At 40.1% G+C, this 218,353-nt stretch overlaps 18 protein-coding genes and 1 long non-coding RNA gene across 33 annotated transcripts in view; 10 read left to right on the forward strand and 9 right to left on the reverse strand.

Annotated features, from left to right (window-relative positions):
- LOC111612227 (MAP/microtubule affinity-regulating kinase 3-like) overlaps positions 1-8,471 on the reverse strand; it is a gene marked incomplete at its 5' end in the record, with an annotated part of 23,611 nt that extends 15,140 nt beyond the window's left edge. The window contains one exon of the mRNA XM_023352733.1: positions 8,407-8,471. Coding sequence (XP_023208501.1) covers positions 8,407-8,471 — 65 coding nt within the window. The remainder of the gene's footprint in view (positions 1-8,406) is intronic.
- On the reverse strand, positions 5,302-9,003 carry LOC111612153 (MAP/microtubule affinity-regulating kinase 3-like). The gene is made up of 2 exons (XM_023352361.1): positions 8,926-9,003; positions 5,302-5,680 (listed from the first exon to the last, which is right to left on the reverse strand). The coding sequence occupies exon 2, from the start codon at positions 5,605-5,607 to the stop codon at positions 5,335-5,337; it is 273 nt and encodes a 90-aa protein (XP_023208129.1). The 5' UTR covers positions 5,608-5,680; positions 8,926-9,003; the 3' UTR covers positions 5,302-5,334.
- Positions 9,004-10,846: 1,843 nt separating this feature from the next.
- mavs (mitochondrial antiviral signaling protein) lies at positions 10,847-17,533 on the forward strand. Its single transcript, XM_005806866.2, has 5 exons — positions 10,847-10,964; positions 13,417-13,539; positions 14,589-14,769; positions 15,397-16,025; positions 16,308-17,533. The coding sequence occupies exons 2-5, from the start codon at positions 13,417-13,419 to the stop codon at positions 17,004-17,006; spliced, it is 1,632 nt and encodes a 543-aa protein (XP_005806923.1). The 5' UTR covers positions 10,847-10,964; the 3' UTR covers positions 17,007-17,533.
- A 3,225-nt stretch (positions 17,534-20,758) lies between these two features.
- Positions 20,759-27,974, forward strand: LOC102236855 (pantothenate kinase 3). 2 transcript variants are annotated; one of them, XM_005806844.3, is made up of 7 exons: positions 20,759-21,151; positions 21,616-21,968; positions 22,592-22,845; positions 24,692-24,868; positions 25,037-25,160; positions 26,255-26,380; positions 26,511-27,974. In XM_005806844.3, exons 1-7 carry the CDS (start codon positions 20,941-20,943, stop codon positions 26,559-26,561), a joined length of 1,296 nt encoding a protein of 431 aa, XP_005806901.1. In that variant the 5' UTR covers positions 20,759-20,940; the 3' UTR covers positions 26,562-27,974. The 2 variants fall into 2 exon arrangements, with proteins under 2 accessions (XP_005806901.1, XP_023208117.1); XM_023352349.1 differs by having other exon boundaries at positions 24,692-24,835.
- Positions 27,975-29,778: 1,804 nt separating this feature from the next.
- loxl3 (lysyl oxidase like 3) lies at positions 29,779-58,126 on the forward strand. 2 transcript variants are annotated; one of them, XM_023352327.1, is made up of 16 exons: positions 29,779-30,067; positions 34,603-34,935; positions 35,575-35,738; positions 37,776-37,993; positions 41,574-41,633; positions 43,799-43,855; positions 45,081-45,288; positions 46,211-46,391; positions 48,313-48,467; positions 49,588-49,758; positions 53,010-53,169; positions 54,563-54,806; positions 55,312-55,427; positions 56,028-56,164; positions 56,882-56,993; positions 57,084-58,126. In XM_023352327.1, the coding sequence occupies exons 2-16, from the start codon at positions 34,611-34,613 to the stop codon at positions 57,155-57,157; spliced, it is 2,382 nt and encodes a 793-aa protein (XP_023208095.1). In that variant the 5' UTR covers positions 29,779-30,067; positions 34,603-34,610; the 3' UTR covers positions 57,158-58,126. The 2 variants fall into 2 exon arrangements, with proteins under 2 accessions (XP_023208095.1, XP_023208096.1); XM_023352328.1 differs by lacking the exons at positions 41,574-41,633; positions 43,799-43,855 and having other exon boundaries at positions 29,781-30,067; positions 57,084-57,789.
- Positions 58,127-58,869: 743 nt separating this feature from the next.
- mrps26 (mitochondrial ribosomal protein S26) lies at positions 58,870-60,874 on the reverse strand. Its single transcript, XM_005806845.3, has 4 exons — positions 60,526-60,874; positions 59,670-59,816; positions 59,462-59,585; positions 58,870-59,326 (listed from the first exon to the last, which is right to left on the reverse strand). The coding sequence occupies exons 1-4, from the start codon at positions 60,744-60,746 to the stop codon at positions 59,195-59,197; spliced, it is 624 nt and encodes a 207-aa protein (XP_005806902.1). The 5' UTR covers positions 60,747-60,874; the 3' UTR covers positions 58,870-59,194.
- A 1,138-nt stretch (positions 60,875-62,012) lies between these two features.
- On the reverse strand, positions 62,013-64,531 carry LOC102237372 (neurofilament light polypeptide-like). The gene is made up of 3 exons (XM_005806846.2): positions 63,374-64,531; positions 63,158-63,282; positions 62,013-63,068 (listed from the first exon to the last, which is right to left on the reverse strand). Exons 1-3 carry the CDS (start codon positions 64,379-64,381, stop codon positions 63,008-63,010), a joined length of 1,194 nt encoding a protein of 397 aa, XP_005806903.1. The 5' UTR covers positions 64,382-64,531; the 3' UTR covers positions 62,013-63,007.
- A 4,521-nt stretch (positions 64,532-69,052) lies between these two features.
- Positions 69,053-70,893, reverse strand: LOC102237629 (nanos homolog 1-like). Its single transcript, XM_005806847.2, has one exon. The coding sequence runs from the start codon at positions 70,594-70,596 to the stop codon at positions 69,937-69,939; it is 660 nt and encodes a 219-aa protein (XP_005806904.1). The 5' UTR covers positions 70,597-70,893; the 3' UTR covers positions 69,053-69,936.
- Positions 70,894-71,363: 470 nt separating this feature from the next.
- LOC111612157 lies at positions 71,364-73,917 on the forward strand. Its single transcript, XR_002754444.1, has 3 exons — positions 71,364-73,206; positions 73,652-73,740; positions 73,839-73,917. It is a non-coding gene; the product is annotated as an uncharacterized LOC111612157 (long non-coding RNA).
- Positions 73,918-104,931: 31,014 nt separating this feature from the next.
- LOC102238144 lies at positions 104,932-120,881 on the reverse strand. Of its 2 annotated transcripts, none has more exons than XM_023352330.1 (18): positions 120,678-120,881; positions 120,355-120,407; positions 118,840-118,909; positions 114,255-114,400; positions 113,962-114,045; positions 113,816-113,872; positions 111,781-111,969; positions 111,489-111,683; positions 111,317-111,371; positions 111,122-111,212; positions 110,878-111,019; positions 110,219-110,323; positions 109,300-109,408; positions 108,995-109,205; positions 108,786-108,860; positions 108,009-108,111; positions 105,724-105,809; positions 104,932-105,623 (listed from the first exon to the last, which is right to left on the reverse strand). In XM_023352330.1, exons 1-18 carry the CDS (start codon positions 120,703-120,705, stop codon positions 105,479-105,481), a joined length of 1,944 nt encoding a protein of 647 aa, XP_023208098.1. In that variant the 5' UTR covers positions 120,706-120,881; the 3' UTR covers positions 104,932-105,478. The 2 variants fall into 2 exon arrangements, with proteins under 2 accessions (XP_023208098.1, XP_023208097.1); XM_023352329.1 differs by having other exon boundaries at positions 114,255-114,403.
- A 629-nt stretch (positions 120,882-121,510) lies between these two features.
- Positions 121,511-135,173, forward strand: alms1 (ALMS1, centrosome and basal body associated protein). The gene is made up of 18 exons (XM_023352306.1): positions 121,511-121,593; positions 122,264-122,438; positions 122,678-122,798; positions 123,847-125,473; positions 125,600-125,759; positions 126,625-127,629; positions 127,972-128,087; positions 128,686-129,547; positions 129,678-129,797; positions 130,530-130,685; positions 131,103-131,884; positions 132,051-132,168; positions 132,898-133,113; positions 133,526-133,725; positions 133,853-134,018; positions 134,101-134,158; positions 134,875-134,974; positions 135,103-135,173. Exons 1-18 carry the CDS (start codon positions 121,579-121,581, stop codon positions 135,145-135,147), a joined length of 6,042 nt encoding a protein of 2,013 aa, XP_023208074.1. The 5' UTR covers positions 121,511-121,578; the 3' UTR covers positions 135,148-135,173.
- A 250-nt stretch (positions 135,174-135,423) lies between these two features.
- Positions 135,424-185,368, reverse strand: dctn1 (dynactin subunit 1). 9 transcript variants are annotated; one of them, XM_023352318.1, is made up of 31 exons: positions 185,274-185,368; positions 175,882-176,133; positions 174,143-174,218; positions 172,491-172,522; positions 170,753-170,797; positions 166,985-167,002; positions 164,917-164,937; positions 163,607-163,783; positions 150,088-150,285; positions 149,278-149,482; positions 148,399-148,477; positions 148,122-148,281; positions 147,935-148,039; positions 146,963-147,154; positions 146,738-146,854; positions 146,501-146,653; positions 145,514-145,674; positions 145,173-145,341; positions 144,972-145,040; positions 144,586-144,798; positions 144,143-144,304; positions 142,820-142,951; positions 142,548-142,676; positions 141,952-142,094; positions 141,697-141,863; positions 141,497-141,508; positions 140,037-140,164; positions 139,772-139,955; positions 138,285-138,358; positions 138,104-138,193; positions 135,424-137,618 (listed from the first exon to the last, which is right to left on the reverse strand). In XM_023352318.1, the coding sequence occupies exons 2-31, from the start codon at positions 176,107-176,109 to the stop codon at positions 137,481-137,483; spliced, it is 3,777 nt and encodes a 1,258-aa protein (XP_023208086.1). In that variant the 5' UTR covers positions 176,110-176,133; positions 185,274-185,368; the 3' UTR covers positions 135,424-137,480. The 9 variants fall into 9 exon arrangements, with proteins under 9 accessions (XP_023208086.1, XP_005806906.3, XP_023208082.1 ...); XM_005806849.3 differs by lacking the exon at positions 185,274-185,368 and adding an exon at positions 180,646-181,061 and having other exon boundaries at positions 170,777-170,797; XM_023352314.1 differs by lacking the exon at positions 185,274-185,368 and adding an exon at positions 180,646-181,061.
- LOC111612151 (zinc finger protein 501-like) lies at positions 154,008-157,438 on the forward strand. Its single transcript, XM_023352350.1, has 2 exons — positions 154,008-154,100; positions 156,269-157,438. Exons 1-2 carry the CDS (start codon positions 154,035-154,037, stop codon positions 157,364-157,366), a joined length of 1,164 nt encoding a protein of 387 aa, XP_023208118.1. The 5' UTR covers positions 154,008-154,034; the 3' UTR covers positions 157,367-157,438.
- Positions 185,369-186,970: 1,602 nt separating the features above from the next.
- Positions 186,971-189,820, reverse strand: LOC102222280 (probable N-acetyltransferase camello). 2 transcript variants are annotated; one of them, XM_005806870.2, is made up of 2 exons: positions 189,687-189,820; positions 186,971-187,986 (listed from the first exon to the last, which is right to left on the reverse strand). In XM_005806870.2, exon 2 carries the CDS (start codon positions 187,980-187,982, stop codon positions 187,308-187,310), a length of 675 nt encoding a protein of 224 aa, XP_005806927.1. In that variant the 5' UTR covers positions 187,983-187,986; positions 189,687-189,820; the 3' UTR covers positions 186,971-187,307. The 2 variants fall into 2 exon arrangements, with proteins under 2 accessions (XP_005806927.1, XP_023208124.1); XM_023352356.1 differs by having other exon boundaries at positions 186,971-187,989.
- Positions 189,821-191,215: 1,395 nt separating this feature from the next.
- On the reverse strand, positions 191,216-193,622 carry LOC102216856 (probable N-acetyltransferase camello). 3 transcript variants are annotated; one of them, XM_005806851.2, is made up of 2 exons: positions 193,503-193,622; positions 191,216-191,905 (listed from the first exon to the last, which is right to left on the reverse strand). In XM_005806851.2, exon 2 carries the CDS (start codon positions 191,890-191,892, stop codon positions 191,227-191,229), a length of 666 nt encoding a protein of 221 aa, XP_005806908.1. In that variant the 5' UTR covers positions 191,893-191,905; positions 193,503-193,622; the 3' UTR covers positions 191,216-191,226. The 3 variants fall into 3 exon arrangements, with proteins under 3 accessions (XP_005806908.1, XP_023208126.1, XP_023208125.1); XM_023352358.1 differs by lacking the exon at positions 193,503-193,622 and adding an exon at positions 193,432-193,467; XM_023352357.1 differs by lacking the exon at positions 193,503-193,622 and adding an exon at positions 193,214-193,406.
- Positions 193,623-195,351: 1,729 nt separating this feature from the next.
- LOC111612228 (MAP/microtubule affinity-regulating kinase 3-like) lies at positions 195,352-200,944 on the forward strand. Its single transcript, XM_023352734.1, has 3 exons — positions 195,352-195,456; positions 196,354-196,496; positions 200,565-200,944. Exons 1-3 carry the CDS (start codon positions 195,352-195,354, stop codon positions 200,908-200,910), a joined length of 594 nt encoding a protein of 197 aa, XP_023208502.1. The 3' UTR covers positions 200,911-200,944.
- A 184-nt stretch (positions 200,945-201,128) lies between these two features.
- Positions 201,129-205,989, forward strand: LOC111612229 (MAP/microtubule affinity-regulating kinase 3-like). The gene is made up of 3 exons (XM_023352735.1): positions 201,129-201,165; positions 201,304-201,520; positions 205,611-205,989. The coding sequence occupies exons 1-3, from the start codon at positions 201,129-201,131 to the stop codon at positions 205,954-205,956; spliced, it is 600 nt and encodes a 199-aa protein (XP_023208503.1). The 3' UTR covers positions 205,957-205,989.
- Positions 205,990-206,173: 184 nt separating this feature from the next.
- On the forward strand, positions 206,174-211,051 carry LOC111612230 (MAP/microtubule affinity-regulating kinase 3-like). The gene is made up of 3 exons (XM_023352736.1): positions 206,174-206,210; positions 206,349-206,565; positions 210,673-211,051. The coding sequence occupies exons 1-3, from the start codon at positions 206,174-206,176 to the stop codon at positions 211,016-211,018; spliced, it is 600 nt and encodes a 199-aa protein (XP_023208504.1). The 3' UTR covers positions 211,019-211,051.
- A 184-nt stretch (positions 211,052-211,235) lies between these two features.
- On the forward strand, positions 211,236-216,052 carry LOC111612231 (MAP/microtubule affinity-regulating kinase 3-like). Its single transcript, XM_023352737.1, has 3 exons — positions 211,236-211,272; positions 211,411-211,627; positions 215,674-216,052. The coding sequence occupies exons 1-3, from the start codon at positions 211,236-211,238 to the stop codon at positions 216,017-216,019; spliced, it is 600 nt and encodes a 199-aa protein (XP_023208505.1). The 3' UTR covers positions 216,020-216,052.
- Positions 216,053-218,353: the final 2,301 nt, after the last annotated feature.

A 218,353-nucleotide genomic window follows, 5' to 3' on the forward strand; every position in this document is an offset into this window, starting at 1 on the left:
GCTTTGATGGTGGGTCGTCCTGCTTCCCATCATCCACCTTCTTTGGAATTCTAATGGCGCGGCAAAAAGTCACTAAATTTCTCCAACCTGCCAGAGGTTGTGGCGAGGCACTGATAGGAATGGAGTCCTCTCGACGCAAAATGGGCTCTTCCGGTTTGTCAAGTCCAAATGTGAATTTAAAGCTGGAAGGAAGCACTGTACCAAAACTAAGCTTTAATGGTGGGTCGTCCTCCTTTGCGGAATCCACCTTCTGTGTAATGCTCATGGCATGGCCAGAAGTCAAAGAAGCCCCGTCCTCTTCCAAACCTACCTGATGGTGTTGCGAGGTACCAATAGGTCTGGAGTTCTCTGGACGCAAAATGGGCTCTTCCTGTTTGTCAAGTCCAGACGTGAATTCAAGTGAAGTACAAGGAGACGTGTCTTCTTCAGGCTTCTCAGCTACCCCAATGTCTTGTATGAATTTGAAATTTGGAGGAAGAATCTCAAGAATCTCAGAGTGCCAGTGCAGTGATGCAGCACTGCCACGGTCCATAGCGGAGCTCAGCTGATCAAACTTCGAATTGAGATGTTTCAATGACTGTTCAAGCACTCCTATGCCCCACAGGAATTTAATGTTTGGTGCAAGGACCTGGACAATTCGAAGTCTGGAATTAAAGTAATCCTGGTCTTCATTATTAACCTCGTCTTTATTGGAGCTGGTAGTACAGTCGTTACCTACCTCGTCTTCACTGGAGCTGGTAGTAGAGCTACCGCTGGAGCTGGTAGTAGAGCTACCGCTGGAGCTGGTAGTAGAGCTACCGCTGGAGGTGGTAATACAGGCATTACCTACCTCGTCTTCACTGGAGCTGGTAGTAGAGCTACCGCTGGAGCTGGTAGTAGAGCTACCGCTGGAGGTGGTAATACAGGCATTACCTACCTCGTCTTCACTGGAGCTGGTAGTAGAGCTACCGCTGGAGCTGGTAGTAGAGCTACCGCTGGAGCTGATAGTAGAGCTACCACTGGGGCTGGTAGCACAGTCCACAGACTGCGGAGGTGAACTACACCTCAACCCCTCTCCGTAGTCTTCAGAAACCATGTCGGTTTCATTTGACCACACCTTACCGTGTTCCTTACCATTGTCTGGAAGTCCCTCCAACTTTGGGGATCCATCTGCTGGAAGCGCCATGGTCTGAGCTGTAAAGGAAGAAACAAAGCAAAAAAAGCTATAATTCAGGATCTAGACCTTCACAAAAGTCCAAAGCAATGTTTTGAGGGAACTAAAATACCAACAATACAATAACCCAGGTTTGTGAATGTGTTTTTTTTCTTGAATATATTTAATTAACAATATTATTGCTATGCCATTGTATTTGATTATACAATAAAGACGGGAATTAAGAGATAAAACAAATATAGCTTATCTTTAGTCACAAAAAAACAGCAAAAAATACAATTTTACATAAAAACCAGAACACACTCTAAAACTCAATGATCAAACATGTATGGAGCATCGCCACTCAGACAAACGAACTTGCAGCTTCATCTTGGTACCAATCAATCATTAAAGACAACAAATCAAATTTAGACTTATTGGCAATTCATCCCTAACCATAAACTATTAAACATTTGGAAACATAAATTAAAGAGCTATACACTGTGTTTAGAATGTCTTAATAGCTACTGAAACACCTGTAATCTTAGACTGTGCCATAAGTGTGAATGAAATAAGACTGCAACAAGTTACTCAGTTTACCTTTATATAACAACCCATCCTCACAAATCTTTGATGCTCAGGTACATTTGATCACTCTTAACAATAGCCAGGGATAAGATATGTGATCCATTCATAATTATTACACTTAAATCACTGCTTACACAACTTTAATAGTTTAAAAGTATCAAAGTTTAGAAATATATGTTTCCAATTGCATTTGTAAATTACCAAAATGTTAATTGTAGTTAATCAAACTAAATTCCTCTGAGCTCCACAATTTTTCACAATCACAAAGACAGCAAGTCTGACACCCCATCAGTATTACCTTCATACTCCCACATATAGCCAACAGCAGAAATGTAAACCTGTAAAATTAATTAAGTTTAAAGACTGGGGATCTAAATAAACAGGCCGACATAAGTGGCCTTTCCTCCGTTTCCAGGGGCTCCCTCCTACAAAAATAAAACTGTTTATTTGGTTAAGAAATCCATATCCAGTGTTAAAATGGCCATTATATTTTGTCTGGAGATAAGCCAGACAAAATCATTAAAATAATAATCTGCATCCCTTATGTGTGCATCATGCCTCAAAGATGGAGCAAAACACTGTTTTTCTGGTCTTGAGTAATTACAATAAACTAAATAATTGAGTTACTTTGTGAAATCAACAGGTACACATTGATTGTTCTTTAAAGATTTTTCTAAGAATAAAGTTGTGTGTTATTTATTCAATGTATCCATGGAGACTACAAACATTTTTTCAAACCAAAACAACTCCAGTCAGCATTACTGACATTTTCCAGAATTTCAAATAACTAGCATATAAATCACAAAACAAATTCAATTAACTCACAAATACGTTGCACCCCAAAAATGCAATTATATTTTCCTAGACAGAGAGTTTTAATTTCCAAAAACAGAACACCAAAGTCATCAAAGCTGATTTTTTTTTTTTTTTTACAAAGAAATCCTTATTTTCTTTGTTAAAATCAGCTTTAATTGATGATAACTACTGTATGTCTATACACGATTCATTGCCTACGAATGTTCTATCATTAACAAACACACACACACACACATAATGCTTATTACTGGGGCAACAGTGGTAGGAGTTTGCTCTGCAATGGTCCGCCTCTGTCGTTGTGTCCTTGAGCAAGACACTTCTCCCACCTTTAGCTGGAGTTTATTGCTGGCACGATATAACATCTGTGGCTACAATCCATTAGCTTAATATCATCAGTGTGTGAACGTGTGCATGAATGGAAATTTTATGTAAAGCGTCTTCGAGTGTCCTAATAAACCGCTAGTCTGATGTGATTACCATGGAAACCAAGTATGTTTGTCAGGGCATTTTTCAAAAAATAACGGTCAAAACCTAATGTTAAATATTTAACGTATTTCACTTAGCGTATCCATGGAAACTGAGTGTTTATCATGGCATTTTTCAAAAAATAACGGTCAAAACCCATGCTAATTTTCCAGAAATTTGACGTTAATTTAACTAATTTGACTATAATTAAGTAAAATACATATATTTCATAAATCACTACACCACAGTTTAACATTCCTGACATTTCCAGCGAAATTCAGTTAAGAAAAAGCCTCATTAGTTAAGAACGATCTATGCTAGCAAAGAATGCTACTAGTCTTTTTTTTCTACAGCAGTCAGTATTTCTTTAAAACACACACACACAAAATAAACTAAACAAGTCACTAATATCTTAGTAATATCTTGCTTTCGTTTATTAAAAAATAAAAGAACGATTTTAACCTTCCAGCTGGTCACCCTGTTGGTGCTTCTCCTGGCCAGGAACCGTCTTTCGCAGGTTTCTTATCCACGGGCTTCTTCAGCAAGTGCGTATTTCAGCAAGCGCTTCTTTAACAAGTTTTGCACAGCAGACTTTTCAACAAGCTCAAACCGTCCGAGGCTGTAAAGGCTCCTTCAGGCGTCTCTCTCAAAAGTCCCGTCGCAAAGGGGAAAAAACTCAGAAGGTCAGCGTCATTTATAGGCTTGAGGACGCTAACGTCGTTTCCATGACTTTCATTGACGAACGCACGCACTGGTGCGTCAGAGAAATCGGACTACAAATAATGCAGGAAATGCAAGTATCGCGTTGTCATGTTTATCACTCCTTATGCTGCCACCTACTGGCCAACCGGTCTAAGTTCACAATGACATTTTTAAAACTTACACGACTGATGTGACATAATATTTCTGCTTTCATTATTAACTATGTCAGTTTCGGACCATCAAATGGGAAAAACTTCTCTCTGTCGTAAAGCATGGTTTGGAAGAAAAATTCAAAATTCAATTCAAAAATACTTTATTGATCCAAAACAGGGGTCACCAACACGGTTCCCATGGGAACCCGGTTGCTAACGTAGTCAGCCGAGAACGCAGGTGACGTCAAAATGCTAAGAGTTATATTAATAGTAGCGCCATTCTATAGCGGGCTGCACAGTGGCTCAGTCCGTAAGGTTGTTGCCTTGCAGTCGGAAGGTTGTGGGTTCGCTTCCCACAACTACTGTAGGAGTTTGCATGTTCTCCCTGTGCATGCGTGGGTTTCCTCCGGGTACTCCGGTTTCCTCCCACATTCCAAAAACATGACAACAAGGTAAGAGTTCATTGGTCACTCCAAATTCTCCCTAGGTGTGAGTGTGTTCCCCTTAGATAGAAATGGATGAATGGAAAATAAATTTTTTTTAATGATTTATGTTAATCGCCATATAGAGACCTAATAAATTCAGATGCTTTGACTCGCCAGTAAGCGCTTTGCTCTCCTCCCACAGAGCCTCCTTCCCAGTTTTTTGACAGGTGACTGTTGAGGAGTTTGTCCATGGACAAACAGCAAACAGGAGCTTTGTTGGGGGGTTTTCTATGGCAAAATTAATAACAACGAATCAAAAGTTATTCAGTTCTTTTTGCTTGATTTGAAAAATATGCACAATTTGATGAATCGTTTTTTTTCCACTATGAAAACAACTTTTTTTTTAGCTAAGTCTAGGCTAACAGTCATTAAGGGTGTGAGAAGCTTCTTACCACAAGAAGGATCGATCAGCGATTAGTGCGTCGTTAAGTCGTCATTCAAGAGCGCATTAGTACGCGGCTGGTGTGCAGCGCCAGCAAACAGCGAGGTGTGAACCGGAAGGAAAACATGATGTCTACCAGGTCAGGGAGGGCCCTTAATATACAGACAGCGCCACAACCAATTAAATTCAGGCACTTGTGTGACGCGTTCAGATCCCACAGGGCATACTGCCACACAAGTATCACGTTGTCATGTTTATCACTCCTTATGCTGCCACCTATTGTCCAACCAGTCTAAGTTCACAATGACATTTTTGAAACTGTCACTGCTGATGTGACATTATATTTCTGCTTTCAGTTTCCGACCTTCAAATGGGGAAAACTTCTCTCTGTCATAAAGCATGGTTTGGAAGAAAGATTCAAAATTCAATTCAAAAATACTTTATTGATCCAAAACAGGGGTCACCAACACGGTGCCCGCCGGAACCCGGTTGCCCCAGGGGACAAAAAGGAGACATTTGGAAACTGCTACTTGGATGATTGTACAGCTTCAATACCTCTGAATATAGATTTGATTTAGATTTTTTTTTTACTTATCTTTTAAGTCCTTTTGTTCATAGATTTAAGTCGTTGGCTATTTTGGAAGCAATGTTCTTGAAAGCGATGGACGACCCGGATATCCTTTGGAAGCGGACGCCGTTCAGGGAGAGACGGGGGAGCCTGCAGACCTCCATCTCCCACTGGACCAGGTTCTCGGCCCGCCCGTCGCCATGGACGCAGAGGAGCAGGAAACTCTCTTGCTGTTCGTAGTCGCAGTTGTTGGCGTCGAGCACCTTGCGGATCTCCCTCATGATGTCGCAGGGCTCCATGGAGCTGGTGGTTCTCATATTCCAAGTGAATCTGAGGGAGCGGGGCTTACCGTCTTTAATTTCCCCTTTCTGATCCCCAGGTACATGGCGACTGTGGGGAGAAAGACACGGAGGAGAGCTTGGCTTAGAATAAATTAAAATCCTGCTGGGATTGTTTGCAACAAATCTTTCACAGAAGTGACTTTTTGTTTCTTTTAGGGGCGGCAGTGAATGAAACTATAAAGTCTAATAAAGCTGAAGTTTTTCTTACTGTGACCTGAGCCGCTCTGAGCTCAGTTTATCTTTATGTCACATTTAGGTGGCAGCACAAAGCTGTGGAGCCTTTAACTAGACAAAATGTAGTCAACAGTCATTACAGCTTTTTTGATTTTTTGCTTGTGAAACCAACTTTTATTTTATTCCAGTTTAGCGGTAAAGTTAAATCTTATTTTAATAATAATAAAAAACAGTTGTAAATAATCTATTAGCATATTTACTCTCTCATTACTTTTACTACATTTTGTCTGTGACTTCCAAACTGAGAAAGGGGAAGTAAAAGAAAGTAAAAACTGACTGAAGCCATCTCTGAAAAACCCAGAATATCACTGCAACATTAAGATTTGATTCACTGTACATAAATAAATTTTTAAAAAGTTCTTCAACTGTCGATAAGATGTTTGAAACATAAACTAGTGATGGGTCCGGTAACACCGATGCGTCGGCGCATGTGTCAAGCTCATAGACCAAAATCAGCGTCGGTGCGCGTATCGTTTTCAGCAAGTCACGTGACCGATACAGGAACTGTTTCCAAATGACACTGGTGCGCCAAACTGTTTATATATGGAAGCCAATCTGTCAACGGGATGCATTTGCCAAAATAATTCTTGACCTTTTACGGTACAGCGTCAACTATGGAGCCTCAAGGCAAACGAAAGGTTTGGTAGTATGGGGCCATTTTAATCTTACGTCAGAGAATAAGGTATTGGTTCTCACTTCGTAGTTGTTTCATCCGGTTCTTTTCAGTTTCTACTCCATCTATCTGAATCCAAATTCAGCTGAAACCGACTCTTAGTTTACTTTCATATTATGTTCTGCAGGTTAAGTTTTGCATGTTTCTCCTTTGAAATTATACATTTCATAATTTTATTCTTAAATTACCCTCCATAAATAAAAATCTTTAGGCAGAAAAAAGGGAAATAAAGACAATCCCGCTATAAATAAATACACAAAAGACATTTCCAGCAAAACACATCCATAAAGATCTGCGTACAAAATATAAAAGACAAAATGTAAGTTATGTGAACAATATACAGTGTCACTAAAATCTGCTTTATTTAAGTAAATTCACCTCCTCAATGCTGAGGCATAGGGCATCAGAATGAAGTCACAGATACACCTGGATAAACTCAGGTATACAGCCAGTCTACAAATTACTCAGCTGCTTTTTATCAATTATTTCATATAAATGTATTGTTTACTTCATTTTTTCTACAGCAGGAGAAGTTGTGTCAAAAAAACGGAACAGATTAAATTTCAAAATTTTAGAAAAACCTTTTTTTTTTTAAATGAAAATTTGTGGAAAAAAACACCAACAAAAAACCCCCAGTCCACAAGCATCCTCATTCCAAACACGATCGCTTTCATTTTCATCACTTGGTACATGTTCACATTACTTATTGACTGTATCGAAGAATATCAAATATATTTTGATTTTAACTGAAGATATGACATTATACAATATACAATATACGATGAAATTAAATGACTTAAATCTTATTGTATAGACTAGGTCATCAAATCAGTCTGTGAACTGCGTTGCCTGTAGGGATTTTTAATGTCCAGCAGGTGTCAGTATTCAGTGACACAGTATTGACGCGGTATCAATACAGTTTTGCTTTGGGTCAAAACGACACATGACGCCTCATTTACCCATCACTAACATAAACATCTTCATACCTGACAATTGGAGATTAAAAACTTATTTCTGATAGGAAATGACAACAGCATCTCAAAAGATAATGTAAGAATTTCAAAGTAACTAAACTACTTATAACATTCCTCAATAATCAATAAAAAAATATTGACTGACTTTAAAGCAGTCAAACTTTTTTAAATCTATTTTTATTTCTGATCAGCTCTTTCCATGTTTCCTCATGTAGCAGAAGCTCCACGTCTTCTTACTAATTTATAAGATCAAGGGATTCCTTCAAAACATGTATTTTACATAACAGTATAAAATCTTTTTGTAACTTCAGTATTTTAATGTATATTAGTTTTATTTGAAATAAATCTATTTTGTGTCATTTTGATTTGAAACCCCAGTAATTATTGGCTTAACATTTAAATCTATTTATTTAGTAAATAACACAAAGAAATTCTGGTCGTTTCTTCTTCTCTGGCTTTACAAACCAGAGAAGAAACAAACAAAAACAAACAACATTTCTACTTTTCATATCCATTTTTCTTTTAAATTACCAAAATTTGACATTTTAAAATAGTTTTTACTAAAAGCCTCCACCGCTTTCTGGGTTTTTCATAGATCATGTAAAGGAATATTTTTGGAGAATCTCAACAGAAACCGGAGACATTTCAGCAGAATTAAAGCAGACTTTGAATCTTCAGCTAGCATGCAGCGTTAGCAGAGCGGCACGTCACACAGCCATGCAACCGCAGCAACAAAGCTGCAACAACACACTGCTGCAACTCCTACACACTCAGGGCAAAGCAGCGCGGGCCTGACGCTACATGGGAAGCGGTGTGTGTGTGTGTGTGTGTGTGTGTGTGTGTGTGTGTGTGTGTGTGTGTGTGTGTGTGTGGGGGCAGCAGGTATAAGCTCACCTTGAGCCCTCAAGTCTCCCGTTTCTCTCAAACTCGGTTGAGACTCTGAGGCGCCGTGAGAAAATTCACACGGGGAGTCAGAGGAGAAGAAAACAACAAAACAGATTGTGGATTGTGCACAACACAAATCATTTCTCATCAATTTCAGTGAATGGAAGAGAAAAGAAAAGAGAAATCAAGTGTGTGACGGAATACGTTAGCGACGGTGTGAGCCACCACCAACACGTCACTGAGCAGTGAGCTCAGTGACGTGAGCAGTCAGCGTTTGCTGCCTCAAGTTAACGTTAGCTTCCAAGTCTCAGTTTCTTACAATGTAATGTTATTTCATTGCATTTCACAAATTACTTCAGGAGCATAACGAGGTGCAAAGCGTTTGCTAGCATGAGCTATTTTCACAAAACCCTTCAAAGGTGAACGTTGAACGTGTTTGGAGATTTGAGGACATTCAAACGACACCGGTTTCCTTGACCGGTGGTTCCGTTTGGCAAGCAAAATAGCCGCTACAAACTCAACCCCTACCTTCTCCGAAGCTTGACTTTTTTGGTTCAAACTAGCTTCAACCAGTCTGCATTTATACGTCAAATAAATGCTGCTTTTAATCCCGCTGGAAGTGACAGCTACGGCGTTCATGGGCAACGCACTTGGTGTTGTTTTCAACGGAAGTGACATGAAAAGGCCCGGATGATGATCACCCGGTGACGTCAAAATGCTAAGAGTTATATTAATAGTAGCGCCATTCTATAGCGGGCTGCACAGTGGCTCAGTCCGTAAGGTTGTTGCCTTACAGTCGAAAGGTTGTGGGTTCGCTTCCCATAACTACTGTAGGAGTTTGCATGTTCTCCCTGTGCATGCGTGGGTTTCCTCCGGGTACTCCGGTTTCCTCCCACATTCCAAAAACATGACAACAAGGTAAGAGTTCATTGGTCACTCCAAATTCTCCCTAGGTGTGAGTGTGTTCCCCTTAGATAGAAATGGATGAATGGAAAATAAAATTTTTTTTAATGATTTATGTTAATCGCCATATAGAGACCTAATAAATTCAGATGCTTTGACTCGCCAGTAAGCGCTTTGCTCTCCTCCCACAGAGCCTCCTTCCCAGTTTTTTGACAGGTGACTGTTGAGGAGTTTGTCCATGGACAAACAGCAAACAGGAGCTTTGTTGGGGGGTTTTCTACGGCAAAATTAATAACAACGAATCAAAAGTTATTCAGTTCTTTTTGCTTGATTTGAAAAATATGCACAATTTGATGAATCGTTTTTTTCCCCATTGTGAAACCAACTTTTTTTTTTTAAGCTAAGGCTAGGCTAACAGACATTAAGGGTGTGAGAAGCTTCTTACCACAAGAAGGATCGATCAGCGATTAGTGCGTCGTTAAGCGCATCATTCAAGAGCGCATTAGTACGCGGCTGGCGTGCAGCGCCAGCAAACAGCGGGGTGTGAACCGGAAGGAAAACATGATGTCTACCAGGTGAGGGAGGGCCCTTTATATACAGACAGCGCCACAACCAATTAAATTCAGGCACTTGTGTGACGCGTTCAGAGCCCACAGGGCATACTGCCACACAAGTATCACGTTGTCATGTTTATCACTCCTTATGCTGCCACCTACTGGCCAACCAGTCTAAGTTCACAATGACATTTTTGAAACTTTCACTGCTGGTGTGACATTATATTTCTGCTTTCAGTTTCGGACCTTCAAATGGGGAAAACTTCTCTCTGTCGTAAAGCATGGTTTGGAAGAAAAATTCAAAATTCAATTCAAAAATACTTTATTGATCGAAAAGTAAAATTAAATGTTGTAGCTCATCAATCCAGATTCTTCAAAGAGTTATTGTAAATGGCTGATTGCTGTTGGCAGGAAAGATCTTTTGTAGCGGTCTGTGTTACACCAAATTTGAAGAAGCCTCTGACTGATGTTACTATATTCTTTCAAGACAGTCTCATGAAGAGGATGGTCAGAGTTACCCATAATTTTCTTAAAGTTGTGAAGACTCCTCCATCATTTCTGTCTTCTCTCTCCTGATTGGCCAGTGTTGTTGTCTTGTCTCAGTGATGCTGGAGAATCATGACATAAAAAGACACACATTCATTAATCTCTGGCTAAATAAAAGATGATTGAAAGAGACTTTCTGATCAAGTTATCATAATATTCTCACCTTTTCCACAATCTGTTACAACCAGTAGATCAGCAGGTGGAGCAGATCTTCTGCTTTAATTGTTGGTCAACTCCAGTCATGTGACGAGTTGACGCAGAAATTGAATAAAGAGAAAAGAAAACAGAGTTAAAAGGGGAATATAAACCATACAGGCGCACAGCGCTGTAAGGTCACAGTTAACGGGCGGATAAATCAAGCCCCGCCTTCACGTCGACTGCTCAACGTTTCCATTGGAGCGTGTTTTTAATTGACGTTCCTCTCGTCCAATAGGAGGGCGCGAACCGACTCCTGGGGACACAGCCGCGCAGATGTGTGAGCAGGTCGCAGCGCAGGAAGAATCAGTGACAGCAGGAACAACGTCTGCAAGCTGGTGACAAATTAGAGTGTGTTGAACAAGCAAGGTGAGCTTTATTTTATGTTTTCTGTTCACCGTTTCACCTGTAAACTCTGCGCTGGAGGAATGCTTAATGTCGTCATTATTGTACTTCCTGGTTGGAGTTAGGTTGTGTCGTATTTATTAATCTGCTCGAGCACAACTTATGAGCTAGTTTCTTTAGCTAGTCCTCCTGGTTATTTATAGCGTCACATTTCTGTATTTTGTTGGGGTTTATTCGACTTTTGTGTCTGTTTTGTATGTGTTTCCACCTCTTGTAAACCACTACCAACTTTTGTAGCTATTTCCTTTAACACCAAACCCAAGTTTTAGTAGACTAATAATAACGCTACTAATTTACATTTTGTTTTAACCAAAACGTGTCTATTTTGCTGGCCTTACTAAGTGACCTTAAAACTTGTCAAGCGAATGTCTGCTGCCCATTATCACCAAATAAGTCACCGAGTCAGCTGTTTAACGTCTTAACGAGCTTGATAAGTGATTTCCTGATTCGCTTCTCCTTCGAACTTCATGCGGTCAGAACCAGTTTATGTCGCTGTAGTTGTGCAGATCGCGCTGCTTGAAATCTGATCCACGCCAGTGAACAGCCAAGCGAGACTGCCAAGAAAATGGCATTAACCTGGCAGTTAGAGGTCGTTCACATAATTTGCCCTTGTCTCAAGGTGCACTTTTGTCCCTTCTGACAACACCTTCCCTGTCCTGTTAATCTGCAATCTCTCAGCGCTTTACACTTAAATGCCTCCTTGGAAATAATGCACACTCTGAAGAATTTTCTCTTTTTTTTTTCTTGCCTGGATTCTGAGTATTAGGACTGTCAGACAATGTAAGTGTGTCAGGTAAACCATGTCCTGTGTTGGCTAGTAACATTAGGTTGACTTTGTTCTTTCGTTCTTGCAACTGCATCCCAACAGTTGCTGCTATTAAAACAATCCAAACCTACAAGATCAAAAAAGGACTTGAGAGACAAAAAAATAGTTGTTTTTTTTTTTTTACCAACTCAACAATATACGATTTGTTGCTGGAAAGGGATGTGTAAATAATTCTAAACCCAAAACTTTGAAGTTTTGTTGTGTTTCTGCAGGTTTGCCAATAAAATAGAATACGATATTGACAATAAGAATAGGGATTTAAGATCAGGATCAGGGTTTCTTTGAAAATGCTTGCTGTATTTAGTCAAGTTTAGTAAATCCAATATTTATAACTGATCAAACTAATCAAAATTTACATTTTGAGTAAGTCACTGGATATATGTAGTTTTGCAAGAAAATGCAAAAAGCATGATTATTTAAAAACATATATTTTGCTTTTTAGTTATTTTTTTCCTATTTTGTGAAGATTTTTCTTTGTAGTAATTTTGTCCAGTTATTAGCTCACACTGAAAAAGAAAACAGGTGATCCAACTCTAAAAATTAATTTCTCACAAGCAATCAAATTAAGTTTATCCAAGTAAATATGTTAAATTTATTAAGGGTGTCATGTTAAATAAATTTAGTTTGACAAACTTAACTTGATCACATGTCACAAATTAACTGATTTTTTTTGAAAGTTGGAGCGCCATTCTGTCATATTTTCAGTGTACCAAAAATGTTTATATATAACATGTTACATTGAATAATCAAAAGGTAGATTGAAAATGTACAAAAATAAGCACAAATAATAGTAATAATAATAATAATGCACCCATCAGACCTTTCCTGATTTCTATTTTCTTGCATATCTCTTTGAAGATTTTTGATTTTGACTGATTCTCTCTTTTGTTTTTGCTTTTTGTTGTTTTTTTTAAATTTTGGGATAAGATCACATGCAGGAAAACATAAAATGTGTGGCAGTTTTTTAAAAAGTTGTTTGGTTTTTTTTTATCCAGGAAACGTTGCCCAAATAACTCAGAAACTTTCCACAGCTCTCCTGTTCAGCTCTGCCTCACACCGCTGCGTTTGAAAATGTCACCGTTTGACCAAACCTTTCAGTGGACTCCGTAAATAGCCTGTTTATGTAAAAACAAATAGTGGGGATTTAAAGTGTGCCCGACACAAAACCTGTGGCCAAATTCTCGTCTCTGACTCTGAAAATGCGTAGGTGTGTCTGGGAATGAGTGTTGACAGACAGACGTTTACTGAGTTCCCAGCTGAGGCCTCTGCTTGCTCTCAACCAACCTTGAAGAATGGAGGAGGTTTTTACTGAAAGCCTTGTGCGGTCAGGCCCAAAGAGGCGGCTCTACTTTTGCTCTTCATTGCTGTCGGGGAGAGAAAAGCCTTGTGATTTTCTCTTTCACTTTCAGTTTCGTTTGATGGAAAATCCCTTCACTGTCTTTTTTTTTTCCTTAGATCTTTTTCATGTTAACTGGAGACAAGTAAATTTAGCCACAGCTGCATTTTCTTGTTTTTGTTTTTTTAATTAATGTAAATAAATGCATGAAGTGTCTGTTTAACTCTTTCTTTCTCCTTTCTGTAACTTTCCAGATGTCCTTTGCCAGCGACAAACTTTATGATGGTTATTTGCGGCTGAATATGCCGGCCATTGTTACCCAGGTGAAAGTGAGACAAATAGTGCCGTACCTTCCCTGCCTGACGGCTCATGACAGGGTAAGTTTAATCATTCATTACGTTAAGTGGAGTTTTTTTTTTTCTTTTATCGATTATAAAAATAGTAAAGATGAGGTTTATTCCCTTTTTTATAGTAAGTTGCCAGTGTTTTGCTACACGAACACAGAACATTGTTAAAGTATTCGTTAGGGCTGCCACAATAACAACGTTTACTGGACGTTAAGTAGTTCCAGAAATTACTGTGACAAACTCTAATGTTGTTTTTGAGATTTTTTTTTCAAGCAATATGTTGATAATGGCATAATAATGCAAGTTTGTCCTCTGAAAGACCAACAAAGAACACTTTGCACTGGAACCGGAAGATATTTTAAATATCCAAAATTAAACATAGCAACAAAAATCGCTAAATAAAATTAAAATGGAAAGACACATATAAAACCATAAGTACACTGTATTAGGATGTATCTTTAAACAAAATTACCCTTCAAAACATATCAATCAGAATGGAAATTATTACATTCTTAGTATTTACACCTATTGAACTTGATTGCTCTTTGTGACGTTACAAACATCAACGTATTTCTCTGGGACAGACCAGAGCGAGTAGCTCACATTAGTAAAGTGAAAGGAAAGTTACATATAGTTTTTAAGATATGTGGCAGGCTTACATATTTATTTTTTTTAATATAGAGTGATTATTAAAGGTATTCACCCCACAAGTCGTTTTACACTTTTATTGCTTTCACAAATCAAGTATGATTATCCACATGTGGCATTTTTATTTAAAATATCACAAAAAACTCTAATAAAGTTGAGATAAATTTTGTAACATGATATATTTAGCTTTCACGGTTTTTTTTTTTTTGCAGAAAAGACATATTTTGTTGATCATGATGGATTTGTAAAAGCCATAAAAGTGTAAAACATCCAACATGGTGGTGGCAGCATCATGCTGTGATGTCTCTTAATCAGAGACAGGGAAGCTGTTCAGTTAATGAGAGCTTTTTGCAGAATACACTGAACTGTAGATGTGTTATAACTACTCCAGAAAACCTTTCTCTATGGTTTTTTTTTTTAACTGATTGTAGGAAGACATAGAGGCCAAACGGGAAACTTCTGGGAATTTCAATGCCATGGTGCTTCTCCTGGACTGTCTGAAGAGACGGGAGAACTGGCCGGAGCAGTTCATCAAGGCGCTAACGGCTTGTGAGCACAAAAGCCTCGCAGCTGCCATCAAAAAAGAATACGACTCCCTGCTACAGGTTAACAGTAAGTCACTTTATCATCTGAAGCTTAAAACTTTGCTTTATGTGATGTTTATGCTTTTGTATTATGACACGTATTGATATAAATGACAGCTTAAGCTTCTCTTTTATGTTACTGCCACCTGACTTTATTGCTTGTATTAACTATACAGTACTTGAAGCTGAAGCCTTAGTCACTCTTATTGGCTGAGAGCTAATGTCGGAGTGCCTAAAGTGCTTCTAACACTGTGTTTATTAATGTTTCCATGAATGCTGCTGGTAGGATGTGTTGTGGGTCATATGTAGATCTGAAGGAAAGAACATCTCTGCTAGGAGTGGGCATTTATCGTATCGTTTATCAATTATTGATAATAATTTCAATTTATTGTTGTCACAATAAATTCCAATTAATGACGTGAACTTACTTTCATAACTTCAGTTTGCTCAGTGGAAACACAGCTATTGATGGTGTGATAGAAATTGATCAAACTGTATTTTATCTTTTGAAAGGCTAAAGTTGTAAGCTTTCTGACTGTGAGTGATGTTAACAACCTGAGTAAAACAGTAAATGATAAATAAATGTGTATAATTTCTGATGCCTACCCTCCACAGCGCTCTGGTCTTAACCTAGCCACTGTTTGCTTCATCTTAGATCCCAGCTCAGGCTCGGCTGCAGCTACCGTGGTCAGGGCTCATGTCCACCCGGCTCCAGCTGCCAGCCAGCTGCCCGTCTCCGAGAGCATTGCGGATGTTCAGCCGGCTCCCCCTGAGCCAGCCTCTCAGGCTCCGGCTCCTGTCCACGCTCCTGCACAGCAGCAAGTGCCTCAGATGGCGGCCGATTCCCCACCTGAACCCATCTCTGAGCCGCCCGCTCAGGATGAGCTTCCACGCCTTCCGTCTACTCCGCCCCCATCTCCTGAGATCCAGCATGCAGCCGAGGGAAAACACGCTTCCCACCAGGAGCCGGAGGAAAACTCAGAGTCTGATATCCAGAATCCTTCTGGTGATACCGGCGCAGGGAGGAAAGAGGCTGTCGTCGTGGTGACCTCCCCTCAGGAGCAGCAGCAGCAATGTCCGGTCCCTCAAAGTGGAGCTGATCATCTCCAAGCAGCAGCCGCCACAAAGCCGAGTCTGTCTTTAACGTCGGTCAGCTCTGATGTGTCTGGTGGGTCATCTGTGCTAACTCTGACTCCAGAGAAACAGCCAGTCCAGGACACCACCCCACCAGCACACAAGGTTCCTCTGCAGCCCCAGATGAGCACTGAACATACAGCTGCTCAGGCCAGTAACAACATCTTCTATACTCCAAATCATCTAGAAGAAAAAACATTGTGCTACCTGCTGTTGATTTTGTGGTACCTTTGGTTTTCAAGTACCTTTATCAGGTCCACAATGCAGTGTTTCGATGTAGATATAAATGCCGTTCGCTCAAATTGATGCCAGAGAAATGATAAAACATACAGTAGCTTCTACAATATTTGTGCAAGCTATCAAACATCTCATATTACATATTAGGTGATGGTATTGGATGTTTTTTAACATTACGTCTCTCTTTCCCTACAGGCTGTTAAAAGTAGACCACAGACTGTAGCTTCTTCTTCTCCTGAGCCGTTTGCCAACAAGAGAGATGGCTTTCATCAAGACGCCGATGATAACTCGGTGTGCCTGAGCAAACCCACTCAGCTCGTCAGCATCCAGCCAGTTAATCACCCCAGTCCTCCAGTCCAGTCGCAGAGCTCCTCGCTGCAGCCTTACTCCGGCGACAGTGAGCGACTGGAACTAAGCGACCCTTCGTCAGACACCTGTCTTCCTTCCTGCACCGCTCAAGTCGAGAAGCCTGATTCAGCAGAACCACATCAGGAGAACGGGAATGTTCCAGACCACAGCGAACCAGAGGAGAACCACTACGAGTCTCCAAACCAGAGCTTCGACGTGGCGGAGAACGTGGTTCACGTGGCAGAGATGCCATCCATCCTCAATCTTGACGGCCAAGCTCCAGAGCCACAACTTCAAATCGTCAACGGAGAACCGGCCAAAGGAAGCTTTTCTGCATGCATCAACGCTGCAGATGACACTGCGTCGAGTTTTAACAGCCACCACAGCGAGAACTACACCCCCATCGAGTCAAAGCCTCTGCCCAGTTCAGAGAAAACCACTCCTCCCGACCCCAGCGACGGCCAATCCATGACAAGAAAGTACATTCTGATCGGTGCTGGAGTGGGGGCCTGCGCTCTGTTGATGGCGTTGAAGTTTAAGCGTTAAAGACAGGCAAGTTAAGGGGGTAAAGATAGTGACTGAGAATCATCATGGTGTCATATTGTAATCTTTGCACCCAGACGGCACAGGACAGACGCTCAACAATTACAGGTACCATGCCAAACCTTTGTTCGTGTCATTAATTCATATCTGTTGTTGGTGTTCAGCAATGAATGACTTTGACTTTGGCATAAAAAAAACCCAAATCAAAACTCTTGACATTAGCATTGGTTCACTTCAGTGAGGTGAGGTGGCATCTCAGGTGATTTCTTAACAAGCTGCAAATGTGGGTTTTTATAAAGGTACCTGATGGAAAATAATGTTGCCTCACAAAAGTATTCACACACTTTAACTTCAATGCATTTTATTGAGATTTTATGTGATAGGTCTATACTAGGAGTGAATTACTAAATTAGAAGTTAAAAAATTGATGGAAAGAAAATTGTGGCATTTGTTCTCCAGTGTTCTGTAGCAAACCACTGAGGTCTACACAAAACAGCTGGATTTGAAATTAAAGGTGAAATCATACCTGATAGTCTGGTAGAGTCTGTTCGATTGGGGACCAAACTTTTTGTTTTGCATTTGTTATATTTTCAGCTGGAGCGGTTCGCTTTTGTTCTGCGTTGTCCAATGATCCCAACTAATTGAAAAACCGGTTCCTTCCCTCACCTGTGGGGGCACTGCACCAAGAACCACTGAAGGAAACGACACAAAAACCTCTGAAGAAGACACTGAGGCCAACTTCCTCTTCACGACATCTAAACAAAAATAGAGTAGCATCAGATTTTAGTGGTTGCAGGATTTCTCTTTTGTCTTTGGCTGAAGACCATGAGCCATTTCTCCCGCTAGTGCTACATACTCATGTTTGTTTGTATTTACCCAGAATGCCATGGCTTATAGTCCGCTTCCTGCTTTTTGATCTTTCTCCGGTCCGCTTGCATCCACATATGCATTCGTTCCGCACCAGAGCTCACTTCAACCGAACTGAGACCTAGGTTTGTTGGCGGTCCAGAGTTAGCTTTTTTTTGGTCTGCACCAGAGTTCGATTACGCATTCACATCTCCCCAAACAAACCAGACTGTCAAGGCAAACACACTAGGGTTCAATTAAAGCGAACTTAACAGGGCTGGAGGGATGCATCCTAAACGAAGCATGATGCTCCACAGTATGGCGGTAGTTTGCACTAGTACCTTGAAGCAAAGAAGTCCTTGGGTTCAAATCCTGGCAGGTAGTCTTGAGGTTCTCCGTGTGCATCATGTCTGGGTTTGTTAGGTTTATTAGTTTGTTCAAAGTGCCTCTAAGAGTGAGCATGTCTGTGGTGAACCACGCCTCATCCTTAATGATCACTGGAGATGGGTACCTAGACCTAGCAGAGACCTCTATTGCACTGAATTTCATTCAAGGATAGCAGAATAACACATGCATACACACACTGTAAAATCTCTAAAAAATACATTGATGTTTTTTAACTTTATCAGATGAGGAAAACGTTCAAGGGATGAGAATACTTTTCACAAGCCACTGCATGTTCTTTGATTTATCTTGGAGGTGGAGGAAGTGGGAGGCAGGAGCTTTTCATATTTAACTCTTTACTTTCTGTCGGTATTTGGAAGCTGGCCTGCAAAAAGCCCGCTGTACTCCATATTTATTTGTACATATTTGACACATTTACTCTACGTAGGTGTGTACCTATTAAGAAAAACTAAAAAAATGTAAAAAGCCTAAATATTGTGCAAGAAATCGAATTTATTTGTTCTTCTTCTTGAGGAAAAAAAACAATCTTTCAAATTTTAGCTCAAGTTTTTTTAACAAAGTATTTTTATGACAAGTAGATTGTGGGCTTATGTAATAAGATGGATTTTAACTAGAACTTGCTGATTTTTACATGATTTTATCAGTTGAAATGTTTTAATGTGTAATAGAAAATGTAGTTAATGTTACTGCATTATATATTTAAAAAAGAAAAGTCTTTAAAGTGTGTAAATGAGCATCCTGGAGGGTCCTTAGCAGTTTGTTAATCAGTGATTTGCTAAATCATTCTTTCTGCCATCTAGTGGACATATTTGGTTTTACAGGTTGCTTTCGTTCGGGTAGAAATGTCTCCTGAATCACAATTTGAAAGTGAAAGATTTTTATTGTAAATAGTTTGTCGATAAACAAAGCACACTTTTCAAAGAGTTAATTCATTATGTTTTGCACGTGTAAATTGCATAGGTGGAGATAGAGTCAGATAGATGGAGAGTCTTCATTGTTTTTCTTTGGGTTTTGCTCTTAAGTTCTGTCTGAACTTGTATGCACTGTTTGTATCTATGCACTCCGACCGTCACATCAATAAAATACATTGATACAATTTGAATTACATGTATATTTTACATATTTTGTGTGTGAGGAAACATAACTCGGTGTCTGTCTTGCACTTGGGTCGGCTCCGGGGCCACATTTGGCTCTATAGGCCCTTAAGAGTGACTCCTAATAACTTTTAGCTGTAGCGTTGCAGAACTGAAAAATGCTTTGTTGCTTAAAGGGAACAAGAAAGGCTTTCATCTAAACTCTACAAAGAATTGTAATCAAAAAATGACAACAATGCCAAAGAAAATTTTCTTATTGTACAGATTTCTTTCTATTTTGTGCACATAATGAAGCTGAACCCAATGTGCTTTTTAAAAAAAAATAAAATAAAATTCTTTAATCTTTTTCAAAAGAAGTTAATCAAAAAGTCGAGACTTTATGTAAAACATTTTAATATTGACATTTTACAATGGTTCAGATGACCGTATTGTTGGAGTTCATTCATATTTGTCTCTGTGCTCCACCAGTTTCAGGACCCGACCAGAACCCCTGAGTGTAAATTACCTTGAGAAATAATGAGATTTGGTTATATATAAAAACAGGCTTTAATGCCGATAAATGATCAAATGTTACAAGCCATACATGTCATACTAAATGGAACAGATACAGAGTTACATTCACAGTCCAGCGCTGGGGCCACACTTAGCTCACCTTATGGCTGAAACCAAGTGAGGCAAAGATTGTGGCACGAGTTTAGCTTTTTATTCTTCTCTGCTATCAGTACCCTCCAAGGGTAGTCTAATCGGTTTCAGTCTGTTTATGCATGCCTGGCGTCAGTCATGTTTGTGTACGCTGTGGCGTGTGCTTGTCACCAGATTAAAAAGGAGGTTAAAAGACATAGAGGAAAAGATAGAATCTATAACAGTATATTGATGTGTTAAAAAGGTCTATTTAAAGTCCATATGCACGTTTAATTGAGAATTCTGTGGAAGACCCTGAAAATTGCTACTTCACAAATTCTCTCCATTTAATCTGACTAATTTTGAGCTACTTTTCAATTTAAAAAAAAAACAAACCAAACAAAAGCCAAAAAAGCCTCAAAGCTGACACAGACATCACATACCCCAAAATACTTGCAGGTGAAATTGCAGAAGGATGGTTCAACGAAATATTGAACTGATGTGGCTGACCACCAAAGCACGTGATACATTTAAAATCGTCATTAGCTAGGAGGGGATTCAACCGTGTTTTATTTGTCAGAATCACAGCTAGCTATAATTTGATTGTAAAGCACTTTTATCATTAGAAAAATAAATACAATAAGCAATTGTTGCGCTACATATAAATATTTAAATGTCCATTCTAATTGGATTATTTAATGTGGTAAAAATACAGAAAAAGAGACATGAGTTTTTAAACTGGTGAACTCGCGCTCTGATTGGTTCTCACGTCCTTCCGTCAACTCCTAGCCCCGCCCACATCTGTCTTGACAGCGAACATAAAAAGGACATGTAGCTCAGCCATTTACGACTCCAGATATCCAGCTAATTATCTCGGCTGCCAGGCTTTTGTTTGTATTTACCCCACAAATCATAGGCATTTATTCACTTATTCGCAACATAAGTCATATATGTAGCTAATTAGCCATTCAATGGCGTTTAATCAACGCGACGATGATATCGTCGACGGAGAAGACGAAACGCCCTCGAAGCTGCCGCGGTGCAACAAGGAGATGCCCGGTTACTTCAGCAACGAGCCCCAAAATGAGGCTGCCGCGTCCGCCGGGAGAGCCACATCCGAGCGGCGGACGACCAACTCGACCGCGTGGCATCGGAAAGACTCGTTTAAGAAGACAAGGCCGCGTAGGTGTTAACAATGCTAGCTTCGGATATATACTGAGAGGGGAAAGGGGGTCGCTGCATCTACACAAAACACAAGGCGGTACATACAAGAAACCTTGGGCACTGAAATTGTTTTAATAATGAAATATTATAATGTCGCGGTTTTTTTTTTTAACGACTGAAGGTTGATAGGCTGTTGTGAGTGTGAAACTTGGTGTCCGTTCGGCTTCGGCATTTGCCATGATATAAATGAGCCATAGAGGCAGTAAAAAAGCCAGAATTTTTTTTTTTTTTTGCACAAGATGGCGTTCGCGGTACACACTGTACTCCTTGTAGGAAAGAAGCTGCTTACCATTTTCTAGGCTAGTTGTGTCACATAAAATTAATCCCCACTCAAACAAAATGTCAGTCATAATTTTCTATAATTTCTACATTAACAAGAAAATAAAATAAAAATGTCTCTGCATATGCTCCACACATTTCAGCTTTTCCTTGGTTTGGGATGGACATTGGGGGCACCCTGGTGAAACTCGTGTATTTTGAGCCCAAAGACATCACTGCAGAAGAAGAGCAGGAGGAGGTGGAGAACCTGAGGAGCATCCGGCACTACCTGACCTCCAACACCGCCTACGGCACCACCGGCATCAGGGACGTGCACCTGGAGATGAAGGACCTGACGCTGTGCGGCAGGACGGGGAACCTGCACTTCATCCGCTTCCCCACTCATGACCTGCCCGTCTTCATGCAGATGGGCCGCAACAAGCACTTCTCCAGCCTCCATACCACGCTCTGTGCCACAGGAGGGGGCGCCTACAAATTCGAGTCTGATTTCCGTACGGTGGGTGTGCAGTCTTTTGTCCGCTTTATTTTTGCAGCTTGGAATATAAGAGCTGGAAAAGGGTCATCCAAAATACACCAACTGTTGGTTGAGTAGATTAACTATTTTGATTTCTTACACTACCGTTTTGTCTTTTTACAGTGACAAACACGAAACCTGCAAAAAAAAAAAAAAAGAATGATTTCACACATTTTTAAAAATGGGAATGGATGGGTCTCCAGTAGAAGTCAGTTTTGCAACAAATCTGAAGAGGCCTCTGACTGAAGAATGTTGTCGTAGCAGTTTAACGACTGTCGAGGCATGCTAACAGCTCAATATCCAGGCAACAGAGATGATATTTCATAGTCCTGGACGACACCATCAGTTGTTACCACTAATGCTAATCTACTTAATTTGCTTCTTCTGTTCCTCTTTATATCCCTGGAAGAAACATCACAGTGCACCTTTAAGCAAACTGGAGAGAATTCCTAACAAACTAATACTAGTGTAGCCAAAACTAGCTTGCAAAAGAAAATTATTAAGGGCATAATGAAGTGTATGTAAACTTCTCAGGTGCATCAAATTATGTTTATCCTGCTGTGTCTCTCTCTTTTTCTTAAAACAACACAAAAAACAAAACAAAGATGGCCGACCTGGAGCTCCACAAGCTGGACGAGCTGGATTGTTTGGTTCGGGGGGTGCTATACATCGACTCGGTGCTCACCAGCGGCCCCTCGGAGTGCTACTACTTTGAAAACCCCAGCGACCTGGACCACTGCGCTCAGAAGCCCTACACACTGGAGAACCACTATCCTCTGCTGCTGGTCAACATCGGCTCCGGAGTCAGCATCCTGGCCGTCTACTCCGAGAACAACTACAAGCGGGTCACCGGGACCAGGTGATGCTTAGCAGCGAAATCATTTGCGCTTCCTGCTGCTTTGTAACTTTAGATGTATTGTTATTATTATTATTATTATTATGACATCGGGGCCTCTGGGATTGTTTTAAAAATGCTGGGTTGGATACAAATATTGACAATTTAAAATGCCATTATGCAATTGAATGGAATAATCCTTTATTGATCCCACTGTGGGGAAATTTAGCTGTTACATCAGTAACAAGTAAATGTAATATTAGACTCAAGCATTACTTCACAAGCTTCACCTATGAAATCTCTCCGTTCTGCATGGTGGAAGCGGTTTGATCAGTTTGTGCAGCTTTGATAATACTTTTAGAAATGGCTAATAGGATTTGGAAGCTACAAGAAATGTTTTGACATAAATCTTCCCAGGGACATATATTTTTTTAGATTTTTAACAAAAAAAACAATATAATGAATTAATAAAGTACTGACAGATAAACTTGAACAGCAATTTGAAAATCTCTTTTTTATTACATTGCACAACAATACAAAGTTTTGGTTAAATTAATAAGATTATTTATGTTTAATTACCAGCAGTATAGTTACAAATATTTTACACTTTTTTTTTTATGTGACCCTAAAAGTGTTGAGATGCAGTGGCTTCTAAAGTATTAGTTTTTCCAACTTCTAAATGTTTAATGTGATTGACAAGCATAAAAATATGCATCAGTAAGTGAGAGGAAATGGATTCAGGATTCCCCCCCCCCCCCCTTCCAAACACAATCTGAAAAGTGTGGCGTGCAAGCTGTTTTCAGATGCCTTTGCTGATTTGTCTAAATGAAATCCACTGCAAACACAGCTCCCTTCTAACTGGTTGATGGGGGTCATCCTGACTGTAATTTAGCGCAATCTTTCGCTGTACATGCATATTGAGCCCACTGTGGAAACGTGGTGGTGGCAGCATTATGCTGCGGCTTCCCTTTTCCTTCTGTAAAGAATAACGTTGATCTTTCCTCAGAGTGGCATACAGTGTAATTTCTGATTGTAACATGCAAAAGTTCTTGGGGTTTGAATATTTTTTTACAATGCACTTATCTAGTACTACAGATGTAGGGAAATATCACAGAAAAACTGTAAAAAAAAAAACAATTCAAAATGACTCGTATTTAGTTTTTTTTATGTGTCTGCTCTACTCTACACACAGGTTTGTTGCTATAGCAAATGACTGACAGCAGCTCGACTTACGAACAGATAAGCTTACGTTCAAGTGCATCATGGTTAAACACCAAAAAACACAAACCTTTTCCACAAAAAGATGAGCACATTCAGTTGATTGCAGTATTATTTTTTCAGGCTTGAACTTTATTTTGCAATTACTAGTAAGTGATGATCTGTACACAGCAGTGGTTGATTACCTGATTTAAACACCTGCTCTACTGATGGTATGTCAGACTTGGTGTGTGGGTTGCCTTATTTTTATTTTTTTAACTGAACCGAATCACGCCGAATTTCACAGCTCATCTACATGTTAGTTGTCAAAGTCAAGCTAGCATAGCCAACCTACTTCCCTCTCTGTTTTCATTTTATAAAACGTGTACATTTACGATTTAGTGCATTATGTTGACAAGTTGTTAAAACCCATGGTAATAATCATTGACAAGCAGTTTTTTCTCAGCAGGGAGCTGAGGAGTGGGTACTTGCGTACGTGCATGATGTCACTTTGCAACATCTCTACATGCTATTGTTGAGGCTAACGCTAATATTGAGATTGTTTCTCATAGCTTTTGTTATCAGTTTGTAACATCTTACTGAATGAAGTTGACTATTGAGTCAAATCCCGGAGAATTTCAGTGATGTCTGATTCATCTGTTTGCGTCTACAGCCTCGGGGGCGGGACCTTCCTCGGCCTGTGCTGCCTTCTCACTGGCTGCTCGACTTTCGAGGAAGCCCTAGAAATGGCTTCTCAGGGGGAGAGCACCCATGTGGACAAGCTGGTCCGGGACATCTACGGAGGAGACTATGAGAGGTTTGGGCTGCCGGGCTGGACTGTGGCCTCAAGGTGCGGTTTACAGCTCCTACTGTTCTTACTGTTGGTCTTCAGCCTGTTTTGTGATGGCTTCCAGCTTCGTCAGAGCTTCAGCAGAGAACCTGAGCACTGTTAGGTTTACTGGCTGGACTTGAGCGGTCTCCACGCCGACTGACAGCTCCGTTTCTCTTCGTTTTCTAGTTTTGGCAGCATGATGTTCAAAGAAAAAAGGGAGTCTGTGTCTAAGGAGGACCTGGCTCGGGCAACGCTGGTCACGATCACTAATAACATCGGCTCCATTACCAGAATGTGCGCTCTCAATGAGGTTAGTAACAATCATGGGGTAATAATGGTTTAGTGTGTGGAAGATATTTGCACTAGAAACTAGACAAAAAATGCTTGGTGAGTTTTTGTGTTTTTTCCAGTGCAGCAGTGATGTTTGGCACTAAAGAGGCACCAATCAGAATTTGCGTCACCAATTTCTGACCAAGTGGTTTTCTGAAAGTTAGCCATTTTAGTCAATTTCAGCTCATTTGAGAGCAATATTATTAGAAAGTATCGACAAGGCAGCAATCAGTCCTTTATGTTGGAAGCTGAGGTGATGTCACACTGTGTGTGGTGGGACAGGGGCCACTGTGAAACAGTGGTTTAGCCTTTTGTAAGAAAGCGATCTTAAAGTTACCCTTCTGATTGAAGAGGGACAATGATCTGGTGAGGTAGAGACTCTAGCAACACTTGAAATGTTGAGAAATCAACTCTTGTTGACCAGTGTGTTCAGCTAGGGGCGGAGCCTTTATTAGCGTAATTTCAAAACAACTACAGAAAAGTTTTTTGTATTTTATGCTAAAGTAACAGATGTGCAGATATCTGTATATGAATTTAAGAAGCTTGATAAATTAGACAATCAGCCAATCAAAGATGAGCCAATAACATTTCGATTGTTTCAACTTAAATTTTATTACAAATGAAAAACAAATAGATTTTTTGATATATAAAAAAAAATCAGAATTCTAAATGAGTGTTTTTGTTTTATTTCTGTCTGTGAACCTGGGAGTGCATTCACCGATTGGAAAAACACAGAGAACCAGCTTCTTGTGCTCCCCAGCCAGGTTCTTGGTGCAACTCTGGTCTAAGTTGATGTGGTTTTATATAAAATCCCGTTGTGTTCAGACTGGTGTTTCTGTAAAACGGCTGGAGAAGACCTGTCAAGTCTTATTCCTTTTTTGCCTTCAGCCTCTTTACGGTGCTGCCTTGTGGCGTCTTGATCAAGCAGCATTGTACAGGGCTATGACGGCGTAGAGGAGCTCACATTGTGTGGCGGCCATCGTCATGGGCAACGTTATACACTTCTGTTACTGCTTTTTAAACAAAATCTGTTTGATTGCCGTTATTTCTGACCACCTCTTGTTTTTTGCTCAGAACATTGAGAGAGTGGTGTTTGTTGGGAACTTCCTAAGAGTGAACATCCTCTCTATGAAGCTGCTGGCCTACGCCATGGACTACTGGTCCAAAGGCCAGCTCAAGGCTCTCTTCCTTCGCCATGAGGCAAGGCACTAATTGGTTTATTTTAAACAGAAAAGAGTCGGGGCAAACACTTTTCATTCCCAGTAGCTCACCTGTTCAAAGCTTTCCAGTGTCTGGTCTGGACTAACGGTGTCTAACTCTCTTTTCCCAGGGTTACTTCGGTGCTGTCGGAGCCTTGCTGGGACTTCTGCATCCGTCCTGATCCCTCGACAAAGGAAGGGAACAAAAGGAAAAAAAAGTCAATCTGCTGCAGCAATCAGAAGCACTTTAGATTGTCAGGAATCAGTTTTTTCTTAAATGTAGCGTTGCCTGCTTCACCTACCGGTACATTCTTGCATGTGGACCGGCACACGTTTTATGTTCTCGTACGCCGGTAGGATGTTGGAGGTTTTCTGAACACTCCATGGCTTAAGTTGGATGCAGAAAAGCTGGCAAGTTTGGTATTTTCGCACCTTTTTGTCGTATTTGGCGATTTCAAGGAAATCCAGTAGTGTTGCCTGAAGTAATTTAATTAGAAGTACCTGTTGGTAGGTAGTTTTGTCTGAATGGCGCTCGCTACCCTCTGTGGGTAACCGGTTCTGGGCCAAAATACTGCAGGCTGTACACAAAGGTACCAAAATGAATGATAAATGTTACTTTTCCCCTTTTAGAATGACTTTTTGTTACATAAGCACATTTATGTAACAAGAATGTTCTTAATTGGTTTCCCAGAGAGACGATGAACAGAAAGACTTGATAGAAAGTTACTTGCACCATTTAAAGAGGTAATTCCAGCTGTATTCATCACAGGTAATTAGAGGAAATGGGTCATCACTTGAACTCCTGTCTACATGGTTAAGGTGAAACACTATTATTAACATCCACCTCCTGTCTTGCATAATAAGCTTTTTTGATGTAGTTCAACTAATTTGAGGGTTTTAATAAAAGGGCAACCAAGGTTTTATAAGGTGCTGCATACAAAATGTGTTTTATTCATAAATTAAGCCCTTTTATAACACTAATGCAATATTGTACACTTTTTTTTTTGTCTATGAATGATGGAGCCCACTTGCTGTACAAATGCACCTACTGTCATCTGCGTTACTGAAGTGCCTTCAGGCCAGTGCATGTCTGTGAGGAGAAATTGGTGCACATTGAGAAATGTGCACAGAAACTACAGGTCCAAAAAGCACATCGTCTCAATATGAGTTCAAAACATTGTTTTTTTTTGTTTGTTTTTTATGGTGAAACTCAGCGCTTCCCTCCAGTGGAGGTATACAATGTGTTCTCCATACCTGTTCCTGTTCTGTGTGGTTCAGTTATAAACACAAACTCTTCTGCTCTTCCTGTTGTAATGATAGATCATCCTTTTTTATGTCCATCTATGATTACAAGGACCAGAATTTGTCTCTTTCCTTTGTTTTGTCAGTGATTGTCTGGAAACTACAGAGTAATTAGATTTTAAGTGCCTGTCATAATTTTTTTGTAGAATGAAATCTGTTAGGCATGATGGTTATCATTCTCAATAATACAAGATCATCTTTGTTTCACGTTTGCTTGTATTTTGCATAGAAATGATTTTTTTCCTGATTTATTTTTTTTATGTTGAATCTATTAAAAATGTTTTTTCATACCATCTTTGAGTCGTATTGCTTCTTTCTCTGCATAAATTATTAGGACCAAGTCAAAAACTAAACTACATTGGTCCAACTTTGTTGGATGTTTGTTGCTACATTTAATCAGCTAATAAATTGATAGCCTGATAGCCACATTATTACACATTACAGCAAAAAAAAATGTGTCAACCTCATTAAATTTTAATCACATTTTCAGAAATGGCATTCCACTGGATTTTTTAAAAAATATATATAACAGTGCTTGTCACCAACTTAAAAAAATATATTCCTAGAGGTCCAATTGACGTAAAAGTCTCACCAGAACCCATCTAGTTCCGACATCACTGACGTTCGCGCGCGAGGTTTGTAATGCGCCAGTTCGACGCCATGAAACGAGCTGCTCTGTAAATATCAACCCTCCATCACAAAGAGAGAAGTTCCGAGCTGAACAAGTCGGTAATGTTAATTCAATATTTGAAAGCCTGGCCAACACGGGACGGCTTCGCTCAGTTCATCTGCTGCCATTGCTAACTACAGAGAGGCTAAAAATGCTAAAACAGCGCAGGAAATCAACTTCTGCTCGCTGATTGGCCAGATTAAAACAAAATCTACCGTAGGCAATCCAATTAAACGGTGATGTGAAGCGAGATTTTAATCGAGCGGAGTAGCCTGAAAAGTCTTAAGTCCTCATACGAACAAGAAAAAACATAAATACGTCAAGAAATTACGTGTAATAATAACACAAGGGAAGCAGGAATGAACACATAAAGGGAGGTTCAGAAACAAACGAAAAATCCTATAGCTGAAGTCTATCAGTACAGAAAGCCATCTTAAATCAAATAAAAGATGGTCAAGTACAAGCCTGTACTTGACCATCTTTTATTGGTCAAGCACCAGTATTGTCATTGGACAATAGCGTAACATTCACAAACACCAGACCTTCATGAAATATTGTTGTAAAAGACTAAAGTCATTTCTAAATTACTTAAAGTATAAACTGGGCACAGTGTGGCTTTAATTCGGAGGTGGGAAGAACATCATTATACAGCAGCTTGAGAAAGACCTGAAACCAGCAGTTACAGTTTGTTTCAAAGAAATAAAAGGAATGGGGCCTATATCCACCATTACTCAGCAGCAGTGTTCACCGTATACAAATACATTTGATTGATTGATTATCAATCACTTAGTGAAACGTATTTATATAGATTAATTACACACATTCTGATGTTTTCCAGCCTTTACTTCTGTTAATTGTGATTATTTTCCAGTTTGAAGTTCATAAAAACATGACATTTAAAATGTGAGTAGTACGTCAGACCAATAAAAAAGAAAATAAAAAAAGAAAAAAAATTCTTTATAATGCAGAAATTTGGGTATAATGAAAAGTACCAACTTAAGTACCTTTAATATGTGAAATTAGCCTCGCCAGATTCTAATTTATTGAACATGACTATAATGGCTGTTATAATTGACAACACAAAATGCATTTTTAAAGCTGAATACTGCAGCAGAAAGAGGCTTTTATATGTAGCGATACGGACAGAAATGAGTTGTGAGAGTTTCCACACATGTGGCAGCTGTCAGAAAGCGAAGAAGAAGAAAAAGAAAAAAAACATTTAGTGTGTGGCTGGAAACTTTTCCCAGCACACGTGTACTTCATCAGGCACGTACACATCTGCCCGAGCAACGAGTCAAATTCAGCTTTTTACCGTTTCGTAAGGAAGAGAGAGAGAGAGAGAGAGAGAGAGAGGGAGGCCGTTACAGAACCAGACGTGAAAAGAGTCAGTGTCTTTCCAGGGAATAAATCCAGCCCCTTGCAGCTGTGGAGTCCCATCCTCCTCTTCCTCCTTCCTCTCCTCTTCCTCCTCCTCCTCCTCGGTGAAAGCTGCTGCACAGCTGGCAAATTAACGACAAGAGTCGCCACACGGAGCAACTGGTGGGTCGCTGCCCCGCCGACTGGACTCGTGCGTGATGATGGACATGAGTTAGAAAGAAATCCAGAGTTATTTCTCACTGATCTGGCGGAGGGGGGCTCAGGATCAACACACGGAGCAGGCAGCACCCCTCGCTCCACTGGAACCGCTATAACCTCCTTAATACTTGGCACCACAAGGTAAGACAGACACGGTTTTATTGGACGTGATTTAGCCACCTGGATACGTTAAGAGAAGTCAATGGGGCTGTTTACTCATGATATCATTTGTCTGCATTGTAAAAACTGTATTTATTCTTCACCTTGCAAAGCAAAACTTTAAGCTTCTGGTCTTTTTATGTGCGTTCTCAGATAAATGCTAAATACTAGAGGTTAAAAATGCTAGGTTATAAATATGCTAGAGCTGGAACGATTAATCGGGTTAATTGAGTCGAATTGACTATTGAAATAATCGTCAACTAATTTAATAACCGATTAATTGTTAAGTGGAGTATCTACCGACTCACAAAAGAGAGATCAATAGCTCAAACAACAACAACATAACCGGAGTGGTAATTAAGACAAAACTACAAAAAATACATACATTTTGCATTTAAGATTAAAAACAAAGCTTGTAAATATGTTCTACGCCAAACTCCTCAAGTGGCTACTTTTAGCAACTCTCTTTAGCCCCTTTTGCGATCCAATTATTAACCGATTAATTGAAAAAATAATCAACAGATCAGCCATATAATGTATTGATATCATAAAGTCTACTTTACGTTAGAAGTATTGTTTCAGTTACAGGTGCATTCTTTGCTACAAATGATCAAGTCTACGCTAAAGAAATTGCTACGTTATTGCATTTTAGGCAATACAATTTTTATTTTCTTACTTATCAAAACAGTAGATTTTTTTTGCTGCATGTTTAAATGCATTTCTAATACTGCGTGAAATGGCTCATGTGGTTAAGTGAAACATTCTGCGGAATGTGGACATTTTAAAATCAGATTAATCGTCAGAATAATCAATTAATCATCAAAGTAAGCAATTGATTAATCATTACTGAATAATCATTAATTGCAGCCCTAAAATATGCAGTTCAGAACATTCATGATCAGCACCATGGTGCAAACGCATAAGAGTTTGCACTCTTTATGACTCTTTATGTCATAAAAGAGTTTAAAAAAAATAAATAAATAAAAAAATGTTTTAGTTTCCAGAAAGATGAGACACCACATGGACACCCTGTTATTTTAGAAGGTGAATTTCTACTTGCAGCCAGCGTCTGTTAATCTGTATGATGTCTTGCAAAAGTATTAACACCCCTCAAACCTTTTCTGTCCTTGTCCAACGTTCATATTTAATATGTAGTGTAGTGTTTGTTTGTACTACATAGTGTTTTATAACTCTGCTGTCGAAGGAAAGATTTTCAGAGTTTTTTGGGGTTTTTTAAACAACAACAAAAAAAATCTCAAGAGTGTGGCAGGCACCTTGGTTTAGCGCCAGCTTTCACTTCTATTCCAGCTGCAGGCCTTCGGGGGACATGTCACTAACAAATAACTTACAGCTCAACCATTTGGATGGAGAGCGCCCGGAAGGGAGCAGATTCCAAGTTTTGACCGAGTTTCTAAATTTGGATTTGGTTCTGGACTTTGGCTGGACCGTTCAAACAAATGGCTTTGCTTTGAGCTAAAACGTTTAGTTTTTTCTTCTTCCAGGATTGCTTTGCATTTAGCTCCTCCTACTTTTCCACTCAGTCTGACCAGCTTCCCTGTCCTTGCTGAAGGAACGCATCCCCACAGCATTATGCTGCCACTTCCTTGTTTTACAGTGGGGATGGTCCGTTTAAGGTTGTTTCTATTGCCCACATTGTTTTTCATCAAAAGATGGCAGCGGCTGCACTGGACTTGATTTAAGGCTATTAGAATAAAGGACTACAAATGCACACTTAAGATTGTTAATTCTAAAAGAAAAAAAAAATCACAATAAGTCACTACTTTTCATCAGTTAGTCTCTGAAAAGCCTTACAAAACTCACTGAAGTTTGTAGCTGCAACACTATCAAATGTGAAAAAAGTTCAAGGCGAGGAAGTTTTAAACCGCAAACCTTTTCGATACCGTTTAAAATTCTCCATCGAATGTCTCTGAGGCCCCCAGCTCGCTGTGAGGAGGGACGGAAATCATTACGGGACGAACTGTAAATATGCAGCGCTGCACGTGGAAGCACGGAGCTCTGTCTGCTGGACTCTGGCGACTCCAGTGATTCAGAACACGGCGCAGCCATGGACCTGCTTTGGTTTCGGTTAAGACAGAAAGGGGAACAGATGTGTGAGAGAGTTCCCACTGAACGCTTGTGTTCAGCCTCCATAGAGCTGGAAGGAAACAAACGAAGAGATTTTCTTAGTACAAAAGTAGATGTCAATAATATATCAGCTTTATAATTCTGGTGTGTTTTTGTGCTAACTGAGTCCAGACCAGTTTGCCAAGACATAAAAGAAATAATGTGCAAAAATACAGCAAGGGAAGCTTCTGAGAGCCAAATCTGCTGTCTGCGAAGTGAAGCAATTAACAAATTCTTTGTTCGTTTGGGCCTAGGATCTGGCTTAAACAGATTGGGATTTTTTTTGTTGCTTTGACGGTCGGTCAGGTTACAGAACATGTTTCCAGACATGCAGCTCTGACCCCACTGTGGTTCTGCCGTTAAAAGCTTGTCATAAAAAAACCCCCACTGTGTAGTCGAACTCAGAACGTGTACTCAGTCCCCACGCTGTGGTTCCTGTACAAACACGTCACACTACGGTATTTGTACCCCTGGAGAACGCTGCTGCCCCGAAATTAGTTTAGTTATCAATAGGAGGCCTGTGTGTGGTGCCCAGTAAACAACCAGCTGCAGATACAAACATGGATCAAAGCAGATTCAAGACTTTCAGGAACATTTTGTGGAAAAATATGTGGAGTATTTTATTTTTTTATGAAGTGTGATCTATTTCCTATTTTCCACACAACAATCCATTCCAAAACAACAATAAATTACATGAATGTCATCAAACAGTAATTATGATCAGGAACATGAACGAGTAAATGACAAAAACAATAAATAAACAGAAAAAATAAGCAAAAGTTACAAAAAACATAAATCAAATAATTAAAAATCCGAAGCTTCTTCAACTTTGCTGCAATACAGACAACGTCACGTCTACAAGAACTCTTTGAAGAATCTCAATTAATGAGTCGCAACATTTAATTTCCCCTTTGGGATCAATAAAGTAATTTTGAATTTGAAATATTTCAAGAATTTTGAACCACAATTTAAAAAAAAAGCAATTTTTTAAAATGAAAATAAAACAATTTTCAAAATTATTCATACCGTTCAAACTGTTTCCTGTCTTCTAATGTTACTATAACAATCTTGTCTGGTTTCTGTTAGGATTTTTATGTGATAAACCGACACAAAATAATCTGTAATTGTGAAGAATTCATGGTTTTCAATATTTTTTTTCTTTTCTTTTTTTCTTTCTACAATTAAAATCTGAGACACTGCGGTGTGTATTTCCATTCAGTCTGATCCCTCAAACTAAAGCACAGTTTGATCATCTACCTTCAGTAGTCACCTAATTATTTAATTTCCATTTGGGTGTAATCAAGTATTTTTGAAGTGAATTCATTTTATTATGTGTTTTCCAGCCACATTACGCCATTTTATAGCACAATAAAGTAACCGTGTTAGCTTCAGTTGTCAAAGAAATGCTAAATATATCAGATAAAACTTAAAATGAATTTAACTTAATAATTTAACGCCTTGAAATTGGGCCTCTGTCTCTTTAAAAACGCCTGCTCTTTCTGTAACTGCCTTCAGGAAGTCATCACAACATGGCTCCTCTATTAAAGTGAATAGAAACTGACCGTTGTCTGTCTTTTTTAAATTGCTACATTGGCGCTTTTTCTTATGAAAAACCCCTTGTTTTATGTTTTGAGTGAATAAAAACTGAATCTGCCATGAAGTATGAATAATTCTAAGTTCATCTGGACTCCAAAAGACGTAACTTCTGTGATTCCCACTGAACGTGACTCTATAGTTTTGATTCAGTTTGACAACAAACACCCCAGAAACCTCTGAGAACCAGATATCAATTTTCTTTGTGTTCATGTTGGTCAATCACAGAACATTCCAATAAAATAATTTAAAAAAAAAAGAAATACACTGGTATTTGTTGTTTGTAACGTGACAGAATGTGGTAAAGTTTAAAGGGGAGGACTATTTTTGCTGGGTATCTTAAGTATCGAAGGATAAAAAATGTCTTCTCTGAGAATTGTTATGAAATGAGGCAAACAGGCATTTATTTTTGTAGCGATTAGCCCCCCAATTTGTTGACGTATGGCCTGACCAGATGGTACGAATTAAAATGCCAAAGTAGCTCAACTCACATGAACTTCCTCACAAGTGCTGACCAGGTTCCCGCTTCATTCTGTAAACTTTTTAAAATGATTTCTTATTACTTGTTGCGTTTCTTTATGTAATTTATTAATGATTTTTTTTGTTCAAGCAGCAGTGCTGTGGCTTTTTGGAATTGACCTTAAACTCCTTGCAATTGTTGGAAAAACGTCCAGAGACTCTTAAGTGGTCAAGTTAGGAGTAGGAACAAACCATGTGAATTGTTAGTTACTTCTTACATTTTCCTGGAGTTAAACATCTTCATACCCTTGTTTTTCTCTCTCTCTCTCCTTTGTTTGCAGCTGAAAGGATGGAGAAGTCGAGGCACACGCGGCAGTTAGCGGTCAGCCTTCTGTTTGGATTGTGGTTTCCTTGTTGTTTAACCCAGACCACAGCGCCCAGCAGGGCCAGCGTGGTCCCTACTCCGTCCGGGGCCCCGCAGCAGCTGAAGGTCCGCCTGGCCGGATACCCCCGCAAACACAACGAGGGCCGGATAGAGCTCTTCTACAAGGGAGAGTGGGGAACCATCTGCGACGACGACTTCTCTATAGCCAACGCCAACGTCCTCTGCCGACAGCTGGGCTTCGTCTCAGCCACTGGATGGACTCACAGCGCCAAATATGGCAACGGACAAGGTCAGAGCCCCGTCACTCAGTATTAACATGGGGCTTCAGTGTTAGTAAATATAGACAGTGTTATGTGTTTCCAGGCACACAGGGCCATTTTATAGCACAATAAAGTAAGTCTGTTACCTTCAGTTGTTATAAAAAATGCTATATATGTCAAACATGACTAATTTAAGGCTTTGAAATCGAACCTCTGTCTTTTTAAGAAGCTTTGACTCTTTCTGAAACTCCGCCTTCAGGAAGTCGTCACAACACGGCTCCTCTATTAACCTTTTAACAATGTTTTTACCAGCATGTCACTGAGAGGTAGCTCCTACAATGAGCTCAGCAGGGCAACAGCTCCACCAGGTGTTTGCTAATTGCTGCTGGCTAGTCTGCAGGAGCTGTTACTAGCGTGTGCTATATAATGGCACTATGGAAAATACATGATTAAAAGACAAAAAAAACAAAAAAAACATGAATAAGTACCGACCAATGTGAAAAAAAAAATTGTTCTATGAAATAATTTCAATTTTAGGATTTTTTTGTTGTTGTTATAAAGTTCAGTAAAAATAGAATCCAAAATGTATTAACAACCCAGGTATGGATTTGTTTTTATCCTCCGGACTGAGAATTTCCTGGAGCCTAAGTAAGTGTCTTCCTTTACAGGAAAGATCTGGTTGGACAACGTGTTGTGTAGCGGAGGGGAGAAGAGCATCGAGTTGTGCAAGTCTCGAGGATGGGGAAACAGCGACTGCACTCACGATGAAGATGCTGGAGTGGTTTGCAAAGATGAGAGGATTCCTGGCTTTGTGGACTCAAACATTATTGACGTAAGTTGCTTAAAAAAAACTAAGACTCTTATTCCTCTGAGTAATTGAGATCTGTTATAAATTCATATAAAGGCTTTTTAAAAATATATATTTAAATATATTGCCATGGGTCATGAAAAAATGTGTTCAATACTTCTGTGGCTGTATGTCCTCTGGTTGCCACATGCCTTTACTGTACAGTTCTGAATTACAAATATATTGTTATAACATGCATCTGCATCTTACTTTACTTGTTTTAACTTATTACATAATTCAATTTTTCTCAAATGTTGAACACAACTTCTGTTATCTGTGTTTCTTTTAAAGGGTCAGAATTAAGTACAATCGACATTTTCTTTAGCTTCACATCATGTTATAATGTTGTTCCCTCATCAAAAACATACCTGGAGTGTCGCTTTGATTCTTTCATGCATGTTAATAGAGGAGCCATGTTGTGATGACTTCCTGAAGGCGGAGTTTCAGAAAAAGCAGCAGTTTTTAAAGAGACAGTGACCTAATTGTAAGTTGTTAAATTGGGAAGTAAAATTTCTTTTAAGTTATATTTGATTTAATTGTGAATTGGAAGGAAAGCGACTCATTGTTTTCAAAAAATACTTGCCTGTGAACATTTTAAAGGGTGGTGTATATTTGTATTGATCCCCCCCTTTATTCTGATTTATCTAAATAAAATCCACTGCAGCCAGTTGCCTTTGGTTTTATGCATGCTTTTTGTTTGGGTTTACCACATAAACATTCTAATTGTATGGGGGGAAAAAATAGAATCAAGTTTAATACATTTTGGACACTTGGCGATACCTTTGTGAGGCGCTCGCTTTCAAGGAGTTCAGCAGGTTTTAAGAAAACGCTAAAACTAACCTTGTTTGCTATAACCTGAGCATCCCAGTCCAGCAGGACCATGTGGTCCAGCTGGAACCAGTTTAATCTGGTCACACATCTATACCGGCTTCTAGAATCACATTTAATGCTTCCAAGGTGCTGCTTTGTTGTGCATTATTAGAAAAGAATGTTCATAACATTAAAGGACTGTCATTTTAATCTTCATAAACTCTGTCCTCTAGTGTGTTTCGGTCAAACATGGCGACCAGATTTTAATCTCTGACTGCTGCCAATTTTCTTTCCAAATAAAACCCCAGTGGAAGTGACTCATGGCTTTCACATGTACAGTGATCTGAACTGCAGTGACTGTTTTATTCAGTTTCTTTATTTGTCGTGGCAGAAAAAATCTGGAAGACGTTGCAATATGAACATATGGAACAACGAATTTCTCAAATGCTTTAAATGTATATTTTCTTTCCTGTGTTATCTGATCATTCAGACCAGGGACGCACCAAATTACTTTTTTCACTTCCAATACCGATATCTGAGATATAGTATCGGCCGATAGAGATCCAATACAGAACCACAGTTCTGCATTGACTTAAAATGTTTCTTTTTCTTAAACAAAGAGATAAATGCACTGAATTATACATTTAATAGCTCTCCATCAGTACAGCACACTTAAATATGCCAATAGATTCACAAGCTTGATGAAACATGGAAAAACAAAAAAACTTTAATTTGTTCAGTTGGTCATAATTAGGAATAGAACATCAAATGTAAAATAAATAATAAAGAAACTGAAACTGACAAATGACTACGTTGGTCCAACATGTCAAAATAAACTGCAACAAATCTTCTGTCAAATAGTTCAGGAAGTGCATTTAGAAATCATATTTGTGGTGTAAAATAAATAGTAAAGCATGTGGTCGCTCAGAGCACAAAACGTAGAATTACATTTAATAGATCTGCCCTTATGGATTGAGCACATTGTCACGATCACGATGTAGAATTTTTGTCAATATCGGGGCCGATACAGATATTAATATCAGATCGGTGAATCTCTAATTCAGACGTTCATTTTTGAATCTTTAATTTCTGCGTTTCTGGCGGATAAATTGCTTTTTTGCACAACTGTTTCTTATTCAATTTCCCGTTGCTGCTCAATAAAGTATTTTTGAATTAGAACTGAATATTTTTATTTGATCTTTTCCATTCCAGGCTCAAGTTGACGAGAAGAAGGTGGAGGAGGTGCGGCTCCGGCCCGTCGTCGGCACGGCCAGGAGGAAGCTGCCCATCACCGAGGGCGTGGTGGAGGTCAAACACAAGGACGGCTGGGCTCAGATCTGTGACGTGGGATGGACCATCAAGAACACCCGCGTGGTCTGCGGCATGCTGGGATTCCCGCATGAACGGAAGGTCAACAAGAACTTCTACAAGTAAGAAACGGGCCCAAGTAGAACCTTTGAAGCTCCAGTCTGTGGTGAGGTAGGAATGTTTACGCTGAAATTGTGTTTTGCTTTGTTCTTTTTTTTTACGAAGATGATATAGACAAAGTCACGGGAAAAAGAAAGTACATCCTCCTATATGTTAGTTTTCATGCATCATGACATACTGACAATAATCTGGCCTTGTTGGGTAATAAACTTTTGTAATCTAAAGTTATGTGAACCTACAGATTCCACAGTTTTTGAGGCGTCATGTTGGTGAAATAGAAATGCTGTGAGTGGAAAACCCAGATAAACTCCAGGCTTTCATCAGTGTGGAGGAACGTCGGCCTTCTCTTCTGGCCATGTTGCTTCGGTTCAGTGAACTTTGCAGACGTTTGTTGTGTGAACAGCTGTCTTCAGGTGTCACCAGAGCATTTGGTCTGGATGAGGTCTGGATTTGACTGGGACATTGCAACACTTTGGCTCTTTATCATAACAGATTATCTCACATTTCTACAGGTGAGGATGGTAGACCACTGGTTTTAGAATTCTAATTTTAATCTCAGAATTCACATTTCTGAGATTAAAGTCAGTACATTTTCCTCTGGAGTGTTTTTTTTAAGCATTATTATTATTATTATTATTTGTTTTTTTGTCACATCTATTTGAAATCTCGTAGTTTGTTCATATTCAACTTTTCAGTCTTAAATTCTGTTGCCACTCTCTTTTTTTAATCAGAAAATCTATGACAACTCTTCTAAAAAAAATAGACGAATGTTGAGTCTTTTTCTAAATCTTCTGTCATAAGGTTTAACATTTAGCGCTCTAATTTGGACATGTAGAACCTCTCTGCTCACTTTACTCACTTTGGAGAGAATTTTCTGGAACATTTACTCCTGGCAACATTAGTGGCTGTCATAAAACTTTTCCCTTCATGGAAAAACCTACCAGAATAATTGGCTTTAATTAGTTTGTAAATGCCTTGGAAGCACATGAAAGCTTGGTGGGCAGCAGGGATTTCTTCTGAGGATGTGGAAGGGTATTTTTTTTTTGGAAGTGGTCACTCTTTCTCATAATCAGTCGCTGCTGCTTCATAAACCTTACAGAAACATTAGAAACATGACATGATATAAATGTTTTTTCACACAGCATTTCTGTTTTGGCTTAATCCTTAATTAATAGCAAATAATCACAGGGCTGGATTCTTCTGAATGTTTTTGACAGTTGAGATTAGATTAAAAAATATATATAAAACCGTTGTACTGAAAGCTGTTTGCGGTCAATACTGACATCATATTTGATTATCATAATTACCCGTTGAATTTGTCAGCCATTTTTTGCTGACTTATCAAAACAGAATAGGCATAGAAAGAGCTGTAATGATGTTCTAACAGTCCTGACAACAGGGATTGTCGAGTTTGGGGAAGTTTGTGTGACACTATCATTCCTCTCAGAGTAAGACATTCAGAAACACAGTTTCTTTCCTTTGACTAAGCCACAAGCAGGATCTCCTTTGTTTGTCAGCGAGTGGAGATTGTGGAGGCGGATGTCTCTGCCAAAAGTCTCGAGTGACAACAGCTCTCATGGCAGAAGTTAGTTTTCCGGATCTTTCTGTCGTATATTTTCCATATGTTTATGTTTTTCTTTTTCAAAGATATTATGCTTTAATTCATCTCCTCGGCCTCTATTGTCACTGGAGAATAATCACTAACCTGCTTCCTGTTTTGCCACTTTTATTTTGGGATTGAAAAATGTATTATGTGAGCCTGAACATCTTTGAAGTATATGTGATGTATTTAGTTTTTATAAATTGCAGGCGCTCAGATGAAGTTTGTAATAGTGCAGTGTTTTACTATATCAAAATGGGGAATTTGATCTCTTTTTAAAAAATTTCTTCCACGTTAAAGGATTGGCTCAACATAGGAATTGATGGTACTTATAAATATTTGCTAAATTAATCAGAAAGTTGGCCAGGCTGCCTGCAGTTGGTGCCACATTGGGTATTCAGCATGTGGAGTTGATTGAATCATCAGGGCAGACAGAGCGCCTGCATGGTGTAAAGTGAGATGAAACATTTGTATTCTAACATTTGACTAAAACATTCATATTAATTTTATAATTGTACATTATATGTGGGCCCATCAGAACTGTGACAGTTTGCTGAATCTTTCTAAAAAATGTCAAAAAGATTAATAACAGCGTGGCTTTAACTTTCTTTATTCTCTGTGTTTTCAGTTTTAGTGATTGTCATGGTAACCATCCCCCAAAAATTGCGTTCAAAGTCCATACCAAGGTTATAATAGTTTTGGGTTGTCATTTTAGTGTGCGTTTGCTTGTTTTTATTAGTTGTTGTTTGTGAAATATTTTTTTGTTTAGTTTTTATTAGTTAATAGTAGTAGCTTTAGTTGGTTCATATTTTGGTAAATTTTTAGGTGCAGAATTAAAAAAAGGTCAAAGCACTGTATTGTGATTCTGTATTCATTGACTAGTGATGAATACTCAACAAAAGTTACTGTTTTCAAAAAATGGTGAACAACCAAAGGACTCTGGGTTTTTCTTCCAACCTTTTCAGTCGTCATTTTGCAGACCAGCTTATGTCAACAGCTGACGTGAACCACTTGTGTGTGTGTGTGGGGGGGGGGGAAACTTCACAACAATTCGCAACACTAATAAATAGATTCATAAACATGAAAACAAGGGATATTACAGCTACATTTTAAGTGTGTTTTAGTTAGTTTTATAAAAGCAAGATATAGTTCCAGAAAGCTTTTCCCCATTAATTAATGTTTTCATTTATTTCAGTTAATGAAAGTATTTTCTCAATTTCAGTTTTCATTTGTTTTAGTTAGTTTCTTTTTTCCATCCGGTCCTCCCTGAAGGAGGACACACATTCCTGGCTGCTCTCCAGTTCAGGCCTTCACAAAGAGCAGTAGGAGGGGTTTGCAGAGGGGAACTCGCGTTTTCTCCCAGCCATGTGTGAGGCTCTGGGGAGCAGCCCGGGGTCTGGAGGAGGTCAGGCGCTCAAAATGAGAACAGCCACCGAAAAAAAACCTGTAAGAGGAGCAGCTCTGTAATTCTGACTAAGAGTTGATATGGAACTAAATTTTGCCATAAACTTTGTTCAGAAAAAAAGAAAATTGAAGCTGAAAAAATACCCTTAAATCTGAAAAGTAGTTTTGAACATTTTTTTCAGTTTCAAATCTTTTTTTATTTTTCACATAATTTTTCAGTTCCGAATCGTTGTTTTTGATTATTATTGTTATTATTGTTATTATTGTTATTGTTATTATTTTCAGTTTCAAATCTTTTCTTACAAATCTTTCTTAATCAGGTTTTTCTTCAATTCCAAAACAAAAAATTTTTTCAGTTTCACTTTGTTTTTCTTTTAAACTAACTTATTGGCCCTCCATACGCGCTGTAACGCGATCTACCGGAGACCTGTGGAATGTCAGAAATGCTCCTCGCCGCTCAGCGTTGTAGGACACAGACGTTGTGTTTGAGAAGATCGAACCCTGACGGTGACAGCCAGTGTTTGAAAGTGTAGTTTCTCTCCCTTGTGTGATGGAATCCCACTGTCTCGCTGTTGCAGACGTCTGAAAAAGCGAGCTGCTGAGAAGGCCTCCGGTCCAAAGGTCTCAGCTGCTGGAAGGTACGCTGTAGCAGGAATGCCTGTCGCTGTTGCCAGTGGGTTTCCTGTTGGCTTAGAAAACAGTCATTTACTTCTAGATAATAGTCATCTGTTCCTCCTTTTTGCTTTCTGAATCTTCCCATTCAGGGAAACTTTTTTTTATTTCCTTTTTTTGTCACACAGATGGGGATCAGTCATCTTACAAAAACATATTATTTACATCTTCTGACCTCAACTATTCCTGCTTTAAAGGGGCAGTATTATGATTTTTTTTCAGTTTTATACCATCTAATAATGTTATTCCCTCATCCAAAACACAGCTGGAGTGTTGCTTCGATTCTTTCATGAATGTTTGAGGAATACTTTAATTTCCATGGCAACCACTCAGCTGTGCAAAACACCTTGATGGACCTGGCTCCGCCTTTGACGACGAAGCTCCTTCTCTTATCTTCAGTCTCAAGGCTACCGAGCTTCCTCCTCACAGAGCGCCTCTTCCCCACTCAGCTCCTTCAGACTAGCCAGAAGCAATTAGCAAACACCTGGTGGAACTGAGCATCTACTGAACTCACAATACGAGCTACTTCTCAGAGCAACGCAAGTAAAAACGTTGTTAAAGGGTCAGTAGAGGAGCCATGTTGTGATGACTTCCTGAAGGCGGAGTTTCACGAAGAGCAGGAGCTTCTTAAAGAGACAGAGGCCCAATTTCAAGCCATTAAATATCAAAGTCATATTTGATATAAATAGCATTTTTATAACAACTGAAGGTAACTTTATTGTGCTGTTAAATGTCACTATGTGGCTGGAAACGCATAATACTGCCCCTCTGAACACATTTTATGATGTTAAATGCATCCAAAATAGTTTATTTATTTATTTATTTCATCGCCCAATTTTTGCGAGATTTCGTCCATGACTGTGTCTGTCTGTGTTGTGCCTGAAACTATCATATTCTTTCACTCAATAGTGCTTTTTGTTAAATAGGAGCTGGAGATGCCTTTCATCTGTATGACTGGCTTTAATGAGGAGCTGCTGGGTTCTTCAGCTAAACGACCTGCAGATCTTTGGGTCGGGATAACAAGACCTCCATCTGGTAGAGTCTGCAAATAATTTCTAGTGTTTGGTTTTGATTAGCTGAGCCTCAGGAGACGAGACTAATATGGAGATCAATAAAAGCCATAATTCTTGCTCACTTTGATAATAGAGTTTTGTTTGTTGCTTTAAAGTTGGAAAAAAAAGACTTGTTCTTGCAAAATCTAAAAGTAACCTGAAAGTATAAAATCTGAAGCTGAAAAAAGGAATTGTGAAAATTTAAACTTTTAAGGATAAGCTGAAATAATTTGTCCTTTTTATTTTCTAATGAGAAAGTAGGAACAAGTTACCAGAGCACAAACAGAGAAAGACAAGAAAAAACATGAATTTCTGATAAAATGTCGATTTGTTGTTTTCTTTTTTTACTAAATATCTGAGTTGAAGTGATGAAGACAAACACCATCCTATGCTTTAAATAACATTTTCAGAAGTATTAAAAATGTAAATGAATTCAGTTTGTTTGATACATTTTAATCTTAATTTGCTTTTTCAAGATGAACAATTTTTATGTTCAGACAAAAGTGATTAATTAGTTTATAAAACTAAATGATTGTTTTACCAACTTGACTGTTTGATAATTGTATATTTTTTGTATTATTGTTTCATTGTGGGTTTTTTTTGGCATATTAACACAGAATCAGACATTTTTCTTTGACTTGGTTTTGCATTGTGCAGATTCTACCTGATTTAGCTCTTGACCAGATTAAAATCTAAAATCTAGGAATTATGAGCCTCTCACTGTTGCTCTGTACAAAGAGAGCTGAAGAACCCATCAATGCTCTGTCACAGAGTAGAAAGCAGATCTATACAAGTCAAACGCTGGAACTTTATGTTCACATTGACAAAGTATAGCTGCATTCAGAATATTTCACTTTTTCCTTACTGCATGTTTAGTACCAAAGCCGTAGTAATATATGGACTCACCAAACAAACAGTCAGTACTTCCACTGGACTGCCAACCAGAATAATATACACTGTAAGTAGAAAGATGTCCATATACTTTCCTTTGGTCATGTTTATGTTTTGGATTCTAGTTCTGCTTCCTGATTGGTTGTTGTTATGATTTCTGTGCAGACTCACTCGTTTTTACCTTGCAGGCAGCCATCCAAAGCTAAAGCTAGCTCTATGTCTAAACAGAGCAACCGCAGCAAAAGGTAATCTGAGGATACACAACTCATTTGGTAGATAGATGGTGTCTAAAACAAACATATATCACCTTGCAAAGTAACTATAAAACTGATCAATGGACTTGATGTGTTGGAGCGATGCATAATTGTGAAGTAGAAGAAAAAAGTCAGACTTCACATTTTCTATCTGACCACCTTTCATTCATCCATAGCTGTAATGAAATAGCCTGGATCAAAGCACATTAATGTAACATTATGCAGCTTCTACAAACTTCAAAAATGAAAAAAGTGACTATTAGCAAACAAAAAAACAAAAGCAATGATGTTGAACAGAACTGTAGATGTGATTATTTTGTCTAACATGCAGCGACTGATGCATATTTTACATCTGAATGTAAACCATGTTCATAAACTCAAGTTAGTTTTGTAGTGAACAGAGGAAACAGATAGAAACGGCACGTACTGCACAAACATAATGAAAGATGGGATTGTTATTAACACTTTGAACTGGTTGTTCATCGGTTGCCAAGCAACTGAGGTAAACACAGATAACAAAGATCTACAAAATAAAGAAGAAATTTTTTGCATAAAAATCCTAACAAAAGTTCATCAATAACTAAGAAGGATGAGCCTGAGAGACACTGATGTCTTCAGTGTTACATACTTCATATGGATATATGAAATTATCATTTTTATTAGATTATTATTATTATTGTCTTTTTTCAGTGAAACTATATTTTCAATATTATTTTTTTCCCCAATTCTGTGTCATTCTTATATTTAAAATTTACACTGCAGTTTTGTGGCTGCTTATTAAAGTAATAATAAGTATTATTTTGTTACTGTTAGCTATTAAAATTTTAGCCGCTGCCAACATGAGGCGATAACAATTCTCCCTTCTTACATACCAAATATTTTGATTTCTAATTTCCTAAAAAAGATTAGAACTGATACATATTAGTATAGATGTGTGTCATGTCAAAAAAAAGACAAATGTATGAAAATGTCATTTTGGAAAAACTTCTACTGTCCTCTTTATATATCTTGGTGTTTTGTATCTCACTTCAACTTGGTTTGTTTTTGCCGTTTTGTTCCTGTAATCATTTGTGGGAAAATATTTTATTGTATCACATATATGCCAACATATATATATATATATATATATATATATACATATATGCCAACATATATATATATATATATATATATATATATATATATATATATACATATCTCCGTCTGCCTCCCTCAGGTTGTACCTGGAGCGGCAGAAGAACCTGTACCTGCTCCGCTCTGTGGCGTGTTTGGGGTCAGAGGTCCACCTGGTGGCCTGCCCCCTTGAGTTCAACAAGCGAAACGCCACGGCGACCTGCGCCGGCGGCATGCCCGTCGTCGTGAGCTGCATGCCCGGCCCTCTGTTCATGCAAAACAGCTCTCTGAAAAAGAAAGTTAAAGTCTCGGTAAGGAGATCCTCAGGAACAGAAGGATGAAATTAAGGATTTTTTTTTTTTTTCTTCGCATTTTGTTTCGCTGCAACTTCAATATATTTTACTTGTTTTGTGTGTGGACTGTTCTCTGAACAGATGAGACCAAAAGGTTTTCGCTGTATGTCAAAAATGATGTTATATAAGCTAGAGATTTAATGAGGAGCAGCAAAAGCAAATGAGGTGGATTAGCAGAACTTTCCAACAACTGATGATGTCGTCCAGAACATGTTGCTGTGGATTATCGTCTCGGCTGCCCAGATGTTGAGTTGTTAGCATTTTATGACAGCAACGGTGTCTTCAGTCAGAGGCTTCTTTTGATTTGTGGTGAGACTGACTGCTGCTGGAGGCCCTTCCTGCCCACAGCATCAACACCCCAAGAACTTTCTGAGAATGAAATGAGTTGCATTTAATTCCCCTTTGAGATAAAGTAATTTTCAATAGAATTGAACTGAACGGAACTGAATCCAACTAAATTAAATGAAGCTGAGATGATTTGAACTGAACCAAACTAAACTGAGCTGAACTGAACATACAGTCAGGTCCTCTCCATCCTATCAGATGGATTCATTTTTCAGATTTATAAAGCTGGCAGAGAAAAAGTCGCCCAATAGTTCTAATTCAGGAAGGATATATTTTGGAGATTTTTATTTATTAAATGCATCATCTTCCTTCCATTTCACAGTTAAGCCTTTTGGTCAATCTCCTCAAATATCAATAAAATACACTGAAGTTTGCAGGCATTTCATGACAAAATGCAGAAATGTTCAGGAATATGAATGCTTTTGTAAGGTGTTGTACCTCAGCGGCAGTAATGTCGTCTAAACTAAGTGGTTAGGACGTGCCAGACTGCTCCATGTTCACACACACACGCAGAAACGCGTTTCCTTGTTGTCAGAGCAACGTGCGGCTGAAGGGCGGCGCCAGGCTGGGGGAAGGCCGGGTGGAAGTGCTCAAAGACAACGAGTGGGGGACGGTGTGCGACGACCGCTGGAGCCTGCTGTCCGCCAGTGTCGTGTGCCGGGAGCTGGGCTTCGGCAGCGCCAAGGAAGCTCTGACGGGAGCCCGCATGGGACAAGGTGAGCACTGATGAGCAGAACGACTGCAGCACAAACAACTGATCGGCACTGTACCTCTGAGCTCTGGTTGTTTGTGTAAATTGTAAATTCAATTTTGAGGGTTTTTTTTTTTGTTTGTTTTTTTTTTTAGGATCATGTGAATATTACACAACATATTTGGAGCTACGTCGTGAACTGTTGTGCTTTTCTTGGATTCATTTCACCGACGAGTTTCACAGGGATTTCTGAAGTGTTTAAAATAACATATGCAAATCAAATTTTTTCTCTCTAATTACAAACTCTGATTCAATAATCTTGATGTCGAGATTCAAAGTGCAAGTATCACAGCAGCTGCTACGATTTCAGAGGAAATGAGAATGGAACATAAAATCGTTTGGATTTTTCTGTCCCTCCGCAGAATTTTTTTTGGAGAATACTTTTTATGGATATTATGATTAAGATAAAACAATGGAAACGGCTTGATGGAGGAGCCGCGTTGCGATGACTTCCTGAAGGCAGAGTGACGGAAAGAGCAGAAGCTTCTTAAAGAGACAGAGGCCCAATTTCAAGGCGTTAAATTGCTAAGTCAAATTTCTTTTAAGTAGTGTAAGATATATGCAGGATTTTTTTCTTACAACTGAAGGTAACATTATTTGATTGTGTTATAATTAAGTACCTGAAAAACACACGGCACCGGCCCTTTAAGAATTAACTTACATAATTTCTCAGTGGAAACATTCGCAAAAAAAAAGTCTAGTGATGCTTCACAGGAAAACATCGAGGTCTACATGTGGAAACGTGCGTAATTATAATCTAGGACTTTCCTCAATAAGGTGTTTTGGGCAAACAGGCCAGAAACTCTACCATGGAAGAAAACAGGCCGTCTTTTCAGCAGCAGTTCTCGGAAACACCAGGAAGTAACTCTCTTCTCAGAGAAAGTTGGATCTGTTAGAGGAAGTGCTGTGGTCGGACTAACGTCTGACCAAACGCTGGCTGGACGTGTCTGAGACTTTCTAATGGAAGTCAGAAGCACGAGCTGCTGAAGGACGGCCATTCATGGACGCTAGTGATGCAAACATGCTAAAAGTCCAGAATTCCTTCTTGGCACGTCCAATGAATCCCTCCATTTATGGCGTGTTCGAGAAGTTGACGCGGACAATGCCCTGCGGAACAATTATAAGGCCTGAAACATTTTATTTTATTGCAATATGCAATAATATAATACATCATTTTCTAAATTTTCTTGAAAAGTCAGTGAGTCCAGGCTTTGCAGATCCACTTTAACTTGCAATAACAGCTGCAGGTATTTTGTTTCTGTTTTTTTTTATACCAAAAAGTTGTTTTTTGATTACCATTTTTGAAACGACATAAAAAGAATGAAGCTTTTTTTTAATCTTTATAAAATAGCTTAATCTAATACAGATTGTGTGAACATGAATTTTGACGTCTCACCATAGATCCACAGTTAAATTTTGGGCTTTACTTTGACTGTGCCATCCTCACATTATTCTGCTTTAATATAAGGCATTCTTTCTCAGCTGGTTTAGAGTCTGTTGCCTAACTTAAATCCTTCATGTCTCTAAAATAATTTTTCTCTATATTGTCTTTACTGAACGTGAATTAATCAAAAATATAAGGGTAATTATTAGGTGACATGTTGGTCATTAGTTGCACTGCATTTATGCTTAGAGATGTTTAAGCAAAAGTGTATTAGCAAAAATGCTAACCAACGCAAAACTTTTCAGACTTTTATTTTGAAGCTACGCATCCTGTCTTCCACGCTTCACAATTATTATACATTATGCTGGTCAAACGCCCAAAATAAAAACAGATGCATTGACGTCAGTCATTGTGATGTTTTGGATGTTTTTTCTCTAAAAACAAAGTATAATTTCCCATTGCTCCTTGAACTGGTCTGACCTCAGATTATATCTTTTCCCAGGAATGGGTCCGATCTACATGAACGAGGTGAAGTGTGTCGGGAACGAGAAGTCGATCTGGAGCTGCCCGTTTAAAAACATCACGGCGGAGGATTGCCAGCACATGGAGGACGCCGCTGTTCGCTGCAACATCCCGTACATGGGCCAGGAGAACTCGGTCAGACCGAACCGCCTCACCCACATGTTCATTTCAACTGTTTGGTTGCTTCATGTCACGTTGTTTGGTTTTAGATTAGCAAGTAAAAAATGACTTACTGAGTTTTTCACACCAGGTTGTATTAGTTTAAGATTTTTATAGAATAGCAGAATGGAACAAACTTCTGAAATATCTGTTGTTCCCATTCCTTTTAGTGCATTCATTTGTGTTTATTACCAAGTACATCTAAAAGAAAACTTTAATATTATGAAAAAGTTTAATAATTATCACCTTTCACAATGTGAAAAATAAATAGATTTATGACACGTAGAGAGAAATATTTACAGCCTTTTTATCTTGTTGACCACGGAGAACAGATAAAACCCAAAATTCAGTGTCTCAGAAAATTTGAATGTTACATTAGATCATTTAGAAATGTCTAATTTGCTGATTGGGATGTGTCACTATGACTCTGGTAATATATGAATTCAGCTTCTGGAGTCAAAAAATATTATTTTTCACAATATTCCATGTTTTTTAGATGTGCTTATACATAGATTTGCTACTCTAACACTAATCTGTTACAGAAATGTGAGATGCAAAGTTAACTGCAGGAGCTACTGAGCTAGTTAACTAGTTAGCTAACTACAAGAGATAGTTAACTAGCTAGATAACTGCAGAAACTACATAGCTAACTGCCGGAGCTAGTTAGCTAACTGCAGAAGCTAACTGTGGTTAGCTAACTTTCAAAAAAACTTGCATCTGTAACTTGCTAATATTTAAACTCTTTTCAAAATATGCTCCTCGAAAAACATATTTTAAGGTAATGTATTAGCAAAGCATTTTTTAACAGTACTTAATTTTCAATTTGCACAGCTTCATGTTTTGTTTTTTATTGACCTGATCTCCAGTAGATGCCACAAATGGTTTGCGTAAAATTTCCCCTTTCGTCAATGAAAGGAACAAAAATAAAATCTTCACTAGTAACTTTGAGCTTTTACACAAAACATACAGAAATATTTCTGACCAAACCCAGAGCTTCCTTTTGTTTCAGGAGGATTTGTGAGGAATCTGCTCCGTCTGTGTCTACGCTCTGCTATGTAGCATGTAGCATGTAGCCTAACCCCCTGGTCTCACACAGATCCGGATCACAGGCGGACGGAGCCGCTTTGAGGGCCGCGTGGAGGTGCTGAGCTCTGACGCTAACGGGACGGAGAGCTGGGGTCTGATCTGTGGTGAGACCTGGACCACCAGGGAGGCCATGGTAGCCTGCAGGCAGCTGGGTTTGGGCTACGCTAACCAGGGCCTGCAAGTAGGTTATTAACAAAGACAATTTGCTGCTGCAAAGCAAATGTTCGCTTTCTTTTGGTTTATATTGCATATGCAAATTTAATGTACTGTCAGATGGGCAGTTTGTTTGTTTTTTTAATGTTATGGTGCGTTCTTTCTGTAGAACCAGTGCAAAACTAACATATTCTCACTATGGCCATAAATGGATGATGCATTTGGACTTCTCTTCTTTTTCAGTGTAGAACAAATTATGCAACAAACAACTTGGATACATTTCAACAAGAAGAATTAGCTCCAGAATTAGATTACAGACTTCCTCTGATCCTCAAAATTAACTATAGTTTAACATTTTACGTGTTGAACGCTAATCCAAACTCTTAAAAACTTAAATGAGAAAACCAACAAACAAACAAATAAAAACAGTGTGGTTAGTCAACATTTTACTGAGGATTCAATATTTAATCTAATATAATTGGACCTGTACGTATAATTTTGACACTAGGCACAATCATTTGAAACACGTGAACTCTCTTCTTGTTATTTAAATGTATTTAGGTAGTTTCTACCAGAATCCTTCCACCAGGCAAAAAGAACTGTTCAAATCTATCTGTAAGGAGCTAAAAATGTATCTGACATCCACGGCCACGTTGAGGGTGTGTAAACGTTCTGCTTCTGTTTGAAGAAAAAGAAAACCGCATCATTTCGGCCTGACTCTAAGGTCTGACTGCAGCCTGTTTGGCAGCAGCGACCGGAGTGTGTTAACCGTCACGTAACAATGTGTCTGGGAATCTAATGTTGTTGGTCAGCCGCTACTGATGTCTGTGAATTTACTGCGTGGTCAAATATACGACACTGGGAGTCATTTAATTACATCAAGAGGCTTTGCTTAATTCGAATGATAAATAAATGTAGTTTTTTTTTTATTATTATTTTCATTATTAAAGCTGCAGTATGTAACTTTTCTAAGAAATATTTTTTTACATAGTTGTTGAAATTGTCACCATGTCGCGAAAATATGGCCTGACAAAAAAAATTGAGTTCCTCTAACTTTCCTAGTGCTAACTACAAACAAGCAATCAGAGAAAGGAGGTGGGCCTTAGCGCTGTAAATCACATAGCTCGCTGCTATGCTAATACTAAGGCTAGTTAGCATAGCCACCTATGACGGCAGATAAATGTTTTTTCTGTGATGGTAAATTGTTTCTCCGCCATTAGGATATTTAGCAGGGCATACATGAGTTGATTGACAGCGCTAAGGCCCTCCTCCTGGCTGTGATTGGTTGTTTTGGGGGCATTTCTTTAAACCGCAATGGTAGCTCAGAGAGGATGTGGAGGAGATTGATTGATTTATTTATTTATTTTTTCACAACCAACTGTCACAACATGGTCCCAGTTTTAGCAAATATGTTTATGGTTCTATACAGTATTATTATAATTATGCATATGCAATATATATCTTTCTGGACATGGAATATTTACATTGTTGCCACAGGCCTGTTCCATGTGGAAGAGCTAAAAATGGCCCCATGCAGAGCTTCTAATCAAAGTCAGAGCTGCTCACCACCGTGACCTCATGTGGAAACCACGGCGATCCCCTCGGCCTCGGCAGACTAACCAGCACATTTTCCATCGACTCCATATAAACACCGGGTAGTCTTTAGTTTAGACGGGTCGCAGACAGGACAGGAAGCTTGTCCCCCGTCTGACTCCCAGCAGGACGCTCCCACAGATCCGGATAGCGGGCGGCCGAAGCAGCTACGAAGGCCGGGTGGAGGTTCAGGTTGGGTCCAAGTGGGGCACAGTGTGCAGCACAGGCTGGACGACGAAGGAGGCCATGGTGGCCTGCAGGCAGCTAGGGCTCGGCTACGCCATGCACGCCGTCACCGTGAGTAGGAGCTGAAAATGTGTGGCACAGCTAGAAAACAAATGTTTGAAGCCGTTTCATCCCCCACTAGATGAGATAAGCAGGCGAGCTAAAACACTTAGCAACGATAGCTCATTATTTTTCCACATCTGATCATGCCAAATTGATTGAAAGGTAAAGATTTGCACCAACAAGTTGATGAGGATCGGAGTAAACAACTCAAATATTTGGAAGTCATCTTATATGAAGAATCATCACAGTAGAGGTTATGAGAGTCACAAAAACAGAAGCTAGTAAGCTAAAAATGAATGTTTTAGTTGTTTAATTGAGATGTAGAGTCAGTCACAGTAACAATAAAAAAAACATGATTCTGGGCATTGTGAAATAATTACTTGAATCTTCTGGTTCTTACGTTAAAATCATTTGACTTTTATTCCCAAAATGAATCCAAAGCACAGAAGTATATGATACATCACCTAAAAAACAATATCCTGACCACTTCCAAACTTTTACAATTCAAATGTCAATATAATAAAAAAACAATGTCTTATGACAAACCAACAGAATGAAGCAGGTCATTGTGCAGCCATGTCTTTGCGCCACTTTATTTTCAGTTCATGCAAAGAATAGCGAGTGACAGCGGGGGGGTGGAGAGGGGGGGCCATCTAATGTGCCAACAGCAGAGCTCATTTTTAGCTTAGCGCTTTAGCGTTTTTGCTAACTGTGAAGATGTTTAGCGCACTGAGCTTCCCCTAAATGAATTTTTCCAAATAAATTTTAAAGTGCTATTTAAGGTGCTATAATTCACCGGACTGCTTTGTAAACTTCCAGTTGGATAAAGTTTGACTTCTGTGTTGAAGTTTTGGCTAGCGGCTGTCTCCACGTAGCTAGCCGTTCATGCTCACGCTCCTATTTACCGTAGGGTGAAGTTCGGTTTTCCCTCCTCACTTTCTCATTTTGTTTTCCCCAATCACTTTATTTAGAACAAAATAGAACAGACAGAAGAATAGAAGATATAAACATAAATTCAACATAATAATAGACATAATGTCAACTGAAATCCCAGTGTAATACCTCAATGTATGTGGTTGTGTTGTACATAAATGTTTTTTGGGTTTTTTTTTTTAATGAAGCGATGTGCCTTTTGTATTTAAGTAAATATTGAATCAATATCTGGTTTATTGGGTATTTATTAGCATCTTTAGTATTATTTTTAAATTGTAGTTGTCTTGAACTTTTTGTCTCCAGTCAGCAGCCAAGTCCTGCACATCTGGTTTACAGAGCTGCCACATAAAACCTGAACTCTGAGGCGCCGCGTGTGAATCTGTCCTGATCATCATGCACTGTTTCTCTCTCTTTCTTTTGTTCGTTCGTTTCTGTGTTATCTTTTTTTTTTTAACCGCCGGTAAGGAAACCTGGTACTGGGACAGCAGCAACGTCACAGAGATGGTGATGAGCGGCGTGAAGTGCACAGGAAGTGAGATGGCTCTGAGCCAGTGCCAGCATCACAAAACCGTCAACTGCCAGAAGGCGGCCGCAAAGTTTTCAGCAGGAGTCATCTGCTCAGAGAGTGAGTTAAAGCCCCGGAAACAACCAGAAGGGGGCAGTAACTAGTTACATTCGCTGGAGTAACTTTTAATCACTTTCAGGAGTATTTTACTGACGCTGTACTTTTTACTTTTACTTGATTAACTTTATGATGAAGTATCGCTGCTCTTAGTTGAGAATTATTTCTGGATACACTCTGTTGGTAACTTCATTAAATGAAGAACAAACTTATTTTAGCCATTAATACACCATAAAAAAATGAGTTTTTGTCAAAGTTTCATAAGTTTCAATTTAAAGAAATGTTTCTTTTGCCTGATTTTGTTATTTTGTAATTATTCAATGAATTATTTTTATTTTGGTCCTTGAAATACCAAAACTTCCATATAACTTTAGATTTTGGTCCATCTGATGATGTAATTTTTAAATATTAACTGATTAATGTTTTGATCAGTTACTCAGTATTTTTCTAAATACCGCCTCACCCACATGTTCATTTCAACTGTTTGGTTGCTTCATGTCACGTTGTTTGGTTTTAGATTAGCAAGTAAAAAATGACTTACTGAGTTTTTCACACCAGGTTGTATTAGTTTAAGATTTTTATAGAATAGCAGAATGGAACAAACTTCTGAAATATCTGTTGTTCCCACATTGTGTTTATTACCAAGTACATCTAAAAGAAAACTTTAATATTATGAAAAAGTTTAATAATTATCACCTTTCACAATGTGAAAAATAAATAGATTTATGACACGTAGAGAGAAATATTTACAGCCTTTTTATCTTGTTGACCACGGAGAACAGATAAAACCCAAAATTCAGTGTCTCAGAAAATTTGAATGTTACATTAGATCATTTAGAAATGTCTAATTTGCTGATTGGGATGTGTCACTATGACTCTGGTAATATATGAATTCAGCTTCTGGAGTCAAAAAATATTATTTTTCACAATATTCCATGTATTTTAGATGTGCTTATACATAGATTTGCTACTCTAACACTAATCTGTTACAGAAATGTGAGATGCAAAGCTAACTGCAGGAGCTACTGAGCTAGTTAGCTAACTGCAGAAGCTAACTGTAGTTAGCTTACTTAAAAAAAAAAAAACTCGCGTACTAATATTTAACCTTTTCAAATTGTGCTACTATAAAAACATATTCTAAGGTAATGTATTAGCGGAGGTATTTTTTAACAGTGCTTAATTTCCAACATGGAGTATTTATACTTGCACAGCTTCATGCTGAAGAAGTTAACTTTTGGGTCTCTGGAAGCAACAGGAAGTGTCTTCCACAACAATTCACACACACATTGTTCCACATATTAATGCTTTAGTATAAAATGTTGATGCTTTAGAATGAAATGTTGAAATGAGACGGTCCCTCAGCCCAGTCTCTGTTCCCCCCCCCCTGCGCGTCCAGCCACCTCCGACCTCGTCCTGAACGCCTCCCTGGTGGAGCAGACGGTCTACATCGAGGACCGTCCTCTGCACATGCTCTACTGCGCCGCCGAGGAGGACTGCCTGTCCAAGTCTGCGGCCAAAGCCAACTGGCCGTATGGACACCGGCGGCTGCTCCGCTTCTCCTCCCAGATCCACAACGTCGGCCGGGCCGACTTCAAGCCCAAAGCCGGGCGCCACTCGTGGGTGTGGCACGCCTGTCACGGGTAACGTACAACATAAAGTCGGATATGGATTTAAACTCAAGACACAACGAGCAGGAAACGATGAAAGATATGTGTGACAGAGCAAACATATTGTTATTATTACTTTTTTGTGGTCGGTTAAAATATCCTTTGAAGGAAGGAAAGAAACAAAACAAACAGCCAGTTATAGTGGGATGAACTGGATCTACGCTTGTGTGTTAGAATGGCCTAATCAAAGTTTCCACAGGTGGGCTCAATAATGTGACAGATTTTTCTGTTTCTTTGTGAAGTGATTTGAAAACCTTTCATCTCTTGTCTACCTTGAGGTTTGTGGCTGTAACATGACATAAAAATGTAAAAAAGTGAATATTTTCGACAGCTTCAACTAGTTCATTAACTGCTGTAAGTTACAGAAAACAATAGAGCAACGTAGCAACAAAATACCACAACTTTCAACATTATGTTGACCTTGAAGTAGATGATTTTCTGGTTTGAGTCTAATTCATGTCGCTCTGACTTCACCCAGCCACTATCACAGCATGGACGTCTTCACCCACTATGACCTGCTGAACGCTAATGGCAGCAAAGTGGCAGAGGGCCACAAAGCCAGTTTCTGCTTGGAGGACACAGAGTGTCAAGAAGGTCAGTCTCATGCTTTGACTAGACGAGGTTACAATCTGGAAAAAAAAGAAAACATTTTATTTTATGTGATCGTCACCCAGAGAAGAACTTTGCTTATGACTGTAAATTATACAGATACTTATTTATTTGTACTCCATTCATGTGGACCATTATTCATGTCCTTCTCAGTAATAAGTGGATAATAATAGCAATCAAAACTTTTCATGTTGACCAGTTACTTCATTGTGTTCACTGCTGAGCTCTAAGTATTTATAGTTGGTTCAGGTCCGTCAATGGTAAATGGAGCTTTTCCTGTCCTTTTGACAACCCAAAGCACTTTAGAAATTGATTGGTACCAACATGTGACAAGAGGAAACTGAAATCAAACCCACAACCTTCTGATTAGAAGACAATAACTCTACCTACCCACTGAGCCGCTGTCTTCCATCCAAAGATTTTCAATCACCTCTTTGAAAAATATTATATTACCTCCAATCTGAAGAAACATGCTGATTAAACCTAAGTCTGCCAACGGTGTGGATAGTTTGGGTGAGCCGTGAGCGTTCAGTTGATGTCTTTAGGCTCCCACGGTAACTCCCACTCTTTATCCGTATCGATCAGGTATTTCCAAACGATACGAGTGCGCCAACTTTGGCGATCAGGGCATCACGGTCGGTTGCTGGGACTTGTACCGCCATGACATTGACTGCCAGTGGCTTGACATCACGGACGTCAAACCTGGAAACTACATTATGCAGGTGAGTGTGTGGGGTTTTATGTGGAGCACGCAGCCTGCCAGGTGCCGGCGTGACCATGTTGTATCACAGATCTTTCTTCCTTCAAATTCTCTGATGACTAAGCGACAGAGTTGCACAGTGGCCACAAACCATCAACTCATCAGCTGCTGTTACCAGGCAGCAGCTGATGAGTTGATGATCCTTCTGCTAGAAGGATATTTGAATTGGGGGAGAGTAGTGAACCGAGTATTGAGCCTTGAGGAACCTCATAGTTTGAGACCATCCAGATTCTGCGTGATATTGAATGTGGTGTCAGTACGGTGTGAAGGGCACTCAATGTGTCACTATGCACCTAGAAATCAACCAGTCGACATATTGGCTCCTTAATTTTGGGTGACTGACAATCAACCGATACTTTCATGTGAAACCGATCTTATCCAGTGATCTTGACTATCTCTGCAAATGTCTGAAAATCCAAAAATTGATATCAGTAAGGATCTTTTTTAAAGATTGGGTATTCTGCCAGAAAAATGCAATTGTTGCCGTCAAGTACTATAGACGGTACTTGAAGTCTAAGCCGTTATCTCATTCAACATGACATGGCTGTCATAGTTCAGGATCTTTCTACAAAGATCTCTCAATGACGTTGAGATGAATTTTAAAAGTTGCAACTTTTGATTGATTACTTCAGCGTAGCCAGTCTTCGTCGTCTATCTCTGCTTTTTCTCGCCCGTTCAGGTCGTGATCAATCCGAATTACGAAGTGGCCGAGAGCGACTTCACAAACAACGGCATGAAATGCAACTGTAAATACGACGGACACAGGATTTGGCTCCACAACTGTCACATCGGTAACCACTCAGGAACAGCCAAACTGCTCAAACGTTATGTAAAACTTGTTGAAACTCACTATAGCTGCCACCTTTTCTAATGTCTTCCAGGCGACGCATTCAGTGAGGAGGCAGAGAAAAGATTTGAGAAATACCCCGGACAGATAAACAACAGGATCTCCTAACTATAGACGCCGCCTCCACTGTGGGATGGATGAATAAAAATCCGCCTCTGTATTTCTATTTGTTTTCAGGTGCTTACATGAATCCCTATAATATTCCTTCATAGTTGTTTTTATACTTGAATATTCAAGTGGTTATGATTATGTCCTCTAGTTTAATGTGAGTCTGTACTTCCTTCTTTTTTTTATTTTTATTTTTTACAAATTCAGATTTTAGAGTTTTACAGTCGATGTTTGACACGATGTACAATCCTCTATTGAATGTTTTAGTTGCAAGGCCTGAATGAAGCTTTAATGTTTTGGTATTAAACGTATAACAAGATTTATTTGCCTTTAGTATGCAGAGTCCAAACATGGAACCCAATACGCTCATATTTAATTTGTTTTAAGCAACTGAAACATGACCCAAAGCCCCAGAGATCTGGTTGAGTTTGTGGTTTCAACAAGAAAAATGAAATGGTAGAACTACTTTTTCAAGGCACTGTAACCCCAGGAAGGGAACAAATTTACCAAGATGCAGTTTTATCAATGTACTAATGCCACCAAACTGTATGTACTGTACAACAATGACCTGTTGTTTTACTCCAGTGAGCATTTTGCTACAATTTGATCAGTAAATGTGATTTAAACGCAAACCTTTACAAAAACATCCAGGGTTTTCTGTCTCCCATCCTAATTTTGGTTATGCAAATTTGAGCTTCTTGTATGTTAGAACTGCTGCGATATTTTGTGAATGTATTTATTTCCAGTATGCGTTTATCAGCAAGTTTTCTCTCCAGTTCAAAGCCGTGTGTCGTTCCAGGCTGGTTTAGCTCAGCCTCGTAGTCACAGACGTTCCTCTGCATTAGCAGAAAAAACTAACGAAGATGTGTGTTTGTATTGCTGATATAACCACACTTGTTACATATAACAAGTGTGGTTATATATGTGTGCAACCACACTTGCATCAAATAAAGCTCAATTGAATGATAATTCTGCATTTTTTATATATATATATATATATATAATCAGTTTTCTGTTTTTACCCCATCTTCAGATCTCAGAATGTGGTTAAACATGAGTGATGTTCTGACTGTGTGAGTTCCTCTGGTGTTTATGGGTTCATCCCAATCCACTGATTATCCTAGTCTCCATTAACCACAGAGGGGCAATCCCATTAACCTCTCTTACCAATCACATTAACCGTGTGCACAGCTTCACACCAGCTTACTAATGGCAGTATGAAGCAGCAGTATTATTATCCACCTGAGAAGAAGTAATTCTAATCCAGTTTAGATTCGTCTAATGTATAAATACAAAATGAAAGTGTTTCTAGTCCCGTTCTCATCGACTACCTGGGATTAAAGCTGTTATTGATTTGCTCAGAGGCTGAGGCAGGTTTCTGGAAGTTTACCTCAGATCACCCTCATCCCATAAACATGCTAACCTCGCCTGATGGAAGATTAGCAGACGAGTTGTCGAACATGAGCTGGTCCGTGTTGGTTTGAGGTCGTAGCATCCAAACAGCAGAACTGCAGGAAGTGTTTGGGTTCCGTTGCCAAGCTAAACTTCAAGAAAACGTTTTTTAATACCAGAACTTAAGTTGTTTTTCATGATTATTCAGAAAGTGTTCAGTTTGTAAGCTCCTCTATGTCTGTTGTTTCTTTGTCTTGAAGATGTTCACTAATATTCTCCAAATTATAAAATAGGACCAAAGAAACTGACAAAACCAGAACAAAAAGAGAAAACGTTGCATTTTGTGCAGTTGTGTTTCCTAACACAGTTATTAGAATATGTCAGAATTATTTTACAAATATCTTTCTGACATATTCTGACAGAACATGGTTAACATTTAGAAATTAATAAAGTCTGATGCGTATGTTACACATCATGTTTTTATACTTTTATGTTGAAAAAGAAATTTTTTTTACAATAATATACACTTCCAGGTGCAGGCATGAAGTGGTTTTCAGAAAACATTAAATGGATGACAGAAGTCTGATCTGAGTCTTGATGGAGGAAAAAAAAAAAGAAACGCACACAGACGTGAACTCGGCCGTTTCACTGCATCGCCGTCCTTTTCACCACTTTCCCCTCTTTGTCGATGGCAAAGTTGTAATTCTTTGGATTGTCCAGCGCCTCCTCGATTCGCTGATCCAGGTTCTCCAAGGTGACGAAGTTCTTAGCCTCGTCCTGTTAGCATTCAAAACAAATAGCACTGAGATTAACTGGAGTTTAATATTTGCTTTGTTTTATTTTTTTTCTCCTGGCTTATTGTTTATTTTACTGACTATAACTGAGGCTCGTGTGTGTGAGAGATGTTTTTACCTGCAGCTTCAAAATCTCTTCCTCTTTTTGCCTGATGAACTCCTGCTGCTCCTGTTCCCGCCGAATGGCGGCTTCCATTTTCTTCCTCTCAGCTTCCTCCTCTTCCTGTTGGATCCTTAATACTCTAATGTGAGAGGATTGAACAGAGTTGTTAAACTGAAACAGACACCATCCTAATCTTGAATCGTTTCTTTTCGGTCTTCCCTACCTGGCTTTCAGTATCCGCAGGTTTTCCTGATTATTCCAGTCCATCAGGGCGCGATGCTCCTCCTCTTCCTGCCTCGCCCTCTGTTCAGCCTGGGAGCCCATTTCCTCCTCGTACTTTTTGCGCAGCACCCCCTCCCTGAACTCCATCCTGACAAATGAACACCATTTTAAGTGTCAAGCCAGCATCATGTACTTGTTTTAGTTAGTTTTTTTTTTTAATCTGACAGATATAAATAGTGACAATCTTGTAATTCCTTCATTTCTTATTCGGTTTAAAACTACTGACTCGGTCAAATAACATGCAGGACATTTTTTCTGTTGCTCGTGCAATAGTTATTAAAAAATCTGAATCCGTTGAAGCTGAAATCGTTTGGCCAGATCTCAAAATTGTATTGACAAAAAAAAAACCTCGTTGGTGCGCTCCTAATGAACGTGAAAGAGAAACTGATCCTTTTTTTTTTAAATACTATTGGCCTTTACTAATCAGTAAATTGACAGGAAATAGGAGAGAGAAGGGAAAGACATACAGCACAGGGGCAGAGACCGGGAATCGAACCCGGAACAACCGCACCGAGGGCAACAACTTCTGCGCGCCACACCAATTGAGCCACCGAAATGCACCTAATTAAACATTAGTTTAAAAATGTGTGTAAAAATATGTAAAAAGATTTTTTTCCCCAAATTTTAATAATGAGTGATGCGTGTTTTGAATGCAATATGCAAAATATAAGCACAAAATAACTGGTAAATCTGGTCGTCCCGCATTCATTTTCGGGTTAGTTTAACAGTATTTAACTTGAAATAATTCAACAGTGTTTCTGACCGAAATGTCACCCCTGACCTCCAGGTAAACGTACCGAAGCGCCCTCATGATGAGCTCGTACTCCGAGTATCTCTCCTTGAGCACCACCATCTCCACCGGGTCGACGGGTGAAGGCACTTTAATCCGTCCTTCTTTGGACTTGGCCACCGGGTCGGTCCGAGACTTTCGGCCCCGGACAGCCTCCACGAGCACGGCGCTCCTGGGCGCGAGGAGCCGGGCAGCCTGGACGCTCCGTCCCCCGATGACCTGGAACATGGCGGTAGCTGTAAAGACCTAGTTAGTAACTGTTCCTGATACTTTAAAGTATTGCAGTGTTTAACTAGCAACAAAATGTAACATTGAGAGGCAAGCGTTAGAGACGCAACATGGCAGCCATGTTTGTGTCCTATGACAAGCGGAAGTAATTAAAATACGGATGTTTGCTAGTTCTTTTACTGCCATCTGTCGGTGATGTTGATGTATAGCGCTTGGTATTATTTAAAGCTCTAGAGTCTAGTCTAGAGCTAGCTCTTTATGTTGAATATATTTATTTGTCGAATGTTTGCGGGCAAATATGAACTTTTATTTTTATTCACCATTTTAGTTTAATATATTTAAGCATACGTTTTTTATATTAAGGAAAAATAACAAAATACGAAACAGAAATTTTTTATCTTTACACCGACAGTATCATGTAAGTATTTTGTGTAAATATTTGAGAAAATGTCTCAGTAAAGTATTTTTGAGGAGGGGGTTTCATGTTGCAAAAACAAACACCAATGCATTGTATGGCATTCTATCTTACTGAGGGGTTACATTCAAAGAAAGAAGATGTATAACAGAGAGTACATTTTAGTCCAAATTTGCTTCTAAATATCCAGATGGGTTGCATATTCTTAATGGTAAAAAGTTGTTCTTGACTCATCATAACTTCTATGTTGTTAGGTGTTATTTTTGTTGTTACTCACAGGAAAAAAATCATGCTTTCTTCTTCTTTCAGGGAAACATCTCCTCCATTGTTACAATGTCTGTACCTTGTGACAGCTGAAGGACTGTGCTGATGTTTTCAATTCCCTAAGTGAAGTGAAGTACACCAAAAAGTTGCTTACTCGTGTAGTCATATTGCTGCATCTGCAGTCAACTGTGCATTCTGTTTCTTTCCTCGGGATTTAGAGTTATTGTTAGAAGTTATTTATGATACTGCAGGCCGTCTGTCAACTCAGTACAAATCGATAAGTGCTTTGGTGTCTCAGTCCTTCAGTTCAGACACTATAAGTGGGAAGAGATGCAAGCAGGATGCTTTACTATTGTAGTTTGCTAAATTTCTCTTGCTGTTGGTGCCGTACATTATCTAAAACATATGAATCAGAAATCTCATAATATGTTTCTCGTGCCAGATAATCCAGTCAGGTGACAAACAGAAGATGCACATATCTTATTTTATCTTTATGGTTTGGAATATGGCTAAACTTAAAATTTAACTTTAGGCTTGAATACCTTGTAAGGATTTCTTAGATATAAATTAAAAGACAAATACACAGATGCAGGTCAGTTATGTGTTTATTCAGCTTGTTGTTGGTTGTTACAAGGACAAGGACACCGATCGTTATGGTGCCGACTTTGTACGGTTTTCACAGGTGTAGATCCGAAATCAACCGACAAAGAACAAGGGGCTCCCTTAGCTAGAGCTGTCATGTTAAGATTTTTCTAGTTTTTAATGACTTTGTTGAGCAAATTTGGCACAAATCGTCTATGAGACAAACAATTCCTCAAGAGGAAACTCTCAAAATTTTAGAGCATTTACGTGCCTGGAAGTTGGGTAGTTTATTAAACATCCAAAGAGCCAATTATCCAGTCACAAAGAGCAGATTCACCCAATTTTTGTAGTACCATATCATAGAACAGAGTAGGTCGTGTGGTCATCAGTTTAAAATAAATGTTTAAAGTTGCCGCTTCTAAATTATTACCGGAAAACCGGATGCAGGGCATTGCTTCACTGATTGGTTGGGTTCCAGGTGGAAGAAAATATGCGGCAGATAAGATCCAAGCACTGAGAGATGACTGGATTTCTTTCCGCCTCCTTCACAAACAGCTGGTCAAATGTTTGGATACAGAGGGATCGAGAAAGTCCAGTGGCTAACTCTGCTGCTTGGACCTTAGCCTGCCTTAATGGAGAGGAACTCAGCCAAAGCAAAACTGCCACCTGCTATTTGTTACGTAACTAATGCAGTCCAGCCACTCTGTGTTGGACAGGTCGCCATCTTCATGATGTGTGGTGTCAGGACGTGTGTAGAAGAAGGGGGACTTCTTATGGACCTCTTGTTTAGCACAAGGGCGCTGCCGTCTTGAGAGAGATGAGTTTCTGCTTTTGGTATGTTTCTTGGAAGAGTTGATGAATGGTTGTTTCGGAGAGACTGAAGTTAGAGGAAAGGCGAGAGTGGGATAAAGAATGTTGGGGAAGAACATTTAAGGAAGAGAAAAGGGAGGTTGTGTTTCTGAAGATATCAGTGTTACGGTACGCAGACGACGTTTAGGTTTTAATTCAGAGCAGGAAGGGAAGGGTACGTCAGTCGAATCTCCTCCCCCTCCAAGAGTTTCCTGAAAGAGAGAAAAAGACAAACAGAGGACATCAGATAGAACATAGCGAGTGAGTTTGCTTACTTAGAGCAAACAAAACAATGTCTCACCGGTACGCTGCAATTTCAATGTCAAGGGCCATCTTGACGTTGAGAAGGTCTTGGTAATCTCTCAGGTAGCGCGCCATCTCTTGCTTCGCCTCAGTAATGTCCTGCTCCAGTTCACTTATCCTCACCTACAAATAGAAAAAACACAGCTCCTCATCATCGCAAATGATAGGAAAGTTATAATCATAATATAGCATTCTGATTCAGACTCATTCTTACCTGGTATTTCTCAACCTCCTTGGCCTGTGTGTCCTCCAAATCCTCCAGTTGCTTGTTTAGGGAGTTGATGACATTCCGCAGAGCTTCAATCTCAGACGAACGAGACTGAAGCAGCCTCCGGTACTCCATAGTCTCTTCCCGGATGGCGTGGACAGCTTCGTTGTTCTTGCTGGCCATCTCCGCCACGCTCACAAACTTGCTCTTGTACCAGTCCTCGGCGGCCTGCATGTTCTTGTTGGCGAGCCGCTCGTACTGAGCCCGGATGTCCCTTAGGGCGGTGGAGAGGTCAGGCCTAGACAACTCTACGTCAACGCTGATGTTTGCCACCTGCAGCTGGTCCTGGAGCTCTGCTTGCTCTTCTGCAAAGACTTTCTTCAGGAAGACTATCTCGTCACACAGCGAGACCACGGTGGCCTCCGTGTCACAGTTGTAGAGGACGGCCCGACTCGCCTCCTCTCTGGCCCTCTGCAGGCCCTCCTCAGCATCCAGACGGCGCCTTGCCTCGTCTTCGTAGCGTTCCTTCATCTGGTCATACACGTCCCGCAGGTAGTCCCTCTCTGCCTCCATCTGCATCTTCTCGTTGTTCTCCGAGTCGATCATGGCTCTCAAACTCCGAGCTTCCCCCTCATAGAATGCCTGCAGCCGGGACGGGTCGTTCTGCCTCCTCCTCAATGCGTCCAACTCGGCCAGCAGGGCTCGGTTCTGTAGCTCAAGATGCCTCACCTTCTCGATGTAAGTGGCGAAGCGGTCGTTCAGGTCCACAAGCTGCTCCCTCTCCTGGGACCGCATTTCCAGCAGCTCGGTGTTGATGGAACTCACCTGAACCAGATCCATCCTCTGTGAGCCGTCCGGCAGCAAAGAGGTTGTCGTCTTCAGGATCCTCTTTCCGGATGGAGGAGCACGGAGAGAGGAGTACAGAGAGGACGACATGGAAGACTTGGTGGTAGGTCGGGAGCCTTTGCAGCTGTCCCAAGGACGTCGGTGGGAGAAGAAAGACTCGTAGCTCATGATGATTTTTTGTTGTGTATTTTTTTTAGGGTTTTAAGAAAAAGATGTATGTTTTAGTTTCAGAAGATTTTTTTTTATGTCCCCCTTGTTCTGCACACCATCGGTGAGGATGAGTGTGCGTTTTGCACTGCACCAGTTCAGTGATGCTGCAGATCCGGAGCCTTTATAGAGTGAGCCTGCTCCCCCCTCCTCCTCCACAGAGAAACATCACTGGTGTCAGCATTTGCTAGACCAATAGCAAGCCTCTGCAGTGAAGAGAGAGGAGGTTTTCAGACTCTCTCTCTCTCTCTGCAAGGCAGCGAGAGCCAGCGTGCCAGAGCCGATGATCCTTAATTCTGCCATTAACAGGACTTTGAAAACAGTTAGCTCTCATTTACTGTAGTTTTTTTTTTTTTGTTATCATTTATTTTTTTCTCTGTTTCCTTCTGTCACTGCAGGCTTATGAGAAAATAAATCGAGCAACAGCAAATGTGAAAGCATCGACCACCTTTTAATGCAATGACATTTTCATTCTAATGTATAAAAACAGCTCAAGCTGAAGTCAAATTGGATGGAGAGCCTCTTTTCCAAGACTATCTTACAGTTTATCAATTGGATTTAGGTTTGTACATTGACTTGGTCATACTAGGTTCCTGGTCTAACACACCTTAATCAAATGGCTGGCATGCTAGATGGAACTATCCATCCATCCTTTTTCTAACGCCCTTGTCCCTAGTGGGGTTGGGAGGGGTTCTGGTGTCTATCTCCAGCTAACGTTCCGGGCGAGAGGCGGGGTTCACCCTGGACAGGTCACCAGTCTGTCGCAGGGGACCACAGAAACAGACAGGACAGCACACACACACTCACACCTAGGGAGAATTTAGAGAGACCAATTTACCTGACAGTCATGTTTTTGGACTGTGGGAGGACGCCGGAGAACCCGGAGAGAACCCACCATGCACAGGGAGAACATGCAAACTCTGTGCAGAAAGACCCCAGGAATCGAACCCAGGACCTTCTTGCTGCTAGGCAACAGTGCTACCAACTGCGCCACTGTGCTGCCCCAAGATGGAAGTAGCATGGTTAAATACCTATGATCTGCTGTATCTCTGACTGTATGTTTAGGGTTATTGTCTGGCTCAAATGTGAACTTCTGCCCCAATCTCAAGTCTTTTGCAGGATTTCTTTCTGTGTTGCCCTCTGTTAAGTTCTGTTCATCTTCCCATCAACTCTGCCCAGCAGCTATCTGAACCAAAATAACCTCACAAGATATTACTGCCACCACCACATTTCAAGGATTGTGCGGTCTGAAAGGTTTTCAACCAGGTCAGGTTTTCTAAGAGGTTTTCTTCCAGTTATTTCTTTAATTATCTCGATCAATCTTCCGTTCAACTTTGTTACTGTCAGAATTTAACACTGATACACTAATAAATTGGCCAGCCGATAAATGCTGATGAATTGACTCCAATTTCCAGATTTTTTGGCAGATTGGCCAATGCTTACACGTGAAACCGATCTTATCCACTGATATTTTCTACCGATCTTATCTACTTTCACAAATGTCTGTAAACCAGCCACTGTCATGCCATGAGAGAGGCCTGACAGACAGACCCACCCACCAGGTCATGTCATTAACAATAGTCACACGTGTTTTGCGTGTGAGTCGAAAGTTCAAGTCGATGTTGTTAGACAGATCCACATTTATTCAGCCTTTAAGAGGAATTTGTTTTGTTTTATTTCCCTGTTACAGGGTTCAACAAATATCTCAAACAGTAGGTACATGGAAGATGAAACAAGACAGCAAAGCAGGGAAGCTTTTGGAAAGTTACTTACATGTACCTGTTTTCTTACAATATATAGTTGACTTTGGACTTTTTAATACATATTCAGCCTCGTCTTTAAATGTGTTGTTAGAAGAGAGAACCCAATTCTTTTTTTAAAACCTCACATAACCTCTTTTCTGTTTATACGATCTCTAACTTTGTCGGCGTCTACGTTGCTGTGAATGCCCTTTCATGTTGCTTTTATGTCATCTGTTTCCCGGGAGTCCAGATATATCCGTTTGAGCTAATTAGGCTGCAAACTGATGAGTCACTGATGCTCTTCAGCTGTCCTGACTCCGCCGGCGCGTGGGAGGCACGACTGATGAAGAAAGTGCAAACTGTACCTGCTGATACACAGAACTCCCCCTCTTCCCTGCTGTTTATTCGTTTACCAGAGAGTCAAAGTGAACGCAGAAATCATTATTTGTTGACGGAGAAGCGGTGAACAGCTAGGATCCACTATAGGAGCTCACGGATTTATGGGTTGGCATGTCCAGACTGATGAACGGTGCCTGAACATGTCGTCAAAGCCGCTCTGTCTTTGTCGTGTTGCTCAGCAAAGCATTGACCTCTTGACGCCCAACGGGAAAATCATTTATCGGTGCAGGTCTTAATCAATACAGAGGAGTTTGTGCGCATCGCTAAGGTCACCAAAAATCATCTGAGTAAGAATTTGAAAATTTTATACATTAGAGAAAAGCCACAAAGTGTAATTTTCAGAACATTGTATTGTAAATTTTCTAAAGCCTGACAGGTATTAATGTTTTAATAACTAATGAGCCAGCAGGTGGCGCCGTTATACAGGACTTGATCTGCGGTGCTGAGGCAACAATACAATTCAAGACAATTCGGTCTTGTGGTTCAGGAAAAAGGGAATTGATGTGTAAAGTTGTTGTCAGAAATGTTGGATACGACCTCCTTTTGACTTCTTTTCATCCTGTTGAACTTAAAAAGAATGGAACAACTTATGAGTCGTGTATTTAAAGGGAAGCGTGGCGATGTAATGTAACAGAACCACAGTGAGATTTACAAAAATTTAAACACCCCTTGATTTTTTTTTTAGATTTCATTAAAACCACAAATGGTTCTGTATGATTTTGTGTGGTGTGTCACTGTGGAGAAAAACACATCAAGATCTAAAGAACTCATAATGCATTTCAGCCACTTTTAGTCGATAATTTGTAGACCCACCTACCCCACAGCATGATACTACCCCTACTTTACCGGCTGAACTGGACAGACTCCTTTAAAAATTGCCAGCCAGCACAGGCGGTTGATATAAAGTGACAATGTGTTTTTTGTGTTTTTGTTTGGGGTTTTTTTACAAATAAAATCTCCCTAGAATGAAAAAATGTCAGGTGGAACTGGTCCCCCCCCCCCCACACACACACACACACACACTTATTATCCAGGTTTCTGCACACATCTGAATTTTGAGCAAGAGCAGTCCCAAAAAAAAAAAAAAATTAGAAATGTACATGTCTGTACATGAAAATCTGCTCTGTGCCATTATTAGCAATTGCCAATTACAATTAACAAGAACTAAATATTCTGGCACTTTCCAGAAACAGTTCAGTGTAGAAATTGAGTGCAGGTGGATTGTGACAGAGCAGTAAAGACTTTCCAGTTGTTTATTAGCTGCTAAGCTAATCAGGAAAACTTTGTGTGCAAAGTAAAGTAAGTAAATAATATATGAAAGTTTGATATTATTTGTTGGATTATGCATACAAATACTAAGCTGATTTGTATTTAACTGTATTTAACGAAGAAGGTTACTGGTAGGTTATGTAAATTTGTCTGTATTTCTTTCATTTATGATACTGAGGTTAACTTTGATGCCTAGGATTTAGTCTACTGCTTTTTTTTTTTTGCACAATTTTTAAGTTGATAAAAGAAGTTTAATGAGTATCTTTGCACACATTATGTAACAAATAACCTAAGTGGTGAACTTTCTTTTATCTATGTACTCTACAAACAAAGGCAGCTTTGTGTGAACTAAACTGGGCAAAACCTAATAAAAGTACTAAAAGACAAATAAAGTCTCATCTTCAAAAGGATGCCTGCGGCTTTCCAGTAAAAGTAATGAGTCTTGAGTTTACAGGTACAACCCTGTTCCTCAATGAATAATACAGCAACCCCTTTATAAGAACTCGTGACCTATGACCCTTCTTGTTGCTGAGCTTAGACTAACTAAAGTCCTCTAGCCTGAAAAATCATCAACCAAAAAAGAAAAAAAAATGCTATCCAGACCCATGTTGTACAAAAGTCTGACTACATTGCATTTTTAGATTATTATTGAGCAGATACTCCGCAAGAAATAATTTAAACAATTTTATAAAAATAAAACGTCAAGCGGCTTTGAACTTGACAATCTTTTCCCACATGGTAAAAAGTTTGCACATCCCTGACCACCATTTATAAAATAAACACGAGTCGCCGTCGAGCCCAACTGCTGAAACAAACACGGATATGAGTTGAATCAAATTTGCACCCAAAAGCTTAAAAAGGCAGGAAAAAAAAATTCTAAATAAAAAAAAAAGATTTTGGTTACACTTACTTTATCATTTTTATATTTTAATGGCAAATGGTTGTGCTATGTGGGTTTTGATAAAGTCAATTGTTTTCCAATAAACAAATATACTCAAGTTAAAGGTTGGAATTTTCAAAGTTTTTGTGTGTGAGATCATATTATTGCATTAAGAGATGAATTTATTTGAAGGCTTTTCAAAAGTCTTAATCTGTCGCAATGTTGCTGTTGAAGGCTTTGAGCACTAGGGGGCAGACTTGTGTTTATAAAGTGAGCTCATTATAGATGCTCTCTTTATGTTTGACCTCTTTAAAAAGTGCTCGGTTGGTTACAGTCAAAGTGTCATGTAGTCAAACTTATCTGCAAATCACATGTTTATTCAGAGGTTTTTAACAGTGAATATATTCCCCAGTCACACATCAGGTAAAAATAAGTACATAAAACGTTTCTATTGACACTTAAAGACTTTGGAATGTCAAGCTTTTCATCTCTAAAATTATTTATACATTTACAAGAATCCACATTTTTATCACCCACATTAAAAAAAAAAAAAAAAAAAAAAAATTCTTTCATTTTTCTTGGACGTAAAGGGGAACTAGTTTGGGCACAAAAAATTGCATGTCATGTTAATTTCCCCCCCCCCCTCTTTTGTACAATTAGCTTAAATTTGTAATCACTGCAACCCACATAGAATATAAGACATCCAACAATATAAACAGTCCAGAAAAAGAATCACTTCGCGGTATAAGTTTCGATATAAAAGTGTATTCCTTTGGTAGAAAAAAAAGTGAGTTTATCTCAGGAAAATATGTGCTGAATGTAAGGACGTGTTTGCATCAGACTCCCTGCGTCCACAGACCGGTGGGCGACAGACGTTCACCTACAACAGAGAGAGCTGCATATTCACTTCCGTGTGAGCTGGACGCACAGGGCCGTCAGTTTCCACTTCGCATGGCAGCATGGAAGTGGTCATTCACAGGTCGGGCTGGACAGTACTTTGGTTCTTATCTTTAGAGTGCTGGGGAGGGGGGGTGACTAAGACGCACAATGCGTCCGGGTGTAAACTATGTGCTCATACAGTTACGATATATAGACCAAAGCATTTCAGAGCAAACATAGAAAAGATATTCTCTTCAAGTCGTTCTCTGTTAACTCCAGTGCAACTTCAGCTTCTTCTTCTTCTTTTTTTTTTTTTTTTTAGTTTTTTGTTTGTTTCCTGCTCTTGCTTAAAATATCTTCAGTCTTTTGCCGAACGCCCTGGCCCCCTTGGGGACCCTCTGGCCAGCCTGGTCCTTGGAAAGCGGGCAGTACTTGATGGTGTGCGCGTTGTCGCCGTTGGCGCTGCAGAGAGGGCAGGTGTACGCCCGGAGTATCGGGCACAGGACCCGCCCGTCCGCCGTTTTCAGGATGTGGGTGCCGTAGACCTCCTCCGGGGCGCCGTTATTCCGGCAGAAGACGCACACCTTCGGCTCCGGCTTCCCCCTCTGAGTCTGCTTGCGCCGTCGCTCGGCGGAGAACAGGTCGAAGGCGGCGAAGCTCCCACCGTGTGAGGGGGACTCGCCGCCCCCCAGCTGCTCGTACGGTCTGAGGAGAGAGATGCGCTCTTTCAGGTCGTAGATGGAGATCGGCGGGGAGCCCGCGGGCGCCCCGCAGCAGCAGCAGCTGTCCAGGGCTCCGTCCGCGTCTCTGGCCTGGCCGACCAGGCAGGAGCAAACCGGGGAGTCGTCCTCCAAACCCAGAGTCGCTTTCAGAGACTCGGTGATGGAGTTCGGGTTGCAGATCGGGCTGTTGATCTTGTTTTTGGCGACAAGAGTAGACAACCCGAGGTAGTCGTTCCAGAAATTAAACGTGTAGTCATAAGGTGAGCGCATGTCCAAGAAGTCCATCCTGTCGGAGCTGCGGGGTTTTAATAATGTCCACAGGAGAGAAGAAACAGTTGGGATGCTGCGTTTGTGAGCATGAGGAGCCTGCGATTCGCTTTTTCTTCTTCTCTGCTCTCTTGTTGAGTCTGGATTGCTGAGTTTTGAGCGTGTAGGCGCTGATAAACTCCCCTGAATAAAGCATGGGGGCGTGGCTTAGATCAAGCTGATTTACTCTGTGGCCCCCATAGGAGGATCCACAACACCACAACCATTCTGTAACAATCCTACTGTAAACTTCCCTCTCTGTGTTATCTCCCCTGTAAGCAGTGGAAATCTGCTTTTTTTTCTTTCTTTTTATTTTTCTGAATTTAATTTAAAGGGACAGTTCAAGAAAAACATTGAAGTATTTCTGCTTCAACACATTTATACTCAAGTGAAAGTAAAAAGTAGAAAGTACTCAATAGTTAAAAAGTATTTGATGTGGGATGCTGCATATTTTGGTATAGATCTGAAACTAGGTTAATACAATGCCAGTATTGCCAATACTGATACGGACACCAATACCGATACTTCTTATTATTTTTCATTTTGATATATCATCACACTATTGACCTCTAGGTGTTTTTTGCAGTTTTTACCCCTGAATTGCTTTAAGGATAGAATTTGGATGAAGTTCATGTCAACAAAATATTTTAACCAACATATTAACGTGATAATAGAAAAATGAAACAAACGTGCATTTTTTTTTCTTAAGTAAACAAAATGCAAAGAGTTATAATTTCAGAGAAAATCAAAACAAATTCTTTTTGGAGGTAGAGGTGAGAAGCTACAATAAGAAAAATAAACAGCATTTCAAGAGGAAATTTGAAACTAAAGTATCAATCTTATCACAGTTTATTGGTCCAATACTGATATCAATGGGGTATCAATATTACCAGTGTCTTGGATCGATCTGCCCAGCTTTAGTATTAAAAATTATACTGAAATACTGAGCAGCTGATCACAAAATCTGATTTAGCATATTAAAATGTCGTCAGATGGACAAAAATATACAATTATGAGCAATTTCTGTTTCTTGAGACAGTGAACAGGGTAAAGTACTTTTAATGACAATATGTGGCGTTTACTGTAAATTCACTTATCCTAAAAATAACACAGCAGGCTCAGCAGATAGAAAATATGAACACAGCTTGCGTGTACAAACAAGATGTCTCACTTTACCATAAACTGTGGGCGTATGTCTGTATCTGGTGTACTGTTTTTTTAATTGAAATACATTTATTTTCATTCAGGGAAGTTACTTGCATTGGCAGAGCATCCAGAAATTTTACTCAAGTAAAATACTTGCTGAGAATACTGCTTAAGTAAAGTAAGAGTACAACATGACAAAACTACTAAGAAAAGTATTTTTTGTGTCTGAAAAGTGACTCAAGTAAATGGAACTGTTTAAGTGTAAGTGGTTTCTACTCACCTCTGCTTTAAACAACTCTCAGCAGCATTATGCAAACGATGTTTCATTAACTTTTCAAAGGTCATCACTCTAAAATGCTATACCTATTTTTATTTAAATTAGGTTTGTATTCTTTACTCAAGTCTCACTAACTTGTTTATTCAACTCTAGTAATGTGAGTAATGTACATGTTTGGCCGGTGTCCGCCCTGACTTCGAAGCTGTTTATTTTATTTAGATTTTTTGCTTTTGTTTTTTACCTCTGAGTGGTGAACTTTCTATTATCCGTATGTTTATTTGATATGGAAAAGGCCCATGCACTTCCATCATATGTGCCCTCTGTCCACCGCACTTTTTCAGCCGTTACAACGGTTAATCCGTTGACAAAATGTAGTAAAGTGTTTTTCCGCCTTTAAGTGCAACATTAGCGTTAAGATGCTCGCACCAGTGGGTTCGGACCGGAGACGTGTTGCTGTGCAGAGGTGCCCACCGGTGTGTTAGAATCATGGCACAAAACCATGACAGACATATTAAAAGGCAAAAATCTTCTTTTTTTTTCTAAACAAACCGAGTAAGTAGAGTAATGCTGTTGGACGCAATGCTGGCTTGTTAACAACAATAAGTCACGTTAAGCTAGTTAATAGGCTGCCCATTGTGTTGTTTTTCTTCCGAGCTGGGTAGTAGAGGTTACATTTACTTGAATAACTTTTTGGGGGAGGGGCACTGCACTTTTCACTTCTACTGCTAGGAGTAGTAATATGATGAACTATTGATACTTATGATTGGGTAGACTGGTTTTGCATAAAGAAATAGACTAAAGTGATTGGAAACATTAGATTCTTAGACTTCTGCAACATCTGAGCAAATGTTTATGCAAATCTGAGCTTGCTCAGCATTTTCTACATGTCAGTGTTGACATCATTCATTTTTTTTGTATTAATAAACAAAATGGGTACTTTGTTTGAAAGTTATGCGCTTGTTTATGCATTTATATTGAATAAAATGCCTGTTTACTGTGCCACCCCAAAATCAACAAAACTCCTCCGCAGCCGGGCTTGATTGTTACTGTTTGTGCAGAGTCCACCAGAACCAGAGTGGAGGGTGGGATCTCTGTGCTGCATTCAAGTCTGAAAAGGAGTCGTTGACAACGCACTTCCCGAGATTCTTGTCCAGTTTGAAAGAAAGGTGAGCTTTCCATCTGATTTTGTTTAATAAGATGAAGGAAATTCTGCAAGTTTTTAATTTATATCTTGTTCAGTAGCTCGAGCACACATGCACATGACGGCTCCTCACATCCTCTCATTTGCAATAACCAGCCAGTTTGATGCTGTATTAAAGGGGGGATTTGTATTGATGATATTTGGCTGATTGAGACTGGAAAAAACACAGTTTGTTGTTGAAATAATGAATGACTGAGCAACAGTCTGTGGCATTAATATAATAATCAGCTGATAGCAGGTTGGAAAATTGCTGTTGCTCCTTGAACTGGACAACCATCAAAATTCTAATCAGTCTTAGTCAGACAACAAATAAGGGTGAACAATTATTTTATGCCACTTATTGTGAAAAAATGTGATTTAGTTTCTTCAGAATAAGCAGTCCTTACTTTTATTGTTTTTCCTACTTGTAGACCAGTGATGTTGTTGCCTTGACGACTGCTATCCTGCGATGTCTCTCTGTTTTCCTCGAGGACGAAGAAAGAGTTCTACAATGTCTCTGGTATGTATTGCTATTGCGTTTGTCGGAGGTTGTGCACAAGGAAATCAAAACTTCACCTCATTCTTTTTTTAATTTGCAACTTTTCTTATTATCCACAGGATTCAGATGCCATGGCAGACCTCATCCAGGTTCCTGTGGGGTTATTGAGTGTTATGTTATGCTAAGTATATAATTTTGTTGAGATAAAATGTTGAAATTTGTGAACTTACGAATCTTTTGTTGTGGTTACTTAATTTATTTAGGGCAACCGGTTCCCTAGATTCTGCTAAGTAAACTGTACTGTTCATGTAAGTTGGACTAACTTGATGTAGTTAAGAAGAGGATAATTTACTTGCTATTTCTAAGTTGAAACAACTTCACTAAACTAAGTTAAATTAACTTGACACAATTAAGTTCATACAACAAGGTCATATGTTAAGTAAACAAAACGTAAGAATAGTAGTTAAACTTACTTAAAATTTTCAAGGCAATCGGCTTCCAAGGTTTTTTTTTTAAGTAAAGTCAACTTGTCAAAGTTTAGAGTGATGAAAGTTCCATTAAACAGTTATTCACACAAAAAGCTGATGAATATTTACACAGGAAATTGAAGTCGGAGGCGGCGCAGCACCAATTATCCTCCTGTGTGAAACCTGTACTGAAGACGGAAGAGGCAACGGGAGAATTCGCTTGCATTACCTTAACTCTGGTTGTGTGTTTTGCAGTTTCTAAGAAGTATCCTCCAGAATTACGTTATATATCATAAACATTTTACTTTTGAATAAAATATTAGAAAATTAGTGTCAAAATAAGACTAACGGTGCCATCTTACACCTATGAGATTTGATTTGGATAATTCAAGAGAAATATTGAATTAAAAGAAGTGTCCACACAGCTTCACAGGGGAACATTTTGAAAAAATTTAGCACACAGAAATGTTAAATATATACACAATCTATTCAACGATTCCTCTTTCACTTATGAATGAGTCATTCCACGCAAAGCATCAGACTACTGTGCACAGCCAGCCCTCCTCTGGCCCCATTGTCTCATCTCTACAGCGGGCCGTTTAACTTCATTAATATGCATTAAAACGGAGCGGGCCACATCTGTGTTTGTCAGTCAGAGACGGCCCGGTTAGACAGGCTCACAAAACATGACAAAAAATGAAACAAAGGGAGTTTGATAATTGACCTGAAGGCTACGGGACAGGGACCTATATTAGAAAACGTGTTGAAGCCTTAACATTTTTAAAACGTAGCTTCAAAATGAAAGACGCTTTATTTGTGGTTGTTGGCACAAAAATTCCACAAAGTAGGAATATTTCACCGAAATTCATGCTGAAATGTTAGCAAAGACGAGCGTCCTCTAAAATTAGCATACCTGCAAACGAGTTTCCTAACATTCACGTTCGCAAGACCAGTCTAGAAGAGTCTTGAAGGAAATCTTGCTGTGTACGAATACATTTTCTTCAGAATATGCCACGTGGGCCATTTTCAAGGTCACTGCCGGCTCTGCGCTCGCAGAGGAAACCATGAGAGAGCATTTAAAAGATGAATGGCTGCCATATCACAATGGATAAATTGCACAGCGGGGGCGGCCGCAGCTCTGCTGCTTCAGGGAGGCCATCATGACTGGAAATACATTTAAAAAAGAAAAAAAAACGGTTCGGCGACAACAAAGGAGGTACGGATAACGAAAATGGAAAGTATTTAGCCGTTCGCCGAAGAGTTGAATGGAAACTGTCAACAAGCTGAAAACGGGACAGAAGCAGCTGAATGGTTTTCTGCCACTAGAGCAATGAACTAGCTGCACTGGCGCAAACAAACAAACAACAACAACAGTTTAAAAGGTGACTACCTCTGCTGGTAAAGAGAACAGAGTGCGTTTGCAGTTTTGGGGAACTTGATAGATTACCCCTAAAGGTTAATAAAAGGCAAATAAAGCGGAGTAGAGAAAATTAATTCCAGACGCAGAGAAAGAACACTGTTTTTATTTTTGAAGTAGCAACAACAGGAGCAGGTTTGTCCACAGTGTTTACAACCACAAACATATATATTCTGTTTGTTTACGATCAACAAACACCGAGTTATTGTGAAAAGGACGGGAATCTGTTAATAGAACCCATAAAAACACATCATCCTCATAAAATAGTGAAACATAGTGGTGGCAGCATCATCCTGTGGGGATTCCTTCAGGGAAGTTGGAAATATGAACAGAGTATTTTTTATCAGTATTCACGCATTGTTATTGTCAAACTAAAGCCTAGACTTAAAAACTGATGTTCACAAAAACACTGTCCCATCCGAGTGAGATAGATCTAGTTTTTGCAAGTTAAGTGAGCAAATAAAATCAACCTGCAGATACGCAAAACTAGTAGAAACACACCTAAAAGATTTGCTGGACTATCTGCATGGCACACATTTTTGATTTTTATTTATGAAATCTTTAAATAAGGGCTCTACTTCCTGTTGATCTTTCGGATGAAATTCCTTTAAAAACAGATTAAAATGATTGTAAACCCAAGAAATAAGCCTAGATTTCCGAGGTGTTCTAGGATGGCAGGCAAGATATCTGTGAGCAGCACTATTACATCTTAATTAATTAATTCAATTTTAGAGTAGTAGGACAAGAAAGAGAGGAAAAGTGGTCAGTTTGTCCTGCAGTATAACCATAGAGACGGCAGAGCCTGGCATGTCATGTGTTACATCTTAGTACTTATAATTTCGTATTTGCAACTGAATTAAATTTATTGTTAGATTTTGTGTTTTTTAAATACCAGCAAAGCTTTAACAAATTTGTAAATTAACTCATAACCCTAAGAAATTCATGTTAGGAGTTTTTGAGTGACTTAAGAAGACCAAGAGAAGGTACGACCAGCGGAGCCAAGATAAGAGCTAATCTCAACTGTAGCCAAACAGCAGAAACAATCCTTGCTTTGTTCACGTTAAAAAGTGGCCATTGTCTCTCTGTGTTTACTCGTCGGCACCATCTGGCCTCCGTACAGGCTGCTGCAGAGTGCCAAGCTCACATCTAGCACACTTCCTCCAGTAAATGCAGAGATGCTAGCATCCGAAGGGTTAAAAACACCAAAATCTCCATGTGTAAATTTGGCGATGGTACCCAGAGGCCTCCCAGGCGGCGGTGCTGTCTGGCCCGGCAAGCCGTGGGCAAGATGGGCCGGCTCAGCTTCCTCATTTATCACTGTCGAGTTGAATAGGAAATTAACCAATCCCTTAATTAAAAGACCTGTCCACATTCGTGTATGTGTTTGTGTGTGTGTGTGTGTTTGTGTGTGTGTGTGTGCGTGTGTGTGTGTGTGTGTGTGTGTGTGTATAGGAGCACGTGCCAGCTGCACTGCTTCATGGTGCAAGCGACAACGGCTTGGTACTCTGGTAAACACCGCATTGATTGCAACAACCACTGCATAATGCCGACTTCAAGTTCATCCCGGACCTTCAGACGTCTCCAGACGTATCGCCGGGGCGACGGAGCGGCTGGGGCTTTGATCCCTGACCTCCAGCTCCCTCTCTTGAGAATATAAGAGGGCATCCCCAACGGTTGTCCATCTGCACACACACACACCCCTACACACCTACACACACACACACTCTCGGAGTCAACCGAACGCCTGACGCGTGTCGTCATCACCGTTAGCTGCAGGGAATGCTAAACAAGCCGAGGTCAGCTCCAAATTAGGGGGTGTTTTTCTGGCCTGTCAAATGCTTTGTCATGACCACCGGTTCGCTGAATGCAGCCTGCTATTACTTACGCTGAAGCTCCACCCACTGACCCCCCACCACACAAAGCAGCCAGACATTCATGTATTCATCCACATATACTTAAAAACCTCTTGACATGGTTGAAGTGCAAGGACTGAATAGAATCCGAGTCCAGAGCCGAGGATTTGTCTTTTACACGTTTAAACTCAGTCAATAGAAGTTGAGGCAACGTGTCAGTAATCCTGTTTTCTTCCAGCTGGATGGTCTTTTTGAATGTGTTTTGCTACTATTTGTGCAAATACACTAACAAAGACCCGTGTGGCAAATCAGGATGTTTCCTTAACATTAAATGGCCTGTCTTTGTCTAGCGCTTTATCAAGTCCAGAGGACTCCAAAGCGCTTCACACTATGAGGGGGGCCGAGTGTCTTCCCCAAGGACACGACGACAGAGGCAGACGAAGCTGGGACTGAACTCATCGATTGCGGGACAAATTCTTACGACCATCGCCACCATCGCCCCGGAACCTCAGATCCAGTCACAATTAACCAATCGCTACTGGAGACAAAGAACAAATGAACAAAAAGAAACATGTTTGGGTTCTTTATAGTCTTCACTTGTGTGTTTTAGATTTGGTTTTAAGGTGCTTTTTAATGTATTGTTCTAAAAATTTTGCATAACTCAAATATGACATAAAAACAATTGACTTCACAATGACGTTGATGCCTTGAAATTGGGTCGTATCTCTTTAAGAAGCTCCTGCTCTTTCCGACACTCAACCTTCATCACAACAACGCTTCTCCATTATGCCATTTACAACCGCTCTTTCAAGTGTTGCACAGAGAAGTACTTCCTCGCCATTCCTCTGGGTGGCTGCTAGTTGCTGCTACCGCTAGTCTGGAGGAGCTGAGGGAGGGAGGAGAGCTCAGTGAGGCAGAAGAGGTGGAATGTTTTTGTTTTTGTTGGGGTTTTTTTGCAGAGTATTTTATTCACCGTGGACATGAGTTTGGGAGCATCTCCACTGTGGAAACGGTCTGATGCGTCAGGAGACGCTGAGCAGCAGCTCCTCCAAACCCTCAGTGTGAGCGCTCACCTTAAAGACAGTCAGACTAGCTTGTTTTCTCACTTTGAAGCAACAGGAGTGGAGATCAGAAGAATGACAACTATACCCAGTATTTTAACCAATTACTTTGCTGTAGCTTGTACTTCAACTTATGTAGTGTTTTTTTTTTTACTACAATACACTCATACACCAACACACACGTCAGCAGGCGGCTTGGGGTTAATATATTAAGAAATTATATTAAGATATTTATCTTTATCATATCTTTATGGTAAAGATTTCATAAAGATATAATATCTTATCTTAACACCATATAATATCTTACTTCACAGCGCTTCCACTGTGAAACTGGATTACAGTCACTTCAAATCGTACTATGTAGCATCCATGGATGTTCAATGAATGAAACCTCAGATATGTGTCATAAAAACACAAGCCACACACGATTCATTCGCTCAGAACGGTGTATTAAACTTTTTTGTTTGTTTGTTAAGAACACAAATAATTTCAGACCACAAAATATCACTGACAGAAGACAGGAGACGATGTTACTTGAGTAAAACTTTTTTTTTTCTTAATCAAACAACCTCAGCAAAACTCTGCCAAAAAGTTCCTGTTGAATGAAAAACAACTGCCCCCATCCCAGGGGGGTAAACCTCCACAGGTCAATGCGGCGTAAAGGCAGGGGGGGTAAAAAACTGACTGAGAGTCAAGACGTGCTTTTTGTTTCACTTTAATGGATTAAAGTTCAGGGTTTTTTCCCCCCAATTTGACTTAATTTTAAGTTAATACGTCTGTTGCACTTTTAATAAGTGGTATATTTGCATCTAATTGTTCATGTCTGGCAGGTAATATAAAAGCACTAGTTTAATTTGTTTTGTTTTTTCTCTTGATGACATTCAATTCAATCAAATGTATAGTTAATAATTTTATTAACTATGTTAACTTCTTTTGTTGTACTGGTGTGATTAAAGAACTTTTACACCAATTTTCACCCCAAAATTGATGCTTTTTTTTTTTTTTTTAGAACTTTAAGTGTACATCTAATGTCTCACCATCAACATGATAGCCTTTCCTATAGTTCTGGGGGACGGGGGGGTTGGGGGGTTCAAATCGTATCTTGTTTTTCTGTTTATATGATTTGTATTACCTCCTGTTTTCAACTTTGTGCTTCCCTTGTTGTGTATGATAAACACCCTAAGCTGCAAATAAAGAGTTGACTGACGGTTTTACTGAGTTTCCTTCAAATGTCACAATCCCCCCAAGTTTGTGGCTTGAATTTTAACTCGTAGGAAAAACGTCTTTTGCAAGAACTGGGCTGCAACCTGGGCTGCTGGCAGCTCCTGTAACTGAACTTGTCACCGTGAAGGGAGGGCAGAACGGAGGAGGGGAACTGGTGGGTCCAGGGATCAGAAACTTGTTTAACTCACCTAAATCTGCCCAGATTAGAGCTGGAAGTAGTCAAAGGGCTTAGAGTATATCTGTACAATGGAGCATGGAGGATTAGAGGTGGATTCGCTGAACTCCCGGGATGCCCTTCATCTCAGGGGGTCCTCAGCCGGAGCACCTTTGTTGGGTTAACTAACGGCGCTTCCCATGAACGCAGCGAACACACCAATCCCTTTTTAATGATGCAGGGAAAATTCCATCGGCCCTGATTACCGCCGCGCTTTCGAGAGCCGCCATTGTCCCCGCGCACCATGTCGAGCTTTTAAACTGTGCAGCCAGGCGAGTGGACAGGGAGTCGTTTGAAGTCCACTTGTGGAGTTTTAGCCCAGTGGAAATGACGCTGACTTAAACAATGCTGTTTTTTTTTTGCATACATTTTATGATTCTGGCATATTGCTGCAGCTCCAGCTTATTAATGTACACCATGTGCAGCTGTGTAGAGCTCAAATTAAGTTCAGTTTATAGAATGGTGACAAAAGCTGCGCTTACATTACAAATGTGTGCAAAACTTCCATTAAAAAAGAAAATTGAAATCACGTGAATAAGTTTGTTCATGTGGTAGGTTATTTTAAAAAAACATGTCGCGCCATGATGCTCCCTACTGCTTCCTGTCGTCTTCTTTTTCGTGGATTGCGCCAGTGGCAACGTCCAGCTGTTGATCATGTGACTCGTGTGACACGGAAAAAGTTTTTCTGATAGTTTTGAGAAATAAACTAATTTAAAAAAACAAAAACAAAAACACCTCACCCAGCGTCACAGCATTTTATCAACAAACAAGAGGTTTTTTTTTTTAGTTAGCTGCATTTCCGTTGACCATAAAATTGTGCAATTAGACATTTTGAACACATTCGCTCAATGGAAACACGACAAATATGTCGCCCAGCGTTTGATGTCCAGATATATTCCAGCCCTGGTGTCATAAATAATATTTCCAACATATCTTCGTATGCTTAGATCAAATCATAGTATTGCAAAAAAATAAAAGAAAGAAATTTGTAAAAAAAAAAAAAAAAAAAGTGGGTAAATGTTAACAGAAACTTTCTGTTAAGACTTTTTACAGGGGATTTTCCTATATTTCCTACTTCGTGTCAATGTTTGTGGATATACCAGGAGACATACTGTAAAAAATTTGGACAATTAAATTTTTAAGCGACAGAAATATTTGTGAACATTCAATGAGATATGCTGTAACATTTAGTAAATGTTAGTTTGGGTTTATTCGTGAACCTTGAATTAATATGAGCAACATTTAATTTCCCTTTGGGATCAATAATGTATTTTTGAAGTGAATTGAAGACTAAAAAAAATATATACATAAAAAAAGACAAACTTGCTGCCAATAACTGTAAAAGAAATAAAATGTTTATGTTTAATTGTGAACCAGGATTTTTAGTTTAGCCAAGTAAAAAAATATTTGATTTTCTTTTCTGTCCAAACCAAGTTTTATCTCAGCTTAACTTGCACCAAAATTGAACTTTAAACCTTTCTATGGTATGAAAATAGGGAAGCTAAAACCTGATTAAGTCATTCATTAAGTTACTGTAAATTCCGCCCATCTGTACTGCAGGCAAGTTCAAACCAGAGACAGTTTAGCTGCTATTAGTTGACCCACCGTCCCGTCTGCAGTGCACACAGAGCAGAGGACCCATGTGCAGATCGGGGCAGACCTGGCGGTGAAATGGTCGATACCCACGCAGGACCGCAGATGGGTCCCTGCACAGAGGAGCTGGTGGCTGGCGCCGCAACCTGGCCGCTGGCCAGATGGGCCACCCTGAGAGAGGTGCAGCCTGTCGAGCCAAAACAGCCTGATCCAGTTACTCCAGGCCGAGACTGGAGTCTGCTTCCGAGAAAACTCACAAGCTCAGATTTTTAGGGGCGTCGATGCAGTTGTGCCCATTTGTCACTGCACTGAAAAAAACACAACATCTCACCAAGTGTTTTTGGTCTAGTTTTTAGTCCAAACGTCTCAGTACACTTCAAATAAGACAAAACTAACTTACATGTTTTTTTTCAACAAGATATAGAAGCTTGTTTTACTTAAATAATTTGGTAAGACTGATTTTTAAGAGAGCACTAGTTCTACTGGTGGATTATTTCCCATGAGTGGAACTAGTGTTTTTTCATTCTTACTAAAGCTGCAGTGTGTAATTTTTATAAAAACTGTTTTTTGCATATTTGTTAAAACTGTTACTATGTTGTGACAGTACAACACATGTGTCAAACTCCAGTCCTCAAGGGCCGCTGTCCTGCAACTTTTAGATGTGCCTCTGCTGCACCACACTTGAATAGAATAATTAGGCCATTAGCAAGGCTCTGGAGAACTGATCTACACAAGGAGGAGGTAATTAAGCCATTTCCTTCCAGCATTTCGTACCTGTGGCACATCTAAAAACTGCAGGACAGCAACCCTCGAGGACTGGAGTTTGACACCCCTGCAGTACAATATGAGAGATATAATCTGTGGCCTCCAACTCCTACCATCTGAAGAAATGCACCACTTCTGAAAGAAAAACAACCAATCAGAGCCAGGAGGAGGGACTTAGTACTGTCAATCAACCTTGTGTACTCACTACTCAATGTGCTAAAGGAGGAGAAACAATTTACGGTTACAGGAAAACCATTTATCTGTTGTCAGTGGTAGCTATGCTAACTAGCCTTAGCATTCACAACAGACTCTGCTACCAGAGAGCATGTTAATTCTGTCTCATTTCAAGGATACTAAGAAATTTGCACTAGAAATTTCTAGTGTCAAATTTTTCGTCTTAAAAAAATTTCTTTTTTTTAGTCGTTAGACTTTTAATTGGCAAGCCTCTGTTGCTTGCCAATTAAAAGTCCTACCATTTTTAATTGGCAACAACGGTAAGACTTTCTTTTTTTGCAGTGTGGTTGGTCTTTTCTCAGCTTTTATTGTTGTTCAAACTGCAAATAAATTAGTATAATGTGAAGTTTTCTTGTTTAAAAAAAACAGTATAAGAGGAGTTTTGAATTTTCTGCTCTGAGTATTTTATTATGGAACACCTTGCAGAGGAGCCTTATTAAAGGATGGACGTGTGCATTGCTCACACAAAGCATGCTTTGCGTGAGGTCCCTGTAGATCGGTATCTGTCTGAGCACAAGCCAAAATGTTATATATGCTAAAAAAAAAAAAAAAAAAAAAAAAAACCAACAACATAGTTTTGAGATTCCTGAATTATTGATGAGTGAAGCTGAAAACGAAGCAGCGAGTTAGTGAGTGCAAACTCCATGCTCTCTACTAATCTGAACCCATGGTGGATAAATGTTTCAATGCACATTTTAGAAGACAGTCGGATGTCTGACAGCAGCGCTGCATTCCTGTTATTATGAAGAATTTGGGTGAAAAGAACTCGACGGCCCATATGGAGTCATATCTGCTTTCACATAATGGCTGAAGTCCATGTGTCGGTCATGGAGAGGTATTTTCTTCTTCTTTTGCTTCGTCTGTTGTATGTTTTTTAGCAAGGCTAGTACAGAAAGGTCAGCCAGAGCAACTCATTTTGATAGACTTGTATCTATTAATGTAAGGAGGAGATTAATGTTACATGAGGCCAAAAACAAATGACCTCCTACTGACATCAACAGCTGTTTTTCCATAACGAATGTGCGCAAAACTTTGCCAATGTCGACAAAACACAATTTCATCATTGTGGTGTTTGCATTAAGTAAGAAATTACACGTGAATAAGTTTGTTCACTAAAAATAAGTTGCGCCATTTCAGTTGTTTCAAAATTAACCTGTTTCTATCAAGCAAATGTATTTTTGTAATTCCAGTTTGTCCAATGGAAACACAGTTAATAGCTAGAAGACGGTGCTAGCTAGTAGCTACTACTAGCTAGTAGCTACTACTAGCTAGCACTAGCTGGGATAATAACCGTGTTTACATTCCCAATTGCAGTATTTCTATTAAATATGAAACACATTAAAAACTATGCGATTAAAGTTAGTTTGTTCACGCAATACGTCATTAAAAAACACGCTGCACCATCATCCTCCCACCACTTCCTGTCGTCTTCTTCATTTGTCGGTCATGTGCAAAAAAAGTTCCCATTGTAGTTTTGCAAAATAAATCTGTTCCAAAACCTCACCTCGTCGTAGCACCAAAACTTTTCAGCAAAAAAATAGATTGTTTTCAAAATTTTTGTGTGTCTATTAGACAAAAATTCATTTTCAAAATGGCAAATTGCACCAATGGAGACGCAGCTAGAACCGGCCGCAGTGATCCCGGGCGTCTCACCTCAGACTGACAGCTCCGAAGCAGGATGAATGAAAAGCATCTCCTGGGGTCAAGGTCTGATTTGGGCCAGGAGGCTCGCCTTATTGTCGGAGAGCATCTTTATTTAAAATTCAGAGTGAATAATTCAGGTTGTGACTGGCAGCGTGAGCGGCGGAGGGGCGCTGGGGGACTGTAACATTCACAGAAGCGGGCCAAGATGGATGGATAGGCTTTCTTATTGTGCACTCATTTCCACATTCGGGTGATTAAGTTTATTATTTGGCCCACGGTTGCATTAGCATGTGATTACCCAGGGTATCCTACAGTGTGAGAGAGAGATGGGAATATTTATGGTCTTAGAACAAAGGAGGATCTCGTCGGTCACCTGAGTCTCTAATATTTTTTTTTTTTTGGAGGATGCAGCAGAGAGACGTTTCAACCCGACTGCTCTGGCCTGGGACCGCGTTCGGCTCTGTGCTTCCTCTCTCAGTCTGCTAGCAAACAACTCTTCCCGACTCTTTTGTTTGCCAAGATCAAGGTTACCATGGCTACCAAGAGGGGCTCTATGAGCACCTCATCCCTCATCTAAATATTCCTAGTTATCTATGGTAATGAAATGCACACACCATTATCTGGCTTAATGAAACACACTCCATTGTCTCTGATTAGAAGATGAGGTGCTCTGTGTGTTGCTGCAGAGCTCCGTGGCTCCCAAACCACAACTAGCGGGAAAATATGGAAACAATGTCCGGTTGCATACTGCGACAGATCGCACTGGTTGTGCTGCCGGGGCTGTTTGATCGAACTAATTGGGCTGTCAGCTTTCCCTTCGCCTTGTGATAGACTTGCAGCTTCTGTGAATTTTTTTCTGTTTTTTTTTTTTTTGCTTTCAGACAAAAGTGGCTCATTAAAAGAGATGGATTATGACACAAAATCCTTTGCCGCTCTCCGGTTTGACAAGGCTACGGCAAGCGGGAGAGACCTTCATTATCCGACCGCGTCTGAACGCATCGTCATCGCCTCTACCACGGCCTCTAGAAATATTTCACTGGTCTGGATATGGATGGAGAAACAGTATGCAGAAAATATTTTTTACGTTAAAAGCTTAATCCAGCCATAAGGTTGTCACAATGACACATTTGTGCTGGACGATAAATTGGCCCAGAAGTTATCGCGATAAATGATAATATTGTCATTTTGAGATTGTTTTCAAGTAATGGTAACGGCAAATTAATCCAAGAACACATTGCCAAAGATCTTTAAACTTTACATTCTAAGACATTTTGACTACCCAAAATAAATAAACAAAAACAACAGAAACAACAAATGAAATGAATTATGAATCTGTAAACAAAATTGTCCTCCAAAAAAGGGGCCAGTTGAGACAAAATCACCAGACTGAAAACTTTCATCATCCAGTTTTTGGCAGAAAGAGAGAAAAGAGAAAAACAATAAGTCATGCAAATGGAAATTATTGAGCTCATTTTAATTTACCACGGGATTAATTGATGTATTGCTTTTCCATCCATCCATTTGCCCCTCCTATTCATTCATCCATCCATACGTTGATCAATCTGCTGAATCATTCATTCATTCATCCTCTAAAACCAGACTTTAAAAGGAATGAGAATTCTGGACATGGATGAATTGTGTGTGTAGGAAGCCTCTCTGTCATTTCGTGTCTACAGTGGAAAGATGCAGATCAACTCTTAGAAAATTTTTTTTTTCAATCTTCTGTATTTATTCTTTTATGCTCCGAAATAACACGACCAATGAGTGGTACCATAAAACGCTTCTACTGTAAAGCCGTGCATCCTCGTATTCCAGGGGCGGAAAAAAAACACAAAAGCTTTGACCAGATCCTGCTTCCAGTGCGTGTGTGTGTGTGTGTGTGTGTGTGTGTGTGTGTGTGTGTGTGTGTGTGTGTGTGTGTGTGTGTGTGTGTGTGTGTGTGTGTGTCGATGCGACGGTGTCTATTTCCTACTCATACTCGGGGTGATATCTGCAGATTGCACGGTTCAAGTCGCTCTGCATTTCATGAGCCGGTCCTGTCACTAACAGTTATCTCCCCGCCGACCTCTGAGGAGTTGTCTAGGTGAAATGATTCTCCGAAGCTCTGAATAATGCATGAAATTACGTAATGCAAATGGAGGCCTTATTTCCCCTGCCCTTTTTTTTTTTCCCCAGACGCCAGCGCCTGAGCCACTGTTTTAGACGAGGAACAGCGGGGAATCCCCTGGGGGCAAAAAAGGAACCACAGCCAAGAGCGAAAAGGTCAAGCGCTAAAAGCTGAGCCTGCTCCTCACCCGGTCATGAGTTAGAGTTATCAGTAAACGCCACAATCACACACCTTCCTCACTGGGCTGTCATTCCAAGCAGTGAAATATTCATTAAGAACCAGCTTGGCTGCTTTCCGCACTCGACTGTAAACAGAAGCCAAATCAACAGGGCCGGACGACTGACTTTCTGGGGCCGTGGGCAGGGTCTTCACGGCTTAGTGCTTTTCATTATAGTTTAGTTTCATTTTGTTGTGACTTTTTGTTTTTATCTAATTCAGTTAGTTTTCAGGATGCCTTTGCTAGTTTCTATTAGTTAAATATCGTTTTGTTGTTGGTTCTTGTAAGTTATAGCAGTAGTTTTAGTTCTTTCATACTTTGGTTAATTTTTAGGCGCAGAATTCAAAAAGGTTAAAATATTTGTATAGTGCTTATGCACACGTCGATTGGCTAATGAATACTCAACAGATGATACCATTTTCAAAAGATTTATTCAATTAGTGTTGAAAAACCAATCGTCTCTGGCGCTTTATCCCAACTTTTGCTGTCGCCATGTTGCGGAGGATGTGCCGTGATTTGCCGACAGCTGACGTAAACTGCTTGTTTGGCAGGAAAAAAATTTATTTCACATCCGTATGAAAGGTTAGTAAATATTCCTAAACACTAAAATGAAGGATATTATAGCTATAATTTCAGTATGTTTTAGTTTTATAAACCGACAATGTAATTCCTCATTAATTACCGTTTTTATTTATTTCAGCTAACAAAAATGCTTTCTCAATTTCAGTTTTTGTTATTTCATTAGTTTTAGTGAACTGTAGTAACCTTGAGTCCTGAGCAGCGATTGATTTGGGGGCCTTCTGATGGTTCAGTTCATTTCTGCCATATAAGGATCATTAATGTTCTCAAATGGTTTTTGATAAAAACCAATAAGCAAACTGTTAAAAAATGAAGAAATAGCTGTGTTTGCATTTCTTTAAGCTAAGTTATATTGAACGTCTTTTCATCAGTCGCTCCAGGATTACGCAATTTTTCTTTTACAATTAAATTTTTTTTTACAGATTTTGCTATATATTTAATCAGGTTAATCACTCTCAAGCATTGTGATTAATCACAATTAATCATTACGCTTAATGTTTTAAGAACATGTTTTATTGTCTCGAACTAAACATCTCACTTTTCCAGGTTTTCATATTCAGAATTCATTTGGTTTCAAACGTGATTCAGAAATGTTAACACAGAACTGGTTGAGCTTAGGTAAGGCTACCTACTGACTTTATTTAATCTCAACGTAAAAAGTGAAATTTACCACTGAGCACTCAGGTCTGACTCTCTTCGCTCATCTTTGGACGAGAGTTTGTTAAGTTTGTTACTCTGCATTGTTGACCGCAGAACGAGACCGTGTGATGCGCTGCTGTGATCTAGGCAATTCTCCTTGGGAGAGAGGCTTTTAGGTGGAAATAGGTAACCTGGTTAATCTGGATTATGTAATATTAATGCGCCAAACGTTTTAGGTTAATCGCATGCATTAGCACGTTAACAATGACAGTCCAGGTATATTTGTTAAATCTTTTTGATATCATGCAGATGAACTTTGAAATTTAATGTCATTAATCTGCACTATGTTTTATTAATTTGTTAAACGTTTTAGATTAATTGAATGTGTTAACACGTTAACATTGACAACTCTAATTTTATATATACGGATATATAAAACTCCCACGCACTCTCCAGGACCCTGCTGAGGGTGTAGAGCTGGTCCAGTGTTGCACGACCAGGACAAAACCACACTGCTCTTCCTGAATCATTATTCAGGAAGAGCATGAATGCCATTATTCCTGGCATTATATATATATATATATATATATATATATATATATATATATATATATATATATATATATATATATATATATATATATATATATATATATTATTTATTTATTTTTTTCTAAGCGAGGGCCTTGGCCCCCCCTCGGCCTCCTCTCGGTGCGCCACTGTTTACAAGATGGTCTCATTGTTAGAGTGGTGTATGAGTAGTACTTTAAAAAGCTATATGCTTCATGAAAAGTGAAGATTGTTTGAGGAACCCCTTCTGGCCTGGAGTCGCCAAAGCAACCGGCTTTGCCGCCTGTTTATAAGAAACAGCTGCAGAGAAAGTTTTTAACAAATTGAGAAACGCTGCTTCCGCTTGCTCTAAAATGAGGCTAAACTAAACCGCCGCCAAGCACCGTCTCCAACGAGCAGACGAGTCTTCCCACCACGTCCCTCCCTCTCTCTGTGAGAGTGCGTGTGTGTGTGTGTGTGTGTGTGTGTAGTGGGCTGACCTGAATGGCATTAATTGCCCCCTAAGATGACGGGCAGATGAAAGTGAGGTGCTGGTTTGCTGTGGGACATGGGGGCTGCTTACAAAGACGGGCTGGCAGGTCTCACTGACTTCAAAAGCAGATAAAGGACCTTTTTTTTTTTTAAACACAAAAGATTCCCTCCCCTCTCCTCTTTTCTTCAACCTGAATCTTCAGACTCTGGGTCCATTGGTGGAAAAACCTCCTAGCCTTTTGTCAGTTCTTAACGCTGGGGGGATTAAAGTGCTGTTGCGGAAATCATTGTTTGTGTTTTCCCTCCCGACCCTGCTGTCGTCCTTTAGTCCCGTGACGGAATTGACCAGCCTGTAACAATGGCAGAGGTTCATCTTTTCTCTTTTAAGAGAAATCAAAAGCAGGAAGGTGTGTAGTCTCCAGGTTTATCGGGGGGGGACAACGATACAACGTCTTTGGTGTAGGCAGAGTGCTGTTGACCTTTCGAGCACTTTAGAAAAATGAGGACAAGGAGGCCTTACTTTGAGGAAATCACTGAACTGCTGTTAGATGCAACAATGTGACCTCGTTTTCTCCTTTCACTGCAAAGGCCTTAAAGGGACAGTTGTGTTATGGGGGTGTTATGTCATATCAACTTTTTTTTTTTTTTTAGCTTTGTATCACGTTATAATGTTGTTCCCTCATCAAAATCACATTAGAACTCTGATTCTTTTATGCATGTTTTATGAAATAATGAATCTCCCATTCAGGATGCCTAAACGCTTCCTCATACAAAGCACCGCCTATTCACCCAAAGCTCCTCCTCCTTTCTCCCCCACTCAGCTCCTTCAGACTAGCCAGAAGCAATTAGCAAACACCTGGTAGAACTGAGCATCTGCTGAACTCATCATATGAACCCCTATGTGCAAAGCTCCTGGAAGCTTTGAACTTACAACGCATCGTAGAGGAGCACTGTTGTGATAACGCAGTGAAGGGGAGTGTCGGCAAGAGTGGGAGCTTCTTAAAGAGACATACGTCAATTTCAAAGAGTAAAATTGCAAAGTCAGGGTTAGGGTTAGGCTTTTCTCTTCAGGCATTATTTTTTATTTGTACAGCATTTTCATAACAACTGACGGTAACATAGTTACTTAATGATCCTATAAAATAGAACTGTGTGTCTGGAAAATATATAATACCCAACTGTTAGGAGTAGTAATTAGGCATGGACATCTATGATAACCCTGAGTTAAAACACCAAATTGTTTCATGGCGTTAAGGCAAAGAATTAAACCATATATGAATGCAAAAAACTATTAAAAAATTTGAAAAAATATAACTGAAAAGCAACAGTTAATCCTACTGCTGTTAAATTAGCAAAACATAATTATTACAGTTATGACACTAGAGTCAACTGTATTTGCACATGTTTCAATTTAGCGAAAATGATAAATTAGGTTTTTTGCTCGCGCTTATTGAGGAAAATGGTAAATAATGAGACTTAAAAAGAATAACAATATGAGCTTGACATATTTTCAAATCACCAACACTGGCCTCTCATGCAAGAAAAGAAGCAAAAATTGCTACAGGTAAAAAAAAAAAAAAAAAAAAAGATATAAAAGTCCGGGATTATTTACACAGGAAATGGATGTAGAAGGCAGTGCGTCACAAATCATCTTCCTGTGAGAAACATGAACTTAGAAAGGAACATATATTTCCCATCACATTTACTGGTGTAGAAATCAAAATGCATGCAATCAATAACAGAATACTTAAAAAATTTTATATCACTTGTATATCAGGCAGTTACTGATATACAAGTGATAAATGAAGATGCCAAAAGAGCCATCTACTACTGGGAAGACAATAACTGCTCAAAGCCTTTTAACGTAATCTCATTTCAAGGATATTCTTTCTTTTTTTTTTTTTAAAGAGAAAGTAAAAGCATTGGTCAAAAAATTATTATGGTGCTGCAGAGGCTCTTTCTTCATTTGGAAACAATAATAAAAGGAGGAAAAGCAAACAGGCGGAGCAGCTTTTAATTGTTTATTCCCCTCTCTGTCAGGTTTCCAGAGCTTCACTACAACCTGGATTCCTGTCATTCTGCAGCCGCACAGCCAGACCCTCCATCAAGCCATGAATAGGAGAAGTCACATTTCTGATAGCGTTTAATGAAAAATCCACCCAGGCTTTGGGAGGCAGCGAGAGAAGGGGGTGGGAAGGGTGGATACAGAGAGGCATGTGTGTGCGTGTGTGGGTGGGGGTGTGTTTGTGTGTGTGTTGAGAGAGGAGTGTTCAACAAAGAGAGCCTTTCACAGGATTGGGAAGCCCAGATTGCTCCCTTTGCTCTCCCGCCCCACGTTCTCTCATTTTGTCTTTTTTGATTCAACATCAAAAATGTGCCAAATGACTGGGCAGAAACCTCTGGGGGAGTTGGGGTTTTTTGGGGTTTTTTGTCCAGTTTCTGTGTGTGTGTGTGTGTGGGGGGGGGGGGGGGGGGGGGTATGCGTGTGTGTGTCTAAAGTGTTACACAAAGGGACAGGTGTGTTGCAGTTAAAGGGGAAGGGGGCGACAAAGGTAAGAGCAACCCATCTCAGGTTTCCTTCTACGATGCCTCCAAAGAGAAGCATTACATAATCATCAATCAAAATGACATTTTACCACCATAACAAATCAAGCTGCTGTTTTTATAAGCTTATCTGAAAAACAATATCAATTGAAACGGACAGAAATGAGTACATCTGAACCCTGGAAACATCGTTTGCTTTTATGACGTTACAAAACACACAATCTAAAAACTACCAGATATTTACATTCACCGAATAAAAAGTCACAAACACATTTGTTTTCTTACTGTCTGAAGTTAAGTTTGACCAAACGTCTCTTGTTTTAGCTTAGTTAGAATGACAGAAATTATTTCTATTTGCTAAATGCCAGTAAACATGGCGAGAACATTTTTTAGAGATTTTTTTTATTTAGTCATTTTCCTTGAATTAAAGTTTGCTTACGTTTGCTCATTATCAGAGATAACTGTCTATCCACTGTATACCATTTTACTTCAATTTCACAATTTGGTATTGGTATTAAAATCTGAATAAAATACACTAAAGCAAATGGTTATAATATGGCTAAATGCAGAAAAGTTCAAGGGGAACAAATACTTTTGAAAAGGCAGAGTGTCTTTTCAGGATCTTGCCCACTGACTTTTTTTTTTCCAAATAACTCTCTGTATTTATGTTGTTTTTTTTCATTAGCAGTAGTAATCTTCATTTTACCAGGTTAAAAATAGAAAGAAAGACAAAGAAACACTGAGGCCCATGTCTCAGGGTGAACCAGCCAAGAGGTCAACAGCACACACTTCAGAAACACAAATTATTTAAAATAAAACAATAAATTCACATGAAGCGCAATTTGTTATATTAAAAAAAAAGAGATATTTTTCTGCATAAAGTGTTTGTGTCCATGTACTCCAATTTGTTCCCAGAGTCCAAAAACACGTCTGGAAGGTTAATTTGTCTCTTTGTTGCCCGAATGTTTCCGTGTTTCAGTGTGTTCATGTTTTTTTCTTCTTTCTTTATATTTGTGACATTAAAGAACAACAGAAGTAGAATATCTGCTTCCTCCTGTAAATGCGACCCGAGAAAAGCTTTTAACCCCCATTAATCATGGGATGTCCGACCACTTCGCTCAAAATGTCACGTTTCCTCAGAGCGTCTCACTGGATTTGATTCTTCATCAACAAGCCTGGATTAAGTGTAAATGTGAAGGCGGCCAGTCAGATTTTCTGCTGCAGCCTCATAAGCACCGTGTTTACCTTCATTTAAATTTCAAACAGCCACAAACCGATTTCAGTCTGGGCTCGACAATAAAATGGTAATCAATACCCTGGGAACCCGTCGGCTGCTCTGTAGAGAAACGGTGAGCTGATCAGGAAATCCTCACAGATTTTTCTTCTGTTTTTTTTTTTTTTACGGATGGCTGACTGGGTGTTCTTTGGGGGAGAGTGCACAGTTGAGAGGGTTTAGCTGTAAAACTGAGGAAAAACACAAGCCTCTTCTAAAAACTGACAGCTCCTCCCGTGTCTAACGGGAGGAAAAAGAACATTTGGCTGCGATATGATAATGTCGTTCCTCAGTTAGAACCACAATGCAGAGGGATAAGCTGCCGTTTCACCAGTGTAACCGGGCTTCCTGTGATCAATAATTCGATTCGGTTTGGTTGATTTATGTCGAGCCGATTCACAGAGGCGTTCCGAATCTTATTCAGTTGTGTAAAATGTGCTGTTTGGTGCAGACTCAAATCAACTCAACTCATATCGCTACAATTTAATCAGAAAGTCAGATGTAGGTTTGTTACAGTGCAGTGAAATTCAGTTTATGATATGAATCCGTTTGGTCAAGGCTATGCATTAAAAGCATAACCTTTAAGCATAAGTTCAATCATCTGAGAAAACATATATTTTTATGCATTTTGTACTTTCATCCACAAAATGTTCTGTTTGATATTAAAAATTATTATTTAGAAAAAACTCCAAACGAAGTGGATATCTGAGAAAAACTTCATATTTGTGTTTGCGAGTAAACATTGGAGATTTTTGGGTCCAGCGCTTTATGGTCCACAACAAATAAGGCGTTAATATATTCACACACTTACTTCATCATGATTCCCCATCGACGTCGTCTCGTGTTTTAATAACTTCCTATTCTAATTTGCTTTTTAAACGTAGTTCAACTTACTTATCTGTCCACAGAGTTGAACCCTCCTGGTGCCACGTTTAGCAGGAAGTCATGGTCGTTTTGAAGCAATCAGATTGAGGGACAGGTTTTAGCTTTGCACTACACTGCCCCCTATGGGTTTGCCATGTTTAAAACAGCGCTCAATGTCTGTTTTGTATGGGTTCACATGGATGAAAAGTTTTCTGAAACTGATCCAGTGTGTAAAAATTTAAAATATTAATTTTTTTAAACAATATGTCGGAGACATTTATTTTTATAAAGAGCCGGCTACGTGTTATCTGGAGATTAAGGGAACAGGAAAGAGACAGGAAAAGTTCTGGTCCAGGGATAGTGTCTATAACAAAAGAAAAGCAAAGCGTACACAGAGCTAAGAGTAGCAATAGCTCCATAAAACTCTAGCTAAACGAACTCACACAGCTAAACAGTATTTTCTACAAGGAAAACAATTAATTTCAAAAATAATTCCTCAAAGGCTCCATTTGGGAAAGTGACACAACTAAACACAGAGCACTGGGTCACAAGTGATTCCTGTGGGTTAAAAAAAAAATCAAGCTAATGACACCAAAAGCTTCAGTAGTGGCTCCAAATAAGAAAGATACACTGAATCAGCAGTTCTGGAGTGCTTCCTACAGTATCTTAGAGAGTATTACTCGCAGACATGATGCCGAAAGTGCAGGACAACAAGAGGTTTGGCGTCAATACCATGAAAAAAACTAGCTCGGTAAAATACAGGCTAATAAAAGCTAGTAAAACCTGGTCAGAACCAGGTCAGTAAAAACTAGCTAGGTAAAAACTAATTAACCAAGTTTGCCAACTTGGCTATCGAGAAGCGATAGTTTCTTGGAGGCGTAGACTCTGTTGAAGTTTTAAATTTTACCCAATCGCTAACATGTGACGTATGTAATGCGCTAGTTCTATGCTACGAAGCTCGCCTGCAGTGTAAACAGTGAGAAGTGCCGAGCCAAACGAGGGGGATGTTAATGTTAGTTCAATTTGTGGAAGCGTGGGCAACACAGACTGAACGGCTTTGTTCATCGCCTCCACTGCCGGAGCTAAAACTACAGGCAGACTACAATTCTCTAAAACACCCAGAAAATCAACATCATCGCTCACAACTTCTCCTTCTGTTTGCTGATTGGCCCGGTTGAAATTCTACCGGAGAAAATCCAAGTAAACGGGAGAAAGCCCCGACTGTCTTTTAAGCGAGTTTTGAATCGAGCGGAATAGCACAGGAACTCAACGGCTAGGCTAGCAGAAAACCTTGGAAGTCTCTTCATACCATTGTCTTCAAATCACTAATGAGAGATTAGCTCAGTATAGCAACTCTATTGTTGGTTAACTAAAAGGGTTACATATATAACACCTTCTCATTCTTCTCATCAGAAATAAGTCGTTTACATGTTGACCCATTTTCCCCCAACCTGCAAAGCTAACTTGTCCTTACCTTATGCAATTCAGCTGTTGCTGCATTCAGACTTTACGTCGACCTTCTTCAACGCATCAATTGGCGAGACGGTCCATTAATCCCACCTTGAAGTATTTTGTGAAAGCGGCTACAGAAAGCTGTAGACCGGGAGTATTTTCTGTAGGGAATAAAAATAAAGAGAACATATCTCAACAAACAGAAAAGCAGACGACACGTTGTTACTGGTAGCAACTTTAAGGCTTCTTTGAGAAACAGAGATGCAACTTTAAAAATAGTGGAAAGAAAATAACCGGTCAACAGTGCCTGAGCGCAAATAATTGACTTTCTCTGCTGTCAAGCTTGCCATCAAATAATGAGTGAATTACAAACAGAAGAGGAGATTTACTGTTTCAATACTGAACAGGGCTCAAAATAGAGGCGATTCCAGAGGATTAGCTGTGGCCTATCAGATATTATTCTGTGTCAAACAAACCGATGCTGTGATTTGTACACATCACACCAGGACAGAGAGAGAGAGAGAAAACCCAAAGAGAGAACTCAAAGACAAACATTTAATTTAGAAACACAGTTTTATGTTTTTGTCAGGCTGTTTCTAACAAATCCTTCGCTACAACTCCACCGCGTTTGTACAATGTTGTCCTTTCAGTCTGGAGCTGATGATTGAGCTAATGTAGCTGAACAAATTCAGCCTCTATAGACTCTTTTCTTTTTAGGGGGACAAAGTAGAACCGGAGCTTTTCAGTAGTCGTCTAAAAAAAATTAATTTTTAGCATGAATCTAGATCAGTCAATTTGGAGGCTGAAGCTAACGGCTAGCCTGAGAGAAGCCAAGACCAAAGCTAACCTCAGCTTTTTAAAAATAGCTCACACTTATAAGAACGTCACAGTAGTTTAGGTGAATATTTTATAGTATTTTATTAAATTGTAACGGTCATGTTTTCATTTTACTGTTTTATATAGTGAGGCTGACTATTAGAAAATAGCAGTAGGGGTTTGTGCGTAAAGGTTTTTTCAGTGTTTCAAACAGGAAGATTATTGTTGGCGCACGGTCTCTTGTAAAAAATAAAAAATAAACGCTTCTCTCTGACTAATCCACTTTAAAGGGTCATAAAATAATGTTCGTACATGACAATTTTGAGACTCAACTTGTGGTAACATTGACAACTTTGTTCTTTGCTTGGCTAGTTCTCCCAGTGTAGCCGTTAGCTTCTGACTGCTAATCTGGATCTCAGCGAGGTGAATCTAGTTTAGGTAACATATTAATTGATTCTATCACTTGTCTTCCTATGCAATTCTGCTTGACTGACGTCTTTGGTATCTGCAAGAAAATGTTGAAAACTGGCCATTTTTATTTTGTTCAGAATTATAGGACAGTTTGTATTGATCTCTTCCGTAAAACTGTATGACAACATGATATAATCGATCAGAGCAGATCATTTATTTGCAGTTTTTGTGGGTTTGATGAAGACAATGTCATCGGTACCTGCTTGTCTCCGAGTGTAGAAACAGATGGCTTGTTGCTGCTAAAAAAAACAACACCTTTTCTATAATCTCTCCATTAATCACAATCATAAATGGCAGTTGAACGGCCGCTCCAGGAACCAGGCAGCAGTGACAGCTGGATCGGCTAAATGTGTGGAAGGAGTTGGTAAGAAGCAGCTGGGCTGTTTATTAGTTTGCTGAAGAGAAGCGGCTGGACAACTGGAGCCCGTAGTTTTGGTGGACGCACCTGCCAGAACTCTTGCGATTTGGTTATTGAAATAAAGCTTCTTCATTACGCAACTTGGAGGTGGATTTTCATAATAATAATTTTTAAAAGTTTTTAAAAAGGTGGGAAAACAGCATAAAGTGGGTCGAGTTGTCCCTGCGTGGAAGCCACCGAGGAGCCGGCGGTCCGTGTGCACGTCTGAATGATGATTAACTGTAATTACCTTAGCACTACCTGGTCTGCATGCCAGGAGGCAGCTCAAGATTAATGGGGCTCTGCTGAAAACGGAACAAAAGCTCACATTTCCGAGGTAATGAATCGCTCTGGTACTAAGGCGTCTTCACCGTGGAGCGCACCCAACCCCCCTGACCCCTGAGGGAGGTTCATTACAACGGGAGGAGTGGATGGATTCACTGCAGCACTCCTGAACAGGCAGAACAAGCAGGCAAGGCATGAGGAAGTCTTAAATCGTCCCAGACATCCTGGTTACCTCGCAGACCTCATAACCAGGAGGGAGATAAACAGGCTCCTCAGTGCTTTTTAAATAGGCTGTAAATACCGCACATCAAACCACCTTGTTTGTCTTGTCTTGTTCATTCAAGGGAAAAACTTGCTCAGTTCAAATCGTCTGAGCAATAAACATTGATTTGATTAGATTAAAATGTCGGACCTACAAATGTAATGATTTTTTTTTCCTTCCAGATTTTCTGCTTTACCTCATCTTTTCGGTATTGCGGTATCTTCTCCATCTTTAAATAGTGAATCAGCTGTGACAAAACTTTTTTTTTTTTTTTTTTTAAAGCCGAGTCCAATTTTGCTGGTCACAGTAAAGCTTGATTACAAGCAGATGTATTGAATCAGGAAGTCAATTAAAAAGAACCCGTTTGACAACATGAAGTAGGACCTTAAAAGGCCACACACTGTGTTCTAAAATTATAAGTGATTTACATTTATCAGTCTGGAAACGGTTACAGTTCCATTTCTAAGTCATTGACTAAAAATGGAGAAAACATTTAAGTATAATGAACTTTCCCATGAGAGACCAGCTTACCAGAACTACTTGGAGAACGTATCCGAATCCGACCATCAGTTTGTGGCCTTAACCTGATGTTTATTTGGGTTTTGCTTCAGGACAACGAACCAAAGCACACCATGACGTTCCTCTCTGAATGGCAAAAAAATTAGGGTTTTGGAGTGATCTAGTCAAAGCTTGGACTTAAATACAATTGAGATGTTAGCACATGCAGGTGATTCATGCTCAAACACCGAATTAAACTGAATATTTTAGCAAAGAAGAGATGCAAAAGAGTAGTAAATGAGTAATTGGTTTATTTGACACAAAGCAGTGTGAAAGTGAAGCTGAAAATGTAACAAATTTGGTGATTTTGGTCCCCAAACGAACTGAGACGTTTGAACTACGAGGTGTGAAAACATCCTTAAAGATCGGTGATTGGCCAGAAAACTGCAATCGGTGCACTCCTGAAAAAGTCGCTAGCAGACTTCTGTATGGAACAGCCAGTTATAAGGTTTACAGGCAATTGTTTTCACACAGCACCATATTGACTCAGCTTTATTTCACTTGATAAATGTAATATTTTGAAAATTATTCTTTTGTATTTCCTCTACTAACAGAAAAGAAAACTGCGAGGAGGCACATACTTTTTGTCTGCTCTGTGCAAGTAGCAACAATTATACTAAAAATGAAAAATAAAAAATGTTAAATTAAGCAGCAATTTAAAATTTGAATTGCTGCTTATCTCCATTAAAGGAAGCAGGCTTTCTATTACGCAGGATGTGAGCCGTTTGGTGAAGCCTGGAAGCTAAAGTTTTATTTCAAGTGTCTCCTGTTGTAAATCACCATTTTTGCTCGGCGTTGCGCGGGTTAAACCGAGGCTTTTCTGAGAAATGATGAACGACACAAAACGACAAAACAGGCTCTGGCCGCCGTGTGAAGGAGGTCAGTGTGGGAAGTGGCGCTAGCGCAGAATGAGAGCAGGTGATGAATGGAAGTGGGCATCAATTATTGGAAGTCAGGCCCCTTGAGGCAACAATGAGAGGATTTACAGGCTGTGACATTTTTCATGCCCTCCAGCATGCTACCTTCACGCACCGGGGTCGATAGCTGGGTGAAATACTGCCTTAAATGATTACACACAAGCTACACGTTTTCCCGCCGCGCTAAGATGTGTAAATACTTGGAGGAAACGCACGTCAAGGCATGCCCAGGTTCCCAACACAGAGCAGCGGCTATCTGTAAAAACACGACGACCTGCTTCGTTTACGAGCCGATATTTATGCTAGATAGCTTTTCCCCACATACAGGACATTTCTCAGTCGCTGACCAAGACCGAATATAAAGTGACACCAGTCAGGATTTGTCCCGATTTGTCTTTATGCCACATAGCAACAACCGAAGACTTTAAGCATAAACAGTTGAATAATTTATTCAGAGGAATAAAGAACGAAAGGGCATTATGGATGCTGTGCAATAAGTAGTGAGTGTATAAAATAAGGGCCGGAAGTAATGCAGCCCTTTTATTTCTGTTGATCCAGCATCAAAATGCCTAAAGTCTGTGTCCTGTACGGTTGGTCCAACCGTTCTAACAGAGAGGAAGATAAACGTTATTTTCGTGTTTCGAAGGTAGTTGGTCACAACAAGGGAGTTAATTTTAAAATACGTACCGAAAAAAAGAGGAGAAAAGTGGATCAACAATCTACAGCTTAAAACAGGCGGTGCGGAAACTAACAATGCCAGAGTTTGCAGCGCCCACAGGCAACGATCACATCGTTTAAATTGTTCTTTCAGATGTTGTATTGGACAGTTACTTAGAAAGACAAGCATTCAAATGTGAGGTAAGATATATATTTATGCCCTAGCTTGGTTGTCCTCAGAATGCTAACGTTGTTAGCAGCTAGCTCAGTGCCGAGTCCCAGACAAGAAAATATTATATTTTTTCAGTGGAATTTTCAGTTAAAAAAAAAAAAGCTCAATGAATTAAATGTAACCATACAGTCACAGTGCGTTGTGATAATTTCAATCAGTTTTTTTTACACCAAAGACTCAATAATAATAAACACGTTTTATTATTATAAACACAGCAAACTAATGATGGTAAAGGGCCGCACTGGGTTAACTCGGGGAATCTCATCTGTCTGTGTATCAATCAACTCCAAACCTCTTCTTTGTTCTGTCACAATTATCGATTTATTCCATTTTGATCATCATGCTCCAAACTTTGCAAGGACTGACCGCCCGGCTCACCGCTTCCTAATACACACAAAGCCAGCAGGCCAGTAACCTTCCCATTCATACTTGATGACAGCCACGCCCACATCGACACGCCCACCACCCAGGTGTCAAAGCCTCCTGCTCCTGTCATATCAATAATTACTTATTTCATTCACATGGCTCTTACAGAGCCTCAGTGAAAACTTGTTTATTATTATTAACTGTTTGGTGCAAAAAAACTGATTGAAAATCGATTTATTCACTGCATGTTTATGTCTGTTGAGGTTGAGATGGAACTGAACATGAAAACGGCTCTTTAAACCATTCAGACAACCAGCACAACAGAGACACAATCAAAACTGTCAGATGATTTATTAACCGCGATAATAACTCAGAAAAAGTCCAAATTAGGATGTATTTTAATTTCTTTCCTACTTACAGAAAGTTTCTGTTTATATCGTAGGTTTGTGGTGCCTTTCTATCCTAAAGAAGAAGATATAAAACTTCAGATATTTCACAAAGAGATACTAACATTCATGGAAAAACCTTACATAACCTTATATTAAAGCAGAAAGTATGGCGCCCACCGTAATAAAGGCTTACAGTATCCAATTATGCCGCATGAACTGATCAGTACAGTATTGCGAGGGAACGCAAAAGAAAAAAATTTTCCCATGTCCCCTGGAGGGCTCCGTAATTTGCTACTTTGTGCTGGACTGTCAGAGAAAATCCTGGTAAAACACCTGGAAGTTCTGCTTGTAACCAAACAAAAAAACCAGGAGGCGTGAGCTGTTCAGACATCACTCCGACTAAATTAGACTCACAATGAACAGATGAAAATACTCCACGAGCTGGAAGTTTCAATTCACCAGACTCTCCATTAGCTAACATTAGCACAGCAGAGACAAAAGACACCCAAACTCTCTCAAGTAGTGGCTGCTGCTTGAGTGAGAGAGTGAGGTAGAGGGCGGGGCGGGGGGGGGGGGTTGCAGCATTGTTGGTTTTGGATTCATAAATCATCATTAGTTGAGTTTTTCAATGTGATGCAAAGAAAGGAAACCAAACATGATGTTTAAACATTCAGATACAGTTTTGTTTTTTCTTTTTTGCCATGGCTGTTAAGTATGGAGGAGCTTAGAAACCAGGCTTCAATACTCACATTGTCTTATAAATGATTCATCAAGTGACCACAGCAGAGTGAGGGCTTTTCTTTGTGTGGCTGTTTAACATCACATTATCAGCAAAGGTTTTGTCATGGAGGGACAAAGACTTTTTTTTTTCACCCCTTCCTCCCCCCTTGCCTATTTCATAGTAATAAACACTCCACAAGCTTAAATGGCAGCATGGACAAAAGGCTAAGATGCTAATTTATCTTCTCCATATGACCCTGATGCAAATGAGGGAAATGAAAGCAAGCAATCAATTCCCTAATTGGGTTCGGGGCTATTGCAACTTGTTAAGGGCTCCAGATTAAACGGCAGGTCAATTTCTCATTGTGACAGATACTGTATTCATTTCACAGTGCAACAAAAGGCATCAGACAAGAGATGCAAGTAATCAAGCTGATGAGAGCGACGAAAATAGACCACGAAAAAAAACCAAAAAACACCATGTCTTATTTTGTGGTATTCAATACAGAAATCAAAAAAACATCCCATGGTCGGCTCCAAATTTACATCCACGTTCACATTTAGATCCTTCAAATAAAAGTTAAGACATTTTCATCCAGCTGGTGCCAATCGCTGCTGCGCTCTGATCTCCTCCTCATAAATTGGTGCGACTCTTCGAGAAAAGAATGCGCTTTTGTGTTAATCACCGGGGGGAATTGGAGGAGTGGAGCTTTAAATTGTGCTCCGGGGATGTGTGTTTCATTTAAATGTGGATAGTAGTGATATGAATTTCCTTTACAAAAAAATAAAAGACATTTTCAGCAGGAATAAGCAGAAAAACGTGCGTGTCGGCAGTGAAATGGAGCAAACTTTTTGTTGTTGTTGCTGCTGTAATTATTGTCCAAGCACAAATGCAATTTTTCCAATGACAAAAATTTGCCCAGGAACATGATGAAATTATGGATTAAGAAAAGAACAAACTGGAAAAAAAGGGGATTCAAACAGTTCTTATCCAGTAGTACAGCGAACTCTTGTCCGCCTACAAACCTAGAACTTTGGTTGAAGTGAACGCCAAGCGGACCCAAGTGCACCTCGCTCCAAAAGCAGGAAGCAGACTATAACGCAGGGCATTCTGGGTAGATACAACCAAAACAAACTCCCAAGTGTCTGGCACTTAGACGGGAGAAATGGCTCATTGCCTTTTGACAGAGAAATCCTACAACTGCTAAAATCTGACGCTACTCCACTTTTGTTTACATTTTGTTAAGAAGGAAGTTGCGCTCAGTGTTTCCTTCAGTAGTTCTTGCTGCAGCGCCGCCACAGGCGAGGAGGTAAACAGGTTTTTCAAAAACGTTTAAAGCGAACGAACCAACTGAAAATATAACCAACGTTGCAATCTGCCAGATTGTCAGGTGTGAAAACACCCTTGATGTGTTTAAATGGCATGGTTGTTGCGAGGAACGTATTAGCTGCCGGTACACAAGAAGAAATGAAATCAGGATGCAGCCAAACATTTACAGCTTTGAGAAAGCTTTAGTCGCAGGAGGTGAATTAAAGGCAGACTGGAGTTGTGACAAAGCACTTCTAAATCCCTGTCATGGATGCTGGTTTATTAAAAGCTACTGCTCACAATGTTTCTTCTGACTTAATCTTTACTGGACAAATCATTTTACGAATTCAAATTCCAGCAATAGACTGGACTAGCAATATTCTTGGACATTGCTTTAGGGATTAATACCACAGCTGGGCGTTTTAAACATAACTTAGTCCATATCATCAGATTTTAATTACAACGTTCCCTCCTTCTTGCAATATTAAACAGTTGAAGTTGTTGACACATAAGAGAATCAACAACGTTGAAATATCCTTGGCTTTATATGGGACCGTGTCACTTGTAAAAACCAGACTTTTTGCAAGAGCTTATTGAAAAATACATGGAGAATAATTTTTCAGGCCTCGGTGCGTTTCTCCAAAATCCACAGACTGGTGTTTGTATTATCATTCCTTCAAAGAGGACAAGCAAACAGCAGCAGGCCTGTTGGGAAGGTCATGAGGTTTGAGAGGCCTGCGGGAGCAGAACGTTTATTCTACACCTTCCCTAAGAAACACAGCGACTTTATTTTCTAGCAGAAGAGAGTAGAAAATTACAATAATAATCAGATCAGCTATCCCTGAACTAAAAGCTGCGCATTGAATTACTGCATCTGAAACATCCTCCTGAGGGGGAGTGTGGAGGATTTAGCTGCAAAGCCATATATCACAAAGAGTGGGAGAGGAGGCTGTGGTGTGTGCTGGTTCAGCTCCGTTACGACGTTCCCCTTTGCTCTCGTCGGGAGGGGAAAACCAGTTAAAAGCCCTCCAAACCAAACAGTCTTTTAACAAGATGCACTTCGTTTTCTCTGTTTGCTTTAGTTGAGAGGGTCGGGCTTCGTCCAGGGAGCTGGCATGTTGATTCCAGCCGCTTCGTGAACCCTGACCTCTCGCTCGCATTCAATCGGCTCGCTCGCGGGGGGGGGGCAAAGCAGCGAGCGCAGACGGGAGCAAACAGGGACACATTTTGAAACATTTTGACCGCATCAATCCAACGTGAAGGTGATGCCTACGGGTTCAACGGGAGTTCAAGGTATTAGTATCGCGGGCCTTTCATGGGCTCAGATCAAAAGGGCTTTGTAAGGTATGCCAATTAATGCGCATGAAAACAGCTGGTCTGCATGAAAGGTCAAGGAGAAACATTTTTCACAGCTAAGCAACTCAAACCCTGTTTTTTAAACCCAGCCAGCCCAAGTTGGAGCAATAGATAGATCTTTCTGGGACAGTTTTGGGTCCCAAAAAGACGCCCACAAAAAACATTGTGAAAGTGTGGGCGCGCCAATAAATCGGCCCAGACTTTGGGAGACAGGCCGATGCTTATATGTGAAGTCGATCTTCCCCATTGATCTCATTTAACTTTCACAAAGGTCTGAAAATAAGCAATTTTTACAGACAAAAAAAAAAAAAAAGGTATCTGGCAAAATCTGAATTAGTGATCGGCCAAAAACTGCAATTGGTTCACCGCTATGTGACACTGGTCCCAACTGACACAAGTTGTCACTTTTTGCCAAAAGTGATTCTGGCACTAAAAAAAAAAAAAAAAAATCATTTTCCAAAAATTGTTTTTAGACAAAAAAAAAAGAAAAATCTTAGGCCATTATTTTAGAAAGGTGACATTAAAATCAGAAAGAAATATGAAAAAAGCTTGTTCGATGTTGCAAAAGACATGAGGTTCACCTTCTAAGACAACCATGGAGCATGCGCTACAGAGGAACGTTTTAAATAATAGCATTTTCACCTGTTAGCATGGCCCAGTCAAAGTTCAGAGCTAAACAAATTGATAAACATTTAAAAACATGATTTTGATTGAAAGTCTGGAGCTGTAGTTAGAGCTTAAGGTGTTTCCACAAAGTATCAATTTATGTCAATTAAGGAGGGCTGAATTTAAATGCAAGCCACACTTTTCAGATTTTCTTTCAGGTTTTAAGCCGTCATCTCTTCTTTTTTGCAATACTGATCTAACAAAGAATTCAAACATTTATAGTTAGGGGGCATGAATACTTTTTGCAAGACTTTGTGCCCCGCCTTGTATTTAATCATAAACCGGCCTCGTTTATTTGTTCCCACATTAAAAAACATTTGTTTTTATCCAGTGGCCCCAAAGACAACTTTAACCTGTGTGAGTCAAACGATGAACAAATGGGGCTTCTGCAGGGAGTAGTCTTCTAAAATATTACCCCAAATCAACAAATGTGACACACAGACACAGGGACTGGAATGTAAGAAAGGTTAGAATCAAGAGCTGAACACGTTCTCTGTGACACAAAATAATTCAAAAATGAAATAAACCTTCCATTTTCCTGTTTGGCATCAATACTCTGAGCCTAACACAGACCAAGAATCAGCTGCAGCCATTTTTTTAAATCAAAACAGACGCTCCAAAACTCTGGGAACAGGAAAATTTTAATGGTCATAAACCAAACCATTGATGGTCTGTGCACACACACACACACGCCCACACACACACATAGCACAGACCCAAAACCCCAGAAACATAAATTAAGAAAAACAACAGGCATAACATGAAACGGCTATTCAGAAAAACGTCCAAGAATCCCTGCCTTTAAAATTAAAGCAAATCGGTCCAAACCCCCAACAAGGGTTAAAATATAACACTGCCACCTAGTGGTGGCTTAGAACTCAACCAGAGAAATCTCTTCAAGAGCATTTTTAAAACGACAAAGCTTACAGTCTTCCACAGATTTTCCGACCGTCAGGTAAGCATCTGAGCTAGAGGCACGTTTTAAGTACAGTTATAAAAAGGCACATTCATTTGACAATACAATAAATGTTACACAGTTATATACGTGTTTGCACGCATGCAAAGGTCACAAACGCTTTTCTTAGTTTCTTAAGCTCTTTTTAGTGTGTTTTTATCCACTTGAATCAAAGACCCTGTGTGAAAGCTCTGCATGTTGCTTTCTTCTGATTTTTAATTCCCTGCATGTGATGCGAGACCCAGTCTGCTGGTGAACTTGTCTCGGTCAATGTTCTTGTGCTCTGGGATGTGTCTGAAGGTGCAGTCATCCCTCATGCAGCCCGTCGTCCGCCAGAAAAAGCACTCCTTCTTGTACGTACTGTTTAAAAAAAGAGAAAAATTATCTCTCAACTTCAATCTGTACATTAATAAAGATAGAGCTTTTACTGCTGCTTGAAGAAAGAGTGCAGTGTTCTTACCTAAGACGTTGGTAGGCCTCTGTCTCTCCAGTGTGGCCCTTAAAGGGATATCGAACAGTCAACGGCGCGCCTTCCACTACCATTCCCTGAAAAGGAAACAAAAACGAATCTCATCTCGAAGGTCATCTGTATCATGGGGTGAGTTTTCACCCACATTTAAGGGCGCTTCAACACCTGATAGTCCGGTAAACTGTCAGCTTTCACAGCTCTAACGTATCAAACCCTTTGACAAACCCGTTCCCCTCCTCAAGAACCAGGGAAGGAAACGACGCGCAAACCTCGAAAGTGAAGTGCCATCAAGTTTTAGCGGTTGTAGGATTTCACTTTTGTCTTTGATAAAAGACTTCTGCAAGTGCCAGACACGGGTATTTGTTTTGGCTGCATTACCCAGAATGCCCTGCGCTACAGTCCGCTGTCTTCTTTTGGAGCTGTCTCCAGTCCACCATCCATATACCATCCATATGTGGACCATCCATATATATGGATGGTCCACATATATATATATATATATATATATATATATATACTGCTCAAAAAAATAAAGGGAACACTTTAAGTGTTAAACACCTGTTTAAGTGTTCCCTTTATTTTTTTGAGCAGTATATATATATATATATATATATATATATATATATATATATATATATATATATATATATAAATATAGATATAGATATATATACAGTACAGACCAAAAGTTTGGACACAACTGTGTGTCCAAACTTTTAGTCTGTACTGTATATATATATATATATATACGGATTTGAACCGCGGCAGAATTCACTTCAACTGAACTGAGGTTTATAGGCAGACCAGAGTTCGTATCAGAATTTGCATTCACACGTCTTCAAACAAACTGGACCTTCTAGACAAACAAACTTCAGTTGGATTAAAGTTGGACTAAAGCAGGGCTGGTGTGGTGCATCCTAAAATGTCCTTCTAAATAAATATGGTCAGAGACTGCAGTGTACATAACGTACTGATTTACAGTAAGTTGCATTAAAGAATGAGGTTTTAACATGACCAAATGTTCAGAAGATTGATGCTAACACACCTAATATCCTAAGTGTTCTGCACACTTTTTTATTATTATCATCTGTCAGGCTAGAAAACTGCAAATTTTAGGTCACATGTCACCTCGAGGTTTTAAGGCCTGGAGGTGACAAGTTGTAAAAACTGACTTTTGCTATTCTCAAAAGAACCAAACACAAACTTGTCACTTAAACGTTTTTCTTAGTGAAGAAAAGATCACAAATTCAAACACACCCGAAAGAGATGGGGAGTCATTTTATAAGAATTATAAAATATGTTGTGTTTTGGGACGTTTGCTTCCTGGCTGAACCCAGCAGACAAGATATGGGAATCTTATGACTTGTGGTAAATCACTGACTTTTCTGACACATTTTTTTTTTTAAAACACCTTCAGAATCAAAGGCCGTTCTTCCCACAGGAGCAGAAACAAACAGAAACCGCCTCAACTAACAAAAACAAATGTAATCAGTGCCTCTGTGTGTTATCTCAGCTGCAGGGTGAAGGAACCGGCTCTACAGAAAGAGAACAAAAAGCAATAAGAATAATCCATAAGGTGGGATATTCAGAAAATAAAATGAAAACACTATTTGAAATAGTTTTTATACAAATTAATTGAAGTAGTGAACCTACAGGCAGCTCCAATCCTTTAAAAAGCAAAAATAAGTTAGCAGAAAACATTCAAAAAAAATTTTAACATCAATGAGAAAAATGCGTAAGTTAAGGGGGAAACCATTTTCTTTCTTATTCAGAACTAAGACAAACTTTTACTATTATTCCACAGTTTCTATGTGGAATAATAACAATAATAAATAGTTAAAGTTCAATTTGACCATTGAACTTTAATTATTACATAAAACTGTTCAAATGATCATAAATATAATGACTACTGCTGGATATAATATATATTAGTCAATTATTGATGGTGTTTTGGTTATTGATGTTTGTTCTGTATTTCGGTGAAATAATGATTGTTCATCCACTGTCATTAAAATTAAACAGATAATGTACTGATGGCAAAACTATTAAATATGGGTTTAGTTGTTATATGTATGGATTATACATATAATAAATGGAAGATTATGGAAAAAAGAAAACATTTTGAGATTATGCTTCATTTTTTTATGTATTCAGACAAAAATGGTCATGAAAGCCTAAAAATCAGCTAAAATATCCTCTTGTTGCCGAGAGGCTTCAAGTTTTGAAACGTCAGCTCCCCATTTCACCATGACGACCTGGAGTAAACAAATACGTACGTCGATACACTGGATGGCTCTCTCGCAGTCTTCCTTTCGGGTGTAGTTCACAAACGCACACTGCAGCTCCAGCAGCATCTTGATGCTGTACACCGTCCCCACTCTGAGAGAGGCAAACACCGACGACGCGTTAACAACATGCAAGTTTAAATTGGTACAAATCATTTTTCTACGACAAGGAAAAAAAGAGAAGATATATTTTAACCTCCATTTTGGTTTATTTTGAAAAGAAGATTTCAGGTTTTTACATTTAAAGTTTGGTTTAAGTAAACTCGGGATTTCATGCAGAGGGGTCAGTGTTGTTTTACAGAAGTTTATTCTGCATCAACAGAGTAAACAGTCGGGGACTCGGAGTGATGAGTGAGTCACTAGGGTATGTCACAATAAGCAATAAATCAATCAACGAGCTCAGTAATTTTTATTTGCATGATTTATCAGTTGGTATTTTCTCCAAAACTACCAATTTTATAATTTTATATTTTCTACTGAAAACTGGACGACAAAAGCTTTGGTCTCAACTTCAGAGATTTCATAATTCATTTTATGTGATTTTTCTGTTTTTTTTTATTTTAGGTATTTAAAATATCTTCCAGTTCCACTGTTAAATCCTCATTAGAATTTAAAGTTTATTGATCTTTCAGAATGTGTTCTTGCATTATTATATCGTTACCGTTATATTATTGGAAAACTGTCTCCAAACAACAGCATTGCCGTTATTACAATAACTTCTGGGACAAGCAACATGTTATGGTCACAGGAAAATAAGTCAGAACTCACCTGCTGAAAAGCTCATGGAGTTTTGGATAAGTCATGGCAGGACCCAGAGTTCCCACCCAAACCGAAAACAGCTCTCTTAGAGAGAAACACACGCTTACTCATCTTAACTCAAAAGCACAGATCGCTGCTCATTTCTGAAACACAGAACTGAAAACAAACAAAAACAGGACAAAGAGAAACCAACGTCTCAAACGTGATCGACCGCTTACGGTTTGGCTGAACTCCTGGAGCGAGGAGTCGGCGATTGGGATTTGGATCTGATTTGGCCCAGACAGTCGATATCTTTGACTTGCTGCATTCGTGGACGGGCCGTTTGCAGGACGGTCCACTCTCCGTCATCGTCCTCCTCCTCCTCTTTGTCTTCATTGTTGTCGTCCTGATGCGACGGCTGGTTGAATTTGTCCCAGACGGCTCGAGCCCCTGAAAGAGGAGGAGAGCGGACAGTGTGGAGCAGCTGTAACATTCGGAGAGACCTGCTCGGTGTCTTTGATTTTATTTTTTTTGGAAACGTTACCTCCAGGGTCTTTGCTTCTGTTCCTGGCGAACAGAGCCTCCACGGCTTCCTCGAGGGTCGGGTGAGCTTTGAGGGCCTCGGTGCTTTGCGCCCAGGAGAAACCCATTTCCTGCGGTGACAGAAGTACACACAGCTTCCTAAATGTGATTCGCTGTGGACACACTAGCTGTGTTTCCACTGGCCACATAACAGCACAACTTAACGTCTTGAAAATAAATTTTGAAAAGGTTTCAGTGCTAGAATGAGGTGGGTTTTTTCATCCGTATTAAAATGTTGATATTTCACAAATCTGCGATGGAAACACTTTTTCACTTCACTCTAGTTACATGATCAACAGTCGGACGTGTTCACTGGCGCAAAAAAAGGCGGCAACAGGAAGTAGTTGGAGTGTCATGTTTCCTTAAATGACTTCTTTTGTGAATAAAATTAACGTGTGACTTTAATTTCGTTTCTCATTAAATAGTAAACACAAATGCAAAATGTAGCTTTTTTTCAACATAAGCTGAATATTAAAGTGTTGCGCACATTTGTAATGGAAAGGCAGCTATGCAGAACTTTTATATCTATTAAACTTATTGAACACTTTGTAAAAGCGCCTTCTGCTGCGCCGACAGCAGTAAATCATTGAAAGTAGAACTCTTTGCACCTCCAGAGATGGACGTTTTGGGCGATTCTTCAGCAAAATATCTCAAACTCCAGAAATTAAGTTTTGCCTCAGATTCAGGTGGATTTAGGTCTGAGGGTTCCTGCACATTTTCCACACTCTTCTAGATTTTTGCCCAATAGGGGCTAACATTACCTTCTGATTCTTTTTTACCTGTGATACATAGTCATTTCTTTATTATTCTCAGACTTGTAAAAAAAAAAAAAAAAAATTAAAAAAAGCTTAACTGGTTTGAATACAGATATTAGCACCCACCATAAGGTGCAACGTTTGTGCTCGTTTCAGCTCCTGCGCAGCTTCAACACTCGAGCTTTCCAGCGTCAACACATCCTTGTAGATCAGGGAGGCCTCATAGTACCTCTGAAGGAGTCACAGCAAAAATAAAGCATTGACTGACTGACTGTTCTAGTAACTGATTATTCGAACAAATTTTCTGATGATTAATTGAAGATAAACAAAACTGGCACGTTCCACAGATTATTCATATAAAATATATTAAAAGATGCAAATAAACAAAAAGAATTACATTCCAGGACAGCATTCCTTTAGTGAATTTGAACCGGAAGGAGCTAAAACTACAACTTGAGGAATTTTAGGTAAACATATTTACAAAGATGTTTTTCCTCTGAAATGCAAAATGTATAAATATATTTTGTACAGTTTAGAGAATATTGTTTTTTTAGCAAATCGGCCATTTTTTCTGAATCTGTATACTCTAATTAACGATGAATCAGTTGGTTAAATTAGATGATGATTACTTCAACTAATCGATTGATCACAATCGTTTCAATCAACGCAAACAAGAAATGGGAATTAATGTCAAGTAACTTGACTTACAAGAAATGTACTGTATATTGTAATGGAATGAAACAAGAGATGAGACCAAATATGCTAGCAGATACGCTTCGTTTTACCTTGAGGCCGCAGAGAGCTTTCCCTTTCCGGAACAAACCCTTTATCCATTTGGGCTCCATGGAGAGCGCCAGGTCGGCGTCCCTCAGGGCGTTCTCATACTGTTCAAGCCTTTCATAACACAGAGAGCGATTTCCAAACAACCTGAAACACACAGAGGGTAGTTTAAAGCTCATTTTACGTCCGGTGATCCTGTGCTTCTCTTAAAAAAAAAATTCAAATTCAAATTCAAGTTCATGTTCCTACTTGAATTCCTTTGGGTTGTATTTAATGGCGTCCGTAAAACACGACACTGCCATGTCGTACTGTCCGGACGCGGCCAAGCGGTTCCCCATACCTGCAGCGAAGCAGAGAGGTCAGGCCGGGAGTTCCATTGTTTTTTTTTTTTACTTCGCGGGAAAATTTGAATGAAGAGATTTAAAACGAGGAAAATTCACTTACTGGCCAGCTCTACGCTTCTTTTCGCTAGCTCCTCAGTCACGGGACCAAACGGTTTCTGTTGAAACAGGAGCATAAATGATCCACAGGCCTCATCACAATAGATCCCATCAAATAAATAGATCATTTAAAGGTGAAGTTCTGTTCAGAAAAATTAGATTTTTGTGTCTTATACCTGGTTATTGGTTTCAGGTTGGCTTTTCATCTGAACTTCAGGTTTCTCAGCAACATGGATGTTTTTATATTCCGGCTGCTGAACCTCAGCGACGTTGCTTTTTTCTTTCTTCTTCTCTTTTTTAGACTTCAGGTTACTCTTTTCCTCAGGTACCAATTTAGTAGATGCAGCGTTTAAATTATTTAAATTGAAGTCCTGCAAAGAAGAGCACAGTGCAGTCGTTTTTTACAGACTGTAAGAGAGTTTATTATCGCAAATGTTTGCCTTAAAAAAAAAAGAAGCTTTTACAAACATTTTGTTGCTTATCTTCTGTAGTCTTTATCTTCACAATATCTTTTCCAGCGAGCTCAACACATCCGTCGTCCTTGGTTATCGTTTGGGATTCATCGGACTCAGGAGGCTCGTTTTCCTCTGAATTATCATCAATTATACGAGTTTGTTCCTCATTCTCTAAAGACTCTAACTTTTCCTCGTTGTCCTCCTGAAATTAAATCGTCAATCAGCGAGCCATTTCTGGTTGGAAATGCATTTTTTCATAACATGCAGGATATAGATCAATAAATTAGACCTTCATCAAAAACTTAAGTTATTTCAGCAATTTGATTCCAAAAGAAACTCATTATACACAGAGTGACATATTTTCACTCTGTGTGCAGTTGCTTCAGTTCATTTTAATTTACCTGGTTTCCAGCTGATGAGAACCTTAAGTTCAATCACTTAGAAAATTTAAATATTAGTTAAGACTAATAAAATGGCTTAAAAAATCATAGGATAAACACCTGACTAGACAGCTATGGAGAAAACGGTCACCGGTACTCCGTAAGATGAGGATAAGCCGCCAAAGATCATTTACAAGAAACTGGGAGCTCACAGAACGATGCGTTCAAACATATTGGAAGGTTTAGTGAAAGGAAGAGATGCGATAGCAAAAAGTGCACCAATTGCAGGGATAATTGCAACCTTGAGAGGATTGTGAAAAAAGAAGCCAATTCAAGAGATTGAGGAGGCATGGAGTTGGTGCTTAACAGGGTTTCTGCAGGTTTCACAAACTCAAATTTAAGACTTTTTAAGACCACCATGATTGGAATTTAAGACATCTTTTTCCAAAGAAATGTTCAAACTTCGTCCAGCCAACTGGTGATAAATTTGCTCTCACCCATAATGGAAATAAAAAAAAAAAAAAAAAGCTAGTCTAGCAAGCGTGTGTTAGCGGTAGCTAACAAATATCTATCTATCTATGGAACATGACAGACCAGGGGTGGGCAACTCCAGGCCTCGAGGGCCGGTCTCCTGCAACTCTTAGATGCGTCTCTACTTCAACACACCTGAGTCAAATAATGAGGTCATTAGCAGAACTCTGGAAAACTTGACTGCACTTAGGAGGTGATTCAGCTGTTGGATTCAAGTGTGTTGGATCAGGGAGACATCTAAGGGTTGCAGGACACTGACCCTCGAGGCCTGGAGTTGCCCACTCCTGTGATAGACAGTCAATAGAAAACAAGCTATAGAATGGTCTTAAAGCACAAGTGTCAAACTCCAGTCCTTGAGTGCCGCTGTCCTGCAGTTTTCAGATGTGCCACAGGTACAAAACACTGGAATGAAATGGCTTAATTACCTCATCTTTGTGTAGGAGGAGGTTTTTCAGAGCCTTAATGACCTAATTATTCTAGTCAGGTGTGTAGTCAGGTGTGCCTGAAGGACATCTAAAAGTTTCAGGACACCGGCCCTTGAGGACTGGAGTTTGACACCCGTGTCTTAAAGCAACTTCATTCAGGCAAAAGGAGCAATTTTGTACTAAAAGTACTTTATTGATTTTATGCAAAGGTGGGCATTAACTAGCTATATTTACAAAGCTACATTTTGAAAAATACACACTTATGGGATTGACTTGAGCACCATTTCTGACTACTTTGGCTGCTTAGCTGCATGAAGAATAAGGATGTTTTTGTCAAAAACAAACTAGACACAATTTGTGTCAAAGTGAGACCTCTTCTTTATACACAAGCGTCATTGTTCTAATGTTATTTTCTATCTGTTGATGTCAGGTAAGCATACAGTAAACTGTAGACATTGTATTTTGAACGACTTGGACTCTTCTGACATGGACACATAACCTGCCATAAGTTATGAATCATATCAAAATGTTTCCTCTGGAGTTAGTCGGGTTGTAATGATACCATCTGTATCAGTCCTAAAATAAAAGAATTTGCACACAACTGTTTATATATATATATATATATATATATACACAGAATTTTAAATTGCTGAAATATATTAACTTTTCAATTCTACTCCAATTTAGTAAGACGAATACTATTTTTACTCACAGGTAAATTTTCCTTAAGCGCGCTCTCCTTTTCAAGTCGTTTCTTTTCTTTTTTGCGCTGGAACAAAATACAGACGTGTGCCACGAGCGGCGGTTAGATGACAATAAGACAGTATCGTCTCAGCGGTTATTACTACACAAGTTCACCTTTTTTTTACGTTTGTTCCTTTCAGTTTTCTCTTTACGCCGATCTTCCTCTTCTATCAATTCCTTACCAATTTTATCTGCTTCCTGGGGAGAACATGTAGAGCAAACGTTACAAATTCATTTCCCATAAAAACAAAACTTGACCTTTCTAAAGAAATTTATATCCAATACAGTATTAAAAATATCAAAGTTCAACTGCATAAGTCATATTTTCCATTCCATCACCAACAGAAGGGACATTATTCAGATAAGTATTGATTTCACTTCCCATTAAGTGAAACTGGGCGCGTTACCTCGTCTGTGAGCTGTTTTATCTGCGGATGTGGTTCCAAAGGTTTGCTCGCAGCATAACGTGGATGATAATCATCATCGTCATCATAATAATCATCGTCGTCTGAATATATGAGATCATCCTCTAAGACCTGAGCAAACTGTAAGGCTGCTGAAAGTTAGACAGAACAAACAGATTTAAATAAAGATCATAGATCAATCAAGTTTCCATCTGTTTCATGGAAATGTCTTAAAAGTCCATTACATCTACATTTCTTGGGGAAAAAAAAAAGATTTTTAAGATTTGAAGAATTCTGAAGTTTCTTTTCTGTTTTTTTTTTTTTTTTTTACAAAATGGGAACAATTGTCTTTCACTGCCATATAAAATGTTTTCCCAGAATGCAATTCTTTGGAGTGTCCTAGTTCAGTAGCTGCATTTACATCACATGTGAATATGTTTGTTCACGCTATAATTAAAAAACATGCCGCACCAACATCCTCCAACTACTTCCTGTCGTCTTCTTCTAGGTTTGCGCCAGTGGCAATATCCTGTTGTTGATCATGTGATTTGTGTGATGCGCAAAGTGTTCCTATTTTAGTTTTGCCAAAAAAAATATCCATCCATCCATTCATCTTCTTCCGCTTATCCGAGGTTGGGTCGCGGGGGTAGCAGCTTCAGAAGGGAGGCCAGACTTCCCTCTCCCCAGCCACTTCTTCTAGCTCTTCCGGGGGAATCCCGAGGCGTTCCCAGGCCAGCCGAGAGACATAGTCCCTCCAGCGTGTCCTGGGTCTTCCCTGGGGCCTCCTCCCGGTGGGACGTGCCCGGAACACCTCACCAGGGAGGCGTCCAGGAGGCATCCTGGCCAGATGCCCGAGCCACCTCAACTGGCTCCTCTCGATGTGAAGGAGCAGCGGCTCTACTCCGAGTCCCTCCCGGATGACTGAGCTTCTCACCCTATCTATAAGGGAGAGCCCAGCCACCCTACAGAGAAAACCCATTTCGGCCGCTTGTATCCGCGATCTCGTTCTTTCGGTCATGACCCAAAGCTCATGACCATAGATGAGGGTGGGAACGTAGATCGACCGGTAAATTGAGAGCTTCGCTTTTTGGCTCAGCTCTCTCTTCACCACGACGGACCAGTACAGCGCCCGCTTGACGGCAGACGCTGCGCCAATCCGCCTGTCGATCTCCCGCTCCCTTCTTCCCTCATTCGTGAACAAGATCCTGAGATACTTGAACTCCTCCACCTGGGGCAGGACACCCCCCTTGACCCGGAGAAGGCACTCTACCCTTTTCCGGCTCAAGACCATGGCCTCGGATTTGGAGACACTGATCCCCATCCCGGCCGCTTCACACTCGGCTGCGAACTGCTCCAGCGAGAGCTGCAGATCATGACCTGATGAGGCCAGTAGGACCACATCGTCTGCAAAAAGCAGAGACGAGATCCTAAGGCCACCAAATCGGATCCCCTCAACACCTTGGCTGCGCCTAGAAATTCTGTCCATGAAAGTAATGAACAGAATCGGTGACAAAGGGCAGCCCTGGCGGAGTCCAACTCTCACCGGAAACGAGCCCGACTTACTGCTGGCAATGCGGACTAGACTCTGACACCGGTCATACAGGGACCTGACAGCCCGTATCAAAGGGCCCGGTACCCCATACTCCCGGAGAACCCCCCACAGGGCTCCCCGAGGGACGCGGTCGAACGCCTTCTCCAAGTCCACAAAACACATGTAGACTGGTTGGGCGAACTCCCATGTACCCTCCAGGACCCTGCAGAGGGTGTAGAGCTGGTCCAGTGTTCCACGACCAGGACGAAAACCACACTGCTCTTCCTGGATCCGAGGTTCAACTATCCGACGGACCCTCCTCTCCAGGACCCCTGAATAGACCTTGCCAGGGAGGCTTAAGAGTGTGACCCCTCTATAATTGGAGCACACCCTCCGGTCCCCCTTTTTGAACAGGGGGACCACCACCCCGGTCTGCCAGTCCAGGGGAACTGCGCCCGATGTCAATGCGATATTGCAGAGTCGCGTCAGCCAACACAACCCTACAACATCCAGAGCCTTAAGGAACTCTGGGCGGATCTCATCCACTCCCGGAGCCTTGCCACCGAGGAGCTTCTCAACCACCTCGGCGACCTCGTCCCCAGAGATTGGAGAGCCCAACCCAGAGTCCCCAGGCTCAGCTTCTTCAATAGAAGGCGTGTTGGTGGGATTGAGGAGGTCTTCGAAGTACTCTGCCCACCGGCCCACAACGTCCCGAGTAGAGGTCAGCAGCACACCATCCCCACTATAAACAGTGTTGGTGCCGTACTGCTTCCCCCCCGAGATGCCGGATGGTGGACCAGAATCGCTTCGAAGCCGTACGGAAGTCTTTCTCCATGGCCTCTCCAAACTCCTCCCACGCCCGAGTTTTTGCCTCAGCAACCACCCGAGCCGCATGCCGCTTCGCCTGCCGGTACCCATCAGCTGCTTCCGGAGTCCCACAGGCCAAAAAGGCCCGGTAGGACTCTTTCTTCAGCCTGACGGCATCCCTCACCGAAGGTGTCCACCAACGGGTACGAGGGTTGCCGCCGCGACAGGCACCGACAACCTTGCGGCCACAGCTCCGACCGGCCGCCTCGACAATGGAGGCACGGAACACAGTCCACTCAGACTCCATGTCCCCCACTTCCCCCGGGACGTGTTCAAAGTTTTGCCGGAGATGGGAGTTAAAGCTCCGTCTCACAGGGGATTCCGCCACACGTTCCCAGCAGACCCTCACAACACGTTTGGGCCTGCCAGGTCTGACCGGCTTCCTCCCCCACCACCGGAGCCAACTCACCACCAGGTAGTGGTCAGTGGACAGCTCCACACCTCTCTTCACCCAAATGTCCAAGACATACGGCCGCAGATCCGATGAAACGACGACAAAGTCGATCATCGAACTGCGGCCTAAGGTGTCCTTGTGCCAAGTGCACATATGAACACCCTTATGCCTGAACATGGTGTTCGATATGGACAATCCATGACGAGCACAGAAGTCCAACAACAGAACACCATTCGAGTTCAGATCGGGGGGGCCGTTCCTCCCAACCACGCCCCTCCAGGTCTCACTGTCATTGCCCACGTGAGCGTTGAAGTCCCCCAGCAGAACAAGGGAGTCCCCAGGAGGAGCACTCTCCAGTACCCCCTCTAAGGACTCCAAAAAGGGTGGGTAATCTGAACTGTCGTTCGGCCCGTAAGCACAAACTACAGTTAGGACCCGTCCCCCCACCCGTAGGCGGAGGGAGGCTACCCTCTCGTTCACCGGAGTAAACCCCAACGTACAGGCGCCGAGATGGGGAGCAACAAGTATGCCCACTCCTGCCCGACGCCTCTCACCTTGGGCAACTCCAGAGTGGAAGTATGTCCAGCCCCTCTCAAGGAGGCTGGTTCCAGAACCAGAGCCGTGCGTCGAGGTGAGACCGACTATTTCTAGCCGGAACCTCTCGACCTCACACACTAGCTCCGGCTCCTTCCCCACCAGAGAGGTGACATTCCTCGTCCCAAGAGCCAGCTTCTGCAACCGAGGATCGGATCGCCAGGGTCCCCTCCCTCTGCCGCCACCCATCCCACAATGCACCCGACCCCTTTGGCCCCTCTCACAGGTGGTGGGCCCATGGGAGGGGGGACCCATGTTTCCTCTTCGAGCTGAGCCCGGCCGGGCTCCATGGGTTAAAGCCCGGCCACCAGACGCTCGCCATCGTGCCCCCCCTCCAGGCCTGGCTCCAGAGTGGGGCCCCCGTGACCCGCGTCCGGGCGAGGGAACGCCAAGTCCAATGTTTTTATCCGTCATTGGGGTCTTCGGGCTGCGCTTTGTCTGGTCCCTCACCTAGGACCTGTCTGCCTTGGGTGACCCTACCAGGGGCATAAAGCCCCAGACAGCATAGCTCCTAGGATCATTAGAGCACTCAAACCCCTCCACCACGATAAGGTGGCAGCCCAAGGAGAAGCCAAAAAAAAAAAAAAAAAAAAAAAATACAATTATAATTTTGGCCAATTTTGATACAACCCCCCCCCCCCCCCCCCGCCAAAAAAAACAACAACAGAAAAAAACACCACCTTATCTTGGTGACAAAACTTTTTAGCAAAAGATAAAGAGTTTTTTCCCCCCCAACACAAGCACGTTTTCAGTAAGCAAATTTGTTTTCAAAATGTCAAATTCTGGAATTTTACAGTCAATGGAAATGCAGCTAATGTGAGAGTTCCCTGCATATTCTTCACTTAAAATTTTAAAACTTCCTTTGACGTCTAAGCACAAAATGATCTCCACAGTAGTCGGCTTTTAAGTATGGAACATGGAAAACCACAGGATGTCAGGAAAAGAAATTCTAAATGAATTTCCAGAAATCTTTTTTTCCCCTTCTTCCATACTTCTCCACAGTCGCAATGTACTTGTATCAAAATCCATACACTTTTTTGGGACTGTGTAAGAATCCTGTTTGACGTCACAGGACCACCACCACCAACAACAACAACAACAAGATGCTCCTTTCAGTCAGAATGAGTATGAATGTTGAAGCTGATGTAAATAAATGAATAAAGAAGACTTGTGTGAAATGCCTAAATGAGAAAATGCCTTACAGATAAAGGGCTGAGCCAATGCCTCTAGTATGGAAGTCCTGCGCCCACTCATGAAATCCACTATTGATTCCTTAAAAGAAGACAAGATCAGCAAATTAGGACCATTTACAGCCATAATGGTTAAAGGATAAATAACAAGACATGGGGAAGAAATAGAATACACATCTCAACAAAAAGAAATCCTGATACTTTGGAAACAAATAAGATTTCAATAAGTGCAGGACACAAGATAAATGATGACACAGCTGAATATCCTGCTGCGTTCACTGCAGAGCTAAGAAATGACTCAAACTCCTTACTTTGTTCAGTCCAGGTAGAACAATCCAGTTTGATTCGTCAGTAGTTTAGATTTTACCCCCACACGTTGCTGCACACTGCCAGTCAGCTACTTGTGTGTGTCTAAATCACTTGAAATGAAGCCAAATGGGGCTGTTTGGAATTCAAAAATATTTCCGGTCAAAAACGGACCGCTTTACTAATGAATCGGCTAATATCCAGCTGTTGGACTTGAGTTATCCTCTAAACAGCAGAGCTGATAAGAAGTTACATTTACCTGTCAAAAACAAGTTTACATGAAAACTACTAAATTTAGTTCATTTTTATTTTACATTTCTTGCACAGATGCATGTATAAACACATATTTTATTCAATCACTGTTTACTTAAAAGAAAACTAAAGAAAAATTTAAGAAGAGGTCTTAACACACAGCGATGCAACAATCCACCTTATCCTGAACGATACCCATTTCTATTTTTCTATGAGGTCTGACCTACTGACCGTTACCTAACATTTGAAATACAAAAAAAAAGAAGAAGTCCAACAAATATTCTATCGTTTCACAACAATTCTGTGTTTTTCCTGTCGATTACACGAAAACAAACTAAATTTTAATCTCTGGTAGTCTAGCTGGAGCATCTTAAATCAAACTGTGAGAATCTCACACAAGTTCATAACTAAATTCTGAGCTGTCGAATTCAACAAATTTGTTTTACTTAATATCAGTTCACAAAATAATCTGAACTGATTATTTTATTATGCCATTATTATGGCATAATAAAACAATCTATCATAATAATGACATTTGTTATGTCATAATAATGACATTTATTATGCTGAGCTGACGTATATCGTTTAAACGAGTCTAATAACAGAATTATCCTACTGTTGACTAACGTTAAATATAGTGCAGTAAAATACTCGTCTGTACTCTGGAGACATTGGTATGATTGCCTCCTGAATGGTTAGGACCCGTTTTTAATGTACTTTTTATTCTTTTACCGTTTTTGTTTTCTTTTTTATGTAATTTGGACTCTGAGTCTAATCAAATCTATCTACATGTTGGTGTATATAAACCCAGGAGTTTATTTAAATCTGTTCAGGTAAGAGTCCATCTACCTCTTATGAAGTTTTTATGAAGTTTAATTTGATGCCAACATGTCAGCTTGTTTAAAAAGAGGTGAGCTGCAGGTTTATTAAAACAGCAACATTTTATTAAAAGTCTCGAGTCATACTCACGTGGGTGCGCATTAGTCCCGAGTCTTGGCGAATTCTGGGTATTGAAGGCCCACCTGGCAGGTAAGGAAAAATGATGACGTGAAAGTTCAAATCAGGTGGAAAAAAATGACACACTGGAGCAACACACACGTTCACATATATATGCATATAACAGCTTCGATTAAACTCGCGGCTCGCACCGACAGAGCGGAAGCGGACCCGTTTTGCTGAACTAAAAAGTCTCAGTTAAAACTACAGTAGCTGGTAAGCTAACAAGCTGACCCAGTTCCAATTCCTGGTAAATGAAACTCAAGATATGATGAAATAAACTGCTCCACTCTCACCTCGAACTAGCTCTTTCTTTCTTGGCATGGTTTCCGTTTTTTTCCAGTATCTCTGATCCAGTATTTGTCTCTATGACGCACCAATTGTCGGCAGGTTTAGTGCTGCTGAGTTGTTGTTACCCCTGCTGAAGTTTTGGCTCGTGTACAGTGGAGAAGCCTTCAGCGTCCACGGCGTCCTGCTCTTCGTCTTCTTCTTCGACGAAAACGTACTCAAACACTATTCTTGGCGAACGACACTGCCATCATCTGGAAAGAAATTTGCCCTGTAGAGAACAAATATTCTTCCATAAAATCTCCTGAGAATGTTAAATAAATGCTTTTACAGCCACATTGGTTATATGTTGTAGTTCAAATAAAAACTGTCTATTTTTTTATTCTTATGTTGACACATATTTAACCCATTTTACTCAATATTTCTTTAAAAAAAAATTAAAAATCTGCCCACAGTTTAGTCCTGTCTGATGAGTATTACGCTTTTCAATGGTATATGAAAGTCAAAACAAAATACATACAGTTAAATAAATAAATAATTTGCATTATATTGAGTCACACTAAAATAATTACACAATGTATGTCTTGGGCAGCAGAAACATTTATTTGAGAATGAGAAATTTAGTCTATTTTTAATAGCATCATTTTGGGTAAAGAGGCATTTGTCTGTGAAGAACTTTGTAATATCAACAATATAATTATTAAATTATATTGTTTATCCTCCATACGTTACCCTGCTTTACACTGACAAAGGTAAATCTAGAGCAATATGATGATCTCACTCTTTCCTGCCATTCAAATGTTCTATTTCCGGGGTATTTTTTGACCGTTCCTAGCAACGCTCCTAGGTAACGACGTAGAGGAAGCGCGCTCAGCGTGGCGGACTGTCATCATCAACAATCAAAACAACATGGAACCAGAACAGGTAATTTATGTAACTTCTGCCTTAACCACGCTAGATAAAAATAATTACTTTTACTTTTTCAATTACTTCTTTGTTGCGTCTTCGTGTTACCAGCAACCCGGAAGTGCCAGTTAACGGTTACATAGCTAACTGCTGCTAGGCATTGAGCTAACTGCCATACTAATGTTAAAGTAGCTGACCTGTTTACTCAGCTCACTCTATTTTAATATAATGAAACTTGGATAAGCCATAATTTATATTTACAGAAGCTTAACTAGCCAGCAGTGTCTGGTTTATTTGTTCATCGCTTTGCTTTCAGTTGTTATGTTAACTCAGACTCAAGTCGGCTTATGTTAAACAAGCTATCCAGTGGTGATTTTTCTTGCTTACATTTTCATAACAAATGTACACAGACTGTAAAGCACAACTTCTGAAATTTTTATTTAATTTTTTAAGTGGACTAAAATAAAACAGCTGCAAATTCTTTCCTGTGTGTATATGAGTTAATGACATCACAAGAGGCACAAAAAACAGGGTCAGTAAATATGTTGCAGCTTTTGATAGATTCCACTAAAGGTTCTAAAGCACACCAGTTGCAATTGAGTTTGAAGGAGTTTAACACTTTAACTGTTTGAAGATCATTTCATGACCAGTGAAATAAAACGTTTCTTGCTTTGTGTGTTTGTTTTAGATGGCGACGACTCCTTCTCATCGACTAGGAGATGAAGATACAATTGGTCCTGATGGACAAACAGGCCCACCGGAAGCCCAAAGTCGAAGTATTGTCCAACAGGATCAGAGACCTCTTAAAATAAAAACAGATGTTCGGGAGCTTCAACTGTCACAGCAAAAAGTTTTTCAGCTAGGTATATTTTCTACATATAACAAAGTAACATAAACAACAACATAAAACAGCTAAAGGATTGATTTAATTAATTGGTGCTGTACTGATTTTTTTTATTTAAATAAACTAGTATAAGAAACAATATTCTCTAGTCAAGAAGGACTTTGTTCTGACCGTAGTGCTTCATATTTATCTACAAGTGTTTAGATATTCCTGCTTCTGGTTCAAATGTGTAACATTCAGAAACTTGTGTTTCATCAGAATTCCAGGACAGTCATCTGTCTCCTGCTCTGTCACTGCTGCCTCTAATCTCAGGACTTGAGCACAGCGTCACTGAATACTCTTTCTTCCAGCAAGGTGATCCAGATTTTGCTCCCCTAAGGTAAGAAACACCGAGTTGATAGAATAGCCTTTATTATCCAGCAAAGGGGAAAGTCAAGTGCAACAGCAGCGTCAGATAAAAAAGATCTCACAAAGGAAATAAAAAATAATATATAAAAAGAGATTAACAAAATAACAAATAGTAATAATAATAATATACTATACAAAACTATTACAGAAAATGTTGTTTGGTTATTAGGTCATGACTGTTGTTCTGTAGGTATACTTTTCTACAAAAAAGTCACTTGAAAGATGCATTTTTCACATTTAGTTACAGGAAAACCACAAAACTCAATGCATTTTATTGGTCTTTTCTGTAATAGACCAACACAGTGTCTTATCATTGTCCTCTTTAACTTTAACACCCCTAAATAAATTCTACTTCAGCAAAAGACATTCCAGAGCTCACCTAACTAGTAAGTAAGTAGTAATAACACTAGTAGGTAGTGTCAAGATTATTGAATAAAAGAGGCAATATTATTGTTGATCGCAATAATTTATGGAACAATTTGTCGTTCAGCAAAATTTGCTATCGTAACTGAAAGCTGTGCTTGTAACTATGGGTGCACCGACTCTAGTTTTCTGGATGATTACCGATCTTTAAAAAGCCTGACAATTACTATATTAGTCAGCATCAATTTTTTATTTATTTCATTTATGTCTGAAAACTTGATAAGTATGGAGATAAAGATGCTAAGTTGACAACAGCGGAATGACTTTTAACTGCAGACGTGACCTGGTGGGTGGCTCTGTCAGTCAGTCCTCTATCACGCCAGAGCAAAAGGGGACAGTAGATGATTTTCTGATCTTTGCTGAGGACGATAAGATTGGTGGATATAATCAGTTTCATATGCAAGTATTGGCCGATTGCTGATTTTCCAAAATTAAGAATATCAGGCCGATTTATTGGCTGGTTAATGTATCAGTGCATCCTTAGTTGTAACATGACAAAATCTAGAAAAAGGTTCAAGGTGACTAGATACTTTAACAAGACATGGTAACACCTGTACAGCTAGTGGAAGGATAATCATATATATTCTCCTCACCAGGGCTTTTCCTGATGTTTCTATGGTATCAGAGAGGCTCCGTTTTCCTATCCATGAGAGCACCACCCATTCCTCTGAGCAGAGCTCACTTTCCCAGCATCCTTTGGCTCAGATAACCCTCCTTTCCGATGAAGGAGCAAGCAGCAACTGCTCCCCATCTCAGCATGACACACAAAGAAAACTATCAAGAGGAGATAGCAAAGAAACTAAGTTGGAAGCACTATACGACTTGACAGGCAGGAATACAGTTGGAATTCATAAAGATGAAAATATCTTTCTGAATAAAGACATTCCTATGCAGGATCCTCAAGCCGACCAGAGAGAGGTTGGCATGCAAAGCAGCAGCAGCAGCTCTGTTTCCTCTGAATCCCTGACCTCTATTAAAAGCACTGGCTTTTGTCCAGATCAGCCACGACACACAGAAGCTTGCAAAGACAACATGTTTGAAAGACAAGGTTCACCAGGTGAAGCCAGTCCTTCCCAACAGCAGAAAAGGCACAAAGAAATCAGTAACATCACTACTGGTTCCCGCTCAACTCAGCCCGATGATAGCAGCCAAGAGTTGCACAAAGAGCTGCTGTCTGAGGTACGGAAACTCAGCAACTTTGAAGCACACGAGCAACCAGAGGGTCCGACACCAACTCATGAGCTGATCACACCTTTTCTCAAAGAATCGCAAGGCAAACCTAGTGGGAAGCCATTTTCAGAATGGGTTCACAGAGACAGAGATCTATGGTCTTCACAGACCCAAACAGGAAGTGATGGCTCCTACCTTGGCTTCCTTCCACAGTCTCAATCTACACCAGGCGTTTTCTTTGCGCCACTGAAATTCGATGTCAAGACTAAACTAGCACATCTTTCAGCCATAGAATCTAACATAGATACCTTTTACCCATCAATCACGGGTGCACACTCAGCTGATGGCCGTCTCCCAGACACGGAAGATCCTCTGGAGGCTTCTCACAAAGTCCATTCCCTCCCTAGTTTCAACTATCTGCAGAAAGTTGATGCCTGGAAGACAAAAGAAAGCTCAGAGAGGATCCCACCATTAGAAGGCCTAGCACTGCACAGACCTTCGGGAGTTCCTCCTAAAAAAGGTGATGAGGGAGGATCCAACACCTTTATCCAGCAGCCTTCCACCAACCAGGATGCTACACAGATCTCTTCTTCTACACCTTCAGGAGGTTCTTCTCCTAGACGAGGAGAGGCTGTAGGCGGAGCTCCCGGTGACTTAGAGAATAAGGGATCTGCTACGCCACCTTCTGCCTCTCCCTTCGGCAGATCACAGTCCCCCTCGTCCCTTGGTACAGTTGTCATGGTCGCTGACAAGCACCAGCTGACCAACACTGCTCCAGAAAATAAGATTCAGGGCCTGAAGGACACTCTTCCTTCACCCAGTACCGCCACTCAACCCTCACGTTTCAAGAGCCTTGGTCACTTCAGTGACGTCTCCGAACTCTCAAGTTCCCAAGATAGCTACACGGAAATTAAAGTAGGACCTTCTGTCGGAACCTCTTCTGTCGTCAGCCTTGAGCTTGATAATTATGCCCCCTACTGGACTTTTAAACATTCAGCAACGTCACCATCTCCTCCAGGGCCTAAAGAGCTCAACATTGATGAACGAATTCCTGTAAGTTGCTCTGATTTTTTTTGTTTGTTTGTTTGAAGTCAATGTATTTTAGATAACAGATCATCCAATTTATTATTTATGTGAACATAGTTATCTGATAAGTTCTCCCTCATTTTTTTCTATTAGTTGTATCTTCAAAACCTTGGTATCGACCAAACTCCATCAAAAATCCTGACTCCGTTTGCACCTAGAGGGCCCATCAGAGAACCAGAGTTCTCTCCCACTGATCTCTGTACTAGTAAAGGATCTTCTGGAACTTCTTCAAAGAGCACCCAACCTTCAGAGAGTAACAAACCTTATAATGACCTTCACTGTATGATAGGCAACATGGTGGAAATACTTGTCAGCAAATGTAATGTTTTAACAGCTGCAGCTAATAGAGTGATCAAATAAGATCCACATTTTAAACATGATACTTCATTGAAATTTTAAAGTCCTGGTCTGTTTTTAGTTCTGCAAGCATTAAGGAACGCCCAGCCATGAAGCAATACGGAAGAGTATGACATTTTTCTAGTCCGGAAAAATATGAAAAAGGGATAATTGGTATTTGGCTTCAATAATCAGTCCATCCATCCATCTGTTCATCTATAGCACAGGTGTCAAACTCCAGGCCTGGAGGGCCACTGCCCTGCAACCTTTAGATGTGCCTCTGCTGCACCACACCTGAATAGAATAATTAGGTCGTTAGCAAAGGTTCTGGAGAACTGATCTACACAAGGAGGAGGTAATTAAGCCATTTCATTCCAGTGTTTTGTACCTGTGGCACATCTGAAAACTGCAGGACAGCGACACTTCAGGACTGGAGTTTGACACCTCTGATCTATAACATCCATTAATTTTTCCTTTCACTCAGCAATCTTCCATTCAGATCCATCCATCATTCCAACTTCCCATGTCTTTAGTTGTCACATTTACAGCCTAAATTCATAAAGAAACGTTGAATTTAAACTGTAAAAAGTGAGCTAAAAGGAAAGAAAACTATGGAAAATGATGTAATATTTGCAAGAAAACTGTTTGGAACCATGTGTCATCTTTATGAAACAAGTCTAAAACTGTGTTTGTGGTTCATTTTTTTGTAAGTTCAAAATAGGCACAAAAATGTTAAATATACATCAATTATTAATGACTAATAATCTTTGTCTTGTATTCAGGTAGCAGTCCCCATAAAGGCGAGTTCTCCAGGTCCAGCGTTCTGTCGGTGGATTCTAGTTCATCCATCCCTCTCAGCACGGACAGTCTTGGTCTGGTTTCCTCGCCGTCAGAGCAGGTCAGAGTGAAGACCTCTCCTCCGTCCGACACAGAAGCCACTCAGAGGGAGAGCAGACCGGCCTCCTGCTCCGGGGCCGGTGAACGCTCCCATTCCTCTGTCCTGATCCAAAACAGCAAGCAGGATTTCAAGTCCGTCGCTGTAAACGTCTCTGATACAGATACAAAGTCATCTGTCCGGAGCAGCGATAATACGGGTCAAGATGCGGAGAATTCCTTTGTTAGCACAAAGGCATTGTCAGAGATCCGTAAGCTACTCTCTCAAGCAGAGGACATGATATCTACGGCGTCTTCCACGTCTTCGTCGGGACCTAATGCAATGCTTCTCTTCTCTGATAAAGACATTTTCAGGCCACCAAACACAACAACCAGCTGGCTGCAGAACTCCTCGTTTTCTTCCTCTATTTCCACCTCCACTGGCGGAGACATAAAGTCTCATTCCTCTCCACCATGGGCCAGACCTTCCTCAGACTCCATACTTACATCAGAGAAACCAAACCAAAGCTCCACTGGGCTAGAGAGTTTGACGTCGTCTGAGCAACCCGATAGTCCATCCACACAAGCCCGGCGGACAGAGCCGGAAGGATGCAGCGCGGCACCTCCAGACAAAATACAGACACAGCCGTCAACAGCCGCAAGTACAACTCAGTTGAACGCGGTTCTTGAAGAAGATAATGGAGAAGAAGAAAAGACTATACCTAATGATCTTGGTGCAGAGGGTCGCTCTTCCTTTCCCGTTCGCGAGGACGCTGACCAGGGAGTGATGAGCGACAGCAGCAGTGAGAGCTCACTGGCAATCAGAGTGGCCAAACTGCTGCAGAATGAATCGTCAGCCACCATGACGTCGAGCACGCCCAGCGTCACAGATCAGGAAGAGGGCAAGGCCGGAGGTAAAAGATTCACATCCGGTCATCTTTTTGTTTTTGTTCAAATTAAACCAAACCAAGGAGAAGGATCAAAAAGCTCTTCCCTGTAAGGCTGTTGCTGTTGGAGGTGCTTGTATTTAGTTCAATTTTTAATCTCTGGAACGTACAGGTACAGAGAGACGTCGACTGTTGCCAATACAACAGGTAGTGATACAAATCACTACCAAGTTCTGATTGGTAACCAAATTAAAGTGTAAAACTTTGTTGCTCCTTTAATTCACTCTTTAGTTGGAACTGCTCATTTCACTGGCTACTTTCTTTTCAGACTATGTTAATCCCACATGTATTTATGTTCCCATATTTCAGAGTGGATGAAGTCAAAGGTTTTGGGACAGCAGCGTGACCTGCTGCTGTTGGACGTAGAAGACAGACGGCACATTGAAGAAATCAAGAAACAGCTCCTGATGAGAAACCCTCTCAAAGTAATAATCTTTGATACACTTTAAGAGAAGAGAATCAGAAATTTGTAGTTGCATTACAAAATGTAACAAATAGTTATTTTTTATATTTGTCATTTTTATGTCAGCCTTTCATCTTTGAAGAGTGTAGGTGCTCAAGGTAACCTGCGTGTTTGCAATTTCTTGCAAAGTGTTCCAGAAAAATAAACTATTTCCCTGTTTTAGGGTTGCTGTGTACAGATTTTTTGGGGGTTCTTTAAGCTTAATTAATGCAAAGCGACTGGCTAAAATGTTTGTATTCCTTCAACATTTTAGATTCCGTCATATTATCGTCATCACAAAATACCCTAAAACTTTTAAGTCCATATCGCCACTCATGACAATCTGGAAACCCAAGAAGTGCATTAGTGAAAAAAATCTACAAAAACAGAAAATTTGATTAATTGAAAAGAATTGCCAACCCTATGGCAAAGTGACGTAATGTGAAAATATTTCGGGGTGTGATTGCTTATATTTTAAGCTGAAGATTGCCCATGTTTGCTGTGGAAAAAGGATTTTGTAGGTTCTTCTTGTTTTTTGGAGGCCTTTAAAAACTTCCTTGTTTTTTTCCCCTTTCTTCCAGAGCCAAGGGAGCACAGATACAGAAAGCAGCAGCGTGGCCTCCAGTGTTTGGGTCCACAAAGAGACCAATGTCCCCACAGCAGCCGAAACGTTTCCTGCCCTCAGCAATGCTAACAAGCAGCTAGCCGTCCACCCAGACCCTCACAAGACGCTACCGAGCAACCTTCACCTCGATCTAGAAGCCAGAGTTTGCGCGATCGCTGCCAGGGAAGGAGTAACACTCTCTACTAAAAGACCCCAGGCCCTTCCATCCATCAGCATACCCACTCAAAGGAACTCTGTGACCTCCTCACCTTCCAATTCGACCCCCACTTCCACTTCTGCTCTAAGTCCAGCCTCAGACCCCCTCCACCTGGCAGAGCTTTCCACTGGAACATCATCATCCAGTAAATGTCTTTCAACCAATCTGGATGAATCCGAGATGATTCCTTTAGTCCAGATTACAAGAGAACCGCCATCTGTGCATGATGAAAGTACCAGAAAGAGGCGAGACACGGTGGGAGGCCAGGCTGAGGAACTTTCCCCAACCGCCACACAGGCTGTAGGTAAACAGGATGTGGGGACAAATGTCCAGTCTAGTTCTTTTCTGGCCATCAGTCAGGGATTCAGGACAGGTCATTTCACTCTGCTGCCTAAAAATATTTTGTCCTCCGCTGCCCACTGTCCTGGTTCTGGTGCCGCCTCCGCCGCCCTGAGGGACTCCTCTTTGACCGCCTGCAGTCCAGACGAAGGTGTCGGGTCGTCGAGTCCAGCAGAATGGTACGATGGTGGGAAGCCGGCGGCTGACAGGTCAGACGCTTCCACCATTGATCCTCAGGGAAAGGGCATCACACCGTCGAGTCCTTATCCTGTTGAAGCACCTGGTAGGCTCATAGTGAAGTGTTTTTTATAGGGTTTTCTTTGAGTTTCATACTTTTATTACCACTTTTAAAAAAAACAAAAAAACTGTGGCGATAACAGTTTACATGCCGTCACTCGTCTTCCTTCCACCAGTGGCTGTGCTGCTGCCTTACAAACCTCGCGGCAGTGAGGAGCTCTTCTATGTCCCTCAGATGGAAGCTGATGTTTCCTCCACCAACCGGTCCGACACCACCATGGAGAGCTCTCACACAGGTACGGCGCAGAAATATTCATACTGCCTAGAACTTTGCCGCTCTGTCCCGATCCAGCCCTTCTATCCAGCAATGCTTGTATCCCTCTGATCCATTGGATAATAGTAAATGGGTCAGTTGTTCTCATACCTCTTGATGTTAACTATTGTTCTCTGTCTGAGTATTATCACTTGATCAACTCTTTTCTAACATCCCACACTACAAAATGAGTTATAAAAGTATGTCTGACTTGTATTGATATCGTATCTGGTCAATATCGGTATCGGCTGATACTCAAAGCTGCATTATCGGTATCATTTCGGAAGTGAAAAAATTGTATCTGGACACTACTAATATAGATATATTTCTATCTATGTATGTCTGTTAAATATGTTGGTAGTTGTTACCGCAGTAACGAACAGTGTGTGTCCGGTAAACCAAATTTGAGGGTTCAACTGAAAGCCTTTGAGTGGAGGAGGAAGAGCAGATTCCTGTCATGTTATAACTGTCTGTTAAAGGAGAGCAGGTGGTCCATTGTAACACACACCGCTCAGCACGTCCATTATTCATGTTCAGGGGCTGAGTTAGACAAAGGCAGAGCTGCAGCCTGAGTAGAGAGGTGGAGGTGGGGCAGACTGGAGCCTCTTGAATGCTGGTTGGGAATATTCAGTTGCTTCCCCAGCAGCTTTTTGTCTTTGTCTAATTCGATTGGCTCTCGTTGTGAAGTAAGCAACCGCTGGTAAATTCCCCCCAGGGTCAGACGACGCCGTGCCTCCCACCTTCAGCAGCGAAGTCCTTGGGGATCAGGACCCCAGGCTGGACCGCGGAGTCGCGTTCAGACACCAGGAGGGCATCTACAGCAAGAGGCTGAGAACAGCTGCCGTCACAATGGCAGACCCCACACACACAGGTGAGCTGAACACACCCAGAACATGGGGACATGAGATCTGATGCTGGGCAGGAGACATGATGGTTACTGCTCTCAAGGAAAGACATCTTAATGCAGTCACTTTGTAAATAGTAAATAATAACGATCATCACTTCCTTCCTAGTTTCATCCTTCCTCACTCCCTCTGTCAGTGTCTTCCTTCCTTCCTTTCTTTGTTCTTCCTTCCTTACTCCTTTCCCCTCACTCTCGCATTTCATTCTTCCTCCCTCGTCTCTTTCTACCTTCCTTCCTTTTTCTGTCCCTTGTTTCATCCTTCCTTCATGTTCTATCACTCCCTTCCTTGTTTCTTCCTCCTTCTTTCCTCCCTTCTCTCCTTCCTCCCATCCATCCAGCCACCCAGTAATAATAATAATCTCTCCATATCTTCTTTATGAACAGTAGATGCTCCTGCAGCAGCAGACCGAGGGTCTCCAGCTCTGATCCAGGGTGTGAAGCCGTCTTCCCAGGAATCATCTACCTTTACCAGAGCGCCTTCAATCAACCTCAAACCCTCCAGTAGGGATCAGGGTACCAGCCCGATCCACTTCCCCCAGTTCGAACCAACAGAGCTGGCTCATGACAGGTTTCATTCAGCACACTTAGAAAGGGTGCAAACCGACACCAGAGAGCGAGAACTTCCTCCACCGGCCCCCCGACAGGGCGCTAGGACCCTGGACCACCTGTGGCAGAAGTTCTGTGATCAGCGGACCAAGGACGAGGCGCGTCCCACCGGCGATAAAGACGCTTCCCTGTTGGAGCGACTGGAGCGTCTGTCTCGCGTGATTCATCGCAGGCAGGCTACTCAGGAAGCCGAGAGCCAGGAAGAGCGGAGTAGTTACTTTCCTGGAAGGACGCCGAGAAAAGAACGAAAGGAGATTAAATGGAGCGAACACGGCGGAGTGACAGATGGGGGTTGGGAAGCGGGGGGAGGAGAGGCGGAACATCCAACCCAACTGAGCCACCCGTCCCCCCCAGCAGACAGGGATCAGCCAGATAGCATGTCAACCACGTCCACCGTGGATACGGCCCGACTCGTCAGGGCCTTCGGCGCCGACAGAGTCAGAAACGTGAACAGCAGCTCTCGACTTGGTAAACTGTACAGCACCATCAGCAAACAGAGGGGAGACTGGAGAGGAACGGAGGCCGACTCCTCTGTTACCCTCACACCATCCGAGGAATCGGTACGTGTGTCTGAGAGGACAGGAAGTTGGAGACACGGTGTCTCCAGCTTCCTGTCCTCCTCCCTGCTCTACAAGTTATCTGTCGAAGTTAGCACTGGTCGTGTTTATGCTAACATTTATTATTCCACTTGTCTGAATGTAAAAGTGCTTCCACACCTGCCCTCAGGTTGTTGCTGATTCAGCACAAACATCCAGCTCACACACGTTCTCACCACAGCGCAGACCTTCCAGGGTTCTGACAGCCAAGAGGGCTGTAAGAGCCGTCAACAGAAGCATCCAGGCAGGTCAGTCATCATCAACCATGAGCAACTTTTACTTGTGAGAAAAAAATGAAAACTTCTTATTTTTTCTATGTGCATCTTTTCAATGTAGGAATTTAGGCTGTCAGAATAAGGAAGGAATCAATGAATCGTATGATAAATTAAAAGGAGCTCAATAATTTCCAATATGATGATTAATATTGTTTGAAGGCCATTTTTGTTTACAGAGACATTGTAATCACTTTTATTTTTGTTTTCAATTGTGTTTTTAAAAAAAAATTTATTTCAGTTTTACAAATATTTTTTGGTTATTGTGTTTTATTTTGGATGTTTAAAACGTCTTCCAGTTCCATCGTTAAGTGCTCTTTAAAATTGGTTTATTGGTAGGAAGGAATAGGAATGCATTTCTTTGGGAGATTAATAAGACTGTATGAAATATATTCATTTTGGTTCTTCAGTATTCTGTACTTCAGTATTATCTGACTCGATGTATTTGGCGAATAAGACATTTACAGAAAAAAGTGTTGTTTTTTTATCTTAGATGCTAAATGTATAGATTTTTGGGGGCAGTTTTGGCTTAGTTAGTATCTTTTTCATTCATCAAATATCCTTTTTTTTGCCTGTATCCTCCAGTTAACCATTAATATATTACTAAATTAGTTGACAATTATTTCAATAATCGATTAATCGTTTCTGCCCTAAAAAAAATCAAATGTTTTGTAAAGTCGGTAATATTTTTACCTTCTTCCTCAGGCGAGCTGGAGATTGTTCGTAACGGAACTCGGCGGAACACCAGAGATGTCGGGACTACGTTCCCCTCTCCTGCAGAAGCCAGGACTTATGGGCAGACCTCCTCTTCGTCAGGCACTGTGGGAGGAAGAGGAGGAAGGTGGAGAGTTCTTCCTAAATCAAACAGCAACCAGAGGCAGAAGAAGAGCAAGAGGAGCCCCTCCAAGCCTTACCCTAAAAGTAGGTTTGCTCGTACAGCTTTTGCGCGCTGTCGCGACGCCTGGACTGCCATGGACCTCTGAATTTTTTTTTTAATTAGCTCGACACATGATGAACAAAAAACGACAGCGGAAGCGACAGTTTTCTGCCATTCGGGGTGAACCCAACACACGGGACGTGATGGCGGCAAAAGTCGAACAGTTTTTAAATTCTTCTGTCGCATAGCTCACCCGCGTGTGGGTGTCTACGCGCACAAGCTTGCGCGCGAATCATTTCACCTCAGACAGACAGGCCAACAAAAGTTTCTTCCATTTTGAAGATTCAAATGCTCTTACGTTTGCAGTTGTGTCATGTGAGAATAGAAAAATTCAGGAAGTGGGAATAATTTTGTGATGCACTTTGTCATGTTTAACATTTTAAATGATTTCTTAAGGTGTTTCGTGGTTCATCCCGGCTGACAACCCGAGGTCTGAGATGAGGAAGGAGAACCGGCCGGAGAGGTCAAACATGGCGTGGTTTGAGCCGCACAGCAGAACCCGTCCGTGGAGAGAGCTGCTCAGACAGAGACAAGTCCGAGATCTGAATCATAAAGCCAAAATATCGTCCTCTGGCCTGGCACGGGTCTCCCTGCAAGTAAGTTTATGGGGGGTTTTTGTCTTCAGAAACATGGATTTAAAAATAAAATACAAATAGTTAAAATGTTCAGTGTTTAACACATACGCATTGTGGGAGATTTCATTGTATTGCTCCGTCCCTGCAGGAGGCTCTGGAGATTCGGCGGCCAGATTTCATCTCTCAGTCCAAGCAGAGGGTGAGATGTCTGGCTCTGCAGGCCGAGGAGAGGAGGATCCAGTCTGCGTTCAGCCGAGAGAGAAACCTGCTGTTCGACCAGCTAGAAGAACCTCAGAGGCTGCCGAGACCCGCAGGTATCCAGAACCTGGAGAACCACTGCTCCACACCGTCACTCTGGGCTGCAGGAGTTACAGTAATGTTTTTTTTCTTTGAAAGGCACGGCGCTGTTGAGGAGAGCAGTACCCAGGAAAGAGATGATCCAGAGGTCCAAACAGTAAGCATTTAATGTTAATATCTGCATTTCACATTAGAAGCTTTACTCAGGTTACAACTCATCGGTCTATTATGGCACAACATGAAAACTTCCCACAAAATAAGTGCAAATTCAGCACATAAACACGTCGGCACCATATCCATGGTGTGCAGATATTTACCTTTAAGGGAATGATGTTTGTTTAGTACAAAGGTGTATAAAGGTCATTGTAGATGGAGAATAAAAGGAGTAAATTCCCTCCAAAATGCTAAGAAATTTTGAGATTAATCTCAGAAATTTAACAGAAAAATCTTGAAGATTTCTGTGATTGAAAAGACAAAAATTTGCCAGAAAAAATTTTAGAAATTTTGAGATTAATCTCAGACATTTTCCAACAAAAAAAAAAACATGAACATTTCTGGGTTGGAAAACCTGAAAATTTGTTAGAGAAACTGATACTTTTGTATTAACCAAGATTAATCTTCAAAAGAGAGACAAAAAATGTGGAATCGTGGCATTTCTACGGTCCAAATCATTTTTGCCTTTTGAAACTGAAATTTCCACGTTTTCTCTTGAAAATGTCTGAGATTAATCTCAAAATGTCTGAATTTTTTGACAGAAATGTACGCCTCCCTCCTCCATCTACAACAGCCCTAATGCGTTGTCATAGTTTAGAGTATGAATCTCACACCTTTGTTTAATTTGCAACACTGACATTGTCAATTTTACTGCAACAGAATTTATGAGAATCTTCCTGAGGTGCGGCGCAGGAGAGAGGAGGAAAGGCGGAAGGCCGAGTATCAGTCGTACAGGCTGAACGCCAAGCTGTACAACAAGGTGCCGTCCGTCAGTCAGGAACAAAAACATCCTGATCTGACAGCATTTCTGTGACCTTTTGTTCCACTTTGACTCCATGTTGGAAATGACTGACATGCTGCTTGCTCTTTTCTTCTTTTCTTTTTCAGAGAGTGAGGAACCGAGTCCTGGGCAGGAGAACAGCCTGGCAGTGATTAAACGGAACAGCTCCAAAATGTTATTTATTTCATAAGTCATATGAAATTCTTTTGAGCCATTCAATACAGAACAAAGCAGACATATTTTTACCAGGAAAAAAGGTGCTCCAGATCAAATCTGCCTATTTTTTTAATCATGTGAAACAGAAACTTGGGTATTGTTTTTTTTTTGTTGTTGTTGTTAAAATTAAAGTGATTTTACTTTTTCTTTTTTTTCAAGAAATACAAAAAAAGTTTTTAGTTTTGAGAATATGAAGACAATGGAGGCCGACATTGGCTCTGAAGGATTTATTGATCAGTTATCGGTTGTGCAGCAGCAGGAAACCACACAGGGGACAAAGAGACGAGCTGCAGATTCACTACACCACACAGCATCGCGACATACTTTCATACAAATGCACTAGGCCCGTAAAACGAATTCATAAACGTTCAAGTTAATAATGACAGTCGTGTGTAAACAGAAACAGCCAGAAAATAAATGAGTAAAAATGTCAGTGAGGATTCAGCCTTGGCAGACGTGGTGGTAAAAAAGAAACGTTCAGACATTATTGTAGTTTTTCCTTCAAGAAGGTTCAATTAAATAAAAATAAACTAAGGCAGGCGACTGATGACTGCAGGTTAAGGCTCGGACAAAGTTCCGGTCTTTAGAACGTGAACATTTCTGGACTCTTATTGAAGAAACTGGTGTCACTCGCTGCGTAACCTGACCTAACTGTAGCCAGGCTGTGTCCACTGAAGTTATTTAGTTCCTTTAGTCTCAAAGGTTTTCCTCCAACGTTTGAATAATGGCTAAAATCCTCCGTCTGTTTGTAACTGAAACATGTGCAGGACTTTGTTCTGTTATGCAAATTCTCACACACACACACACACACACAAAATGACATTTACAACTCATAATTTCCCTTCTCACAGTCAAGCTAAGAACTGAGCACAATGCAACGACTCCCTAAAAAGATTAGAACACTTCCTAATATTCTGCACAGTTTTACAGGACTCACACAGGAGCGGAGAAGAGTCTGGTAAATACGGTGTTTGTGATTCTGGGCGGCATGCATCAGTTTATCCACCCTGGTTCACCGCCACGGTCTGAAGCACGGCTTTCCGTCACATCAGGATGGAATCAACCTGAAAGTTAATAGAGGCGCACCATTGAGCAAACGTAACGTCGATTGGCACCAGGCTGAGGCCTATTTCTGATCTCTGGTAATGCTTCGACCCGACTACGCCAACTTCTCTTTAAGAACCTCTATGGTCAGATACATACAGAAGAGGATTCTGACTTTAATTTGAAGTCAGGATTCAAAGAAAAAAAAAAGTCAAAATCCTTTTTCTTTTTTTTAGATGGAACTAATCTTCTGTAGATACAAAACAAGTATTTTTTTTCTGGCTTTGCTGTCGTGGGTGATCATTAATAATTTGTATTATATTAAAAGCCAAACTGATGGCTGTCTGAACACAAAAGATTATAGTGATATTTCAAAATAAAGACAAAATGATTAGCTTAGCTTATAATAGCATCATATGTTAGCTGTTAGCATGGGCTAGCATTACTAAACACAGGTCCCTGTGTCTGTGCTAGTGAATGGAGATCCTGCTGAGATCCTGATATTTCCAAACAGCTCCCAACATTTCCAAATCCAGCATAACAGACGGGTCCAAAGCTAAACTTTGCTCTGCTAAACATTTCTGCCATCTTGCAGCCTGAATGAACATCAGACATGCCATCAGTTTCCTTTTTTAAACATGTGTCCGTGATTCAAATTACTTTTCACTCACCTTGTGCTGATACTGAAAAACACAAACTTTTAGTCTTCATTCAGGAGCAACCTCCACACTGAAGATTGTTGTCTGCAACATGATATAGCACTTAGAAATGGTGCATTTATGGATCAGAAGAGGCTTGGATTTGTCATTTTCTGATCAGGAAGTCACTGAATAAGCTGATGATATCTCCAAAGAAAAAAAAATGAAATAACTAATGACCTGAAATTGTTTCAGTTGTCAAATTGTACGATTTCTTTTCTGTCATCCTCGTTTAAAACAGCCGTGGCCAAAATGAGGCGGCATCAGAACCGAGCCTGGTGTTACGTAAATAAAATCTAAATAAGCTGAGATGAAAAATGTCACTTGTAACAACAGAGTTGCTAACATCTCAAACATGAAGGTACCTCCCCGTTTTTAGCGTTCAACCTTCCACTTAAGGCTGTATATTCCTCTTGGTTTGACTCGTTTGGCCTCTGGAGGTGGAGGGGGGAGCAGAAACTGATGGTGGCGTGTTTGTGGTGCCGCAGCAGGCAGAGGAGGGTGGGGTCACAGGGGTCAAGCAACATTTAGGTCTGCAGGAGACTGTGGACTCTCTGCAGCTGGGACTGGGACAGAACAAGGCGGTGGACCTGCTCCTGACCGCGGGGACACGGCACCAGGACTCGACCCACCAGCACCGTGTCGGAGTGCTTCTCTTCGGTCGCCTGGAAACAGAAAAATACAGAGGTTGGATCCGCAGGTTCTCTAACTGCACTTCAATTGATCTAAAAATTGCACAAATTGGAATTCCGAAAGTAATTTTGCTCAGCTATATTTTTCTCAAAATATGGCTTATTTTATCACCACAGTTTGAGTATTTTTCAATAAAAAGTTGTGCTGCTAGGATGAGGTGGTTTTTCTGTCGCATCAAAATTTTTATATTTCGCAAAAAAGACTCTTACCAGCAAGCGGTAAGAGGGAGAAACTTTTAATGACTTACTGCGTGAATAAACATACCCACTTCTGATTTTAACCGCATTTCTTATTTAATGGAAACGCCACAATTGCGAAATTGGGGGGGGGGGGGTGGTGTAACATTGACAAAAGTTTTGCACACTATTCTATTTGTAATAGAAACATACTGTAGATGTTACCTAATAGCTAAAGGGTTCCAATATAGCTGAAGAGGTTTGATGTTTTTGTTTACTACCTTAACAAAGGAGGTTGAGGGGAACGTTGCAAAGTCTGACGAGACTCGAGCTCCAGGCTGCAGATTGACGACATGCTCTGCTACCTCACCCTGAGGAGAAGCCGAGAACAAGATACGCTGGTTGAAACTACAACTGATTTTTTTTATTTAATCCTAAAGATATTTGGAGTATTTTTTTTACCTTCAGTTTGTCCAGAGTCTCTGTCAGGGACTGAAGACGTGCCGTCTGTTCCAGGAGCTGAGCACTAGGCGTCACTGTAGGACAACACAACGTTAGCAACCTGTTCCTCTCCTTCCACACAAAGAACTGTGTACGTCAGTCAGTACAGTAGAGCCGATGATTTCAGGCGATAATGACACGTGTCTATTTAAAGTGACTGACTGACTGGCGGCGTGTTGGTTGAAGGTGCAATAATATAATAATTACATGGATTCATAATCAGGAGTTCCTGAAACACTTGAAAGCTGATTGGATATAGTTGAACCCTGCACCAATCTGATGGTTGAATAACATTAAAAGATTATAAACAACAAATACCTTTTGTTGAGCTCATATGATTATTTAGTCAAGAATTTAGCAGGAAAAAGGGTTTTGGACATTTTTTTTTGCTTATTCTATTAATGCATAGTTCTCAATTATGGATTCTGCAATCAACTCGATGACAAATTTTAATCGGGTCCCACCACCTCTGTTTTAATATGTTAAAATGTTCTAATCAAAGTTCAGACCAAAGTCCAACTGAGAATATTTGACAAGACAAAAGGATTGGAAAAAATGTTTGAAGATTCTCTCTGTTTATTCTAACTGAGCGTAAGCCGTGCTGCAAAAAAAAAAAAGAAGAAAAAAGTCAGTCTGGGTGTGCAGAGCTGGCAGAGACAAACTCCCAAAAGAACAACAGCTGAAATTTTATTCATAAAATAATTTGAAAATGGTTTTATTTTCCTTCCATTTCCAAAATTATGAGCCGCTTTGTGTCACAAAACATCTCAATAAAACGCACTGAAACTTATAAAGTTGTGCCAAACATTTTACTCAAGTAAAAGTCGAACTGCTACAAGATGTTTTATTCAAGTAAAAGTAAAAAGTATGGTGCAGTAAAATTATTCTTAAAGTTTATTTCAAAATGCACTCAAGTAAATGCAGCTAGACACTACCCACCTCTGTAAACTTGCAATTGTTGCAACAATGTAGCTGCGTTTCCATTAAAAATGTGCGCAAAACTTTGCCAATATTGCTGAAAAAAACATAATTTTGCAATTGTGGTGTTTCCATTAAATAAAGAATGCAGATAAAAATCACACTTAAATAAGTTTATTTAAAAAATACGCTGCGGCATCATCCTCCGACCACTTTCTGCCGTCGGCTTCGTCTTTTCCGCCAGTAGTAACGTCTGTCTGTCGATCACATGACTCAGGTGTTGCGAAGAAAGTGTTTCCATCGCAGTTTTGTGAAATATCCGGATTTCAATAGAGCTGATAAGCCGCCTCATCCTAGTGCCACAACACAAGTTTTTCGAAATTAGCAAATTTATTTTCGTAATTCCAATTTGCGCAATTTTAAGGTCAATGGAAACGCAGCTACTGAGTGAAAGAAAATATCTGTAGTATTGATGAGAGGAGGAGGAGGAAACCAGTCATCTAACTTCCTCCACTCAACGCTCTACTGACCCGGGGATTTTCCAGTGACGTCCACCACCTTGACATTGGCGCTCATCTGCAACAAAGTCTCGAGGAGCTGGTCGGTTTTGCGGTAGAGGCCGCTGGAGAGCACTTCGGGTCGTCCTTCCTTGGAGGGAAGCTTGGTCACGTTGAGCGGCGGCAGAGAGGCGAGCTGGGTGCGCATCTTCTCCGCCTGCCGGGGAGGAGGAGCGCGCGCACGGAGGTTAAAAACCACCGTGCGGATCTTTTGGGCGGCTCACAGTTCCGTTCTCACCTTCAGCCGGTTGTTCTCGTTCTTCAGGTGTTTGATGCAAAGCCGCTGGGCTTCGATCTGCTGACTCAGCAGGGGAGAGTCGATCACCTGGACGCCGGAGCCCGGGCCGATTCCGGCCATCATGTTGCCTGAGGAGGACAACAGGAAGACTGGCCATGACATGGAAGAAGGTACGGATGATAGCTTCACTCTACCTTTAGGATGCTTATTTATACCTCAGTCATTTAGGGGTTTCTTTGTTTAACACTCAATCGTTCAACCAAGCCATTGTACTAAGTTTCTGGTTAACTGAGGACTTTTTTTATCTCACAGTTTTAACGTTTATTGCATGCTGGTCGTGTGTTCTTATGGGCCAATTAGGTCAAGCTGCTATTCTAACATTGAATGTATGTAGGTTTTTGTGCCGATGTTTGTTATACTGCATATAACATCCATCGATCACTAAACTGAAAGAGATACTTCATCACAATGCAAACACAAATCTTAATTTAGTTTCAAAAACTAAAGCTCAAACTTGGAAATAAAAATGATGACACGCCTAAACAGTAACAACAATTTATCCCATCAATCTGATTGGATAAAAACGTAGTTTTGTGTACGGCTCAGTCGTGGTCGTAACATCTTTTTGTTAGAGGTTTCCATCGTATACTGGATCTCACAAACATCTCAAAGGCTTCTAATCAAAAACACTTTGAGCAAATTCAAAGCTTTAGTATTTACAGTAAAGACTTCTCTATTCCAGTCTGTGTTTTTAGTCAAATTATGAGTGAATCTCTTGGTTGGCCTCAGGATGGTGTACACAATTTTTCTCTGGACAGTCTCTCTTAAAGATGTCCCCAACAGGCTAAAAACAGGACAAGAAGTCTAGATTCAATACATCTATGGTTTAGTTGCAGTCTTATTGGGTCCTTAATATGGTTTGGACTTCTTGGGTAAAAAAATAAAATCATGTTACTTTGCCTCTAACTAAGGATGACATAATGAAAAAATCATTTCCAGCATCTCTACCTTTTAAACCAACAATTCAGTCCTTCTAATCCAGTCACAACGACAGAGTGATATCTGCTAATGCTAACAGCAACATTCAAATGATGCTATCAGTCTGTTTTAAGACCAAAACACAGCAGACATGAAATTTTTGTGATTACATTATTCCTCATTAACTTTTGCTACATAAGCAATTTATTCACGAATGAAGAAGGTACAGGCACAAAAAATATCTGTTTATGTCATCTAACCATAATAGCCAAGAGCAAATGGTAAACCAGTATTACAAAATGCTGAAATACACACAATCAGTGTAGACATATGATCTTCATCTACTTTAACTTTAAATATTTTCTGCTCTTTAAAGACCCGATGACATAAAACATGCAATTTACATTTGATGAAACTCGGCGCTGTGGCAACAATAAACTCAACATCATGCAGAATCACATCAGATGCAGGCAGACGGATACCTTTCAGTTCCTCTGAAGAATAAATACATCAATCAGAAGATAAAAGAACAAGATAAGAAAGGAGAAACATGTTATTTCTTGTTTGAACTCAAAATATTTCATAGATTAACTATGTTAGATTGTGACGGAGACGGCTGTTACAGTAACGAGGACAGATTATTTGTTTATTTATTTGTTGTTTTTTTTCTGATCTCACTCACCTCCAGCTATTCCTGAAACCATGGAAGCGATTCCTGACGGGCTGCTGCCTCTCAGTCCGTCCGCGGTCATCTTTGACTGGTTGTTGATTCGCTGCTTCAGCTCCGTCTTCTCGGACTCCAGCTGGTCGATGTCCGCCTGCAGGGCGTCCATGGTCTCCTCGAACTCCCTGCAGAGAGGGACACCGTGGCAAAGCTGTAGACCTGCTTGCACCGCCTCGCGCTCGGGGGTTATCTCACGTGTGAAACCATAATTACTTCTCCTTCTTCTTCAGCAGGGTCTGGGCCTCATCCAGCCGGGTCTGGATCTTCTCCACGCGTTCGTCGGCGTCTTTGGACGAGCTGTCCAGCTTCTTTTCCAGCAGACTGAGACGGATGTTCGCTTCGCTCAGCTCTTCTCCCTGAAACGTCACACAGTGTCATGTCTCTGCACAGTGACTAACACGGCTTCAATGAAATTGGTGATTTATTGATGCCTTTGATGTCTTCTTTCCCCACGGTTGAATGGATATCTGAAATGCAACTTCAGTAAAAGTCTAAAAACAAGAATTTAGTGCCTAAGTTTGATTTTGTTGGATTTTCTCTCTGTAAAGCACGCAGGGTGAAAATTATACATACCAACTCAATTATATGCATACTTATATTTGGAATACATTTTAATTGCTTTAAGTTCATGTTTGTTCATATTTGAGCCACTATGAGAAAATGTATATTAAATGTTAAATGAAGCCCCTTTTTCTTACATTTTAACCCAGTGAAGTCATGTGTTGAATGATCTTCCTGACCAATAAACCATTTGTGCTCACGATAAACGTTTCATTAGACGTTGAACACATTTAACTGCGTTTCTCCACCTTGATCTTTAGAGATTTCTTCAGCTCTTTGATGACCGTTTCTCTGTCCTCCAGCTTCAGGCCCAGACCTTCGGCGTCTGTGATTTCGGCTCGAAGAGCTCCAGCTCGCAGATCCACCGGTGGAGGGTTCTGTGGGATGACGGGGCAGAGAGAAATAAAACTAGCATTCTGAGTTCGGAAAACACGCACCAGATAAAAACCTTTCCAATCCGCTTTGAGGCGTTTTCATAATGGAGACACATCTGCACAGTAACAAAATCCTTCACAGTTACCTTGCTTTGGGGCTTGTCTGAGTCATACTCTCCCTCCTGCATGGCAGTAGCCATTTTATTCATGGTTGCTATGACAATGCTACAGGATTGTCGCAGACACTCAAAGGGGTTGGCACCCTGAGATCCATAGATCTGCAAAGATAAGGGGTAAACCCATTATCAGAATACTCCTTCCAACAAGTCGGCAATTAAACCCAGCAACATCTTGTATTTGTACCGACAACAACTAACCTTTATAAGGAATGAAGGCATGTGGGAACTTATAATAAAACCAGATCTGAAGAGCTTTACCAATAAGGGTCTTCTTGTTTTATGAAAACTCTGACATCTTAAAACATAGATGAATCAATCTGACATGATAAGCTAGGAATGTGATGCTAAAAGGGCCCTACAGATTCACAAACTCTTTATGTGCCATTTATTCTCTGGGAGGAATGGATGAATTTGGAATGCCTTTTGGAATGAAAAACATAACCTGGCTTTCAAATAAGTAAAATGAACCAAAATATTTGATACACTGTAGGTGATTGACATTCAATCAACTTTTTCAGAAGTTCAGAATTTATGCTGTGATTTCCCTTTGGACTAGTTGGACACAAATCCACATGTAAAGTTTGATTTCAATCACATTTTAACACGTAGTTCAAGACAATCAGTACGATTTTAGAATGAAAGAAGTTAATAATTCTTTATAAAAGGCTTTACAATGTGACGCCTCTAAGTCTGAAACAACATTCTCAAGCACTTTCTTTTTATCTTCCCTAATTGACCTGGGGCATTTCCCAATAATTATGGTCAGGGTTTCCCCAGTGTATTTTAAGCCTGGCGGGTTACCAGCCTTTACTTGAGCCCCCAACAGGCTAAACATTCCTTATTTTTTTAAAGTTTTTTAAAATGTTTGCATTTTTAAGACTTTATAGTTGGTGTTCAGATATTAATCTTCCAATCTTTCAATAACACATAACTATCGAGTGATATTTTCAAATTTCCTGTCAACTTTAAACAGTTTTTAACTCGAAAACACGGTAGGTTGCTGGATGAAGGACTGCCCTAACACACAAACACCGGGCTTAGCAAATTTTCTAGGAGAAACCTTGATGGTGTTGTGAGGCTAAAAATCGCGTGTGTGTCTTTCTCGTTCTGAGGGAGGGCCAGCATTTACTAGGATGGTGTGGAATTGGGAGGGAAGTTTAGGGTTGGACTTGCCAAGAAGGGCTTGGAGTCCTTTTATAACAACTTGCAGTTCAACTTCTAGCTATTGTTTCCTTTGAGTAGGTTTGCTTAATTTGCTCCCAGAGAAAAACAGAGGAACTGGTGTATCACCTGTTCTGCAGCCTTGAATGCTACATCCTCCAGTTTGACTGCCGCCAGCCCGTCCTGTTCGCTGAGAGGAGACATCATCTGAGCTCCAGCAGCGGCCACTTCCTGCAATACTGCCACCACCCAGGTCAGGTGTTTTCTGCAGTCGGAGAGCGTGTCGGACACCTGCAGGGCAGAATCGGTCAAAAGAAAACAGCAATCTGAAAACCTCTGTATCTCATCCAATCTGCTCGCCTCGATCTAAATAGTGGCGAGCCAGCCAGGAGACACTGAAATCCTGGATTACAGCTGTGGGACATTTATATGTTAGTGCCTCTTGATCATTCCTAACATGACTTCTCAATATCGCTGCATTATGGAAGAAGTTGATAAGTTAGGAGTTGATGTACCCAACACGGCGAGGGCGACCAGAATAGCAGTTTAAAACGCGTGGTTCCCATGGTTACCTGTTGTCCGAAGTTAAGTGCGGCAGGGATACCGGGTGCATCTGTTCCTGGCATTCTGCGGCGAATCTTCTTACAGAACTGCCTGATGTCACTACAGGAAGTCTCCAAATCCTTCAGCAGCACGGCCAGGTCAGCCTTCTCCTGACCCGTGTGCAGGAACGCCCGCAGGCGGCCCACCTCCACTGCCATGCAGTCCAAGGCACTCTGGGTGAACTGAACACGAGAGCAAGCCATTGGATATACATCCTAACCTAAACCTTAACAGACTTCTAGTGCTGTTCCAGGAAATAAGGAAACTTGTAGCAATAATATAACATTGAGGATGGATGGATTGATGGATGTGGTTTAGTTGTTTCTGTTGACAGATTAGTCATGTTTTTACTCACTCTGATGTGATCAGCCAGCTGTATAGTGCAGTCCTCACTCTGATCTGCTAGATGGATGCTATACAAGTGCTAATGAATGAAAAATATTAAACACAAAGATTCATGTCACTATAGTAGTATTTATGAAATGAGAAAAAGACACATTGTAATGTCTTATTGCGGAGACGCTTTTTTAGCAATGTGGAACATAATGCTGCAGACCTGATAGTATTTTATGGCCTTGGTGAGTGGCTCCACGTTGACCGTCTCATCCAGCTGGTCTTTGTGCAGCAGGTCAATGAGGAAATCCAGAGAGCGCTCATGAACACTCATCTCTGGGTACAAAGAGCCCACCTTCTTGTAGATCTCTACGCTGCACTGAGACAAAGCTCTGGCAAACAGACCCACAAAGAAGGTTGTTGCAGTAGATGTACAGTATATCAAAGGGTTACGTAAAAATCATCATGGGAACAAGAATGTAATGGTGTTTACTGTGTTTGATGGTGGGGTCAACTGTGAGCTCCATTTTAAACTCTTATCTGCGTCTCTGCAGTGAAACTTACTGCTCGTATTTGTGGAGAGTAGCTTGAAGCAGACTGAGGGAATAGACGAGACCGCCTGCAAAGCTCAGCTGCTCACCGACGCCGCCCTTCAGGCCGACTCGCTCCACACAGTTTTCATTCAGGTCAAACTTCTCCTGCGCTTGTTTGCTGATCAGCTCAGCCTGAAGACGCACAAACAGAGATGGTTTCAGCTCACACACAGATATGGTTCCTCTTTCCTACACACTGGATTAAGATTGCCTTAAGACAGGCTTAGAGATCCCTCTCCTGGATGTCCAAGAATTTGCTGGACAGGTCTTGTTTCAACTCTCTTGAGATAGTGTGGCAAATATATTTTGCATTTGAGCTCCAGAATGACTAAGCAGCAACTTCCCTCGGCTTCCAGAATGCAATTATTTATGTGCAATTTGGAGCTGTGTGCACACTCTCCAGCTGGGAGCCCTGTTACCTGGCAAATTCAACACAGACCAATTTCTATGTCCAAGGAGACACATGGCGTTTGTCTCAGCTGCTTTGAGACATCCTGGTTGCAGGCGGTTAAGTGGTGGGAAGCCATGAATATACTGTAGGTGCCATGAGCTAAAAACATCGCAATAAATTAGGCAACTCGGATCAGTGCGACCATGATGTGGGAAAGATTAGGTTGTAGCTTTGGCAGGAAGCTTTGTCCCATTTTCTAAGAAAAACAGACTTTCCTCAGAGAGTCTCTAAAGATCCTTCTCAGGAAGGTGTAGCCTATACTCTTGTGTATAAGTGCAGGGTTGAATACATAACGGCGCCTACAGCGGTTGTCTATGCCATATGCTGGAAGCTCGTACTTTGCCACTCATGCAAAGAAACACCACAATCTCACAACAGATGTTTTATACACTTTTAAAACTGTTGGAGAACTCTTGCACTTCAGCGTGTGTGATGAGGTTCCTACTGTGCTCTTGATGTGTCTCTACCTAAAGGGCCTCAACTGCACTCTGACAATAAGCAGTCTACCTTGTGAATGAGTCTGGGGATGAGCAGCAGGACCAGGATGCAGTCATGGTCTCCCCCATGACGAAGGAAGGATTCAGGCATAAAGGAGGTCAGAAGAGACACATGTCTGTTGGCTTGAGCCACCTCCATCTTCCTCAGCTCCATCTCGATGGCCTGAAAGAACAACCACACTTTATGTAAACGAGTATGAAGTGGCGTCGCCGGCAGCCTCCTCTTGCTTGTACCAAATGAACTGACCTTGGCGTAAGCTTTTGTCTCCGCAAACTTAATCTTGAAGTCAAACATCTCTGCTGGCGGCTGCTGCTGCAGCTCCGCTGAGGCCTCCTGCTGGCTGGTCAGCTCTCTGTTGACCTCCTGCAACAAATCCCAGATAGTCAGCGCACACAAGGCGTGTGAAAAAAGAGTGAGCCGGACACACTTAAGAAAATACCAATAAAGCAACGATCAGATGTGTATGTGCACCTGCAGGTGAGCGGTCAGCTCTCGGTACTTCTTGATGGTCTGCTGGTAATCCGCCACGGTCTCCTGTGCCGCCTCAACTCGTTTCTCAGCCTCACGGACTCTGGCCGCTCCCAGGTCCAACATCTCCCTGAGCTCCAGCTCTGTTTCTCTGGCGTTCTCCTGCAGCTCATCGTTCATCTCATTTATAGCTTCCTGCGGCACAAAGACGATTACCAGTATAGCTAACAAAAACACTCTTGTTGTGTAAGTTGGTACAGTAGAGAGGAGACTTAGCTAGCTATTTTCAAATAAGAAGTCTGAGGAAGCATCGAGGTAACATCAAAAAAAATATTGGTCACAAATTCTGATCAGTGCATTTCTACAAAAAATAAATCTTGCTGTTCACATACATGGGCATACATGAATAAATATCTTAAGATTTGGATATTCATAAACTACAATTATTTTATTTCTTTAACTTCAAACGTAAAAAAAACTTCATTGTGCGACTTACGAACAAATATGGCAATTTTTGGGAGGATGTTGCTTAACATCACACATCATAAGGTTTTCTCAACAGAAGATAAAACATTTTTTAACACAAAACATCGTGATCAATAATGAAATATCAATCATTTAAAAAAAAAAAAAAGATGATTAGAGTTATCAGGACCAGAGTGTTTCTTTCACTCCTCCACTGATTCTGACCGGGGCCATAACTGACTGGAGTGAACGAGTATGCAGTGGCGTCGCCGGCATTTGTACCAAATGAACTACTAAAACTCTGGGGGACTCTTTCTGCATATCGATGAGTTTTTCTGCTGACTTATTTCATATTAAAGATATGAAATGAGATATACACCAGGAAACAGCAGCACTTTAATTTGCTTTGAACTCCATGCCATAAATCTAACATGAAAGCCGACGTGAACAGTAAAGCGTTTGTCACTGAAAGAGAGTGGGTCTTCCTCTGAGCTGCTGATGTTTCCTCACCAGGTCTGTGACCGTCTCTCTCAGCTCCCGCACTTTCTCCTCCAGATCCAGGTTTCGCTCCGTCAGCATCTCCACCATCTCCTCCGCCCCCAAAGCTGCGTCCACCTGACGGACAGCATGCATTTGCTCTCACTAACTGGACCAATCACACAGCGCCCACCTTTGGCACCTATTGAGTTTCTCGAACCTGTTCTTTCAGCTCGTCTATCGTCTTTTCTGCTGCCGTCATCTCCTCTTGCAGCTTTTCTTTCTGGCCTCTCTGAGAATCGAGCTCCGTGTTTTTCTTCTCCATCTGCTTCTGCAGCTTCACGTGTTCCTGCTTCTCCGACGCGGACAGGTCGCGCATCCTGACGCAGAGCGGAACACAGGAGGATTTTGTCGAGTAAAATGGGAAGAGTCTGTGTGTAAACTCTGTTGTTGTGAATAATTAAAAATAATCAGTTTTCCGGTGGAGAGGCACTCACCTGACCAAAGCTTCCTTTAACCTGCTATTCTGTTCTTCCAGCTGCTTCACGTGATAACTGGAGGCGGCGCCGTCCGAACCTGAGGCAGACACCAAAACAAAGCTAGCAGTGACTGTGACTATATCTTGAAACATTTTAAACATTCTGTCACATTAAACTACAGAGTTCAGTGCATTTGATTGGGCTTTTAAGTAATAAACCAAAAGAAAAAAAAGAAGTAGCACATTATTGAGAAGTGAAATGAAAAAGATTACTGGTTTTCAAAAAGATTACAAATAAAAAATCTGGAAATTGTGCCATGTATTTGTGTTCAGCCATACTTTACTCCGTGACCCCTAAAGAAAATCTAATCTTACCAACAAAACGTCAAGACTCTTAGGATGTGATAATTTTTTAAGAGCAGCAAAGTAGAGAGACATCCAGAGGCTTCAAGCTCTTATTGCAGCCACAGGTGGCACTGACTCAGGGGCACTAAATACAAATGCACACCACACTACTCAGATTTTTTACAAAAGATTTTAAAGATCATGCATCATTTTCCTTTCATTTATTAACTATGCAGTAATTTTAGTTGGCTTATCACATGAAATCTCATTAATAGTCATTAAAGTTTGTGCTGTTTAAAAGCATATCCAATAAAGTTTGTTCTACTTTGGACTGCTTTATAAATGTTCGGCAATTTTTCACAGTCCTTTCCTCACCCTTTCATTGCTTTAACTCTTATTTAATTTGCTTACAAAGACAGAAGAAAACAAAAAACATAAATCCTAGTCACTTTAAAGAAAAGTATGGCTTCGTGAATTTGGGCCTCATGTCAGCGTTAAGCTTAAACACGACTTGAAGAAACGTCTTGTGTCACTATGACGACGTGATCCATACCTTTCTCCTCAATCTCGTGCTTTAGGATCTCCAGGTCCATGGTGAGCTCCTCCACTCTCTCCTTCAGGGAGTCCACCTCCAGCTGTAAAGACTCTGCTCGCTCCTCAGCCATCTCCTTATCCAGAGTCGCCATCTCGATGGCGTCGGCCGTGTCCGACATCTCCTCCATGTACCGCTCCTTCGCCTCCATGGCTTCCTTAGCCTCCTACAAATGGAAATAATACAATATATACATAGATACACATAGAACCATGTATTTAAACCATTTTTATTGACTTAGATATTCAGTCCTGGGTTTCCTCAAGAGGTGGTGCTTTTCTTTTTTTGGGGGGGGAGAGGGGGCAAAAAATAGCAAAAGAAGACTGGTCATTATTTTAGAAAAGTGACAATATACAGCTCTGGAAAAAATTAAAAGATTACTTAAAATGATCAGTTTCTCAGATTTTACTTTTTATAGGTTTATGTTTGGGTGAAATGACCATTGTTCTTTTATTCTATGAACTACTGTCAACATGTCCGAAATGCCAAAGAAAAATTTTGCATTTATTTGCAGAAAATGAGAAATGGACAAAATCATGAAAAACATGCAGTGCTTTCAGACCTCACATAATGCAAAGTTCATATTCATTTAGAAACAACAATACTAAATGTTTTAGCTCAGGAAGAGTTCAGAAATCAATATTTAGTGGAATAACCGCTCTCTCTTAATTTTTTCCAGAGCTGTATTTCACCATGGTGCTGTGCCGCGGTCAGAACCCTGCAGTCAGCCTCCAGCAGCAGCTGCCCCAGCCTCCACATGTGCCTCCTTACCCTTTTTGCCTCTTTGAGTTGTTTCTGCAGCTCCGCCTGCTGCTCCTGCATCTTGGTCTTCCACTCCTGCAGCTGCTCCAGCTGGATCTTGTGCTTCTCCAGCTCCTTCAGCTTGGCTTTGTCCTCCGTTCGCTTCATCTTCAGCGTCTCCAGCTTCTCGTCCAGGTCCTTCACCTGAGCGCGCAGGGCCTCCTCCTCCTGCAAGAACAGATGTGGATGGATTAAAAACACCTGCCACTTTCGTAATCTTTCTTTGATTGAGCCTCTGTTAGAAGCAAAACATATCTGGAGACACGGGGCATGCACACATGCCTTATTAATCATTGAATGTGTGCTTGGAGGATTCACAGGATGCACAGACACACACCCCTGTGAAGGCCATACACTCCCTATGAAGCCATCACACCTTCGACAGCTTGTTAAAATGTTAGTGACAGAAAAACAACAGTTCAGTGTCAAGTGCAGAAACAACCCAGATATCTGCACCTCTGTTTCCATGACGACTTCCTCCTGAGGGGGTGAGACACAAATAACGCAGGTTACCTCCACCTCATGGTGGGGTTGTTTCATGATCTTAATGGAAATTGTTTTTTTAACTATGCAGGAAATTAATTGTATAATTCAACTCTACTGTTAGAAGTTAATCAATGATTACTAAAACCCAGTGCCAAAACACTAAGTATTGTCGCCGTGCTTTTTTGTTGTTACCATTAAATGTTTATTATTATTAAACTACATTTATTTCAGATTTTAAAAAATACTAAAAGTAGATTTCAATTGAAGATTTCATTTGCAAGAAAAACAACTACAAATAATTGCGATCAGTCATTTACGATAAATGCCAACGAGACTCTTACATCCCAGCGGAGGATTTTTTTTTTGTCCACTCTTATTGTTTTGATTCTTGCTGATCCTGCCAAAGTTGACAGTAAATGTAGAAATTAATAAATGGTTTGATAGAGAAAAAGGTGCCAAATATTGGCTCAAAGCAGTTACCAACTTATTTGATTACACAGTGTGACATAATTAGTGTTTTTATTATTTTTGATTATTATTTAATTATCCACATTAATTACAGTCTTATTGTTTTACCAATTTTTTATTTTTCTCATTCTGTTTTTGTCACATTTTATTTCATTATTGATTTTGTCTATTTTTTTTCTTTTTCTGTATTCATTTCATCCTTTTGTTTTACTCTCACTTTTGTTTTTATCATAAAACCCTCCTGTTTTCTTTCTTTTTTTTTTTGTAGGCCCGAGCAGCAGAGCGCTGCGAAGGCCTATTGTTTTCATAATGTCTTATTATTTTTCTGCCCCCCTAAAGAGGGGGCTTTTTGAGGGCTTGATCATATTCAAAAACTCACCAAACTCGGAGGACACATACAGCATGTTTAAAATTTATGTATTTTAAGGTCGTCGCAAAAATCGCAAAAGAATCGGCTCAACGGCGCCACCTAGCAACTTTCAAAAGACCCTTTGCTATTCACTTACTTCAACGTAGAGACTTGAAATTTGGTACAATTATAGAGCTCCCCAAGACGCTCAGAAATTACAATTAATGTCATAGTGCAAGTATCACAGGAAGTCAGCCATTTTGGATTGAAGGTCCAATTTTGACCCCATTTTTGACGTTTACAGCCTTCGTATTTGATCGAACTCCTCCTAGGGATTTCGATTGATCGGCTTCAAACTCAGTCAGTCTGATCATAAGGCACTCTCCGTTTTGATTCAAAGTTATCAAAACGGTGAGTTTTTGAGCATGCTGAGGGGGGGTTAGCAGGGGTCAAAGTTCACTTACTCACCATGAAACACAAAACTCTTATATCTCATACACAAAACCTCTCAAAGGGACCAAACTTTCAGTAATTGATCATCATCAGGTGTCCTATAATACCCAATGGTCAAATGATGACATCACTTAGGCCACGCCCCCTGGGAACAGGAAGTGTTGTGTTTTACTGTGAACGGTCGCTATCTTACCCCTTTGAGCTAATCAACATGAAACTGTGTCCAGAGACAGAAGACATGTTGGTGTGTTGTGGATTCCAGTTCCGACTGGCTTCGATGGAGCAGGCGGGCGTGGCGGCATGGCGAAGTGACCTGTAACGCCGTTGCCATATGTTTGGCTCGGAATTCCACATTTTCGGGCCGAGCTGCTCTAAACTCACTAGAATGGATCCTTATCCACCCGCCGACAGGAATCCATAACAAACTTTGGTGGGCATGGCCTCATTTCTCTATAGCGCCCCCTAGAATACTTTAAATGATCAGCCCCAAGCCATGCTTTAACCTAGAATTACGAAACTTGGTACACATGTGTATCTTGTCAGGACATACAAAAACGTTTCTTGGAGCTATGCTCTAAACCCAACAGGAAGTCGGCCATTTTGGATCAAAGCTGTCATTTTCTCTTTTTTATAGACATCGCATCTGATCGAATGCCTCCTACAGTTTTTCAGATACAGACTTCACAATCACTCAGCACACTTCTGAGGGATCAAAGGTCAAAATTTATCAGAGGATTTCTCATACATCAAAGCATGTGGGCGTGGCTAAGTGTCAAACTTTTACTATTCGCCATGGAACATCAAGGTTCAGTAACTTCCACAGGAAAAGTCACAGCTGCATCAAATTTCCTATGTCTCTCTACAGACCAGTTCTGATCACATTGTCATGGTCTGGTGATGTCATCACCTTAGCCCCACCCACATCCAACAGGGAATCAACTGTTGGACGTTGTATTTCCTTTTAATTCCTGTAAAGCACTTTGTATTGCCTTGTTTCTCAAAATGTGCTAAAGCACTTTGTATTGCCTTGTTTCTCAAAATGTGCTAATAAAATTACCTTTATCTTTACAAAAGAAAATTGGTAAGATTTTGTGTTTTTGCAATGTTTCCCGACATCTACTTTCTCAGGAATGTCTGACTTTTGTTTCTCATGATTTACAATAAATTGCTTAAACTTTTATGTTTAGTTTAATTACTTCAGTCTTAGTATCACATTAGCTTAGTTGTCCAGGGGGTTGCAACCCTGAGGGCTGAGGGCTGTTACCATAGCGATCCGGGTCAGGGCCCATGGAGTTACGACAGCCGGAAGGAACAGGCCGCCATATTTTAGCTCAGGATCCATATGAACCACATTTAGTGATTGTTGTGATATTTGTGCCACCCCGACAGCGGGACTGTTGGGAATACATAATTCTGTTTTCCTCTGTCTCTTTTAGCTTTTGCAGGCTTGTATAAACACAGAGGCTCACACATACGAATGCAGCTTGTTTTAAAAGAAGTGACATTTACAAAACAAAACATAACCAATATAGTCATTTGTTACAACTATGGTTACATTAAGATGTAAAAAATCCAAACAACCTGTCTCCATGGAAACAGTACTGTATGCACCATAACAAGTTTCCAGATCTGTTAAAATAAAATAGATTTAACATTTAAGTGAAACTTTCTGGTGCACAGAAGAATAAAGTCTGTAATTAGCCTAATCAGATGGCTGAATGTGTTATTTAAAAAAAAAATACATAGAGTTAAATGTTTATGGAGCTGTAATCCTTTGAACAATGTTACCATAGAAATCATAAGGGCATCTGTCAAATGTAAATATTATGACAAAGATAATCTGAAGAGGTGGCTCAAAGAAATTGTAAGTAAATGCTTATTTCTTTATCACATATATTTGTAATAATTCATACTGATGTTTAATTCACTTTGCAAAATGTAGAATCATGTCACTACTAAAACTTAAACGTGTGAAGCAGAAATCATCCCTCTGTTTCATGATTCTAATTTATTTCTGTTAAAAGTGCTAGAAGTTTACAAAACATCTGTTTAAATGCATAGTTAGCTTAGCTCATGAAAACTTTCTAAATTAAAAACAGACATGAAAACTTTACTGAGAACTGCTGCGCAAATGTCGTGAATGAAATGTTACATGTTATGAATGTTTGTTTTACGCAGGACTGAAATGGAGAAACTTCACCTGGAAGAGAAGGCATCACTGGAAGAGGTTAGTTATTAAAACTTGTAGGAACTAAGTGCTACTTTTTTGTTTTTAATGGTTTTTCTGCATTTACTTTGAATGTTCTCTCTGTGCATGAACGGGATTTCTCTGGGTACTCTGGCTTCATGCCACACCTCAAAAACATGACATTTATTTTCATTTGGGTTCTCTGAATTGCTATAAGTAGGGGTGTGGGTGTGTAGGTGTGTGTGTGTGTGCATGGTTGTTGGTCCTGTATGTTTCTGTGTTGCCCAGTGACCTGACCTAACAAACCCCAAATCTTTATGTTATCTTTCAAAAGAGATCTGAAACCTGTACAGTCCAAAGAACCATTTTGCCTTCAGTCCAGATAAAAAACAACACTTTTTTAGAGCCATAAATGTTTCCCCGACTTTCAATTTTGATAAACATCTAATTATAGAAAATCTGTTGTCATTTTTGAAGTACCACAATTTTATTTCTTTTTTGGGATTTAAACAACAACATAATAATAATAACATAACAACATCCCGAGTTGTTTGGTTGGGTTTTGTTTATTTCTGTGTTTCTTAGTTCCTCTTCTTTTATTTGGATAAGCTGGTTTTTGTTTTGCTCTGGTTTGGTGCTTTTATATTATTCTCATTTCAGTATTTTATGTGTCTTATTTTTGGGTAGATCAGTCTTGTTTCTGTAATTCAGTCCTTTCTTAGTTATTCCAGTTCATTATGTCTCGTTGGTTCAGTTCTCCTTGATTTGTTTATTCCCCAGTGTTCCCCCTCAGTTTTTCTCTCTCCCCTCACACCAGCTAACTGTTAGTCTTTAGCCTGGTCCTTTGTGTCAGCATTCAGCCTCCCAGTACTTAAGATCTCTCCTTCAGTTACTCCTCGCTGGTTCCTCCTGTCACTTCCCTTTAACCTCCCCATGTTCTCATCACTGGTTTGATCTTTTCATTATTCACTGCACATTTCTGGTGTTTTGCATTTGGGTTTTCAATTAATCTGCCAACAAATCATCATGGCACACAAATCTTACATAAATCTATAGGATGTTGCTGAGGTCAGTAAACCTCATACATAGATTCGTATGTGAAGGATTAAACCAGCACAAACAGAGTCAGCGAGGAAATTTTAATCATATGTATGTATTGAATACAAAGATATATCTTTGAGATCACACTTCTCAGAACATCTAACAGCAAATCTCCCAAAGTGATCAGAGATTTTAGCCCTAACAACGGTTTTAATCAAGAGACTACCCGCCCAAATCATCACACAATAACTTTTCCCCCAAGAACCTGATCAGTTCTTCCCTCTTCAGCTGCAGGTGCAAAGTCTGTTTTCCTGAGCTGATGCACAAACTAATCCACTGCTTGGAGGAACTAACCTTCCACCCAGATTCACAGACATCCCTGTCCTCACAAATAGTTATTAATCATAAAACACCTGAATAATATATTAACTTCTAAAAATGTTAAATGTAAAAATTAAAACCTGAATCGGCCTTCAAAAACTCCCATATTAATGAAGATATTTGTGGAGAATTAGGTAAAATTATAGGATAGTTTTCAATGACAAGAAAAACAGATTAAAAAATACATAACTGGAACTTTTCTGTTGTGGAAATTCAATTGTTCTGTTGTATACTACTGACGACTATGAGCCGACTGTGGCTCTGTGGGTAAAGTAGTTGTTTTGTGATCAGAAGGTTGTAAGTTCAATTCCAGCTTCCTCCTGTCACATGTTGATGTACCCTTGTGCAAGGCACTTACCCCCTACTGATGTATAAATGTGTGAGTTTGTGTGTGCAAATGGGTGGATGTGACTCCAGTGTAAAGTGCTTTGAATGGTCAAAATGATTGGAAAAGCGCTATACAAGTTCAGTCATTTAGCATTTTATTAAAATGTACTTTTGTCATTATGCCTAGATTAAAAGACCATCAGTTGGTTTTTCTGCATTTTTAACTAAATTATTAGGAGCCATTAAAAATGTCCAGAGAGCCACTTGTGGGGCCACAGGTTCCAGACCTCCAGTCTACCTGAGAGAAAGGCAAATTTATACTTTTGCATTTGATTAAACTAAACGGGGAGATGTGTTAGGATGCTTTTCATCTTTGTAAAGCAATAAAGCTGTTGACTATCAAAGTGTTTCTGTATTATTTTTACTGTTGGTTATAATTACTGTATTTCCCTTCATAGAACCAAACCTGCACAAACCCAGGCGGACATGAAGATAAAGCCTCAGTTGGTCCCAGCGATGGACAGCAGGTTCAGCCCACCCAGAGGCTGCAGAAAAAACACCGTTGTGACAAGTGTCCGAAACATTTCAGATTGAAGTATCTGAAAATTCATCAACGCATTCACACTGGAGAGAAGCGCTATCTCTGTGACCAGTGTGGAAAGACTTTCATTCACAAGAGTAATTTTAACACTCATCTGCGAATCCACACTGGTGAAAAGCCTTATAGCTGCAGTCAGTGTGAGAAGAGATTCAAACAATCCACAGCTCTGAAGTGTCATCAGCAAATCCACACTGGTGAAAAGCCTTATAGCTGTAGTCAGTGTGAGAAGAGATTCAAACGTTACTCAAATCTGAAGCGTCATCAGCGAATCCACACTGGTGAAGAGCCTTATAGCTGTAGTCAGTGTGAGAAGAGATTCAAACAATCCACAGCTCTGAAGTGTCATCAGCAAATCCACACTGGTGAAAAGCCTTATAGCTGTAGTCAGTGTGAGAAGAGATTCAAACGTTACTCAAATCTGAAGCGTCATCAGCGAATCCACACTGGTGAAGAGCCTTATAGCTGTAGTCAGTGTGAGAAGAGATTCAAACAATCCTCAGCTCTGAAGCGTCATCAGCGAATCCACACTGGTGAAAAGCCTTATAGCTGTAGTCAGTGTGAGAAGAGATTCAAACGTTACTCAAATCTGAAGCGTCATCAGCGAATCCACACTGGTGAAGAGCCTTATAGTTGTAGTCAGTGTGAGAAGAGATTCAAACGTTACTCAAATCTGAAGTGTCATCAGCGAATCCACACTGGTGAAGAGCCTTATAGCTGTAGTCAGTGTGAGAAGAGATTCAAAAAATCCTCAGCTCTGAAGTGTCATCAGCGAATCCACACTGGTGAAAAGCCTTATAGCTGTAGTCAGTGTGAGAAGAGATTCAAACGTTACTCAAATATGAAGCGTCATCAGCGAATCCACACTGGTGAAGAGCCTTATAGCTGCAGTCACTGTGAGAAGAGATTCAAACGTTCCTCACATCTGAAGCGTCATCAGCGAATCCACACTGGATAAAAAGCCTGATCCACGTAAGACAGCAGCAACATCTGGAATGTGAGGGAACTTCTTTCTCTCCTCCTGTCTTCTATCACTATGGCGACAACAGTCGGTGCTGTCAGTAACATCTATATCAATAATAATAACAAGCATGCAAATAAATTGTCTTGTCATCCTTTTGTTGTAGCAAAAACAAAGATGCTGTCAGGATCTGGGGTTGTTTGAGTTTGGTTTTGGAATTTTGTAATCTTTGGTGTTCCTTAGATTTGTCTATTTTTGCCTTGTTTTCCACTTCTGTTCTTCCTTAGAGTAATTGAATAAAGTTTATTTATAAAGTGTCTGTCACAGACATAAAATCACAAATCACAATAGAAATCAGCCTTAAAACAATAGAAAACATAAAACCAACATAAGAAACACAGTAAAATCAAGAGATAAAAGCCTGAGAAAATACGAGGTTTTTAAAAACCTTCAGAGTCAGAAAAACGGAGCTGCAAGTGTAAACTGTTCCACCGCCACCGACTGAAAGGCCCCCGTTAGTTTTTAACTGTGTTTAACCGTGTTCATGGAACAACCAAAACATTCAGAGTTTGAGAACAAAGACCATGAGCAGCAGAATATTTAGTTAAAAGCTGACAAAGGTAATCAGGAGCCTGGTCTTGTAATGTTCTGTATGTCCGCAGAAGTACTTTAAAACAAATCTTAAAATCACCTGGAAGCCTGTGGAGTGAAAATGGAACAGGAGAGATATGGCAGAATTTATTGGATTTGCTGAGAAGTCTGGCTTCTGCGTTCTGTATTGATTGCAAAGGTGAAATTGAGGATTTATCCAGGCAGTTAAAAAGAGCATTACAGTTTTCCAGAGGAGATGACATAAAAGCTGGAATGATTTTCTCCAGGTCAATTCTGGAGACCATTTGTCTAATTTTAGAAATGTTTCTGAAATGAAAGAAATTAGAACAGGAAACAGCCTTAATGTGAGTCAAAGCCATTTGATTCATCATAATCATCCAAAAAGGAACCCAAACTGGGAATGCATCTTATATTAATACATGACTGTGCTGCATAAACTCCTGTACCTAAGTGGCCCATAAAGGATCAATTTGACCTGAAAGAAATGAAGGAAACAAGATGTGGAAATGATATTCATGAATTTTTATACTTTATATTCACTGCAAAAAAAATCACCTGCAGAAATTTGCCTTTAAAAATTAGCCTGAAAACATAAAATAAAATTAAAAAATTAATATTTTTCAAGAAACATTTGCGGGAGAATTTTTTTGTGCATTTAGAGTAAAAAATATATATATTGATAATTGCACAGAATAGATTCAAGGTTGTAATTTCAATGTGTAAAAAATGAGATTAAATTTCTTCCATTTAAAATCTAACAGCTAAATTATGACAGAAAACGTAAATAGTGTTCCTACACATTTTTCCACATTCAATTTTTTTTATTTTTCAATACTTTTCAATTGTTTGACTTGTGTGAATGGTAATAATAACCCTAGAATCTCAATTCTAGGGTTTTATATACCAGGACAAAATATCCTTCTGAACTCTGAAATTGGTTTAAATGTGACCGCAAAGGTGAACAAAAGTCAAAAAAGATACTTTTCTCCAACTGGAAAATGTTCAGACTGTTGGAAAATTTCATCATAATTCTTCCAAACTTGATGAATCATTGCTAACGTGTCCATATTAGCACACAAAGATCATGTTTTCATACAGATGCTCACTCTGATCCCTCTATTTTCAATACTTCACTTTGTTTTCCAACTCAACGCTCTGCAGGTTTTCCAGTGGAGTTATTAGTTCACCGCCTGTCAGAAAGCTGCAGAGGAAAACTGACACTTTATTGTTAAATTAACTTGAGTCTTTCTAGAGAAGAAAAAATGGTTTCTTGTAGAATTTCTATTTTTCAAATGAAATGTACATTGAAAATAAACGGTTATCAAACACCGATGGCGTCCTGGTGATTTTTACTTGAACCTGCAGCAACAGGTGGCTCGATTCTGACAGAGTTGGGTACTAACTAATTACACTTACCCAAGTATCTTTGAAAAAAATACTTTAAGGAGTACATTTACTACTCTGTACTTTCAGTAATTTTATTATGAAGTATTTCTACTCTAACTTGAGTAACATTTCTGGATTTTCTACCCAATGAATGAAAAACAAACATGTTTTAACCAAAATTTCACCAGACACACACCTGCAGTTTCTATTAAAGTTTAATAAGTTTTATATTGAAAGAAACTGATTTGGACAAAAATATTTTGAATAATATTTTTACTTTTTGCTCCTTATATGAATTATTGTCATTTTCGTCTTTAAAACAGTAAAATTTCCACTTAAATTTATATTTCAGTCCATCTAATGATGTAATTTTTAAATATTAAATGATTGATAATCTAATCAGTACTTGAGTACTTTTTACCAAATACGTTTTGCTCTTACTTGAGTAATTTCTTGGACAGATGCTTTTTACTTTTACTTGAGTAAAATATGTTGAAGTAGTGCTGCTCTTACTTGAGTACAATTTCTGAGAACTTTATCGGATCAATACTAACAAGACAAGACTGAAATATTGTTTAATTTTTGTACTGCAGTTTCTCAACTCTTACTGAAAACAGATTTTTTGATTGGGTCTCAAATTATATATTTTTTTGTTTAGGAAAAAATGCACACACATTTCAATTGTTTCTGTTAATTGTGTAAATATGTTAAAGTATTTTGTAGAATATAAACTTTAAAGTTTGAACAAAGTAAGTCAAAGGAAAACGCACCAAACACCTAAAGGTCAGAAGTTTGGTATATCAGTGTTAAAATCAGCGGCAGTGGCCCGGTATTTACATGGTTTCAGATTGATATAAAATAAATTAGAATAATAAAATACACAGTATTGCACAACTCTATTAACAACAATTTGAACAACTGTAGCAAATAAAGTCGCTGGTGTGTGAAAAATGGTGAGAGGTTGGACAAAGTTAACATTTATTAGTAATTCAATCTGAATTGTTGGATATTTAAAAAATATATTTTAATGGATTGGTTTGGTTTTATGTTTCTAAATCAGATTATTTTACATATTTTCGGAAGGGAAATATAATTTAAATAGAAAACTTAATGTTTCAGTGAAAAACCCCAAATAAAATCTATATTATTGTTCAAACCTGTTTATAGTGAAGCCATTTTAAAACCGATGCTGTGGGGCGTGCTGTGGTGGAGCAGGGGGTTAGCACGCCCCACGTTTGGAGGCCTTAGTTCTCGACGCGGACGTTGCGGGTTCGACTCCCGGGCCCGACGACCTTTGTCTTCCCCCCTCTCCTCACCCCTCCTTCCTAAATACGAGCCACTAGCGCCGCAAAAACTCTTCGGAGAAAAAATGCTGATGCTGTGGCACCCACTGGTGTCCGCAAGTACAAATCACTGCAGCAAACGGAAAGGGGCGGGGACTGACCACTGTCAGTCACATACCTTATTTGGAAATGGGACCATTGTACTCTGGATGTGAAGGGGGCGCTATTTCCTATATTATCCATGGTCTCCCGTTTTATTTCCATTTGAAATCTGTGATATATCTTCATCTTTAGGAAGGAGTTTCACTCTCAACATGTACTTGAACTTCTCTCCTTTCTTTATTAATTTATAAATAAATGATTTCTCTATTTATTAATTTATTAATAAATAAATAGAGAAATCCTTCCCTCCGCCGCCCGCAGGTCGGCTGGGTTGCTGGGGGAACAGAGGTTGATACATAAACGACACACATGAATATATAAAACAAAAATGACTTTGAAAATAAAACATCAGTACATCTATATGAACCTGGTACAAAGGATTCTAATATAAATAAAGAATGTCATATTATTAATTTATTAATTTTTAATTTATTTATTAATTATTTATTAATTATTTTTTTACTTCAGCGCAGCTCACAGTTTTTAACAAATTCCGTAGCTTTTCCTGTACTTCTTAGTCGTATCTTTTCAGGCCTGCTACTGCCTCTAGAGGTGCGGGGGTGGTAACACTACAAATATAATTACGTCACTTAACTAGAATACCATCAAGTCTTTATTATTAGGCATGAGCAGCAAAGCGCTGCGAAGGCCTGTTGTTTTCATACTGTTTATTATTATGATTCTGCCACCCTCTTTGGGGGCCTTTTTGGGGGTTTTATAATATTCAAAAACTCACCAAACTTGGCGGACACGTCAAGGCTGTTTAAAAATTTTGTATTTTAAGGTCATCACAAAAATTGCAAAAAAACCCGGCTCAACGGCGCCACCTAGCAACTTTCAAAAGACCCTTTGCTATTCCCTTACTTCACAGTAGAGACTTGAAATTTGGTACAATTGTACAGCTCACCAAGACGCTCAGCATAACAAACTTTGGTGGGCATGGCCTCATTTCTCTATAGCGCCCCCTAGAATATTTTAAATGATCAGCCCCAAGCAATGCTTTAACCTAGAATTATGAAACTTGGTACACATGTGTATCTTGTCAGGACGTACAAAAAAGTCTCTTGGAGCCATGGTCCAAACCCATCAGGAAGTCGGCCATTTTGGATGAAAGCCGTCATTTTCTCTTTTTTATAGACGTCGTACCTGATCAAACTCCTCCTACAGTTTTTTAGATACAGACTTCACAATCACTCAGCACACTTCTGAGGGATCAAAGGTTAAAATTTATCAGAGGATTTCTCGTACATCAAAGCATGTGGGCGTGGCTAAGTGTCAAACTTTTACTATTTGCCATGGAACATCAAGGTTCAGTAACTTCCACAGGAAAAGTCACAGCCGCATCAAATTTCCTATGTCTCTCTACAGACCAGTCCTGATCACATTGTCACGGTCCGGTGATGTCATCACCTTAGCCCCACCCACGTCCAACAGGAAATCAACTGTTGGACGTTGTACTCCCTTTTACTTCCTGTAAAGCACTTTGTATTGCCTTGTTTCTCAAAATGTGCTAATAAAATTACCTTTATCTTACTTTATAATTACCATCAAGGCTTAATAAATTCCAAATGGAAAGTCACAGCTGCATCAGACTTCCTATGTCTCTCTACAGACCAGTCCTGATCACATTGTCATGTTCAATTGATGACATCATGTTATCCCTGCCCATTTCCAACAGGAAGTCACCTGTTTTTCTGCTGTATGTCTTACGTTTATTGTATTATTTAAATGGATTTAATCCTGTGCAAACTCACTTAAAATGATAATATGATGAACTCTGTCGATGCTCGCTGCTGGCTGAACCGTGTGGGCATGGCCAAATGGTGAGTATCAATCTCTAGCCATATCATACGATTGTCTTTAAATCACACACGGATGATCCGATTGGCACCAAACTCGATATGTAAGACCTTTGTTCACCTCTGAAGAGCCCAACAGTATTGAAATGTAATTTGACTCCTTTGCGCCCCCTAAGTTAATTCATCAGCAATATCTCCTCGCCACATCGACCGATCTGCTCCAGATTTTTTGTGAGTCGTCGGCGAGCGCTGCTTCTGCGGTGGCGAGCGGGCGGCGGTGCTGGAACCCCTGAGGTGGCCAATAGGCCGGAGCTGCGCTTGGCTGCAAGGGCTGCTTGAGGCTGCTTGAGGCTGCTTGAGGCTGCTTGAGGCTGCTTGAGGCTGCTCGCAGTTTTAATTTGACGTTGTTTTGTTCTCTTTTCTTTTTCCTTTCCACTCTAAGATGTAAAGTGGAAAATAATTTCTTGAAGTTGCACTGTGTATTTGCTCAAGCAACCTATTTAGTTTAACAATATGAAACATTGTTAAACTATAGCTTAACAATGTTGAACTAATACAAGATAGTTCTTATGAATATTATTTGTTACTTCCATGAAAAAAAAACTGAACTGACACATTAATGTGCAATTAATTAAATAAGGTCGGGGGTAGAGGGGGGAGTTATGTAGAGAACAGATCTCTCTACTTTTTCCACCTTTTCATTCCTTCATGCAAGAATTCCTAAAAACATTTTGGTAGCATTAAGAATGTATTCCCAGAAATGAGAGTCTTTTAATCTAAGCGTTTCTGTAGGATTACAACAACACAAATTGACAGCTGAGTTAAAAAAACATGTAAGTTAAAAGGCCAAAGGCGAGAAGATGTCACATGTGCTGGTCGTAATTTTTCCTCTCTCTCAGCGGGGAGGCTTTTAACAATGACTTCTGAACCTCTGCCTGTTTTGCTACTTCGCAAGCAACGTTTCAGGACGTCATTTGCGTGACGTTGATTCTAACCTTGCTGGGGCCGGGGACCGGCGGGTTTCCAGGAGAGTGGAGGGTCGGGATGACCGGTGCAGCCAGCGGGGTCTGCGCCGGCGTGCTGGGCTCGCTGCTGCTCATCTCGCCGGCCGATGCCGACGCCGAGCCGGACGCGGCCCCCTTCCCTCCGCCGCCCGCAGGTCGGCTGGGTTGCTGGGGGAACAGAGGTTGATACATAAACGACACACATGAATATATAAAACAAAAATGACTTTGAAAAAAAAAACATCAGTACATCTATATGAACCTGGTACAAAGGATTCTAGTGTTGTAGGTCTCTGAAGACTTGACTGCTTTTATCATCCTGGTTTTAATCATTTACGTTTAAGAGACCTGGTCAGAGTTCATGCATTTTTTAGTACAAGAGAAACATATTTTAATGTGATTTCTTTGGTTTTAGGCAGAAAAAATTTCTATTTAAAATATATTTTTAAAACTGTGGAGAGCATTGATTCATGTAGATTCATTTCATTGGTTACTGACACAAAATATGATCAGAACCACGAAGTAACTGAAGCATAAACACGTTACTGATTAATCTTTATAAAAAGCTGTTAGCATCAACATGCTTATTAAACTAAAGATGCACCAAGTTTGTGATTGGAATCAGCTGATGTTTTTAGCTTGACTGATCAGTGAATGCATGCTACACACACTCAGGTTGTAATCCCAACACTCTTTGGTGCGGATGCTGACTCAGTATTGGTGAGGTGTTAAAGTAAAGTCAAAAGAAGCAGAGAAATGTAAGAAGCAAGAAACTGTACAATTGCTTCTTGTAATTGTAACAGTGCATGAGAAAAAAAGAGAGAGAGAGATTTTCACCAGATAACAGGAAGGCTGAAAGGTCCGCAGTAAAATTGCTCTGTTTTTTTCTTTTTGAGCTTTCAATCTTATATTTTTATCTGTTGGAAACCTATTGGAAAACTCAGAACCCAAATATAGACGAAGACTGCTGTTTTAGTAATGCTAACTGTGCTAACCATAGCAATTGCTAAAGGCTGTTTCCAAAGAGGCTATACTTATACCTACTACATTTAACACAAATCTAATGCCTTAAATGTAATTCTGCAACTGAAAAATAATTATGTTAAAATTTTGAATTGCTGTCTTCTTTCTGTATGTTATTATAGTGTAATTTATAAAAATGTAAATAAACTACTTTTATGGTTAGAAATAATGTCCATAAAGTACACAGTGCTGCATGAAGTAAAACCAACAATCAGCCACATAAATAATGGTGTCTGAGAGGGCTTGGAGGGTTGACGGTGTTGAAGACTTGAGCTCACCTTGGGCCTTCTGGCCGTGGTCTGAGAAGCACAGGGAGGAGAAAGTAAAGGAAGCAGCGGAAGGTCAAAGGGCAGGAGAAGGAGGGATTGGAAGAAGGGAGGAAACAAACAGCCAGGGTTAGAAATTTAAGGCAAAATTCATTGTAATTGGGAAATCACAGAAAAAAAAAGGAAAAAAGGGTGGATGATAGCGATATGACCGATCTGTAGTGGAATATTTTCTACTTCTCCGATAGTAAAATTTCCTCCCGTCCATCTTATTGACTATTCTTTTAATAACAGCTCTCAGCTGGTCTGTTGTACCTCATGTCTTCCACCCACATGACCAAAACCACGGGAACAACAACGCACTGTGACTGGTACGGCTACTTCGACATCAATGCCCACTTTGTGTCTCCATCCATCTCATCTGAGCCTGGATCTTTTGTTCTGCGTACACAATGCAGTCGGGCTAAGATAATAGCTTGTTATCCCAATACATCACTTGTCGAGACTGAGACGCCACACAAGACGGACCGAAGGGGAACGCAGAGAAATCTGAAGAGACTCCACAGCAAACCAGTCACTTTTCAGCCAAAAACGCTTCCTGAAACCCAGAATGTCGAGCAAACAATAGCGATAATTTGCCAGCAATGGGTCTTAAATCGCTGCAGAGAAATTTTAGCCTGCTCTGCTTTGCTGAATTGCTGTGATTTGGCCACTTTGGAGTATGTTTGATGCCACCAACCTTGCTTAGCTTGACATGAGAGGTTGAGCAGCTAAAGCCTGTCCTTTGCCTACATCTCCCAGAACGCTGTGCGGTTCTGGATCGGAGTTCAGGGAAAATTTGGAATATTCTATCAAACGTATTATCTATTGATATTGATCCTGCAACTTTTGCAATATACATACATATATATACTCTATATATATATATATATATACTGTATATATATACAGTATATATACAGTATATAGTTTATATATATGTGTGTTGATATTGCTCAGTCCTAGTACATATAGAATTAGAATTTAGAATATATGTTGGTTTGTACAGAGTTTTTTCCTTATAATAATAATAAATTAAATTATCATTTAAAAACTGCCTCTTATATTTGCTCAGAACAGAAAAATTCAAGAAAAAATAAAAAAGGGTGCAAATACTTTTATGATACTGTAAGTCTAAATTGATCATTGCAATCTACATTTTTCTTATGTACACAGGGTTTCCCTCAGTGTATTATAAGCCTGGCGGGCCCCCAGGCTAAGCATTACTTCTTTATTTAAGTCTTTTTAAAATGTTTGTATGTTTTAAGGCTTTATAGTTGGTGTTCAGGTATTAATCTTCCAATCTTTTAATAACACATAATTATCAAGTGATATTTTCAAATTTCCTGTCAACTTTAAATATTTTTTTAACTCAAAAACCGCTGGATGAACGACTGCCCTGGCACCCAACCACTGGGCTTAGCAAGTTTCCTGAGGGAAACCTTGCTACATTTCTCCTCTTTTAATATAACAGAATCACATGCACAGACATTATGGAGTTCCTCTGCTTTTATCTTCTACTTTTTATTTCCACCGTTTTTTTGGCCTTCTGCACACCCACCCCCAACTCTGCTTATAGCTTTAGGCATCATTATCGCTTCGGCTCCTTATCGCTCCTTATCGGATTAGTGGGATCGTTCAGATGAACCGAGCCTGAGTAATCTAAACAGCTGCAGCCAATACCCAGCGAGAGCTACCAATCTAAAGCCACCACTACATTATCAGGACAAGCACAGAAATATGATTTAAAAACACGTTGTGTGCAAAGTGGAGCTGCTTAATAAGATGGAAAAAAACTAAATAAAAAGTTTTCATTGCAGGCTAAATGCAACACAATCATTTTAAAGATGTAGACACATGCTTGAACACAAAAAACACGTACTAAACAATAAGAACACAGCAGGAAGACTCTCCAATGTCACTGAAAAAAGGGAGAAAACTTCAAAGCATGATCTTTGTAAAATTATAGTATGACGGCAACAACGACAGCAAAGGCGACATCCCTACAGAAAAAAAAAGAGGATTATAGGAAGTTCTGTACCTTCCGGGTTGTAGGAGTCTGTCTCATCATATTTGTAGGAGGACAACACACACACACACACAAGAGACAGTCACCAAGAAACACGCACAGAGGAAGGAGATAAAATAGGTAAAGATCTACGGAGAAAAAGAGTTCAGGACAGACAGGCTGGAAGCCGAACAATCAGGACAGGCAGCGGCTCAGGCTGGGAAGCTGCAGTGGAGCAAACGGCCGTGACGATTTTATTCCCAGGCTCCCCCCCTCCCCGCCTCGGTCCATCCCTTCCTCCCCGCTGTCGTCCTCCTTTATGTCCTCTTTCTCGGTTTCTCTCATAATCCGTTAGCCGGAGCCCTCGGTCGATGCCTCCTCTGTGCTCTCACCACCGCTGTCGCCCCGGCTACACAAGAGATGCTTCTGCCTCCCTTAACCTACCGCTCCCCTCTCTCCCACCCCAAACTGCGATTTGTCAGCCCGGACCGATGCCGCGCGCCTGCATTACATCACTGTGTGCCCTCCCTGCCTCCTCGCTGCTCACCCACTCATCACCACCCCGACCAGAGACAGACAGACAGGGAGGGAGGGATGGGTGAGGCAGCAACTGGGGACAGACAGAGGCTGAGAGACAGAGGAGGGCGGCGCCGTGAATGGAAGTGTTGAGGTGGGGTGCGAGGGAGGGGGGGGGATAAAAATGAGCAGCAATGCTGATGCAAACCTCTCGTCTCCTAGCAACACTGGTAGGCCCTCCAATGGGATTATTAAAACAAGGTTCACAAAAACCACAGGGGATTGTTGGATGGGGCGGAGGGGGGGTTATACCTGATGTGCTTCATGGAGTCACTCCTGATTATTATTCATTCATTTCTTCAAGTCATTTCTGAATCTTCCTTAGATGATATATTTGAATATCATATTTGAAAAAAAGGGGCAATAAATCAACCTGTTGCTGGTAACAGAGAGTCTTGACAGGTGGTAAAATAAAAAAGGTCTATCCACCTAAAGGTTCTAGCCAAGTTGGGTGCAAGTTGGTTAATGCCCTCCCCTATGGAGAAGGGACTATAGTGCGTCGACTAAATGCTATACCACTCAGTTGAAATGAGGCAAAACTGTACTTAAAGGCCACAAGTGATGTACATTCTTGTGGCAGTATTGCATAGTATTGAATTTGTATATTTTCCTGATATTGTGCGTCCCTAATTTGATCTAAGCCGTTCCATTGTAGCTTTGTCAGTAGGTTCTGATTCTTTGTCCAACTGGAAGGTGAACCAGTGCCACAGTCTCAAGTCTTTCTCAGTCTCTAACAGGTTTTCTTCCAGCATTGCTCTTTATTTAGAACCATGCATCTATACATAGTATATATGACCAGCTTTTCTATTTCAGTTAAGGTTAAGCAGCATAAGAGTTTCTGACAGTGTTTGTAATGTATTTGATTTGTGTTGCTCTATTCCATAAACTCCCAATAAGGTATGTTGAGTTATGTGGCTGTAAGTGTGGTGAAAGGTGAAAAGGGGCTGGTCACCCGTACCTATTAGCCCTACTTTCACCCCAGAACGCGCAACGATTGTGGTAAAACAAGGTTGCAGTGTAGTATCAATAATCTAAATGGTCATTTGAATCCTTAACAGAAAAAGCGAGTTGAGTAACTACCACGATATCTCCCTCAGCTCCACTAATCTCCTCCTCTCGGACAACATCTCAGCAGGACGTTAGAGAGCAGAAAGAGGATTAATTTGGGGCCGATACCCTGATTAACTGCAAGCTTTGAACCTAAAGCACTATCATAGAAAAAAACCCAACTCTGTTTATGTGTATCATAGCAGAGCAGTCGAGGGAAATCTGTTCGGTTTAAATATTTAACGTCTTTCTCTCTAAGCCATTTGCTTTCTCTCCACTCTGCGATTCAGGAGATGCTCTCAGAGTGATGGAGTGAGAGGCTGGAGAACAGAAAGGAACGATGAGCTCAGATGCAGATGTATCAGGTTCCTGCCTTCCCAGGAAAGAAAAGCTATATTGCCCCAGGGTCACTTGGTGCAAGACAGATAGGGGATAAAATTACCACCATGGAAGCATTAGCAACACTTTACCAAACACCATCAGCTGGTATGGGGTGTGCATGTCCACAAGATACACGTCTCCTTCCCTCATCTGTAAAAAGAATGCATACGTCCAGCACTGCCTTGTGTGTTTCTGAAATGTCAGCTTTCCTCAGATTGAACAGTGGAGGTTCGTCGTTGGACCACGGTAAAGTTCAGCCTCCTGGATGCTGGAAATGATCGAATATAGCAGGCCGACAGGAAATCTATGCTCTGCAGGTCTCTGCAGGCGGGAGGGCGTCTCATTTCACCTCGGTCACACTCTGACATTTTCCGTTCGCTACGACGGAGGAGCGTCCGCGCGTAGGAGTCAGAGGACGATGGTTAACGAGCCACAGTGGATCTCATGGTGAGTCCAGAAAAAATTAAATAAAGGATGTAAACAGATTTTTAAAACTGCAAAGTATATTTGAGTAAATATTTCCAGCCTGTTATTTCTGGATCCGTCATTGTATTGAAGATATACATATCCTGATGGAGGACAAAAAAAAGCTGATCAGTGACTTTCCGCTTTGCGCCTGCTGCAGGACGATTTGTTCACATATGCAGCAAACGTCTCTAATTAGCCTCTTGCAGCACCAACATCCACTGAACTGTCCACTTTCTAAAAGACTAAGCAACGATGCAGAACTGAATTGTTTCTGGTTCAGAAAATTTGCTACCATTGATTTTAAGTTTGTTTCTTTTTCTACAAAGAAACAAATAATACCACTGATACATATGAACTCGGAGAAGATTCTGAAACTACCTCCAGCTCCTGATGCTACAGAAATCCTCATTTTAAAAAATCTGTCAACTGCATGAATGAAACAAAAATAATGAAATAATAAAAATCCCACTATGTAGTCAGATAAGATGTTTGTTAAAGGGGCAGAGTTATGTGTCTTCTAGGCATTTAATAACACTTTATAGCTTTATTAAGTAAATATGTTAACTTCAGTTGTTGTAAAAATATTGTATATATGAAACATGACTTAAATTACAGTTCATAATTTAACACCTTGAATTAATTTAACTTCCTGAAACTCCACCTTCAGGAAGTAATTACAACAAGGCCCCTTTATTAACCCTTTAACTACCTTTTTACCATGTGCATCATGCTGTGAGGCAGATTAAAGGATATGAAAACTGTATTTTGAACTTAACTTCATAATAATAATACTAATATCAATTAATTATTATTATCTTAATTTTTTTTTAAGATAACAGATTTTCTAGTCTAGTAATGTCTTCCAGCTTACAGATCATACGCAAAAAGTGAACTTAGCAAAAAATTTTCTATTCACCATGAATGAAAATATGCAAAAATAGTCTGTGAAAACTGTGCTAATTTAAAATCAGATCTATACTACAAGGTCTGAAAATATTAAAAGTGTCTATCGAAAATAAAGCATTTTTTATTTTTCTTTCATCACACGTAAATATGCACAAGAAGCAGACAGGCAGAGAGCGTAGAGACGGAGCAAACATGGCGGACGGAGTTGAATGAATGCAGAGTGAGCCGGTGAGGTGGAGTGAACGGTTCAGGTGAAGACAGACTCTCTTATACAAACGCAGAGCGCCTCGCTACAAACAGCGGGGGGCGGCGGAGCGGTGAGCTGCGAGGAATCATGGGAATGATGCAGCGGCAAGGCCATTCAGAGCCACGGCTACCACGGCGACAGCGGCCATTATCATCACCAGAACACTGCAACAGTACCGAGTTTAGGGAAACATGCTGCACCTTTTTGGGCTTCAGTCCTCGCTGCGTGGTCCAAGGAGGGAGAGGAATGAGTGGGGGGATGGAGGTTAAAGGTCAAGAGAAAGACAGCGGCATGCAGGGGTTGACGGGAACTTGGGTGACTTTTGGTCATCTTTGGAGAACCGTAGACAGATTTACAAGTCGTTTAGTTGGTTTATTTTCTAACGAGTTGCACATGTAGCGTCCGATAAGAGTATTAACATTTATTAAACTTTATCATGTTTCATCATAATCACAAATTTCGATGTGTTTTATTTGGATTTTACGTGAAAGACCAACACAGAGTAGAGGATGAAAGCAAAGAGAAACAACAAGACTTTCTGCAAAAATAAACAAAATGTTACCAAGTATTTTTGGTATAGTTTCTAGTGCAAATATTTTACTTCACTTGAAATAAGACAAGACCAACATAGAAGTTACTTTTCAGCAAGATATAGGAGCTTGTTTTGAGTCAATAATTCCTTAATATGAGTTTTTTTTAAAAAGTACTCGTTTCATTGGCAGATTGTTTTACTTATAACATGGGGAAAATGTCTTGTTTTCAGCAAAATAATCTGCCAATGGAACTAGACTTGTATCAAAATGATGTCTTTAAAACCCGACTTTGCAACTCATAATTATTACTTTAAAACTCAATTATGACTAAAACTCAGAATTATGAATTTAAACCCCATAATTATGACTCAAAAACTCAAAGTTGCGACTTTAAATTCAAGTCATAATTTATTACTTTAAAACTCAAAATTCTGAATTTAAAACCTGTAATTGGACTGTTGTTTATCTTTCATGGCAGAAATGGGCTTCTGTAGAAAAGCACACCCTGTGCCTCATGTTTACTGTGTCCACTGCGTTTCTTGTGACAAAAGGAACTTTTTATAGCTTTGCTTGAGCATTTAAAACTCTTTTTCCTCCATTTGCATATATAATCGCAGCAAAACAGTATTCACTTATGATATGAGACTGCTGAAGGCAATTGTTTCCACTGAATGGTACTTAACAGTAGGAAAAGGAACTGAAAATTGGAAAACTCTGCCTAACTTTTCTTCCCCTTCACAGTCATGTGCTGCTTTGTGTCGGTCTGTCATTTGAAATCCCGATAAAAGGCGCTGTGGTTTGAGGTTTTAAAACGACAAAATGGAGTATAGAAGTTTTTGCAAGGTAGAGTAAAAACAGAAAACAAAATGTGGTAAATACCACAAATGTTTTTGTAGCTTTACTTCAGTTGCTACTTAAAGATGAGACCTCAAAGCTGTGAAAGTTTCACCTCTTTTCAGGGAACTTTCATCAGATTTCTGAAAGACTAAGGTAAGCAGTAAAACAGTTTGAGCTGAAAATCTCACATAAACTACATGCAAATAAATCATACACTAAAAACACGCTAATCTAAATCCCGTTAAGCATCAGATGTGATTTAATTTAAAGGAAATACTGCCCCCTGCTGGACCAAACATTAGACTCTGGATTCTGGACCAAAGAAGCTAAACTGCATTGTTGGTTTCAGATGTTTTTTTGAAGTTTTTGAGTTTCTGCATGAATGCGAAGCATCATTTATAACAGGTTAAACTGCCAGTTATCAGATCAATGCTGAAGCATGCTGAAAATTAATTTCTTTTACAGTAAACAGGAACACAACGTCACTTTTAGTGTTTTATCTACTGGACACAACTTATACCAGTGTGGATGACATTTGACCTACCAGTTTGGCAGACTTGGACGTCTCCAGGATCTCTGCAGAGATAAAACAAAGAAACAAAGACATATAGTCAAATATCGTTATCATACAACTCTGCTTTACAAGTTGTAAAGTTTAGAGACACATCCTGTCATAAAGACTACAAAGTCAATACAATATGTTATGTTTTGAACAGATTGTGACCACATTACACTGCACTGTCATCTCCAGATGAAGCACTTCTATTAAACTTCCCATATACTGACCTTTTCCCTTTTATTTAGCTTTAGCAATGGATCTTTTAAGCAACACGTTAGAGATATTGTTTTTTTATCGCAGGAAGCTGTTTTCGGCAAACATACTAATATTTATTAAGATTAGTCTTATAAAGTATTTATTAGAAAGCCATAATTAGTTTTTTCTGATCATTGTGAAGATATGAAACACTCAAGAAGCACAAGTACTGTGTCATGTGTCGTTTTTCTCTTCATACCTAACCCACGGTGGCCTACAGGTGGAAACGAAACAAAAAGCACAAACACACAAAAAGAACGAATGCAACCAAAACAAAAAATTATGCAATCACAGAAAAAAATGTTGCATCAAAAGGAACAAAACCAAAAGGCAAAATGGCGCAAACAGCAAAAACAACAGCAACAATGCTGCAAACTCAACCCACGAAAAGCTCCGGACCACTAGGGGGAGTCGGCCACCAAAATAAGTGACCAGACCCTCTGTGAAGATGGGATGTCATTATTTAAAGAGATGTGGAAAAGAGAATGAAAAGGTGCATTACTGTTCTGAAACATTCATTTGTACCATTCTCCATTAACCTGATAAATGGCAGACTAGCGGGGCCCGGACAGAGTAACAGGAGGTCCAGACGATGACCAACAGCAGCATGCAGAGGATGTATTGTATGTGAGTGGAAATGGTACTGCCGATCTGATATTTTGCTTTTATGTATTTCTGTTTTCATGTATTTATTTATTTTTATTGTTGTATTGCAGTTTTTGCCCCTGCTTCCAAGAGAAATTTCTTATCTTATCTTATGTCTGTTTCCAATACACATTCTTTTACAATATTATAAAACAGCAGTGTATTGACGCAGGTAATATTGCCTACTCCAGACTCCCCCTAGTGGCCCAGAGGATGGCTGTTTGGCAGGATGAGTTTACAGCATTTTATGCTTGTTGCTGTTTTTACTATTTTGCTTAATGCTTTTTTTTAAGTTTTAATTGTTTTGACTTTGTGAAGCCCTTTGTAATCTATATGTGTGTGAAAGATGAAACAGAAATAACATTTTAGTTACATTTAGTATTAGTAATTTTTTTTCTCACTTTTTCCACCTCCTGTTGTTGCAGAATTTTGCTTGCAGTTGCAGCATCTTTCTTTTGAATGTTTTTTTTCTGTTGATTCTTGGGCGTGGGTTTTTCTATTTTCTGGGATTGTAAAATTTTTCCTTTGCATGGTTTTTCCTGCTGTTTGTTTATTTATTTATTTATTTAGAGTTAGTGTTTTTGGAGTTTCAAGCAGTGTCAAATTTAAGCGCATTTTTGCCATTTTTGCATCCGTCGGCCACTTTACAGTCAGCCAGTCTCTGGAAACACTAAATGTAAATTCTGCCGGGAACTCTACGAACGTGTTCGACTTGCTTCACACATGCGAGCGCTCACCTCGTTTGGGGACCCTGCCGGTGGTTGGCTCGGGGGTCTCCGGGGAGGTGTCAGCGCCGTCGTCAAACAGCTGGATCTGAAACAGAGACAGAGAGCAGGAATGAGTCGGTCATGTCTGAAAAAAACAAAAACAAACAAAAAACACAGACTTCCACCTCCAGCCCGCTTTACAACGAGGCGGACCAATCCAACACCCTCATCAACCTCATGTTTCACCGATACAAAACAACAGAAGACTTTTTATAATTCATGAAAGGCCTTTAAAATATTTAGCTCAACTGTTAACTACTGCAGGTATTTAGGATGGGCTCTGAAAACACGATGGAAATTGTCATTCGGAGATGAAGACAAACCAACCAGATCTGCATTTTTTAATTGCAGCCTTGAATTATTATGCGATGACAAGAAGACACATGTAAAACATGCTGAGCCACACATACCAATAAACTTGTGTTCAAGGGGAAGAAGAAGCCCTGAACGTGTCAAACAGCCGAGCTGCCTGGAGAGGAATTCAGTCGACTAGATGAGGCACACGGCTTTTTCTGACTGTGGAAAAAGTTGTGTGTTTAAATGCAAAAGTGGTTTAAAATTAAACCACTTTGTGTCGGGCAGAAGTTTGTTTACATTTTAGACATTGAAGTTTCAACTGCTTTAGCTTCAACAGAAAGCAGAAGATACGGATGTTGGCGATAGAGATGTGATCAATATCGATAAATTGAATGTTGAAAATTTCGATGAACTCCGATCCAGAACCGCACAGCATTTTGGGAGACGTGGGCAGAGAAAAGGCTTTAGCAGTTCAACTTCTCACGGCCAGCTAAGCAAGGTTGGCGCCGTCAGCTAACTAACTCACTCACTCTTTGGTTGCCTAGCAACAACTTGTTGAGTTACTTGCACAGCAGCAGCAGTTTCAGGTTTCGTCACCTTTCCTCAAAACTGGCTAAAAATAAAAAGCAACCGCATTGAGTGGAAACTGTGGAAGAAGGAGGAGCAGTTATGCAGCCAGTCTGGCTGTATTTCAGATATTTAAAACTAATTACTAATCAATAATTATTGATACAGACTGATATGTTTTATATGTTTATATGTCGCCCAGCCCTACTCTAATAGTTTGGGTATTTTGGTTAAAACCTGGACATAGCTGGGTATTCCAATAGGACAATGATTGCAAAGACACAAACAAGTTTTAAAATGGAAAAAAGAGACTAACATTCACCTTCTAGAGTGGCTTTTGCTTTAAACCTATTAAAAATATCAGCGGTGCTTAAACATGGGGTCAAAATGCAAAAAAACAGCTTATTTAAATATTATTTAGCAATTTTGACAAGAGGAGTGGCTGAATATAAAGCAAGGGTTATGACAGAACTTTATTAATGTGTGTTTTTTCTGCAACTTGCTACGTTGTAGAAGAAACCTCCACTGAAACGCCCCACGAATCAGTGGAGGTGTATGTATATATTTGAGCCTTTTACATAAACTTTAAGAGATAAAATATGCCATAAACTCAAATAAAAACAAACCTGCAGCAATGGAGAACAGGGTCTTACTGCAGGGGGAAATGTTCCCACCCACAGTAAGAGCCTGAAAATGAACCTAAACCATCCAAACATAACACCAGGTGTAGGTGGGAAGGAACAGCCCCGCTCCGGGACACAGGAGAATTTCTGCGGCACATCTTCTATATATTTTCAACTCCACAGAAAGATGCTTCAATGAGTGGTTTTGTTTTCCTGCATTACCTGAGACTGCCTGACGAAAATGCCGTAGTTCTCCTGGCAGGTGAAGTAGCGCTTGCCCTGCACCGTGCCGTCGTTCTTGCCCTTGGGTTCGTCCAGGATGACGCCCACCCACTTCCCGGAGGCGAACAGCGTGTTCCCGATGTAGGCCACCGTGCCGCGCTGCCCCTTGCCGATCACCTCCACCAGGGAGCCCACCTTGGCGGGCCGCCCGCCCCCATCAGAGCTCATCCTGCTGCTACCGCTGCTGGTGGTCTGGGTGGGACAGGGGACAAGTAACATGCTTAGCTCATATAAACGCAACACGGATGGTGACTGAAAACAACTTACGATGTCCTTTTGTGCTCCAAAAACTTCACAAATTCAGTTTTTTTCCCTGACTTTTCAGCTTTCTGCTCATATTGGTTGTGAATGTAATCTATTTCTGTTACTTTCAGCTGTTTTCTCTTGTCCTTTTAGACTGTGTTGTTAAATTTACATACCTGATTATGAATAGGTGTAAAAAATAAATTTAATAAAAGCTGTTGAAAAGGAAGTGATTCTGCTTTGATGTTTTATTTAGAACACCAAAAATAGATCATGTGTTGCAGCAAAGAGACAGCAGATAAAAGCTGATATTAAAAATACAAGAAGAAGAACTACACTTACAGTTCATTCAAATATAAAGTAAACCAGGGCTGCAACTAACGAGCAATCAATTCATCTATTTGTCAGATTATTGTAAAAAAATAAATAAATCTGCAAATTCTGCAGATTTTTTATTTAGCAACTTTAAAAAAAACTTTTATATAAAAAAAATTTAAAAATCTTTTTGCCTAAATTGCAATATCACAGCATTCCTTTAGTGAAATTGAACCAAGTGAAGCTAAAACTACGGCGCTTGAGATTTGAGCAAGGGTCCAGCAATAAAATACAACAGCTATTTTTTAAGATATCTTAACATTTTAAACATGCTTACACATTTCTGTACAATAAATGACCAGTTTTGATACATGTAGTGTTTTTTGCTTGTATACGGTATATTGTTGAGTTTGGTCAAATCTGAGAGGAGACAGAAAAAAACAAAAGAAAAAACAAAACAAAACAGGAATGCACTGATGTGAAAATTTGGGCCGATACCAATAATAATATTGAAGTTATAGCCAATATTTACCCATATACATGTATATGTTCCCCTACAATGTTGACAAAGTGAAAAAAATGACCACTTCTTCTCTGCTTTAGTAAAGCACGCCACAATCCGGTGCTGAACTACCATTACTGTCACACAAGCAAATAAATATCGGATAGATACCGATATGCTAATGCTGATATATCGTGCATCAATAGCAACATTTTATACTTTTACTTTAACCCTCTCAGATGTCTGGGTGAAAAAAAAGTCAAACAGCATCCTTGTCCTGATCCTGCTTTTTTGTTTTTAAGGAAAAGACAAATCCTGCTGAGTCTTCTTAATGCAGAGCTTGTACATGGAGAGGAAAACACACATTGAAACAAACCTATCCTTGCTTTCACCAGTTTTAGAACGTAATAATGCTGCAAAACCCAATTAACAGTGCGATGTCCAAGAACTGACGGTGAGTCAGCAGAATGGCACACACAGGAGAAGATTTTATTACTCTCCAAAGGAACATGACCGGACTCTCCTTGAGCTTCCTGTAAACACACACCGTCCGTGTAGCCTGTTTGATTTAAAAGTTAAACCAGCTAGAAAACCTACATATGAAGCAATTCATAACAAACAGCAGCAGCATAAAGGTCAAACTAATTTGTCCAATCGATGTCGAGATTCTATAGGCTAACTCTCCTGAAACTTCTTTCAGTAGTTGATCACATCTTAAAATTATATACCATGTATCAAGTCACTCATTCTCAAGTATCGTAAAACTATATGCTGTTTATATGAAGCCTCTTTCTGATCAAAAGGGGCCTTTCCAAAACTTACACAGGCTGAAAAATCAAGCTAACATTCAGAGCAGTAACATGCTAATAGTTAGCCGTGACATGTTAACTATATTTCCAAGCTACATTGGCCATTAGCAGCAACACACTGTTCTTGCTAATACCAACAGCACCAACAACATGCTAGCTGATATAGCTAGCATGTCAACAGCTAGCCATATTGTCCATTAACAGCTGTGGGTAATGGCTGATATAGCTAGCTGCTATTGCTGCTAATGGCCGACAAAGTTAGCAAATGGCTGAGATGGTCATGTAATGCTCCAATCACATGGAAGTTAAGAGGGGAAATAAAACTGAAAACTTGACATTGCCATCTCAAAATGGTAGATAGAAAAGAGAAAGAATAAATTTTAATGATAGAAATTAGTCTAGTAAAATCACTTTAAGGCCTCGGATGGAAACAAACTTTGCTGGATGATAAATGGTGGCAAAAGTTATTGCAATAAACAATGCATACGCTCTCAAAACAACAATATTAGGTAATACAGCGGTTATGGCAAAATAATGCAAGAATACATTCTCAATAAACTTTAATTTCTCAGAAAAACGATAAATCATGCAAGAGGAAATTATTGAGCTCTTTTTAATTTCTAATGCGATCGATTTATTGCAATAGGCCTATTCACTGTAACCAGAACCACAAAGAGGAGGTAGCTGGAAAAGTATTTGTCAAACTATTTTAACCCATCGAAAGGCTAAAAAAAGGAAAGAATTTAGTTGAGCTTAAGTTTGGGGGAGATGCTAAACCCAGAAGGAGCAGCAGGGATGAAGAAAAAGCAAGAAAAGAGTCAGCACTGCAATTCCATTTTTACCAACGCGGTACAGCCCTATAATCTCAAATATGAACTACATCAACTGCTTACATAAAAGAAAGCATTACTAAACCATAAGCCAGTAACTAATTTAAACTCAGCATACAAATGCATATTTTAACTGGTTATATCCAATAACGAGCCTCTACATCACAGTTAAGAACTTGGAGATCTGACTAATAGTTGCAGTGAAACCACATCAGAAAGTTTCAGTTCGTAATGGTAGAGAATGAAAAATGATACACAACACTAGGCACCACTTTTAAAGGTTCATGCGGAATACCTAGAGGATATTTGTGCTTAAAAAGTGTTAATTTAAGTTGACAGTCAGTAATTAGTTCTATAGTTTCGACCTGACAGCCACGTGCTGGAGGAAGAGTTGAATTATTTAGTGCCACTATACTCTTACAATGCAACCTCACACTGAATGCAAGCCTAAAATAAAATTAGAAGAACAAAACTTCTACATGAATCGTATGCCATGTCCATTTTATTACGCTACACAGAATTTATTTATATTAGAAAAAACTGTATTTCAAACAAATAGACCTAGTACCTACTAGGGGTTGTCTTGATCCCATGTGGATATCGGAAATGGTTCCGATATCAGCCAAAAAACGAGTATTGGATTATATTGGCCTGCATCCAAAATTTAAAAAGGGAAGCACTCTGATCCAGGATTTAGTCCGTTCCGGGATTTAATCTGACCCCACATTTCTATCGCTATCATCCCACAAGCACATCCATTGGTTAAAGAGGCAGCATTACATGTTTTCCAGGCTCAAAGTATCAGTTTGTAGCATAATCAACTAACTCTGTCACTTTGAGTTGTTATAAAAAATGCTGTGTACATCAAACATGACGTTTAAGAAATTTTACTTCCTAATTTAATGCCTTGAAATTGGGCTTCTATCTCTTTAAAAATGCCTGCTCTTTCTGGAACTCCACCGTCAGGAAGTCGTCACAGCATTGCTCCTCTATTTACCCTTTAAAAACATTTTTATCCGCGTAAAAACGCTGGACCTGAGAAGTAGCTCCTATAATGAGCTCAGCAGATCCTCAGTTCCACCAGGTGTTTGCTAATTGTTGCTGGCTAGTCTTAAGGAGCTGCAAGGCGGAGTCCAGGGAGAGAGCACCTCTGTGAGGTGGAAGCTTAAAAACTACAGCTGTGAGGAGGAGCTGCATCTCAAAGGCGGAGCTAAGTCCCCCAGGTGTTTTGCACAGCTGATTGGTTGCCATGGAGATTCAAGAATTTCTCAAACATGCATGAAAGAATTAAGGCAACACTCCAAGTGTGTTTTGATGAGAGAACAATATCACAACATAATGAAAAGCTCAAAAAAGTCGACTTTACATAATATTACCCCATAATGGGTCAGTTGTTCTCATACTTATTGTGGTTTGAGTAATATCACTGGATCCAACATTTTCGAACACTCCACACTACAAAATAAGTAACAAAGGTTTGTTTGTTTGATTTGTGCTGATATCGCATCAGTTTGATATCTGTATCGTACCGGAATTGAAAAAGTTGTATCGGGACACCCCTGATATTTACTCTGCTTTCTGATCTGAAGGACGTAAAGATAGCTTACTTAATTTTTTTTTAGGAAATTTCTGAGTTGAAGCACTGATGTCATCCCTCCTTGTGACAGGGAAGCCAGCCTGACTCAGAGACGGATGACCGACAGGAAGTCTCCCTGGAATCTTGGATTTTGTGGTTTGTTTGTTTTTTTTTAATCAAAACTCATAAAAAATTTTTTAAAATTATCTTTTAACCCAAATAAATGCCTATGTCATATACTGACAGAGAGTTGAGTCATAACAAAAGCAACAATGTTGAACCCCGGAGGGGCATCTCAGCCAAACAAAGAGGCGACAACTGATGCTGGAGAGCGGCACGGCTGAAATGGATTAGAAGCCCCCCGTTCTACTGAAAGCAGGAGATGACACAGTGAAAACAGACAACTTCAATATTCAGCCCCGCACTCACCCGGGTGTATGTGCTTCTTCTGGTCTGTGACATGTTTACCGGTCGCTGAGCGTCCCCCCCAAAAAACTGACTGTCTTCACTGAAGGAGTGGGATAAAAATTAAGGAGAGCATCGGCTAGACGGAAGGTGGTGGTAGTAGTGGAGAGAGAGAGAGAGGAGGGGGATTCAGATTCAGATTCAGAGATGCTGCTGGAGCATCTCTCCCTCCCTCTTTCTCTCTTTTCTGTTCTGTCTTCTCGCAAGGATCCCACCTTCCCTCACCGCATCCCAGGAAGCAGGAAGTTTCCGAGCCGATCCAGCCCTCAGATGATTTAAATGGCCCAGCCAAGAAAACGGGGGCAGAAAAAAAAGAAGAACTCAAAGCAGCCAGGCTTGGTTCGGCTGTGAACGCATCAGCTGAGCGGCTTGCACTGCACTGTCGGTGTCTGCACTGGCTTCTGCAGGAGGGAGGGCGGCGTAGGCCCCGACAGAGTCGCTGGGTCCTAAAGCCTGCACTTTTGTTGTTTAAAAAATGTTTTAATAAAATTATTTATATTGATAATTTTGTCAGATTACAACCTTAAACCCTAAACTTTAACACCTCCTAATACAAGAAAAAGAAAAAAAAATGACTCCGGCCCTCCAGACTTGCAGCAGCAGCAATTCGCAAACACTTGGTCTGCTGTGCTCATTATATGAACATCATGGAGAAACACTGTTGTGACAACGTTTTGTAGGCGGAGGGTCGTGAAGAGTAGGAGCTTCTTAAAGCGACAGAGGACAATTTCAAGGCATCGGATACAGCCGTGACCCCGCCTTCGATCCTTAGGTCATGACATCAATACTGATTTTGTTCCCATCAACTTCGACTGAAACTTCCCTGTAATTTCCCTGTAAATAACCCATCCCCACAGCATGATGCTGCCAATGCTGTTTTTCTCAGTTAGCATAGCGAGTTTGGGGTGACGAACATAGTTAGCTTTCCACCACACGTAGCATTTTGCATGCAGGCTAAAGACTAACAGAACATACTATGTTTCCCTTTTATAAGTTGGAAAGTTTTCAAACAGCATGTATTCCTTCACTTTAATGGATCACCAGATAAAAAATAATTTAATAAAATACATAGAAGTAAGGTTTAAATATGACAAAATGTGGAAAAAAAAACCTCACGGGGTAAGAATAATTTTGTTCAGAACCGTGCGTCTGTATTAGGGCGGCAACCGTCAAAGTAAAAATTTGATCCTAAATTTTTTAAGATCTCATTTAATTCCAGTTTAACAAACTTTAATGTAATTTTTACTTTTTTCTCCACTGCATCAATAAATATCAGTTATTTCAAAATATGATTCAATGAAGTCTCTATATGCTGTTTAGTTATATAAATCGTAGTTCTTTCAGTATGTGGCGTCCTGAAGAAGCTTATTTCAAAGAGGAGCCATTTTTAGAGCAACACTTGTTTGTGGCGCTATGAATTCTGTGTCACAGTTACCTAAAAAAGAAGTAATATATAGTTTTTTTTAAATCATTTTTAGCATTATCACAATAGTACTAAAAAATAGAGAGACTGCACTCATGCTAGCATAAAACAGACCAATAAAGAACTTCCTACTAGGACATTTACCAAAGTTATGGCTGTCCAACAAAAAGAAATCCTCAATGCAGGAAAAAAACAGTGCATCATATCTCTGTTTTCCCTGCATTGCAGTCTTCATCAAGCCACTGCTAAAATTCAATTTCCTTTCTTTGCTAGCATAAGCAACAACAACAACAACAACAAAAATCAACACAGTTGAAAAACTGGCAGCAGGCATTTCTGAGCTTGTTTGTTCTGATTCTGTTTCAGTGTTCACTGAGCATCCAGGTGAGGCTTTGTATTGTTGCTCACTGCAAGCAGATTTCATTCAGACCAAGCCTGGTGATATTGTGGCCCATCACAGAGCCAGGATTAACTCCCTTTTATAAGCACCCCCAAAGGCTGGAGCTTTTTTTTCTTCTTTTTTTTTTTAACTCAAATGCCCTCTTTGTGCTTTGTTGTCATCTTTTTTGCTGTGGAAGCAAATGGTGTGAGCTAATCGCTAAGTGTCAGCCACTGAGAACCATAGGGAAAGAAAAAAAAAGTGCATACTGACTAAAAAAGGCTTAGTGTTGGATTCTACGTCAACGGGGCGTTCAGGGACACGAAGCAAACCCCTGCAGTCTCTTTGCATCCCTTTTATGCAAATTGGCAAAAGGCAGAACCAAAACATAGGGGGGGACGCTCCGGCTCTGCCGGAAGCGGGGATGAGGACGCGTCCTCGTCTCCCACAGAGGGAGACGGTCGGTGGACAGCTTAAGGCAAAGATCTGCTTCCTTATGGGAGATAAGGGCAGAGAGAGAGAGAGAGAGAGAAAAAAAGACAGCTCTGCAAAACTCCACGTCTCACCTCCACCAAGCCTGATGAGCAGGAACAGAGGTGACTTTAAGGGGAAACATTATGACCAGTCCGTCTGCTGGGCGGCCAGGAACACATGAGCGGCAACCGTCAAGGTAAAAATTAAGACAACTAGAATAATGAGCCTTATCTGAATAATAGGAAATTTGTATGTGTGAAACATTTGAAAAAGAACAGTAGCAGCAATATTTTTAAACAGGCTGATGGCTGATTTCATCACTATGACGACGTGTCTGCGCTCAAGACTGATGACAACAATGGACTGCAAAAAAAAGGCATTTTCTTTGCAAAATATCTCAATATCAGTGACAAACGTTCAAACCTTACCAATGATTCTCAATTGGATTTAGGCTTGAACTTTGACTGGGCCATTCCAACGTGTCTAACCATTATTGTAAAAAGTAATGTTAATGCCTTATTGTTGTGTGCAAAGGATGTAATGTAATATTTGTTCATCACTGCGATCAAAGTGACAGAAATGAAAACTTTACATGTAATATTTTCAGACTGTTTTTGAGTGAATACAGTGGCCTGTTAAAGTATTCAGATCCCTTGAAATCTTCCTCATTGTGTCACATTATGACCACAAACATAAATAAATAAATCATTTTAATTTTAATGAAAGACCAACACAGAGTGGCATACAATTGTGAAGTGGGAAGAAAATTATGCATGATTTTTTAACAAAGAAACTGAAAAGTGTGGTGTGAAATTTTCTTTCTACTTCACAATTTATTTTACCACTTTGTGTTGGTCTTTCACATTAAATAGATATTAATATCTATTTAGATATTAAATAGAATAAATTAAATTAAAGGGCTATTGCGCCCTTTAATTGGTTGTAACGTGATAAAATATGGAAATGTTCGAGGGGTGTGAATACTTTTTCAAGCTGCTGTCAATGCCCAAATGTCCCAGTGACCAAAATGTGAAAAGTTACAAGAGACTGTTGGAAGTTAGGAGGTGAGTAAAATATGGATCTATAGCAAATATCGCTATATTGTTATAAGAATTTTGTCGTTGCATGTTTTTCTAGTATAGTGCAATGCTAAGCTAATACACTCTATTGTAGCTAGTTAGTATTTTTTGCATGGAGGTCAAAAATATTAGTCTGATCTGACCAGTCCAGTTCTAGCTATTGAAACCTTCAAGTGGGACATAAATATGTTAATAATTTCGATTTATTTTGAGGGCAATTCAGCAGTTTTACTGCAGTCATTTTGGACTAGAATTTAAACATAAAAAAGTAATTTCTTTAAAAAGCTAATCTTAGAAATGTAATCTAAAAAAGGCTGATTTTACTGTCTTTTTGCAATTTCATTCATTTTCAATCGTTCATTTTGCTTTTTATCTCCTTTGACAGGTAATTATCAAGATTATCTCACAGCTACTTTGTCCAACTGCTTGATTTATTAAATTTGAATTTGTGTTACACGTCGTTTATTTTGTATTCATTAGAATACAACTTAAACAAGTATATACTTTAGTTCTTTTTGATACGGAGTGCAGTGCCATATAAAAACCTTTTAGTAGCCGCACAGTCTTTTAATTGCTGTAATTAAACCTGTAACTTAATGCCATCTAGAGTATTTGGGTGAAAACTGACCGTGTCTTACATCAAACTGGTGATTTTTGAGTGGCTCCATACAAATGAGGAGTTAAAACAGCAAAATATAAATAAATAATGTGAAGTAGATTCATTAATCGCTGTTATTTCTGATTAAATCCAACCATACGCATGGCAGCCCATTGACAACATGTTCAAGCTGAATACTAACAGGAAGCAGGAAACTCGTTTTATTAGATATTAAATAGAATAAATGAAATTAAAGGGCAACTACGCTGAATTACTGTTAGATTCAGACGTGCCTGTTTACAGACGCGTTAAATTTGTAAATCCATTGAATCGTTACGCGTTTTTACCATTTTAACTAGCAATTACAATTAAAATATTTGCATATTTACATACTAGAATGGACATAAACCCGTGTCGTTTTTTCAGCGTTCATCGCTGCTGTCAGCTGTCAGTGAGGCACTCCCTGAGCAGCTGCTAGCAGCAGAAGCTGCTAGCATGCACCGGCTGACTCACTGAAATAAAACCTGTTTAACTCCACTTGTAACATTATTTTATTATCATGTATAAATTATTGTTTTGTTTATTCATTTTACACCGACGCGTCAGCACTCAGAGTGACAGCTGCTCGCTGAGTCTTACCCGCTTGCGTCAAAAAAAAATCCGGCTTGGCTTCAGCTCCGCGTCCCTGAAGAGCTACATCCATCTATGGTTGTCTGACCGGACGGATCCGTCCTGCGGCGTCCGAGTTGATGCCTGACTCGGCCGGCCTCAGAGGAGCAGAGGAGCCCGGTGACATGTTCAACACCAAAACTCGGTGTTGCCCATTTAAGCAGAAAATATAAACACAGACAATATTTTTATGTCATATTTTTAACATATTGTTACCTTCCTAATTTTTTTTTTAGGCCAAAGGCAATTTTGAAAAATAAAGAAAAATAAATAAGTCACTTCGAAAATGACTTATTTTAAGGCGATTATATGGTACTTATTTTCAATATTTCAAGTAGCCTTATTATTCTCTCTGCTACTTTTATCCCACTTAAATCTTTCAGATTATCAGAGATTTTAATATTAAACAAAAAAAATAAAAATTAAATAAAGTGAACAAAAAGTCAATTTTCACATTACATATTTTCTCATTGAAAAAAAAAAGCTATCCAAAGCAACCTGGTCATCTGGAAACTAAACCTACGTTTAGTTATTAAACTAGTTTTAGTTACTAGGTTTAATTAGGTTTTTTTTTTCTATATCTGGTGGTGATTCCTAAGTTGCGATTAAGGAATTGAATTTTCGTTTCTATGCAGAATTATTTTCATTTAGCCACTCAAAGATTTTCCAAGCACAGTTATTACACCGCATCTCAATCTAACTCAAGTTTGGACTTTGACTAGGCCATTTCACACAAATTATTTTGCTTTTATGAGCAAATGTGGCCTTGCAAATGTTTCTTAGATTATATTTCCTGTTACATCCCTTTCTCTATGGGATGTAACAGGATATGACATCAGTACTCGGAAATAAAAACCCCAGTCGGCCTTGGCAGATGGCTGTTTGGTTCTGCTGGATTTTTCTTTTCGTTTCCTTAGAGAATTTTTTTAGCAATAAACCTAATTTGATTGCATTGTTTTACAACTAGGATCGATTTGAATGTCTGTAATTGACTCAGAATCTATCGGTATAACTGGACTGAATTAACTTAAAGGCAAATTTATCAAAATAAAACATTGTGATAAAGGTTCTTCTGCAAATTTACACCATTCATTTTACTGAAAATGACTTAATTATCGCTCAAACATTAATGAAACCGTAATCCTGGTTATTCTTATTTTAACATGGATTTAGGCATCCAACTCAAGCTACATTTGTCCCTTTTCCTCCGTAAATACCTCATTAAGATGAGAAGTATCAAAATCATAACTCCCATTTGCTGATGGGTGAAATACATCTGATCCAGGGAAGAAAACCAACCTCTTACATTTACATAAAGAACAAAGTACATAAGACGCTTTTACACCTGGACACAATGAAAGATTAACGAGAGCACAGCTTGGATTACCTAAAAATGGCTGAAATGGTTGTAAAGAAAGTAAGCAGTTTTTAAATAAATAATAAAATAATTATCATACCTCTCAGATATTATAGTTCAATGGCATAGGTGTCCCGATTAAGCTTTTTCACTTACGATATGATACCGATATTGTTTTGAGTATTGGCCGATACCAATATTCACCAGATATGATATCAGAACGTATCGGCCATACTTTTATTACTTATTTTGTAGTGTGGAATGGTAGAAAATGCTTGATCAAGTGATAGTATTCAAAAGAACAACAGTCAACAAACGACCAGTTTATTATTACCCAATAGGTCTGCTGTGGGATACAAGCGCTGCAGAACAGAAATCCTGGACCGGATTGAATCCTGGAGCGCAGAGCTTCTATCGCCAGATATAATACGATACTTTTTTGGCTGATATCGGACCAATGCCAAAATCAGATCGGAACACCGTTTAAACAATGGAGTACTAAAAATGTTCTAATAAAGACCAATAGTGGTTTGCTGATCTCTCTAGTGTGTTTGTTTTACAGTAGCAAACAGTTTGCTTTCCGTGTGCTGTCCCTCGATAGCTGGAGGATAACTGAATGGTACCATCAACCCAAAAATGTTGTTGCTTCAGTCCCTTTCTTTATCTGTCTGCAAATCAAGTCTGTACTCAAACAGCGTGAAGTTCAGGATTTTAGCTGTAAACTCTGGTAAGACAAACTCTCTTATCTTCGTGTAACCCATGTGTTCGTACAGTTTCTGAGCGTCAGCCTGCACCACGGACGTGTAAAGGATGACGGCAGGGAAACCTCTCTCTCGAGTGAAATCCGCCACTGTCCGACAGAGAGCCTTGGCGATGCCCATCCCCCGGTGACTGCGGCGCACCGACATGCGCTTCAGCTCCAAAAACCCGGGCGCTGTCTCGGCGGGGAGACACGCCACCGTCCCGACCACCCGACCGTCGCTTTCAGCCACCCAGAAGCACGAATTCTTCTTCTGCAGGTAGATCCCGCCGATGTTATTGAGGTCCTTCCGGAGGGTGGCCTCTATGTATTTGTTGAACATGTAGACGACCATCTGCCGGACCGCGGCCAGGACGAGCGTGACGGCCAGGACGGGCAGCAGGAAGGACTTGGAGCTGGTAATGAGGGCGCAGAACGTGACCATGAGAAACATCTGGGTCAGCGGCTGTTTCAGGACGTGGGTGAAGGACGAAGGCACGTGTTCGCTCATCCCCAAGGTGAAGAGCTCCTTGACCACCTCAGCGTCCTCATCCTGGTACTTTCTAATCTGAATGTTGGCCATGGCTCTGCTGGTCAGTGAAATTAACGAAATAAAAAAAGGTAAAAATGTGAAGAGATTGTGAATAACTTGTATACTGCAAACTATTTGATTAAAAACACAAACATTTTCTCAAGATAATGTCTACGCCTTCTTTTAAAGTTGAGTTCAGGTCTCTGGGTCATACTACAATACATCTAATTAAGCTGCATAACCATAAAACTGTATAACTTGAAATTGCAAAAATCACTTAATGGAAAAACTAAATTTTTTATAAGAGCCTTTTTTAATGTATCGAAATGGACGCATTTCGCAAAACTGCCATGAAAACACTTATTTCATGTCACACGAGTCACGTAGTCGACAGCCGGATGTTACTCCTGGCGAAAACAACAAAAAAGACAACAGAAAGTAGTAGGAGGAGGTTGACTGTTCGTTTGTTGTTTTTGTGCAGAGCCCTCACAGCATCGCGTATCGATAAACAGTTGTGTGTCATTCAAACTTATTGAATCCATCCATCTGTACCGTGAACTACAATTTCCCCAAAACGCAGCACAGTAGCTGTTCCCCAAGTGCCGTTCAAATGCCTGAATAAAATGCCGATTTCTCCTCTCATGGCTGAATTGTAAATATATGTCACGTGGCATCCGTCTGACATGACTTTTAATGAGTTATTTCGTGAAAAAGCTTGTTCATGTGTGATTTTAATTTGCAAAATTGTGAGGGGTTTTTTTTTCTCGACGAGCAGAATATAGATATTTGCGCACAATTGTAATTTACACAGTTTACGGTGGAGATTACGTTTGAAAAACTAATATAAAATATAGCATAACTGAACTGGAAGGAAGATTATAAAGTTTGCAAACCTATTAACAAATAAAACAATGAAAAATGTGGCGTTTGTATTCAGTCCCCCTTGAACACTTTATTCCAAGTTTGTCCTTTTGGCAAACCTCAAATGAGACTAAACTGAATGCTTCAGTCTGCCTGTCAATTCAGATAAATGGTCAGCAACCTTTACTACTCTAAGAGCCATTTTTGCCTTAGGCCTGGCTAATCAACCGTTGAGCTGCAACAGCAACATGACTCTTTTAGAAATAGCTTGCTTTTAGAAGACCTATTATTGGAAAGCTGGTTAGGTTTTTAAAATGAGAACTATTTAAAATTTTTTTCAATGGGACATTCAATTTTTACACAGGATGTAAAAATGTTAAACGGTCACAGTTTGCAACCTATTAAAAAATATTACTTCTTAAACATTATATTCTTTATTTGTGTCACTTTGCATAAAAGATTTGTACACGTATCCTTTTCCTTCTACGACACTGTATTTATTTGCAAAATCAATTATCCAGTTGACAAAACATACAATGGGTCGCTGTTAGATTATAAACCAGTTTGACCTTTAACCACCCTGACCTCAAATACATGCCCTACATGACTGAAGGGCATGTGGTTTATTTGAGGTCTGTTATGCTTCATAACAGTGACCGTAGCTAGCTGGTAAAATCCTTGCAGGCCATTTAACGTGCAAATAAAGAAGTCAGCACTGAGTCCGTTATTAAAACGGTAATAAATCTGAGCTCCGTTAACGACTGATGACAACAGACTGGCTAAGAGATGCTAACATTCTTCCTACACTCACAGAGCTAAGAAGGATTTGACACCAAGGCTCTATGGGATTCTGCAGCGGACAAAAAAACAAACAAATAAACACAACTTCCTTACCTTATATTAATACATAATATTAATATAATTAATATTAATATAGTATTCAGATGAGATGAAAACAGAGACTGCTTCTTTCTGTTGTTAAAACCTCCTCAAGGATTCCGCTGCATACCTACTTCCTCTTCTACCAATCCCACTTCAGTTCAATAATGGTGCATTCAGCGGTACTCGGAAAAACGAATACAGAAAAAGTTGCTTTGCATTTATCTTATTTCTTTTTATATAGACTGTTATTCTGCTCTCTATATGAATGTTGCCTGGAGGATTTTGAAAGCTTCCCGGCGTTCCTACAAAAATAAAATAATTCAGAAAGTGTTTTCGCCCTGCTGTCTGTAAACACTGCGGCAAGTCCGAGGCGCTTTGAACGTAGCACGTGGAACTTCCTTCTGTGCTTCTGATTGTTGATGGCGCATTCTCTGATAACTCGGAATATTCGATGTTCAGATGGGTCAAGCAGCGTTCAAGTTGTTTCACCTTGGTGAAACTTCACACATTTCGACCCAGAAAGTGCGCTGGTGACTTCTGACAACAAACGGGTTTTAAATATTAAACGGGCAAAAGAGTTGAATCAGTTCCTTAACCGGTTTGACTTCCCAGTTCCTAGTTACAGCCCTTCTTCCCACACATTGAACGGTGCTGTCTCCTTTTCTCTTCACCTCCTACACCGGGGACTTTAAGTACCGCACTGTTCCAAACCGTGCCATCTGCAAAAGTACTCAGATGATGAGGTGTGTGGAAGGGGCCCAGCAGCCCAGAAGTGCTAAAGAACGCTGCAGCAAATCCTTTCTGTCTGAGACTATCAGACTGTATAATTCATACAAAGTCTCTAGAGTTGTAAGTTTTAAATGTTGATTATTTTTTTAATGTACCGAGCAATACGTGTGTCCTTAGGACTGTCATTATATGCTCACTGTTATTTATTATTGGTTTTATTGTGTGCAATGCTGGGACAAACTAAATTTTCCCCCTTTAGGGGACCAATAAAGTATTATTATTATAATTATTATAGAATAAATTTTACACCTGTAAATGACACTTTTACATTAAATTACCTTAAACCGCACCAAACACCAAAGACTGGCTCGTTAATGAATCCCAGAGCCGAGGCCCCGTGGTTTTCCTTATTTGATTTAAGTCAGTTTATTTGCAGGTTTCTGCAGAACTTGGTGACAAGTTAAAGTGATGACCATGCAGAATATTTGTACATTATTTTCAATGAAAAACTGCTCACCCCACACACGGTCCAGATCCTCCCCAGGCACCTGCACACACTCGCGTCAACAACCAGAAGCCACCACACCCATATATGGCAGCACCACAGAGTAAATCACCAGAAAAAGAGAAAAATGGCTTCCTTACGTGATTATTGTTTACCGACATTTTTAAATACATAGATTAAGAACTCAACAACGGTAGGGGAAATCATGCTGTGTAATGGACGTTGTTTAGATAGTAACCGCGGAAAAACCTGCCACAAAAAAAGATGAAACAAACTAAGTACAAAGACGCTTTAAAGAGTTTGTCGGTTTCACTAGCTTTATTTCTCTTCCTCTAAATCAAGTCTGTACTCAATCAGAGTGAAGTTGATGATTTTCGCAAAAAACTCTGGTATAGGAAACTGCCTCATCTTCTTATAACCCATGTGTTCATACAGTTTTTGAGCGTCGGTAGCGACCATAGACGTGTAAAGGATGACGGCAGGGAAACCTCTCTCCCTAGTGAAATCCGCCACTGTCCGACACAGACTCTTAGCGATTCCCTTCCCTCGGTGACTGCGCCGCACCGACATGCGCTTCAGCTCCAAAAACTCGGGCATATTCTCGGCAGGGAGACACGCCACCGTCCCGACCACCTGACCGTCGCTTTCAGCCACCCAGAAGCACGAATTATTCTTCCGCAGGTAGGTCTCGCTGATGTCATTGAGGTCATTCTTCAAAGACGCGTCTATGTATTGGTTGAACATGTAGACGATCATCTGCCGGACTCCGGCCAGGAGGAGGGTGACGGCCAGGACGGGCAGCAGGAAGGACTGGGAGCTGGTAATGAGGGCGCAGAACGTGACCATGAGGAACATCTGGGTCAGCGGCTGTTTCAGGACGTGCACGAAGGACGAAGGCAAGTGCTCATTCATCCCTGAGGTGAAGAGCTCCTTTACGGTTTCAGAGTCCTCATGCCGGTACTTTCGGATCTGAATGTTGGCCATGGCTCAGCTGGTCCTGAAAAGCAGAAAGGCAAAAATGTTAAAAGTGGTAAACTAGATGAATTGTAATTGCACGTGGGGCACCCCACGGTTTCATCCTGGGCCCCCTCCTGTTTAATATCTACATGATCCTGCTAGCTCATAAAATAGCAAGTAATAAAATTAGCTACCATAACTACACATGAACACAGCTCTGCATTACGATGCCAGGTGACCATGAACCCATTCGAACACAGAGTAGAGGCACAGAACAAATGAATGCATGGATGTACCATAACTGCCTTTAGCTGAACAGAAACAAAACTGAAGTTATTATCTTTGGACCTAAAGAGGAACGATCTAGAGTCAGCACACAGCTTCATTTATTACAGCTAGAAACTACTGATCAGACCCAAAATCTGGGCGTAGTGATGGACCCTGACCTGAACCTTCAGAGACACATAAAGACAGCTACAAAGTCGGCCTTTGTAACCTTAAAGGGCTAAAGTTGCTGTTCGTGTTCTCACTAAAACTAGGAAGCTAGCTCACATCAACCCAGGTCTGTAGTCCTTTCATTGGCTCCCTGTAGAAAATAAACTTTTAAATACTTCTGTTGGCTTATAAATCACTGAATGGCTTAGCACCACAACACATTCAAGACCTGTTGTTGTCGCATCAACCTTCCAGAAGGTCTGCATCCCCAGAACCAGAACCAAACGCAGAGAAGAAGCATTCAGTTCGTAGCGAAGGGAAACTGCAATGACTTTCTCTCAGCCAGCCGACAGCTAATGCACAGCAACAAGTGGGGAGGGGCAAAGCTCCCTTCACCTACGCATCAGACCATAAAAAACTTGAACTAGCAGCAAAAAACCTGACGGACCACAAACTACCTGCCTGAAAATATGCTTACTGTAAACACACTTCTGGCGAGAGTTTGGCTGTCATCTCTCAAGGTAACAAAAACAACTTTTTATTTCCAACCAGCTGTTGGAAAAAAACTTATGAAAATAAAAGTTACTACAAGGCAGTAAATGCACTTTTTTTTAACTGCGTGATAGCTTAGTTATTTAATTTCTTATAACATGGGATTAAAATTGGTCAAAGCTTTAGGTTTGTACATTCTAGCATTTACATTAACATGGTGTGTTGCTACAGAGCCAGAGGTCAACAGAAATCAAAACTTTTCCCTTGCAATCATATATACAGTGTCATCATCATCTCGAATGTAGAGAATTGAATAAATTTACTTTGTTGCTTTTTGACCAGAAGTGACCATATAACGTCACTGTGTGATGAACGATGAGAGTAAAATGATTTAAACATAGAAACTGAAATCGCATTTTACCCATAATGACCTCCAGCAACATCCCTCGCTCTGATCACATGAGAAGAGGTCGTGATGGTTTCTAACCAGATTTTTAGCAAACTAGTCAAAAACAAGTTAACTTTCCGCGTAAATTCGTGTAATCCTCATAAAACCACGAGTCAGATTATGCACTCGGCTTTTCCTTTAAGAAATGACAACAGTCAGAATAGCTCACAGTAGCCAGCATCAATGCTAACCCAGAAGCTGCGACGTCGTTGTGAGGTTTAGAGGAGCGATAAAAGCAACAAAGGAAGATAACACAAGGTACCTGCTTTTGTGGTGATGCCCAAATATGGTGTTTAAAGTCTCTTGCAGCCGAAGTCTGCTCCAAGTGACCTGCGCGCTTCCACAGACAGAGAAGTGGACTTTCCGGATCTTACGTCAACGGGGGAGCCATGTTGTGAGTGGCACAAAAAGCGGTACAAACTGTTGGGTTTTGTTCCGGAGTTTAGGTCAAGCTGTGGGACTATCTGGTGTTTCTAATGTTCCGTGTTTTATCATTGTCGTAAATAAACTTTAAAAAAAATACGCGTCGTTCAAAAAATGTATTCTACATAAAGAAAAGTACAAATAACCCCTAAATTAGAACTTTAACTAAACAGGCATTGCTGTTTGCGCCTTAAGTTATTCATATAAAGCAGTAATAAATATTTTTTTTCACATCCATTCCTTCCATTTTCTTTTGACAAAATTAACTAAATACATTTTAAGTTTTGTAACTACAACCAAATTTAACCAGACATTTTTGGTATTCCAGGAGTAGAAACCTTAGTGTCATCTGCAATTTTGCTTTTAAGGTTTGATTTGCACACATCTGACATGATGGGGTTACCATGAATGTCATTACCTTCTGTCTCACTTAATGCCACAGTGGCTATGCTGCGTATTAGGACCTTTGCTTCCTCCAAAGATTGCAACTTGACCAGCTGTGCCACTGAACGCACGTAGAAGTCTTTCACCCGATGAGGTTTTTTCCTCAAACAATCCCACTGGGAAATCATTTTGATCAGGTGTGCCACATCCACTCGGATGAAGCATGGGGGTAGTTCGCTGCATTTGTTTTAACGCAGAACACCGAAGCACTCATTTACATAGCTCTTCAAATCAGACAGTTGTGTGAAAGCCTTAACTAAAGCACCAAGTAAAGCTAAAGAAAAAATCTGAAATTGCCTCTTTTGGGTCTGGTGCTCCAGCATGAATCCATTCTGACAACCATCTTGTGATTGCCTGGGCATCATGTCTCTCTGACAGCATTTGAACCACAGGGATGTGGGAGTTGTCGCTTCCTGTTGAAACTCCTTGATACAGGAAGATGTGTCCAGATAAGCCGTTTTGCCTGACAGGCTTTTTTACAACTGAGCCAGTTGCATCAAAAGCAACAGTAGGGTGTTTCTCTGTCTGGCACATCATCATTTGGGTAGGACTCCAGTAGTGACAGAAGAGTTTGTCTAATCCAATGTCACTAATACTTCCACTGTGAGGACAACTACATTTTATTGCCTGTAAAGATTGGGTTTTTATGAGCCATTTCAGATTCACGTTGCTCTTGTTGGTTGCTAAATTTGGTAGATGACTTGGCTCCAGGTCTCCAAAGTCCATCAGTTTTCCTGCCTGTGATGCTCTCCACACATGTGGCTGCAGTCTACCTTCACAAAGTTCTTTTTTAACTTTTGCACGCAGTCTTCCAGACAATGGTCTCTTTGAAAACCCCGTGGGCAGGGATTCATCCGTGTTTGCCATCACACACCAAAGCACCATTGGGCACTGCATGTCTGGTTCCTTTTCACATGTAATGTACAGTTGACCCCTTGCACTCTTTACAGAAACCTCTTATTTTTATGAAGGACGACACCTGGGGTACACCTTGGCTCTTTTAAATGTAAAAGTGCAAGAACTTTTAATTTTATTCCAGATTCCCTGGTTCACAACATGAGTCCATGTGCCTCTCTTCAAAATGGTGTATGCCCTTTTTTCTAAACATGTCCTTTTTGTATGTGACTTTCTCTGGAATCATATGCATCCACTCTTCAAATGGGAGCTCCACATTAAAAGTCTTATTGCCTTTGTTTTGTAAAGGAGACATTTGGACCTTTGGTCAAAAGGAGTGTCAGGAGAACATGCATGCACATCTGGTCGACGTAGAACCCCTCAGGGTCGACTCCTCATGGGGCCAACTGAGGAGGAAAACCGGACTGTGGCAGGGAGGGCCTGGCAAGGAGGAGGTTCTGGCTGCCCTTTCAAATAAAGGCCACAAGATCCATTAAAACTTAAAAAAATAAAAAACAAGGCATTTATCAAATCGTGCATATCTTTCAAATCAAGCAAAAAAAAAAACCCAAAAAACAACTGAATAACTTTTACTTCATTGTTTGTTTATTAATTTTGCCATAGAAAGACCAGCAAAGCTCCTATTTGCTTGTTTGTCCATGGACAAACTCCTTAACAGTCAGCCGGCAAAAAACTGAGAAAGAGGCTCTGTGGGAGGAGAGCAAAGCGCTTACTGGCGAGTCAAAGCACCTGAATTTTATTACAATGTACAATCATAAAAATTTTTTGATTATTCCATTCATCCATATCTATCTAAGGGGAACACACTCACACCTAGGGAGAATTTAGAGACCAATTAACTCTTACCTTACAACTTAAAACTATAAACAAAAGGACTTAAAAGATAAGTTAAAAACAATCTAAATCAAATCTATACTCAGAGGTATTTAAGCTGTACAATCATCCAAGTAGCAGTTTCCAAATGTCTCCTTTTTGTCCCCTGGGGCAACCGGGTTCTGGCGGGCACCGTGTTGGTGACCCCTGTTTTGGATCAATAAAGTATTTTTGAATTGAATTTTGAATTTGAATTTTTCTTCCAAACCATGCTTTACGACAGAGAGAAGTTTTCCCCATTTGAAGGTCCGAAACTGAAAGCAGAAATATAATGTCACACCAGCAGTGAAAGTTTCAAAAATGTCATTGTGAACTTAGACTGGTTGGCCAATAGGTGGCAGCATAAGGAGTGATAAACATGACAACGTGATACTTGTGTGGCAGTATGCCCTGTGGGCTCTGAACGCGTCACACAAGTGCCTGAATTTAATTGGTTGTGGCGCTGTCTGTATATAAAGGGCCCTCCCTCACCTGGTAGACATCATGTTTTCCTTCCGGTTCACACCTCGCTGTTTGCTGGCGCTGCACACCAGCCGCGTACTAATGCGCTCTTGAATGATGCGCTTAACGACGCACTAATCGCTGATCGATCCTTCTTGTGGTAAGAAGCTTCTCACACCCTTAATGTCTGTTAGCCTAGACTTAGCTAAAAAAAAGTTGGTTTCACAGTGGAAAAAAAACGATTCATCAAATTGTGCATATTTTTCAAATCAAGCAAAAAGAACTGAATAACTTTTGATTCGTTGTTATTAATTTTGCCGTAGAAAACCCCCAACAAAGCTCCTGTTTGCTGTTTGTCCATGGACAAACTCCTCAACAGTCACCTGGCAAAAAACTGGGAAGGAGGCTCTGTGGGAGGAGAGCAAAGCGCTTACTGGCGAGTCAAAGCATCTGAATTTATTAGGTCTCTATATGGCGATTAACATAAATCATTAAAAAAAAAATTATTTTCCATTCATCCATTTCTATCTAAGGGGAACACACTCACACCTAGGGAGAATTTGGAGTGACCAATGAACTCTTACCTTGTTGTCATGTTTTTGGAATGTGGGAGGAAACCGGAGTACCCGGAGGAAACCCACGCATGCACAGGGAGAACATGCAAACTCCTACAGTAGTTATGGGAAGCGAACCCACAACCTTTCGACTGTAAGGCAACAACCTTACGGACTGAGCCACTGTGCAGCCCGCTATAGAATGGCGCTACTATTAATATAACTCTTAGCATTTTGACGTCACCGGGTGATCATCATCCGGGCCTTTTCACGTCACTTCCGTTGAAAACAACACCACGTGCGTTGCCCATGAACGCCGTAGCTGTCACTTCCAGCGGGATTAAAAGCAGCATTTATTTGACGTATAAATGCAGACTGGTTGAAGCTAGTTTGAACCAAAAAAGTCAAGCTTCGGAGAAGGTAGGGGTTGAGTTTGTAGCGGCTATTTTGCTTGCCAAACGGAACCGCCGGTCAAGGAAGCCGGTGTCGCTTGAATTAGCTCATGTCCTCAAATCTCCAAACACGTTCAACGTTCACCTTTGAAGGGTTTTGTGAAAATAGCTCATGCTAGCAAACGCTTTGCACCTCGTTATGCTCCTGAAGTAATTTGTGAAATGCAATGAAATAACATTACATTGTAAGAAACTGAGACTTGGAAGCTAACGTTAACTTGAGGCAGCAAACGCTGACTGCTCACGTCACTGAGCTCACTGCTCAGTGACGTGTTGGTGGTGGCTCACACCGTCGCTAACGTATTCCGTCACACACTTGATTTCTCTTTTCTTTTCTCTTCCATTCACTGAAATTGATGAGAAATGATTTGTGTTGTGCACAATCCACAATCTGTTTTGTTGTTTTCTTCTCCTCTGACTCCCCGTGTGAATTTTCTCACGGCGCCTCAGAGTCTCAACCGAGTTTGAGAGAAACGGGAGACTTGAGGGCTCAAGGTGAGCTTATACCTGCTGCCCCCCAACACACACACACACACACACACACACACACACACACACCGCTTCCCATGTAGCGTCAGGCCCGCGCTGCTTTGCCCTGAGTGTGTAGGAGTTGCAGCAGTGTGTTGTTGCAGCTTTGTTGCTGCGGTTGCATGGCTGTGTGACGTGCCGCTCTGCTAACGCTGCATGCTAGCTGAAGATTCAAAGTCTGCTTTAATTCTGCTGAAATGTCTCCGGTTTCTGTTGAGATTCTCCAAAAATATTCCTTTACATGATCTATGAAAAACCCAGAAAGCGGTGGAGGCTTTTAGTAAAAACTATTTTAAAATGTCAAATTTTGGTAATTTAAAAGAAAAATGGATATGAAAAGTAGAAATGTTTTTTTTTTGTTTGTTTGTTTGTTTGTTTCTTCTCTGGTTTGTAAAGCCAGAGAAGAAGAAACGACCAGAATTTCTTTGTGTTATTTACTAAATAAATAGATTTAAATGTTAAGTCAATAATTACTGGGGTTTCAAATCAAAACGACACAAAAGACAAACAAAATAGATTTATTTCAAATAAAACTAATATACATTAAAATACTGAAGTTACAAAAAGATTTTATGCTGTTATGTAAAATACATGTTTTGAAGGAATCCCCTTGATCTTATAAATTAGTAAGAAGACGTGGAGCTTCTGCTACATGAGGAAACATGGAAAGAGCTAATCAGAAATAAAAATAGATTTAAAAAAGTTTGACTGCTTTAAAGTCAGTCAATATTTTTTTATTGATTATTGAGGAATGTTATAAGTAGTTTAGTTACTTTGAAATTCTTACATTATCTTTTGAGATGCTGTTGTCATTTCCTATCAGAAATAAGTTTTTAATCTCCAATTGTCAGGTATGAAGATGTTTATGTTAGTGATGGGTAAATGAGGCGTCATGTGTCGTTTTGACCCAAAGCAAAACTGTATTGATACCGCGTCAATACTGTGTCACTGAATACTGACACCTGCTGGACATTTAAAATCCCTACAGGCAACGCAGTTCACAGACTGATTTGATGACCTAGTCTATACAATAAGATTTAAGTCATTTAATTTCATCGTATATTGTATATTGTATAATGTCATATCTTCAGTTAAAATCAAAATATATTTGATATTCTTCGATACAGTCAATAAGTAATGTGAACATGAACCAAGTGATGAAAATGAAAGCGATCGTGTTTGGAATGAGGATGCTTGTGGACTGGGGGTTTTTTGTTGGTGTTTTTTCCCACAAATTTTCATTTAAAAAAAAAAGGTTTTTCTAAAATTTTGAAATTTAATCTGTTCCGTTTTTTTGACACAACTTCTCCTGCTGTAGAAAAAATGAAGTAAACAATACATTTATATGAAATAATTGATAAAAAGCAGCTGAGTAATTTGTAGACTGGCTGTATACCTGAGTTTATCCAGGTGTATCTGTGACTTCATTCTGATGCCCTATGCCTCAGCATTGAGGAGGTGAATTTATTTAAATAAAACAGATTTTAGTGACACTGTATATTGTTCACATAACTTACATTTTGTCTTTTATATTTTGTACGCAGATCTTTATGGATGTGTTTTGCTGGAAATGTCTTTTGTGTATTTATTTATAGCGGGATTGTCTTTATTTCCCTTTTTTCTGCCTAAAGATTTTTATTTATGGAGGGTAATTTAAGAATAAAATTATGAAATGTATAATTTCAAAGGAGAAACATGCAAAACTTAACCTGCAGAACATAATATGAAAGTAAACTAAGAGTCGGTTTCAGCTGAATTTGGATTCAGATAGATCGAGTAGAAACTGAAAAGAACCGGATGAAACAACTACGAAGTGAGAACCAATACCTTATTTTCTGACGTAAGATTAAAATGGCCCCATACTACCAAACCTTTCGTTTGCCTTGAGGCTCCATAGTTGACGCTGTACCGTAAAAGGTCAAGAATTATTTTGGCAAATGCATCCCGTTGACAGATTGGCTTCCATATATAAACAGTTTGGCGCACCAGTGTCATTTGGAAACAGTTCCTGTATCGGTCACGTGACTTGCTGAAAACGATACGCGCACCGACGCTGATTTTGGTCTATGAGCTTGACACATGCGCCGACGCATCGGTGTTACCGGACCCATCACTAGTTTATGTTTCAAACATCTTATCGACAGTTAAAGAACTTTTTAAAAATGTATTTATGTACAGTGAATCAAATCTTAATGTTGCAGTGATATTCTGGGTTTTTCAGAGATGGCTTCAGTCTGTTTTTACTTTCTTTTACTTCCCCTTTCTCAGTTTGGAAGTCACAGACAAAATGTAGTAAAAGTAATGAGAGAGTAAATATGCTAATAGATTATTTACAACTGTTTTTTATTATTATTAAAACAAGATTTAACTTTACCGTTAAACTGGAATAAAATAAAAGTTGGTTTCACAAGCAAAAAATCAAAAAAGCTGTAATGACTGTTGACTACATTTTGTCTAGTTAAAGGCTCCACAGCTTTGTGCTGCCACCTAAATGTGACATAAAGATAAACTGAGCTCAGAGCGGCTCAGGTCACAGTAAGAAAAACTTCAGCTTTATTAGACTTTATAGTTTCATTCACTGCCGCCCCTAAAAGAAACAAAAAGTCACTTCTGTGAAAGATTTGTTGCAAACAATCCCAGCAGGATTTTAATTTATTCTAAGCCAAGCTCTTCTCCGTGTCTTTCTCCCCACAGTCGCCATGTACCTGGGGATCAGAAAGGGGAAATTAAAGACGGTAAGCCCCGCTCCCTCAGATTCACTTGGAATATGAGAACCACCAGCTCCATGGAGCCCTGCGACATCATGAGGGAGATCCGCAAGGTGCTCGACGCCAACAACTGCGACTACGAACAGCAAGAGAGTTTCCTGCTCCTCTGCGTCCATGGCGACGGGCGGGCCGAGAACCTGGTCCAGTGGGAGATGGAGGTCTGCAGGCTCCCCCGTCTCTCCCTGAACGGCGTCCGCTTCAAAAGGATATCCGGGTCGTCCATCGCTTTCAAGAACATTGCTTCCAAAATAGCCAACGACTTAAATCTATGAACAAAAGGACTTAAAAGATAAGTAAAAAAAAAAATCTAAATCAAATCTATATTCAGAGGTATTGAAGCTGTACAATCATCCAATTAGCAGTTTCCAAATGTCTCCTTTTTGTCCCCTGGGGCAACCGGGTTCTGGCGGGCACCGTGTTGGTGACCCCTGTTTTGGATCAATAAAGTATTTTTGAATTGAATTTTGAATTTGAATTTTTCTTCCAAACCATGCTTTACGACAGAGAGAAGTTTTCCCCATTTGAAGGTCGGAAACTGAAAGCAGAAATATAATGTCACACCAGCAGTGAAAGTTTCAAAAATGTCATTGTGAACTTAGACTGGTTGGCCAGTAGGTGGCAGCATAAGGAGTGATAAACATGACAACGTGATACTTGTGTGGCAGTATGCCCTGTGGGCTCTGAACGCGTCACACAAGTGCCTGAATTTAATTGGTTGTGGCGCTGTCTGTATATAAAGGGCCCTCCCTCACCTGGTAGACATCATGTTTTCCTTCCGGTTCACACCTCGCTGTTTGCTGGCGCTGCACACCAGCCGCGTACTAATGCGCTCTTGAATGATGCGCTTAACGACGCACTAATCGCTGATCGATCCTTCTTGTGGTAAGAAGCTTCTCACACCCTTAATGACTGTTAGCCTAGACTTAGCTAAAAAAAAGTTGGTTTCACAGTGGGAAAAAAAACGATTCATCAAATTGTGCATATTTTTCAAATCAAGCAAAAAGAACTGAATAACTTTTGATTCGTTGTTATTAATTTTGCCGTAGAAAACCCCCCAACAAAGCTCCTGTTTGCTGTTTGTCCATGGACAAACTCCTCAACAGTCACCTGTCAAAAAACTGGGAAGGAGGCTCTGTGGGAGGAGAGCAAAGCGCTTACTGGCGAGTCAAAGCATCTGAATTTATTAGGTCTCTATATGGCGATTAACATAAATCATTAAAAAAAATTTTATTTTCCATTCATCCATTTCTATCTAAGGGGAACACACTCACACCTAGGGAGAATTTGGAGTGACCAATGAACTCTTACCTTGTTGTCATGTTTTTGGAATGTGGGAGGAAACCGGAGTACCCGGAGGAAACCCACGCATGCACAGGGAGAACATGCAAACTCCTACAGTAGTTATGGGAAGCGAACCCACAACCTTTCGACTGTAAGGCAACAACCTTACGGACTGAGCCACTGTGCAGCCCGCTATAGAATGGCGCTACTATTAATATAACTCTTAGCATTTTGACGTCACCGGGTGATCATCATCCGGGCCTTTTTACGTCACTTCCGTTGAAAACAACACCACGTGCGTTGCCCATGAACGCCGTAGCTGTCACTTCCAGCGGGATTAAAAGCAGCATTTATTTGACGTATAAATGCAGACTGGTTGAAGCTAGTTTGAACCAAAAAAGTCAAGCTTCGGAGAAGGTAGGGGTTGAGTTTGTAGCGGCTATTTTGCTTGCCAAACGGAACCGCCGGTCAAGGAAGCCGGTGTCGCTTGAATTAGCTCATGTCCTCAAATCTCCAAACACGTTCAACGTTCACCTTTGAAGGGTTTTGTGAAAATAGCTCATGCTAGCAAACGCTTTGCACCTCGTTATGCTCCTGAAGTAATTTGTGAAATGCAATGAAATAACATTACATTGTAAGAAACTGAGACTTGGAAGCTAACGTTAACTTGAGGCAGCAAACGCTGACTGCTCACGTCACTGAGCTCACTGCTCAGTGACGTGTTGGTGGTGGCTCACACCGTCGCTAACGTATTCCGTCACACACTTGATTTCTCTTTTCTTTTCTCTTCCATTCACTGAAATTGATGAGAAATGATTTGTGTTGTGCACAATCCACAATCTGTTTTGTTGTTTTCTTCTCCTCTGACTCCCCGTGTGAATTTTCTCACGGCGCCTCAGAGTCTCAACCGAGTTTGAGAGAAACGGGAGACTTGAGGGCTCAAGGTGAGCTTATACCTGCTGCCCCCCAACACACACACACACACACACACACACACACACACACACACACACACACACACACACACACACACACACCGCTTCCCATGTAGCGTCAGGCCCGCGCTGCTTTGCCCTGAGTGTGTAGGAGTTGCAGCAGTGTGTTGTTGCAGCTTTGTTGCTGCGGTTGCATGGCTGTGTGACGTGCCGCTCTGCTAACGCTGCATGCTAGCTGAAGATTCAAAGTCTGCTTTAATTCTGCTGAAATGTCTCCGGTTTCTGTTGAGATTCTCCAAAAATATTCCTTTACATGATCTATGAAAAACCCAGAAAGCGGTGGAGGCTTTTAGTAAAAACTATTTTAAAATGTCAAATTTTGGTAATTTAAAAGAAAAATGGATATGAAAAGTAGAAATGTTTTTTTTTTGTTTGTTTGTTTGTTTGTTTCTTCTCTGGTTTGTAAAGCCAGAGAAGAAGAAACGACCAGAATTTCTTTGTGTTATTTACTAAATAAATAGATTTAAATGTTAAGTCAATAATTACTGGGGTTTCAAATCAAAACGACACAAAAGACAAACAAAATAGATTTATTTCAAATAAAACTAATATACATTAAAATACTGAAGTTACAAAAAGATTTTATGCTGTTATGTAAAATACATGTTTTGAAGGAATCCCCTTGATCTTATAAATTAGTAAGAAGACGTGGAGCTTCTGCTACATGAGGAAACATGGAAAGAGCTAATCAGAAATAAAAATAGATTTAAAAAAGTTTGACTGCTTTAAAGTCAGTCAATATTTTTTTATTGATTATTGAGGAATGTTATAAGTAGTTTAGTTACTTTGAAATTCTTACATTATCTTTTGAGATGCTGTTGTCATTTCCTATCAGAAATAAGTTTTTAATCTCCAATTGTCAGGTATGAAGATGTTTATGTTAGTGATGGGTAAATGAGGCGTCATGTGTCGTTTTGACCCAAAGCAAAACTGTATTGATACCGCGTCAATACTGTGTCACTGAATACTGACACCTGCTGGACATTTAAAATCCCTACAGGCAACGCAGTTCACAGACTGATTTGATGACCTAGTCTATACAATAAGATTTAAGTCATTTAATTTCATCGTATATTGTATATTGTATAATGTCATATCTTCAGTTAAAATCAAAATATATTTGATATTCTTCGATACAGTCAATAAGTAATGTGAACATGAACCAAGTGATGAAAATGAAAGCGATCGTGTTTGGAATGAGGATGCTTGTGGACTGGGGGTTTTTTGTTGGTGTTTTTTCCCACAAATTTTCATTTAAAAAAAAAAAGGTTTTTCTAAAATTTTGAAATTTAATCTGTTCCGTTTTTTTGACACAACTTCTCCTGCTGTAGAAAAAATGAAGTAAACAATACATTTATATGAAATAATTGATAAAAAGCAGCTGAGTAATTTGTAGACTGGCTGTATACCTGAGTTTATCCAGGTGTATCTGTGACTTCATTCTGATGCCCTATGCCTCAGCATTGAGGAGGTGAATTTATTTAAATAAAACAGATTTTAGTGACACTGTATATTGTTCACATAACTTACATTTTGTCTTTTATATTTTGTACGCAGATCTTTATGGATGTGTTTTGCTGGAAATGTCTTTTGTGTATTTATTTATAGCGGGATTGTCTTTATTTCCCTTTTTTCTGCCTAAAGATTTTTATTTATGGAGGGTAATTTAAGAATAAAATTATGAAATGTATAATTTCAAAGGAGAAACATGCAAAACTTAACCTGCAGAACATAATATGAAAGTAAACTAAGAGTCGGTTTCAGCTGAATTTGGATTCAGATAGATCGAGTAGAAACTGAAAAGAACCGGATGAAACAACTACGAAGTGAGAACCAATACCTTATTTTCTGACGTAAGATTAAAATGGCCCCATACTACCAAACCTTTCGTTTGCCTTGAGGCTCCATAGTTGACGCTGTACCGTAAAAGGTCAAGAATTATTTTGGCAAATGCATCCCGTTGACAGATTGGCTTCCATATATAAACAGTTTGGCGCACCAGTGTCATTTGGAAACAGTTCCTGTATCGGTCACGTGACTTGCTGAAAACGATACGCGCACCGACGCTGATTTTGGTCTATGAGCTTGACACATGCGCCGACGCATCGGTGTTACCGGACCCATCACTAGTTTATGTTTCAAACATCTTATCGACAGTTAAAGAACTTTTTAAAAATGTATTTATGTACAGTGAATGTTGCAGTGATATTCTGGGTTTTTCAGAGATGGCTTCAGTCTGTTTTTACTTTCTTTTACTTCCCCTTTCTCAGTTTGGAAGTCACAGACAAAATGTAGTAAAAGTAATGAGAGAGTAAATATGCTAATAGATTATTTACAACTGTTTTTTATTATTATTAAAACAAGATTTAACTTTACCGTTAAACTGGAATAAAATAAAAGTTGGTTTCACAAGCAAAAAATAAAAAAAGCTGTAATGACTGTTGACTACATTTTGTCTAGTTAAAGGCTCCACAGCTTTGTGCTGCCACCTAAATGTGACATAAAGATAAACTGAGCTCAGAGCGGCTCAGGTCACAGTAAGAAAAACTTCAGCTTTATTAGACTTTATAGTTTCATTCACTGCCGCCCCTAAAAGAAACAAAAAGTCACTTCTGTGAAAGATTTGTTGCAAACAATCCCAGCAGGATTTTAATTTATTCTAAGCCAAGCTCTTCTCCGTGTCTTTCTCCCCACAGTCGCCATGTACCTGGGGATCAGAAAGGGGAAATTAAAGACGGTAAGCCCCGCTCCCTCAGATTCACTTGGAATATGAGAACCACCAGCTCCATGGAGCCCTGCGACATCATGAGGGAGATCCGCAAGGTGCTCGACGCCAACAACTGCGACTACGAACAGCAAGAGAGTTTCCTGCTCCTCTGCGTCCATGGCGACGGGCGGGCCGAGAACCTGGTCCAGTGGGAGATGGAGGTCTGCAGGCTCCCCCGTCTCTCCCTGAACGGCGTCCGCTTCAAAAGGATATCCGGGTCGTCCATCGCTTTCAAGAACATTGCTTCCAAAATAGCCAACGACTTAAATCTATGAACAAAAGGACTTAAAAGATAAGTAAAAAAAAAATCTAAATCAAATCTATATTCAGAGGTATTGAAGCTGTACAATCATCCAATTAGCAGTTTCCAAATGTCTCCTTTTTGTCCCCTGGGGCAACCGGGTTCTGGCGGGCACCGTGTTGGTGACCCCTGTTTTGGATCAATAAAGTATTTTTGAATTGAATTTTGAATTTGAATTTTTCTTCCAAACCATGCTTTACGACAGAGAGAAGTTTTCCCCATTTGAAGGTCCGAAACTGAAAGCAGAAATATAATGTCACACCAGCAGTGAAAGTTTCAAAAATGTCATTGTGAACTTAGACTGGTTGGCCAGTAGGTGGCAGCATAAGGAGTGATAAACATGACAACGTGATACTTGTGTGGCAGTATGCCCTGTGGGCTCTGAACGCGTCACACAAGTGCCTGAATTTAATTGGTTGTGGCGCTGTCTGTATATAAAGGGCCCTCCCTCACCTGGTAGACATCATGTTTTCCTTCCGGTTCACACCTCGCTGTTTGCTGGCGCTGCACACCAGCCGCGTACTAATGCGCTCTTGAATGATGCGCTTAACGACGCACTAATCGCTGATCGATCCTTCTTGTGGTAAGAAGCTTCTCACACCCTTAATGACTGTTAGCCTAGACTTAGCTAAAAAAAAGTTGGTTTCACAGTGGGAAAAAAAACGATTCATCAAATTGTGCATATTTTTCAAATCAAGCAAAAAGAACTGAATAACTTTTGATTCGTTGTTATTAATTTTGCCGTAGAAAACCCCCCAACAAAGCTCCTGTTTGCTGTTTGTCCATGGACAAACTCCTCAACAGTCACCTGTCAAAAAACTGGGAAGGAGGCTCTGTGGGAGGAGAGCAAAGCGCTTACTGGCGAGTCAAAGCATCTGAATTTATTAGGTCTCTATATGGCGATTAACATAAATCATTAAAAAAAATTTTATTTTCCATTCATCCATTTCTATCTAAGGGGAACACACTCACACCTAGGGAGAATTTGGAGTGACCAATGAACTCTTACCTTGTTGTCATGTTTTTGGAATGTGGGAGGAAACCGGAGTACCCGGAGGAAACCCACGCATGCACAGGGAGAACATGCAAACTCCTACAGTAGTTATGGGAAGCGAACCCACAACCTTTCGACTGTAAGGCAACAACCTTACGGACTGAGCCACTGTGCAGCCCGCTATAGAATGGCGCTACTATTAATATAACTCTTAGCATTTTGACGTCACCGGGTGATCATCATCCGGGCCTTTTTACGTCACTTCCGTTGAAAACAACACCACGTGCGTTGCCCATGAACGCCGTAGCTGTCACTTCCAGCGGGATTAAAAGCAGCATTTATTTGACGTATAAATGCAGACTGGTTGAAGCTAGTTTGAACCAAAAAAGTCAAGCTTCGGAGAAGGTAGGGGTTGAGTTTGTAGCGGCTATTTTGCTTGCCAAACGGAACCGCCGGTCAAGGAAGCCGGTGTCGCTTGAATTAGCTCATGTCCTCAAATCTCCAAACACGTTCAACGTTCACCTTTGAAGGGTTTTGTGAAAATAGCTCATGCTAGCAAACGCTTTGCACCTCGTTATGCTCCTGAAGTAATTTGTGAAATGCAATGAAATAACATTACATTGTAAGAAACTGAGACTTGGAAGCTAACGTTAACTTGAGGCAGCAAACGCTGACTGCTCACGTCACTGAGCTCACTGCTCAGTGACGTGTTGGTGGTGGCTCACACCGTCGCTAACGTATTCCGTCACACACTTGATTTCTCTTTTCTTTTCTCTTCCATTCACTGAAATTGATGAGAAATGATTTGTGTTGTGCACAATCCACAATCTGTTTTGTTGTTTTCTTCTCCTCTGACTCCCCGTGTGAATTTTCTCACGGCGCCTCAGAGTCTCAACCGAGTTTGAGAGAAACGGGAGACTTGAGGGCTCAAGGTGAGCTTATACCTGCTGCCCCCCAACACACACACACACACACACACACACACACACACACACACACACACACACACACACACACACACACACACACACCGCTTCCCATGTAGCGTCAGGCCCGCGCTGCTTTGCCCTGAGTGTGTAGGAGTTGCAGCAGTGTGTTGTTGCAGCTTTGTTGCTGCGGTTGCATGGCTGTGTGACGTGCCGCTCTGCTAACGCTGCATGCTAGCTGAAGATTCAAAGTCTGCTTTAATTCTGCTGAAATGTCTCCGGTTTCTGTTGAGATTCTCCAAAAATATTCCTTTACATGATCTATGAAAAACCCAGAAAGCGGTGGAGGCTTTTAGTAAAAACTATTTTAAAATGTCAAATTTTGGTAATTTAAAAGAAAAATGGATATGAAAAGTAGAAATGTTTTTTTTTTGTTTGTTTGTTTGTTTGTTTCTTCTCTGGTTTGTAAAGCCAGAGAAGAAGAAACGACCAGAATTTCTTTGTGTTATTTACTAAATAAATAGATTTAAATGTTAAGTCAATAATTACTGGGGTTTCAAATCAAAACGACACAAAAGACAAACAAAATAGATTTATTTCAAATAAAACTAATATACATTAAAATACTGAAGTTACAAAAAGATTTTATGCTGTTATGTAAAATACATGTTTTGAAGGAATCCCCTTGATCTTATAAATTAGTAAGAAGACGTGGAGCTTCTGCTACATGAGGAAACATGGAAAGAGCTAATCAGAAATAAAAATAGATTTAAAAAAGTTTGACTGCTTTAAAGTCAGTCAATATTTTTTTATTGATTATTGAGGAATGTTATAAGTAGTTTAGTTACTTTGAAATTCTTACATTATCTTTTGAGATGCTGTTGTCATTTCCTATCAGAAATAAGTTTTTAATCTCCAATTGTCAGGTATGAAGATGTTTATGTTAGTGATGGGTAAATGAGGCGTCATGTGTCGTTTTGACCCAAAGCAAAACTGTATTGATACCGCGTCAATACTGTGTCACTGAATACTGACACCTGCTGGACATTTAAAATCCCTACAGGCAACGCAGTTCACAGACTGATTTGATGACCTAGTCTATACAATAAGATTTAAGTCATTTAATTTCATCGTATATTGTATATTGTATAATGTCATATCTTCAGTTAAAATCAAAATATATTTGATATTCTTCGATACAGTCAATAAGTAATGTGAACATGAACCAAGTGATGAAAATGAAAGCGATCGTGTTTGGAATGAGGATGCTTGTGGACTGGGGGTTTTTTGTTGGTGTTTTTTCCCACAAATTTTCATTTAAAAAAAAAAAGGTTTTTCTAAAATTTTGAAATTTAATCTGTTCCGTTTTTTTGACACAACTTCTCCTGCTGTAGAAAAAATGAAGTAAACAATACATTTATATGAAATAATTGATAAAAAGCAGCTGAGTAATTTGTAGACTGGCTGTATACCTGAGTTTATCCAGGTGTATCTGTGACTTCATTCTGATGCCCTATGCCTCAGCATTGAGGAGGTGAATTTATTTAAATAAAACAGATTTTAGTGACACTGTATATTGTTCACATAACTTACATTTTGTCTTTTATATTTTGTACGCAGATCTTTATGGATGTGTTTTGCTGGAAATGTCTTTTGTGTATTTATTTATAGCGGGATTGTCTTTATTTCCCTTTTTTCTGCCTAAAGATTTTTATTTATGGAGGGTAATTTAAGAATAAAATTATGAAATGTATAATTTCAAAGGAGAAACATGCAAAACTTAACCTGCAGAACATAATATGAAAGTAAACTAAGAGTCGGTTTCAGCTGAATTTGGATTCAGATAGATCGAGTAGAAACTGAAAAGAACCGGATGAAACAACTACGAAGTGAGAACCAATACCTTATTTTCTGACGTAAGATTAAAATGGCCCCATACTACCAAACCTTTCGTTTGCCTTGAGGCTCCATAGTTGACGCTGTACCGTAAAAGGTCAAGAATTATTTTGGCAAATGCATCCCGTTGACAGATTGGCTTCCATATATAAACAGTTTGGCGCACCAGTGTCATTTGGAAACAGTTCCTGTATCGGTCACGTGACTTGCTGAAAACGATACGCGCACCGACGCTGATTTTGGTCTATGAGCTTGACACATGCGCCGACGCATCGGTGTTACCGGACCCATCACTAGTTTATGTTTCAAACATCTTATCGACAGTTAAAGAACTTTTTAAAAATGTATTTATGTACAGTGAATCAAATCTTAATGTTGCAGTGATATTCTGGGTTTTTCAGAGATGGCTTCAGTCTGTTTTTACTTTCTTTTACTTCCCCTTTCTCAGTTTGGAAGTCACAGACAAAATGTAGTAAAAGTAATGAGAGAGTAAATATGCTAATAGATTATTTACAACTGTTTTTTATTATTATTAAAACAAGATTTAACTTTACCGTTAAACTGGAATAAAATAAAAGTTGGTTTCACAAGCAAAAAATCAAAAAAGCTGTAATGACTGTTGACTACATTTTGTCTAGTTAAAGGCTCCACAGCTTTGTGCTGCCACCTAAATGTGACATAAAGATAAACTGAGCTCAGAGCGGCTCAGGTCACAGTAAGAAAAACTTCAGCTTTATTAGACTTTATAGTTTCATTCACTGCCGCCCCTAAAAGAAACAAAAAGTCACTTCTGTGAAAGATTTGTTGCAAACAATCCCAGCAGGATTTTAATTTATTCTAAGCCAAGCTCTTCTCCGTGTCTTTCTCCCCACAGTCGCCATGTACCTGGGGATCAGAAAGGGGAAATTAAAGACGGTAAGCCCCGCTCCCTCAGATTCACTTGGAATATGAGAACCACCAGCTCCATGGAGCCCTGCGACATCATGAGGGAGATCCGCAAGGTGCTCGACGCCAACAACTGCGACTACGAACAGCAAGAGAGTTTCCTGCTCCTCTGCGTCCATGGCGACGGGCGGGCCGAGAACCTGGTCCAGTGGGAGATGGAGGTCTGCAGGCTCCCCCGTCTCTCCCTGAACGGCGTCCGCTTCAAAAGGATATCCGGGTCGTCCATCGCTTTCAAGAACATTGCTTCCAAAATAGCCAACGACTTAAATCTATGAACAAAAGGACTTAAAAGATAAGTAAAAAAAAAATCTAAATCAAATCTATATTCAGAGGTATTGAAGCTGTACAATCATCCAATTAGCAGTTTCCAAATGTCTCCTTTTTGTCCCCTGGGGCAACCGGGTTCTGGCGGGCACCGTGTTGGTGACCCCTGTTTTGGATCAATAAAGTATTTTTGAATTGAATTTTGAATTTGAATTTTTCTTCCAAACCATGCTTTACGACAGAGAGAAGTTTTCCCCATTTGAAGGTCGGAAACTGAAAGCAGAAATATAATGTCACACCAGCAGTGAAAGTTTCAAAAATGTCATTGTGAACTTAGACTGGTTGGCCAGTAGGTGGCAGCATAAGGAGTGATAAACATGACAACGTGATACTTGTGTGGCAGTATGCCCTGTGGGCTCTGAACGCGTCACACAAGTGCCTGAATTTAATTGGTTGTGGCGCTGTCTGTATATAAAGGGCCCTCCCTCACCTGGTAGACATCATGTTTTCCTTCCGGTTCACACCTCGCTGTTTGCTGGCGCTGCACACCAGCCGCGTACTAATGCGCTCTTGAATGATGCGCTTAACGACGCACTAATCGCTGATCGATCCTTCTTGTGGTAAGAAGCTTCTCACACCCTTAATGACTGTTAGCCTAGACTTAGCTAAAAAAAAGTTGGTTTCACAGTGGGAAAAAAAACGATTCATCAAATTGTGCATATTTTTCAAATCAAGCAAAAAGAACTGAATAACTTTTGATTCGTTGTTATTAATTTTGCCGTAGAAAACCCCCCAACAAAGCTCCTGTTTGCTGTTTGTCCATGGACAAACTCCTCAACAGTCACCTGTCAAAAAACTGGGAAGGAGGCTCTGTGGGAGGAGAGCAAAGCGCTTACTGGCGAGTCAAAGCATCTGAATTTATTAGGTCTCTATATGGCGATTAACATAAATCATTAAAAAAAATTTTATTTTCCATTCATCCATTTCTATCTAAGGGGAACACACTCACACCTAGGGAGAATTTGGAGTGACCAATGAACTCTTACCTTGTTGTCATGTTTTTGGAATGTGGGAGGAAACCGGAGTACCCGGAGGAAACCCACGCATGCACAGGGAGAACATGCAAACTCCTACAGTAGTTATGGGAAGCGAACCCACAACCTTTCGACTGTAAGGCAACAACCTTACGGACTGAGCCACTGTGCAGCCCGCTATAGAATGGCGCTACTATTAATATAACTCTTAGCATTTTGACGTCACCGGGTGATCATCATCCGGGCCTTTTTACGTCACTTCCGTTGAAAACAACACCACGTGCGTTGCCCATGAACGCCGTAGCTGTCACTTCCAGCGGGATTAAAAGCAGCATTTATTTGACGTATAAATGCAGACTGGTTGAAGCTAGTTTGAACCAAAAAAGTCAAGCTTCGGAGAAGGTAGGGGTTGAGTTTGTAGCGGCTATTTTGCTTGCCAAACGGAACCGCCGGTCAAGGAAGCCGGTGTCGCTTGAATTAGCTCATGTCCTCAAATCTCCAAACACGTTCAACGTTCACCTTTGAAGGGTTTTGTGAAAATAGCTCATGCTAGCAAACGCTTTGCACCTCGTTATGCTCCTGAAGTAATTTGTGAAATGCAATGAAATAACATTACATTGTAAGAAACTGAGACTTGGAAGCTAACGTTAACTTGAGGCAGCAAACGCTGACTGCTCACGTCACTGAGCTCACTGCTCAGTGACGTGTTGGTGGTGGCTCACACCGTCGCTAACGTATTCCGTCACACACTTGATTTCTCTTTTCTTTTCTCTTCCATTCACTGAAATTGATGAGAAATGATTTGTGTTGTGCACAATCCACAATCTGTTTTGTTGTTTTCTTCTGACTCCCCGTGTGAATTTTCTCACGGCGCCTCAGAGTCTCAACCGAGTTTGAGAGAAACGGGAGACTTGAGGGCTCAAGGTGAGCTTATACCTGCTGCCCCCCCAACACACACACACACACACCGCTTCCCATGTAGCGTCAGGCCCGCGCTGCTTTGCCCTGAGTGTGTAGGAGTTGCAGCAGTGTGTTGTTGCAGCTTTGTTGCTGCGGTTGCATGGCTGTGTGACGTGCCGCTCTGCTAACGCTGCATGCTAGCTGAAGATTCAAAGTCTGCTTTAATTCTGCTGAAATGTCTCCGGTTTCTGTTGAGATTCTCCAAAAATATTCCTTTACATGATCTATGAAAAACCCAGAAAGCGGTGGAGGCTTTTAGTAAAAACTATTTTAAAATGTCAAATTTTGGTAATTTAAAAGAAAAATGGATATGAAAAGTAGAAATGTTTTTTTTTGTTTGTTTGTTTGTTTGTTTCTTCTCTGGTTTGTAAAGCCAGAGAAGAAGAAACGACCAGAATTTCTTTGTGTTATTTACTAAATAAATAGATTTAAATGTTAAGTCAATAATTACTGGGGTTTCAAATCAAAACGACACAAAAGACAAACAAAATAGATTTATTTCAAATAAAACTAATATACATTAAAATACTGAAGTTACAAAAAGATTTTATGCTGTTATGTAAAATACATGTTTTGAAGGAATCCCCTTGATCTTATAAATTAGTAAGAAGACGTGGAGCTTCTGCTACATGAGGAAACATGGAAAGAGCTAATCAGAAATAAAAATAGATTTAAAAAAGTTTGACTGCTTTAAAGTCAGTCAATATTTTTTTATTGATTATTGAGGAATGTTATAAGTAGTTTAGTTACTTTGAAATTCTTACATTATCTTTTGAGATGCTGTTGTCATTTCCTATCAGAAATAAGTTTTTAATCTCCAATTGTCAGGTATGAAGATGTTTATGTTAGTGATGGGTAAATGAGGCGTCATGTGTCGTTTTGACCCAAAGCAAAACTGTATTGATACCGCGTCAATACTGTGTCACTGAATACTGACACCTGCTGGACATTTAAAATCCCTACAGGCAACGCAGTTCACAGACTGATTTGATGACCTAGTCTATACAATAAGATTTAAGTCATTTAATTTCATCGTATATTGTATATTGTATAATGTCATATCTTCAGTTAAAATCAAAATATATTTGATATTCTTCGATACAGTCAATAAGTAATGTGAACATGAACCAAGTGATGAAAATGAAAGCGATCGTGTTTGGAATGAGGATGCTTGTGGACTGGGGGTTTTTTGTTGGTGTTTTTTCCCACAAATTTTCATTTAAAAAAAAAAAGGTTTTTCTAAAATTTTGAAATTTAATCTGTTCCGTTTTTTTGACACAACTTCTCCTGCTGTAGAAAAAATGAAGTAAACAATACATTTATATGAAATAATTGATAAAAAGCAGCTGAGTAATTTGTAGACTGGCTGTATACCTGAGTTTATCCAGGTGTATCTGTGACTTCATTCTGATGCCCTATGCCTCAGCATTGAGGAGGTGAATTTATTTAAATAAAACAGATTTTAGTGACACTGTATATTGTTCACATAACTTACATTTTGTCTTTTATATTTTGTACGCAGATCTTTATGGATGTGTTTTGCTGGAAATGTCTTTTGTGTATTTATTTATAGCGGGATTGTCTTTATTTCCCTTTTTTCTGCCTAAAGATTTTTATTTATGGAGGGTAATTTAAGAATAAAATTATGAAATGTATAATTTCAAAGGAGAAACATGCAAAACTTAACCTGCAGAACATAATATGAAAGTAAACTAAGAGTCGGTTTCAGCTGAATTTGGATTCAGATAGATCGAGTAGAAACTGAAAAGAACCGGATGAAACAACTACGAAGTGAGAACCAATACCTTATTTTCTGACGTAAGATTAAAATGGCCCCATACTACCAAACCTTTCGTTTGCCTTGAGGCTCCATAGTTGACGCTGTACCGTAAAAGGTCAAGAATTATTTTGGCAAATGCATCCCGTTGACAGATTGGCTTCCATATATAAACAGTTTGGCGCACCAGTGTCATTTGGAAACAGTTCCTGTATCGGTCACGTGACTTGCTGAAAACGATACGCGCACCGACGCTGATTTTGGTCTATGAGCTTGACACATGCGCCGACGCATCGGTGTTACCGGACCCATCACTAGTTTATGTTTCAAACATCTTATCGACAGTTAAAGAACTTTTTAAAAATGTATTTATGTACAGTGAATCAAATCTTAATGTTGCAGTGATATTCTGGGTTTTTCAGAGATGGCTTCAGTCTGTTTTTACTTTCTTTTACTTCCCCTTTCTCAGTTTGGAAGTCACAGACAAAATGTAGTAAAAGTAATGAGAGAGTAAATATGCTAATAGATTATTTACAACTGTTTTTTATTATTATTAAAACAAGATTTAACTTTACCGTTAAACTGGAATAAAATAAAAGTTGGTTTCACAAGCAAAAAATCAAAAAAGCTGTAATGACTGTTGACTACATTTTGTCTAGTTAAAGGCTCCACAGCTTTGTGCTGCCACCTAAATGTGACATAAAGATAAACTGAGCTCAGAGCGGCTCAGGTCACAGTAAGAAAAACTTCAGCTTTATTAGACTTTATAGTTTCATTCACTGCCGCCCCTAAAAGAAACAAAAAGTCACTTCTGTGAAAGATTTGTTGCAAACAATCCCAGCAGGATTTTAATTTATTCTAAGCCAAGCTCTTCTCCGTGTCTTTCTCCCCACAGTCGCCATGTACCTGGGGATCAGAAAGGGGAAATTAAAGACGGTAAGCCCCGCTCCCTCAGATTCACTTGGAATATGAGAACCACCAGCTCCATGGAGCCCTGCGACATCATGAGGGAGATCCGCAAGGTGCTCGACGCCAACAACTGCGACTACGAACAGCAAGAGAGTTTCCTGCTCCTCTGCGTCCATGGCGACGGGCGGGCCGAGAACCTGGTCCAGTGGGAGATGGAGGTCTGCAGGCTCCCCCGTCTCTCCCTGAACGGCGTCCGCTTCAAAAGGATATCCGGGTCGTCCATCGCTTTCAAGAACATTGCTTCCAAAATAGCCAACGACTTAAATCTATGAACAAAAGGACTTAAAAGATAAGTAAAAAAAAAATCTAAATCAAATCTATATTCAGAGGTATTGAAGCTGTACAATCATCCAATTAGCAGTTTCCAAATGTCTCCTTTTTGTCCCCTGGGGCAACCGGGTTCTGGCGGGCACCGTGTTGGTGACCCCTGTTTTGGATCAATAAAGTATTTTTGAATTGAATTTTGAATTTGAATTTTTCTTCCAAACCATGCTTTACGACAGAGAGAAGTTTTCCCCATTTGAAGGTCGGAAACTGAAAGCAGAAATATAATGTCACACCAGCAGTGAAAGTTTCAAAAATGTCATTGTGAACTTAGACTGGTTGGCCAGTAGGTGGCAGCATAAGGAGTGATAAACATGACAACGTGATACTTGTGTGGCAGTATGCCCTGTGGGCTCTGAACGCGTCACACAAGTGCCTGAATTTAATTGGTTGTGGCGCTGTCTGTATATAAAGGGCCCTCCCTCACCTGGTAGACATCATGTTTTCCTTCCGGTTCACACCTCGCTGTTTGCTGGCGCTGCACACCAGCCGCGTACTAATGCGCTCTTGAATGATGCGCTTAACGACGCACTAATCGCTGATCGATCCTTCTTGTGGTAAGAAGCTTCTCACACCCTTAATGACTGTTAGCCTAGACTTAGCTAAAAAAAAGTTGGTTTCACAGTGGGAAAAAAAACGATTCATCAAATTGTGCATATTTTTCAAATCAAGCAAAAAGAACTGAATAACTTTTGATTCGTTGTTATTAATTTTGCCGTAGAAAACCCCCCAACAAAGCTCCTGTTTGCTGTTTGTCCATGGACAAACTCCTCAACAGTCACCTGTCAAAAAACTGGGAAGGAGGCTCTGTGGGAGGAGAGCAAAGCGCTTACTGGCGAGTCAAAGCATCTGAATTTATTAGGTCTCTATATGGCGATTAACATAAATCATTAAAAAAAATTTTATTTTCCATTCATCCATTTCTATCTAAGGGGAACACACTCACACCTAGGGAGAATTTGGAGTGACCAATGAACTCTTACCTTGTTGTCATGTTTTTGGAATGTGGGAGGAAACCGGAGTACCCGGAGGAAACCCACGCATGCACAGGGAGAACATGCAAACTCCTACAGTAGTTATGGGAAGCGAACCCACAACCTTTCGACTGTAAGGCAACAACCTTACGGACTGAGCCACTGTGCAGCCCGCTATAGAATGGCGCTACTATTAATATAACTCTTAGCATTTTGACGTCACCGGGTGATCATCATCCGGGCCTTTTTACGTCACTTCCGTTGAAAACAACACCACGTGCGTTGCCCATGAACGCCGTAGCTGTCACTTCCAGCGGGATTAAAAGCAGCATTTATTTGACGTATAAATGCAGACTGGTTGAAGCTAGTTTGAACCAAAAAAGTCAAGCTTCGGAGAAGGTAGGGGTTGAGTTTGTAGCGGCTATTTTGCTTGCCAAACGGAACCGCCGGTCAAGGAAGCCGGTGTCGCTTGAATTAGCTCATGTCCTCAAATCTCCAAACACGTTCAACGTTCACCTTTGAAGGGTTTTGTGAAAATAGCTCATGCTAGCAAACGCTTTGCACCTCGTTATGCTCCTGAAGTAATTTGTGAAATGCAATGAAATAACATTACATTGTAAGAAACTGAGACTTGGAAGCTAACGTTAACTTGAGGCAGCAAACGCTGACTGCTCACGTCACTGAGCTCACTGCTCAGTGACGTGTTGGTGGTGGCTCACACCGTCGCTAACGTATTCCGTCACACACTTGATTTCTCTTTTCTTTTCTCTTCCATTCACTGAAATTGATGAGAAATGATTTGTGTTGTGCACAATCCACAATCTGTTTTGTTGTTTTCTTCTCTGACTCCCCGTGTGAATTTTCTCACGGCGCCTCAGAGTCTCAACCGAGTTTGAGAGAAACGGGAGACTTGAGGGCTCAAGGTGAGCTTATACCTGCTGCCCCACACCCACACACACACACACACACACACACACACCGCTTCCCATGTAGCGTCAGGCCCGCGCTGCTTTGCCCTGAGTGTGTAGGAGTTGCAGCAGTGTGTTGTTGCAGCTTTGTTGCTGCGGTTGCATGGCTGTGTGACGTGCCGCTCTGCTAACGCTGCATGCTAGCTGAAGATTCAAAGTCTGCTTTAATTCTGCTGAAATGTCTCCGGTTTCTGTTGAGATTCTCCAAAAATATTCCTTTACATGATCTATGAAAAACCCAGAAAGCGGTGGAGGCTTTTAGTAAAAACTATTTTAAAATGTCAAATTTTGGTAATTTAAAAGAAAAATGGATATGAAAAGTAGAAATGTTTTTTTTTTT

Source organism: Xiphophorus maculatus, chromosome 19 (assembly GCF_002775205.1).
Source record: "Xiphophorus maculatus strain JP 163 A chromosome 19, X_maculatus-5.0-male, whole genome shotgun sequence".
Taxonomy (NCBI): Eukaryota; Metazoa; Chordata; class Actinopteri; order Cyprinodontiformes; family Poeciliidae; genus Xiphophorus; species Xiphophorus maculatus.

Bases quoted from the DNA above. Each gene is read 5' to 3' on its own strand.
- LOC102216856 (XM_005806851.2), bottom strand. From the start codon at position 191,892: ATGGCCAACATTCAGATCCGAAAGTACCGGCATGAGGACTCTGAAACC.
- LOC111612228 (XM_023352734.1), top strand. From the start codon at position 195,352: ATGCATGCACATCTGGTCGACGTAGAACCCCTCAGGGTCGACTCCTCA. The intron at 195,457-196,353 runs GTTCTGGCTGCC...CTGTATATAAAG, and splicing joins GAGGGCCTGGCAAGGAGGAG to GGCCCTCCCTCACCTGGTAG. The intron at 196,497-200,564 runs GTAAGAAGCTTC...TTCTCCCCACAG, and splicing joins GCTGATCGATCCTTCTTGTG to TCGCCATGTACCTGGGGATC.
- LOC102222280 (XM_005806870.2), bottom strand. From the start codon at position 187,982: ATGGCCAACATTCAGATTAGAAAGTACCAGGATGAGGACGCTGAGGTG.
- loxl3 (XM_023352327.1), top strand. From the start codon at position 34,611: ATGGAGAAGTCGAGGCACACGCGGCAGTTAGCGGTCAGCCTTCTGTTT. The intron at 37,994-41,573 runs GTAAGAAACGGG...TCGCTGTTGCAG, and splicing joins GTCAACAAGAACTTCTACAA to ACGTCTGAAAAAGCGAGCTG. The intron at 55,428-56,027 runs GTCAGTCTCATG...CGTATCGATCAG, and splicing joins GGACACAGAGTGTCAAGAAG to GTATTTCCAAACGATACGAG.
- mrps26 (XM_005806845.3), bottom strand. From the start codon at position 60,746: ATGTTCCAGGTCATCGGGGGACGGAGCGTCCAGGCTGCCCGGCTCCTC. The intron at 59,817-60,525 runs GTACGTTTACCT...TTCATTTGTCAG, and splicing joins CTCATCATGAGGGCGCTTCG to GATGGAGTTCAGGGAGGGGG. The intron at 59,327-59,461 runs GTAAAAACATCT...GAATGCTAACAG, and splicing joins AAGAGATTTTGAAGCTGCAG to GACGAGGCTAAGAACTTCGT.
- LOC102236855 (XM_005806844.3), top strand. From the start codon at position 20,941: ATGGCGTTTAATCAACGCGACGATGATATCGTCGACGGAGAAGACGAA. The intron at 24,869-25,036 runs GTGCGGTTTACA...TTCGTTTTCTAG, and splicing joins GGCTGGACTGTGGCCTCAAG to TTTTGGCAGCATGATGTTCA. The intron at 26,381-26,510 runs GCAAGGCACTAA...CTCTTTTCCCAG, and splicing joins CTCTCTTCCTTCGCCATGAG to GGTTACTTCGGTGCTGTCGG.
- LOC111612153 (XM_023352361.1), bottom strand. From the start codon at position 5,607: ATGAGAACCACCAGCTCCATGGAGCCCTGCGACATCATGAGGGAGATC.
- mavs (XM_005806866.2), top strand. From the start codon at position 13,417: ATGTCCTTTGCCAGCGACAAACTTTATGATGGTTATTTGCGGCTGAAT. The intron at 14,770-15,396 runs GTAAGTCACTTT...GCTTCATCTTAG, and splicing joins CTCCCTGCTACAGGTTAACA to ATCCCAGCTCAGGCTCGGCT. The intron at 16,026-16,307 runs GCCAGTAACAAC...CTTTCCCTACAG, and splicing joins CTGAACATACAGCTGCTCAG to GCTGTTAAAAGTAGACCACA.
- LOC102237372 (XM_005806846.2), bottom strand. From the start codon at position 64,381: ATGAGCTACGAGTCTTTCTTCTCCCACCGACGTCCTTGGGACAGCTGC. The intron at 63,283-63,373 runs GTAAGAATGAGT...TTCTATTTGTAG, and splicing joins AGGAGGTTGAGAAATACCAG to GTGAGGATAAGTGAACTGGA. The intron at 63,069-63,157 runs GTGAGACATTGT...TCTCTCTTTCAG, and splicing joins ATTGAAATTGCAGCGTACCG to GAAACTCTTGGAGGGGGAGG.
- LOC102237629 (XM_005806847.2), bottom strand. From the start codon at position 70,596: ATGGACTTCTTGGACATGCGCTCACCTTATGACTACACGTTTAATTTC.
- LOC111612151 (XM_023352350.1), top strand. From the start codon at position 154,035: ATGTTTGTTTTACGCAGGACTGAAATGGAGAAACTTCACCTGGAAGAG. The intron at 154,101-156,268 runs GTTAGTTATTAA...TTCCCTTCATAG, and splicing joins AGAAGGCATCACTGGAAGAG to AACCAAACCTGCACAAACCC.
- LOC111612230 (XM_023352736.1), top strand. From the start codon at position 206,174: ATGCTTTACGACAGAGAGAAGTTTTCCCCATTTGAAG. The intron at 206,211-206,348 runs GTCCGAAACTGA...CTTGTGTGGCAG, and splicing joins GAAGTTTTCCCCATTTGAAG to TATGCCCTGTGGGCTCTGAA. The intron at 206,566-210,672 runs GTAAGAAGCTTC...TTCTCCCCACAG, and splicing joins GCTGATCGATCCTTCTTGTG to TCGCCATGTACCTGGGGATC.
- dctn1 (XM_023352314.1), bottom strand. From the start codon at position 180,678: ATGTCACAGACCAGAAGAAGCACATACACCCGG. The intron at 176,134-180,645 runs GTGAGTGCGGGG...TGTCCCACCCAG, and splicing joins GAAGAAGCACATACACCCGG to ACCACCAGCAGCGGTAGCAG. The intron at 137,619-138,103 runs GTAGTAAACAAA...TTCTGTTTCCAG, and splicing joins CCTCAACCTCCTTTGTTAAG to GCGACCGAAGAGAAGCACTC.
- LOC102238144 (XM_023352329.1), bottom strand. From the start codon at position 120,705: ATGCCAAGAAAGAAAGAGCTAGTTCGAG. The intron at 114,046-114,254 runs GTAACGCGCCCA...TGTTCTCCCCAG, and splicing joins TAAAACAGCTCACAGACGAG to GAAGCAGATAAAATTGGTAA. The intron at 111,372-111,488 runs GTATAAGACACA...CTGTTTCAACAG, and splicing joins AACCTGAAACCAATAACCAG to AAACCGTTTGGTCCCGTGAC.
- LOC111612231 (XM_023352737.1), top strand. From the start codon at position 211,236: ATGCTTTACGACAGAGAGAAGTTTTCCCCATTTGAAG. The intron at 211,273-211,410 runs GTCGGAAACTGA...CTTGTGTGGCAG, and splicing joins GAAGTTTTCCCCATTTGAAG to TATGCCCTGTGGGCTCTGAA. The intron at 211,628-215,673 runs GTAAGAAGCTTC...TTCTCCCCACAG, and splicing joins GCTGATCGATCCTTCTTGTG to TCGCCATGTACCTGGGGATC.
- alms1 (XM_023352306.1), top strand. The intron at 134,019-134,100 runs GTATCCAGAACC...TTTCTTTGAAAG, and splicing joins GAGGCTGCCGAGACCCGCAG to GCACGGCGCTGTTGAGGAGA. The intron at 134,159-134,874 runs GTAAGCATTTAA...TTACTGCAACAG, and splicing joins ATGATCCAGAGGTCCAAACA to AATTTATGAGAATCTTCCTG.
- LOC111612229 (XM_023352735.1), top strand. From the start codon at position 201,129: ATGCTTTACGACAGAGAGAAGTTTTCCCCATTTGAAG. The intron at 201,166-201,303 runs GTCGGAAACTGA...CTTGTGTGGCAG, and splicing joins GAAGTTTTCCCCATTTGAAG to TATGCCCTGTGGGCTCTGAA. The intron at 201,521-205,610 runs GTAAGAAGCTTC...TTCTCCCCACAG, and splicing joins GCTGATCGATCCTTCTTGTG to TCGCCATGTACCTGGGGATC.